General features: G+C 46.3%; 6 protein-coding genes and 1 long non-coding RNA gene across 16 annotated transcripts; 3 read left to right on the top strand and 4 right to left on the bottom strand.

The window, feature by feature from the left end:
- Positions 1–10,205: 10,205 nt before the first annotated feature.
- KBTBD12 (kelch repeat and BTB domain containing 12) lies at positions 10,206–45,378 on the bottom strand. The gene is made up of 5 exons (XM_005432518.3): positions 43,057–45,378; positions 41,846–42,116; positions 38,592–38,742; positions 26,596–26,793; positions 10,206–13,534 (listed from the first exon to the last, which is right to left on the bottom strand). The coding sequence occupies exons 1-5, from the start codon at positions 44,124–44,126 to the stop codon at positions 13,365–13,367; spliced, it is 1,860 nt and encodes a 619-aa protein (XP_005432575.1). The 5' UTR covers positions 44,127–45,378; the 3' UTR covers positions 10,206–13,364.
- Positions 26,532–133,974, top strand: MGLL (monoglyceride lipase). Of its 5 annotated transcripts, none has more exons than XM_055709314.1 (9): positions 26,532–26,620; positions 26,910–27,039; positions 68,959–69,097; positions 89,752–89,858; positions 115,032–115,168; positions 116,666–116,776; positions 122,912–123,001; positions 128,974–129,189; positions 130,166–133,974. In XM_055709314.1, the coding sequence occupies exons 2-9, from the start codon at positions 27,021–27,023 to the stop codon at positions 130,289–130,291; spliced, it is 945 nt and encodes a 314-aa protein (XP_055565289.1). In that variant the 5' UTR covers positions 26,532–26,620; positions 26,910–27,020; the 3' UTR covers positions 130,292–133,974. The 5 variants fall into 5 exon arrangements, with proteins under 5 accessions (XP_055565289.1, XP_055565288.1, XP_055565290.1 ...); XM_055709313.1 differs by having other exon boundaries at positions 26,590–26,664; XM_055709315.1 differs by lacking the exon at positions 26,532–26,620 and adding an exon at positions 26,721–26,810.
- LOC129735997 (uncharacterized) lies at positions 71,615–74,966 on the top strand. The gene is made up of 2 exons (XR_008732056.1): positions 71,615–73,593; positions 74,283–74,966. It is a non-coding gene; the product is annotated as an uncharacterized LOC129735997 (long non-coding RNA).
- A 6,239-nt stretch (positions 133,975–140,213) lies between the features above and the next one.
- Positions 140,214–168,777, bottom strand: ABTB1 (ankyrin repeat and BTB domain containing 1). Of its 2 annotated transcripts, XM_055709311.1 has the most exons (12): positions 168,575–168,777; positions 166,684–166,746; positions 165,542–165,597; positions 164,382–164,526; positions 162,261–162,420; positions 161,269–161,314; positions 160,155–160,271; positions 155,087–155,202; positions 149,563–149,661; positions 148,784–148,951; positions 145,570–145,770; positions 140,214–143,776 (listed from the first exon to the last, which is right to left on the bottom strand). In XM_055709311.1, the coding sequence occupies exons 1-12, from the start codon at positions 168,628–168,630 to the stop codon at positions 143,570–143,572; spliced, it is 1,434 nt and encodes a 477-aa protein (XP_055565286.1). In that variant the 5' UTR covers positions 168,631–168,777; the 3' UTR covers positions 140,214–143,569. The 2 variants fall into 2 exon arrangements, with proteins under 2 accessions (XP_055565286.1, XP_055565287.1); XM_055709312.1 differs by lacking the exons at positions 164,382–164,526; positions 165,542–165,597; positions 166,684–166,746; positions 168,575–168,777 and adding an exon at positions 162,526–162,990.
- Positions 168,778–169,426: 649 nt separating this feature from the next.
- PODXL2 (podocalyxin like 2) lies at positions 169,427–203,022 on the bottom strand. Its single transcript, XM_055709947.1, has 8 exons — positions 202,641–203,022; positions 191,909–192,202; positions 181,894–182,789; positions 180,789–180,863; positions 177,639–177,795; positions 176,007–176,068; positions 174,144–174,323; positions 169,427–173,793 (listed from the first exon to the last, which is right to left on the bottom strand). The coding sequence occupies exons 1-8, from the start codon at positions 202,687–202,689 to the stop codon at positions 173,584–173,586; spliced, it is 1,923 nt and encodes a 640-aa protein (XP_055565922.1). The 5' UTR covers positions 202,690–203,022; the 3' UTR covers positions 169,427–173,583.
- Positions 203,023–214,221: 11,199 nt separating this feature from the next.
- On the bottom strand, positions 214,222–226,808 carry MCM2 (minichromosome maintenance complex component 2). Its single transcript, XM_005432520.4, has 16 exons — positions 226,742–226,808; positions 226,051–226,238; positions 225,288–225,463; positions 224,368–224,631; positions 223,140–223,359; positions 222,613–222,820; positions 221,759–221,893; positions 221,369–221,560; positions 220,151–220,244; positions 219,391–219,641; positions 219,010–219,136; positions 218,682–218,794; positions 218,325–218,558; positions 217,360–217,542; positions 216,225–216,380; positions 214,222–215,296 (listed from the first exon to the last, which is right to left on the bottom strand). The coding sequence occupies exons 1-16, from the start codon at positions 226,745–226,747 to the stop codon at positions 215,186–215,188; spliced, it is 2,658 nt and encodes an 885-aa protein (XP_005432577.3). The 5' UTR covers positions 226,748–226,808; the 3' UTR covers positions 214,222–215,185.
- Positions 226,809–226,980: 172 nt separating this feature from the next.
- TPRA1 (transmembrane protein adipocyte associated 1) lies at positions 226,981–249,154 on the top strand. 5 transcript variants are annotated; one of them, XM_027805674.2, is made up of 11 exons: positions 226,981–227,127; positions 235,682–235,884; positions 236,037–236,169; positions 238,694–238,780; positions 240,372–240,444; positions 241,464–241,543; positions 242,737–242,847; positions 243,274–243,334; positions 244,368–244,470; positions 245,116–245,196; positions 246,259–249,154. In XM_027805674.2, exons 1-11 carry the CDS (start codon positions 227,008–227,010, stop codon positions 246,491–246,493), a joined length of 1,287 nt encoding a protein of 428 aa, XP_027661475.2. In that variant the 5' UTR covers positions 226,981–227,007; the 3' UTR covers positions 246,494–249,154. The 5 variants fall into 5 exon arrangements, with proteins under 5 accessions (XP_027661475.2, XP_055562597.1, XP_055562595.1 ...); XM_055706622.1 differs by lacking the exon at positions 226,981–227,127 and adding an exon at positions 230,932–231,153; XM_055706620.1 differs by lacking the exon at positions 226,981–227,127 and adding an exon at positions 231,033–231,153 and having other exon boundaries at positions 235,685–235,884.
- Positions 249,155–249,863: the final 709 nt, after the last annotated feature.

Here is a 249,863-nt window from a genome sequence, read left to right on the forward strand (position 1 = left end):
GCTGTTTCATAACTGTGGGTATTTGCAAAAAAAATCCAATTTAGATATCTAAAACGAGATACCTATACCACTGATTAAATAGAGTTGCCCTAGTTACATCAAAAGAAGTATGCTTAGCTTCTCCACCAGGCATAAGTCCAATATTGCAATGCATAAAAGAATTTCTAACATCAGTATCAGGACATGAGAGGTTAACTGAATGTCTTTGTACTGCTTTGCATGAAATGTTTTGAATCCTGATCTCCTGTTATGACTCACATCCCTATTTCTCCAATTTGTTCACCCAGGCGCTCCTGGAACATCACTTTATTACGTGCATTTATGGCAATACTTAATAAGGTATCTAAAATACTTTATAATACTGTAACTTTAATCAGCCATGCTCTTAGCTGGCAGTATTACAGCAGGGCTTTCTCAATAACTGGGATCCTGATTTCTGGCCCTGATAAGATAGACCTTCTATATAACACATACTTGTGTAATGTAAAAGGGCAGTGGCTAAAGCCTGATCCTGTCAAAGGACAACAACACTTCAACAGGGCCAGCATTTCATCCTGTATCTTCAAGTTAAGCCTCAATATTTCAAGCAGAAACAAAATGTAACATGTAGTTGTGCAACGATAGCAGTGCTATTGATTCAGAAAAAGCTCTGTAATAAAGCTCCCTTCTGTTTGCTAAAATGTGCCATGAGGGGGGACAAATTAGGGTAAAACTTATGCGGATCAGCCAGCAAGGTCAGACAGATACTTGCCACTGTCAGTACATGCAATATGAGCGGTTGAAACATATGCAAGAAGAATGAAGAGGTTTTGCATTCTTCCCCGAGGGATGCAGTGTTGGCTACTGCTGGCCACAGAACTCCAGACTAGATTGATAATGGCTGCTTCTCAGCTGACTGCCTGCAAATTATACCAGTTCATGGTGAATGAACAGGTGAATGTTTCAGCAAGACAAAAAGGCCCACAGCTAATAGAAGGTTAAAGTCTCTCTTTAACTTCTAAATGCTTCACACGTGTTCTCTTCCTGCCTTTTTTTTTAATGCAAAAAAGTCCCCACAGAATGGTTATTTTTCGTGCCCGACTTGTTTTACTGTGGCTTATCTAACTGGATTCTGTAAAAAAATTATAATAGAACTAACAAATCCAAACATGTTCGTATTTCTAGGGGTTAAGAACTAGTTTTTGCTTATATGGTCTGTTCTTTAATCATCAAACTATTGACCTGGAGCCATTGTTTAGAGGAAAATAACCCTAACAACTGTGTTTGGAACATTAAGGAAAAAAGTTCTTGTCTTGGAAACATTGGTGCCAATTTCCCCTAATGCCTATAGTCTAGTAACCAGATACATATAGTTTTGATAATGGACTTATTTACATAAAAATCACTGCCAGCTTGATGGTAACAATGACCATGTGGAAGTTGGCCAGGACTAGAAATCATTGCTATTAACCTTCTGAGAGAGCCTGTACACCTTTGCAGAGACAGCTTTTGGCACAGAGCATTAATTTCATTTAGAAGTTTATGAGGCATTAGCAAATATACCTTTCATGCTAAAAACACATTTGACCTGTGTTTGGGAATGGAAAAGTAGCAATAAGAGGAGGCTCTCAGGTTTTCGAGTCATCAAATCTTAAATGATGCTGGCTACCATTAATCCAGCTGGAATGTTCTGATAGCAGTCAAAGAAATAACAGCATGGATATTGGACTTCTGCATCTGCATGGGCCGTTGTTTTATGAATCAATGTTTGCGTATTGGGTTTGAATAACCTCCTGCATGCACACCATGACATAGTGGCACTCTTCATTTGTTCACGAACGTGTACTGTTGTGGTGCACGCTAAGTGGGGGCTGAGCTTGGCTTGTAATTGCATAGGGTTTTCATGACAATAAAACATGTAATACATTAATGTTTTTGCATGCAGTATCATATGCATACTTGAAAAGAAACTTCTGTACATGCAAAATTATGCTTTTGATCCTGGAATAGAACTGAAATCTGCTTATTTTATGGATATCTGCAGCTTGCTGAATAATAATTTTTTGCATCTTTCACTTTTCATCTCTTGGCAACATCAGCTTTTAAGTCCAAACTGTTAGAAAATTACCTTTTGAGCTATTGTCTCTTTTTTTTTTTTTTTTAAATTCTGAGCAGCAGTAGAAATTCATCAAGTAAATTCTCTTCCTGGCTTGAAAACCAACTGAAACCTGAGCTGTTCTGTTTGATATACAGTGAATGAGCTTTGATTTGATTTTTATTGTATTTCATTCAAACTTTATTATAAAACATCTCCCAGGGACACTTGCATGAGAACCACTTTGCAAGTAAAAACAGCATTGTATTTCCAGTCTCCCATTTTTAAAGGTTATTATAACATTTTTATCATGCCTGCTTATCTTCATAATATAGCACTGTAAAGCAGACAACTGCAGATGTTAGGTAATAGAGCTAGATGTCTCTGTAGGTTTTTCTAATGGATTTTCTTTTCCCGTACTACAAAAGGGTTTCACTGTGTCATTAACCCAGTGACCAGCACTTCTGCAGTCTGACTGTGGGCAGTCCCCAGGCAGCTATGTTTCCACTGCTCTTTGACTCCAGTTCAGTTTCAACTGGGTTTTTTTGACATGAAATTTGGTGCAGATTTTTTAACAAATGCCCCTCAAAAACCTATTGTAATTTAAATACAGTAGATGATCTTTGTGGATGGGTCAACCGTGGGTGTTATGTTATTTCTATACTGTTATTCTCAGTAGTTGCTTCCTTCTCTGGAATTGATCCACCCATGTTTTTCAGAGAAACAACAATGACTTTCAGCAGCTGGATAATTTCAAGTTTGTGTTCAGATTGGGCATACAAAGTGTTTTCTCGATAACTTTCTTTCCTTCTAAAAATTGCAGTTTAAATCCAAACTAGGTATAAATTCCTCACAACATGTCACTTACTTTTAATCGATTTTTGATTATTATTTGTCTCTTGGTCTCAGAGAAGGTGTTTGTAAATGCTACAGGATGACAGGCTTGGTTTGATCCTGCTCCTATTACAATAGTTGGCCAAAAATCCTGCTGGGTCACGTTCTCTGTGTGGATTGCATCCCTATGGATCTCCTAATTTATAAAATATATCCAACAAATCCAATAACAACAGAAATAGGATTAAATACACAGTGCGCAGGTGGTTCCGAAGAAAGGGAGTTACAGCTTCTCTTTGAATTTTTGCTTATAAAGATTTACTTTCCTCATAAAAGTAATCCATATAAAGTCTTTGTTTACCTAGCTCAACTAGGAAAATAAAACAGTAACTACAAGCTGATCTGTGCAATACCATAATAGTACAAACACATTGAAGTCCCTCTTAAATGCAGGTGAGCAGGACCCTGGCAAATTGGGAAGAACAAGAGAACAGTTAACATGCCCGAGTTTTATAGACACGCCAAGCGGCTTAGCAGCCTTTACTGAACATTTCTGTTACAGTGGCTTGCCTGAAACAAGAAACAAATAAATCAGATTAAAGATTGAGCTGCTTAGGACGGCAGCATTAGTCCAGCAGATTTCCTGGCAAGATAACTTATTTTGTGCATCAGGTGACTGCTCCATGCTGCAGTGCTGAGCAGGGGTGGATTCATAATCCATTTTGAAAAGTACTTAATGAAAGCCTTTAGGAAGGTTTTATCAGCTATGAATACTGGAAAGAGGGTGAACTTCCTATCCCATGGTGTTGTTCATATGCTATTTGGCATCTTTCTGTAAGAGCATGAGAAGTCATCAAGCGGTGAGCTATTAATGCATGAGTCATGACAAGGCTCTGCAGCAATTATCAATCTTTGCACAGTCTTTGACAATTTGTCCCCTTAAAGCACTCCAAAGAGCAAGCGTTACAGCGGGCTAGCTTCAGAGCTGAGGTGGATGCTGGTGCGTTAAGGCACAGTTTGATGGGTGAATTTCCACGTGGCAGTGCTGGCGCATACAGCTGCCCTGCCGCACACCCATCAGCGGGCACTTGTTCTGTCTCTGTGCCTCTCTGTGCTGTGCCACTATAGGCGATGTTGGAGCTTCATGGCAACACGGACTACAAAATGATCTGGCTGCAAAAGACTTTTTCAAGTTCTGCAGCTGAACTACAGATTTAGTCTTGTTCGTTATTGTTTAGGAGTTCCGACTGCAACATGAGTGAATACCTTAGTTATCTTTACTTGAGACTAATTATTAATGAGAGCAGTGAGCATGTAACAGCTTGGGCTTCAGCATGGGCTGTCCAAGCCAGCGAGAGATCACACTGAATTACTAGGGCAGCTGACACCTGGGCTTTTGAATCTTCATTGCTAATCATTAGATCTGGCTTGGGTACATCTATTCAGCTTAAAATCACACCTCCCAACTGCAATATGGCTATAGCTTTGCTATCAACATACACCTAACTGCAGATGTGTCCCAGCTGACAGAAGAGAGGAACTGGAACCTATCAGGCACCTTTAAAGGCCACTTTTCTTCTTATTTTATTTTCTTACCTTTCCCTGTGCACTTTGTGGGGTTGTAGACTGTTTAAGTAGTCAAGTGGACAACACAACCTTAAAAGGCATCATCACTGAGGGATGTGGCATGTAATAAGAAGCACATTAAGAACCCTTCAGCCTTTCTGTCCTCTGAATATAAGTGAGAATTTAAGACTCCACTGCAATCTGGAAAGAGCTGTCCTATCAATAGAACGTGGCTGAGTACAACTCTGTGGGACAACATCCATGTAAAGCCCTTTGCTTTGATCCTTCTTAAAGGCAAAAAGGAAGAAAGCCCATGCCACTAACTGTCACAGAGTTCAACATTCACTACTGCAAGTTTAATCTTGGCTATTTAAGAAGACTATGGATTTAGACATATTGTTATTTCTGTACGCATTAGAGTAGTCATAGCCGTCTCTGCATATAATACTTAGCAAGAGCAGTCCTTCCATTGGTTTACCTTCTAAAAAATGCAAAGGGCATCTTTTTTGGGAACATGGTTAGGTAGATGCTGTCCTATTCTGGGTGACAATCGTTTGACTGTAATAAAGAGTAGAATTCAAACACTTTTTCTTGGAGAGAGCTTGCAGAGATAACAGTTTGAGCATCTAGCCTATCATTCTGATGGCATGTAGAAAAATAAACACAAATGATAGACACTGAAATGTCTGATATGACATTTGGGACCTAGATTAAATATGGGCTTTCTTCCTGTAGGATTTGCACTGACCTTAAATAAAGAACTGCTTCCTTTGTTTTTAATGAGGCATTGCTGCAGGGAATTAACTGAGAGTAGGGCCAGAATGAAGAATCAATGGAACAGACACATCTGAAATGTTTTTAAAGACATGGCTGGTTTGGGAGTTTGACTTCCCTTACATCTTTATGGTATCTCTCCTTTTTATGGGTATAGACAAAACCAATGCAAAATTCTTTTGCCTGGTATCTTTAACACTGCTAATAGGAATCATCTGGAGACTGGAAGGCGGATATTACAGGTTATTTATACCTTTGCCTTGCTATTCAGGGCCCCAGCAGGGATGCCAGCCATGATAATAGTTTTTTTGTGTTTAGTGGGGATTTTTGAAGCAGTTTGATTCTCGTCCACTAGGTACGGGGTTGCCATATAGTAATATGCTTAGCCTTAGTGGTCAATAGACGGCCATCTACAGGGAGTAACTTTATGCAGCTCTTGATTGGCGCTATGTCTGACCTTATGGCTAGAAAGAAAGGTCTAGGGCTCCATTACCAGTCTCTCACATCTCAGCTTTCACTTTGTTGCCTTTTCATCCTCACCAGAAGGTTGAAATCCTAACCCTGTGAGCCTCCCTCTGAGCAGAGAGGGATTTTTAGGTAGGTCTTAGGTCTGAGCATCTCTTGCATGTTTGTTTCATCACTGACTTGAAAAAATAGTTATATCCAACTTACACTAGTGTGTATGGGAGAAGGATCCATCCTATTTTTTATTTTTATTGTGTAACTCTCTCTGAACTGATTTTTTAAAAGGTACCAACTAGCTGTTACACAGGTGTCCAGTCTAACATATTCAAAGGAAACAAAGCAATTAGGCAGCTTTCTGATCAGTGCTGTCCTGCAAAATAACCACACATTTAATTTGTTGTTTTGTTGGGACTTTTTAACTGCAGGGAAATTCCAGTATATCTCATTGTCTGCTTAGTAAAAAATGTTCTCTACCCTGCAAAACTGGTCTTAACCTAAAAGAGTTTTGGAACCTCGGGGTCTTACGTATTATAAATTACCAGTCTGTAAGTATTATAAATTACTTGTCAGTTCAACTAAGATTATTTACTTATGCACACTGGCGGGGAAGGCAACATAATCCCTGGTACCAATCCAGTAACTCAGGAAGGAGATGCCACTAAACTGCAGCAAGTTTCCTGAAATTCTCTTACGCATGTTCTGTAGGTGATAACCTGGATGCAACAGTGCCTTTTAGTGTCTAGCTAAATGTGTCACTGATTTGTTATGGAAATCCCTGGAGAGTTGAAGCTTTCCTACCAAAGCTGTGGTAGACCATCCAAATTCAGGTTTCAGTTACCCAGTAAATCTGCTACACTTCTGTAAAGCGCCTTCTCTTTTTTGCTCCATAGCAACTGTGGCAATCTAAGCAGCATAATTTATTAAATCAACTCTGTTTTGAGAAAAATACAGTTCACTCGTTCTTCTCATTACTACTGTTCAAATTTAGCCTCAATTAGTGACCTCTCAATTTGCTGAGATTAGTTCTGCCTGTGTAGAAATGTGACTAGCTATGAAGGCATATGCAGTGAGCCTTACATTTCTTCTACTTAATGTATTACACAATTAGATATCACTTGTTGCTTTTCCATGAAGGAGTAAATAAAATACCCTTGTTAGCTGCAAACACCCAGTCTCTCCTTTCCCAGGAAAGCTCAGTTTCTGAATGTTTTGGACAACCGTATTACAAAAATGAGGGAGAGTAGCGCAATAATGGTACTGTTCTACCATTGCATAGGACTTCCTGATTTCTGTCGCTCAACATAACATCACAGATATTTTTAAGCCACCCCTTTGAAAAACACAGCAAGGCAGACCCACAAAATGAGTAAAGGTATATTACTATAACTATTTGACACGGGTGAAACTAGGCACACAGACCAGATGCCCAAGACTAGTAAACAGAGTAATTGAACTGGAAACAAACCCCAGAGGTTCAAATTTCCAATCTGTGCTCTAGTTACAAGACTTCTCCCTGTGATCATCCTCCTCCTCATACTGGAAAGCCTGGAAAAGCCTATTGAATGGGTATCATCGCTTTTTATGCTAGGATTCAGCAGTTGTTTTAGCCACATTTGAAAGGAATGAGTCAGGAATGTGAGAGGAAACCACTTCCCACATACACACATTACTGTATGTATGGATGAAATACATTTCCTCTACTATGAAGTTGCTGAATGAGAAAATAAAGTTGTGCAGCTGACTGGCACTTTAGTGGCTGTACTTCAACCCTGATAATGAAAAGCCAACAGCCTCGGGAGGCCGGTTTGGATAATGCATTTCATGGAAAAGCTGGTGAAGTCACTTGCATTCTTATAAAGAATGACTAGAGAAGGTCAAAGTGAAGAAAATATACCGATACTAAACCCTGGTAAATTAGAGACCAGGTTCTTTAGTGAAACCTGGCCTGACTGAAACCACAGCAGAAAATCTGGCTTTAAGATGTGAGCTATGATACAGTAATGAAGATGCCTCCCTCTGTGCTTCAGACAGTTTTTGTAGCAACTGGTGTTCAGGAATCAGAGATAATGGTAATGGCTTGTGCCTGCAGTCATTACAGCTACGGCATGCACGGTATGCAAGGTATTTAATGTAAAACTTGTCAGCATTGCACAGTGAGACAGCAGCGAGACAAAGTAGAATGCAGGTCACCTGCTCTCCAACCCTGGCTGATGGCGACGTCGCAGAGCAGGCAGCTCTTATTTGCAATGAAAGTGAACCACAGAACTTGGGTTGAGGCTGCTAGAACTTACTCAAAGATGAGTGTCCTCAAGTCCAGGGAGCTGGTATGGTCTTACTTCTGTCCTTCAAAGCTGATGTGTTGCTGGAGCGATAGGCTTCTCAGAAGTCTGGAGCCTGGTTGAACACCCTGAGTGGCTGTTCCCATCTTCTGGGGAACTGAAGGGGAAAAGGAGGAGCGTAAGGGCTGGTCAGACAAGGGGGCCGAGGCAGATATGGGGTTAGGGTAAGAGAGACAGACTTGCAGAAAGCTTTCAAGAGGACTCTGAGCTTCTGAGGGGAGTGCTACAGCCAGCCAAAAATTTGAGAAGAAAGGAGACCTAGACGAGGACTAAAAGATTTCCCAGTTGTTCCTTAGCTCAGCAAGGATTTTAAGGTTCTTTTTGACTTGAAGCCTGGAGTAGTTTCGTATATTTAAAGACCAGCACTTTTTTGAAGTGCTTTGATGAGCTATGCAGAAGACAGAGTTGCCAGGTATGTGTATAAAAAAAGGATCTTACTGCTGTCAGTAAAGAACCTCTAAAATAATGTTATACATATGTATATAAACCACATACATCCTGGAACATACATCCTGGAATACTTAAGTGTTTGGAACACTTTTTGTTTGAAGGCAATTTCTTATGGCGAGGCAGACCAGCCTGTCAGGAGCCACAGCTCTGCACCATGCTGGTTGTCTCTGCTCTGGCAGCCCAAACACGTAGCCCCAGCGTGGCCTTCACTGTAGCTGCAATCATAGGTTATTAGTAAATCATTCCATCAGACACCCAGGCAGGGCAGTAAACACAGAGGAGACATTCACCAAGAAAAGAATGTGTATTTCCACATACATTCGATGTGTATTTTAGCCATTTTCCAATATTTCCTTTGCTTTCAACCTCTACATGCCAAATGATAGTAAATTGCAAATGTACTAGTTCCAGCTGAGCACAACTGGGGGTGAAATAGCTTTTCTTTGAAGCTGAAGCTAGAGTCCACTTGAAAAGCTGTAGGGAGAGCCACAGAAATCTGCGAAAGAGTAACTGAAAATCTGACCTGGTGATTCAAAGCATTGTGATTCATGGAACAAATTTTCAGAGGTGCTACATAATCCGTTAGGAGAGCAGCTCGTGAAAGAGACCATCACTGTAGCTAAGAGAGCAATTATGAGGTAAACAGTGTATTAAAAGAATGTCACTTTTTTCCAGATCGGCAGAAAAACAATATATGAATGTGTTTTAACATTAAAAATACATATATTATTCTAGCACTCGTTTCCATTGTTTTTCAGGTCATCAAGGATCTCATTACACATTTCAAGTACAGGAAAAAATGTAAGATAATGATCCAGGGCCAAATCCTTTTACATCTGAACCCTCCCCTGTGAAGAGTTGGGGAGGATCATTCCAGCTCACCTTGGCTCTGCTGCCTGTCGTAACATTCTGGGAGCGCCCACCTCTTACCTCTGTTGCCAGTCCCTTGGTTTTGATGTTGCCTCAGCCTCTTACCTGGACCATATTTGCTAGTAGCAGAGCTCACAGCTCTGTGTGCACCATGACAATTTTCTGTTGGCAAATCAAGGCTTCCCGAGTGGCATAATACGGCTGGAACATGATACAGAAACTGCCCCATAAATTTCAATATTGCACACATGCAAATGTACGTTTTTGCCTGGCATGGGCAGCAGCTGAGCCACAGGCGGTTGCAGTACTGGTATGTGAGGGCGGGTAGTCAGATGCGTATGCAGGCAGTTCCTGTGACCACATATATGAAAACAGAGATGAGAGCGCTACAGGGATCCTTATGAAATCAGTTATACTTGGACAATTTCAAATTAAAACATTAGCTGGGGATAAAAATGTAGAGCTTCAATTAGCTTTTTATAGCATTTAATTTTTTGCTTTACTCCCGGGGTGCCACGTGACCAGCTACCTCTCCAACATTTTTCTTCATATTTGGCAACTAGTGATGTACTTCGATGTTTCAAGCGACATCAAAGGGTATGCCTTTGCTTAATAATCCCCCATTCATTTAAATAGTCGGTAGCTTGCCAGCACTGCTTTGTTTGCATTTTAGAATTATGGATGATGTCAAGACAGCCTTGATTAAATGTTCAGCTAACTAAGGCTCAGAGGGAAAGGGGCGAAGTAAACTATGATTTCAGTGAAACTCAAAAGCCTGGAGAATGTGCATTCTCTAATTTTTTTTTTTTTTTTTCATCAGGATTTGTAATAGAAGAAATTAAGACTCTTAAGGACTTTCCCAGAAATTTGAGACTAGCCATGGATGTATCAGACATGCAGTATTCATATACTCTCAGAAGGATTTTGGCCGAGATCTCAATAAGCATGCTTTCTGCTTCTTCCTTCCTTCCTCAGTCAAGCTGTCTTTTTCCAAGTATTGGTTTAGAAATTATAGTTGCCCCAAGGGCAAACCATGAACTACCTGGGGCCCACACAAAATCAAGAAGTTAGTGCCCCCATTCTAGATATTTAATCCAGAAGAAAAAAATTCCATGCCTGGTATGTAGTGCTAGATGTTCCGACCTGGGCAGAGACAGAGACACGGACACACACGAGTCCCCACTAACAGTCAGACCCTGGGGGCAGTGGGGAGCTCAGTGCTTGGTGCATGCTAGGGCAGGTCCCTTGCCAGGGGCGCTCGGAATAAAACCTGTTGACTGCCCACTACAGCTCGAACTAGCTGATTGCAAAGCCAGTATATAAAACATATGCAATTACTCTCTTCAGTTATCAAAACAGACCTCAGAGTACGTACTTCCTTTCCATCCAGCTTATTAAGTATCAACCTAAAAAGCAAAACGTACGAAGAGGGAAAGAAACAGCCAGCTCACTACTGGAATAAAAGTTTAATAGCAGAGTCTCAGCTGTGTTATACATTTTCAAATATAACTAATGAAAGCCTGCAAAAGTCTCCCTTCTCTCCTTGAAATATTCCAAGCAGACTGACTTTCAGAGAGTGAAATCCAGTAGATTAATTCAGGCTTTAAACCACAAGAGGATTTGAATTGTCAGGAATAGACCTCAGAGCAGAGACCAAAGACAAAAAGTACCCTTTAAAAAATTCATCCTTAAAACAAAAAAGGTGAAAGAAGCAAAATTGGTAGATGTAGTTGCAGAATTTGGAGTTTCACAAGGAAACACTTAACTGATGCTCAAGAGCATTGCTTCCAGCTGCCTTGAGAGCTCTGTAGAGACATTAGAACAAGATTACCTTTACTTTGCAGTAACAATGAAAGTTAAAAAAAAAGTTGCCAATATTGGATGGTTAATTGGAAGAACTTTCTACTGATTTTGTTTAAAAACACATTAAAGCAGAGTTTGCCTCCTTGATCTTATACCTACAACTGCATTTAGCGACCAAGGTGGTTAAGACTTTAGGAGCTGGTTGCTGGTTTGTACCACTGAAGTTCATGCTTGTTGCAACTCCATTCTAGACAGAGGATGACCGACATGCGAACAAAGGAAATAAAAAAGAATGGGTGATATAGAAATGATACAAGCACAAGAGTATGTCTTTAGGCTGTGAAACAAAGGGAGACAAGGGATTAGCTGTAAGGCTCACAGGTTTACTCCCTCACTACATGCTTTCCTTAGTTTCCCCTCCACCAGCTCCCTTATTGTCTGAGCAGTCCTCAGTGTCCTGCTATAGCTATCAAGTAAACTTTAGTGACCTTCCTGCGAATTGTTTTTATATGACAGATTAATTTTCCCACTGCATATTTTAGAGAATAGTACATGAATCAGAAAAGTCAGAATTGGCAAAGGGCTTCTGGGTTATCCTCTCTGTCTCTCTCTGCCATAAGAATTACAGGCAAAAAACCCCCCAAAACCCAACAAAAACAACAGCTGGCATTTTTTCAGCCTAAAACACGATTGAAAAGGAAAATGGGGATGCTTTGAAGTGCAGATCCTGCAAGTGACTATGGAAGAACTAAGTGACAGATTCCCTCATTTCTTTGCCCATTATTTCCTTCCAGTTTTGTCACTGCTTTTGTAGCCATCAAAAGCAACTTCTTGATGACAATGATAATTTTTGTTCTGTTTCATAGTTTACTCTTAGTGTTTGCCTCTGACATTCACTCTGCAGTGCAGCGTACTACCATTTGCAGTTGTGGCCCAAGAGCACAACGGAGCTTTCCAGTTCTCTTGTCCATGCTGCCCAGGCAGTGGCAGGGAGATACACTACAAGTTAGGCACCAGAGAACCGATGAATAGTTATTGGTAATTCAAACGGGATAGCAGTATTGGTAGCAACTTTCTCTCTAGCCTCCTGTCTTCAAGCCTTATAAAAGCTAACACTGCCTTAAGAAACACTGAATTAATTCTCTTCCCTGTGATTATAGCCAATTCTCTTGGTAGAGAATTTACTTTATGCTACCTCAATAAAGCCACTTCTATAAAAACAGCTACTGTTACATAAACATTTATCAATTCGCACACCTATCCTTTTTCCCTGTAGCTGCAGAGCTGATACGCAGATAACGCTGGTCTCATTTATTGTTTTTTATTTTAAATTCCCTTCCCCATCTCTCAAAGCAAGAGGGATTTCTAACTGAGCTTTAAGGCTCTGGTCACACCAGACCTTGTAACTGATAGGATCTATGTGAAAATTTAGGATTCTTCTTGTCCTGGTTACACACTGCCTACTACCTCTGCGGAAAGGCTCACTTGTGACTTGTTGCCAAAAGACTAGTTTTCTACTAGCACAGGCTCAGCTTGGTTGGCAAAGACGGGAACTGTCCTGTCTGTGGGTTAGATAAAGTTTGCAGTAGCTGGTGTACCTGGGTAATGAACCTTGGCTAATGTGTTTTGGTTTGGTTTGTTTTGTTTTTTTAAAAACAAGCAAAGGCTCTTCTCTGTTTTCCTTCTGTATCAGTTAAGTACAGCCTGGCCTTTTGGTACAGCTGGACTGGTTTTCATCAGCTGACTTAACATATTTCTTAGCCTCCTTGGTAGCTTAGCAGAACCAGGCGAGGAAAACAGCAAAGGAGGGATTTCCCTGGCTAGAGCTTTCCTCCATATGTCATGCTGTGCAGTGAAATGAGCCCCGGGCTGCCACTGTGCCTGTGAGGCAAAGGCTCCCAGAAGCCCAGGCTGCACCCAGCACTGGAGCTTGCACAGCCAGATGGAAGGCGAAGAGCCACACACAAATGCTGGGCGACCTCGACTTTCAATCGCAGAAGTCCCGAGCACCAGTACTAGCAAAGTAAGCATCATCTGAGAAGCACAGCTCAAAGGCAGTTCTGTCCTAAAGCACGTGTTGCTGGCTCCTCTCTGTGGGACTCAGTTGTCATCCAGAGGCAATGCAGCATTTGTCTCTCCAAATTTTTCCATTTCTGCAGAATCTGGAAGCACTGAGAGTCACTGAACTTCTATTGGTCCACTAAATCCGGGGGAGGAGGGATAAGATCCCGCGGGTTCAGCCTAGCAACAAGACAAACATCATAGCTGTCGTGCATGAGGACGTCGATGGCCACCACGTTCCACTGGTTCTCCCATGTATCCAGTTCGAGGATCTCTTTGGTGATAACTTCGTGACGAGCTGAAAAACAGAAGCAACAACAGCAGGCATCAGGAGTCAAGTCAAGTCAAACAGGATCAAAGAGGTTTGTGCAGTTATTATGACCCTTCTGTAAGGCAGCGATGAAAAGGTAATTTCTGTGGCACTAACGGCTACCCTGTTCGAAAAGCATGCGAGTTGTCAACGTATAACAAATGAAATAGTGCAGATGGAGAGCTGCACAGTGTATTCAGTCCGCGCAGTCTGGGCTCCAGGTGCAGCTGCAGGGACAAAAGCATCAAGTGTTCCATCTTGGTATGAGTATGCAGGTGGCATTTCACTGTGCAATCAATTGTCAGATGTTCATCTTTCAGAGGCAGAGCATTGCCTATTGTTAATGAGCGTGCCTACATGCAGTATGTTGTCTTTTCTTTGCCCTGATGAAAATGCGGTCCTCAGGCTCCTGGAAGCACTCCAGTGCCATGGCTTTTCCTGGGTGCAAAGTCTGGACATCCTGTAATTTGGGGAGAAAGACAGAAAGAAACCTCCAGGGCTTAATATGTACTTTAGCTGTTCTGAAGTGCTGAGGAATTTGTCATGAGCAGTCAGGTTAGAAGAAAGCTATTAAATCACAGCCAGTCTCAAGACAAGAAGCTTTTTACTGAGATTAACAAAAAATGTAAGAATCACCACGCAGCAGAGAACCATAGCTGTCAACAGCAGAGCTATATTAAATTTCTTACAAGGACACAAAACCTTTCTTTGCTAACTTAAGTACTGCATTCTCCAGCAATTGTGACTAAAAGCCAACTTCTCTCCTAAAAATAAAAAGTGTCTTTCACGTCTGCTCACTTTTTTGTCTTAAAGTTGCTTTCTCGCAGCAAGTAACCATAGTCTAAACTTTTCTTACTTTGAGCTGAGGACATGCACGCTCTTTGCTGTCAGCTTCCTCCTGATGAATTGCCGGATAAATGTATTAGGAGCCAGTTCTCAGAGATTTCCAAGCACAGACACATCACTGGTGCCAGGGTAAGAACCATCATAGCAAGACATGTTAAATACTCAACACTATTTTATTGTGTCTTAAAAGAATGGTGAGAGGCTAAACTTACAGGGTCCAGGCTGAGGTCGCTATTCAGCTATCCCTTCTAGAAAGCCTTTTTTTCTAAGGGTGGTGGTGGTGGAAATAATCAAGCCAACAACAACAACCAACCCTATCCTTCACATCTATTGACTGCATCTCATCGCTCGGACACTGCCCTTCTGAGGAACTGACAGCAAAGGATTGAAGAAAGGGAAAAGTGAAATACAGAAGAGCATACAGAGGTGTATATTGCTTCTCATGTTGGAAACACAGAGCACATATTCCTCCAGAGAACAGCAACCCTGGGGGTTTACTAACCCCAAGATAGTTCAGTCATGGGTTAGGTTCCATGCAAAATTGGTGTTGCTATTATGATGATGTAGTGTCATGGGATTTAAAATACCCCTAGGGCTCCTCTACAAGTAGCTTCGGGATGTGGGGAAGTCAGATGGAAACAAGACTTCTTCCTCTCCCACGATCAGTTTCCTTGCTGAGCTGATTCAGAGCAGTGCTCTTTACTGCAGGTCCTGCACATACACGGGAGTTGGGGACGTCTCAGCTTTATGGAAATCTCTGCACATTTTTGCCATGTTTATCTAAGGAAGCCACTCACCATCCCTGTCCCCCCTCCCACCTGACAAAGGGGTGCTGCACAGTGTTTCTACCCCACAGTCCACAGCCCATACTCATTTTCCCCTCAGTTGTGTCACAATTGATTGTGGCGTAATTTTTGTTGGTCCGAATCCAGACCTCTGGGACTTTTAGAGATCTCTAGGAGCTCGCTTGAGTAAAATGCGGGCAAGATTTCAGGATTTAGCCTCATCTGAATAGTCCTTGTTCTGCTGCTCACAGAAAGAGAAATAGTCACGACAGTTTGCTTATTGAACCTGGATATTAAAGGAGAATAATAACAATAATAATACACAGGAAGGCTGTACCCATCCAAGAAAGAAGACAGCAAACTGCTAAAAAACCCAGTTATATGTGAAGAAAGAAGGCATGACTGACAGACTGCAAGCAAATAACTTGCCAGTACCAGCAAAGAGAGCTCATTTCTCTATAACCCTGCAAGAGTGAACAGGTTTTTCCTAAGAGGCAAATACAGGGCTGCAAACAGACCTAAGCTGTGACATGGGAGGCTCCAGTCCTTGTATTTATTATTAGATCATCCCCTTTATGCAATAAATTTTTATGCCTGGATTTTCTTTGGCATGGATGATGACACAAATGAGACAATCAGAGGAAAAAAATCAGACACTGGAACTGAGATACTCTGTGGGTGATTGCAACACTTCAGGAAAAAAAAAATCATAATTAGAACATCAAAGGCAGATTCAGCAACCCTTCCTTGCAAGCCTTGCTGTGCTTTTTCCTGGCCCTGGTGACTCACAACCTTTAGTGTCCCTTGCTTCCCTTTTCTGTGGGATGTTGTAACTGGTTTTGTTCCACTCTACAAATTCTGCTTTCCAGTCCATGAGTGTTAGTTAACTCTTAACCCTTGGGAGATAAAGAGAGTATGTTGTTGGAATAAGGGAAGCAATCATTTCTCTGGTCTTATCTTGCTTAATATGGAAGGAAGCAGCACCCTTTGGATGAGAAAGTTCATGTGAGGAAAAGCACAGCTCAAAATACAGTCATAGCTCAGAAAAAAAGTTACATCTCCCCTTTCTTTTTAAAATAGAAACAAGTGAAAACACCTCAACTCTTAAGCTTTTTTTTTTTTTAATTTTTCTTGGTTAAGACAACAGAAAAGGTAATGTTTTTCAAAGAGAATAGCACCTTTGATTACAGGGTATAATCTGTAATGCTGGATTTGGGCTTTAATCCCAATAAACAGTTTTAAGGTTGAAGGTGCAGATAAATTCCAGATTCTGCCTCATTGGTTCACCTTATTTAATTGCAATTTTATTTTTTTTTTAAGGCAATATCTTAGCAGCCAATTTTGCTTACAGGAGAAGAATGTGATGTCTAAAAAAAGCGAAAAGCAACTGGCTGTATTACACAGATTACCTGCTTAAAAAGCCACCCCACAGAACTCCCTGTCATACATAGCATTATTCTGCATCACTTACCAGACAAGCACCTTACCTAATGAAAGGATCTCACTCCTTTCCAAATGATTTCATTTATTCCACTAAATGAGGCAGTAATTTTCTGCACATTCTTGTTTAACCGTGAGATGGTTTAGGAAACTTTTTTTACACTATGTTTTTCTGCATAGGAGTTAAACCACTTTATTCAGGTAGTACAAACCTAACCCTAATGCAGATCTTTTTCCAGCGGTAAAACAGTGTTTATAGCAGTATGGTGTATTCTTATTCAGGAAAGGAAAAAGGCTAAACCAGCCCAGGGAACATTAATTCCAGCATAAATTTATCCCCACGAGAAACTGTGGTATGTTAAAAGGAAGTCAGAGCTCTTTCGGTATAGTTACGTGTGCCTTTTTGATGTACAACTGCGGGCTGAAGGGTAACACTGAGCCTACAAACTTATCTTTTCCCACTGAAAGAACTTGAGTTATACCGGAAAACATTTAGTTTATAAATGCTAAAATTGTATTTCATATATGCAAGTATAGTAGTATGACAGCAAAATGAGTTTAATCTTTATATTTTTTAATATTCTGGTCTGTAAAGAAAACGCTTCCCTGCAAAATTTTTCATATGAAATTTTTCTTTGCATGTGCAGAAAAAACAACAAAAATATTAATGTTCAGTAATTATTGCCTGCACTCCATATACACAATCATGCTTCCTCTTTAAAAGGTTTATGATTCAGGCACTAAATATGGCCAGACTTCATTTCATGCTGTAAGTTTTCTCATGTCATTTGAATTAGGATTCACCATAAATCAGGATAAACCATTCTTGGAAAAAAACCCAGTATGACTGCAGGCAACATAAATATTTTATCTGCTTTTTTGTCTCTTTTTTTTTTTTTTTTTTTTTTTTGAACTGCATTCCATTTGTGATTTGGAGGTTGGGGGAAGGAACAACTTTCCATGTGAATATAATATTTATTACCACTTTTGATTTTTTTGACCTTGCTTTCTCTTTCCTATTTGGAACTGAACATTCAGATACAATTAGATTTTGGGTTGGGAGTGTTGAAGAGAGGCAGATGTAGAATTAAGCAACATGCTTAACAGGTAGAAAATCTATAGGTCATCCAGGACTATTAACCATGCAGCTATTATGTTTGTAAGCCAATACAAATAAATTCACTCTATTGTAGCCTGGTTAGCATCCAGAGCATTGAACTAAAAAAGAAATTTGTGCTGAATTTTAGTTCAATGGAGTTGAATCTACGGCAAGTTTCCTGAAATGGGGTTAATATTTCATTATTTTGTATCAGCCCATTGACATCACCTGATAAGTTTGCCCCCATCTTACGAATGAGGGAACAGAGTTACAGAGGTAGTGAGAGCATGTGCCAAGTCGTGAGTTCTGATGCCTCTGCATCAGTGCAGGGCAGAGAGACCCAGAGTAGTTTTGGACAAGCTCACCTGCCTGCCAGCTGCGGTGCAGCTACCGTGACATACTGTTACACTGCCAGCAGCACCCGAGCAAGCGTATCCAGAGCAGGGACACGCGCCTCAGCACAGAACCACACTGAGCAGTTGAAGGCAGCCTGTGTCACACCTCCCCTTGCCCTTGAGCTCTGTGCCCTGGGACATCCTCACACAGGCTACTTGCCTGAGCTCCTGCTGATGTCCATTCTGAGGTTGTCACAGCACCTTTTCCTTTCCAGTTTGCAGTTTCCTAATGTGCTCTGTGCTCTATCTTCTTTCACCGTAAATCAATTTATAAAAGACATCAAACCTGTAGTGATTAAACTGTTAATTTCCTACTCTGCTCTTTCCATGGAAAAAAGCACTTGAACATCACAAAGTGCTTGCCAGCTCCCCAGCAGTCCCCCAAACGTTTACTTAGGTGTTTTACTGGTTTCCCCTGTTCTCGTCACCTATCCACCACCCCAAAGCTGCCTTGAAGCAGTTCAGCCTCCAGTGCTGGTTTGTACCTGGTTTTGCATGCCGTTAGCTGTTGTACCAGAGACCAGAGGATGATTTTAAACATATGGGACTAGCCTCTGCTACTTATCTTCCTGGCCACTAATAGCTGCTTTCATAATTACGTGATGTGGAGTTAGGTGACTTGGGAATTCACGTTTGTGTTGCAATGGGATAAAAGTGCATTTAGATCATTACCACCAGATGTCCCGGCTCCTCATTTGCAGTAGAAAAAAGAATAAGTTCATCAAGTCGGTGGCCTTCAATCCCATTTGCGTATGCGAGCTGCCCCCTAACTCCACCAGCCTTGCTAGCGTAACACAGCCAACACCCCTTGTGGGGTCAAGTACATCCATCATCTATGCCTGTGGGCAGGAGCAGGCAGAGAATACACAGGAGAGGGAACTTGGCTTGGCTGTTTAACATGCTGGCCAGCCTTCGTGACGTTAAGTATCAAAGCAGTGTATCCCACCAGACACAGCAAAAGCTGGGAGGCAGGTTGGGGCTTGAATTTACAACTGTGGCAGCTTACTGTTTTCAGAGCACCTGCGTGGAGTAAGGTAAGATATTCGCTCTCGTAGACAGGACCTCTATCCTCTTGCTCTGCTGTGTAATTCATCAGGACCATAGTTTCATGAGCCACCCATTCCCTCACAAATCAATATATATTTAAAATATGTCTGTAATATAACGAATGGGATAGTCTACAGGAAGAAACTTCTAAATCAGTTGCTTCAACTGTTTTTCTTGGGATTGATCCAGCTACTTCAGCTTTTAAAACCTTTCCAGATTTTGCCTGTTGTTCATAGGCAAGGCCTCTTTCAGACACTAATCTTACAAGTGCTGGTCCTGCTTGCGCTGCCAGCGATGGCAGGATCACAGCTTACAGCAGCAGCAGGAGCAGTGCTCTCGAAGTCAAGGCGCCATTCGTATGAGTGAAAACTGCAAGATCAGAATAAGAATTACTGGTCTCAGACCATCCTGTGAATCTGTTTCTAAATGCCTTACAATGGGTTAATACATTATTAATAGAGGATATAAAGCGTGTTTAGACTGTATGCATGACAGGCAGTTATGAACACAATAGAAGATGTCATACATGGCTACAAGCCATGTTTCTAAACAACCTATTGACCTCTTCAGCAATTAATTAAAATGCATTAAAATATCTATTAATCATTCATTAACCCTTTATAAACTATAAATGAGGCTTAGCAAGAAGCAGGACTGAATTACTAACACCGGGCTGTCAGAGACTGGGTCAAATTTAGATCTGAAATGAGCAGGTGCTGCTGCCCAGCAATTCCCCTGACCTGTGCTGGCCTTATTTACGGTGGTGAGTTTCTAGCTAACGAGCGGGGGGCAAACAAGCAGCCCTCCCCAGGAAGGCAGCAAGCTGAGGGGGTCTCTCCCACCCACCAGTCCCCGGCAGCAGCCTGGCAGCTCACACCGGTGCTGGGGAAGAATTAGGCAAAAGGTCAAACAGCATCTTTCGGGGCGGACTCGGCATGCAGGCTGGAGAGATGCGGCAGTGCCTGCGGCACGGTGGGCGGCCAAGAGCAGATTTCTATGCTGAACAAAACGCAGGGAACCTGAATCCCTTCCATTGGTGGGAATATTTATTCAAATGGTAACAACTGTGGGCAGGAGAACTTTAATTATTCATCGCTGCCCAGTAAATTCGAACTCAGGGAAACAAACAGTGCTGCAGATAGGCAGCCTGGGGTTTGCCCCTCTGCTTTATTTAGCTGGGAACATGGGAAGGTGCTGGAGAAACAGGTTTTGTTCCTGTCCCTCAACCCCCAAACTTCACAAGTGCAGTATTTACTGTGCCAGACTCCTTAATATGTCTAAATTTAATTTGATTCCAGTAATGTTCCATAACCACTATAATAAAAAAACAAGCACTAGAACGATTCTCCATCTAAATCACATAATGGAGGAGACTAGGGGGAATGGCCTTTATGGGAGATTAGTCAAAATAAATAACTATTAAGCTAGTCCACTGTCAGGAGAGGATGGCGTGCAGATACAAACTCATTAGCTCAGCTGGAATACAGTAATTACTACACAGTTCTGCACTGCAGCAAGCAGCGCCACTTCTATTCCAATGTATGGTTTGCAATTTATGTAAATGAGGAAGAAGAGGCCAGAAAATGAATCTAGGGTAAGTATATGTCTTTTTTTTGGTTTTTTTTTGTTTTTGTAGAATCAGAATTACACAGCCAGCAGGACTCAGTGTCACTATTGCCTCTTGGCGAGCAGTTGCAAATACAAAATTGCGATTCTGGCATGCCAAGTTCATAGATAATTATTCCCTTTCCCCTTCCTCTGACTGTAACACCACTTAAGTAAAAAATTAATTTCTACTTGATATTAGTAAATAAATAACAGAACTGGGTTGATCAGCACTGGTCCTGCACATCATGCTAAACACATTACAGTATTTTTCAACATACATGGTTGGGAAGCAGTACATTTATCTTCTCTGCTATCATCTGCATTGGAGGGACACAGCAAAACTGCTAATTCAGAGAAAGTTCCATGTCAAGTCCATTAGCTGATGAAATCATAAGACCTTTTAAGTGATATGTACTGCTAATAGCAGACCCATTAACATTTTATTATTTGCATTGGAGTGGTTGCCCCTTCACTTTGCACATCAGCCCGTCTCACTTGAGTGTACAGTAAAGGTGGCATTCTAATTAAAATCATAGAATTGTTTAGGTTGGAAAAGTTCTTTAAGATAATTGACTCCAACTGATAATCTTGATAACCTTGCACTGCCAAGCCCACCACTAACCATGTCCCCAGGTGCCACATCTACACGTCTTTCAAATACCTGCAGGGGTGGTGACTCCACCACCTCCCTGGGCAGCCTGTTCCAGTGCTTGACAACCCTTTTGGTGAAGGAATCTTTCCGAATAGCCAATCTAAACCTCCCCTGGCACAACTTGAGGCCATTTCCTCTCATCCTGTCACTTGTTACCTGGGAGAAGAGACGACCACCACTCCATCCCAACCTCCTTTCAGGCAGTTGCAGAGAGCGATAAGGTCCCCCCTGAGCCTCCTCTCCTGGCTGAACAACCCCAGTTCCCGCAGCAGCTCCTCATACAACTGGTGCTCCAGCCCCTTCCCCAGCTCTGTGGCTCATCTCTGGACATGCTCCAGCCCCTCAGTGTCTGTCTCACAAACCTGAACCCAGGATTCAAGCTGCAGCCTCACCAGCACTGAATGCAGGGGGACGGTCACTGCCCTGGTCCTGCGGGCCACACCGTTTCTGATACAAGGCAGCATGCATCAAGTTAAAAAAAAAATAAATCAACTCTGGATTTGAATTTATTAATTCAAGTCTGTGAGACAGGCAGTTGGACCAATGTTTATAATCTGAAACTAAAGCTACAACCCCACAGCCCCCAGAAGCAGGCTACAGGATCTGTATTTGTGCAGCAATAACGCTAAGACAACGCACACGTGCCTCCGCAAGCTGACAGTGACAGCAGATGACACAGTCCTAGCAAGCAGGCACACGCTCCTGCCTTCATTATTTTCACTGGAAAAAATATTTATAGTATTTAGAAGCAGTAAAAAAGAAAGGGAACCCAATCCTGCAGGCATTTTATAAGCATGTAATGCTGCATACCTGACAAGCTGCTTACCACCTCCTCTGGTGAGGCATGCTAATGAGGCTGCTTCTGCCATGTTAATAGCTGATGTTAATAGCTGTCAGCCTGCGCAGGTGGCAGGTTTTAGCCCTATGTAAAGGCAAAGGAAATAAAACGTGTCAACAAGAACATTGTGCAGTCAGGCTGCAAAGGCTGCTTTAAAATCCATAGTTAGTGGTAAATGCAGCAACATATTTTAACAATTAGCAGAAAGCTGGCTGGCTACTGTGCATCGAGTCCTTCCGAGTATTCATACTATGGCTAGTGTTTTCACTCTATGCAGAACCATAAACTAATGGACAAAATGTCTACAAATATCTTAGGGGTGGGTGTCAGGAGGACGGGGATGGGATCCTTTCAGTGGTGCCCAGCGACAGGGCAAGGGGCAGCGGGCACAAGCTGAGACACAGGCAGTCCCATCTGACACGAGGAAGAACTTCTTCACTCCGAGGGTGACCGAGCACCGGCACAGGCTGCCCAGGGAGGCTGCGGGGTCTCCTTCTCTGAGACATTCAAATCCTGCCAGGCTGTGACCCTGAGCAGCCTGCTCTGGGTGAACCTGCTCTGGCAGGGGGCTGGCAGCGGTTGCTTCCAACCCCGACCATTCTGTGATTCTGTGAAAACTAAATATTTTAAACATTTCTGAATATCTTGATGAATGCTATAGCATTGCTGACAAATGACAGACTACATGAGCTGGATCTGAGAGTCAAGATCAGTGGTTCCTATTTGCCATAATAGTTTTAGTAGAAAATGAGCTAATTCTTATGAACTGCTGAAAAACAGATGAAGTTTCACAAGTCTTGCTAAGAAGGAAACAAATTCAAAACAAGCAGAAGTGATTTTTTTGGGTACTTATCATGATTGTAAGAACATAAAACTCTGTCAGTTAGTGATACAACACAGAGGTCTCAGAGTGGTTTGTGACATCTAACCACAGACACCAAGCTCCTGTTGTGTTAGCTTTAGGTAAGCCAGGTTAGAAACCTTCATATCCTGATCAAGACATGGAGCATTAAGAGATAAGAGAGGTCCTCAGGGTTCTGAATTGCCTTCTGATCTTTCAGAGCAGATTTAAAGCACCAAGGTCCTGAATTTCCCTCTGGAAGTTTCTGTGCCTCTCCATGTGCTGCAGAGAGCCTGGGGTCACCAAGGTCTTAGTGTAGGCACTCCAGATAAGTGTCTAAACTTCAGCTAAATTAATCCCCTTTCGTGGCCAGGCTTTGAGCAAGCTTCTAAATTGAGGAAGCCTCAGAAGAGGAAGCCTTACGAGCTTTGTTTACCAACGCAGCTCAACACTCAACAGCATTCCTTGTGGTTCAGAGGAAGCTTTCTCTTGATGAAGCTCGGACAGACTGGAGTGCACTCATACTTCAGAGAGACTGTGCTCTGCATTGCTACTCTCAGCTGGCCAAGCTGATTTCCCTCTGGAGACTCTAAGTAGCTGCAATTTCTCTTCCTCCACTCATGGGGATGTTCTTAGGGCTGCACCATTTGTCCTCCCTTGGAGCAGACAAGGATTCGTGAGAGGCAATATATATGGGATGGGAAACCCACCATCACAAAACTTCAAGTCTCATGTGGGACTCAGAAGAGATAGTAGCTGGCCAGACCTCATCTTTTCATCCTAATTTAAGGCCCTTTGAGCAGTTGACAGCTGCTTGTCAGCTTCATATTTGTGTACAGCATCTCTGGTCTTTAATTAGCCATTTAGGTCAATACCCATGCTTACAGGGAATGGCACATATGAGTAAAATTAAGATGCAACTATGCCCTTAGTAAGTCAACTTTCATGCTGCTGGACCAAGAGTGGGTTTAAGTGAATGCAAAGGCAAGTTGAGGCTGGGAAGCTGGGGACAGATCTATAGAATACAGAGAGTTGGTTGCAACCCCTGATATAGATCAGCTAAGACTTTCCATTGCAGCAGTGATTTTGGCTTAATTTCATTTTTTTTGAGAAGCACACTCACTCTTGAATGTTCACAGCAGCCCTTTAGTGTTCAGCAGGCAGAAAACCCAGAGACTACAGCTGTGCCTCTAGCTTGTTCCAAAAACTCCACTTGGTTGAAACTAAATTACAATGTTTTGTAAAATTGGAATATCCTCTCTTGGTTGCATCCCTCACAAAAACCAAAGTGGCATGCCAAGAAACCCAAAAGACTAAAACCAAACAAGCAAAATCTAAAATAACCCTACTAAAGCAGCAGCAGCACATGCTGTTCTGTGGATATCTTGAAGCTGCCGAGCAGCTCTCATTGTGAAAGAGCAGTGTCGAGCCACGCTCTCCAAGTTCCCATATGACAGTAATAACCCTCTGTCCCTCCACCCTTCACCCCCAAAGAGCAGATCAGGCAAAAGCTCTTCCCAGCACATGGAGAGGCCAGGGCCAGGGTGAGGGGCCAGCCAGAGAACCCACTGGGGTTCAGCGTATGGACTCCACCCTGCTTTTCCTTGATGGTGGTAGCTACAAGTTGTTGTTATGAAGATTTAGAAATCCCCTTTTCATTAATAACTTGAAAGTCACATTAAGGTGCCTGTCTTTAAGGCACAGCTTTCTCTCAACCCCTCGGACACGTGGATACATATGATTTACAGTGGACAGTGAAAATCTCATTTTGGCTCCCTTTTTAACAGACATCCTAATATCTAACAGCAGAATCACATACTGTTTCTTCACTGGCATACAAAATGCACGCGTAGGGGGGAAGAATTCATATGGCACAGGTAACTGCAAAACTGGCATTTTCTAACTTTGACTTCTTGTTTTCCAATTTAACAGTTTTAGCGTAGGGGATTTCTATACATAATTATATAGATTGCAATAGTACAGTCAGGAATCAGGACCCCATTGAGCTGGCATTATACATACAAAAGGTGGCCGTCTTGAAATCCACGGGGGGATTTTCAGTCTCTCCCGGTGTTACAAGTCTTTATACATGACTCAGTGACAGAACGTAGTGGTATTGTACAAAGAATGATTTTATGGCTCTGAAGCTACCTTATTCAGAAAATCTCGTACTAATCTGTTAGTCATCTTGAATGAAATTACTTCATTTGCCAGTGCAAATGATCATAGAATCATTTAGGATGGAAAAGACCTTTAAGATCATTGAGCCCAACCATTAATGCAGCACTGCCAAGCCCACCACATCTACATGTCTCTTAGCTGCCTCCAGGGATGGTGACTCAACTACTTCCCATGATCAGCCTTTTGAGATTTGTACCCACGACCTCTAGGCTTTTCCGTAATACCACTGTAAAAAAGACAAATACCACGGCCCAGTGTCTGCTATGGAAACACGGTGGTGTATCATAACCATAATTGCTCTGAGGTCACAGAACTTCCATCACAGATGACACGAGAACACGCCTGTTTGGGAGCTGTCATACAACGGTTCTCAGGAAGCAGCTTTGTCAAACAGTAGCAAATGGAGGGAGGAGAAGGCAAGTGGTGAACGAGCTGGTGAAAATCATTGTTCTAAGCCAACAGCACCTTTAGGTTTAGGGTTTGTTATGCAAGTAAAAGTCAATGCAACTGGAGTCAGTGTAAGGGGAAGGACACCTCACCCAGGGATACCAAGTGCCCATTCCTGGGCAGCAGTGAGCCTGGCATGGCATTGATCCGCAGTGGGTAATGCATCTGTATTACCGCTTTCTCCTAGAAAGGAAATTGGGGTAGCAGCTGTACGTAGCAGAAGAGTTTAAGTGTGCATGTTTTGAGAGTCCTTGCATTTATAATGAAAAAAAAAAAAATGGTTAGCAGTATTGGAGATTTAGATAGAGCTAAGCACAGTTTGAAGGAAGACAACTTAAAAGAAAGGGGCCCAGGATTACTTAAAATCACCAGATCTGGAATTTTAGTCTCTTTGTATCTCAGTTCACTACCTAGAGTACTCATTAAACACACAAGCTTTTTCAACAATGATTATGAAATGCATATAAGTAAACAGGCAGAGCCAGATAGCTTGGCTAAGGACAGATAGATAGTGCCTTAATCTTAAACAAATATGCCCGAGTTCTTTAATGTCCATAACACATTAAGCTCCTGATCCCAGTAGCTCTGGAAATAAATCCTGAAAAATTCTACTGAGGCTGTAGATTTGGGCAGGCTTAGCACAGATCGGAAACATCCTTAATTTTTCATGTTTCGTTAAGGAAAAAAGCAAAGGGCAAACAGAACACATTTCATATTGACATTAGGAGTTGGCAGTCCAAAGGGCTGAATCAGCCCTGTGGTTCCAGGGCATGCCAGTGCCACCTGATCGGGGTGGTTGGTCAGCAGGTCAGTCTGTGCACAGTGAAACTGATTTCGGCTACGTAGGGAATGTCAGATTCAGTTTAGTACCTGCTCCACGAAATCCTCCACAGAGGTACAGCTTCCCTTCCACAGAGCCTGCGCTGGTGGAGTTTGTTCGTAAGGAGAGGAGGGGAGAAGGCATGGGAGGGCCGTCCCGCCAAAAGTCACCATCAGGGTTATAGATCTCCACCGCATCAAGACATTTCCGTGTCTGTCCTCTGTCACGGCCAAGGCACCCAATTCCTCCTGCGAAAGATACATAGGTTAAATGTAGCCATCCCAGGTTCTGCCGAAAAATACATTGCTGGCTGCATCATTTTTTGTTTACCTGTCCTCATCTTCCTCTATTTTCCATTTTACAGCTCTAGAAGTTTGTTAGAAAGTAAACCGAAAGCAGACGCTGCTGCACGTTATCTACAGACATCGAAGCAAGATCCTTTCTGAAGTCTTGCATCAAAGGAAGGACAAGCAATATGTCATTGAAATGCAAAGGTATTTTCTTTTGTTTTCTGCCTATATAGTAGAAATTGTCATAATTACTTGTTCTGTGTGCTGGAAAAATTGCTTTATCATTAAGTTGCCATGGATCAAGAACTATTTTCCAATTACTGCTAGCGGATTTGACCCTCACCGTGTTAACGAATGATCATTTGGATTTGTTGCTTAGTTGTCTTCAATAAAAGAAAAAGATTATACCCATTTCTTAAAAGAAACCAACTTCTTAACAAATCCATCCAAAATGCAGGAGTGCCAAATGAGTTATTTGTGACAAACCCTATTGCTGAAGGATTAGTCAGGATGCTTTAGGTCAGTGTGCAGGACTGAAACAGACCCCAGTTTTCATTTGCTGGACATAGTGCAACAGGCTGCAGACATACCTGACATCTCAGTGTGCACTGGAAACACTGCACACTGAAATCACAGTGTAAACACTGCCTTTTCAAATCCTTTCCAGTGATCAAACCCCGATTTTGAATTCACAGCCTTTGGTTCTTGAAAATTAATATGCTGACGTACCCTCACAGGTTTTCCATCTGTGCCAATGGACACAATACCCTGTAATGAGCAATGATGGCATGCTGAAGCAGTTCTTTTGTGCATGTGTGTGTATGTGACCACTTTTAAATATAAAATGACTGCAATATGCAAGCAATTTCCACGTGAAGGCTGGCTTTCCAGATACATGTGTAGGACTGCTCAGCTGTGCAAATCCAAAATGCATTGTATGGCATGTAATTGTGCCCTTGCATATGCAAAGGGACGGGACTGCAAGCATAACCTGTGCAAGGCTGGTGCAGCTGCTTTTAAAATATATGGCCGCTAGTGCTATTATTAAGCTGGTCTGTCAGAGACATGAATATATTGCCCCTAGTGCTCAAAGTTTTACTTGCATATGATTTCCCGTCTGCCTCTTAATATGGACTGTGTTATTTTTTCAACCCTTCGTGCATTCTCTAAGGGTAGTTGCAAGAGCAACTACATGTAAATGGGGACCACGGGGCTCCAGATTTGCTACCGCTGTATTCCTATCTGTAGTTTAGGGTCAGGTAAAGATAACATATCAGTTATCCTTGCATCAGGGCAGCAAAATCAGAACCTAATTCAAGGACCATTATCATCAGCAGGAAGTTTTCCTCCAGCTGAAGTTAGCAACGTTTGATTTCGTTCAATATTTGAATTGGAAAAGCTTAACGGGGATTGGTTGTCAGCTCCTTTTCCATCCACAGCAAATCTTTCCTTGCCCTAATACCTACCAGCAAGGTCCTAGCAGTTTGTGTGTACCTAAACAAGGCTAGCATCCAAATCTTTTCTTTCCCATCTTAACAACCCCAACCGAGCAGCATTTGCTCTGATAGGCTCCTCCTCTGAGGCTTGATTCACCTAAGAGAGCTGAGGTAGGGAGTAATTGTGGTCATGGAATCTTGCTAATAATTTCCATGCCAAAAAGGGAGTTGTATGCATCACCATGCTGAGCCTTTCTCACAATGGAGCCTCACTGAGCTATTCCTTAGGACTATTTAGAAACAAGAATAAATTGCAGAGTTCAAACATTTACTTATGGTATTGTTTTTTATGCCAGGAGCATTATCTTCTGTGCAGTGTTCTCCCCTGCTCCTTAATGGCTTATAAGACAGGTGCCATTCTAAGAACAGCATGCTATTTCCCTACATTTGTAAAGAAAAAGTTTAAGGGCTAATAAAAAAATTTTAACTGATAAGGATATTTAATTGATTGCTTATCACATAGCCTTTCTGATTCTACAGCATCCTTTGGTGGAATCACAGAGTATGGTATGCAAGACAATTTGCTACCAGGGTACGGTCTACAGTGTGCAGTCTAACACAGAGATACCCAAGGCAGTTTTAACTGGGAGCCAGTAATATTAAAGCTCCCCACAGACTAATTTGATGAGTTCAAAAGACAGCTTTGTGGTGCCAAAGACAGACCGCTGCTGGTTATCAAGCTGCCTTTTTTTTTTAAATTAGTGCAGGTGTTACTGTACCCCACTGAAGAATATGCACTCATCCATAAGAAAAGTTTCCATATGAAGAATGAAAGAGGGTTTGTTCAAGCAGAGGAATGAATGGTACCCACTGGGGAACGCATGTGACACGTCAGAGTCAAACTACAATAGCTTTGCTGATTGCCTTAATATTTCAAGGCAGGGCAGCGGACAAAATGCCCCCAGAACTCTTCTAGAAGAGTAACTGCTGTTTATTTCTTAGCATGTTTTTATTGTCATTTTCTAAACTGAGTAACTGTGGGGCATGATAACTTCAGAAAGAACATAAATAATTAGGTACAGAAATGATACAGCAGTCAGTGACCTTTTGCAAAGAATTCACAACCGTTACCAATTAATGAAGACATCCAGCTGCCAATGCAGGGGACCCACCACCACTTTTTTCTGCATGGTTATTAGAAAAGTAAGTTTTCGTGACCTATTGGAACATCTTTTCAAGAGTTTAAGAGCTACCACATTTTCAAGCATTTACGAAATCTTCATTGGATAGCTTAAGTAACTTCAGTTTAACCTCCTTTAATCTTGTCATTACCAGAGACAGTCCTGAAGGTACAAAATATCTCTGTTCTATTTATGCCCTCCACAGTCATTTCAGATAAATCCAATTTCATGTCCAATTTACAACAAGAACAAAGCTAAATTCTCAGCAAATAGCAAGTAAGAAGAAAAAAATCGGAGGGGAGTAAAGTTTGATTTTCAAGCTTAGAAAAACAGTATTCTGAAAAACAAGAAATCAAGAATTTCAATCTCCTCTTCTAAATCAATGCTTACACTGAAGTATTGCCTACAAAGGAATCTGAGAATATTAGACTCTACCAGCACTGCTTTGCTGTGGTCCCAGATGCAGTAGTTGAGAAATAGTCCTGTAAGACAATACTTATTTTCCACTATGGAGACTGATGTCTCAGGCCTCTTCCTAAAGGACTGAATACACAAAGCAGCAAAAAAAAAAAAAAAAAACACCTCAAATTTAAATCAATTCACATCCGCAACCAAGTGGAGGCATCTCACGTTAACCAGACTATCCATCATCTACAATGTATATACCATGCAAGACTTCAAATTGGCAGAAAGAGAGAAACTTGCAGTGTCAGACAACTCGGGCTGCTTTGTGCTCTGTCACTGGTGGCTCCAGGTGACCCTGTCCCACTGGCTTCCTCACTCAGATTTAAGAAACCATTAAGAGTACGAGTGGAGACATACAGAATTACAGTTAAGACCGTGAAGATTGTCTTTATTTCATGTTCTGTGGGTAGAGCAGCTGAACAACTGAGTGCATGCTTTGCTGCAACAGGAGCCTCTACATAAAACGCGTAGACTTTCTAGAGGGCAAGGCAGAGTGCAGCAGAGAGGGCAGAGGGGTTTTTTAGGTCATTTTCAGGAGACTGTGCCAAGTGACCCACCAGCAATGCCTGCATCCGTACCTGTGATTTTACCTTAAACCACCCAGAACTGTAGATGGGGTCGTTAAAACACACGTGCTGTGGTCACAGCCCCCTGGGAGCCCCAGCAGGTGTGCAAAGGGAAGCAACTGCTATTTCCATGCCCACGGTGTGGAATGGATGCTGGGGAAGGTGCTTCTAATGAAGCCACACTCCCCTATCTCGTCACAAACAGCAGGTGAACTCAACAGCACGTGGCTTAGTTCTCTGCATAAAGCCCAATTGTATGTCCTTTGTGCAGGGGGAGGTGGATTTCTCACTGGGCGTTTTGAACATTTCTGTCATTTTCACATTCATCACACAAAAGGATCGAACCCCAGAACTCAGTCTTCCCCTGCCCCCGCCTGTTACAAATACACCCTTTCAACACTTTAGGCTTTTTACATTATGCACTTTCCCTAGGAGATATTCCAGATGCCACTGAAGGACTAAAAAAGCCAGGGAAGACACCTTTGTGTTCCCAAACCCATTAATGCTTGAGAGCTTTCCATATCACGCTTGGATGATTCTGCAATCAAACATACTTTCAAGGGCACTCTGTAAGCAGCGCTTCTAATGGACTTTAAATTTAACATGAAGCTCCATTAGAAAAATAAATATATAAATAAAATACATGATCTTTATCAAGAAATCAAGATAGGGAAGACAAGCCTTTGATGCAAGAAGGCAACGCAGGGTAGGTGACGTGATTAGCACATCTTCAGAATTCCGATGAGGCACAGTTCTGTGCCTTGCTATACACACGCACTGCCCGTAGCCGGCTGAAGGCAATACTGCTGTGGCTGAGGTCAGCTGCCTCCCCCTTAGCCCATGCTCATCTGAGAGGACCGAACACAATTTGAGTCACATCAGTTCTAATAACAGAACACCCTGCCAGCACTGGAGGGGGAACGCCTGTAATGGCGGTGAAGCGGTAAAGAGTCACTGGTGACAATTAGTTCAGCAGGTGCAAAGGAAATAAGTGCCTTAGATATTTCTGTGTATTTCTATAGAAGCGGGACTGACATGCAGTTGAGTTGGAAGAGGTAAGGAACATTCCTACCTACATGCGCCCAGGGACTTCAGCCCTGTTGCTGACAGCTGTAAATGCAGGCACTGGTGCAGAGCAATAGCACTTCCAAGTCTCACCCGCGCTGACCTCTTGCACAGCTGAATCCAACATGGACAGTTATGGGGTTTTTTTGCCCCCAGGACAGCCACCCAGATCCAAGTCTAGATTGCTTATTGCACATACAGGATGGCTGACCAAGATGACACCTACCAGTTGGTTGGTGGTCCAAATAAGACTGAAAAGAGCTTATTGAGAGTGGCAGGGTGATGGGGAGCTCTGAATATCAGACTTCACACTGTTTAATTTGGTTCCACTACTAAGACATCTGAAATTAGACATGAGCTACAGCTTTTCAGCCAGGGCAATATATCAGGGAACAACAAGAGCAGACCTGCTTCCAAAGGGAAGGTGACACAGGTAATGAGCTCACCAACAGGGCACAGCTCCGCAGAGAGAGGCAGGCAGTTGCAGAAGGTCCTACCACCCATCATCAGGCAAAGACAAGGAGATCAAAAAGGGCTGACCACCCCCTAGGCCTATGTTTAAATGATGCTCCTGAACCTATGGGCAGAGGGGGTGGGTGGAGGCCCCAGGCAATGCTGGTCAGGATGATCAAGACCTACTAGAGCCCTCAGGGCACTGACACTGTAAATCTTTATCATATAATTCAGTCCTCAGATCACAATTCCAAGCAACATGTATTCTTATTAGCGCCTCTTTGAATTTTTATCAAAGGAACCTGGGAAATGGGTGAAAGAAAAAAGGAGTAATTCTCCAACAAGCAAGTGAACTCTAAGTTTTGCTTCCCATGGAATAATTCACTATTAAATTGATCTCTGGAATGCACGATGGATTTAATAGCGCTACTCTCTTATGTAACATTTCCCTTCATTATTCTTTAACAGCACTCAAGCTGAGAGTCTCGGGGCTTACGCTGCGCTCTCACTCGCTGCAAAGTAGGGCTGCAGAGCAGGTTTCTCAGAGAAATAAGGGAGCAATAAAACTAGCCCCGGCAGGCACTTCCAAAGATGAAACTGAGAAGCACTGTCAATCTTTACTAACACAGAGCACAGCAGATGAGGTAATGCAGCTTGCAGAAGACATGAGGGCGAACGATTGATTAGAATCAGGGCTGAAAAAACAGATTGTCTTCCTAAACGTGGTCAACACCAGTTCCAGCCTCTTTTGTCCTCTAATGCCTTTTTCTCATTTCCTTTGATAATCCTTAAGTGAGTGGAAAGCGTTTCTTATCTGATCTATCAGACCAAATTTTTGCCTTTTTTGTTCCTCCCTGCACATAGGCACTACGGAGTCTGCGCACAGGTATAACAGAGCAGAATCAGGCCCATAAGCTGCTGCTTGTTGGAAGTATGAAGCCTAGTTATAAACAGACACGTTTATTTTAGAAGAATGTGTTATTCAAATGCACAGTTAATATTCAAGCATGAAAGCTAAAATGTCTCCTTCCAGCCCCTCCAGCTTTCCTTTCCAGAGAGACCCCAAAGTACATACTCCAATTTTATGATCAAGACATTCAATATTTAATTGAGCCTCATTTAACTGCTTAACACTTTTAAGAGAAGCTCTCAGCAGGAACTCAGGGGGAAAACCCCAAGCTGTAAGAGGTGGGATGCCAAGCTAAGGAGGATAAACAAAAATTCTTTGGTTCCTAAATCTTCCCTAATAGGATTTCTCATTTAAGTCCTTCTATATGTTCTTATTTATAAAGCAGGAATTATATAACATAAAAGCAACACATGGTTAAAGCTGTCATGGTGATACAACATTTTTTACCAGTGACCTGTATTTCAGAGACAGTAGTTCTGCTGAATGTGTTTTAACATAAGCTAATGAATATGGCATTCAAATGGATTCATCTGGATAAATTTTCCTAATTTGTATGTTGGCTGTAATAAGTTTTCAGAGACTTAGCTGGAAAGGATAGTTTCTTAAGCAAGAGATTAAAATGCATGACCTTAAATAGAGCCCTCCCATCTGGTTTTCTTCCAAAAGTGTCTCAATTGCCTCTGTCATTAAGAACACAATACTGCTCTTTCTTGGGCTTTCCAACGAATATAGTTATGTTCCTGGGAAAATATGGAGAGAAAGAGCTAAGACCAGTCAAATGGGATGAATAGGAGAAAGGATTTTGAGCCTTAGGAAATGCTGTTCATTTACTTATGAGGATTATGTACACTGTATAAATAGCATAAGATTCTCTAGGAACATTACACAACAAACAGACAATTATATTGCAGGATTGCTGATTAAGAAACACAGTACAGATTCCTGAACAATGCTATTACTCAGACCCAAAACTCTAATCTATTTCTTATTTTCCTTCCATCAGTGTGACTCTAAAATAACTCCATTTAAGTCATTAGGGTTTTACAGGCTGGAGCCGGCAATTAGGCTGGGAAGAGTTTTTGGACAGTGACTATGTACTCTCCATTCTGTGCCAACAGGACTTTTCAGAAATTAACACTTCAAAGGCTAAGCATTAGATTTTGATCTGGGTTAGAACAAAATGCATCCGACACAACACTGTTGAGATCAGCAGACCATTTACTACAGATTTACACCTACAGGGATTAGAGCAAAAAAAAGTCTGCTACTGCATCTTGTTCAAAGCTAGTGCTCCATCTATGCTTTTTGCTTCATATTTATGATAGAAATTGCATTCACACATCAGAGACATTAGAGAGGATCAACTTTCTCTGCAGTGATTCTTCATTTATGCTCTAGAGTCTCACCTAATCCTGAACGTGCTGACACCTATATGAACTGTACAGGAAGGCAGAGATCCTGCCTGGAAGAGCTGCCAAATTTACTTCATTTAAGGACTTTGTTTTCAAAAGCTGCTTGAAAGAAGTCTCATCTCTCTGCAAGGTTACTTTATGCACCCAGCTAGAACTATATATATTTCTATATTTCATGTTTTTATTTCTGGAAGAGGGGTTTGGTCCTTGTGGCATACAGAAGGTATCTTGCATGTACCTATTTCCACCTTGCCTCCCTCCCTCTCCTTCCTCTGCCCCCAGAAGCCCACAGTGGGTCTTCTTAGCTGGGTGCAGGCTGCAGGATGCCCATGGAGCCATGTGCCACACAAAGAGCAAGTATGACCTAAGAAGCGGGTGATGCTTGTGGAAATCCAAGCAATGCTGTTCAGCACGCTTCTGAATCGCCCCTTCACTGAGTGTCCCATGAGTGAGGCCAAACAGGAGCCTGTTAGATGTTCAGTTCCTGCGCACGCCATGGGGAACCCCCATCTGGAGTGAGGAGGGTACAAATGGCAATGGCAGAGACTCCAAAAAGGTCTCTCTCATCTGTAGCACAAAAGCTTAGTCATTATGCCTGAGCATAGACATCCCTGAGGTCACGACATGAGGACAACCTATGAGCTGTGATCCTCTTCAGACTGTGTCTTTTTGCACAAATTGCCCCTGACAGCATCTTTCTAGGCTCCCAGAGTGCCCAGCATTCCTTATGAAGTGGGGTGATGTGCAAGGGATCGACAGCTTTGGAGACCCTGCAGTGGTTTTACCATCCTTATGACAGTTGCTATTCCTTGGTCTGTCACCATCAACCTCTGCTCTTTCCATTCCTCTTCTCTCCTGAATGTCATCTGCGTGATCAAGTACCGCATCAGCCAGGTTACAAACACTTTCACTGCCTTCCTTTCCATGCCATGAATTGCCCGTTTATCCAGCCAGGGTTGCCATCGCAATTGTTCCCAAAGGAAAACCGGACCCACCTCGCAGCTCCACAGCCTGAGAACTCCCAAGGTAACAACAACTTCTCACCAGGAATAAACTGTGGAATGTAGCTTTTCTCTGTGAGGTTTTAATTACAGTTGGCGAATGCACATTTACAGCTGGAGATGGGGCCATGTGTGATATCAGCAGAATAAAATGCCAATATCAGTGACTGTATCACTGTTGCCAAACAGAATTCATCTGGAAATTGCTTCATCATTTCAAGAGGTCTTGGAAAATGCTTTAATCTCTTCCACAGAGATTTCAGACTGGGATGGTTAACACTTACCAATTACATTGTCTTCTCAATTTTAACAGTTAAATCTTCATTCCACCTATACTGTTAAAGGTTGATTTAAACCATCATATTCAAAGGTAGAATTTGTTGACAAATCATTTTTGGCTTAGTGTCAGGTTTGTCTTCCAATTAAAAAATTAGTCCTCATATTATTTCATTTCCTAAGGAAACAAGACTTATGCAATTACTCTCACTACATATGTGTTCTGTATCTGTGTTTACATTATTTTGTCTGCCTCTCATAGCTTCTCTGCCTGTTGGCCAGTTTCAACCAAATTTTACAGATTTATAGACATTGAAGTCCTTGCAAGGTTTGTGAAAACAGGCAATCAGGAGTTTGCGAAAGCAGTCCAGACCTAGGTCAAAATGCCTTCCCTGCAATCGATATTCGTCCTACCTGGTGGTAACTCATTTGCGTCCACACTTGCTGCAGTTACACCTTGAGTAGAGGTGCAACATCAGAACAGAGGCAGACTCAGAAGTGCAATGGTAAAAATCGCACAGTCTCAAAAATCTGCTCCCCGGAGCAGCGTGTGAGCTTAGTTACCTTTGGTAGAAATCACAAGCAAGTTTGTTCATTACAGTGAAATTATCCCAGATTTACACTGTCAAAACTGAGAAGAAACACTGCCTTTACATAAATTTAATTACATTTAGTGGCAAATTGTTAATCTCAGGATTGTGTTGGTTCCCTTAGGACTTCTGGAATAAGGGCTGCTCATGGGAAGGTGTGTGAACCAACAAAGTGGTGGAGACAGAACACGAGCCTGTTCTGGCCCATGCACCAGTCTGATTGTTAGCAAAGATTTTCTGACCAAAAACTGAAATAATAATAAAAAAAAATATTGGTACTGGCTAGCACATAAGAAGGAATTCAAGTCAATATTCAGCTCCATGAATAAATACTGCAGCACTGGCAGCTATACATAATAAAACTATACTTTCTATTTTTTTATGTGAAGGTCTGTGACACCATGAACTTTCCTCAGTGCCATTTAAACAGGCATTTTTCAGATTTAATACTGTGCTTTGTGTTCAATCTGTACATTTCATTATTGTAACGACTCAGATATGTTTCTTGCTTTGTGAGATTTTGAGGGAAGAAAATGGATGCAGTTTTCCTTATTAGCCAGTCCTTTTCCTTGTCTCAGTGTCAGGCTTGCTGTGAAGAAGACTGTCAGTTTGTTTTATCACATGCATCCCAAGGCGGCCTCTTTTTTGTCTGCCTGACTCTCTTGTGTCATCACAGCATTTGTGGTCTCAATCTCAGAGCACTTCTTACTGAAACACGTGAATACAGCCTTGCTCTTCCCAACGATTACAGCTGCTTCTGCTGCCCCCTTACAGCATCAGTGTCAGTATAAATAATTATATATATATTTAGCCTTTTACAAAGGATAGAGGTTCCACATTTTTGAAGCACCTTTGAACCTGGGCAGCCAACACTCTCATTATTTAACAGCATACTGACGCTCTCTATCACTAACCTTTGACAATAACGAAATGGATTTCTGTTTGCAAAACTCTATTTTCCATGCCGGCTTCTTTCTCCTGGTTGTGCCTATGGGCCTGTCTCAAGCCACTTCAGAGAAAGAAGTTTCTCTAAAAGAAGCCAAATGCGGCATTTAAAGCCATTTTCCCCTTCTACTTCACAGACACCTTTATTAAAGACACCCCCTGCAAAACGCTTTCTGTATTACATGCCAGAAACAAACTCTCCTTTATCCATGGTATATAACAACCCAGACAAACCCAGAACTTCCCTTATACAGGAGGTGTATTAAGCTGGTAAGGCCATATTTATTGTGTTCACTTTGATAAGCTTGTACGCAGGAGTAGTTTGAAGCAGAAGGGATTGAAAAATCCTGATGTAATTGCTGCCTTCTTCATGTCTGATGCTGCCCACAGGGCACAGGAGCACAGAAGGGCATGAATAACAACACTCATAGCCCACCTGTGGAGGAATTGACTATAGGAACTTTTTTCCCACTTCTTCAAGAACTTTCCAGTCGTACACCTATCTATAATCCCTCTCCCCATCACTTAGACAACATTCTGGCTCCTATTCCACTTCCAAAATGCCCCTTTCAACTTCTTCCCCATATCATTCCCAATGCCTGCAATGCCCTTCTTATCCATCTGCCTTTCCCTACCTTACATCATCATCTTCTCTTCAGAAAAATCCCTTGCTTGCCACCTTCTGAGGTGTTTGCTAGTGTTCAGAAACAGGTGTTTTTCCTTATGTTGGCTTGGATGGAGGTTGGGACGAGGCCATGAAGCTCTTTGGGAAAAGAGTCGTGTTACGGATGAACTGCAGAACGGGGGGATAGGGATGGGGATCATTTTGGGACAAAAGTTTCTGGGGTAGATTATTGAACTCTTTCACACAACACTTAAAACTTCTGACCAAAATACTGTTTTGAAACAAAAAATTGAAAAGATTCAATCAAAAAATGACAAATCGAAATATTTAATTTTCAAAAAAATGCAATGCGTTGAGGTGGGTGGAGGAGAATCATTCATTGAATTTTATCAGAACCCACAAATAATGTTCATTTTGACTGGGAGATCCAAATTCTTTTTCCCTGTGCCATTCCTTCATGATGCTGGATATATTCCTTAGCTTTTCACTGCTCACCTGTGAAACGGTGCTAACAAGGCTCCTCTACCCACCTTTTAAAACTCATTAATATTTATAGAACACACTGGTACTCCAAAGAAAAGTAGTTTCAAAAAGCGAAGTATCTTTGTTACATTAATCCACAACACTAAACATCCACTTAATTTGGTCTACATAAGGAAGGAAGAAATGATGTGGGGGAAAAACAACCCTAGCAAAATGCTATCCATTTAGTCCAACATACTTTGTCCTACAGTACATAGCAAAGGGTGAGATATTTCACTTCACTGAGGCAAATTGCTGGAAAGAAGAAAAAGTCATGGTACTATCTGTTAAAAATCTGTTTCCTCTTACCCAAGACATAAATCTCGCTGTTGACTACAGCTGTGCTGAAGCGGTATTTGGAGTACTTCATTGGCGCACCTTCTGTCCATTTGTCTTGGCCTGGGTCGTACCGAAACGTTCTGTTACTTAATCGATCCGGCTCATCGTCAGGCAGATCCGTCTGTATGAAATATGACAGCCATATAATAATACAACATTTGGAGGCCTCTGCACACGCCTGCATGTAATTAATCACAGCAGACAGCTCAGCAGATAAATAACATAAACACATCAATTATAGCTGCAAAGTGATTCATGCTCACTAGGGTTTAGCAGCACCCATGACTTGTGGCTGGGAGTACAATGTAAAGGCAAAGGAATAAGGGGGCATCTATATTCTGCAGCAATAAAGCTGAGGATTTGGGTAATAACAATATACTCATGGACCTGGCTCTGGCAGAATGTGCCTTTTTCACAAGGCTGCTGTAAAGTCCTAATAATGATAGAGGGAAAACCAATCTCTCTGACATTTTTTTCTTCCTGCTGAAGGTTGAAATCTATTCCCACTGTTACTTAGACTGTACCATGAGTTTCAGGGAGGTACTTTGCTGGCCTTTCTCAGGCCTGTATATATCCATAACTTATTCTGAAGTCATTTGCACGTTTATTTAGTCAGCCTAACCAGCATAATGTTGTTTAACTGCTGTAACTTCAATAGTTTTCATAATAAGCTCCTAATCCCCCGCTATATCTTTGCTGCCATAATATTCTTTTTATACTCACTCCTACTCCTCTTGTTCTCTCTAATCTTCCCCTTTCTCTGCCTGTCTCATATGATGCAGGGAATTCAGATTATGTTTTCTGGGTACGACACCCTTGAATGTAAGCAGTAGGCTGTGGGGGGAGGATCCTGAAATATTTTGGGATGAAAGGTTTCACATAGAGAGTGAGAAGGAGAGAACTACTTTGCTTGCTTGTGTTGGTGTTATATGTGTTCTTGCTTTGCTTGTTATTTTTCTTTGCCAACAGGCCTTTCCAACATTAATGTCACAGACAAGATAGTAGGAGGCAAAGTAGAAAGTAAATGTATAGCCCCATGGTTACTCCCTGTGAGGGCCCAGGGGCACGTCTTCCTCCATGGTAAGCGTGAAACACAAACTTATTCCCTGAAAGAGGTATTTTCCGCACAGAGTAAGCATATACTTAGGAGCAGGCACCTTCTGACATGCTGTAAATTCACATCATTTTTGTGGTAACGTTCACCTCACAGCGCACCCTGTGCTCTTTATGTACAGAAAACATAACATCCAGCAGCCCTTCTCCCTGTCTCGGGGTCTGAAACCTTCCTCTCTCAGCCTCACCAAGCACTTCCTTCCATCTTAAGAGCCCCCAGTCACCAGGGCTGGAGTAGCTTAGGTTTTTAACTCCGCTGGCGTCAGCGAGGCCAGACCAACACTGAGCCAGAGCAATGCTGCTGTGAGTTGCGCCCTCGCCCTCCTAAGCTGTCATTTTATGTCCTGGCTTGACTTTGTCTTGCCTTGTTTCAATTGCAAAGCCCGAGTGGGAAGGGAACATGTATTTATCTCTGTCCTGTAATGGACACATGCATTTATGACAGTCTATCAATGCTGCGTCGTTAGCATTTGTTCAGGATTGACAGAACATTCAGTGCTCTTGGAGCATGGGGACAGCTCCTGGCTGGAAGAACTAATTTGCTTTCACTGTGCAGCTGTGGTAGCCCCACGCGTGCGGTCACTACATCTGACAGGTGAGCGTGGGAGATACGTGGCACCAGAAGAATTCAGCACTCTGCAGTGCCGGTCTTGAACCACTTTTTGGAGAGCTTTAGCCGATTTGTTCTGATCTGTTCAGGTACGCCCTAATCTTACAAAACTATGGGTTTTAATCAATTACTTTAATCTGCTCATCTCAAGCCTATTTATATATAAACTCAGACCCCCATGTGTTGTTACTGATAGTACTGGTCAGCAGGTATGCACTTCAGGTGGTTTTGAGGTTCCTGTATTTTTTTTAAAACCATTCTAGGCTCGGTATTCCTGACTTGTGTTTCTAAGCCACTTTTCCCTCTTACAGTCTGTTCTGGAGAACTATTAAGAAAGACAAAGCTGATTGTCTGACTTCAACATCTGTCTTTGTTATATGACATCTCTTTCAGTTCAAGTTTTTTCAGATTGTTTCCACATTAAGTGTTTTTATGGTTTAATTCTTTAAATAGTGGGGTAACCTTGCTCACTTGTTTCAGCATCAGAAATACTCTCTGATCTTTCTGTTGTCTCCTTTGGGGACCCCTGCACTCAGGATATTCAAAGAGGTGAAAATCTTGTTTGCTGAATGCATCTCACTTTTAAATGCTTTAAACAGTAATTTATTTCAAGAGAACACAAACCAATGAGATGTGATGACAGCCTGAACGTACTGCTGTTGGCAATAAGGATTACAGATGCTTTACTTCATTGTTAAGTAAATGTGGGGCTTTATCTTGAATGCTCAAATTTAAACTGCATCAACCAGTAAATAAGAATGGGCTATGCTCTTAAAAAAGATATTTTGCACTGGGAGCAGCTGGAGAGAGCAAGCAGTGTTCCTAACATCCATCTTCCTCGTAGCAGAGGTCTGTGTATTCCCTGTACGACTGAATACGGTAGCCGTGGCCCTGCTGAAAATTCCTGTTAAAGCTTTACATGGCCGAGCAAGGCAACTGAAACAAATAAATGGATTGATTAAAGGAATCTGTTTTCCAGAGAATGCTTTGACTTTTCATTTAAAATATAATATAATGAGAATCAAATAAATTAACTTTATTCAACCAAGAAAGCTTCCTGAGATATTGAGGTGAGCTTTAAATCTCATATATAAGTCTGTCTGAAATTCACCTGTGTGCACGCTTTTTGAAGACAAGGCCCCTGTATGATTCAAATACCATTATTTACTGACAACTAGAGAAATTAAGAGAATGGTAAATAAGAAAAGAAAGGCTGGAACCCATGTTGACACAGGAGATGCATTTTAAACTCTTGCTCACTGTGCACATGCCTATGAAAGAACTGCCCTTGCTGAAGTTGGTATTTACAGTGAGGATGCCTTAAGATGGATATTCTTCTTCTTCACCCTGTTTGGTTTTCCTACAAAAGATGTTTAATCAGAGGAATGTGAGCAATTCATTCTTGTTATCACTGATGTACTCTTCCTACGCAAGAAGCACCATAAAATTACACAACACTGCTTGTTAGTACACAAACAAAACAACTAGCATGTTTCTTGACCTGTGGTGTCCATCCACCCAGCACGTAGAGCTTATTCTTCACTGTCACCACCATATGGCAGGCTAACGGTACTGGCAGAGGCGCCGTGCTTCTCCAGGTGCCTTGCTCCATGGAATACTTCTCCACACAGTTTGTGACCAGATACTGATTTTTCACTTTCATTTGCCCTCCTATTACATAGAGGTCGTTATGGATAGTGCCCAATGCGTAGAGTTCACGGAGCTCAGTGGTGCACAGGCAGTGCCAAAACTGGTTTCCTTGCTGGTGGTATCTGTAGGAAAATCCAAAGTTGTAAGTGCTCTGGTTCACTGAGGTCCCATCAGCTTGTTTTGAAATGTTACCCTCTTCATTGTCAATGTTTATTCAGACAGGGGCACAGCGACAAGAGGAGCTTTCTCATTCACAGAGAAGTTATAAAATTGAGGCCAATGTTTGCAAGACCAAGCATTTTTAGTATGAGGAAGCCTAGGCATCCTTTCAAAGATATTTGACCGTAATTAAGGTTAAGAAATACCTTATTTCTACATGTGCTGCTCAATCATAATTTCCACTGAAGTTAGTGGGAAGAGCAAGAGCTCAACACTGCTGAAAAGGCCACTTCATCTGCCTCAGTATGGATTTACTTCCTTAAATTTAGGTATCTGTATTTGAAAATGCTGTCACCATTTTTAAATTTTATCTTTAATCCAGAAAATGTCTGGTTTTCTTTAAAATGGGTGCATCTGAAAGAGATATGAGCAAAAACAGAATGAGAATTTAAAGTTATCAGTCATTATCCTTTAATCTCTATCATCAACATCAACAGAGAAGTGTGTTTTCCCTGTCTTACTGGACTCTTTCGGTCATTTACTTTATTTGTTTTGCCCTGCTAATAACCTAGAAAAGAGTATCCTAGGAAAATGTTGAGATTTGGGTAAGGACAATGTGAAATCCACATACATTGATGTAGGATCTAACCAAACTCATTTACACAGAGATGCCACTGGAGTAAATCCTCCTTCTTTCAGGAGAAAAAGCATCAAGATTTGGTTATATGTATATAATTCAGTGCTATAAAGAAAAATTGCGACAAATTGATTAGAGTAATCAAAATCTCTGGGAAAACTTTCAAGTAAAGAACGCTTTTTCTAATGGTCTTATTTTGTCCCCGGAAATATTATTTGATTTAATTTTTTTAAATAATTTGGGGTTTTCTGACAAAGGGTACATACCTATAGATTTCGATGTTCCGGGTCTTTTGTCTAGACATTTTGACAGCGCTTGCCTCGCCTGCCACAATAATATCATTTTTCTCAGTGACAACACCCGTGCAAACACATCCTAAACCCTCGCCATACTTTGGAGAGGAAATGAAGTAAGTCTTTTGTGTCGCAGGAGCATAACAAAAGCTGGCATCTGCATAGCTACCATGTCTTGACCTAATGCCGAAAGAATTGTTGCCAATGCAGAGTAAGAGATCCGTAGTCTCCATGCCGTAACGCAGGCTGAGAGAAGGGTGGCTGGATAGTTTGATGGTTTTCAGTGCTTCCTCAAACATGTCATTGCATTCGGAATTGCACAGGATCATTGTGTTCCTTTTCCGGGCTTCCACAAGAAAGGAAGGGCTGACAAGTACCAGCCTCACTTGCTTCAGGAGCTCAGTAAGGTGCTCTACACGTGACTTCCTGCTGTGCCTGACCCATCTAATGACGAGGTCCAGAATGCTTTCCTCCCTGGAAATGTTCAGATCGTCTGATTTTATGAGAGTCAACAGCTGCTGGAATTCAATCTCTAATATTTCTTCTTGTAAACTCACCTCAGCAAAATGCTGATACAAGTATTTCCTCGCTTGATCAGCTAAATCTTCTGCCCCAATGTGGCTGGCAAAGTAGTAGATGCCCACACAGTTGGAAGCATCCATATGGTCCATCATGTACTTCTGGCACATACTGAAAACATCTTCCATTTGCATGAAATAAGCAGCAAGCGCAACAGTCTGCACGTTCTGATCAGCGAGGCGCAGGTCGGCGCTGTACATGTAATGGAGTATCACGGACACGCTCTCTGCGGAGATGTCGTGCAGCACCACTTCCCTCTGTGTGCATTCCACCAAGCCACAGGTAAACATGGCTTTGAAGTAGGGACTGAAGGCAGCCAGCACCACCTTATGGCAGGGGAATTTCTCACCTTCCGCCACCAGGACAACATCAATGATCTCTGTTGATTCTTTCATTCTCTTTACTTGTTCCAACAAAGTCAAGCCATGGCGCTGCTTTCTTTTCTCCTCACCCTTATGATCCATGGTTAATCTCCAAAGTTCCTGTTTGTAAATCTCCTCAGAATTCTAGGTCTTCATCAGGAATGTTTCTAGAGGTAGAAGCATAACATTGTCCACTAAGAACAAATTATACTGCTGTTAATATCTAAAGATAGCCTTCCATAGGATGTGATACAAATCAGTAATGCATAAAAAGTATGCAAAATTACGGTGAGGTCTCAGGCTCAAGTACTCTAAGACAAAATAAAATTAAAATCAACACTTCAAATGATCTTCAGTATCCAATCCTCCCCCTGAGGTTTTGTGATTATTTAAAGAAAATCAGATTTCTCTTCAAAACAGTCTTTTCCAGCTGCTTTGTCCCTCTATTCCCTGATCCTGATCCGGAGCCTATTAAAATTGAGGGAAAGTTTTCCACTGAATTTAATAAAGTCTAGATCAGGCCCTTAATCCCTCAGCTATTCAAGTTTTGTCTCCGACATGCACCTGAAGGACATTAGTCCTTGCTTAGATGCTGAAAGTACCTTACGTTTCCAACAGCCCCTTACGTCAGACAGCTGCAGCGGAGCGGTGCCCTTCCAGTGCTCACTGCTCCCCTCAAACCAGGAGCTATGCCTGAGCAGAGCCTTCAGAAAAGGGTTTTACAAGATTAAAAAAATGCAAAAACATGAATCTTGCTTCTCTCATTAGCTTTTACAGTTTTTCCACCTCTGCAAAGCGGGTGGGAAATAAAGCCACTAGTACAACCCAGTTGGCTGGGTTTAATACTGTGCTTTACCACCAGACTTGGCTACCAGTTTGCAGCGTGATTTTAATTTGCAAGCCCTCTGCAAAGCAGTTAGGAAGCTGCAACCTCATTGCTCTACCAACAGATTTGTCCCGGCCCCATCACACCCCAATTTACCAGTAGCTTTCTGCCCAGGCTTCGAGCTGAGGGAGCCAAGGCAGTGATGCAGGCAGGGACAGCTTCCACCCCTGAGGTATGCGGTGGAATTGGCAGGAAGCAACTTGGTCCAGCTGGCCAGATTCTTTACTCTTTCACACCAAAGTGTAGGTCACTGGTTCCTACAGGGTTGCTACTGGCTTGCTTTGGGATAAACAAAGGATTAGTAAATAGGGTCCAGCTGTTGAGCTGTCCTCCTGCTTCTCAGCGAGATGTTTAAGTGCTGCAGATTCACAGAGGTTTGGTTCCACTTACTGTAAGCTCAAATGGGGTTTTAAATTAAAATATAATTATTCACATACTCCCTTTAGTTTTATTTATGGGAAAACAGAAGGAACTTATTGGTCCCATTTCTGTGTTGGTTTTTTTTGTTGGTTTTTTTGGGGTGGGGTGGGGGTGGGCTTTACTGAACCTGTCTGGTGTTCAGATCAGCAAGCTGCAGAACATGAGGTACATTGGTAGAGCTGTCAATGGGAGAGTGATTGTTCCCCATCACTTGAGGGACACCAGCCCTTAACAAAGTGTTTGTCTCTAATGTGGGAAGGAGGCAGTTCTGTTGTGGAAATGCATCCCTTGATTCATGTCATGAATCACCAATACACGAACAAGTCCTAAAGCTGTGGTATAACCATGTCTGAAACACATTGGAAACAGGCTATGAATTGCTTAATGAGACTATTTGAATTAGTAACATTCCTCACCAGCTTAAATATTTGCAGGATTGTGGTCTTGTATGGCGGATTGAACCAGTTTTCTCACATCCTGGAAGCACACAGTGTAGTCTTAGTTTCATTAAAGAAATAGGTATGAACATAAAAAATGAGTATATGACATTATTTAAATCCACTTAAAGGTATTTTAACAAACGGTCCAGATTTCTCTGCAGATCTAGATAGATGGATTTTTTAAAAATACCATAGTTATTTCCCAGGTGAAAAGGAAATCTACAGATACATCATCAATCTCAGACCTACTCTTTTAGCTGTTCGGTTGTTTTTAGAAGTAGTCATCATTCTGTTTTAGCAAATTACATAGATCCCTCACTTTGAGTGCTAAATTAAAAGCTAGGCATGCTTGAAAACTAGCATTTCCTTGATTTTATCAATTCTTTCCATATTCCAAATTGGTAAGTAGAAGCAACAAATCAGAGAAATGAATCTGGGTTATTACCAGATTTTAAAAATGGATTTGGAAGACAAAACATTAACTTCATAGTCTGAGTGTGTGCCAAGCTCTGAGCTCTTCTTATGGTACTTCTAAAAATCAATCAAAGGCAGTAAGTTTAATATAAAAAATAAAGCCATGGTATTTCCAAAATCTAGAAAACATAGGTCTTAATCTTGCATCAAGTGCCTCTGGAGCAGTCCTTACAGTCAGTAGAAGGCTTTTCTGAGATAGAAAATTGCCCTACATGATAATTAGATGGGCAGTTTATTCCCCCCCCCCCCCCCCTTGTGTTGTTGTATCACCACACAATACTTGATCTTCACTGCACTTTGATAAAGGAACCACACCACATCTCAAAGATCATGTATCATAAGCACACATATTTCAAGCAGATGAGCTGTAGTGTCTTTAGCCAGTTGTTCACTTTCCATCTGGATGAAAGTGTTAATAACTACCAACAAGACCCCAATCCTGTTCAGCAAGCTGACTAACCAGGGTTTTTCCTCCAAACTGATCAACTTCTCTTCTTTCTCTTTTGTGATGTCAGAGCTTCACAAATCCTCCAGCTTTTCCATAATGGACAAAATGTGCATTTTTAATGTGAAGAACAAGTGAGATGATTAATCATCATCATCTTTCCCAGATTTTTGCACAGATCAGGAAGCAGCAGCATGTAGAAGTGAGTTATGATTTCACTTCCTTTGCTGGTCACCTTCAAGTTTTCTTTCACTGTTAATTTAGCTTTCTTAAGAGCAACTCTGTCTTTGATTACACCGTTCATCAGATTTGCGAATTTTATGTGTTCATTTACCAGTGATTAGGATATCTGGCACAACATACTCACAGCCGTTTTCTCCTCTCTTTCATCATTAAGACATTAGCAATAGGAATCTTAAAGAACAGTGTAGCTCGTGCCATTTATGCACCGCTTTAGGCACAAATTATCTGATGGATAAGCCCTACACCACTACCCTGGCGATGAAGGGCACTGCCCATGTGCACCCAGTGCGGGGTGGTCTCCTCTGCCCCCCCGCAGACCTGGTGGGTCAGCTCTGGGCATCCTCCCCAGGAGCACCAGCAGAGCTATGTACAGCCTGTGAGTGGAAGGGGGCATGGCCTCCCTTCTCCTGGAGCTGGTCCATACCCAACCATCGCCTCATCCTTGGGCTGAATCATGCAAGGGGTCTCCACCTTGCAGTCAAGATCATCTGCGACCCCCCGACCTCCTCTTCACCCACCTCACGGAGCTCTGCAGAGCAACGCTGCTTCCCCAGCCACAGCTACAGGCAGAGCTCCTCACCTCACACTTTCAAGAAGATGGTATTTGCCTTTCCTCTAAGAATGCACCGTCTTCATCTCCTGGCTTTGACAGCACACCAAGCTCCTGACTGAACCGTACTCAACAAAATCATGCTGTCGACTTGCATGTGTCTACTTTCTCCATCCTACAGCTGAGAAAGCTGAAGCTAAAAGGTTAAAAAGAAAACAGGATTGAAACCCAGGGGTGAAATCCTTTCATTAACTCCAGAAATTCATCCCTGTGCATTACCTACAAACTTGTCACTCCCCTCCTGGCTTTTTGCAGTGTTTAGGTGAGGTCATTGGAAGGATATTAATATTCTCCCTTATATCACTGGAAAGACTATTAAAGGGTAATAATGAAATGGTGCCGCTTTGCTTTCCCCTCTGGGTTACAGAGGAAAAAAGATGGTACATTGATATTAAAAGAAAGGATAAATGTGATACAAATATAATTTGCAGTGAGACACTATAGTGAGATTGTGCCAGAGGGTGGGTTGTCATTATAAAACCTGCAGTGCAAGGTTCGGATCCTTTGTAATGTCACCAGGAGCTGAAATCAGAGTTATTGCCTTATTCAGAGTTTTGGGATTTTTTTTTCTTCTATTGTGAAAAATGGATTCAGGTACAAATCTTCATTGGATGTTACTTTATTTCAGAGTCAGGTTGTTAATTTTCCTTCAGTTCTGGCTGCTACTTTAATTTTTATATCAGCTGTTTTGTTAGTCTAATTTAACTTTTTTTTTTTCTTTCTTCCTCCTTTGTGTCATGAACCGTATGAAGAGTCATGTATAATTTTATGCAGGAGCTACAGCATACGTTTTGCAAGGCAGGAGGGTGCTGCATGAACAGTTCAAAACATAAATAAGCGCACTGCTGTGAGCTCAGCTCTACAGCTTTTATGAGGCTATCAAACTATAAATAAATGCTGTCCTCAATTCTCAGTTACGCTGCAGCCTCTTTGAACTGCCCCAGTGCGAAGGGACTGTAAACCAGATGGAAGTATCTCATCAGGAATTTCCCTTAACCTCTCGGGGAGTGGGGGGAAGCTACCTTGTAATTAGAAACATTATTTTTTCTGTATTTTTGCCCAGGACATAGATTTTTCTTGTTTTTCTTTTTCCCCAGTCCCAAGGAATCTCCCCTTTCCCATGCCGTGGTGGGAGGGTGGGAGCTGCAGGACCTGGCCCAGAAGAGGTCACAGCAGCCAGCATGGGGCAGCGGGCTGCGGCGCAGGGGGCACCTCCCGCATCCTCCTCTTCCTCCTCTGCTTGCTTGCTTTCTTGTTCTTCGCCTTAATGAGGTTGCCCTGTCTTCAGCCTGCCTCCCTTCAGGTGCTGAAAGGATCAGAGTTCAGTCACATCAAAGAACCGGTGCCTCTGCCTATGAATTATTTGTGCTTCCTTTGTTATCAGTAAGCTGGGAAGCAAATCTGTTAATTGTATGCATTATGACATTTGGCTGACAGCCACAGTGAGGCAGAAATCAGTACCCAGATGATAATAATGTTATAATCTCGGGGTTTAATTATGAAGGCTGTGCTGGCATTTAAGATCAAGATTTTAAGGTGTGCAAAAGATCCTGCAGTGCTGGAGAAGGGCAAGTAATAACGCTAACCTTAGTAAAAGGAAAAGATAGAATAATATATAAAAAGGAAGCTTCCAGGGAATTATAGATGTTCCCATAGCTATAGGATAATAGGAACTTAATTCTCTTAATTCTGATACCTGGAAAGATGCCGGAAGAAATGATTACATGATTGAGTTATAAGAATTTTGAGGGTAATAAGGCGATAAAAGCAGCTATAGCACCTATTTATCAAGAACAAATTGTGTCAATCCAATCTAATTTTCTTCATTTTTTCAGGGAAAATAGGGGATAAATTAGATACTTTGTCTTGAGTGAAGTTACCGGTATGGTCCTACCTGATATCATTACAAACTATGATGAAATCAACTGACTAAATCAAGAAAAGTTAGATGCCTAACTGGCTGAAAAAAGCAAATTCAGAGAATAGTTATCAGTGGTCAGGCTAGAAAGCATCTCTAGTCTGTGGCTAGATATCTGTGCTGGAAAGGTCACTCACAGTTTCGGGGAACACGTAGATATTATTTCTTGAATTAATTTCATCCATCCTATCCAGATAAAAAAATCAAACTTGTGGCAGAGCATTAAGCGGGAGAATATCCAATTTTTTTTAGAAAATGTATGTCTATACAGTTTGAGAGGGCATACAGGTAAATGGTTCTCTGTGATAATTAGACATGTTAGCGTTTGGATGCGTCTCAAGTATCACCATAGCTACTAGCAGCCAGGGTACCTTTCCTGAAGTTTTCCATATTCTGTCAGTTGCTAGTCACTTAGAGATTTAGGATTTTCAGGTTTTCAAAGGCTTCTAATCAGAAGTCCAAGTCCTCCCTAAGCTCACTGTGCAGTTTAGGAACTGAAGCATCTGCATCGCTTGTAAAGGTAAAACTTCAGCCTTAAATTGCTTGGGTTTGCCAGATGACGTGAGCTGCTTCCCATTAAAGTCAGAAAAAGAGCTCTCCTTGCTGAACCTACCCATCTCCCAGGACCAGCCCCACAGCAGGTACCTTTCAGGTGTTCTGAATTGATGTATTGCTGGCGGGGAAGGAGGAATTTGGGGGTTTTGAAACTGTGAGCACTACAAATCAAATTATGTCATTGGCCTATATAAGATAAAGTATAGCAATCCTTCTGAGAGAGATTTTAACCATTTCCCTGCCTCAGCCCCTGTGGCACCCTGTGGTTTTTTTACACATGCCATCTGATACTGAGGAGCTTGAGTCAAGGCAGTCCAAGGTCTCGCGATAGCCAAGCATAGGCCAGCTATCCATAGGGATGTGTGCTGCCAGGCATGCTCATGGGAGCTTGCTCAGCCAGTTACAGTCTGCAAGTGGTGTAAAAGGAGGCTCTCAGTGCAGAAAAACAGGCTGCTGACCTACAAGCTGCTACCATCGATGCAGACAGTTGTGGCAGTGTTTGCGTTCCCCTGAGTGCATCACTGCGTCCCTGCTGCTGCAAGCATCCCCCTGCCAGCAGAGCCTGCGGGCTCTCCACTTGCACTGCTACAGGCACAGCCTCTCCTTTCCCCAGTAGCTTATTTACTTTCTTTCCCATTTCGTTGCTCTTAATTAAAAATAAAAAGGGACTTAATAAGGCTCTTTGGGTTAGGAGAAGCTTGACACCTAACAGTGAGATTTTCAAGCAGGCTGCAAAGCTTCAGAACTGTGTTTGGGAGCGCATTTGACCATCGGAGACCTGAAGATGCTTTGATCAGTTTTCAAAGCCTTTGGGTTGTTTATGATTCTGGAAAGATTTGACAGTTTAGGCTCTGTTTACTGCCAAAACAGAGGCCTAGATATGGGATTGGATTAATATTGATCCTATCTCAGCAAATACCAGGCATATTTTTTTTCTTTAAACTGTTATAGATTCATGAAAAAAATCAAAGCAGCTGAAAATGAAAGACCCTGTGGGCCATCTTTTCAAATATGCCTTCACCTGACCTTAATCTTACTCTGATTCAAAGCTCAGTGAAATCAGTCAAAAGAATCCCACGATTTAAGTAGAAAATGGATGTAGTTCTGTTCACAAACAAATGCCTATAACCAAGCCCAGTCTGAGCTAAGTATGTGCATTAATTGCATGAGAAGAATGGAAGCTAAATATATACAGACATACAGAGCTGTCTCTTTTACAGTTCACATGTGCAGATCATTTTTCTTACATATCAAATCTAATTGAAATGGCAAAGTGCTCATTCACAGAAGGGGGATGCACAAGTTTTTTACACTTCCAATGACAGATGCCAGCAGAAGGAAAATGTATTTCTAAAATGTATTTCAGTAGCTCTTTAAGCAGCCTGGCAAAGGTCTTAGAGATTTCTCTTTTTGCATTGATCTAAACATACTGGCAAGTGTAGGAAAGGCTTTCTGGAACAATTATATCATACAGTGGAAATTGGAATGTATCACAATTAAAAGAAACGTAATTTAATAACTTGGCGCAAACTGTGCTTTATTTGCATTTTTACAACAGAAAAGACTGTGAACTCTAGTTGCTAATATTTGCAGAAAACTCTGAAGTACGTATCCATTTGGTGAGCAAATGCTAGTAAAATGTCTAATAACCCAGTCACTCAGCAGTGAAATTAAAATAAATTGCAAGTTGTAAACCCTTATAACTTGACGTCAGCATTCCATTATTACTGTTTGAGTCCAGCCTTCCCTATAAATTTCTCTAGTTTCAATTGCAATCACTACCAAGCAAACATCTGGGCATGTCCATACCCACAGAAAAGAAAATTCAGGGCAACCCATGGCATCACCACAGCACCACCTCCAAAATGGCCCCTGCACGAACACGGATTTGTGCCACACCTGCAGCCCCTGCTGAAGCCTCATGTTAAAAATGTTCAGCCTCTTGATGATAAGGATCAGATGTATAGGTACATATAGATACCTTGATGGGAGAAGTAACAGTTTCTCCCAGCTTCCTTGCTGGAAGCAAGTCTAGATGTTTGCAGGCTTGTGCAGTATGCAAAGCCCTGCCGTGCACAGACCTCCGACACTGGAATTACTGCATCCGCTGGCTGGTCCTGTTCCCACACCGCTGGCAGAGCCCACAGAGCTGCAGACAGACCCCAAGCTGGGTGATGTTCAGGGGTTCCCATCCTGACTTAGTAATTGATCTCTTACATTTCCTTTACGAACTAGACAGCAGGCACTGTAAGGACCTGCGAGGGCTTCTGTTTTGGCACCGACGATGGGTCCTACAGCCTCCTCCCCACACAGCTGCCTCGCAGCTGACCCTGCCTCGCCATGTACAGGCCCCCTCTCCAGCATCTTTAAGGGTTCCCCGAGACATATATTCAAGTACCCCTGCCCACAAAGTTCCCACACACCCAGCCACCCGGAGCAGCCTGGCCCTGCCATGCCCACACTGCCTGACCATCTCAGCACCAAACTCCTTTCTCTTCCCTGCTCTGAGTAGGGGAAGGATTTAAATGTACCTTTCCGTCGCTGGGAGCGGCAGGTGCCCGTGAGAGTGCGTGGGAGAGGGAAACAGAGACCTCATACAGCAGCACAGAGCTTCTGTCGGGCAGCGAGGTGCCAGGGCTATAAATAGCCCTTGCTGGGCTCCTGGCTGGGAGAAGGAGCTGATTTAATGTCATGCACAGGGGCACATTAGGACGCAGCTGACTGGCACCGGTGCTGCTCTCCTTCTCCCCTGCCCGCATGCTGCCTGGCCCGCCGCCTGCCAGACTCCGTGCTAAAAAGCAGCCGGCTCCTCCGCGGGGTGGCACGGCCACCGCTTGCGTCAGTAGCCCACCAAGAGGACTATATCCCTCCCCTAGAGCTTGCCACAGGCACACGACAGGCACAGCTCTGTGCCGCAGCTGTTTCTGGGCAGCTGGGGCCGTCGCAGTGTAGATGATGATCGCACTGACTCCCACGTACCGCTGAGGTCTGGGTACCACACCAGGGGAGATGCTGTTGCTCATTGACCCAAGTCACTCTCAAAACCAAAGCCACTGTCTACAGCTGAGAGGAATTTCCCCAAACTGTTTCTCCTGCCCTTGCTAGATCGCTAAGAGCTGAAGTTATGTGTAAAATAAGGATTCCTGACAGAATATAAGTATTACGTGTATATTTTAAGGCCTGACTATCTTCTAGTTTGTGTTGATGTAAATCAGAAGCAGATCCACTAAACTGGTCCAGAATAGCGAGGCTGCACTGATTTACATCAGCTGTAGATCTGGTACTCTGTAAATCAAAGGGGAATAGAGAGGGCCATAATACACTATTTATATCTCCATATGTTTAAGCAAGGATGGAAAAAAGATTAAGCAAAATTTAGGGTTATAAAATTGATTAATGTTGAACCTATACTTTTAGTTGAGAAAGACATTAAGGAGTTTTCAGAACATTCCTTTTTAAATGGCATTAATTTATTTATTCACCATAGTAATTCGTTGATTGATCATAACAGCTTCTGAGAAAATAAAAATGAAATGTATTTCCTTATCTAGATTTTTAGTCTGATGGTTTTATTACAGAGTTTTTCCAAAAGCCATGGAGGGAGTTTTCAGGAATGCTTAACTGCTAATAGCAGTTTGTTGGTTTTAGGGGGAAAATTAAGACATCATTTAAAAAAGCATATTTCACGTAATTTGTGAACAGAACTAGGGAAAAAAACGAAGTGAATAAAGTTTACTCACGTCAGAAAATTCAGTAGATCAGATTACAAAGATATATGTTGTCTAAACTCCCAGATTGTTCTCATTAAAAGTTCAGCTTTATCTTAGAAACCAGAATATCCAATCTGATACTATAGCTTTCACAGAAGCCAGGATGGAACAGTGAACTGATGAAATGCCACAGCTGTGATAAAAATGGACCATATCCCCTAAATTACCTTGTTCTCCTGGTATGTGGAACAATTTATAGCATGGTGATGGTTAACATGGAGTGTTCACGTAATGAATTTTATTTATATGAATCCACTCCGCTACCATGCTAATAATCATGTTTCCTTTATGGGTGCGTTTCTTAAGCTAATTCCTATAATGAGCCTATTTCACAAAAACACCAACTAATGCTTTTAAGACAGATTCCTTTTTATCACTCATGAAATTCTGAATATTTCTCTTGCACTTCACGGAATTAACCGGGACACCCTGTCTCGCAGCAGAGCAACTGCTGGGTGGCTCTTGGCAGCGCTTTGTGATTACACAAACGCCGTAACACAGCGGTGAAGCAGGGCCCTGATATTTTTGCTAGAATTAAAAGCTCGCTCTGCTGTAAGCCAAGCCTGTTTTCACCTTCTTTGTGTAATTAAGTCATAATCCTTTCATTCTGATATCATTATCTGTTGTCATGGTGATTTTAATTATAAAAGTGAATGGCTGAGAAGTGGGCGAAGACAAAAGTTTTCACTGAACTTCGTTAATGGCAAAAGGAAGAATATCCGTGGCAATACAACAAATGTGTGATCTTTTAACACAGTGTATTTTAAAACAACGGTAAGAAGTAGATGTCAGAGACAGAAGAGACACATTTGATGCGATTATATCAGTGTTTAGGAAATATGTGTTGAATTTAATGTTTTAGAATAATTTATGCATGGCACCGGTTGTACATTCTGGCCTCACATGAACAAAGATTCCCTCCTAAATCTCAGCTGCAAGTGATTCACCTGTCGGAAAAAACACCCTCTCTTTAGGAAAAAAGTCTGACCAAGTTTCCAAGAGTATGTTTTTCTGAGTACAGACTTTGGGAAGAGCTACGCAACATTTACAGTTCTTCCAAAAGCAGAAAGCCTGTTTTGATGGGTGGGCGCATGCAGATTGTCCATAGGTGAAGCCACGGCAGGTTTTGCAGCGAGCGCACCCCCAGCCACAGTCGGTTATGGCTGAACCTGAGAGGAGACCTGTGTCAGTGCAGCTGGACTCTGGGTGGTATCAAGACACACAAGACGTTGTTTTTCCCTTGATGCCACTGAAATATTGTGACCAACGTGCTGAACTAAACGCCTCTCCCCTGTCACTCTCGCCCTTGTTCTGCATTTTGCTCTGGCTCATTCTCTGCTGACAAATACGTAGTTTTACGCATATGTGTCGCTAAAGGGTGGCACAGCACTGGGAAGAGCCTCACGCTTGACTCAGTGCCCACAGGTGACTCCCCAGTGTGGCCACTGCACTTTGCTCCTCCCGGCCCAGCAACCCCCTGGGGCTCCTCAGACTCTTTTCCGGGAGACAGAGGCAGCCTCTGATTTGGGAACTAGCACCTCGCATTTGCTTTGCTTCCCACACGTGAGTAGCTCTGAGATGTCCGTGCATCCACTTGGCATCAGCCGTGTGTGGAAGCACCTCCAGGCTGGCTGCAGCAGTGATGATGCCGGCACGGCTCGCTGCCACGGCTGCTCCTGGCACATCCCACATGGGCAGCCTTGGCGTCCTCCTCCTCCTCCTGGAGCAGAGGAGCAGAGTGCATTCAGGCCCTGGTGGTGGGTTTGGACCACGTTACACCAGGTGCTCTGCACATGCTGATTATTCAGTTTGCATTATGTTAGGACCAGTAATGATATTTTGGTTATCATATCCCTATAGACGATGCCAGTGTGGATATATAGGGAGAAAAAAACCAGAAACAGAGAGACTTCCAGTTTAATCCTATTATCTATTCCCTATGTCAGTCCAAATACAACATCATAGATATTTTTCTTTCTTAGGGTAAGTGCTGACCTTTAGAGGAGACCAAGGGCAACCCTGAGCTCGCCTGTGACCACTGGTCCTGCGGGCAGCACCCCTGCAGTCCCTCTGAATTGAAATCTCTTTCTGGCCCTGTCACCCTGATTCCCAGGTTGCCTGACAGATAATGTGGCATGCCAACCACCCGCTGCTTTTTCATTTAAATAAATGAGAAAGTTGTAGCTAAATTAACACTCCAGTGGAGGTAATAAGGACCGACTCAGCAGCTGCCACAATGTATGCAAATTGCAGTTTCACACATTAGGAGCTGGATGTTGCTTAATTTGTAGGTCTTTCTGTCTTTTAAATGAAAGAGCCTCCATCAAATTCAGGCAATCTGGAAAAAAAAATTTTAAAAAAGGGCAAGATAAAGCCCCCAATGTCAACTACTCACCAGTGCTTCTAACTGTGCCTACAGTCTTTCTTCTGGGGTTTCCCTCCTGATCCCCTGACAATCAGTTATTACTGAGCTACACTGCACTGCCAGATGCTTTCAGGCAAAAATATCTGCTGATTTCCAATGAACAGACAGCCTGATTAAGGAGGTACTGCCTGTCCTTTGGTATAAACAGAAACCTGATTTTTTTTTGCAGTGGTGCCACAATCCAGGAACTCTATATCCATCATCTTTTTTTCTCTGGAAATGAAACTGTAACAGCATGAAGGAAGACCTGTGATAGCTGTCAGTTAATCAAACAGAAGGAATGGGCTCATAGGAGAGCATTTTATCTCCTTTTAGATCAGGAGAGATGAGAATGGAGATGCAAATAAGGATGCAAACCCCATCACGTTAGGGTTTGTAGAAAGGTTGTTCTGTACATTATTTTTAGGAATTTTTAATTTCTATAAGAAAATTATGGCTATAACTGTGTTAGGGTCAAAAAGATTTCTACATGGGCACCAAAACTGAAACTCGGGAAGGGAAGTGCATACTCAGAAGAGCAGAACTTGGGGCCGTTATAGCCACAGAAAGTAGAAATATCTCTAATCGGGTTATGTTCTGTGAGAAGCGGCAAAATATTAAAAACATTCTAAATCAGATTTTAGCTGGCTCAGAAATGCTGCAGCCACAGGATATAAAGCTAAAAATGTGCTTGAAACTCACCCAATCTTTCCCAGGTTTTATTCAGAAAGACAGAAGTTTAATTCTAAAATAAATCCCATTCAAACAGTTTGGGGTTTGCCTATCTTTTTGGTCTCCTGACTTACACGGCTGGTCCTCAAGAACTATTGCCACAGATCTTTGAATGCCTTTGGAGGAGATGCTCTTTCCTCTGCTCTGGTCTCCAATTGCTCCATGGAGGAGATGCTCTTTCCTCTGCTCTGGTCTCCAATTGCTCCATGCTGAATTCCCATTTCTAGATGTCTTCTTCTTAACCTTCACTTATCCCTTTCATAATCTAGAGGTATCTTAGTGATCCCCAGCATGCTATTAGCAAAGTAATAACAAGAACTTGCCCTGTGTGGTCATTATTTGGGTGCACATGTTGAAAAAAAACTGTCACGTGAAAATGCAAGATAAAAAGCCACAATGAATCTGTGGGCAAGAAACATTCAGGCTATAAAAAAAATGCAGGACCTGAGAGTGCTACCCAGTTCCCAGAAGTGAATGCATATCCCGGCTGGTTTCCAGCTGCCTGCTGAAGGCAGAGCTGGCATACATCTCCTCCCCATCACTCTTAGCTCCTTCTGGAGGAAAGGAAACCTGAGCACTTGGGTGGGATGAGAGCTTCAATCAGCCCTGAACTGAGCTGTTGGGGACAGGAACTGAGGGAAGAGTCCCCAGGTGCCTCCACCCTCCTGCTCAGATGCAGTCTTGGCAAACTTGGATGATTTACCATCCAGGACACCAAAGATGACTGCAATTCTGGCTGATGTGACTTTATCTGTCACTCAGTACAAGCCCCTGCCATTCTGTTTGGTCTTTGTCCCTCATCGCTAAACCAGGATGACGATGCTTTCCCACCAGTCAGAGAGATTAATTAGTATTCACTAAGATGCAGGGCCTGTGTGCCAATTAAGAAGGGTGTCCGGTTTGTGTATTCCAATAAATTCTGTGTTTGCTGCAGTCCCCCAACCTGGCACACAACTGTGCCACAAAAAAATGCATTTAAAAAACCTTTCTTAGGCGGTGGTTATGCTGAATGAGTTACCAAATATAAAGCAAACCCCGCACTGCTTTTCTGACAGAGGCAGTAACTCTGAAAGACACAGACTTCTCCCATCATGGGTATGAGGCATCTGTCCCTAAAGTGGTATGAAGATGATGCTGGTTCCTACATGCTCGGTCTTGAGCACTGAGCTGGAGGTGGCTCCTCTCTCCCGTTCCAATGCTGCCCCAAATGTGACATTTGTATTTGTAGTGCAGTGCTGGAGCTCCAAACCACATGATGAAACGGTGTACCAGAGGCAGGCAGGCAGCTTGAGCTGTCTATCCATCCATGGGCGTTAAGGTGATAGCGAAACAGATGGTCACAGCAGGAGCAAGAAAGATGGACCGCCTGCACGGCCTCATCCTCAAAGACCTCAGTAAATGGCACACATCCTGACTCAGGCCAGGCACTAGGTAGCCTCTTTCACCCCATGATCACCAGACTGTAGCTTTGTGAGTTCACCTGCGAGGGATCTCATGAATTAGGAGGTAAAAACTTGGAAAGATCTGCAATACTAATACCCTTTTAATTGCCCATCTACAGTTGCCCATAAACATGCAGCTGATTCTGCTCAAACCTTGCAACTGAGCATAGTGGCTTATTCCAGAGCAGCAGTACATCATAGAAAATGAACGGGAATTAGGATCCTTCAAAAAAGTAAAACTTCTTCTACTTCTGTCCACAATAAAAAAGGATGAAGAAATGTAGTATCTTCCAAGTTACATCCCATGTGGCAATCTTCCAAACCTCTTTCCATATGTTCCTAAGTGTTGAAAGCCCAAATGTTCCATATCTTGCTGCCAAATTCTCTGGCCCAATCCCAGCATCTCTTACAATACAGTTGGGTATTGTCTAGTGGGGGGAAAAAAAAATCACCTCAGATTGATAATTAAAAATATATTTGATCATCAGATAGAGATGAATGGCCAAGGGTGCTCTGCTGAATGAATTGTTCCTGCTCACAGATTTCAAAGCGGCAGAAGAGTATCTTTCTGATCCTACTGAAGTTGCCCCAGAAATCCTTGTTCGTTGCAGAACATATTGCTGAAGAGATTCGAAATCGGGGGCAGAGGAAGGAGCAGATGAGCCATGGCAGGGAGCTGTACTGCTGGGCTGCAGCCTGGGGTAGGTGTCTGACCAGGACTGCAGAGGGAGGTCTGGGTCTCAGGCAGACATTGCTGGATTGGTTCCACTCCTGTCTTATTTCAGACTGAACCCTACAAAATCACAGGCTGTGATTTTATACTTGGTGCAAACCAAAGCAGAGCTGCTGCTGTAATCCCACCCCTGCTGGCGCTGAGGTGCTGGGCGCAGGTCTCAGGAGGGGACTGAGGATGCACGCATTGCTCAGGATGTCTCATACACATTTCACAGCACAGGAGGGAAAGAAATGCTTTGTGCTCTCTGGCTTTGGTGCTGAATGTTGCAGTCTTCCCCCTGCTATCCTCTTCCTCAAAACCTCCCAAAGTCTGGGAATGATGGAGTTTCGTGCAGGTATTACATCCAGGATCTCTTTCCTCTTCTGCTGAAAAGATAGCATCTCCAGACCTCAGATTTCCATTTAAAAAGTTACTGTAACTCCAGAGAAGATTCAGTAATGTACTAGGAAAAGTCAGCAAGTAAAAATAATCAACACAAGCTGGTATCAAAGCATAGTACCATGAACTGGAAGGTTCCTACGTTCAGGAAGCCCCACCGAGGGGTCTGTAACAGGAATCCAAACTGACTCTATCAGCCCATAGAAACTGCAGATGCTCGTGACTCCAAAGCACAAACCAAATCACAGATACCTTTGCTACGTGGGAATCGGTGACTGTAGCCAAGACATAACGGATATCTTGTGTTGGAGGAAGCAGGATGAGGCTTGGGGACTGAACTCTCAGATACCATGACTTTTGATGTTACTAACAGCAGATGCTGCTAATTTACATAAAGCTCAAATACGAAGGGTGTTCACAGCCTTGAGGATTGTAGATGTCCATCTCTAAAGCACATGAGGCTCTGGTAATAATCCTTTGTTGTCCTGAGATATAGCATTGTCATCTTATATAGGAAATACTTTGCCTGTGGATGCTTTGTCCCCTTTTTCACTGCAATGCTCCTCATTTGACAACCCCTTTCTCCAAGTGTACTCCAGGGTTAATTATTACATGCATTAATTCAGCCTAGGAGAAAAACCAGGGAGGGTGTTTTCCTACACTAGAAGGTATAAAGTAAATGGTAGTAGATACTATAAAAATTAAATAACTGAGAGGGAACAATTAGGAGCCAGATGCAAACAGTAATGAATGTGGTGCTTAGTACAGAATAAGTCACATGTGAATCCATGGTATTAGGGTGCAACACTGAGCACAACTGAGCCTTAATTTTGTTGGCCGCTTGGTGCTACCACAGTATATATAGAGATGAATGCTCCCAGGAGTGAACAGTGTACGTAGTATATAATTTCTGTAAGACATTACTGCCTAACATCTATATCAGGATGGCAGGATAGCTGCTAGAATTCTCTTGCTGTTCCATACTATAATGCTTATTTTTTTCTCCAATGTAGATTTCACACTGGGGATATTCTTTATTTTCTCTAGTACTACTCCTGATTTACATCAGCGTGAGCAAGAGTAGAATCAGGCCTCCAGTTAAATAACTAATGCAGCTGTTTTGCTGAACCAGCTTCCTGGCTGGGAATGAATCCAGTCAGCTGTGGATAACAAACCCCAGTAATAGAGATTTCAAAGATTACATACAAATTTTTGTTTCTTAATATTTGCAGAGTTACTTTTCTTACAAAATCTGTTAGGCAGATGTTAGGAAGTAATTACTGTACATGAATCAGAAAGAAAATGCACATCTTACAGTGAATATGTGTGAGTGGACTGAGCAAAGAAACCAAAGGTACACGAGAAAAAAGCTAAAATATATATGAGCAGAGTCTGCCAGGATTTGCCATGGGGTTATTAAGGAAGAAACAGCACAAGGCAAGCTCTTCTGATGACCCACACGTTCATTGTATATACAATACAATAAGCCTGCTACCTTTTCTAGCAATGGCAGAATTACACTCACCGCTCATGGACAGAAGGTGAAGTCAGCCCTGGCTGGGCAGCTACAGTTTCCATCAACATCTAAGAGCCTTTCCAGCAATCACATCGGTAACCCATGTGGTCGACACAACTAAAATGTTGCTACATACACTCTCGTGCTCAGATACCCCAAAGTGTCCTTAGATGATGGTGCACATAGATGTAAATAGGACTGATCGTACGAGTGAAAACTTCTGCCTCCACGTCAGAATTATTGATTTTTTAATATATGAATGCAAGCAATCTTCCAATGCTGGTGGCAGCAGTAATAGTATCCAGAAGATTAGGATGGAAAGCAAAATTGTAGGGAAGATTTTGCTCTGAAGAATGTAGTTATCCAGGCTGTGGTTTTGTTTGGGACACAATATTCCATATACTTGCAACTCTGGGTAATCTTTTAACAACTGAAAAAGTTATTGCTTCAGTTGTTCACAGTGCTGTGATGGATAGATTTAGAGCTGAGATGGGATTTAGTAATGGTATAATTGGGTAAACAAAATCAGGATCATTAAGAAGAGATTCTGCCCTCAGCCTGCCTCCAGCAGTGAGCCTCACTTTTCTCTGCCCTGATTTCCCCCCATAAAAGAACAATTATATCGTTCCTTTCTGAAGTTCTTTGAAATCTCAGGTTCAAAGTACTAAATTAGGGTTAAATAAAAGATCTCAGTAAGTAATAATAAACATACTGCTTGTCTTTTACGGCATTTGCCGCCACTAGTTAATGCACTTCATAGATGAGGTTGGTATTATTACCTTTACGTTGCAGTGTGCCTGGACCAACAGAGGCCAAGTAAGGAAATGATTCACCTGTTCCATGAAAGCTCCCTTAAGATGCCTTTTAGAGGCATAAAGCGGACCTCCAGATTGTGCTGATTTTCACACATAAAATCAATTTCATTCAAAAAATAAATTGCACACCAGTAACTACGCCCCTCTAAAATTCCATCTCGGTGTTTATGAACCTATAAACTCTATAAAAAGAAATGCTACAAAAGAAGCCTTTAAAATTACAAACCAGCCAGGATGTTTAATATTTCACGTCTAAATTACAATATAAAACCTCATTTTGAGAAATGCTATGAAAGCATCGGCGTTGGGTGCATTTTAGAACAGCACTTGTCATAAAAAAAGAGCTTGAACATTTGGGTTGCCAAGGCAGAAACAAGCACCACAGACACATTTTACCCTTATGGGGATTCATCAAGGTTGTGCAGTGCAGCTGTTGTCTTAGTAAAAGAAAGTATCAGCCCCTGGCTGGAAGAAACAGAAACATAATTATGTTATGATGAGCTGGAAAACATGCAAAGAAAAATTGGAATGCAAAGCATGATAAATGATGCTTTGTCAATTGCAAAGCAGCAAGAAAACCAGGCGGCACAATAATAACTCTGCTCCAGTCAATGCTTCCAGTTTGGCTACCAAAATAAAGCATCACTCTAACCACGACAGAATAGCTGCATCTTTTGGCTGTATTATTTAGTCCTGAAACAATGATGCTGGGTTTGTAAAGTGGATTATGCAGTCATCCTTAGTAACAGAAATGAGAAAAGGAATGGTCAGGTACTTCTCAAAATTGAGACCGTAATTCCATCTGGAGAAAATTTATAATGTTGTCTTATTCTGATTTTTATGTATATTATAATTCAAAGCTCAGAACCTTTTCCTTTAATACGCCTTTTAATTATGTTTTCTGCCATAAAACTCCTGTTTCTACCGAGGTGACCAAAATTTTATGAATAGTAATATGGCTACATGCAGTCATATTGCAATAAAATAGGAAATGCCATGCCATAACAGACTTGTTAATCTGTCTGTTCTCACAGTGACAAGGACAGGATTTCCCTTCAAGTGCTGCAGCAATGTGCCTGTCCAGGGCATAAACCACTGAAGTTTCTTCTCGTGATGTGAGAGAATCCAGAGGGAAAATTGGACTAATTATATACCAGCACAGGAAACTTTTATTTAGAAACCAGTACTGGACCACACCGATAAAAAGGGACACGTGTTTAAATAAAACCTTCTGATGATAAAGGGGAAAATTATTTTTTAAAAAATAGTGATTCAGGAGGAAGGGGAATTTGGTGGGGCTTACATGTCCCCAAGCTGCCAGGGGCAGAGAAGCAGTGCCCATGTCCTCTGGTGCCCTGACCAGCTGCAGCTCCCTGCGTTGCCCCTGGACTGGGCTTGGGCATCTGGGAAAATCCACAGTGAGCTGTCTCCTGCAGCACCCAGTGAGGCTCAGCTAAGGTGACACAATTCCAGACTTATAAAAAAAAATATTTATTCCCAAGGCAGAGTGATTCTCAAGCAAGAGGGTTGCTAGAATAACTCTATCAACTTCCCCTCTACAGTCAAAACTTTAGGGCAGAATTTACACCTTTCATTTTGATTTTCCTACCTTTAGAGCATGCCTTTTAGATATCTCATACTAAGAATGCCTCAGAATCTGCTCTTAATATTTTGTGGGGTTTTTTTGATTAAAAAAACCCAAATGAACCACCAAACAAAGTGTGTATTGCTTCTGTAATTAAAAACAAGCAGCTCTCAAATTAGCATCTATGTAGGATGGGTCATCTTCTACATATCAGTTTAAAGGACTGAAACCTATATTCAAAGAGTGTATTTTTAAGTGTGTATTTTTGGTCCTGTCAAATAAGGAGCACAGGCAAAATACTAATCACTTCACTCACATAGCTACTGTTTGCAGTCACTGCTTTGTAAGCAAGGTCTAATGACAGCATTACTTGCAAAACTTTTATTACCCACAAAAAATTAGGAGTATTTTTACCACTAATTATTTTTATTTACATGCTAAAAATACTGTATGACTTGACTGTAGTTTGCATCTAGGAGTATCAAACCACTTGTAGCTTAATCAAAATAATTCTATTGGCATAGATCAGGGGAAGTGAAATTACTGATAGGCAACACATCGGTGGAAGCCTGCAAACAATTTCTGTGATACTCATCCTTGTGCTAACGATTCAACCCTTTTCCCTTTTGCCTGGCGCTAATTTGTGAAGAGGTACATGAAACTGTGGAATTGCAGATCAGTGCCAAGCTACTTATAATTTCTCCTGATACTGTTAAGCTTAACCCGTTCAATAAAATATTGTCCTTTAAAAATTTCTATCTCAATCTAATTTGCCTGTCAGCAAGTTTATTTTTTGGGGGGCTGCAAAACATTAACATGGGCATTTTACAGGAAAACAAATGCAGTTTATCCCAGCCCCCACTCCTGTCTCATCCCCATACATGTCTTGTTCAGGGATACCAACAGGCAAGCAAAGGCAGACTGCACCAATAAGTACAGCTGAATGACTGCACTCTGGCTAAGGATGAATAAAAAAATGTAGCCAAAGAGAAGGGTAAATCCAAAAAAATGACTCTGAACCAACTGCTTTAGAGACATTGGCTTCTTTGCTTTTCACTTGATTTTAATTCTTCCTCTTCATGCTTCATCTCCCCTGTTCCCCATGTGCTCTCTGGCTTGTGCTGGCTGTTGCTCTCTCCAGCTGCTCCCTGACTACTGTAACTTCCAGCATTTTTCTGTTGGAGCAGATTCTTCCATAACCACATACTACTTTAGATATTTTATTATTGCATCCTCCTCCTCTATTACTTTTTTCCTCCTTCTTGTCAGCAAAAGTTCTCTTTGTGATCTGGGTGAGCAGAATCCCAAATAGTTTAGCACCCACACCCCTTCAAATCCACTCCTCAAACAAAAATACTCCTTTGCAATTTAAGAGCATGGTATCATCAACCAGAGCAGAAGGCTCTCATACAGTCTATTTACCTTTGCATGCCAACGGGATATGAGCCATTAAAAATTCATTTTGTGAATGAAAGCCTAAGGACAAAGAAAATCCTACCTATCCATTCCCTTACCGCACCATCAGAATTACACACCAGCATGCTATGCTGTCTCCTCTCCATCCTCTTCCTCCCCTCTCCTCTCCTCTCCCCTCCTCTTCCCTCTAGCCCATTTTCTCTCTCCCCTTGCTGTGGTAACAAGTTTTCACTATTGGTGTTTTCTCTGTCATTCCAGCAATTGATTCTTTCCCTAAAATTTGCCTTATTTGAGGGTATAATCCTTTTCTCTATACTCCTGTGGGTACCTTGGTGGTCGATGGAGTTGTTTAAACTAAACAGGGCCCAGCCTTTCATAAACAAAACACCTTTCCCTAGAAGGCTTAAGCAATTACTGAGTTAGTGTAAAGATTCACAAAGTGTATTTCTGTTTTTTATTAAGAAGTTGATTTAGCTTAAACTGTATTTCCAAAATGCATTTCCCTCCACCGAGACAAGAGAAGATGTTACAGTCTCATAAATACTGCATGCTCAGACATCCCTTTCATTTCTCACAGGATGCTAGTACGCGATAATTGCTCTGCTAAAGCTCTGTGCATCATTTGGGTATCAGCTAGGTGAATTCTTCAGTCTCCATGCAGTTTTCTCAGGTGGCTTTTCATTCACGATTTGAACTCCACAAAATGACAAGGTAACTAGTCAGCAGTTGCCTCTCATTCATTTTTAGGATGTTATCATGAGGCGTGGGAGGGTGTGCTACCCGTGAGAAGAAATGTCCTCAGTTTCCTGGGGGCTCAGGGAAGCCGAGGGGAAGGGAAGGAGGGGTCGGCTGAGCCTCCACTCCTGGGCAATGGTGGGAATCTCTGCCTGGCAGAGAGTGGAGCTTGGACCGCAATCGTGCTGCCTCCGAGGCTGGCTACCCGGAGGTTAGCAGGCTGTCACACAGCCATATATCTGGGCTGACCAGGGCAGGCTCTCAAAGACAGGGTCTCACCCTCATGTCCCAATAAAGGCAATTTTCTTTGAAACACTATTTTTATCCTGAATTTTAGAAAGAGATTTCTTTTTCCTTGTCTCCCCCCACCTCTCTGATATTCCCAGCACCACAGCGGGAGAGGAGCCTGCTCCTGCCATCAGGTTTCATGGATGGCTGTAGGGAAAGCAGTAAAGTGTTCCTGGCAGATAAACTGTGAGCAGGGGAAGAGGCTTCTTTCCTTCTTTTTTTCTTCTTAATCCAGTTATTATCTGATCTTTATCCTTTAAATAAATATATATGCCCTTGCTTCTTCCAACTCTGAAGCTGGCTTGCGATAGCCCTGTAATTCCACCCGGCCATGCTCAGACAGTAGCTCAGTGGCTGGCCTAGCAAATGATACACCTCCAAGCAAGCTCCCAGGGCTGTGGTTAAGACCTCATCTGACCTAAATCTTGTTTATTATAAACAACCATAAATGTTGTATTTGTTGGGGTTTTTTTTCCCCAAACAACAGCAGTTACAGGAATATGTAATTTTGCTTTTGCCGTTGATAACTACACACACACACACACACACCCCCCAGGGCATTTAATATAAATGACACTGAAAGAGGAACAAATCTAGGTTTTATTTCCTTTTTAATTTTATATGGATTATCTCTGAGGTTTTGCATTTATTGTTATTATTGTTAGCATATATTTCTTTCCTTTCTCCAGCCTTTGTTCCCACGTTTGGACTCAGCGAGCACATTGCCTAGCTTTAAAAGATATTGATAATAGCTGCCGCTTCTTTAAAAGGCCCGAGACCTCTAAGTGCATGTGGGCATGTAAAAATTAAAGTTTGTAATATTAGCCTGGTGAAACATAAAAGGCCTGAATCTGCACACTTAATATAAATGATTTTAAAGTGCTCAGTAAAAGCTGAGCACTTACCAGCATTACATGGCAGAACTCAGTACCGGGATGCCTGGAGGCTGGGAAGCTATTTTAACATCGGGGAACCTTGCTGTGACCATTTTTATAAGCGAGCATCACAGACCATCGAACAGGTCTCAGTTCCAACATCGGTATTGCATATAGCCCATGGTGATTAGGTGCACTATTAATTGTGGGTGTGTAAATGATACACAGTGTAAATCGCCTCCACCACGGGTGCGGAGCGAGGGGCTTGGCAGCTCCTCAGAGGGTGTCTGATAGATTCCATCTTTCTGGTGGGGCTTCCCGGCCCGAAGAGCTGCCTGTCCCAATGCAGACGGTGGAGTCTGGATGTGGGGCGACAACGAGGGGTCCCGGTGGGGGGAGCCCGGCCGGCAGCGCGTCTCCCCTCGCTCAGCTCGCCGTTCAAAAGCCGGCGCTGGCACTGGTGGCCGGCCGAGCCCGCCACCGGGGGCAGCCAGCGAGGAGGCAGCCGGTGTGGACCACCGCCCCGGTGAGGACACCAGCCCCCCGGTGCGGACACCCCCCCACCGGCTGGGAGCCCCGCACCGCCACTGCCGTGGGGAGGGGGAGCCGTTTTCCCCCCGCGGGGCTCCCCCGGTCCCCGCCCTGCCCTGCCCTGCCCTGCCCGCCGCCCCGCCCCCCCCGCCCGGCCCCGCCGCTCGCCCCCGCCGCTCGCCCGGCCGGCGGCGCCCAGCGCGGCCCCACCGAGCCCAGCCCGGGCGGGGGCAGCAGCGGCCGCGTCCGGGGCGCGTCCCCGCCCGCCCCTCCGCCGCCTGCGGGTGCGCCCGGCGCGTCGCGGCGGGAGGGAGCGCTCGGCTCCGGCTGCGGCTGCGGCTCCGCCGGGGGCCGCGGGGAGCCCGCCCGCCCCGCCGCGGCGGGAGGATGCGTGCGTGGGGCTTGCGACCTGGGACCGCGCCGGTGCCTGGATCCCTCCTCCTCCTCCTCCTCCTCCTCCTCCTCCTCCTCGTCCCCTCCCTCCCGCTCCCCGCCTGGCAGCCAGGGGCTGGGGAAGTTGCGCTCACACGCGAGATGGCTTCGCAGCGGGGATCGCTTTGAGAACAAGGTCTCCCCCTCCCTCGCCTCCCCCGGTCGCCGTGGCCTCCGAACTGTAAGTGGCAGGAAGGAAGTAAAGTTGCAAACAACCTGCAGCGGCAGGAACTTTCTGAGCCGCCCCAGCTGCATGTGTTCAAGGTGCCTTTGATGTGTGTGCAGCAGCTTCTGGAAAGTGGAGTGCAGCTTTCCCACTCGTCAGCCCTCCCTCTCCCCCACCCTTCCCAACCTCCCCTCCCACCACCGCCACTTCAGCCCACACACGCAATTTGTTTGAGAAGGAGGAAAAAAAAAAAAAAAAAAAAAGTGATGAACAAGAAGTGGTGAATTACCCAAGCGACTTTCCTCAAAGAGCGAGCCAGCCGGGGAGCGGAGCTGCGGCGCGCAGCCCGCCCGGAGCGCAGCGCAGCGAAGCCGCCCGCAGGGACCCGCCGGGCACCCACCGGGGACCGTGGGGGCTGCCTGGCTGGCGGACTGTGAACGCGTCTCCGCAGCGAGATGCAAAAAGCCTTATCTGCTTGCGTTTAACTTGCGATGCCGGCTCCTCACTAGAATGCAAACCCTTGCACAGGATGAAAACAGGTTTGTTGCAAATTCTCCTGGAAATGTTTCGTTCCCCACCGCCGCCACCTTCCTGTTTGAGATGCCAGAGAAGATCTTAATGATGACAAGGTGGCAGATACCTCTGCTGCGTACCCTCCGCTGTTCTTTGGAGATGTTAAGGCAGAGATAAATCTTTTATGCAGCTGTCTTTTCATTTCTGTGGCAGTTGCTGCACAATCTGTACTTGATTGCAGTTAAAATATTCTTTTTAGGATCCGTTTCACGAAATGATGCAAAATAAACACAGATGGGAGAAGTGGGGGAGAGAGAGCTGTAATGAAGTAGTGATGGTGGATTGATCTTCCCTACTTCCCCCCCCCCCCCTTCCAATGCCCTCCCCCCAGATGTGAGCATTTTTGAACACAAAATGCTACATTTCTGTTTTAAAGTAGTAAGGATTTGGGGGGGGGGTCTTTGGCTGGGATTTTGGAGGGAGACCCCCATCAGCGGTGCTTGCCTTACTGCCTGACTTTCTCGAATGTCTGTGGCTACCAAGCCCATCAGCCTTTATCTTGCCTTCACCTGTTTTGAAGTATGTCTTGTTTCTTCCAACACCTTGTAGGTCATTCTTCCAGAATGCCAGAGGAAAGTTCACCAAAGCGGAGTCCTCAAAACATCCCGTACAAGGACCTGCCCCATATCATCAATGCTGATGGGCAGCATCTCTTCTGCAGGTATTGGAAGCCAGCAGCAACTCCCAGGTGAGTGCTTTCAAGCAAACGTCCTTTTTTTACTACCAGTAAATAAGACTGTTCATGTGATTACTATTTATAGCTTGAATGGCGTTACAGGGCTGTGTGCATGGAGTTTTACAGAGCCGCTAAGAGAGATTTCTGTCATCTGAGAGAGCCTCTACTGTAAAGGCTGCAATTCCCAAACCTTTACTCACTCAAGTCGGCCATACAGATATAAAACATGGAGTTACTGTCATTTCAGGCATGCTACCCAGGCGGTGCATCCAGGTGGCTGATGCCTATCAGCAAGAAACAACTATCTTCAGACTAATAGCACATGCAGCCAGGGAGGGGTGGGATACAGGCTGAGGGATGCGTACTCTTTCTGATTTTCTCAGTGTCAACAAATTAGACATCAGCGTCTGACTTCAGTTTCAGCAGTAGTAGCTGAAATCTCAGGACAACAGGCAGAATATGGTTTGACTGCATTGCTTTTTGACTGTTGGATTTTTTGTCTCAATTATTTATAGTTAGTGAATGATTTAGGGAGCTCTTTCACTGGCATCTGCAGTTTCAAAACTGCCCTCAGTAATAAACACAGACAAGGAAGCAGGCAGAGAAATTTCTCTAATGTTTTTGTCGTAATGTAAATAATCCCTTTTACTCTAATAGCTTTCTATGCTGATTGTGTGCTGATTATGATCTGCTATAGAAAGCTGTCTCTGTTCCTCCCATAGCTATGATCTTTCGTCGTCCACCCAGTATCTGCTGGCTTGGCATACGTTTATGCTACCGCTAGTTATATAGGTGGCTACTTCATAAGCATCTGGATATCTATAGTTTTCTTTTTCTGCAAGCCAACAGGAAAAGCTATGTTGATTTTATACAGCTAGAAAACAGTCACAGGAAAAAGTTGTTCAAGCTGTTGTAGGGAGTTAAACTTTTCCCTTGACCACCCAACATTACTCTGTGTCCAAATCAGCCTGCAGCTGTGCTGAGAGGTGGATACGGGTCCAAGTTAGCTGACCTTGTGTTTGATGCCCGCGGACTAAGGAGCAATGGGAATAACATGGAGGTGGGCAAGCACTGAAGTACACTGTCCCCAGAGGGGAGGACAGTGCAGCCACTCCGCTACAGCGCCATCACACTTGGTTGGGCTGTAGGACATGGCTCTTGGTTGAAGATCACCTGGTCCACAGGGTATTTTATAGTTACTTCTACTCACTGCCTTTCAGAAACAAGGAGGAAAGTTTTTGGCACTGATGCTTTATATAGTCTTTGCACCAACCTCAAGATTTCCTCTACAGGAAAAAAGCCCTATCAAAATAAGCTTCTCCTGTGAAACCGGGCTGTCTTGTATTATAATGCTAATTAATCATTAACTGCCCACAACATTCTTCACCCAGTTGTGGAACTGCTTTCTTTTTTTCATGTTTAATTTCTTAGCAAATTAGTAGTGAGTTGATGGGTCTTTGATCCAGAAATGAAAGGATGATAAAGAGCTGAGAGTTAAAACTTGGTGTCTCTAGGTAGTAATTAACTACCTTTGGGTAGTTAATTTTTTTGAGGGCTCTGTGCACCAAGCAGTTAATTGAGAGTGAGCTTGCCCTAGTTTTGTGACAACAAAAGTGGATGGGATCAGTGTTGCTCATTTACAAGTGGTTCCTAAGTGCATGTGTGTGTGTGTTTGCATGTTTGTGTATAAGGAGGGGGCGTACTGTTTATTAATAGCTCTTTTCACATTGTTATGTATGAGAGAGATGGCAAGTGACTGAATAACAAGTCAGTGCCTAGATCCTGCAGTCAAGAATGCTCTTGAAGTACTTTGATAGGCAAACCAAAAATACATACTCCCCCCCCTCCCACTTTTCATAAGTAACTCTGCTTTTTCTGCTTCATATGTAGAAGCTCAGCAACTTTAATCTAATTTTAAATGTTCAGCAAAAGTTATGTATATATATATATGTATGTATGTATAGGGAGAGAAAGAGAGGCACCTCAGGGGACTTCTGCAGGCCTGTTATAATTTACTCTGTTTCAAATGCTGAAGCCGATTCTTTCAATCTTCTAACTCAATTGTTGATTCAGGTTCAAATCTTAACGCTAATGAATGACACTATAACTGTCAAGCGGTGGGATCTTTCATTGATCCATTATGCGTATAATCCCAGCTAGAGCTATAGAAATACCTCTTCACTGCAGATGCCCAAAGGTTATCATTGACTTGTCTTCTATTAGAATAGAACTTATCATCCTTGATCCCTCCCCCAGGGAGGCGAGGGGGGAAAAATGGGATATGTGCCAAAGGAAAAATTAAAAAGTAGCCCTAGCCTGGGGTTGGAGAGCAGACAAAAGCAAGTGAGACTTTGAGAGTGGGGCCGACCGACACACAGCCCTGCTGAGCTGGTGCTCCTCTTTCATCTCAGACAGACTCACAAAGGTGGATGAAGGCTGTGGCAGGCTAATGTGCTCTAGTGTGTATTTTTTTTTTTTTAAAAAAAAACATTTGTCAGGAAGATGGAGAAATTTTGTGAGGCTCTTTTGCTTCGTGCTCGCACATATCCAGTCTCTGATCCTGTGTGGTGTTGATCTGGCTGATCAGCCCATACTGGTGCACATATGGAAGCTTTGTTGTAAGTGCCACCGAGGCCAAGGTTGTCCTGCAAGTGAAAGGCACCTATTGTGAGTTCCTCAGCAGGGTCTGCTTTGTTTCCAAGGGGGATTTAGGTGATTACTTCGCAGGAAGCTGACACACAAAGGCACTCAGATGTCATGATGATTAGATGGGGTAGATAGAGTAGGGAGTAATGGAACTAAGGAAGGAGGCTGACAGTATTTTCCACTTGTTTCTTGGGTGGGAAGTCACTCCCAACAGCAGAGCGGGGGATTGGGTGTCATCTTCTACTGCTGTCTGCTGGCAGCGGTGCAGGTGGGACTCCCTGGCCAGCAGCCCTGCAGGCTGCCCGACTTGTTGAGCCAGTTTCACCTTAAGATGTAATTAAGTGGTCTTGTTGAATGCAGCAGGGAAGAAAGAGCAGTATGTTCTGGTGTCGTTTTCATGTGTCGTGCCAACGCTAGAGTATGTGGAGCATGAAAACAGGTAACTCTTTAGCACCGAGTGCTCACTAGCGAGTGCAAAGCTTAAGATCTGGGCAAGGCAGGGCGTTTTCAGGACCGTGTAATGTTGTCTAAAGGAGGGGAATAGTTGGTACCAAAGCAGATTGATCTCGTGCCTGTAACGTGTCCCAGTAGCTGAGGAAATCCTATTTAATGGGAGAACAGCCTTTGTGTAAACAGAAACAGCGGCTCCATGCAAGGTTAAAACCTCTGCCACCACCCTGAGCCATCTGAGTCAAAACATGAGGTAATAGGAGGTGAGGAATTAAGAAACCACGCTCTGTTCCCAGCTCTCAGACAAAGCTGCTAAGAATAGAGGTGGGATGAGGAAGGGGAAGGAAAGTTGGGAGGAGAAGTCAAGGCATTTCCTTTGAGGCCCCTAAAGGGCCTGGAAAGGTTCAGAGATGACCTTCTTTTCCTCTGTGTTCTGTATCTCCATAGCCTTTTCTGGATGCTTCAGCTGGTCCTGTCACTGCCCAGATAAGCACCATTTGTTCTGAATGAGGCACTTCCAGCCCCTCTGCTTGACCTCACGTAAACCCTGTGAGATTTATTGACCCAGAGTAGTTTTTTCCAAGGTGCTAAGAGCCTGCAGGCACCATTGACTTCAGATGAAGTGATGCTCAGCTCTCTCCCTGTAGATCAGCCACTTTAGGTTGGACACTTGAAGCTTGAAACACTTGTAGTTAGAGGATGCGTTTGAAAATGTGGGTTCCAGACATCCTTGTATCTGAACTTCCTCATCTATCAAACAGAAATCATTATCTGGCTAATTAGCATGATGCTTGTGTATCTGTCCACGTAGCGGTCTCTGGGTCTACTTACTTAGATGACTGAAGTGCTCTGCCTGAGGAGACTGCCTAAAGCTGAGACACGTGTGGGTCACAGATATGTTCCTGATCAATTGTTAATGTACACTGACATGGGTTGGCTCAACTTCAGACATCATGACCGTGGTTTAAGTGAACAGAATTGCAATTGTCTGAGTAAACAGTGTCTTCGTAGGAGTTCTTTCAGTTCTACACCCAGCAAGTGTGATTAAAAAAGACAAAATTAAACAAACAAAAGTCACTCACTTTTTCTTCCTTGAAAAATGCCTGTCATTCATTCTGATTTGTTAGCAATGAAAGGCCAAGCAAATAAGGAGAAAATATATTTCTGTCTTCCCCAAGGACTTTGCAGAAGCGTGTGTGGTGCAGAAATACAAGCTGCCTTCTTACTTGAACTGGCCCTTAAACTGTGAATATTGCTTGCTGATTTTGGCACCTCATTACCAGCATTTCCATGGCATTTTCAGAAGAACAGCACAGCTCCCAGCATGAGCAGATGACAAAGTTGAATTTAACTTTCAGACCCTTCCAAAATGAATAAATAACTAAATAAACCAAAGTGGAGTCAAAGAAGAGGTAATCAAGTCGCTAATTATAATGTCTTTAATTATACTGTGTGGTGTTAGTCTCTAGAAATACTTCAAGGGATTTCTAACTTCGTGTCACTCTTGAGGAACACTTTTGTTCCTACAAAGGAGGTCGACTTCCAGTTAATGCTCAGGGGCCAAATGTGTACGGGGCAAAGTGGCTTGTGGCAGCAGTTTGTTGTTGGATGAATTCAGCTCCCTCTGTGTGTCTGATCACATTGTACATAGCGCAGAAGGGAAATAACAATTATCATGGTTGAATCAACATTCCAGGCTTTGCTTGTACTACTATTGCCTGAGTTTCTAAAGCCTTCCTTCCATTCATCAGCCATGGATGTGTTCCTTTAATCCCTATGTTGTCTGTGCTCCACGTGACTGTCTTATTCACTGTGACTCAGGGCATCCTTTTAGGATTTCTTATGCATTTCCAGAGGATGGGCAAATTAGCAAACAGCTTCATGTAAGAGGGACTCTGACAGACAGGAGAGCAGCTTTGGTTCTTCCTGTAGATGCTTCCAACACGCTTTCTCAGGGGGATAATTTTTTTCAGTCCCCACAAGAATGTTTGACAGAAGCAAACCTCCCTTTTATTCCACAGAACCCAAGGAAAGAAGCAAATAACAAAGGGAATAACAGTTGTATTAGTTAATTAAACTCTTTTGGTCATTGCCCTGTTAGGATCAACTTCTGAGCACAAGTGTCCGTCCAGCTTTGTGACACAGGTGTGTGGGAACAAGGTGGGAACAACGGGAGTTCCCTGTTGTGAATCTCAGAGCAGTGAAATTTCATCCTGGTTCTGAGACAGCAGCAACGGAAGCAAAATCTATGTTGGTTCTCAGTGTGCCACCTGACAAACTCTTGGAAACAGTGCTGTCCAACACGATGAACATCAGAGGTAGAAATAGGAGAAAAGAAGAAAATGGTCTTGAGATTGTGTTGAAAAACTCAACTTCTGCTCATGATTTTGCCAGAGACTGAAGGCTAAGGAAACCTTGCTTCTCTCTTGCAAATGGTTCATTTGCTTTTAATGAGATTTCAAGTGTGTTGATCAGTACCGGCTTTGTACCATGACCATGATGGATCCCCTAGCTGGTCACTCAGCAGTCAGAGCCCTGCCTGTCCCTCCAGGTCCCTTTATCCTGAGCAGACCCAGCACTGGCCCTCCTCTCAGACTCTGGTGCATAGGTTTTCTTCAGCCCATCAAACTGGGAGCACTCTAAACCAGTTATGTGCTGACAGTGACACAATAGTTGAAGTAGACAAACTCCTCAACCTTCCCAGGGTTCCAGATGTAGGAGTATTTTACTTGACTAGCACAATAAATGTCTAGGTTTAGACAAAATAATAAAACCAGCTGCACACTGTTCCTTGCCTCAATTTCTTCAACACTCTTGAACATCCCTTGGGAACTCACAGCAGCTCTTTTAGATCATTGTGAACACATCTACAAGAGTTGGCTGGTATAGTAGTTGTACTGGCTAGAAGAGGGTATTTTTTCTAGATGCTTTTTGCAGAGGGGTTGGCCTTTGTTTCCTTGCAAGTTCTCTTCAAGCTGCTGGGGCTTTGTGCTTTTCAGAGCCAGGGTGAACATCTGATCTTTTTGTTCTTCTAGGGAAATTGCATTGTTCTAAGAGCTGTCCCTGCAGACACATTTGGCTGAGCTGTCTTCCCTAGGTTCAGGCGTGCCATTGTCCTAATGTGCTTCCACTTGAATGGAAGCCATCAGCATTTTAAACCTTCCATTGTCCCATATCCAAGAGATGTGACACAACCCTGATAGCCAATGGCTGATTTGCCCAGGTATCCAAGGAGATAGTGTTGCGTCCTGCCCATAAGAGTCCTTAAGATATGCTTAGGCAGGTCCCTCACCTCATCACACCCCAGTTATATCCTTAACTATACCCATACATCGCTGCCCTGTACTCTGCCAGTATAGGCATTCTGACACCGTATCAGTACGGATTATTATCCTATAGGAAGGAAATCAATAGCACCAGGGTAGATAAAGTTTTCATTGTTAAAACTGTATCTCTCCTAGGGTTTCTTCCTGCAGACCAACAAAATTTCACTTATGTTAACTGGAAGAGAAGTACGGGTACAACAATCCCAAATACCAGCCTTGGGCAAGTCCCAACCATAAACATCTTCTGCAGCAACCAGACCTGGGGGAGTCACTGGCTGGTGGGGTCAGGGAGGCATCTCAAAGCTGACTAGACTCACTGTGCAGACAGTGGTACCCAGGTGTGGCCTTGGGGGCAGCAGGGAACAGCCAGTGGAAGCAGTCTCGGTGGCCAGAGCACCCCAGCCAGGTTTGCCTTCCTCCAACCACTCTCCTACGGGCTGTTCGCATCAGCTAGGTGTTTGCTTCTTCTAGACAGATGCCATGTGTTTGTGTCCAAAGGGATTCATTATTTTTGCAGTAGCATCCATGTAGCCATTCTCAATGTCCCAAGACCTTGAGTAACATCAGACTTCATGAGTGCTTCCAGTGGAATGACAGAAACTCCCCTCTGCTTGCTTCAGACACTTGCTTGCGAGCCAGAAGCTATCTTCATTTCTGTTTGGCAGGCGCTCGCTCGACGATGGGAACCTCTCAGTCCTCCTGTACCAAGTGATGGCAAAGGCAGCTTGTTAGACCTGGAAAATTTAGTGTCAGAAAACAGAATAAAGAAGTCAATGAGGAGCAGAGAGCAGGCAAAACACACGGTCAGGACAGTCATTAGGCAGTGACACAATGCCCAGCGATGTACGAAATCAGGCCCTTCATTCCTCTGTGGTTTTGTCTCCTCATCTAAAATTAGGTGTAACCATCCAGGCAAGTGACATAAATTGGGTCTGGAGTCCCTGTACGAAAGTTCCCAGAGAAAGTAGGTTGTTCCTTGAGGTTTTGGTGGTTGAAGAGTGCTTGATGTTTGAAGAGAATTTTTTTTAAAAATAATCTACTAAGTGATCCATTAGTTGTTCTCTGCTGTTCATCTACAAGTGAATTGTGTCAGCAGCCGTCCGTTAAAAGAGAAAAGAGAGAGGAGAAAAAAAAAAAGGAAACAAAATATTGACAACTGGGCTAAAGCCAAAACTTCAATGGTAATAGTGTAGTGATCGTTTGCTCCAGCATTGTGTACAGATGGGTGAGGAGAAAATGTACAAACTACTCCAGGTTTGGTAGGCAGGAAGTATTGCCGATCTTTTTCAGCCATCTATCTGACCTGTGATAAAAAGGGTTCGCTCTGTATGTTTTCTTTCTTTCTTCCTTGATTAAGCTGGAAGCTTGCAGAGTGGGGGAATAAAGCTTAAAAATTTGGCCTTTTTTAACAGCAGAAAGTTGGTTTAAATTGCTGTAGGTGTCAGCAGGTTAGCTAGTTCGCCAGCTGGCAAGATGAGCTTATTTTTATAGTTTTTCAACATCGTTTTTTACTTTTATTTTTCAAAACTATTTCAGTGAGGTTTCAAATTCAGCTGTCAAATTCCAGAAATCTGCAATGGCTTAATTTGCTGGGCTAAAGGCATGAGGAGTGATGAGGAAGCAGTAAGTAATTAAATTGCTGCAGAGATAACATCTAGCTGACTTAATGGTTAAGTTTTTTCTTCATTTCTTCAGTGTTGTCTGAGAGCTAGTCTACAATATTTGGAGTATTAAAAACTGTATTCTCAGCAGCATTCATAATCTCATTTTATTAAAAGGATTTTCAAGTGATTAGCATTCAGTCATCCTCTGGCCCTTGCAAGGAGCACCGAGCCTCTCAACCCAGATTGTCCTGTAAATGCACAGATCATCTCTCTGATATTAGTAGTTGCTCACAAGTTCATTAGCACAGAAAACTTAAAAAATTGGGCTTTTTCTTTGCAGGTTCACTGTGGCCCCGTGCATGTAGCGCAGAGCTGGAGCTCAGGTGTCACCCACGGTGACATTTTGACTCTGCTGTTAAACTCCCACTGGCAGCTGTAGGGTCAGGTTTTGCCACACGCTGTGTGTCCGTCCTTGCCTCTGGCACGCTGTGTTGCCACTGGCAAGGCTCTTTACCTCTTGTGCTTCAGTTTACGTGGCAGTGGGAGGAAGGTTTGAGCCTTGCTTGGGACGGGGCAATGGACCAGAGGACCTCTTGAGGTCCCATTCATCTCTGCGTTGCATGACTCTACAGCAAGCCTAGCTGCACCCTGTGTAAAGCATTTTGGGTTTTGTGAATGAGGAGTGTTGTACAAAAGCCAGCTGTTGTTATTATTTATGCTGTCTATTTACTGGTCACATTTCTCAGGGCTGGGGAATGGAAAAAAAAAATCAATCAGCAGATTCACTTTGTTTATATTTAATTTCACTTCCAGCGTTTGGGGAATGTTGATTTATTAAACACTCTTCTTTCCTCTAAAACCCCTGGTTTTACATAATTGGTGGAAACATTGTCTCATTCTTACACATAGGTGTACATTTCTCTTTTGAAACGCCATTTCAGAATTCTATCAAAGCTTTGCTTCCTGCTGTGTGCATTGCATTGCTTTAGGAGAGATGGCTGGATCCCTCAGCACAGCTAAATGTAGTAGCGACGCTTGTTTACATTGTGCGAAGCCCAGGGCACACTCAGACATGCCCTGCTCGAGCTGTGCCGGCAGTTAGCACATCTCCACTGCCCCGTCCGCCCCGCCAGCTCCCGGGCATCCCGCAGAGCACGGGCGCTCCAGTGCTCCGGAGCCCCATCCCAACCTCACAGCTGCAGAGCTGGGGTCTCTCCGGCTCCCCGTGTCCCACGCGGTGCCTGCAGTGGTTCAGCCCTCACCTGGGAGCTCGGTGTCTCCAGTGCCATCGGCGGCCCCAGTGTTGCACTGTATCTCTAGAGCTGATGGAGCTCTTCCCGTTCCCGTTGCAGGCTGTGACAGATGCACCCCTCATGTGATCCAACAAATGGTGTCTTGTAAGTTGGCAGAAGAGAAACTCAGGAGGAAAGGCAAAACATCTACCCTGCTGCTAGCTCAGATATCAGCTCTGACTCTTGCTGGCAATCGGAGGAGTTGGAGCTGGCCTGGCAGTGGCGGGGTTAATAACTGTGGTATTGAAAATATTTGTTCTTGATATTGCTGAGGCTTTTTAAAAATGGTCAGAAATATGTGGTACTTCTCAGTTTCTGGTGAAGTGCTCCACATGAAACACAGCATTCCTGCAGCAGAATAACAGCTTGTGGTTTAAATAAATGTTGTTATTTCTGCTCTGCTGTAGGTGTACATGTATGTTTTGGTTCAGTGACTGCCAGATACTGTAAATGAGTATTGATTTCCTTTTCTATTTTAAGCTTTTCTGCAGAAAAGGCATCCCACATGCCTTTAGCTTTCTTTGCTGTACCCAAAGTGATTGCAGCCAAGGCTTTATCTAACTAAATACTCTTTTATTTTATTGTTACCACTCATCCTTATTTTAGTAGTTGCACCCCAAGCTGGTCAGGTCCCCATTCACCATTTGGAGTTTAAAGCTATTACATCTAACCCTTTTCGAGAGCAAATCAAGACAGTGTTTAAAACTCATGGCAAGTAGATCCTTATTTTCATTGGCGTGGCAGCCCTCGCTGCCATAGGTGAAGCTGCCTTAGTGTTAGAAGTGAAAGAACATTTTAGGAAGCCAGTCTGCCTGGCTGAAGTCTTTGGAGAGCCAGGTTAGCTCAGTGTGGCCAAGAAATAACACAAACCTGGATCTGGCAGCTGTAGGCTGGAGTCTCTATCCATTTGTTAACTTTCAAGTCACCCGTAGGTAAACCATTGCACCTCAGCCACACTTCAAATTTTATTTTGGTACGAAATGTGAATAAACATTTCAGCCTTTGAAGCACATGTTGCAGCAATCACTGTCTTAGCAGGATTCCTGCGTCTCACGTTTAACTGCTTACATGCAGCCGTCTCTCCTACCTCAGGTCTATGGCAAACGTGGAATAGTAAATTAATTGGAACATGCTCAAAGCCTTGGCAAACACTTTGCCTGCGACATTACTGATTTCCCAGAGGAATAGCTGCTGTTATTGATTTTGACAGAGCCTGTAAAGCCTCTCACTGCAAAGATTCCTCTCATAGCTGGGCAGGGCTGAAGTGCAGCTCTGGGATGTGCCAAGATAGGATTATTCATTGGAAATTAATGTGCTTAATCTCAAAGTATGTTAAAATATACATAAGTGCTTTATGATTAAGAAATCAATCTTTGAGTTTGCATCTCTAAGTTTATGGGATAATTCCACCCTGGCTTTTGGAAAATCACATAGAGAAAGATCGGCTTTTTGGAGACTCATGTTATCTGCAACATCTGACCTTTTTATGAGTTCGTCAGTTTGTTAAAGATAGCCAATTAAGATCTCTGCCAACACAGAGGACTGCAGACAAAATTCTGTCAGAAAGGTAAAAGTTAGGATGGGTAATTGACTTGGTGCAGGAGGTAATCAAGGGTTCCATGTAATGGGTGGAACTGTCTGGTTACAAACCATACTATCAGGTTTAAGTATTTCAGGGAATTTAAGTTTTATGTTTTGCTTTAAACCATTGCCGTACAATTGGGAATTGTGCAGTCAGTGCTTTATTAAAAAGTAATAATATACTATCTTGAGTTCACAGAACAGGTAAAGTGGCATCCCCTTTCTTGCCCCTTACTTACTCACAGCACTCTTCCAAGCTAGTGAAGATTTGCCCACGTAAGCCCAAAATGCCTGATCAAAGTACTTCAGCTGTGCAGTTTTTATTGCAAGGAATGGCCTGGAAACACGCTGACCCCCTTGTGCCAGATGTGTGCTTTCCAGCTTCTTCCCTGCGCAGGTGCTAGGGAGATGAGCTGAGTTCTTCCTTTAATAACTTTTTCGATATTGCTTGTCAGGAGTTGTCTGTACCATCCACTCCCTGAAATAATAGCTTGAGACTGGAGGTGATTAGAGCCATGGCTAGAGTTTGAAATACGGACAATCCCATGTTTAAGAACCACTGATTTTGTGGGGAGACTATGAAGAACCACTGGTGAGCCCAGGTTCAGACCACTAGTGATGTCTAGCTCCTGCATGGAAAATACCTTGTGAAAAAAGTGAAGTCAGAACGAGTCTGCAGACTTGTCTTAGAGGACTTCAAGATGCAATGCTTAACATTTAGATGTTGTATCCTCTGCACCACTTTATGATTTGTCTCAAACTGTAAGCACTTCTTAGCAAACACTTGAAAATAAGCAAGCATGTTACCAAGGACTTGAAAGTCACCAAGTACTTGTGTGGACCTAACCAGAGGGTTGGCTTTACTCAGTAATTTCCATCATTTGAAGCTCAACTAGAACTCCTCACCTCGAAACAAGGATACTGCTAATTCCATCTTCTGTGCTATGCAAAAGGTGAGATTAAATGGTTAAAGTGGGGCTAGGCTGCCATGTAGGGAGCGTTCTTGCATGGCTTGAGCTGATACTTTAATCAAACACATCTTGTTCCTTTCTAGGAAGCCTGCTTAGTCTTTTAGGGTTGAGTTGGGTTTGTCAGGCTATGAACTTTTAGCACCAATAAGTCGTGACTCCTGTCACTGGAACAGGTACCAGTGTTCTGAATATGCTGAGACTGCAAGTGAATTCAGTAAGAAGGAACTGGTTTTGCACAGCTGCTTTGGAACAGAGACATACCTTTATATTTTAAAAACCCTTGTTCAGTGAACAGATTTAGTCCTGAACTAGTGAGTAACGTGGATTTTAAGCAATAGTGACTGTGCAGAAGAGAACTTCTGGCCCTTTAATAGCAGCTTTCTCATGCTTTGAAAGGACAGTCCATCTAATTACGCAAGCCTTTCTTTTTCCAAGGCTTTGACTCACCAGGCAGTGCCTGCATTTTGATTTCAAGAAGAAACTGCTACATGACTGGCTAAATGGTAATTTTTGTCCCTTTGGAAATCATTAGAGGTTGCAAGTCCGTGAAAGAAGAGGGGAAGGTCTGCAAAAACTGTTCTTGCTCTTATTCCCCGTTTGTTGGTTCTCCATTGAGGATCGTGGTCCTGCAGCCATCTTCCATCTGTGGCCGCTTTGCTTCCAAGTGCAAATTATTTTTTAATAAAATTAACAAGAAGTATCTGATTTTTCCTGCTTTCCAAGGGGATCTATGCCAGAAACTGCTTTGAATATTCTTCCTCCACGCCTTAAAGCTAATCTAAAAATTTTGGGTGTGATTTCAGATCGACTTGAATTTTGCAGCTGATGTAGTCTATTTAAATAATGCTTGGCACAGTTTTCTTAGAAAGACACTGACTGCTTTGTGCATTCATCCTTGTAGCTCCCCTTGGGAGACACGACCTCCATTTTATCTCTCTTGTAGCCCTTGTACCGAGGAAGGGCTGAAGCAGAGCAAAGATCAGGACAGGGATGTCCAGTTCCAGCCTTACTGCCAGCTGGGTGGGGGGGCAGTTCTGCCTGGGCTCCCCCCAAGTCCCCTCGTGTGTGGCAGTGCCCACACCTTGCCTCTTTGAAAAACAGAAGTCATAATTCTTCTTCCGAGGACTGCTGCGCGCTGTCGAAGGGCAGCTGCAAGAGGAAGGCGCAGCTCCAAACCCTGAGCCTCCCCCGGCTGCAGAGCGCTCCTCTGCCTCGCACACCCAGAGCAGCAGTCAGTGCTGCTGAGGAACATCCCATCTCTGGTGTCAAAGTGGAGGAGTGTCTCCCCGAGGCAGCCCGTGTAACCCTAGAATTCCCTCCTCCTTAGTTTTATTCACAAAAAGGTTAGGAAAATCCAGCCCATGAATTTTAAGCTACACGCCATGCATTTCACCTGTGATCTCAGCCTTCTGTGCCCTAAAATATTACTTCGAAGCTTCCTTGAAACAAAACACAGCTGGTCTCAAACGTTAACTTTGCAGAGATTTGTCCAGAGCTATGCGGTTGCCAGGTTCCAATAATTCCTTCCCTCCCACCCCCACCTGAATTTTCCTTCATCTGTTTTCCCTGTGTTAGACCACTCGTGAGTTATTCTCGGGGAGGGCGAGGGCCTGCTTTTAGGAGAGCTACAATAAATCAGCGTAACCTCTTTCTCCACACAGTTTTGTGCTGGCTCTAGCTAGATCCTGTTGAACCTTTTGTTTTGAAATATATCTGTACTACCTGGTTCTGTCTCTGCCCTGTTGATTTATGGTGTCTTCACTTTCTGGTGTTGTTGGATACCTTACCCCTGTTACTCCTCCTGCAGGTCATGGCACTTCTCAGATGTCCTCCTAACTGCTGATGAAGGGCTGTGATTTTGAAATGTATGATGACACCAGGCTTGCAGACGTTGCAAGAGTTGCTCGTGGAAGCAAGCACAGACTTTAAGCCTAATCTCTAAGTCTCTAGGTTGTTAGACTGTAGGATGCTGCTTAAATGAACAGCAGCCCCTTTGGACAGGCTTGAATGGGAACTTCTGAGCCTGGGTAAATGGGGAAGGGAAGTAGGAAGCAGAGTTTGGTGGAGAGGGTTTTTTTTTTTAATTGCCAGTTTAGGATCTGGACTTGAATGAAGCTACTGATTCTCCTAGACTAGAACAAACCACATCAAACACAAATGTACAGAATCCTCGATCCCCACAAGCTCTCTGAAATCAAGCAGAAATTTTGTAGTGCATGTGTGGTGTATGGTCCTTTGACATATTCTGTGGTGCTTAAAGGTTTTCCACAGGTTAAACTACTACATTCTTGAACTACTTATTACCTCAGTCTATCTGGAAGAAGTGAATTCCTCCAGATTTGGATCTGTGTGAGATATCCATGCTGATGCTACATGGTCTATAGTATTGAGAGAAGGTTAACAGAGAGACTCAACTCTAGGCTGTTGCCATTCTGACTTGCTTTTTCTCCTGAGTTGGGAAAAATAGCTATAGAACTGCTAATTTAACACAATGTTGTTCAGCTTCAGTGGTAGCTGAAAAAAGAGGTGGCTACCCTGATTATGAACCTGCATGGCAAAGCTATGGGCCAGTAGAGCAGAGGCTAGGAATGCATTTCTCAAAAAAACTGAGCAAGAGAGCAGGCAAAGCTTGCAAGAGCAAGCTCTTGTGTGTCATGCCACCTTGAAATGTGGCTTAGAACTGGGAGCAAAGTCACTGCCTCTTGCACCTTCAGAGGGACAAAACTCTGCATGTTTCTTAGAGGCAGAAGGATGATGCGAAGGGACACACCTGACTCCACCATAAATATCCCTGTCTAACTGGAGTCACCAGGCTGAACTCTTGGCTAACTGCATAGGTCACGAGCATGCACAACGTGAGACAAATTGCCAATACTATTTTTAATCTCTGCCCATGGCCCAAGTCTAGTCAGGGTTGCTTCAGGACACAAATCACTTCAGGGGAAAAAAAAGTGCAAAAGCTGACTGAAAAAGCAGGTAGAGAGACATCTCTCTTCCAAAGTTCAGGTCTTGCACCCAAAGCAAGAGGCTCAAGAACCCTCCAGAGAAAAGGGCACCAGTAGTGGACAAAATAATTCATTCTTCATTACGTGTTCTTGGAAATGATTAGCTGGAAATTTAAAAAAAGAAATAAATCTTTAACCAAATACTAAGAGTAGAAAATTGGAATGACAGTCAAAGCTCAACAAAATTAGAAGCTGCTTAATGCATAATCTTATTATGTGAAAAAAAACTAATCTTCATAATCAGCGAGGACCACTAACCCAGCAAACACAGGAAGGCATACCTGTAATTGGCTTTCCATTATAATATACTTTGGAAGGAAAATATGCATACACGACATTAAGTTAAAAGGGTCTGTGAGCAACTCTCCAGTCGCTTGTCCACAAATACAAATGCCACCAGTGAAATGTTTTTGATAAATAAAGGTTAGTTGTTCACTGTGGTTCTAAGACTCAGGCTGATGCCAGCTACAAAGGAGCTGATATATCAGGTCAAACAACACACCAAAATGTAATACTTAATTTCCATAAGCCAGTCATTTTCCTGGCAGCCTAGCTAACTCAGAGCTTTCCTGACAGTTAGTTTTTAAAAATTACTTCAGGAATTTAGTGTCAAGTAGTCAGAACTGCTCAAGTCAGATGTTGTTAGAGCTGATCTGGTTCTGGTAACAACATACGTAATACCAAATGAAAAGCATAGTTGCCTTATGTAGAGTAACATGGTATTAGCTGAAGTTGCAAGATGTTGATTTAGGAAATCACTTCTGCATGTGATTAAATCAGTACTTATTCAGGACATCATTTATAAATCCTTTTTTAACTTTCATCTTGTACTTTGTAAGTCCTACTGACTTTCATGAGTTGAAGAAAGGTTCCTGGGTTTAAGCAAGTACTTAAATATTGTTCCAAAGAGGGATGCTTTTGAATGGGGCGGAAAAGATTGCATTTTTCATATATGCAGTCACAGGAATCCTGTCTTCAGTTCTTTGGTTTAGTCCCAGTGTTTTGGTTTATTTTCTGGTAATAAAAGAACATGCACAAGGTCCCACAGAAGTGGGTCTGTCCCCAGAGGACACAAGATGTTAAAATCATACCATCCTGCTCCCAGCCTTCTTCATCTAGTTCAGTTTCAACATGATTTTTGTTGAAAATAAAGCAGCAACATGAATCTTCTGCCCAGCAGCACCCAAGTCCTGGGTTGGGTTTCTGACCTGCCAGATTTTGTAGCACAACAGCTTTCAGAGTGTTGTTTCAAGGCATGTTTTTTCTGATGACAGAGCCCTGGTTTAAGAGGACTCATGCATTTGCGTAAGCCTGGTGCTGCAGTTTGTTTTCCCTACAATTATTCTCCTGCAATTGATTGTGGAGTTGCATCTCTGAACCTTTGACCTGGCATGGCGGAGGAGGCGGAGGTGGCAATATGTGCCAAGCAAGAACGTGAGAACCTCTAAAGCTGGTTCTGCTCTTGTACCTACAGCTGAATTCCTGCCCTGCGAAGCTGCTCCCTACACAAGAAAGGATATATTAGAAGTTACAGTGAGAAATAAGCTAAAGCTTAGATCAACGGGTGACCTCTCCAAAGAGGCAGGACAAAGACAGTGTGTTCATATTTTGTGCACAGGGACTCTGCATTGCAGCCTGGCCTCTACCGCTCCCAGCCTCCCTGATTCAGGAAAGGACGTTTGCACGTGCCTTGTGCCAACGCTGCGTGTGGCATCGCTGCGTCTTGCTTACGTAGCAAGCTGCAGCACAGGAGGGACTAATACCTGCGTGTCCAGCACAGTCACGGGTGACCAGCACAGTGGAGAAGTGGGAGCAGGGACTGGTGGCTGGTACATACCATCACCTCCCAATGGAAGATGAGTAAACACAGCCGGTAGTTGATTTGAGCAGTAAAGGCAAATACTATCCTGCCCTCTTGTAATAAATAACTGCATCTGTTTGCCAAGCTGTGCAGTACCAGGAGGCAGAAACCTGCAGTGGGGAAGGAGGAGAAGGTGGTGAAAGCTATGGGAAGGGTAGGGATCTGTGAAAACTGTTGCTTTTGCAAACAGCAGTCAATAAACTGGTTTCCTTTAATAGCCGTAATTGTTGCTGCACTGGTTAGGTGGGAGCAAGCACGTGGATGCCTACTCATGCTCAGCTCACACCCTGGCTTTGTGTGGAGACACACCTGCCGAGTGTGGGGAGGCAAAATGGTGCTGTTGTGTGATTAGGTGCTTTTTTTGTGCAGGTGCCAAAGCACTGCTGTTGTGAGGTGTTCAGCGATTACAGTCGCACCAGCCAAAGCCAGCTGAGGCATCCAGAGATACCATCAGGTTTCCCTGTCTGTGGTTGCAGACCTGCTAGCACAGGTTCAGGCATGGGTCAGCCTCCACCAGAAAACATTGCAGGCTCTGCCCTGTTTTCTGCTCGAGATGTGCGAGTTTCCAAGGGCTGGAGGTGAAGAAATATCTCCCCAGCATCAATTTGATACATGGGCAATACACAAACCTTGTTTAAACAGAATTTCCACTGGGGTCGCACACAGAGGCACTGCAGTCCTGCAAAATCTTGATGCCTGCAGGGTTTCTGTATTAATTTTAAATTACTCTGTTGAAAGCAAGTCTCTGATATTCTGTTATTCCAGCCATTGCGGTAGGAAAGAGCAGGCTGCGATTGAGAGTAGGGGTGTCTGCAAAAATGTTTACATACAGAAAAGAACTGCTGTCAGTCAATCTAATCACACAATGTATTTTCATGCCAGCTTGCTAGTGAAAATATGTTGAACCATGTATTTGTTCCACTGCCTTCAGGTATTATTTGCCAAATCTAAACTGGTTTTGTAATGGAAAATGGGAGGTTAGGTGAAAGAGCCAAATCCTTCAATCCTTGCTCAGATGATACTCATACTAATTTCAATTTTTCAAGCGGTTGTGTTTAATGCATGGCCCCTGTGCTTAGGCCTGCAAGCCGGAGCTGCAGAGCTGTGTAGATGTGACCTAGTTTTTAGTCACCAGAGCTACTCTCACTTTTTATTGAACGACAAAATGAGCTGCTTCTGTTTCAACATAACAAATCGGAAATTTTACTTGTTTATGACTACTGATACGACAAAACTTTCCAAAGTATCTAAGCGTTGTCGACATCTACTGCCATTAGGGCTCTTAAGGCACAAACAGTCTCAGGAATTTCATTCAGTATTTTGCAGACAAATAATAACCCAGGTCTCTTCCCCATGATATCCAAAGGCTCAGTTCTGCAATGCCAGGCAATTGTGCTCGATGAGAGGAGAGGTTGCAGGAACACCTTGCCTCTCTGAAGCATTCAGGTTTTTTCTTTTCTCACCGGTTTCACAGAAGATGAGGGGTCTGAGCATCTAGCAGGATGCTGTCAGGCAAAGTCATGGTGCTGCATCAGTGTGAATGAAAGTAAAACTAGGTCTTTGCTGTTGGGGGGATGCAATACTGGCATAATTCTGCTGGCAGGGATCTCTTTGCCAGCTTCCCATTCGTTTTCAATCACTTGATGCATTTCAGTGCATACATTCAGATAACATTGCTCTGAGAAACGAAGGGCTGTATTCAGTCAGCCAAGTCGCACCTTCATCTCTGTGCCTAGTCAGCAGAAAAAAATATAGGTCCTCTAAAGAGTAGCCGAGGGCTTAAGTAAGACACTGAGCAGGGAAGCTGTGAAGGGCCAGGTAACAGGAGTTGTACAGCAGAGAGACAGCCTGGCTGGGTCTGTTGGATATCAAGATGATGGGTACACAGGAATTTTCTCTCCCATTTCCTTAAGTTTCTGCATCGGTGTCCTGTGCGTGCAGTGCCACTGCTTGCTGTACCGCGGTGTCCAGAGCCTGCGGGTTAACAGCCTGGCTTTGCTTCAGCCCCTGCCCTCCTGCTGCATTTCTGAATGCTCGGGGATCTGCCAGCCCCAGCTCACAGCCTAGGGGACTGTAATGTCTCTTTAGGTGACCCAGGACCAGGGCTGAGGTACCAGACCAGTACTTGTAGGTGGAGGCAGAAGCATTTGAATGGTGCCTCCAGTTACCAGGGGCATGTATAAAATAATGACTTGCTCTTCCAGCACTGGCCACAGTGTCTCTGCTGGGCTGCCAGTGTCCAGGAGAGGTAGGACATGTAAAGCCATGATGCCTCTGCTGCAGAAAGTTCCTATTCTCTGCTGTGGAATGAGCAGTGTCTCTGTTTCTTCAGCATTTAGAGCTCCAATAATAGACCCGGCACTCTGAAAATCAGACTGTCAGACAAGTGCTTTGATAACCTGACAAATCTATTGACCGGAGAAGATGACAAACGAAGAAATGACTGCGCCACACTGATGGTTTTGAAACCTTCAGTCATACTAAAGAACATTTGTAAGGCACAGCAAGTTACATATGCTACGTGACCGAACTTCACCCTTGGTAATTAGTATTAGAAGACACCAGAGCATCTTTGCATTGCTGCATTTGTGTCTGTAGTATGGTCTGTAAAATCCTTCTGGTTTCGATAGATGCTTTTTCAAGTTGCGTAGCTTGAGCAAATACTTTGAAGCAGGTGCTAATCAAAGAGCTAAAGCAGGAGTTTCTACATCATCCAACATCTTTTTTTAAGTTTAAATGTATTAAGATCAAAGCAGTTTATTACAGTGAATACGCTGTCTAAAAAAGCACTCGAAACCTCAATCAAAACAAAGTTCAGGAATTCACTGGCTGTAAACAGATGTCGTTATTTTGTTGTCAGTTCATTTAATATTTCACTGTTAATGTACTGGAAATATCTAACATGTAGCCTTCAAACTGTTTTGAGGTTGCTGATGTTGCAATGACAGATGGTACTTTTACACAAACAAGTTATGTTTATGTTGCTGAAGCTGGATTTTGAATAGTCACCTGTTGAATTCAGCAAAACTTCTGTAATTTAATTTCTACTTCTGGTATAGTTCTGGTCCAATTCTACACAAATTTTGCCCAGTAAAAACGCTGGGAAGGTGCATTCAACTTCAGTCACTCTCACTTGATGCCATTCCAGTGAAAGTAAAGTATCACTGGTAAAACTGGAGTCTTCAAAGAGATGTATTTGTGTGTCCATTGTGTGTTCTTCAAAAACAAGTGTCTATTAGACTGGGGTTTTTTATGATCCCTGTCTGTAGTCATATGGTGGCTATGTAAAAGTCACTTTAAACACCAAAGTAAAGCAACAGTTTTGGGGCCAAAACTGGAATGATAAAATTACCAGAATCGGGGTCAAAAGGTAAAATTCTAAACTCCAACCAAAGTTCTGGACTCTGCTTCTGACCTATTCTTTAACTTAAATTTCATCTTGAAGAGTGCTGTGTAACATCAGACACTGTTACAAGTTACAAAGTTAAGGATGGTGTTTGTGTTTGAAACCATGGAGAAATACCAATCCCAAAAGGAATCAATGGTGACACTTAACGCTGTAGGAGCAGTGTAGATGCCTCAAGCCCAAGGTAGAGTTACCCAGCGCAAGGATTGATGCTGCAGCCCATCTCTATCTGCAGCTTGCAGCAGACCGTGGTGGCAGACAAATGGGACAGAGCAGTGCCTGTCCCATGAGCATTCCATGTGATCTGTCCTACTACTACCTGGTGAAGACCAGGCTGATGGTGGGGCAGGATGGCGACCATGTCCCCTCCGACCAAACCCACCTCAGCCGTTATATACCTGCCTTCTATTTGCTGATGTCTGAAATGCTGTTGCTAAATTGTATCTGCTGGTTTTACTTGCAGCTCTGAAGCCTTTGTGGGTTGATTGCCAGGTTAATGATTTATACCTTAATGCTCCATTTAGGGCCCTGGTGTTTATCGCTCACGGCGCTGGGGAACACTGCGGCCGCTATGATGACTTGGCCCAGAGGCTGACAGGACTCAACTTGTTTGTTTTTGCCCACGACCATGGTGAGTAGCCTGAAACGGTGCTTGCTTTACAGCAGCTCAGGACTTTACTGAAGTAAATGCCTGTAAAGCTACTCAGCATTGAGAGAAGAGATAAAATGTTTACACCTCAGCATAAATGAGAAAGGGATCATCTGTTGCTTTGTAACGATCTGCATATTGAATCTGTAAGAAGCTGTCCCTGTTTACCTTGAGTTTTCGTCAGCCTTGTCCTTGACGTTAGTGCTAGTGCTATTTTAACCACCCTGTAACAGATTATTTGTCTTTCACCTATCGTGGGGCATGGGGAGGTGTTTTCCACTGTGGAAGTGGGACTGGGATGCATTTCTGCTGGATTCATGGTCGACGTCCTAAATGATCCCAGAGGAGAGGCTGAAATGACAGTATAGCTTTCATGTACTGATATGACTAGACAGCTACACCCCTGGGACATTGAGGAGCGTGGAGACATCACAGACCTTTGGACACATCTCCACAGTCCAGCAGAGACACCAGAGCTGGCTGTACACACCTCAGCTCTGCTGAGAAAGCAGCTTGAGTGCGTTAAAGGCCGTGATAACACAGCAGCACAGCCTCAGCCCTCAGCCAGCAGGTCTGGGCAGTGCCGTGCCATGTAGACTTACTGTTCCAGCCTCTTCTGCCCTGAAGACCTCTGCTCTGTGCTCCATCCTGTGACATAGCTAAGCTGGGTATCACCAGATCGCCTGCAGCACATGAACTGGGACCTCCCAATAATTTATTTGAACCATCTGTCCTGGCTCTTTGGTAGCCTCCTGTCACACCTGACTCTTGCAATTTCATGACTTCTTTTCCTTGTGCTTGGAAGTCTTTGCTTTGTTTTTATCGGATTGCTGCCTCCCTGCAAGAGTCACTCTAGATATCAGTAAAATGAATCAATGGGATTAATGATGGCAGTGGACAAAAGGGAAGGCCAGATTCTGAGCTGACAGATTGAAAGGGGATGAATCTCAGTGTAAATCCGATCTCCTTCTGGCAGATCGTTCACTGACACTCAAAAGTATACTGCAACACATTGGAAAGTATACTGCAATTTACTTGGCTGAAGCTGAGACTTCAAACCTGCCCCTAGATCTCCCCAAAGACAGGACTGCTTAATTTGAGCTTGACGATCCTGAACACGTGAGGCATTGCACCATTTAGTCTGCAAGGGCAAAGGCAAAACCTTACTGAACCCAGGTAACCAGGGCTTCCCCTCATTCTTGCTCTCATGGTTCCCTTTCAATCACAGCACTGCCCTTGATATGCAAAACCAAACCCTATATTTTCGCTGGAAAAGAGAATACCTAGTCCTCAGGACAGCTTGCAAGGAAAATAAATAAAAGCCATGTAATTCTTCTGGACAACTGCTCACATGCCATATTCAGGGCTGACTTTACAAAGCCAGTTGACCCGTGCAGGAGCATCACTGCTGACCACATGAGTCTCTTTCTTTCTGTATAGGCACAATATTTCTACGTGTTGGTTCATTCATTCCGATATACTTCCTTCTGAGCTGGATGGAGGCTAGCAGGGATTTGCAGTAATCCCAGGAGAAAGTATCTCCATTCCTCTCTCTTTATCTGTATGGCATGAAGATCATGAGAAAGGTGATGGAACAGGCCACGTGCTGTCCACTCTGCAGCTGCTGTTAGTAGACCACAGACAATATACACAAAAAGTTCCTGAACTCCAGGACACACAAGCGTTTGGTTCAGAGCTTCCGTGGGCCTGTGAGAGATTGATTGCTCACTGTGCATGCTTAATGTTGTGCCTTAGTTCCTCATTCCCTTAAAACTTGATAAAGGTTTTAAGAAGTAGAGTTAAAATAACAATATTTGAAGCAACAAACCTAGAAGAAATGATAAAACGTTGTATTTATTGCATGGATTTGATATGGAGGTTGCCTCTTCTGTTGATGGAGAAGTGCCTTTGGGGTGCAGGTTCCCGTCAGGCATGTTTTGCACTGTATAATGAGACAGTTATTTGCTCTCTTTTTCCTTGAATATCTTCTTGACTAGAGAAGCTTAAATATTTCATTGGATTTTCTTGATAGGCTGATGTTGCTGGATTAATTAGTTCGGCTCAATTAGTACAGATCTGGTTCCTCAGGCCAGTTAACAACTTCATTCTCTCTGTCAAACCTACAGTTTTCTGTGTAAATTCGGTTGGGTTTTCTTCGTCAGCAGTGGGGAGAGGGTAAAGAAGAACCCGAAAGCAGAACAATGGAAACACAGTTGTGTTTCACAAAGAGCTAATTTAACTGAGCTAGTTCACTGTAAGTCAGGGAGATAATTAACATATTTTAGGCTCTGTAAAATAATAGTAATTAAAAAAAAAAAAAAAAAAAGAGGTACGGGGTGAAGATAAACTTTGCTCAGATCAGACTGGGAAGTTTATAGCTTTCCTCCACCATTTTATCTATTCCAGATCACTTCAACAGAGTGTTCCCCCTTTGCATCCCATCCTTTGGATATCTTTGGGTAATATTAATTATTCAATTGAGTTAGCAAAATAATTGCTTTCTATTCCCCATCTTTTACAGTGGCTCTTGGGCTTATGATCTTGGCATAGATTTCCTGACCTGGACGTTTGTTCTGGTTCTGGTATTCTCATGGATAAAATTCCCAATATAGACACATTATCCGTAAGATTATTAATGCAGTTCCACAGCGTAGCTAGCATGATTTCCCAAATGAGTTGGGAAGTTACTAGGGCTGTAGTATGCGTGACTTGACTGATTTATATTGTGTCTATACTTCAGTCAAAAGATGGAAAAATAATTTCCATTTATATTGCTGAGTCTGTAGGAGCTTATACACTGGTTCTAAATCTTGCTGAAGGCTGCTCTGCACCACTCTTTCCTGTTATGCAAGGCTTCAGCAAAAAGGTTGGCACTTCACGGAGTGACAGTATTCACCCAGATCTGTGTCTTGGTATGTCAGGATTCATGCGTTTCCTCTTTAGGGTATTTCATAGTAATCTCAAGACTACTGGACCTCACCAGATATTAGAAATTTTCCACGGTGGTGTTGAAAATTCAGCTCTGAAATACCTCTTAACCCTACCTTGCATCTAATGTTATGAAATTGCTTTGTTGTATGTCAGTCCCATGAAAGAGGAAAATAGCATTTCTTTGGATTAGAGCATTTTTTTCTGTGGTCTTTTATATAGCGTTTCTAATAGGCAGGTAACTGTTGCCCATGATTTCTGGATTTACTTGCTGTGCAGTTTCGTGAAGGCTGAGTTCAGACTGCTGGGATGACCTTGCTGTGCATTTCTGCAAGCTTTAGATATTTTGAAATGACATCTCACTTTTTCAATTTCCTTTCTATATTGCTATGATTTTATTGTCAACATTCTGATGACAGAAATAAAGAGATAGACAAACATATTAGGTTATCGGCAATCAATTTAGGAAACCCCTCTTAGAAGGAATACCCGTGGGAGATTCATCAAACTGGAGTGATATTGTAATTCTTCAGTCAGTCACAGGCAGATTGCAGCTCCTTTAGTTATAATGCAGTATTTTTAGGGATCTGTAAAGCTGAGAGCCAAGGAAAATGAGAATAAAGGATAGAGAATGTGGCTTTGTTTTCTCATACCAAGCATTTTCAGTTGGTAAAGCACATGATGTTCCAGCTATCCTCATCTCTCTTCCTATAACATCTCATTTGCTGAGATCTTGTTCTCTATGGTTGCATTACATGGCCCGAGCCCAGAACAACTGCAATTTCACCTTCAAATGTACATGTCAACTAATAGCAGTTAAAAAAGTGTTTCCAAGATACAAGGGCCACAAAAATATACTTACTTCTGTCTTAAACCTTTTAACAGCATTGGCACTGGCCTTGTGTTTCACTTGGACTTGCTGGAGCTTCTTACAGGTAACACAGCTGCCTTACATGAGGATAAGGAAGGTGAAATATGTAGCCCTAATAACCTGGCAGCAGTTCCAAGCCCGTAGATCTACTTGACAGCCCCTCCAACCTCCTGCTCTCTCCAGGCAAAATAAACCCTCTACCTGTCCTAGTACATGGACACCTCTGACTCTTTCACCTTCTTTGATGCTGTTGAATTTCCCACTCTTGAGTTGTGTGTAATGTCAGGTCAAAGCAGAGGGAAAGGTTGCAGCTCTAACAGCTTATTCATATTCCTTAGATGTTTCTAACCAAAGTCCAGCTTTCTTTTTCAGCCCTGCTGCTACTTCATGTGTGGTGAGCATTTCTGATGGGTTAGCAGGTCCCTCTCAGGCACACTTACTGCTGCTTGTGCTCCCCATTCATTTTCTCGCTGTTTTCTCTATTTAACAAAGGATTCATTTCTAAAAAGTAGGAAATAGCTGTAGCAGAGATTTTTTAATGCATCAAATATTAGCTGGTTTTGTTTTGCGTTTTTTTTTTCCAAGTGATTGCTGTGTTGTTCTTGCAACTGCTAAAAGGTCATTTTGTTGGTGAGAACAGAAGGCTTTTATTTATTCATAGCACTGGGAAGGATTGATCTACACAGAGAGGTTAAAAAGGACTAAACATGGTCAAGCTGGGAGGGGGGAAATGACTAAGAAGGATGTCAGCATTAACAGGAGCAAGAATTAGGGTAGCACTGCGGGTGAGAACAGCTCACGCACAGCAGCAGGAGGGACTGTTCCTGGAGAGCAGCACTCCCTGATGATGTGATCAGGGAGGCTTCGGGGTGATCTCCAGGGATGGAGTCGGGAAAGCCTTGGCAAGCGTTTTTTGGTTCACTTGCAGAGCAGCACAGCTATCCCTTGGTGACTGTTCCCGAGGCCGGGTGTGGGCCCGCTTACCGGTAGCAATCTGTTCTTTTTCGGCTTCCTCCGACTGAGTCTACCTCACTAGAGCAGGAAAAGTTTAAACAGTTTTTCTGCAGAGACAGGGGAAAGAATGGCACTTACTGATTGGGTTTCCTTTGACAGGAGGCTTACAATGGGTTGTAGGCATATATATATATGTGTGTGTGTGTGTGTGTGTATACGTATATATATATATATATATATACACACATATATATACACACTTTTTTTCCCCCAGAGAAGGGCTCCTGGTCTTCAGCATTGAACAATCCTGAACATTGCTGGGAAATAAAATCTTCCATATACACAACTGGAAATAACCAGGGGTATGGACAAATTAGCATTTGCAGGAGTGCAAAATTACTGTTCTCCCTGTGAATCCTGTTCTCATCCATGCCCCCGGCAGCAGGAAGGACCTCACACAGCTCTGGGATTTGCTTGCACACGAAGTTGCACTACCTGAGCCATACCAGCAGCCCTGCTCGGAGCAGTTGGCTGCTGCTGATGTGCACATCCTTAGACAGATGCTCTTCCTGGCTAGGAAAGAGAATATAGCACTAGCTGTGTACCTGTATTAGCGCATCCTCTTCTGGGTTTTTTCTGAAGTGATGAAAGTTGTTCTCCCAGGAGAAATTCATAGCACTGCCCGGCCCCATGCATAAACACAGGTCCTGAACCTACTGCACGCTGTAGCAGAACTCCCATAGTAGGGCAGCATGGCTGGCAGGCTGTGGGATCTGCAGGCATGCAAAACCAGAGTGTTTCCCACACACAAGTGTCACGGTGGGGTGGAAGATGATGTTACGATTCACAGATTGGAGTGGTGACTGCAAGGGCAGGAGGAGAATCAGAGCCAGCTGTCAGATTGAGTTCCCCCCTCTCTCTATGTATTTCCCCTGCATAAAACCCCACTCTTCAAGAGCTAGGAAAGCTCTTTCTTTTAATATCTATACTGACGGTTCCAGTCTGAAGACTCCTAGCCCGTTTGCATTTGTCAGATGAGGACTGCTGCGTGGGCATTTGCCGCTGATGGTTCGTTAGAATTGCCAAGCAAAGAAGGAAGTTGTTCAGAGTTTCAAATTAAACTTTGCAAGTACATTCCCTACAGGGAAATCAACCCTTTTGTTCTTCAGATTATGTCAACTTGTCTGTCTTTCAGTCTTCTATGATAATGCATTTGGAGTGGAGAGAGAGCTGCTGAGGGGTGATTAGTCTGTCCCACCATGATGAAAGTGTATGGACATAAATCTCTGTGCATATAGCTCTGAAAACTGCTAAACTGAAAGCTTACAACAGAGCAAAACCAATGGCAATATAAGGGAACATGTAAATGATTCTTTGACCCTTGATCAATGTTAAGTGTAATATGGACCCATGAGCCCTGTCTGGAATTCATCCGTTCTCCCCTTGTACCTGGGGGAAGACTGAATCGTAAAGACGGCTGCGACATCAAAAGCGGGCGGTGATGCCTGCTGCACGGCGTGTGGGCAGAGGTGGAAACGGAGGGGATGTACCAGAGAAGAGTATGCTGGTCTGCCCCACCTCTCATGTTCTCTCTTGCAAGCACCCGCTGTAGGTTCCTCTTGGTAAGGGGGATCCCAGAGGAGGTGACACTTTGGCCTGGCTGGCAGAGCACTGCCAATGCCATTTTATCCCTGTTTTGACTCCATATTCAGTACGGTCCCAAGCCAGCATAGCTCTCTCTAAAATTTCCTTCTTCAGATGGTGAGTGAAGGTAGCAGTCGGGCTTATCTGCCTTCCAGGGCAGCGGTGAGGAATGCTTAGCATGTGCCGGGCACTCAGGATGTGAAACCACAGCGTGTAATTACAGGGTGAGAGTTCAGATACTGCAGTGCACCATGTAATTCCTTCAGCAGTAAGAAAACTGAGAGAACCTGGCGCAGAGTCCTCCTGTAAAACAAATAGCTAATGAGCAAACTTACTTCTGCCACCCTTTTCTGTTTTGATTGTGGGGATTTTCATGGAAGATGAGGCTACGGGGTGCGCTTCTCCAACACAGATGTGAATTACAAACTTGAAGACCAAAAAGCAAGATTAACTCAGGATGAACTGGGAAACCAGCCTGCCGGCCACTGCTGAGCTCCAACCAAAGTGACACCGGTCACTTCTCCAGGTCTTCTGGAGTGACGACTGATCTCGTAGCACTAGATCTCAGAACAGCAGTGACAGCCTGCTAAGGAAAACAGGTCCTTCAGCTTGAGCCTCTTTGAAATCATAGGCAAAAATGATTCATACTGCTAAGACGCAGCTTTCCCTATGCATCTTGAACACACTCAGTAGTGTATCTCCCAGACTGCTGCACAGAGCTGGGCTCTGTTGGTGGTCATGAGACCGCAAGGGGCAACAGCTTGTGTAGGGAAAAGTGGTCTGGATACACCTCCTCCAACACAGTGGTGGTGAAATGTGCCTGTAGTTGTACCAGAATACAGTGTAGCACAAGGGGAGCGTCCTGTGGCACAACAGGCAATGGTGGGTACTTTGAGGTGGGTTTTATGAAATGAAAGTGTGCACAGGATTATTGTTACTTTTGAGAAGCCTTGCAATCCAGCCTTGCTCTGGTGAACTCATCTGAGCAGTGATTCTGTCACTTCAGCGCTTGTCTTCGTTCACGCTGGGATCATACAGTCCCAGATCTCTGCCTGCACCACGTGGCATCTTTCAGGGTAGTAAACATTGTTTTTGTTTGAGCAGAGCAACTACACAACAGCCAGAAAGCACTAGGTGAATCATGAAAGCAAATACCTACAGTGTCTCATGCTCTAGAGGAAGCCACAAGCTGAGACTTGGAAAAGCAAGTGCAGCTTTTATTTTGTTTGTCTTGTGAAGGCAGATGAAACAGCACTGTCGAGCCAGGAAGCAGCTAGACCACAGCAGACTAAAAATAAAGAGACTGTAAGGCTGCACACAGCTGATTTATCTGACGGTGCACACATAAGGCACAGAGGAGTGTGTTGGTTAAAACGTTTTGGTCAGGAAAGGCACAGAGGATACTCAGAGGTGTTCCCCTCCACTCAGGGGATGAGACTTTCTTTGTTTCATGGACTTCTCAAGAACAAAACTGGAGCCATGGTGATGTAAAAGTGGGGAAAACATGGTCCTTAACCAGTCTTTTAGCCAAGGGGCATTGGAAATTGCCAGGACTGGATACACCTTTAGCACAGACACATAGAAGCAAGAGTACCTAAAATCAGACAGGTGGTGTCATCTAATGTGTGCTATGAAAACATGCCAAACCAAACACGGGCTGCTCAAAGCAATCTATTTGTTTATCTGACCAATTATTTTTTTTTCTTTTAAGTCAGATTTAATTGTGGTGTAGTCAGTGATACTGTGATTGGTGTCAGTAATTGTGATCAGTAATCAGTGTTTGGATGCAGGGGGAGGCAATGCAGATGCTCCTTCATCACTGCCCCTGTATGTGGGCATCACTAGATGATAATGTTGGACTGCAGTAAAGATTGCAAAAGCCTGGTTATGGTTTCCTCAGTTTCCCCAATTACTCTGCTCCTTCTGACCGCTCCACTATTTCCTCACTGCTGTAGATCCACAACAGATTATTGAATAAACACCAACATATCATCCGGTTAAACAGGATCTTTGGCTCAGGTCCTGGCTGAGCAGAGCTTGCTCTTCATGGCAGCAGAGGTGTGGCTGAGCTGGGGGTGAAGCAGAGCTCGGGCATCCTTTACTCCGGTCTCGCCCTGACCACCTCCTGGCATGAGCTGTTCTCTTTCCTCGCTCCATCAGGTGGTAAGAAGGTGCTACAGAGCCAGCTCCCCGGGCTTTGTTGCAACCTGCTTTGTGAGGGAATCCCTTTTGGGGCACACTGGGATCTGAGGAGCTGGCTTTTTACTCTGAAAGAAATGGGCCGTGCAATCTGCCCTAGTTCTCCTAATTATTCGCTGCTTACTAATGAGCAGAGGGAGAAATGTCAGTGGGTCATTCCATGAGATAGTACGTCTTCTCAGCAGCTGCTTCTTGAACAAAGCCTCGCTGTTGGCCTTCACACAAGGAGGCGTGAGGCTGTAACAACGGGCCCCAGTGGGAGGGGACGGAGCGGTAGGAGGAACAGAGTGCTCCCTTCTGAGCACAACGATGTGCGATGTGCGTGGAGCTGGCAGCGCTGGCCGCTTTCCAGACCGTGCTCCTCAACCTGTCACTGTTAACTGTTGACAGACTGCATGACAGAGAAAAGACATGTCATTCATTTGGGAAACTTAAAAGATGCCTTCTTCTCATGAGGGTTGAGTCCTGGCTTCCCTTCCATGATTCTGCCTCTCAGATGAGAGACACCCTCCATGATAGAGGAGTGGGCCACTGAACTGGTGTGGAGTGCCAGCAGCGCTGGGACTGAGTGACAGGACTTTTGGACGAGTGGTCCTAACAATCAGGAATAAAACATCCTTTATTTGGGCGAAGGGTTCACTTTGAAAGAGAAACTGAAGAGGAAATAGCCTTGACTGAACTAAGCTCATTTCGTTTTACAACCTGTTGGTTTGCTTCTGGTGCTTCAAAGATTTGTGCGATTGTCATCTGTACCCAGTCCTTACATATATAAATCAATCCCCACATCAAGGGTCAAATTCTGCTTTCACAGCTGCTCAGGTAAATCCAGGATAGCTGTCACCATGCCAGAAGGCAGGGTCGGGCATGTAACTTGTAACTGCCTTTCCTGTTAGTGAGGGAGGGCTGGCAACCTCGTGTAATGTTTTCAACAGCTTACTTGCTCTCCATAACCAGCTTTGCTAGCTGTAGGCGTTACGTCTGCTTGCAAGATGGTCGAGGGTGGATGGACAAGGACCAGATGGTTATTAAAAAGCTAAGACTGAGAGAACAGATCATTCCATCTTGCTAGTTATGTGTGTTATCTGGGGCTACTGGACAGACATCAAACATGCTTCAAACTTTGTCCCAGGGGTCATTTCCTTTACTGACTTCCATGACAGAGCATTAGCTCATATCAGCAAGGACTTTGGCCTCGAGAAGCATCAGAGGAATTCTGTATTCTTCAAGGGGAAAAAAGAATAAATAGATGTTGCATATACTAGCCGTAGCTCTTTTTCGTTAATGTTACGGATGATGGGATAGAGAGCGCTTTCAGCCAGTTTACAGGGGTACCAAATTGTAGAAAGTGAGCATATACTGGAAGGCTGCTATTCACAGGGACCTTGACAGGCTGAAGAAACGGACTGGTAGGGAGTTTGAACAAAGGCATTTGTGAAGCTCTGCATCTGGGGTGGAGTAACCCCATTCAGCGTTAAAGGTTGGGCACTTGAGTGAATGGAGAGCAGCTTTGCAGAAAAGGACCTGGAGATCCTTGCAGGCATGTTGAACACGGGTCAACAGTGTGACCTTGTGTTGAAGAAGGCCACCACATACAGAGCTGTAGAATCATAGACTCATAGAATCATTTAGGTTGGAAAAGGTCTTTAAGATCATCGAGTCCAACTGTTAACCCAGCACTGCCAGGTCCATCACTAAACCTTGTCCCTAAGAACCGCATCTACATGTCTTTTAAACGCCTCCAGGGGTGGTGACTCCACTGCCTCCCTGGGCAGCCTGTTCCAGTGCTTGACAACCCTTTTGGTGAAGAAATTTTTCCTAATAGCCAATCTAAACCTCCCCTGGTGCAACTTGAGGCTGTTTCCTCTGGTCCTGTCGCTTGTTATCTAGAAAAGACTGACTGTGACTTTGCTGCAGCCTCCTGTCAGAGAGCTGCAGAGAGCGATAAGGTCCCCCTGAGCCTCCTTCTTCTCCCGGCTGAACAACCCCAGTTCCCCCAGCAGCTCCTCATATGACTTGTGCTCCAGCCCCTTCCCCAGCTCCGTTGCCCATCTCTGGGCCTCTGGTGCTCCAGCACCTCAGTGTCTGCCTTGTGTGGGGCCCAGAACTGAGTGCAGCATTCGAGGTGCAGCCTCCCCAGCGCCGAGTACAACGATACACACTGAAGGTCCACCCACTCGATTGTTTATTTGCTCATTCATAAGGCATGGCGTGTTGTTAAAGAGCTGGTATGCCTGATTCAAATGGGTGGATTTCCTCTATAAATAACTAGCCCTGTTGATTTTCCTGGGAGTAGCTCTATTTGTTAGAGACCATGAGCCCTTTTAAGGGACTGTCTCACAAGTCCTAAAACTAACACACGTCTCTCTTATTACAAAAGATGCAGAGAGTTCTTTAAAAACCAAAATGTTCTCTAGCAGTGGCTGCAAACAAGATATTGAATGTTGCAGCAACAAGCCCCAGAAGCAAAACAGACAGTGAAGGAAGGGAATACTCATCCTTTGTTTGATTCACATGTTCAGATTCTTCCCTCTTTAATCAGCCTGAGTGTTGCAGAGAAACATATTGGGTTACAGTGTCTGGTGTTTTCAGTTAATCATGTTCCTCCTATTGCACATTCATTCTGAATGTGAAACAGGACATTTATTTGTTTATTAACACATATTCTTATTAGCGGCCCAGGCAGGAAGACACTCCCTGCGTTCTCCGGGCTGTTCCTGCAAGCAGCATCCTCCACTCTTCTTCACAAACGGTCAAAGCTCAGTTTTTAACCAGGCGTGGTTGCTTGGAAATGCTGTTTGGGCTGAGCAGGTTGTTCCAGGCTCTTGCTCCTCTGACTCTTAGAAAGTTCTTCCTTTTTATCCCAGTTATTTCTGCCCACTTCAGGGCTATATATTTCAGTGCCAATGTTCTTCTCTTCTCCATCTATTAGTTACCCACAACATGTTAGTTAAGAGCATTTCTCTTTTGGTATCATGCATTGTCTGTGGAGCCTGGCAGAGTGTTAACATGAACTGATTTCTCTCACTTATCTACCATGTAGCCCTGGGACCTCTCCTGGTCCTGCCTTTCCTTCCCGCTTTGAGGCATCACTCCGACCCTCTGTGTGCCAGGCGCCCTCAGCTTTGCCTCTTGCTCCTTCAGGGACAGTGCCAGTGTGAGCATGCCCAGCTCAGCACTGCAGCTTCTCTTTTAATTTCAATTTAAAACCATGTTTATAATGTGATTCTTATGTGATTTGGGTGTTTATTTCTTAATGGCTTGAGCTCTATGTCTCTACACACAGAATACATGCTTGCACCCTCTGAGGGCAGTAGCTAAATGTCGCTGACTTCAGTGGGGCCAGGATGTGACCCATGGGTTTTAAGTCTGATTTTCCTATTTTTGTAAGAAGCTAACATGTCGTGGACTATTATTTTAGAGAATAAAAGATTGTTTTAGCTGATAAAGGGGTGTACAGGGAACTATGAGAATCGTGGTTGGTGATTTGGGAAAATTACTTCAGAATTTAAAAAATATTTATCTTCATAATTGAAAGCCTCTGGCAGCGTGATCCTCTTTGTTTCTGAGCCTGTTAGTAAAGCAGAACATCTGGTTAGCCTTTGGTTCACTCTCCAACCCAGATGAGACTTCCCAGCATCACAGTACCAGTCCTTTCAGCCTTAAGCATCTTCGTTCTTTATAATAACAAAATGAGGATTGCAAAAGATCTCACAAAACCTAAGGCCATCTGGAAGCAGCCCTTCCTGAAGGTGTTCATGGAGCCCACTTTGAAGTCTTCTGCGTGTTCTGGCAGTCAGGGAGCCAGCTGCAGTGGAGTTGTTTCAGTTTCGTAATGCACTAAGACATCAAACGAGAATGCATCAACCCATTTCTGTAAGCGACAGCCAGTGCTCAGGTAACGGCATATCTGGGTCTGGGCCAGCTGTGTCCAAATTCTAGTGGCCTGAACTAGAAAAGCTCACTTATTTGGTATTCTGAAGACTTCCCTGGATTTCACATAGCTTTAGGTCTGGGCGACGGTCTGTTGTGTTTCAACGGAGCAGCAGTTTTAGTAGCCACGGATACCTCTTGCAGGTGGTCCTTCCCACTAATCATGTGATTGATCCTGTATGATTCAGATCAGGATGTGGCTCATTCTGGATTGCAGCAGTAGACTATGCAAGAAGGTGTTTGGAAACCCCCCCTCGGCTCTGCCACAGGTTTGTTGTGGATCTCAGGAAAAACACTTCACCTCACTACATCTCAGTTTACTCATGGTGGGATCCAAACATGATACCAACCCACTTCCAGAGAGCTTGCAGACAAAATGCCCTGAACTCCAAGAATGCAAAACTGTGAAATGTGAATGGCTCTTCATAGGCTGAGAGGAAGATTCAGCCAGTGAAGAGAGCAGCTTAGAATAGAATATCTCACCAATATTTAAAGGGACGAGGCAGAGAAATAAGAAAGGTTAAAATGCAACTGTGTAGTGTTTTCTTATGTCCAAATGCTAAGCATTTGCTTTTGGAACTGCTAAGGAGTGGGGTTATGGATGGAAAACAAGCATTCATATGTCAGATAATTACATGCCAGTTGACTAGTTTGGTAGTTAAATGTCCTTTGACTGAATTTGTATTCAGGGTTGCACCTGGGAACTTGACCACTTCACAAACAATGCAGAAAAGTTCTTCTGTACCAGCTAAGCCTGTCCTTTGCTCCACCCTCTATCAGTGTTGCCTCATGAATGGAAACAACCTGGTTTAACCGCAAGGTGAGATTTCCTAGGGCATTAAAACTGGTGCCACAGAGCCTGTCCTGTGGCACTCAGGGGTTAATGTCTCTGAAGATACCGTCTTCAATAGGGAAAGCTGTTAATACCCACAGCATCTCTAATGCTGGGATTTATTCAGGGCTTGGCAGTGCTCTCCAATTTGAGAATCCTTGTTTAGCTTCAAAAATAATTAGAGAAAAAGTGCTGAATTGTAGATGATACAAAGACTAATGCTCTCAACCCAGATCCCTTAAAATTTACATTCTCGACACTGCATTTGTTTCCTAGTTCTGAATTTATCAAGGGCAAAGCGTGCTGTGGGACCCTGGCAGTCTATCTGGTGCTGAGGCGTAGGCAGTCTGGTCCGTGGCAGTGCCAAGTTCATGCTCAGTTTGGCAGAGGGCTGGGGCAAGGGAGAGGAGGCTGGGGGCTTTTCTGAACTGAGACTGCCTGGTGGAACCTGTCGTTTCGATTACAGTCCCATGCCTTTTCGTGAACCTTGCACTTCTCCTGCCCAGATTTCGAGGAGAGCTTTCTCTGAGCAGCAAATATGCCCTCGCTGGCCGATGGCAAAGCGGCTTGCACAGCCCAAAAGCAGTGTGCAGGTCCGTAACCTTCAACAGCTCGCACCACTTGTGCCTGCACATGGTTTACCAAAGTGCATACCTGCCAGCTAGTGTTTGTTGTCCACTGCCAACGAGCCAGGGTTTGGAATGAGTAACAGAGCACAGAAAGCAAAAACCTGTCTGTTTGATCCTGGGTTGTTTGGTAGATCTATACGTAGTGAGGATTTCAGAGTTGCAGGAAAGAGAGTTACAGAGAAAAGTGTATCAAGCACTAAAAAGCATCTGAAACAGTAACGCTGGAATCAATCTCTACCAAGAAAGGACAACAGCTTTGCTGCAAGACGAATTTAGTAGAGCTATTTTCTGCCATGCTACTTTCCCCATGCACCATCTAAATACCACCCAGCCATGAGCCAACTGGCAGCCGTGGGACTGTGCTCTGGCACACTAGGCAGGGCTGTCCTGCCCAGGAATGCTCCCTGCCAGACCTGCTTAATCAAGTTTTTTCTTAATTATGTTGCTCCCGGTCAGGTTTGAGTGAGCTATAGCTCTGTGTGGATGTACCCTGTTAAAAAAAATAAACCAAAACCAACCACACAAAAAAAGCCTGCCCTTATTTCAGATAATCCACCTGCTGCTCATCCATTGAGCTTGTGCAAAGCGGGTATAAAAAGCTAACAGCTCTGGAAAAGTGGCATTTCCTTCATGCCTTGTCAGGAACGGGGACAAATCCAGTCTAATGAGGGTGGCACTGCCATGTGGCGATGCAAAGGAGTGAAGCAAAAAGAGAAAAATCTCTTTAACAATGTGGGAAAGCTCCCTTTGGGCAGGTTGGTGGAGAACTGGAAGTGGAACCCATGGGGAGAGCTGACCCTGAATGCAGGAGTTTGGAAGCCCTGGTTTGCTAATGACCTTTTGGCAGATTAATTGGTAAAACACCTTGCTGGCGTCTTAGAACATGATTCCCACTTTTTAGAAACATTATTATTATTCGTTTGGCATCTGCTAAAAGAATTATATAACCAAAAAAACTGTGCCAAGATTGCTTTGGAATAGAGAAATGCTGTACTCTGGTGACAAGAATCTCACAGACTAAACAGAACCCACTGGGAGCCCTTGCTCTACATGGGAACTGGTGTTTATTTTCACATGTAAATAAATTGGGTGAAAAATGGGTCTTCTAAATCCTTTTTTTTAATTTTTTTGTTATTGTTGCGGCTTCCCAATGGGTGGTCTGCATGGAGGGGAACCTTTTGAAGACAGCTTGAAAGGAGGTCGTGCCTGTCCCCCAAGACATTCCTCAACAGCATGGAGGGAGTTCTTACATGATCCATTTTTCATCTTCTTTTCTTCTTGATGCCTAATCTACTGTTAGCAGGGAAGAATGAGGACCGTCTTCCCTGAGATGAATTGATTTGATTGTTTTCTCAAGCATAAAAATATTCAAGGCACACGTATGGATTTTGCAATGTAACTAGCTGGTTGGTGATGCTGCAGTGTGCAAGGCTCCCTGCTCAGAGATCAAGAGGTGGGTCATTAACTTGCAGCACTATTTGGAGGGGAACAATCAGGCGGGTTGTGCAAACTCTCAGGCAGGGCGAATGAAACTGTCTTTAAGCAAATAGAAGAGCAAGAAATGAATGGCCTTTGTTAAGGAAAAAATGGAAATGTTTTCTAGTTAAACAAGCTGTCATTTAGGACTTAATAGCATGTGCATGTGTTGGAGAGCCAACCCACATGCCAGCCGTGCTTTGGAATAAATGGGCAGGGAAGGGGAAGGGGAGTGTGCAGTGCCACTCCAGTGCTGGCTTTTTCATTGAAAACCCTGACATTTTGAATTGATGCCCCAGCTGTTTTATAGCTGGAACTTGGATCAGAAAGTCAATGCAAGTGGAGTTTTAGCCTTGTTTTCATCCAGGAAAACAATAAGGTTTGCAGCCATTTTTTTGATGTTATGGTACTAAGACAAGAGAGAAAAATTGTATGTATGTTTTTAAAGCTAAATTAAAATAGCAGGGAGATGGTCCTTGGCTGCTCTCCTCTTCCAGTGAGTGTGAAACTTGAGCTATCATTAGTGGTGCCTTAAGTGATACGTGGAGAGCAGGAGAAGAGGCCCTTCTCTGCTCTTGAAAGATCACCAGCATATAGGTCAAGTGGACTAGTCATAGTGAGACCCGGGATTCACTCCAGTGAAGTCCGTGCAGTTTTTCTGCTGTATCTGAGCACTGATACTGGTTCTATGTCATGCCAGAATAAGTCTTTGAAGACCAACTCTGATGCTAAATAAAGTCGCTTCAACGATACTTCAGGAAATTATCTGCTCTTCATGAAAGAGGGCAAAGAGCTCAGTGCAACACTGCAAGAATAACAGTTAAAAATTATTATATAGCCTTAAATAAAATCGCTTAGTGCCAGATTATAGGACTCCTTAGTGGCACCGTAAGTTGTGCCTCATTGATTATATATCTTACATTTATATTGTGATTTGCATGCCATGGGAAAGGAGATTAGATAGGAATCATTTCACCATCACCGAAAGGATCTTTTACAGAGGAACTCATCAGCTGGTCAGTCATCCATGTTGGCTTTGTGCAGCGTTTTCAAATCATTGATCCCTGTAGCCCAGTAGAGAAGGGCATTCCTTTCAGCTGTCTTTTGCTTTAATATTCTTGAAGGCTGGCTTGGGAGGTGGCATCACTGAAGGTGCTGAGGGAGAAAGCGGAATGCTGGTGTGTGGGGGCTTTGTGGAAAAGGAACTGGGCTCCGTATTCCTCTTTCATGGGCCTTAGCTTCCACCAGCCATGCCACAGCAGCATCCTGGGTTTGTGATAGGAATGGCAGAGCTACCCTACTCCAGGCAGGATGGGAAGCGACTACGGCATGTGCAGGTTTTCATGCTGCCTCGCCCCCTTTCATTGCATGGCATTGCAGGAGACACTGATGTTTCTAGTCTGGCCACAGTGACTGCTGTTTGTAAATGCAGCCTATGAAGAGCTCATTATTTTGCAAGACAAACACAGGGATGGGTTTTTTCAGCATGTTTTCATGAGCAACATGATGTTCCAGGAAGACTTTTAAGGAACTGGAATTCAGAGCCAAATTCAGCAACAGCATAAGAAATGGGCAAGTCTTCTAAAGCCAGAAGAGTCATGTTTGTATCCATTAGGGATGAATTGGCTCTTAACATTGACAGAAACAGTTTGCCTTGTCGGACAGAATTAACGACAGCTCTGATATGTACCAGGTCATTTTGTTTGTCATCTCTGGAGTACAGAAAAGATTTTAAATGGCTTCAGCAAGATGACTAGTTCTCTGCTTCCCAGCAATAAGGCACAAATAATTTTAGTATAGAAAATTGCCTGTTTCTTTTTTTTTTCCTAACCAAGACAACAAACAATATAACTCTGTGTGTGCACTATGCTAAAAATATCTCAGCTCTGCAAATGTGTCTCCAATGTGGGAGGAGAAGGCTTTCAGTTTGCTGCACTCTTTGTGTGAGGCAAGTGAATAAAAACTATCCAATAAATGCTGAAAGAAAAATTATTTTCCTAATCTTGAGAAGGAAGAGGGAAGCTGATGGACTTCTGCATTCAGGACAAAACTCTCTTTTGGTAAGAGAAAGGCAGAATCCATCTGTAAGTCTTAGTTACGTGCTCTGTACACCAAGGGTGGGGAGATACTTCTGTTGGCTACCACAGCTGGTGGTTTTGTAATGTGCCTATTGCCATGGAACACCCAGAGTACTACCTGTATCCATACAGGTGGTGTGAAAGAAGGGATGCTGAGGGCTACCCACAAGGAGAAGAGCGGTCAAAAGTTACTAAAGATAAGCATGCGTTGAGCTGCATTTCAGATCCTCGAGGAACATAAAGATGGAAGCAGTGGTGGGAGGGAAGCCTCTCCTTTTAGTTCCTAATGCTTCCCATCTGATGTGGAAGTAGTCCTCCTGGAAAAGCCTTAGACCATCAGCTTGTATCAAATATGCACCGTGTAAAGCTTGTCAATGCTGCAGAGCAGGTTTACTCTGTTCTGTGCCGCGTGGTCCTTTCTCCTGGTAGTCCAGATCACAGGCTTAGCTGGAACACCCCACAGCTCCCTTCCAGCCTAAGCTCTGCTTTTTCTTCTTGTGGAAACCAGAGCCACTGGAGAAGATGAGAGAGATGGTGCACATCTGAAGCTCCGTCAGACAGACATCGAAAAGCTCACCTCCAAGGTTTAGCTACCAAATACACAGCAGCACAGCAGCTGATGTGGGTAGCAACTTGGAGTCAAGGTAGCATGGCAAATCCCAGGACAGCTTACCCTGCTTCTCCTAGCTCAGGTGTCTCTGTCCTGCCTTTGCTCTCCACCTGCATGCAAAATGGAGAGGACGTACGTATGAAGGGCAGACACTACCGAATGCCCTCTGTGCATCAGATTTGACTTTGTTGGGGAATGGAAAAAGCTAGGGGAAATAAAATCAGAACAGGCTCCCTTGCTCTGATAACTCTGTTCTCAGGACAAGGAAGCCCCTTTGTTGGGTAGGAATCTGCAGGATGGACTTGGAGGTGCTTCCTGCGTGTGTCTGTTCTGCGAGGGGAGCGTTGGCTTTACGTGCTACCGACAGTACAGGCACAGTCTGTTGACATTTCCAGATGTTGATTGTCCGGCTTCGAGGCTTCTTCCTGTTGTTTTAGTTGTTTATGTGTCTGTATGGCGGATTAGATGTACTGCTTGTTAAACAGATAATTAAACACTGAGAGCTTTGAAATCCGGTATGTTTAATTAATAAGTTTCGCTCGGTTGATGAAAAGGATGTGTACTTGATTCATTACAAAACAAGTATAGTTTTTTCAGTAGTGAACTGTTGTGACAATTTGAAGTGTTTACTAGTTCATTAATTTTTTTTCATTAAACCTTAAAAAACACCCAAGCAGAAAATCAAGGCTTCGCACAACATTTGCTATGTAAACCCATTATTAGTGTCGTCTTGTGTATTGTCTCACCCACATTCCCCATCTATGTGCTTTCTCCCATCTCCTCCTCTGCAAAACTGTGCTACCTTACAGTCTGGGATTAGAGTTAATTATTGCTTTTAGATCTTGCTTTGGACCAAGGTCTGTGATTACACCCTGTGGTGCTGGGTGCTATACACGTGCAAAAAAAGCAGTCCTTGCTCAGACGAGTTTCAATAGGTCTCATAAATACAGGCATCAGCCATAATGCCTTGTGGCACAACTTATTTGACTGCTGCACTGACTTCTGAAACCGAAACACTGCTGAAAGATGTATCGTCAGCTTCATCTGGTGCTATAAGCTGAAGTTTTACCTCCAAGTCTGAATGCATTTCGTATAGGGCAGAGAGGAAAGCAGAGGTGGACAAGGGCTGCTGTCTCCTGGTCTGTGGGGTCTGGGTATTAAAATGAGCTGCTGAAGTGCTCCCTTCCCAGAGCAGCAGGATTGCAGGGTTGGTTGTGGACCACCGCAGCGAGATCCCCATCTGAGCAAGCTGCCACAAGCTCAGGAAGATTGCGGAAGGGGGAGTAGGTTGGCACATTTGCACCTTGCGTACCAGAAGAGCCATCCAAATTTCTGTCACTGGCAGCTCCCTCCCACATGCTTGAGACCCAGCATTGCTCCTCGGTGTGGGCCACCTGCAGAGTGAAAGCATCTATGAGGTCTTTTTAATTATGGGGGGTTTTCCTATACCAAACAGTTTAGCAGCAGGGAGAACATACTATATTCATGTCTCTCTCCAGCATCATCATCTGCTGGGGGGCGAGAGCAAAAAACGGTGAGGTGGGCTCACCTTCCTGTGTGCTGCAGTGTCCATCACCAGTGAGGAGCCCATCCCACCTCCAGCCTGGGGCAGAAGACAGAGTCAGAGGCCTTCAGGAATAAAACAGAACTTTCAGAAAGCTAATAAACACATAATGCTGATGTGAATGTCTCCTTTTCGAAAAGACACTTAGGCATTTGCTTCAAAGGGATGTGTCAGGCTCCAGTAAGCTTATTGATGAAGGAGGCAGTGAGAGAAGAGGGTTTTCAGCCTGAGCTTGGTTGTGGGCTCTGACAAAAATCCTCCCTTCGCACAGCACTGTCTGTGCTGCCTGCTGGCACTGCAGAGCCAGCGCTGAAGCAGTAAGATCACCTTTTCAGGCCTCCAACAGCTCCTTGGGGAACTGCATCGCACCCGTGCTCCAGCTGATTGAATTAGACATGACAGCACTGAGCCTTGCCGATAGCCCCTCTGACATAATGAAGCATTATTTTTAATTTCAATGTGGGACTGTGCGGTACAGGATCAGCTCCTCGGCTGTAGCTGGTGAATCGTTGACTTCACAGTGGTGGCAATTCTCACCTTTAACTACTTCTGAAGACTCCTGATGCTCCTGTGCTGGTGCCAGGGCAATTCAGAACGTATTTATGCTGGGGGAGTTGTGAGACTGAGGTGCCTGATCTTCTCCCTGTTCCTGCTTCTCCCACTTCAAAATCTTGGAGTTAGGTATCTAGAAAGAAAAACAAACACACGGTGTGGTGGATCCCAAGGCAGGCGTCAAGCCCTGCATTCCTCCTGATTGTTTCTATCATCAGTTGGTTAGGGAGGGCGTTTCACTCACTATGATAAAAAAGAACCCAAACCATCCCCTTTCCCCCAAAGATGGAGACATCAAAATATGTGAAAAGTCAAGATCCAGACTCTGCCTGGAGAATTACTGCTCCCCAGGCAGATTTCTCATGTCCTCTCTCTCTGTTTTATGGTTTTTCCATAAAAAATAGGGAGCAAAGGCTGAAAAAACAACATAGCCCATAATTCCTGCTCTCCCATGATGGTAAGCTTTAAGAAACAGCAGCGAAATCAGTAAATTTACAGCAGCATAGCTGAAGTCAACATATGACCCTGCATTTCCCCTGTCACCTCATCTGCCACAGCAAAACGTCCCCCACTGAAGCTCTGAGGGGCGATTCGGTCCACACCTGAGCGTGCAGGGCTGGGCTGGGCCCTCGGCAGGAGGGAAAGAGAAAGAAGGATGTATAGTGTGAGGCTTTCGTAGAAGTTGGCATTTAGAACAAAAATTGTGGAAGTATGTGAGGGTGGGCAAGGAATGCTACCTCGCTCATCCATCCCTGTGTGCCTTGGAGGGCCATGCGCCCTAGGACATGTGGCGACAGTCGCTGCCAGGCTCTCCTCTTTGCCTAGCACTCTGCTGGTCTTATTTAGTGTATTTAAGGACAGGTTTCTTCAGTGATGATGCAGCCCCACAGCCCCAGCAAAAAAGCATCGTGCCAGTGGAGACCCAGCACAGCTCCCCTTGTTTGAACGAATCTGCCCAGTAAGTCCAGAGCTGGGGTGCTGGTTTCCTCAGGCAGTTCCCATTTGGCCTTTGCTGAAGGGAAGGGAGTGTCGAGTTGCTCTGTGCTTTTTGTTTACATTTTTTTCAGCATTTTTCCAATCTGACCAGGATGTAACATTTCTTTGAGGCATGTGAGCCAATGTCAGCTGAATGTCAGCTTTGGAGCAGTTTCCAAAAGCGAGCCCCACAGCACAAGAGGATGTGGGATTTAGGAATGAAGGGACTTGTAGAAGTACGCATTTGCAGGGCCACAGGATCCATCATGCAAGCAGCACGATACCTACATGGTGATAACACACTCCCCAGAGCCCTCACACCCTCAACGATTTCATCACTGAACCCTCAGCTTTGTCTTCCTGCACAGCCAGTCAGTGTTATTCCATCCGGAGAGGTGGAATAACTTTGGAGAGGTGGAGAGCTTTGGAGGATCTATAATCATAGGTGAAATCATCCTCTGAAGTCATGCTTTCTGACAGGCTTGTCTGATCATGAGTTGCTGTTCTTGTCTCCACAGTGGCAGAGCTGCAGTCTGAGCAAGCTCATGCAGAAAATGCAGAGGGCAGAACTTAACAGCTATTACATATTGGGCCAGAGCATTGCAGCCTTTATTCAGACTTCGAGCAAAGTATGTTGTTTTGCAATGGTGTGTTTGGTTGGAAATGGAGGCTTAGACCTCCTAATTCTAAATTTGCAATTTGAAAAGGTGCGCTTCGGTTTCTCGTTTGAAAGGCGTTTAGGAAAGGGTGCCCACAATTATCCCTGTGCATGCAACCTGAAATGCTCCCTCACTGAGCCACTGCACATACACGATACTAGCAGCGAACCACACAAGCTGGATGTGAAGCCAGATAGATACGAAACCTATTTGACATATTTTGAAAACCAAATGTGTCGTGTGGATGTGCACTGACAATCTCAGCTCTTCACAGATGAGCATCTCGTGGTTATAACCTCACATTGCCCTGTGGAAACCAGGGGCCCCAAGGGGAGCACTGTGATGAGGAACTCACGGAGCTGTGTTTCTCGTGACACGCCTCTGTTGTCTCCCTTGGGTATTGTGTCACTTCAGTGTGGAGCAGCCTCTGGTTAGCTCCAGTTCCTGGGTGCAGGCGGTTCCCCTTCCCTTACACCCGCGGTCTTGCCGCTGGCACTCTGGAACCGTTAACGTCAGACTCATTCCCAGCAAAACCCAAAGCAAATAGCTTTACATCAAGGATGAACCTGACCTTTCATTCTTAATGGCTCTAAAGGCAAAAGATCAGAGAAAAACATGTCAATAATCTTGACTGTATTGATGTTTGGTGGTGCACATGTCTTTCATCTAACAGAAGAGGTCTTAGTTCCTCACCCTGAAGCTTTCTCAGCTGAGAGATTCAGACCTGCAATAAACTAGTTCTCTGGTGGAGTAAGTTTGGTTTCTTGGAGGGGAAGAGAGGAAAATAGTAAAGTAGAAGAAAACAACCTAGCAATGCCATCTGGCTAACCTTGTGCAAGGCGCAGGGACAGTATCAAAGCAAAGACTTGTATGGCCTTCAAGCATTGCTCTGTGTCATCTGAGTGGGGAACAGTAGTTTAGTATTTAAAAACAGGGTCAAAAGGTGGGTTCATGAAGTTATTAATAAGAAACTCCAAACGCTGCAGAAATCCAATGAGGTGATTGTCACAGCTATTGCACAGGATATTTCTTGGCTTCCACAGTCGTAACTCTCGACTGTTATGAGCAGTATTCCTGTTACACGGGCTAGGACCGGGGGATTTTCTCCACACCAAGGACCAAGGAGGCTTTCCAGACTTGCCTCTCTCTCTTCTAAAAATAGAGCAAAGCCTCACAGCTCCACAACAGGGACTCATGGCCCATATACAGACCTGGGCCACAGGGGTTTGCTATTTCTGCTTGCTCAGCTGTCTTACACGGACACCGTAGAGAAATAGATACTAGAAGCAAGTGCAAGCAGCACCAGAAGAAAAAAGAAGTGGAAGTGCAGAGCTCTGCTAAGAGAAAAATGTTCCTCTCACTGGAACATTCAACTCGTATTAACCTGCTCAATTTGAAGATTAAATAATAGGCAGATAATGCATTTGAGGACCACAAAGTGACTGGACTGGACACATATAAAAGTTGGGAAAAGCTCGCTTTCCATCTGTAACAAAAATCAATTTAAAGTTAACAGATCCATTAGCCACACACACATGGCTTCACTTCTGTAGATCATTGCAGCTTGTATTTTAACTGGCTCTTTGGTTTGTTTCTGGTCACTGATCCACAGAGGTTGCTTGCTTTACCATACTTTGGCAGGTATTGGAGTGTATGCATGGAAAGCAGAACTGGTAATACGTTATTTATAATGGACCAGCATGACACCTATGGGTTTGTCTGGCAGGCAGCGTGGCTGATTGCAGTGTACACTGCCAAAAGACTCTGGAGAGCACCTGGCAGGACAAAAGAAGAACAAGTCTGGGGTTCAGTTTTTCTTAGATGGAGTGTATTTAGTCCAGCTTTTTATTAGTTCTGCCTAACTTGCAAGGTGATTGTTTTTGGATGGCTTACAAGAAAATTAAGTTTAGGCATACCAATTTCTTCTGGTATGACTGTCGCCCGCAGATCTAACTGAGAAGCCTTTGCTTTCAGGCTGGGTAGGCAATGTTTTTCTTTGCTCAGCACTAGAGGGGGTACCATCCAGCATGTAAACAACTATCAGGCACTTCACATCGTTTGACAAGTCATTGCCCCTTTATGCCTTTAAGTACACCTAGGTGCCCACTGGAGAAGGCCTAGGGAAAACACACAGCAGGAGGGAGATGTTGTCTGAGACTCCCTATACCCTATCCTGTATGGATGGAATGTGTTTTCCCCCTCACAGTTTTCCTTAACAACCTGCAGGGAACAGAAGCAAGCAAGGAGACTTTTTAAGGAAGAATCCTATTTATGATAAATAATATTGTATATGTGTGGTCAGGTAAATATGCAAACTGCTCCCCCAAGGTGGTATTAATTTCAAGCCTTTGCAAGCTCAAAATTGCCTGGGACTGTGTTTGTGGGGATACTGGCTATACCTCTGCCAGGGATACCGCTGTTCCCATAGCAACTCACCATCTCCGGTTTTAGTCTTTCCCTTCCTTTTGATCAGACAAGATAACTCCCAAGCACAGAAGGAGCTAACAGTGTCCAGGTGCAGTACAGTTTGCATTAACACTGGTTTAGGAGCGTGCCGCTTGATGCTTTCCCACTGCAGGCTGTTGCAACCACTGTCGCTCAGCCTCCTCTGCTGGGAACACTTCACCTCGTAGAAGGGGAAAGTTCCAGCCTACCTGGTGTTCCAGGGTATCGGTGAGGAAAGGCAGGACTCTGCAAAGCTCATGCACACCCAGGCGCTGGAAAAGGCTGCCTCCACAGCCCATTAAGTTTATAGTGACTGTATCTAGTCTTCAGAATGTTTCTGTTTCTTGCCAAGACTCTACACAGCAGTTATTGCTGTGCAGCGAGCCATCAGACCCCAGCAGCTACAATCCCTGGGGCAAAAACCCATTTCCCAGGATGCGGTGATCTGCTGCCTCTACAGCAAGGCAAGACAGCCTCTCTGCGCTCCTCGCCCTGATGCTGAAGGCTGGAAGAGATCAGATCGGTACCCTTAGTTTTGAGGAGCAGGTAGAAACAGGGGAATATAAGATCTTTGTAAAAATTAGATCATGGACAGCATGGCACTTTTTAAACAGCTCTGTGCAGCTTCCTTCATATTTTTGCAGCACTCTTTCTGTTGAAAGATGACTGCAGGGGAAGGTCAAGTTAGGACAGCAACAGTCCAACAGACACGTTTCTGCTAAAGCTTTTCTCGGTCCAACCCAAACTATTCTATGATTGCAACCACTGCTTCGAATGACCTAGATGCATGCTCTCCTTTTCCCCTACAGTTGGCCACGGGCAGAGCGAGGGTGATCGTATGGTTGTCTCAGATTTCCACGTCTTCATCAGGGACAGCTTGCAGCACATTGATCTCATGAAGAAAGAGCACCCTGGGCTGCCCATTCTCATTCTGGGGCACTCCATGGTAAGCACCATCCCTTACCCCTTGCAGCAGCACCCAGGACACGTGCTGGAGCACGGTGGTGCCCTGGTGATGGCAGGGAATAACTCGGCCCACAGCATGAAAAACAAACTGACAAGCAGCCTTCCCTTCCGCTTCATTCACCGACCGATTTGCCAGCATGCCTTACCCTATGAGATCTGTCTCGAGTATAGTCAGCCCTTAACTTTTCTACCCGGATCATAGCCCTAATTAGTGCCATTTGCAACAATGGGCCGGTTTTTTTTTTTTTAATAGGACCATTCATTCACACCGGGTACATGGTAAGTCGCACAACCTCCCTGCAGCATTGGGCTTCTCCTTTCATTTTAACCAGTAATCAGGAGGTTAAGCCTTCCAAAGCTTTGTGAGCAGCTAGCACGAAAATACCCTGTAGCGCCATTCAGTTAAACAACCTAACAGGAAAGCGTACCAGGGATTAGGGCTGCAAAAACAAAGGCACTGATTTGGTGAGCAGATCTGAAGTCTGATTCTGACAGCACGGGCTAAATCCCTTTATTCGAGCTAGCAATATTCCCACTGATGTCATTGATCTGCTCGCCCTGCCTTCCCGGAGGAGAGGAAAATGAATAAGTACTTTGGGATTCAGCCCATGCTCAGATAAACAAGCGTTCTTGCATAAGAAGGCATGGCATGCTCTGAAGTGCTTGCTGAGCTCCAAAGCCGCTGTAACAAGGAGCTAATTTCCCAGTGAGGTCTTTGAGATGCTTCTCGCTGCTACTCCATTTAACAAGCCCCTGGTTCTCCGCAGTGTGGAAGTCCACCAAATATTTCCCTTGGCAACTAATCCTCTGCAAACTTTCCCGAGCAAGCCAGCCAGACCCCTTCCGTCCCCCACCCCTCACGCCACCAGCCCCATCCCCACGCAGGAGGGCTCAGCCTGGCTGGCGTTCAGCTCTGAACCATGGGCTGGGTGTTAGCTGCCAGGCGCTGGGCACAGCGCTGGGGGGCTGGAGGGGCTTCCAGCAATTAGTGAAGTTTTTCACATGCTGGATGGCAGCATTGCTGTTGCCCAGGTTACCAGTGCCACAAGCAGGGAGCCAGCCCAGCTCCACCGCATCTTCCCGATGCAGCACCAGCCTGTCACGTTGATAGAGCTGCGACCAATTTTTCAATTCCCACCTGGACCATCACTTCAGACATTTTCTTCCCAGTCCTTTTAACTGAGGACACAAGGCATCCTAGGGAGCTGACAGACGTGGCACAGAGAGTTGAGTTCAGTGTGACATGAGGGGTTTTAACATGAGAACAGAATGCAGGTCTCTTCTCCCCCACAAAAGCCAGACACTTCTAGTGCCCTGTGCCCCTCCTCCCCCAGCCTTCCTCGCCGGCCACACTGCACTCTCACCAAGGCAGCAATAATTTGTTTGCTTAGACTAAACACCTTCCAGTAACAGCTTTACTATACAAATGAGATGTTAACACCTGTATTAAGCTGTGGACTGTTATTTTGCATTGCAGGGGGGAGCCATCTCCATTCTGACAGCTAGTGAGAGACCCAGTGAGTTTTCAGGAATGCTGTTAATCTCTCCTTTAGTGGTAGCCAGCCCAGAAGTCGCCACTCCTATCAAGGTAAGAGCAAGCCTGTGCTGCACCTCATCACCTCGCTCTTCTGCTGAAGGAAGCACGCTAAGACCTGTAGCCTTTAAGTGCAAACCCCCGCTGAGATCTGTGCCACCTGGATGCAAGTCAATACTTCTGAGTCCCTCACCCACAGTCCCACCTACTTTTCAGAGGGAAAATGAATCCTGAACCCGCCAAAAAAAACTTATTTAAGTGAGAGTCGGCTAATGATGCTACCCTGGGAGGTGGTAGCAGACTGTGCTTTCTTCACCCCACCCTGTGGCAGCCCACACAGTGCTGTCCTTTCCCTTCCTCTTCTGTTTTATTCCTGACTCATACTGAGGCCGGTATAGTTACAACACAGGCTGCTGGCTAAGTCAGCCCAGGGTTATCTTTGGCATTTGGGGGATGACCAAGTTCTAAACAAAACTAGACTTCTTGAGTCCCAGGAGTCCTTCATGAGCCTCAAAGGAGGCTTCCAGCTAAAGCATCACTGCCCCAGCAGCATCCCATTTGAGGTAGTACTATAGCTGGTTCTTGTCCAGACTTTCTCCTCCCGTTTGGATTTCGGTTTTACACTCCTCCCATTCACATTTGCCTTCCCGAGCTATTTCTGACCCAGATTTGCACCACCCAGCTTGCCCTTACCCAGGGAGGCTCTGCAGGGCAACTGACCCTCAACTCTCCCCCTCCTTTCTGGATTTTTAAAAGAACAAACAAGAATCCTAAACGAATCTGGAAGCAAAGGGAAGGACCAGCTAAGGCAGCAGGAAGGACAAACATCTCATTCCCACAGAACTCATTCCTTTATCCTTTCTCCCTAGGTCCTTCTCCTAAGGCTAGCTTCTTGGTTTAATCCACTTCTAAGCTATTTCTCCTGCTTTCTTTTTTCTTGAGAGAAAGGAAACAGATTGCCTCAACTTTCAGTATAATCCTGTCACACCTTCTGCTGGAGCCAAAGCCACCTGCTGACCTCACAAATCATTCCAAGCACCAAAGGGTGCTTTTTAATCACCTCGCTCTTCCACCGAAGGAAATGGCATTAAGACCTCTAGCCTTAAAATGCAAAATTCTGCGTTACCTGGATGCCAGTCAATATTTTCTTTCCAAGTACCTCCCCCCCTGCCCCAGTCCCACCTACTTTTCAGAGGGGAAGTGAATCCTGAAGTCATCCAGCCCAGGAAAACTTACTTAAATAGTAGTCAGAGCACAAAAATGGGCTTTTAGGAGGCTGATAGCTGATTCTTCACAGGTGAGGCTATACCTGACTCAGCATAAGGGTCCCATGAGAACCAGTGCTCTTGTTTTTCCTTACTTTGGAAAGGGAAAAAGAATAAATATTAAGAAAATAAACCCCACAGAGCCTGAATCTGAGAGATACTGTTAGCCTTCTGTTCCTAGTTGAGTCAAGGAAAACATGGAAAGATTTTCCTTCTGCTAGAGCTATACCTTTTCCTCGATACTAAACCCTTTCTGAAATAAGGACTTACCAGTTCTGTGGGAACTAGCATTACTGTAGTCTGGTTTCTTGGAGATCTGTATCTGATTGTGGCTTTATTTCAGCGTAGGAAATCCTAATCTCTATCTAACTAAAGTATTTTGGAGGTGTTTATAGAGTCTGTTTCCTAGAGAGTCTTGTATGCAGTAATACAAGTGCACAGTGAGTGGCTTTGTCTTTCAAATCTATTGTTGAGTCTCAAAACTGATAAAAAATTAATTATTCCTGAAATATCTCTGCTCTGTCAAATTTAGCTGAAATCAGTCCTGGAGTTGAAAAGTTATTTGCAAGAGGAAGGAGTGGAAACAGGCAGAGTATTCCTCTGTAAGCCACGTTTTCCCATAAAGCTGAGCTGAAAACATTTGTGTGCTTTTTTTTTTCCTCTTGAGAGCCAAAACCCGTTTCATTGGTGTTTGTGCCTGGGAGGCACAAAGGCTTTGGTTTTCCCTTGGAACTGGTACGACTTCTCGGCCCTGGGCCATTTCCCAAGGACCATTGCATTCATTCCTTTGCTGGGGAAGTTTCCAGCTGAGCAAGAATTCACCTTGGCCTAAACAAACGGGGGCTCAAGGCAACAATAACAGTGGGCCAGATTACACACTGCGTCCTTCAGTCTGTCTTAGAAAAACCTGCCCTCGCTGCTGAGCCAGCCCTGGCCCCAGCAGAAGTGCAGCATGTTTGGTGCCTGCGGGCAGGAAAATCAAATTCTGCCCTTTGCGGAAACACAATTTCATCAATGCCCTGTAAATCCCGTGTCCTGATAGAAGCATCCAGTTGCAAATCCAGTGTAGAGAGAGAGCCTTCCCCCTTTTCTTCTCAACTAGTCTGGATAAAATTCAGCTCTGAATCTTCAAAATTTCAAAGAATGCAAAGAGATGGGAGTCACGTATGTTGGCAAAGAGCAGAGTAAGGGTAAAAGAGACTCTCCCACTATGTTTCTGTTATTGAATGCTTTGAAATGAGGTGGGCAGGACAACCCCTTTGGAAATACTCCTTAGTAATTAATCCTACACTAACCCTCAGCCTATTGCTTAAGGACTCAGTGCACAGAAAAGTTTCCTCTTTACTTTCAGTGTTTTCCATTTTGCCTGTTGCTGATCTATTGCTTTCCAACCTGACTGGACATCACGTTGTTCCAGTAACTGAGGGTCTCCCAGTCACTCGGGCTGAATCTGCACGGTGCACAGGACTGTTTCTAAAGATATAGTTAAACTGGGAGAAGGTACTATATTAAAACCTCTTATTTTGGCTTTGTAGTGGTCTGTCCAGTTTATCAGAGATGTTAGCCATCAGGTTCAGAAAAATATTTATGAATTGGTTTGGTATCCAGGTATGGAGACACAGTATCTGATACATACCATATCATATCATATCATATCATATCCCTGATATCATATCCCCCTGATAATGCTGTTGAGCTGCTCTCAACCTGATCCCTGTAGCTCATCACATCTCTTCCGGAGCCTGGAAATGAGCCTGGCTAACTTAACCAGTTCAAACATCACGTTTTTATAAATCCAGCTCATTTGTAGCTGTAATGACCTAAAGGGCATTCACACAAGCAGTTTGGCAAGCAGAGATCATGGGAGAGAGAATTAAGCACATCGAGGTGTGGAAAGAGCACACCTTTTGCTCCATTCAGAAGAAAAGTGCCTACACTGCGAAGCACCTGTATAGTTAAACTAAGGCAAACCCCATAAAGTCAGCTTTAAGTTACACTTCCAGTCAAGAGGCGATGTTCAGCCGTCTATTTCAGTCTTATCCTGGGATCTTTTCCACAGGCACGGAAGGGCTGGATTTGAACACTGTTAGTATTTCGCACACCTGCGGTGGCCTTGAGCAGCACTAACAGCCACTGCTCTGCGGTGTCATCCTCAGCCCAAGCAGTAGCAGCCCCCTCACTGCATTAACCGTTCCCCATCCCGTGGGAGCTACTCCCTCAAGAGCTGACACTGCCACTTTAAAGCAACAGGGAAATAAATTCTTCGTGTATCCAATATAGCCAGTGTTTCATCAACGTGGCTTTTCATTAAAGTCCAGCATGTCACCAACTGTATCACAGCGCTCGCAAAATCAGCAGTGAAGGCCCAGGGGAACCTTCTGAATTTTTCAATATAACATAAAAACTTGATTTTTCTGGCCATGACCTTGTCTCCAAGAGTCATCAAAATTACACCTGAGTGTTGAGGGCGCACTGCCTGCTGGAGGGGACGGAGCGTTTCCTGTGGATCTGAAGATCCTTCCAAGGATGGTGGCTGGCAGAGTCCTTTCACAGTCAGTCCTATAGGCCAAGGTTAGTTCTGTCTGTGCATAAAGAAGAGTTTATATTCACACAGGTGGTATATATATATATATATATGTGTGTGTATGTGTAAGTGCATCTGACATGTCTATGTCCTGGGCCTGGTGCTTCTTTTGCACGGCTGCACACCAGACGTGACTTCACACATATCACCAACCCAGAACGGTATGTGCTGCTACACTTGTGGTCAGCAGCCAGCCCTATCTTGTGACTCTGTTTGGCAAAACTCCAGACACGCGCAAAAACCTCAAGAACGTTTCCAAAGGATGTCACGGAGGCAAGGCCATCAGTAGGCTGCGGGGTTGGGATGATAAACATATATCATTGAAACAGAAAAATGGCCATGCTGAATCTGAGAAAAGCCTGTCTAGCCTGTCTCCAGCAAGGAAGAGAAATACATGCTGAGAAAGAGCATACATGCGGTCCTCCTTTCCTTGTGACACCTTCCCCACCTTCAGCACATCGTTAGGCTGGTGTATTGTTGATCATATGAGAGGAAGGTTCGAATTTATGCTCATTCTGCAAAATCCCTATTGCAGATCCTTGGGAGTATAAGTATTCATACACATACCGAGCAGACACAGAGCAGAATCACCATCAAACTCGTGGCTTCTTTGGGAATTAGAGAGTATGTCAACTAACTTCTTTCTTCAGCCAAATTTAAAAGTAAGCAAAGCACCCATCTTCCAAAAAAACCCATGCCATCTTTTACTCTTTTATGTGTCATCTTGGACCCAAATATCTGCGGCTTTAATACCAACCAACATATTGATCATGTGGTCCAGTACTCTTGATCTTGAGAGAGCATCAGCTAACCTCTCGTGCCAAGGTATTTCGTCTTGAACAAGCAATCATTAGGCACAAGAACTCACCTAGCTGTTAACTCAGGCTTCAGTTTTAGGGCAGCTAATTGCCTGAGGTTGCCGTGATAGTCCTTGGAAGGGCACTTCCAGACCATTGTTTGGATTAGAGGCGTTCCGGGGGTTGTTTCTCTCACTCGCCATACTCTTAAAAGAACGCCCAGGACAATTACGCTTCTTCTAAGTTAAATACCTCAGCTAGGTGTCTAAAGTTACTTGGCATATATGTGGGTCGTTGTAAGTGTTTGGTAAGAAGCAAAACTATTACAGTGCTGTCAGTGCATAACCTTGCCTAGGATTCGTGAAGGTGCATTCCTCAAATCTTCACCACCTGGAGTGAACACTAACAAAGAAAATCCCATTCCTGCTTGTTTGCATCATAAGCTTATACTTGCATTGGTGTGGATGTGTTATTTTACTAGTCTAACTCCAGAGACCTCAGAAGAAATTAATTTTGCTGACACAATGTCATAACCAGTGAGGGACTCCATGTACCAGTAGGCAGTAACGCCGCTGCGTAGCCAGATGCACACGCACGTTGCCAAATGTGAGTCTTTACTGCTGTTCACTCGTGGATGACTTTGACTTTAACCTTGTGTTATTCTGCTAATATCATAATAACTTTGTCATGTATCATCTGTGATCTGAAATGTCAGGGAGTGCTTCAGAAGGGATTAATATCAGCAGAATCAGGGAACATAGGTGACAGCCTAGCTGCGAGTGTTAGCTGTGAACACGACAGGGCCATAAAACAGACCAACACTAATTGCATATTTTCTGACTTAAGTAGCAATCACTTAATTAAAGACAGCTACCAAAGATCAGAGCAGAACCTTGGTATCAATGTGCTTTAGTGCTATTGAAACGAAAGATGTTACGCTTTCTTCTGCCAGTGGTTTTGAGCCTGGGCTGCTGAATGCTTTTGTGTTTCTTTCCCAGGAGACAAGTGAGCAATGGTTTTCCTTAGCCAATGCATGCACATTTTGCTGTTTTTATTTACAGGTTCCCCAGAGAATATGCTTATCAAAAAGCGTGCAGCCTAGGCAACTACTGCAAATTGCACCAAGCATTACTTATGCACTGCAGCCTGGAATCAGAGCTGTGGCAGCAAGGAAAGGGCAGTAAAACAACAAAAGTCAGCCCTTCTGAGAGCTAGAAATGGCTTTTTCCTATCAAATTCCTTAACTGAGACCTTTTAAGAAATTAATTTGAGAACGAGATAAAGGCAAAGTACAATTAAGTTGTGATGTTGCATGTGGATGGATAGCTGATGGCATTTCAGACTAGCACACCCACTCCCTGATCCCAGGAGCAGCTTAAACACTTCCTCTTCAAAAGAAATGTTTTAAATATAGGACAGATCTTTCTCTGGTGTCAGCTGACATTTCTCAACTATTTAACTTCCGTACTGATTCCCATCAGCTCATGATTTGGCCCTCTGTGTTATCTCTCTTGCTCTAACTGCTTGCTTTCCTCTCCCACAGGTTTTTGCAGCGAAAGTGCTCAATTTTGTTCTCCCAAACCTGTCGCTGGGATCGATAGATCCAAATGCAATTTCCCGGAACAAGAAGGAGGTGAGACCCTTAATGCCATTTAAAGTCACTGCATAGTTGGTTATCTTGTCCCAGTCCTGCTGTTTCTTTTTAAAAAAAACAAATCAGTGTTCTGCTAAAGCCTGAGGGCAAAATCTCTGCTGATGTAAAAAGGTGAAACATCTCTGTGAAGTCAGTGGAACTGACTGCACATAGCAGAGAACTGGGAAACCAGCAGTTCTTCCCCTCGGTGAGCCTTGCACCCGCAGCCACTCTGGGTACAAGAGGTATCAGAGACCTGTGCTATGGTTGCAGTACAAAGCCCACGGGAACCGTGTTTGTCTCTGCTGCACAAACACCACTCATGACAGCAACAAACACCAGCTATACAGGTTGCAAACACACTGCTAAAGTCAGCTCTTCCAGTCCTGCTCTTTGCAGTGAAACCGTGCAAAACTCTATGGTCCTGGAGATTTGTTTTCCTGCGTACAGACCAGGATCGTGTTGTGCCAAATGCATTCAAACAGCGGAAGAGAGCGTGCTTGCCCCAAAGACCTTGCTACAAGGTCTCCTGGATCACGCACCAACTCTGCTACAGCCTTTCCAAACAAACAATGTATTGTTCTTGGTGCACCCAAGAATAAAACTTAAACGAGCTGCAACTGAAGCAGCCCCCGTAACAACCCGGTTCCAGCTCCACCAGCACAACTGTGCATGGAACTGTTCTGGGGTGAAGGTTTTGTAGTGTCACCATAGCTTGGGACTCTTCTCCCATTCATACCCGCTCCTAGTAATAACAGCTGCAGGCTATTCATGCCATCCCTAGCAAAAGCAGATGTTGCTGCAAGTGCTGCAACAACACACTGCAAGGATTTTTCCTTCTCGCAGTTGTGGGAGGAGGGAAAGGAGGGAAATGTGATTTGTAAGTGAACAAAGGTGCCTTGGCTGGACCCAGAACTTGGTGCATTTCAGAAATCAACTAGAATGCTAGAAAATGGCACCCAAGGGTGTCTCAAAAGCAGGAGGTCTTTGCTGATGTGCCTGTCAGTTGTTCCTGTGCTGCCATGTCAGCTCACATCTCACTGACAGATACTGTCATTTTTTTCTGCTATTCACACAACGGTTCATATCTTAAGTAGACATTAACTCTGGGGAGCTGGCATTAGAGTTGAAGCTGAACGGATCCGGAGCAAAGCGATGTCAGCGGCTATGTGAGTGCCATGCGATCAGCCTCGACATATCCCACCGCTTTGACTCACCCGTTCAGTAAACTGGAAAGCCAAGACTCTCCCAGAACAGCCTCAAGACTTTCAGGTTTTTTCTTGGCTCTGCCAAAGAGTTTGTTTGGTCAAACGACTTTCAGTTCAGTTATCTGTGACAGAGCATAACGTTTCACTGGGTTGAAGGCAGAAAAATTCAAAGAGCTGAGAAAAGAAAGACAGAGTAAATCCTAGGGAACCGTCAGGACTAGCAGGTAGCGAGTTCATGTGCATCCACTGATGCACCGTATGACATATGTTCTTAAGTACCATACGAGGCTGCACAAAATACGTACTTGGGAAGAAGGCCGATCCCAGACAAGCTAGAGAAACCTGTTCTTAATTCCATTCATCTGCCATAACTCGTTACATTTAATTCAGAGAAAAGGTTTAAATTTACAGCCAATTCACTAAAATCGCACAGAGGGAAGTTTCTACTTCTGCATTTGTGTTGAGAGGATAAAAGCAAATAGTTATCTGGGGGAGGAGAGGAGTTTGAGAATGTTACTCCCTACTTGAAGAGTGAGCGTGGCTGGGACAGGAGGGTCTTTGCCTGCTCCTGCCCTGATCTCCTGTGGCACCTGAACCCTGTGCCGCAGCTGGTCCGTAAGAGTGGCGGTTTTAAATACACTTCCCACAGCTGGAGCCCGTGCTGGAAGATGCTAGTGCTGCACTAAAGAGCTCTACAAGTGAAAAGTGGTGATGTGGGGACATCCTGAATAAGAATGCGTTTAGAAAAGTGTCAGTGAGCTCCCTGGGTTTGGTGCACAATATTGAATGAGCATTTCCATGTTAGAAATCACCACAGCAACCACTGGACATGGCTTCTAATAAATACATTCTATATTATTATATATATTAGTTTTATATATATAATAAATATATGCAATTGTGTTGTCTTTCAAACCAAATATTTACTGCTCTATGATGTTCCAAGCCTCAAGAGCTTTCTCTGAGCATTGTTTTCCCTCTGCTGTTTCCGTTTCCGTGGAGCAAGGGAAAGCCTTTTGCAGTGGATAAAAACGTAGGTCTGCTTCATTAGAGCCTGCTTATAATGGAGTGGCCTTCAAAATGAGACAACAAACCCCTGCGTGCTGTACTGCCTTCACACCTGCACGTGAACACACAGCTGACACGGCAGCTGCGACTGTGATGTGAAGGACTTTCCTGACCACCTCCAAACACCAGGATTTGAGGCTCCAGGCACTCACTGAAGACAACACAGCATCTCGGTCCTCTGGCTGCCTCTAACGCACACTCTACCCTCCTTTTGGACTCAAGATGCGCAGCTTCAAAGCACACAATGTGCTGGAGACATCCATTATTTATATGTTAAACATATTCTCCTGCCAGAACAACTTTCTATTCTTTAGAAATATTTTTGGCACATCATCCAAGAATTTCCTGATGAGTTTATGTTCCCAGCAGGCTGTCCTCAGGGTGTAGGGACTGAAACACAGGATGGTATGGAGATGTTTGTTTGATCTGCTTGCTATATCAAATGCAAGAGACACAAAAGAGCAAGAAGCAACCGTAAAAACCCGGTCCTGTTATTCCAAGGAGGAGTAACATCACAGGGTTGGGCATCCCTGTATCCCATTAACCTTTGTTAGCTGCCATTGGTTTCAGTGGAGTAGTCCCCCTGACTTTAGTCTTGTTCCTGCAGTGTCCACATAGGATGAGGCTGCAATTACCTTATAATGAATTTATTTATTATTTGCAAAATGCAAAGAGAAGATGCAGACCTCTAAGCAGGGGGATGTAATGCAGCAGGAGCCCTGATGGTCGCTCCTGTCTTAGAATTGCATAAAGAGAAAAAAGAGCTGCTGTGATGGACTCTGCAGAGCCTTGGCTGGACCATGCTGGGACCAGTTGCAGGCTCTCCTGGGGTCACCCTCACTCGCTTGCCCCTGCTGAGCCCGGCGGGCCTACTGGAGCTCTGGGCTTGCAGGGTTTGCAGTTCACAGCCTGCAGAATACAAAACCCATTCCCCGTCTTTTCCTCTTTCCCCAGCAAGCTGCTGCTTTGCACTCTCCCCATGCATTGAACATTAACTCTCATAAGGATTCCTGTGCCTTCGCTGGGAACAGGATAGTCCCCCTGCAGTCCTGATCAGTCTGGGTTAGGATTGGGTTATTATTTTTTTCCTCACCCATCATCTACACAAAAATATTTGTTGGCTACTTAGTAATTAAAAAATCCCTGCTCTTTCAGAAAAGAGAAAGAAAAAGAAAGAAACCCATTAGGTCATTCTTTTAGCATTTATTGGGCTAGGGAGGGGGCAACTCACATTAATTCATCAACACTGTTCTACTCCATAGGAAGGGTCAATCCATCTGTCCACCTCTCTTGAGTCCCCTCCCTGCGAAGTCCCTCATTTGCTGCCTTCAATTAAAAAAAAACAACAACCTAAAAAATAAAAAGAAACCCATCTCAAAGCTGTGTTGCTTTAGCACAGCGCTGTGACATAGATCCAGACAAGTAACTCCCTGATTTACTTACAACAGGCTGAATGAAGCCTGTTGCTGAGTAGCCGGTGCAAGATGGTCATTTTGCTCAAAGTGCTGATGAAAAGCCAACATGTTTGGCTGAAAATATCAGGATACGCCCAGCTGTCAGTTGGAAAGATAGCAACACCACACCAGGCAGTTATGTTTTGGAAGTAAAAGCTGAACTTTTTCCATGAGCAGGTTCATGAGAGGATGCTTCTTTCTAAACACAGGCAGCTTCTTGCCCTTTGGAAGCACTTTGCAGAGCAGGGAAGGTGTGGCAGACAGGCTGAGCAGTCTAGGGGATGGAGGATGCAGGTGGCGGTTTCTGCATTAAGCAGCTGGTTGGGCACTGGGAGGGTCCATGTGGAGCCAAGAGGACCACGTGCTGTTCAGCTTCCTAGGGCCTTTAGCAGGAGCAGAGGATGCTCAGCATGTGTTAAGGGCGGATCCTTTTACCTTAACTGCAACCTAATCTTACAAACATCTTGCAAACAGTGTTTTCCAAACCCCCAGCATGCATAGGGGCTTGCTACTTTGAAAGGGAGACACTATGCATAAGGTCCTAATATTATGAGCTGTGATGTCTTTGTTATTATTATAAGTCTTGGTCTCCCTGCCAAAAACTGCCCCTCACTTCAGAGTAGCCATGATCTTGCAGAGAGGCCAAAACACGATGGCCTCAATCAAATACTAGAAATATCTGCTGCATTCAAGGGTCCTAAATGAGTGCTACAACAACTTGAATGTCTGTGGTCCAACTCCAGCACACAGTAGAGTGGCTCTACAGCTGTCACTCCCCTGACCATCCTCAGCACTGCAGGCTGGGGCTGGAGGATGCCAGTTGCTAACAGTCCCAAATTCCCACCCACTCCTTCCCCTTGCTGCACTCAGGGGTAGGAACCATGGGTTCAAGCAGCAGGAGATGGTGGGGACTGGAGGCAAGAAGGTGAATGGGAAAGACCTGTGAGCACCAGCATGCCTCGCTGCCAGCTCCATTTCCAGTGCTTTGGGCTCCAATACATTTAAGATGACAAGGAGGGAAAAATGGCACGACACCTTCTGGCAAATTACTGCCCCCAGCCGGGAAAGCCCCACCATGTGGTGTCCTTCTGCCACCCTGATAATCTCATCTCACAGGGAGATGACTGCAGAGCCCACCCCAGAGGCTTGCTGCCTTCTCGGTGGGCACCAGGCAGGCCACGCTGTCCCGCTACAGCCGTGTTGGTGCCTACGCCTACACAGAGCTACGTGTCCCTGGGGTGGCCTTTGGGGTCACCTCCCACTCGTGGTCCCCTCAGGGCAGGCACCGGCAGCAGCAAGAGGACCTCAGGTTTCTGCAGAGCAAGGGAGAGTCTGAATCGACCCCACTGCCTGCGTGGAGAGGAGGAGACTGGTTTTGGCTAACCTATAAATAACTATCATTTCTATAAACATCTGCCGGGATTGGGAGAAACTGGAGGCTGTGCCAGAGACCAGCCCATAATCAAAGCATTCTGGCAAATACTGAGATGGCAGTGGCTGTGTGGGCCGTCTCCGCGTACAGTATACAAATATTTACTGTAGATTTGCCTGCTGCGGTAACTACTCGTTCCTAGCAACTTTCTGCACTAGCTCTTGTACATTTTTATCCTCTCACAGTCTGGCTGATCAAATTGTTGACTTTTTTTTTTTTGCCTGCCACCTAATAGCATCCTTTGCTGCCTCGTCTGTGCACACTTTGCAGCCAGACAGGACCCCTCAGTGTCACAGTGCTTTGCGGTCCAATGTGTCAGTAGGTGTAGGTCACCGTCCTCACCCCCAGAGAGGGAAGGTGAAAGAGAAAACCATCTGAGCCCTCAGCAGAGAGAATAAGGACCTGCAGAACATCAGCTTTCAAGTAACACAGTCTGAAGAACCCTCTGCAGAAGAGATGTGACATTTGAGTGACAGAAGGACATGGCAGAGGAGAAAAATGCAGGCAGGTGCCCCCACGGGAACAGTCTTTGTCAGACACTGGTGCTTCGCCTGCAGGAAGATCTTTGGCTTGAATATTTTCTAGTGATGAAAGAGAGAAACACACAGCGAGGAGCAAGCCAGGTTGTGTGAGCAGTTCTGGGTAGCCCCAGCAAAGACCTCGACCTTGACTCTGATGGCAGGATATCCTGGCAGAGCAGGACATGACTGTGCGAGCCAAGGGAGGAGACTCCTCACTGCCAGACTGATCTGCTTTGTCTTTTCTGCGTAAAATATTGCTAACCTTAAATTACCTCTTTCTCCCTGCCAGATGGAGTCTTACACATCCGATCCCTTGGTCTACCATGGCGGCATGAAGGTCTCCTTCGTCATCCAGCTGATGAATGCCATCGCCAGAATTGAGCGAGCTCTGCCCAAGCTGACTTTGCCCATCCTGGTGCTACACGGCTCTTCCGACAAGCTCTGCGACATCAAAGGGTCCTATTTACTAATGGACACAGTGCAGAGTCAGGACAAAACCCTCAAGGTCATCTTGCTTTCTTGATTTCTAGGATTGTATCTTGTCAATGTTGGCCCGAGTGTGAGTGACCGTGAGGGGCAGGGAGCCTGCTGAGCCGCAGGGAGCTGGTGATGAAGCGGGGCTGGTGCATCGGTGGGACCGATGGAGCCCCTTACCAGGAGGCAGCCCAGGCGGAGCCCTCCCTGGGCATGGCGTGGTGGCCTCTCACCAGCTACAGCCGGGCTGTGGGCAGGGGGTGGTGGCTAATCCCAAGACCTGACCCAGTGGCGGCTGTGTACCTCTGGGGTCTCCTGGGCATGAAGCAGCTTGGTGTAGAAGTCGGGCGAGGCACATAAGCGGGTGAAGTGCTGACCCTCAAAGCTCTTCAGAACAATGCCAGCTGGGTGAGCACCAACCTTACCTCATGCCCCAGCAAGTAAAGGTACAGGGGGGCCTTTCCAAAGCGCTGCACGACAAAAGCCACTTCACATCTGCTCATTTCAAGAGAGCCACAGCTGATTAACCAATTGTTAGCACATGAATGAGCCTGAAAAAGAGACAGGGAGACCAAGGAAAAGCTTTTGTCATTGGAAAAATAACTGGATAGTCTGGGCATAAAAGGAGTAAAATTGCACAAGGCATGATGGGAACATCCCCTATTGTCCTTTAAACTCCAAGGGCATGATAAGTATTTCCTCCTCCTTAGTGGGATAAAAAGCAAGAAATGGATGGGGCTGGGACATCTTCCTGCAGGGCAGCAGGGTGCTGGGGGAACACACAGATGTCAAGCTGCAATGCCAATGCCTTCCTGCTCGCCAAGGGCCACCACCACCAGTGGCATCTCTTTGATTTCATAACCTGCCACATCTAGGAAAAAAAGCCTGACAAGGTGTGGGCAGGACGTGTTGGACCTGTGGGTGTTGACGAGAGGGGACTGAAGGCTGTTCTGTTCATGCGGCTTTTTTTTCCCCTATGCTAATCTCCACTCTCTCCCTGGTTGCAGGTGTATGAGGAAGCCTATCATGCCCTCCACAAAGAGCTGCCCGAGGTTTCTACCTCTGTCTTCACAGAAATACTAACATGGATCGCCCAGAAGGTCTCAGCAGCTGGGGAAAACAGCCATACTTAAGAGCAATTGGTTCTGCAGCTCTTACTGGGGTTTTCTGGGAATAGATGCTTTTCTTAATAGAAGCCTCTCTGAAAAAGATCTAACGTGGAGGGACTCTTGGGATATTTTATCATGCACAGCGTAAGGGTGGGTGGGGGGAGAGGCATTATTTGCTGATGTAAATGGCCATTGCCCTAATCTGGAGAAGAATTGATAGCTGTGGGAGCAGCCGTCAAAGTTTTCCAGGTGGGGTGACTTTACTGAAATGCCCCTCACCCACCAAACTTCCCCCACCACTTCTGCTTCTCTGCTTTCACTGGGGTGACAGGGGTGTATTTATACTGCAATAATTTTTGGTATGTTAAATAAGTCAGTATCTTCCACTTCATGGTTTTGATTCCAGGTGCATATTGTCCCTTCCCTGTCCCCACCATCCAGTACCTTAAAAGCCCTGGTCCTTGTGAGGAGAGCCATAACGAAGGTGCTGGGTAACGAGCAGAGGCTAAAGATGGAGCTGACAGCTCCCTGAAGGTGAAGGGCTGGTTTTCAAGTTCAGATTCCTCTGGATACTGCTTTTATAAGCAGGCCAGGCCAGGGGAGAGCATCAAAACAGCCTCCGCTGCCGCTCTGCATGTCCTCTGCAAGTTTGTGCCTGGGGAAAGCGTTTTGAACAGCTCTTTAATTTTCATCATCAGAGCAGGATCCCAGAGGGGAGAGGAGGAATGTGGAATCAAACCCACTTAGCACATTGAAACACCATGCTTTTCCAAATGCCAAACCTCATCTCCTCTGCAAAATGAACTATTCTGTAAATATTCCTAGGGGCTGCTTTTTTTTCCTTCCTTCCTTTTTTTTTTTTCTTTCCTTTTTTTCTTTTTGAATTAATCACTTGCGCTACTGAAATCGAAAAAGCAAAGTCAAAGTTATAAGAGAATATAGTAATATAATATATGATGTATATAGAGGTGGCTGGGAGCCAGGGAAGAAATAGGAGGAGAGTCTAAAGAAGGGGTTAATTTTTCACTCTCTTGGCAAGGAATAATGTTGTCCTACCAGGATCCAGTCCTCTCACCATAACTTTACAGCCATAATCTGTTGTTTTCCTTCATCAGTTGGAAAATGTCCTGAAAATAATGCTAGCGAGAAGCACAGAGCATCTGGTGGGTGGGGATTAGCAGTGGGTGTCCTCATGGTCCACTGGTTTAGCAGGAGACCACAGCGCGAATGGAGATGCCATCCAAGCTTGTCCCAATCTCCTCCTAATCAGCACAGCCACCTCTGGGGCAGAGGGACTGAGCTCACCCCTTTAGGCAACGTGGGGAGCTAAAAGCAGAGTGTAAGGGTGCAGTCATCCATCCAACATCCCCCTTGCTGCCCTGGGGGCATCCAGGGGCACTGGTGTACAAGCTGCTGTAGCAGAGCTTGCAGACTGGTCCGGTGGTACAGACAAGCCAAAGCCTAGAGCTGCCGGGGTCTCTGGCAGCAGCAGCGTGAAAGGAAAGTCTTTAGACCCAGCTATGGAGCAGAGGCATCGTATCAGCATGGCAAAAAGCTGTGTAGTGATCACAGCATGGCTGTGCAGGTCAGTTTGTCCAGGGTGATGGCTCTGTAAATACACTTCTTGGCACTAGCCAAAGGGAAGGGGTTCAGCCTGTGCCTCTCCCTCCAATTTTGCAAGCAGAAAATGCCTGCAAGTGTTGCACTATGAGAGAGCGGGGCACGTCCCCCGGTGACACACCAGACCCCTTATTGCCCTCCCTGGCAGCAGCAGGAACCATCGCTATTGTCCTGAGCTGCTGCCCCCCGGGCTGGATCCCACCTGCAACAGTCACGGGGGGGTCACCCACATCTCCTCCCTTTGAAACCAGTTCTGGTAAGATTCAGGAAAGGGACCTCTGTGCAATAACAGTCTGAATCGGGGCCAGGTCCCAGCAGCGTGGATAGATGAAGGATGCGTGGATGCAGGTTATATCCTTGTAATTGCCCTAAGGGGTCCAAGTCAGGAAAGCTCTTTTATACAGGTTGATCCAGGCACTTTCACACTTGTATTTTCTTGCTTGTGAAGAGAGGAAGGAGCTGTAGTTCTCCCAGCAATGACAGCTTTTAATTCAAAATTATTCCAGCGCAATCAGCTGTTCTCACCAACCCCTGCTAAACTTGTGGTGAAACTTGCCATGGGAAAGAGGTGATGCGCAGGTCGCCTGCTCTGCATCTTCCAGCAGCCTCGCTTGTTGCAACTTTTTTTCCCCAAGCAAGATCCCTCCTTGCCAGATGCTGCTAGGCAAAGACAGCAAGAAGAGATACTACAGCGGTGATAAATCTCACCTGCTTCTTCAGCTGGAAGGAGAATCAAGTAGGCGTGATCCAGTGGTGACAGACATTGCGGGGGTAGCAGCAAGATGATGACTTAAGGATGGGATTTTTAAAAGCACTTTTCCCGAGGAAGTCAGGAGGAGTAAATCAATGCCCACATTCTTTACATCCCTTTCAAACTGACAAGCACTTTGCGGGGGGAGAGGGAAATGACCCTCCAGCAGGAAGGTCAGACCCCGTCTGCTCCCTCCAACCTGGCTTCAGGCAGAGGAAAGTCTGTGGTCAGTGCCTTTGCTAAAATGTGCTCTTTCACCCAAGAAACATCTCCAGCTCAGCAGAAATAAAAGGAAACCAATTACATTGATCTGCAGAAGACTTGTCCCTCTGACTAGCTTAAGCTCAGCGATGGCACATGGCCTGGGGAAGCTGCATTTGAAAATCAGGTTAACAAACAACAAGTTGAAAGAACCACAACAACAAAAAAGCAAGCCAAGTAAGTCCCAAGCCATGGCACAGCAGAGTTATTGCCACCCTCAGCCGGTTTTGTGAAGAGTTATCTTCTGAGGAAATTAACACAGGGAAACCTACCCCAAACAAGCCCCGAAGGCTGCCAGCCCCCGCAGCGCGCACCCCCAGGGCTGCTGAGCCCAGAGGGAGCAGCCCCTTCGCAGCTGGGGATGTAAGTGCAGAGGGAAGGAGCGAGGAGCAAATCAGCCTTCGTGAGCTGAGATGCTGATTTGCACCAGCTGCAGCTCAGCCCGTGCATTTCAGCTCACACTGATGTTGCTGATCCCTTACCACTGCCTGTAAGCTACTTTACATTGACCCAGTTAGGTTTCACTGTGCCCCGGAGGAATTCTTCCTTTACTGACCAGATTAGTCATGAGCAGACCCACTGCCAAGGGAAATGTAATTACACTCTGTTTTCAAATGGCAGGTACCATTTGCAGGGAGCACAGCTGGCCTTACGAATGTTGCTGTGCAGAGCCACACCAGAGACCGGTCTGCCTTTGAGAATAGGTGGCACTCACGACTGAGCAATAGCAACGTGTAACTACTGTATATATCACCACCTGTAGCACTGAGAGACCATTCCCCACTGCCTAACCCATCACGTTTTCTATTTAGCCTGTTCTTTTTATACCACTCACCTTATAGCACATGGCCAGCACAAACCCATTGAGATTGCATTTACTTTTCCAAGTAATTTCGGAGCTCGTCTCTCTTGTTCCGTTGTGTTCCAGTTCAATAAAATACATTTATATATATACATATATAAAAGCATATATACATACACATGTATTTTCGGTGGGAAAAAACATATACAAGTTTAGGATTCTTAAAGGAATACAATGTATATTGCAACTAATAATAAAGTTATGTTTTCTGAACAGAGTGTGTTTGAGAGCATCATTGGGGACTGCGGTCCCTCCAGAGGTGCGAAGGACGAGGTGAAGAGATGTTGAATTGCCGTTCAGCTTGTGGAGGAGGGGGCTGAGCCCACGGGCACTGCCACATTGCTGCTGTGGCCGGCACCTGCTTCCCAGCTACTGCTGACCGGGGTCTGGGGGTAGCCCAGTCTCATGGAGGCCTGAGGTTCCCTTTCTGCTTCAAGGTCAGCTTTCCAAAGAGCCCTGAGATCCACAGCCTCACACCACTATTTGCTATAGCCCAGAGCAGCACAATAAAAAAATTAGCTTGGGGTACTGTGGGTATAAGATGTCTTTGTATCTTTCTTTGACCTAGCAGGGCTCTCTGTCTGGGTCATCCCAAGAAAAGCTAGCTCTACCCTCCCCAGAGTCAAAGCTCTTTTTTTTTTTTCAATTGTAGGTGAGGTGCTAATTTAAAAAATAAAAAATAATTTAAATTCCCTGGCCCAAGTGCTTCCCCTACCCCAGACAAACAGCAGTGCGAAGCTGATGAAGAAGCCCCAAGTACCAGGCAAGCTCAGCCTGCTTCCAGATCTGGTTCCCACGCTTTTGCAAGCCCGTTAAAATACTATGTTGGTCCTGAACCGTACCCAATCCAAACGGGAAGCATCTGCACCCTGGCCAGAGCGGCAGCCTTTTAAACCTTACCTTTTGCCACCAACTGTAGAGAGGGCTGGGCAGTGGGGTTTGCTGCTTCCTCAGCTCCCAGGCAGTGCCCAGGGCTGTTAAAGCCCCGGCTTGTCCCAGCCCAGGGTGCCCCATCTGCAGGGACAGGGACGGGGCTGGGGCACAGCCCGGCCGCAGGGCCCCCTGCTGCCCCCTTCCCCAGGCAGGCTCCAGGACAAGCCGCTGCATCCGTGAGGGCTCCCCAGCCCCTCTCTTGCACCCCAAAACAGGTGACTGCTGTGGCCAGGGATGGGTGGGACGGTGTGTCCCTGTGCCAGCCCTCCAGCTGGAGACGTCAGCAGCGCCAGACCCCACCTGCAACCTCTGGCAACTCATTTCATCCTCCTCACGCCTCAAATTGCTAAATCAAAGCAATAATATTCTCTTTCTGCAGCCCCACACAGGCTGTAGGCCTGGTCACACCCCAGCTTGCCAGGTCAGAAGCTCTGGCTGACGACTTTGATGGATGTCAACATGGAGCTAGGACTTTTTGCCAAGCCAGTGGGCACACCACGATAGTAAGCAACATTATTATTAATAAGATTTGCTGTAATACCAGCAAGTCCTCGGCTCTTTTCCCTAGTATTTTAGTGACTCATTAAGCTCCTCACAGCGCTGAGGGCTGCTGGAGGGTGCAGGCCATGGTGCTGGGACAGGGACTGAGCCCAGGATGGAGGGGACGGTCCTGTGCAAGGCTGGGAGCAGCACCGGCATGAAGGAGCCTTTCTGGCAGTGCAGTTTTCCTGGTGTCACCACCTGGTGCGTGGCGAGCTGTCACAGCCACGGGCGACCTTTTTTCAGCATGTGCTTCTAGTCTGATCCTGCGAGTCTGTGGGAACCCTGAAGGTTTTTGCCTTTTTCTCTTCCCTGAGCTGTGCTCCGTCATGTGCTATCCAAAGCTGGCTCCCGGGGTGTGTAAGGCGGGGATCAGCCCATGGTGAAGCCGTGTGGAGCCAGAGGAGTGCCATGGCGGGGGGTGGGGGGGGAAGAGAGCTTTTGTGGAGCCCACCCCAGCCACGGCAGCAGGGCTGGCCGGGACAAGCAACCATCGGGGCAAGGCATGGGAGGTGTCACACTCGGTCACATTGCTGCAGGGACTGCACCTCTGTCAGACCTCCAGGACCACACAGCCCATCACCCGGGCCAGGCTCTGGTGCTGGAGAAGAGCCAAATGCTCTAACTTCGGTGAGCAGTGAGGAATTTTAATTCAGAAGGTCTGCTCAGCATATAAACCAGCAGCGCTTCGGTTGCATTTGCTGCTGGCAGACGGTTAAGCATGGGATTTATAGCCCATCAGAGGGTGGAGACGTGGGTTTGTCATTCACTTCAGAGCTGCTGGTGGGGGCAAGCAGGCTGCCGGTGTCCCTGCCCAGCCTCGGGCAGATCCCAGCACAGGGAAAGGGGGATGGAGCCAACAGGGTGGTGCAGGTGTCACCGTACCACCAGAGACCACCGCTACCGCACACCGTGCCGGCAGCCTGGCTGCCTGCTGCTGCTGCTCCTGCTCACTCCAGGCTCTCTAAAGCGGGGATTTTGGGTGGCCGTTTGCTCTTCTCTCCTCATACCGGCACAAGCCTCCCTCGCACGCAGAAACAGGGCAATGCTCTCCCAGCTGGTCAGCCTGGGACGCTCTCTTTCTCCAAAAGCTGCGGATGCGGAGCTCCCACTCACCTTCCCGCTGCTCTGCCAGCAACTCCCCTGTTAAACTGAACAGCCTTGTCTCTGAGCAATGACCGCAGAGCCCACATCTCCCAAACGGAGTAAGCCAAACAACTGACCTTCCCGTGGCCACTGCTCCTCGGGAGAAATGGGATTCATTTCCCTTCCCTCCAGAGGAAACTCTTCAGTGTATGGAAATATTCCAGGAATTCAGATGAAAAACAGTTCCTGAGAGATCAGTTAAGAGTAGACGGATCGCATGATACGTGCTGCTGTCTAACCAGAGGAAACTTGGCAAAAAAAGCTGCTTGGGCTGGTGAGGGGGGAGCTGAGGAGAGGGCAAGATGTCCAGCATGGAAAACACTTGTCTCGTAAGAAAACACACAAGGATGAGAACGGCAGAGGGGAAGCAACAACAGCTCAGGTGCAAAGGATGAGCAGTACCTGCCCTGCATCAGTTTAGGAAGGGTCCATGGCCAAAAGCAAGCAAGTCCCTGCCAGACCACCATAAACCCTGCCATGAGGCAGAGCCCCAGGGAAAGCAAGGCCTTCCAGCCTTCCCAAGGTCAGCAGCCTTGGTATCAGGCACGCCTTTATTTAGATGAAAACCCATGCAATGGCCACACCAGCCAGCAAAACCCTCCTCAGGCTGACACAGTGAGCCCTGAACAGGAGATACCCACAGGTTAGAAACAAACAACTCTGGCTCCTCATCCAGATTATTAAAAAAAAAAATATACCAGTTTCTCCTTCACACTGGATGGCAGAATCAGCCCCGTGCTGCAATGACAGCACCAGGCTGCCCGCCTGCGGGACAGGGCAGCCCTTGTGTTTGCTGTACCAAAAGCCCTGATGGCTCTAAGGTTCCAGGGCTCACCCTGAGCACTTTTAATACCAAGCCCTCTCTTCCTGTGCCGAGTGTATGTACATCCCGTGCCACGGCTGCTCTGCACCAAAACCCAGCCTGTCAAAGATTCCCAGTAAAAGCAAGGCCAGTCTGCCCTGTTCCCACAGCCAGCACTGGGAGCACTGCAGTCAGCACAGCAAGAGAAGTACGTTCCCCTTGCATGCTTTCAGACCTGGAACACTGCTGTTTAAAAGCATGCATGATTGGAAAAGGCCACACAAAATCAGGAAACAAGCAACACCAGCTCCCCCCACCCTGGGAAGGGAAGGAGCAGCCACCCCAGGAGCAGCGCGGCCAGAGCCAGTGCCTTGAATGGCTTTGAAGATGTTGTGCCCGACAGGCACTCAGACCCGAGAAGCAGCACAGCAGAAAAAGCTTTCTGGACAGCTCTAAAGAGAGCCTTTGGGAAAGCGAAGGAGATTGAACTTGCCGCCAACAAACTTGTTTTAAAACTCCTGGATAATTTTCAGATTTAGATCCAGGGAGAAAGGGGGTGGAAAAGGAGTTCTAGAGAGCAGATTGCTGGCTCCTGTTATGGAAGCAAGCTTAATAAAATTCATAGAAATATTGGTGGTTCTGCTATGCTGTGCCAAGAATGTGTTAGAATAAAACCTTCTGAACAGAAGGGAGAGATATAATGTCATCTTAGCCTTGATATGAAAGATCAGCCTTCATCTCCTAAAGCGTATCTCAAGGAGCAGTAACTAACACATTTACTTGCCTTCCCTTCAGAGCAGGTCTCTGCACAGCCTTGCTCGCGTGGTTCATCACTGTTGCAGCCTTGTACAAATGGTACTGGGATGACCCTAGCTCACAAAGAAGCGATAAGATAAAAGAACAGAGGGAGGCATTTTTTCTTACAGGGGTTTTAATGACATCCCAGTGTAACACGGACCAGCTCAGTTTCCTCCATGGGAAAGCTACATCAAATTATTTTGCGTTTCTTTAAAAAGACCAACACCACCCTACGCTGAGCCCATGAGCTGATGCACCTGGCCATACCATAGCACTCCTTTCACCTCCGCCTTTCCTAACTCACCGTGCCAAAGCAGCAGCCTTGCGTTCTGCCATACCAGCAAACAGAGCAGGGAGCAAAACAGACCCACTGGCAGAGCGCTGCAGTCAGGAGGGAGCAGAACTCACTTTCCAATCCTGCTCTCCTTCCCCTCAAGCTTGCTTTGTCGGTAACAGGAGGAGGGAAAGAAAAGCTCTCACACTCATTTCTCAGAGCTTATTTTGGGAACCGAGCAGCCAGACCCTTGGGATCAGAGCTAGTTCTTTGCATGGTACTGATCCTCTTCCAAGGCTTTCTTTAGCCTCCTGAAATGTCCTCCAAACCTTGCCCAGAACACGTAGGCTTACAAAGTTAACCGACTAGGAAAAGCAAAAAGGCATGTGCATGCCTGCTCTCTTCCCCAGATGCCGATCGCGCAGAGCTTGAAGCCTGTAGCTTGACTTCGGTCTTAAAGGTCTGCACGTCCGTAGCTGCACCCAAATGCTGTCCCCTAACAAACAGTCTGCCTCTCTGCAACCCTGACCTTGGTTATTGCCAATAACCCACCTCCGATTCCCAACCTAAAACACCAGAAACCATTTGCAGCTCGAGAAAAAGAGGTTCACTGCCCTTCTCCCTTAGCACTTCTTCAAGGCAGGCAGCAACCCCAGCAGAGCCAGCACCTTTATTCAAAACAGGCCCCAATTCTGATGAACGGGTAGCCAGCGTGGCCTCTCTTATCTTAATAAATTTATTATGTCCAATCTGTTTTAGCTTAGAAGGTAAACAACAACCTGCTCTGGCAGCACACCCACCTGCTGTCAGCAGAGAACCAAGCCTTTGCTCCTCACCACCAGCCCTAGCTGGGTTCGTTCATCCCCGGGAGCTGAGCGCAGCCAGACACAATCCAGCTCCCCAGGCTGTGACGGGGCTCGCCAGGCTGCCCACAGCAAGAGAAAAACAGTGTCACCCTGAGCAGACAAGTCTGTCAACGCACACCGAGTGCAAGCTGCTACGTGGGAAGGTGCCATCTCCACAGTTTGACCGTGACTGTACCAACATGAACAGCTCGAGCCTCTTGAAGAGGCTCATCGTTTACTCCAGGCTCTCACAGCACAACGATACTCCTTGTAAGCGCCATTTTTTGAGTCCCAAAAGCCCAATTAGTGCTTGAACCTTTCCAAGCCCAGTCCTTCCCTTCAACAGCATCAGTCATTCAGATGTTATTAGTATACCCCCCTGGAAAACTGCACGTTCCTAAATGAAGCCACCAGGACAAGCTTGGATCCTTGTTCCCTGAATGGCAGCCACGCTCTGAAGTCCACAGGGGCTGCACACAGGCAGCTCAGTTATTGCCACAGAAACTGTCGCAGCCACCCAGACGTCCAGGGCAGAAGAGAAAGCGTCTGTGTCCTCAGAGAGGAAGGACTGCCCACATGCTTCAGCTGACTCAAGGTTTCGGAGAAAACACATGCTTCAGAGACTCCGTGAGTGCACGGAACAAGTCTGAACAGTTTAAGTACAGAGACTGAGAAATCTCCATCCTTGGATTTAATGGACAGTCAGTAATGACAGAGGCACAGGGTGACAAGAAGAGAGGGAGGGCCAACGTACCTGTTAGGGGCTGACCAGAGTAACTTTCCCAGGTAAAAAACACCTCCCTGACACATCACCACCACACTGGCCAAGCCTGTGCCATGATGCTGCTAATGAAACAGAATAATCCCGAGAGAAAGGAGCCAATAAAAACAATCTGGTGGTTTACATCCATGTTCTGGCAGGATTGTACGAGCAGGTCACCAAGAGAGGAGAGCAGTCACACTTTCCTTGCTGCTTGGAAGCCAAACAGCATGGACCCAGCCCTTGGCCCAGGTGCAGGAAAATAAGCTGAAGGAGCCCACCACAGTCCTTCCAGAAATCAAGCCACACTGATGTTGTCTGTTGGTAACAGAGAGGCCACAGCAGGAACAGATATAGTGAAATATACTATTTTATTGCTGCACACATGCTTACACATTTCTTCTTAAATATAATGTTGCTCCGATAAATCTTACAATCTTCTTAATTCAGTAAGTGGCTAGTAGTAAACAAAAAGGACAGAGGCAACAGAACACAAGAAGGACACTGGCAACAGAAGAAAAATCAAAAGGTTTTTATTTCATGGCAAAATTATTTGCAGCAAGAATAAAGGGAATTCAAATCTAAGTTTTGACCTGGCTCATCTTAATTAGAGAGCTTGCCTGTACGCTGACCATCTGCTTACGCATGCTTTTTGATAGCCCTGTTTTGCCAAAAGGGATGGGGGTGGTGAAAGGACCCGCAGTAATTGGACAATCTGACGGGCCTCACAGATGTGACCACTAAGTGCACACAGACAGACTGGCATTTGCTCGGCAGCCCACGTGGAACTGCACTACCAGGGAGGCAGATCCAAAGGCCACACTGACCTTTCCTCCCACGTGTACAAGTGCAGCCTCACTTACTCCACGCTTAACGATGCAGGAATGGAATTATTCAAAAGCAACCATATGGAAAACACTTCCCAGCACTGCTGCCCCTCCTCTGCCTTCCTCCTGCTTTGCCCGCTACCAGTGTCCATTTGCTTTAGCAGCTGAGGCATCTGCAGAGAAAAGCATTAGCACATTCCTTGGTAATCCCGTTTCTGCATCTTGTTCAGTACAAGCAGAAGGCAAAGGCCATGTTCTGTTCTCTGGTGGCTCTCCACGCAAGCCTCGTGCAGGGCTGTCACAACCACTGCTGTGGAAAGCTGACTACTAAGATGTCAGATGCGGAATTTATGCCGGAGGAGCAAAGGGGATGTGATAAACTAAACACTCTGCTGAAGTTGCAGTATCATCTTCAGCCACACAGGGAGGAGAAACGCTGGGGAACTGAACCAGCTGGGTTAAGCTGCCGGTTTCTATAGCAGGCTTTCATGAGCCTGACACTCCACTGAGCAAGAAAACAGGCAGTTCTGCTTTCACCCTTCTTTCTCCAAAATATATGGAGCTTCATATTAAAACTTTCTCAATAGACTTTCCCCTCCCCAAGTTTACTGAGATGCCTTTACCAGGTCAAGTTGTGCTGGGCTCTTTGGTGGTCCTGTCAAAGCCACACTGAGCTTACAGATGGACATGGAGGTACATTCCACAAATCATACAACAAATGCACAGCTCTCCTCCGTGTCACCACCCCAAACAGAAGCAGTCTCGCTGCTCCCTGCTTCCATACAGCAACACACCCCTGCAGAGACACATCCTCTTCCCTCATCCTAATATGGCTGCAGAAAACAAACCACAGGAACTCCCTGCACTTCCTCGCAACCATTTTGAAACAGAAGAATTGAAGCAGGCCCTGCTTGACTAGCCCTGCTGCCACCATCCGCTGCCCCCGAGACTTGTTTTGAAAGAGACACCAGTTAAACACAGATGACAAAAATGCACAAGCATCCAGGGTTCAGTTTGTCAATGCACTTCATTCTTGCCCCCCAGCTCTGTCTCCAGCTTCTGTTAAATGCCAACTCCATCCTGACATGTGATCTTGTCAAAGTCCAGCTTCTCTCCAGAACAGCGGCCAAACTCCAGCGCCCTCTCCTCACCACAACCAAACCCAGCCTGCTTACTGCAACTGGTGCCCAAAGCCTGCCCACGTACCTGCAAACAGCTTCAACACACGCCTGATACAGGCAGATACTCTGAGCAGGGGCAGTGAGGCTGCAGTTCTCACATGGTGCGGGAGCATCAGTCTCTAACCAAGTGAGATCAGCACAGAAGAGAAACCCATCCTCCCAGCACATCCACACCCGAAGCAAGTGCCTGCCAAACGCTGGATCTCCAAACCCTTTCCTTATCCATGCGAAGCACCACCACCATTACAGAAAACAACACCCTGAAGCTGCGGGGGATCTATGCCCAGTTCCCACCTCAAACAATAAAAGCACACCTGACATGGATTAGTTCAAGCTCTTGCCTCACAAAGTGACCAAAATGACAATATGTGTTAGTAACGGCAGCCCGCTGCCTGTGCAAGATTCTCTGTGCTTCACCCAACGCCTCTTCTGCCTCCCAACTCACAGCACAGCAAAGTACACCCAGCCTGTGCCTTGGAGACCTGGACTCTCACAGCATGCCATTCTGGAGGCGACCAGCTCTGGGGGCAGCCAACTGGGCAAGACAAGCTTTATTGCAGGGGTATCACCCCCTGACTAGTGCCGAGGAGAAAGAACATCATTACCCTCATTAGGAGTCTAGGGAGACAACACGAGATAACGCGACCTACTGCAGAACACAGATTCAAAAACATTCATTAGTACAAACAGTGAATTTCCTGGAGAACAATGAAGCTAACAAGGCTCAAGGCTGAGGAAAGCCAGAAGGTTGACAAGCGGGACAGCTGCCCTGTGAGAGCCCCAAAAAGCCCCTTTTCCTTTCCAGAAAGATTTCCAATTATCCCCTCTTCCCTGACACACCAGCAAGTCACTTTTGCTCTACCACAATGGACAAAGAGAAAGGGAAAAGTGCTGTTTCCAAGAAGCTCTTTCCTTCCCCTTAGGAAGAAAAGGGTGCCATCTCTTTTTTTGTGCATTGAAAGCTACTGCTTTCTAAGAATGGAAGGACTCTGGTCTCTATTGTATTCCCAAAGCTGTTTGTTCAGAAAACAAAGCTTTTAAATTATGAGCACTTCAAAGCAATGAAAAGCTAGGGAAGACCTGGAAATCACTTTGGTTTTTTTCATCTAAGAACTAGAATAGCAGGTGAAGACAGTGCCTTCCACATAGCCTAGTACCCCTGTGTCCCTGTTAGGGAAGCACTGCCCACCTTTGCCAATCTTATAATGCTGACAGTGAAAGAAAAGACACCTCCCTTCCAATACACTTATTTGGAGAGTTTAACCCAGTTTTCTTCCTCTACTGGTGGCAATTCAATGGGTATCCCAGCATGAACCACTTTCAGAAACATGCTGTTGGGCAACAGAACAGGATGGATCCTAATACCAGGCAGTAGCAAGTCCCCCAGAAGAGCTCCCTTACCATCCCCCAACAGCGCGCAGTCTCCTGTCTGCACCGTGTTATACAAAGGAGCAGCTACTGATCTGGGCTGAGCTTTGGGAGCTACTTCTGAAAGGAGAAACTAAAACCAAAATAAAATCAAACACAAACCAGACATGCAAATGTCCAGACATAAATAAATTAAAAAGAAACCATGCCTGAGAGTGGATGGGAAGGACAAAAGAGGAGAAGAGAGACATTCAGAGACTCAGATGTTCTTGCACTCCAAGCCAACCCAGCAGGGTCTACGCAGGCTGCATATGACAGGCAGGGTTTGCACACATCAGCACTCAAGCCCTATACTGGCCAGGAGGTTTTCCAGAGCTTCAAGTTTCTGGTTGGCTTCCTCGATGGCACTGTAAGTCTGCACGTTGCTGGTGATGTGGAAGCGGATGTCATCAACCAGAGGAATGGAGTCAGTCTCCTGCCGTTCCTCCACAGCCTCCGCATTCTCCTTCACAGCAGCCACAAACTCCTCCAACTCCACCAGCTGGATGGGGTGGACAAGAGAACCATTAGGAAGACAAGATGACAGGTAAAGGGATGTAAAGGGTTGGGATAATGGGCTCAGCCACTGTTGAGACACTCCACAGCAGAAAAGGGAATGCTAAGGGTACATGGAGACCCGAATCTTCCTATGTCTCCTACAGATACTGCTTGGAGATGCATCCTGCCATTCATCCTAAGGAGGGAGCAATACCTCAGCAATATAATGGTCCCAACTGCTACGCAATCTGCACCTCACTAACTAAGCATCCACAGTTCTGGTATTGGAGCACACGGATATACACAGTGCTCCCTCCAGAAAGGCTCCCCAGCAGGAACCAGGAGACACTGCCAGACACTTTTGGGAAACATCTTGCAACAGGCAAGACAGCAGGTGCTTGTTCCCAGTTCAGAACCAGATGACTCTATCCCCACCACGGTGCTCAGCCCCACCACCAACAGCTGACCAGCAGATCACAGCAAGGCACCTGCTCTGTTCTGCGCCCAACCTGACAGAATCAGGTCACCCATGAATAATTTTGCATCAAGTTCCCCAGGAACATGTGGTGTGCTGAAGGGTGAGAGGCAGCTTCTGTCTGTCTATGCTACTCAACTGTGCCTGGGCGTTACGGGTTGCTGAGCCCTGCCAAAATCTCTCCCTGTTGCCATCATCAGTGCATGTCCACAAGATGCTGGCAGCTGCTGATGTTTGAACAGCTGGGGTGGCTCCATTTGTGCCAACACCCTTAAGAAGGCACATGGCCAATGCTAGGTCCGAGGACTCCCACTCAGGCTAGAGAAAGGGAACGCAAGGGGAACACACAAGCAAAGCCCCACCTTGCCCAATTACTACTTGGGATATTCAGCAACTTTCAAACCAAATGCCCTTCTCAGAAGCTAGAATCCAGGTGCATGCTGATGTGTCTATCATCCCCAAACTATAAACTGAACAAAGTAACAGCCCCAGAATCACTTCCTTTGCTGTTTTCACATGCCCAAAAGAATTTCACACTTTTCAAGCTGCAGGTGAAAACATTACATTCCCATGTGAACTATACAAGCCATTTATAAAGATCTATCTCAAGATAAAAACACCCCATAGGTTCCAGTTTATCCTCCCGTATGACAGCTTGCTCCATGAGTCCTGAAGCTTCAAGCTATAATCACTCAGGATAATACTTAAATGGAGCCCCATAAAGCAAATGCCAGTGTTAGATTCATTACTTCTGGCTGTTCAACAGCTGAATTTCCTCTGGGGAAACTCCTACTGTTAGATTTGTCATCCTGGAGGAGAGTAGAGATTACATTGATTTCTCCTTTCTATAGCACTAGGCCAGAAAGAACTCCCCCCAGCAAACACCAGAAAACATTTCCTACGCAGAGCTCCCCTGCACACCCATTGGGTTCTCCAGGCTGCAGCTGGTGTGTTCAGGTAACACCGTCGTTGCTCTGGGCACAATGGCTGAAAGCTCAGCGCAAGTCACATGCCCATGGCACTTGCAGAACTTTTTGGGCAGCTTTTTCACCCCACAGTCCACAGGGATGTGCTAGGCAGCCACCAGCATCTGGATTACTGCAGTGGCATCAGGTACTGCCACAGTCCTCAGCCTCTGCTCTAACTCACCATGTGATTTGTTACTTAACCGCTGCTCATTTTCAGGAAGCACATTAAACCAGAGTGGGCAGCCATGTGTTACAGACTGAAGTATAACCATTAAACCTGTTGTATCTATGACTCACTGTGCAGTTACAGTCACAGGCGCATGTGGTAAGCGCGGTGGGGAGTGTTTCTGCTACCTTCTCGATGATCTTTGCCATGTACTCTGTGCACTGGTCCTCCAGTCGGGTCAGCTGAAACAGCTTTGCAATCCTCCAGATGCTGACAATGTTATCTTCATCCAGGATCTGAGCCAAGGTCCGGCCACAAAGACGCTTGAGCCCAGGCAGCAGGTACATATCTGCCACGCACAGCACGTCATAGGCGTTTTCCGGGGACAGCTGGCAACGGAAAGTGGAGAATTACTGTCCAGTCCTACCCACTTCACTTGTCTTAGGCAAACTTACGCCTTCTCTTGTGTTTTAGCAGAGATTCCCTAAAGTGTCGTTTGGCCCGTTACCGGACAAGTGTTAACAGCACTATGGAGAAACAGGAGCTCAATCTTTCAGGGCTAAATCTTCCCCTCAGTTACCACAGATGAGTCTAAAATGCTGCAGAGGCAGCTTGCTCAGCACAAAGCAAGAAGTTTACCTTGCTACAGCTAACCCCGCCAGTAAGCACAAAGCAATGGGGAAACACTGAAGTGCAACTGAAGGCTGGCTGCTAAGGAATGATCAGCGGGGCGGTGGAAGGAGGTAGCTTTTACAAGAGGTAATGAAAGCCCTTCAAAGAGACAAATGGAACAGGCTGGTAGAACGCAGCACCTCGTCCCCACTAGGATTTTCCTCCCATTTTGTACTGCTGGACATTTTGGGAAGAACATGCAAAATTCCCTGAAGCTCCTTCCTCAAACTGGCTCTGCTAACTCAGCCAGCACAACCTCCCCGTACAGGGATACAACAAAGGACAGAAAATTCCACGCCAAATAAAACTGTAGGTGAGGCCCAACTAAGTGGGGAATAGACCCCACACATCAAATACTACTGGAGCTCTAACAGGCATTCAAACTAAACTGAATTCATGCACCAGATGCTCAAGCTCACACTGTTGTGGAACGGCCTTTAACATTTTCAGGCTCTTGAGCTAGAGAACCACCCTCCCATTTCGCTCTTGGGTACTTTTGTCCCTTGCAAGTGATCTGAGGATGAAAAAATGCTGTAGATAATGTTGGAGACACCACCTCCAGCTTCACTCAAGTCTCTCCCCCCTGGCTGGGCAAAACCTATTTTAGTCAGCCATCTGCGTCACTAACCTGGAACTAGAGCCTCTCGCTGCACAATTCTGTTCCTGCTAACGTGAATTGCAAAGACCACAGTTACCCACATCCGTTTGAACGGTGAATATGCAGGATGCAGCATACCCTGGCTGTGGAGGAGGCGAGATCACCTACATTTAGAGACCAAGCCATACTAGACCAAGGAATGGTAACTGGTGTGGTCCACTGCCCTCGTAACTGGTCAGCACCAAAAGCACAGCTGTCCACATCTACACATGTGGTTGCTCACCCTGACAACTGCAAGAGGCTGATTATTTCTTCCCCTACAGCTGTCCACACCAGTGTTTGGAGAGGCTGCTCACAGCAAATGTCCCAGTTGTATAACACCCTGCAACAGCTGTGCAGAAGGATACAAGTTGTATTAGGGGCACACCATGAGTGCTGTAGTGCCATAGTGGTGTAACAGAGCTCTTGGGGTTATTAATCAAGTGCTGCTTTGTCCTTTCATAAGCTCTAGGGACCTCACAAGTTGGAGGCATTCGAGTCAGCAGTATTGGTGGCAGCAGCTCCCAACTGCTTGATCAAGGACAAATCCGGCAAACATTCCTCCAAAAGCTCCCATTGCGCCCACACAAGTATTTCGATCAGAAACTTCTCTCTCTGCCTGGAATCCTTTGTCCTCTGCACACACTCTAACCTCCAACTGCAAGTAGTCACTACTGTATGGACAGACACATAAATCCTTTGGAAAAAGAAACACTGAATTGGAAGTGCTGACACTTGGCTGGAGAAATCCAGGGCAGGAAAAACAGTCCACATTTAAGTGTGGAGCACGAGCTACATTCCTGCTCTCCTGACCATTTTTCCTGGTAGTTTTTCCTGATAGGTGAACTCTCTGCAGAAGCTCATATCCTGGCTGCTCAGTTTGAAATGCAACCTACGTACCATTCTACACAGAAAAGATACAAAAAAAGAGCCTTTCGGCTCCTACACATTGTTGTTGTTGTCCTGCTCCAAGTCCAGACAGGGCAGCTGAGACACCCCTTGGAAAGGGACGGCTGCTTGGGAAACACTTCCCGTGAGCCATCACAAGGAGGGCAGGCAGAGTGGAAAGGTGCAAGGGAACGGGGTCATGCTGCAGTGCGGTTACAAGGTCAGGAGGATCTTCACAACCCCAGCATGCTTCTTCCCCTCTCCACCCGCCCTTTCAACGCATGGCTGAGGAAAGAAGTGCAGACAAGTGAAGCATCTGCCCTCTGGCATACCAATGGCATTTCTGCCCTTGCTGCCTGATAAATACATCTCTCCCGACCGCACATTCCCCGCTGCTACCCGGAGGTGAACAGATCAGCAGAAACAAGGTCACAGCTGCCTGCATTCTCTGTATGTGGCACCTAACCCAGAGCACAAATACTGCTTGGGAGAAGTGACAGTGGCAGGTGCAGCAGCATCTCTGATCAGTGCCTTAATGCCAGAATGTGTTCTGGCATCTTGTAGCTAGACCTGCTGAAAGCATTTGCCACAAAACCGAAGCAGGAAGCTGCTTAAAGGCTGAGATTTGCTGCACCGTCCATTAGGCTGAAAACTAGGTGTGTTAGTGCCATTTTGTTACTGCTTGCAATACTGAGCACAGCAAGGTGTTGGTTCCCCAGTGGAATCTTTGCCCACCCCAGCAATAAATAACAGTGGAAATAATGACTTGCTGCAAATGGAAAAGTAGGCTATGATGCCAAGAGAAAATAAGCAGAATCTCTCAACCTTTCCACATCTCCAAATGTGTTCAATCTGCCATCTACTGGCAGCTGCTCACCTTATCCTTCCACAGAGCCCAAGAGGGAAATCTGCAAAATCCTGCATTTATCACACTAACATACAATATGCAACCTAATTTCCAAATTTTTATTACAGGGTGAAAGCCTAAGGATTTGCTTCCCAAATTTCATGCACGTAAACTAGATTCATACCCGGCTAACAACATGTCCCAGGTATGTGGGCTCCTGAGAAGCGAGGTAGCGGAGTAGGGCAGTGGGATTTAAGAAACCACATGCACAACAATTTCAGACGCTATGGGAAAACACTGCTGTGAACACCTCCAGAATTAAGCATCCCAGGAGGAAAGGCTCCATGGCTGGCCTCACCTCTGTATCGTCACTGTAGATGTAGTAGAGCACCCGAATGAAGATGTCTTCTGAGATGTTATGGAGAGTCACCACAGGGATGCTGGGCTGTGTCTGCAGCTCCTCACTCTCACTGAAATGGTCTTCAAGAAGGGCTTTGAAATAATCACTGCGACCACAGAAAAAAGCCTGGAGAGGGAAGAAAGACCAAAACACTAGCGTCCTTCTCACTGCACCGAACCAAACAGCACTACCAGCCAGCCATCAGAGCAGCTCAAAGGTATTTTGTAAGTTCAGACCCTGTAACTCTGACTCTCCCTATGTTTTGAAGCTGCATCTCCAACATTTTTCCATACCTTATTCCTATCCATGCCTACCCTCAGAACAAAAAAAACCCACCAATCTGTAAACTTAAGAGATTCAAAAGTAGCATGGCATTAGGGCAGGAGTTTGAATTGAAGGTTGGATCTCAAAATCCGTTCTTACTGCTGTTTCCTTGCAGATCGAATTCCCTTCTCTGGACACTGAACTCACAAGCCAGCAGCAGGAGATTTTGTAGCTGTGAATGCTGTAGCTGAATCCATAAATATATCCCCTCACCTCTGCAAGAAAGGCAGAGTTTTCTGTTTTGTTAAACGCTTTAAATATAGTTTCCAGCCGCAACAGGACTTTTGATGTCCCAGCTGATGAAGCAATGCTGCTTCTGCAGTGTATCCAGCACCGGATGAGTGGGGGAAGACAGGTAGACTAGACCCATGGCAAGAAGGGAGAAGAATGAAGTATATAGCACAAGCACATACCTTATGACACAAAAAGTTGTAATCTGCCACTCGGAAACACACATCAGGACAACTGTTAAAGTTGTCAGTGCTGTCAAATGGCAACTCCCCAAAACCAACCTAGGAAAAGAAACCAGAAAACCCCACCTTTAAGATCCATGCTTTAATCATGCCTAGCGTCCCAAGTTTGGACTTCTTGGTCTTCCCAGAAGCAGTCACCCATCAATTCCCTCAGCACAGTGCAGAGCACCAAAAGATCATCTGAGCACAGAATTCAGCGTGAAGAAATCTTTGCACTCCTGATAGAGGTATTCCTGGCTCAAGTTACAGCTGCCTCCCTTATCCATGAAAACTCCCTGACCCTCCATACACCTCTAGAAAGCATTTCCGTGCCACCTAACAAGGCAGATAACCAAGAGGAGGCAAAGATTACTTCATGTACGGGGTATCATAAGCATACTAGAGCTTAGGACTAGCCCTTTACTGTGTAGATGTACAGGTGACATATAGATTACATAGATGTACACACCAGTTTGAAACGGTTTGGCTACAAGTACCACATCACTTCAATAATCCAACGTTTCTAAAGCATGTTTTAAATTTCTAATTTGAATTGCAGCCAAAGATAGTGTTGTTGCAGTATTAATACTCTAGCGAATTATTTTAACACCAACACACCTCCTCCCAGTCCTTCGTGCCAACAAAGACAGAGCACACACACACACAAAAAAAAAATCTGTTGGCGTTATGTTATTTTAAAGTGACACTTCCAAATATTTTCACTTTCACCTTGTCCGATATACAGGGCAACTAAACTGGAAAAAAAAAAAAGTTTACTTTCACAGCCATGTAACCAAGACAATCTCTGAAAACAAGTTTCCCCTGCTTCTTGCTTTCCAAACATATGGCCCCGAGCTGCCTGGGCCAACGGGTTTATTACTGCTGTCTCTCACCCAGGAAAGTTACATCCCAGGTTTGCACCTGGGAAACCCCTGGGCTGGCTGTGATGATCAGTCTCCCAGTCACAGACCACCTAAGCACCATTTCCAACTCACCTGCCTCTATCCTAACAGAAAGCAACCGACTTTCAGCTTTACTGAGAGCTAGATGACTCCTCCCTCCCAAACGAAACAAAAGACACAGCCCGATGCATACACACTGGGTTGGTGCTCTCAGCCAAGCTCAATTCACATGCAGCGAGGTTTCTCTCACAAGACAGGTTCTAGGATGTGGCAAGGCACCAAGCTGGCAAAAGCTTATACCACCACTGAACATGGCAGTTTGGACCCATTTGCCAAGCTCTTTCCCTGTCCACAGCAACATCTGGCCGTTTCTGATTCCTAACCACAGGAGAGTAAGCCCAGTGACATTCAAATCGTACACATGCTGTCGCAGTAATGCTGCCTCCCCATAGCACCTCTCTCCAGTGAGCCTTTCCCCATCGGCAAACTCCTTGATGCAGAAGGGATGCAGCAATTCAAAGGACACTGCCCAATTGATCTATTACCTGCTTTTCATAGAGTATAATACAAAAGGCACCTCCAGCATGGAAGATGAGATCAAATCGTCCCATTTGTAGATTCCCCAGGCTGCTGTTTCGCTCTGTGTCTCATGTTTCAAGGCACTGAACAAACCTCAGTCTGGGGATCTGCATCCCACTCCCTGGTGCATCACATTACAAACACCAGTATCAGGCTAGCCAACTGCCTGCTCTGTTTGCCTTGCTGCTGTCTCCACGCCATGGGCCTCTACTAGTAATTCTGACATCACTTTCAAGGCTACAACTTTGCAGGCATATTACAGGTAAAAAAACCCACCACCTAGAAACAGGCTTTGATAAGACACCACTCCTTGCAGCACAAGAATTTTAACTGAGACAAACTCCACATCTCCTACATACATCCCTTCTTTGCTCCCCTTTCATTGTCCAAATGTAAATCTTTAAAAGGAATCCATCCCTCTGGAATGGACATGGGAATTTTATTTCTCTCAGAGTTTGTCTCCTGAATTACAACCTCCTCCAGGCTCAGTTTCCTGCTCCTAGCCTTGTCTGGTCGCTGCTCTGATGCTCAGTTTTACAAGGTCATTTCCATTTCCTACTACAAAAGCAGGTTCACATCTTTGTCTCTCCTATTCAGTGTGAAGTGGCTTTGCAGATTTTTCCATTTTACTCCCCTTTGAAGTCTCTACTACTTCTACTCTCCTCCCTTGTCACGCCTGAGGAATTTAATCTCCCTTTCAGGGTCTCCCTGAAGAAAACTGGCTCATTCCTCCCACCCCCCTCCCCATTCAGGCAACCTCCTTAGCATGCTTCTGTCCAGGCAAAGCAGTTACCAAAGTATGTTCCCCAGGAAGCACAACACAGTCCAGCCTGTGAGGTGCAAACATTCACAGTAACTCATTCACCATACAGAAATATTCTCAACACCTCTACAGCGTAAGACTGCTTGAACGTTGACAGGATCTTCCAGCTATCACATGTGGAGGACCATGTCTTTGCCGCCTGGATTTGCTATTAGCACTTAAATAGACATGCTGCTGGAGGCAAAAACATACTAAACAAATCAGTGGCAGCAATTTGTACCTCAGCCAGATTATCTCAGCAAGAAAACTGTAAATAAATTATAGCACAAAATACAGGGGTTAGCGATGCAAGACAAGATTACCAGCCCATAACCAGATATAAGTGGATTGGACAAAAAAAAAATAATAAATAATTGGAAGCATGTTGTAAATAGTTCAGTTAATCTGCCTCTGCCAAATGGGCACAGCAAAGGGCAGCAGTAACTGTCACGGACAACCACGCTACACAGGTGCAGAGACAGACAAGATGGAACCCATCTACTTGTTTCCAACTTCTTTCTATGCATTACAAGATTCAGCTTTATCCCAGAAGTGACAAATGGTCACATTTCTTTGCAGCCACACCAAGTGTCAATACAGATGGAGAGAACGGTTATTTATTTCATGGCAAACTGATCCTTTTAAGTCTGATTTCATCTTGGTTTGGAAAATAAGATTTTGGTTAAAAGATAATGAAAAACCAGCTACAAGGAAATGATGTACCTACAGTCTCATACACTGGAAGCCCTGGCATGTCTACCTCAACAACATCACCTGGCAGACACGAGATGAAGAGCTAGGCAGAGAGACAGTGGAAAGCCACATGTTTTTTGACAGTTGCTTGGCTTCTGATGGTATTTTACTTAAATCCGTCACACTAAATTTCATTGCGACAAACCAAAACAGCAGCTGTTGCAGTCAGAAAAATTCTGGGCGTTACTAGTTTAAAACAAAATAGAAACAATACTTTCAAAAACAAACACTGAATGAGAAAAGGTTTTCAAGTATAAGCAGGAATAAGGAACAAGATACTGAGATCATAAACATGTTTAAGAGTTCAAGGAATAGATAGTTCTCACTCTAAAAACTAATAATGAACCATGATTGGATATCAATTGTTAATTATTGTTTTAGCCATATAACACACTACTGAACTATGAAATTGGGATGCACAGAGTTTTCAGCAGCATTCAAGTATCAAAGACATAACATGAAAATTATTTGTCTATAGTGAAACAAAGTTGTATATAATACACAGCAGCTCAGAATGTCTCTTGCCAAATTTTGGAAATGCTGGCTTTTATCCAGAAGCCAAATACCTATTTTACTCTGCATAGGCTGGGAAAAGCATACGTTTCTCCCGAGAACACAGATGTTTGTACGCGACTATTCAGTTGTCCCTGATATTTCAGGTTACATACTTTGTATCCTATTCCTCGTATGGCATCAAACCCTGCAAGAAGGAGGATGTGCAGTTCCTCTGTCCCACAGCAAAGATGCCAAAGTCACAGAATTTAACAATTTGCAAACATTAGGATGATATATAACTGGCAATAGGGTGAAGAGCTTTTTTCATATATTCATTTTAAGTTAACAAAGAAAAAGACCTAGAGATCAAAAAACGGGAATCTTTGAGAATTTATCAGGCTTAAACAAAGCACTCAAATTTGTACATGGCATACAAATTCTTTAGTGAACAGGCACGGGCCGATGCCCTCTTTACTTTTACAGCCATAATAAGTCTAATGCTGCTGTAACTGCCTTTATTCTGATCTATGAACACTGCAAGAAAACAGCTCACAGAGGCATTCACAGTGCTGTCAGATGATTACATTATTCCAATTTTCTTACTTTCCTTCTAGCCCCTATTCTGCACGAAAGAATTAAAAGGAGAGTGTTTCTAACCCTAGAGAAGAAAAACCTAACCCAAAAGGAGCACGCCATCAAGGTCTAGGGACAAGCAATCAAATAGAAAGCATTCTTCTTATTTGAGAAGTGACTTAGGAATTTTTGTAAATCTCACTGTTTTGGGGCCCACGACCCTCTTTATAGTTCTTGCAGAGGTAAGTTTGGGGCTTACTTATAGCATCACCTCCCTTTAAACCCTACAAACATACAGAAAAGCATACTGAAAGCCACAAATAAATGCACAGTTAATTGGGGGAAGCAGGTTATGTAGGAAAGATTTCTGCATTGGTAGATGGAAACTTGATGGAGAGAAACTCTCTCTGTAAAGTGTTCAGTACTCAGAGAAGTATGTCTGCCAAAAGTCAGCAGAAAACATGCTGGCTTATTACAGGTAAGAAACCTTATCCATGCACAGACACACACACAAGCTCTTTGCACCAGGCAGGTCTATTTGGCAGGGGACAAAAAGAAAGAAGGCAATAAACTTTGCTACATCGCTCAGCCATTCAACCTCTGGGCACAGCAGCCACCTGAAATGAGTTCACGTTATTAAATTCAGTGGTTGGTCTGAGCGAGAGGAAAAAAAGGACAGACATAAAAGCAAAGTGAATCTACTGATACTACAGAAAACAACAGACGCAGGGAGAATGAAGACCACTAATATTTATCCTGTTCTCCTGCAACTGGGAGCAAAGATCTCCATATATGAGCCTAACTAATAATACTGATGGTATTTTAACATAGCTATCATCAACCTGTGGGCTATTTCTAAGGGTTAACAAGACGTAGTTATGAAAAGCAAATCTATTGTCAGTCAAGTTACATTCACTTCAGAGGGGCTTGCATTTCTGCTGGAAATATTTTCAGAGTTTGAAAGCACCTCTCCACTGCAGGGTGTCAGCTCCTAGTAAGCAAGCCCAGCAAGCCACCTTCCATCTATGTGTCTCTTCGGGTAACAACGCCTGCTGATAAAACAGTTCTGATACTCAAGAAGGATGGCAGAGAGGAGGAAAAAGAGCTGGGGACCACCTCTTGTCCCATTGTAGTCAATGGGGAAATCCCCACCAACCACATGGCAAGGGTTTTGTTTACCAAGAAACCTGCTGGGGTAAAAATCCAAGGGAAAGGACCAGCATCGACAGCCTCATTAAACAATCCTACAGCATTGCCAAGCAATAAAAGGTTTCAGTATTTGGAGCACCACCAAAGCAAGCACTAAACTCAAATGGAGAGAATGCAACAGAACACATATCACAGCCCCACAGAGACCAGAAGTAGTATAATTGCTCCCTACCCGCAGTTCAGCTGGCAGGGCGCAGTCTGCTAGAAGAGCCAGATCTTCCTGCAGCCGGCAGTTACCTGTGGGCTCAATCGTCAGCACTTTCACACAGGTCCCTGGCTTGGAAGAGACTGGAAGAAGCAAAAAAAAAAAAAAAAAAAAAAACAACAAAAGAGCAGAGATGCCTAAATTCCTCTACAAACATTCTCTCCCATTTAAAGAAAAGACAGACATTCCAGAAAAAGTATTACTGCTGTTCAGCTTTTACCGCAAAACACACGTGATTCTTCTATGTAAACATGCATACAGCACTCCTCAGTACAACTGGTGAGAAGGGCTGGAAGTGGATGCATATATTGCAGTCTCTGCTCCAACCTCCGCTTAATTCCTTGTGCTGGACTATCAACTGTGGCACACAAAATTGCCACAGGTATATTTCAGGCCCAGCTCGCTCTCTGCAATCCGTGTCATCAATTACAGTTGAGGACCATTGATCAGGCTGCCCCTGATCCCTGCAGAAGCCACTCATACGATGCCTTCCCCAGCTGCCACCCCTGCCACTGACAGTGTGACCTAAAGTGAAGCCCATACCAGGAAATATTTAGTTAAAATAAAACTGCTTCCCCGCCTCTCTGCTCTGTCACATGCTCTCATGGGTCCCATCTCAGCTGTGGCATCCTAACTTCACTCCAGGGAACACAAGGATTTATTCTTGTTTAGGTAGTAAGTTCTGTGCACCCAAGCCTGTTCTCTACTTTCTACCTATAGATCCTCAAAGCGCAAAGATCCCCAGAACACCTGGACTCCTGAGTGTGCCTGTTCTTTGCAAACATTAAATAAGCATCACTGCCACCAAAGAGATCAAATAAACCATACAGAGACAGCACTTCATTTGCCTTTTTCAGACCTAGTGTGTCTCCCTGTCTTGCCCTACCAGCCTACACAATTAAACAGCCTAATAAAGGGGAAGCAAACTACACAATCATACTTTTGCGGTCTTGCTATGACCAAAGCTGCTGTGGAGCTCATTGAAGCCAACCCTGCCAACTTCGAATGAGCAGCAGCCCAAAGTATGCCCAGCTATTGTATTACAACACCGCTATTTTCAGCTCGGCATGAAAATGGGGTGAAGACTGCAGCATGTAAGATATTCAACAGTCTCTGACACATAGGGAACACGTGAAAAAACATGGAGCACCGCTGGAAAATGCCAGGTTGTGGTGATGAAGGCTTGAGATGCTGTTGGGAGCCAGGGAGATGCAGAGTTAACTCTCAAGGACAAAAGAGTTAAGTGGCCCCACAGCTGAAGCATTCAGAAGAATTTCTGACAGGCATGATTCACCACATTAAGACTCCTCACAGGTGAATCACGCCACCTTGAGACCTCATTTTTTCTGACATTTTGTGCAGCATTACATGAGCTCCATCAGATGACTCCGCTGGGCCGTGGGCAGAACAAGACCACGACGTGCCACAGAAGATGTTCTCCACCCCCTCCTCCACATGACTGCTGCACCCTTCCGATATGCCAGCACTGTACCTCAGATAGGCTGAATATCCCAGAAAGATACTGGGAAGGGAACAATAATTGACCAATACAAGACAGTCAGGTATCAACATTGCTACACATGGAACTACACCAGCAAGGAGACAGGCTGCTCTATCAGCACTAAACGCTACCTTCAGCTAGATGACTTGAGGGTACATAAGCCAAGAGGAGACCTGGCACCAACACAAACAAGACTGAGTGCATTTTCTTAAAAAGCCCTGTCCACTTACAGACCAGCATGAGAGAAGGAAATTTCTCACTGTGCAATTAGAAATTCTTTATGGCAGAGGGAATCATTTATATTTGTGTAATGCCTATTGTAACAGTTGCCAAATCAGTCAGGCTCTGTAAGTGCTAATGGACCCAGCAAGTTTTAAGCAGTAGTCAAGAGAAAGGGTTTCTCTCTTGGGATCTACAAAGCATCTGTGCATTTTCACACTGACATGAAAGAGCAGTGATTTGTCTGAGAAGCAAATCTATCATGAGACATTTCAGACACTGCATCTCTCAAAACCAAAAGCACAGCATCTGGTATCACAAGCAACTCTCTCCTAACAGTAACAACAAAAATCAAAGTGACGGAACAGGAATAAGCTGTTGGCTGCAAGGAAGCAGCAGGGACAATTGCTTTCTTGCGAGATGTAGGAATGAAGGGTTTTTTGAAAACAGCAACATAAAAAATGCAAGTAGCTGCAGGGAATAACCCAACTACATTTGAGAACGGAAGATTTTGTCTTCCTTCCCCATCTAGCTCAGTTGTATAACACTGAACATCACCTACGAATTTATCAGCTGCCTTTGTTTTACACTCAGTATTTCTTTGTAGTCTTTTCTTTCAATTGAGCTAATGCACCACAAAAAATGAGAGCCACAAACCCCCCAAACCTTTCCAAAATGATGCCACACTGATATCTGCCTTGTACATCCTCCTCCCAATGCCATGCCTAGCTAGAACCACAGATTCTGTACATCCAGTGCCTCCACTACAACAGCAAACATCACAAACCTTGCTCTCAAATTTTTCCCCCTAAAACTTGCAGAAATAACTGCAGAACATTTACTGTCAAATATCTCCACTTCTAAAGGAAGGATTACTGCTTAATCTGGACAAACCCTGTCTGAGCTCTTCCAAACACTGCAACAGTTTTTTCTTGTTACAGTCACAATACACACGTGGTGAAAATAAGCAAGCGTTCACACTGAAGTCCTTCTCAGGTGCAACAGAAGGCGCTGGGTCATCCTCTTCAGGGTTTTCCTAAACTACTGTCTGAGCATGCCAAGATACTAAGTGCTTTTGAAATGCTGATTAACTCTAGATAATGAGATTGCAGAGACTGCAATTATCCACTGGTGCTGCACAGGCTTGAGTTTATGTTGTTTCATTAGGCACATTTCAGCTTCATAATCCTGATGCAAGACGTGACCCTGCTCTGCAGACCTGAATCAGATGTCTATTCCACGGAAAGCACTTTGAAAAAGCAGAGATTCTGAATGCACTAGAAGGAACAATAATGCTTCGTCAAGTGCCAGACATGATGTTTTCTAAAATCTTTCCCAATTTTTAACTTATATAATTATTATATATATTAATTTCTGGAGAATCAAGTTTTCCCGGCTTCAACATGAGATCTGATATGAGAAACTACCTTCTAACAGACCTATCAGCAGTTCTGTCTATTCACGTAAATCCATACTGTCATAAAAAAGAATCAAGCCTAGTACTTCTATCAGTGCTTTACACCACCCATTGATTATTTCTTCTGTCAGGCCTTAGAAATGAACAACCGTTCCCTCCCAAAGAACACAGACATTAAATTCTTTGTCTGGTGCCATCCAGGAAGTCTGCATCACATCTCCAAGTGGAACTTCTATCTGAAACTCCCAACCCAACATGAAATGTTACTTCACCATTTTCCACTTTTAAACCCCACCAAGCAGTCAGCTTTTTTGTAGTTTGCAAATTTAAACACTGGAGTTCATGATCCTTAAGCTGCCAGTGACATACTACGCAACAGCTTCGGACAGCTATCAAGCTATAATGTCCTCCCACCACCTAATACGAGATTTCAACTTCACGTATTCAGATGGAATGGCCACCTCCAGGGTCTCAGCTAGACCCTGGGAGAAAAAGATAAAAAGGAAAAAATGGGGGGGGGGGGGGGGGCAAGAATAGATGTCCGCATCTCATTGGATTACTCTGATATCAAAAGATGCCACAAGATAATTTTGTTACCTGACTTTCTGAGTAGTTTTTATTTTCTACTCATGGTATTCACCACCACTCCCCTTTTCTACCACTTAAACTGGTATCTTACATTATTTGCAGCAAAAAAACCAAAGAAACGCATTTCTAATCTCTTCAGATGCATGTTTACATTTGTATTTACACAGCTGAGGTAAGACATGATACAGCTTCCGTAAGGACTCGCACCCTGGTCTATATGGGAACAGTGGTACCATGGTAAACTTGCACCCCACCACCAGCACACACTTACACATGCCCAAGGGAAGACATACACATGGTAGTATCTTCCATGTGATTTGTAGATAAGGAATTTCTTGAGCCAGGAGTATTGTCTCTATCTGTCAAGCCCTGCAACTTCAGGAGGCTGAATAATCAGAACTCGTAAATCAAGAGAGAAAGGTAGAATAGCTACACCCTTACCTCTTAGATCAACAAAGATGCTCTTGATTTAAAAGCTACAGACTAGATTCTGTTCTCAAACCAAAATTAACTTGACTGAAATAAAGGAGTTAACTCAGCGCATGAAACGCGAGTCAGATGTTTTCAGCCTGAAGGTTTTGTCACCAGGTAATTTTTTTTTCCCACTTAATGACTAACACAGCTTTGCCCTACTTGTGCTGTTTTGATTCTTCTTCATATGTCCATTAGCTTGAACTAAGAAGATGAACGATAAACTCCAACTGTTGGTTTTCATGCAATAAGCTGATGTCATGATTAGATCACAAGCTCTTTGGATAACAAAAAGCCCTTAAATAGAGGATTGCATCATTTAAGGTTTGGCACATACATTTGTTATAAATACACGCATGCTTTCAGAAATACTTTTCTGCTTTTAAGAAAGTGTTATGCCTCACTCTGCATCCATTTCAGGCCAATTATCAAACATTTTACTTTGGTTAGGGGTCAGATAAATGCAGAAAAGGACTTTTAATTGGACATATTTTACTTCCCCACGGATTTAAACAAGCTCTCTGCTGAAAGGCAATTCCAAATATACCCCACAGTCCTCCAGCGAATGTCTGGCAACCACAGCAAAATCCTGCTGCCATGGCTGCTCTACTATAATGAAAACATTCAAAATAAATTATAAACATGCATGGGTCAGAAACCACTACAGCTGCCCTACAGAGAGCCCATGACTGAAAACTCATGCAAACAGGGGAATTCCACAACAGAATCATTTTCTGGAAGTCCCAAGGGTATAATCAAATATCGGTCATCACACTTTCCTCTTTCTCCCTGAAACAGCACATAGGCACAGCAGAGAAAACAGCAAGTAAAATGCTTACCAAATTCATAGACTTTTTTACATTTGGTCTCCAAATCATCTATGAGGTCCTGCAGCCGACACTGCTTGGCTAGCCTCTTGCAATCATTTACATATTCTACGTCGATATCAAGACGACCTGCCAAGAAGAAATGCAGACTGCTCTTTTAATACATACCACTTAATGGTAAAAATGTCAAAAATTAAGCCCTGAAGACTTGATGGCACAAAAATTCAGTAGACACACTTCCTCACTTTTTAGCATCCAGTTACAACTCAGTCCAAGAAGCTAAGACTTGGTAGCCCACGACCCACCACTTCCATGAATCTCCCTTTGGCATCTAATTCACATTCCTACTTTCCAGTGCCTACCCTAATAGCTTCATTCAAGAGGCGAAAGACTGAACAGGCTTACACAAAATTCCCCTCAGAAAAGGAAAAATAGCAGGGCAACAGCAGCATGCCTGATGGCCACCACTGGCTACCTGGCTCTGGGTAAGAAAAGATTTTAGGCTCACAAGCTGTCATCCCAGAATCTTTTAACATCACTGAAAGCGTGGCAAGGAGTTTCTGAAAACACTGGAGTGGGGAAGGAGAGCCTCGAAGATAAATTACTTTCTGGCACCACCTCCTGGCCTAAAACAGTTCAGCACTTAGCATGCCTCCAATATACAATTTGGCATTTTCACAGAAGGTTTAGGATCAACTTCTGTTCAGAAAAAAATAATACAAAGTAGTCAAAGCATTCAGCGCACAGTACTCAGTCTGCCAGACTGAAGGTGACCTGTGGGGAAACCTGGCTTTTCACCACCTCAGGGGATTTCTACCCCAGACAACAGATTTACCTTCCTAAAGGTAAAAATACTTTCTCCACATCCATCCAACCAATCAACCTTTTTTTTAAAATTGGCTGTATAGTTATTGGCAGGACAACAACCGGCAAAAGGTACAAAAAACTTGGAAGAGCTGGGGATTGCTCACATTCTCCCGTTCCGCCAGCAGAGAGGATGTGTTGGCAACTCATGCATCCAAACACGGCTGCCTGCAAGCCTGTGCCACCCAAACAGTGCTATGGCAGAGGCACAGACAGCTGCCCACCAGATGTGGATCCATACACTAGACAGTAAGTCACCTACCTGTGTATAGATATTGCAGAAGAGAGCCAAAGGCTGCTGGATTAATCTAAAATAAAACATGAGAAAGTTACCTTTAGAATTCCCAGAAACTTAATAACAAACTTAAAACTTGCCTGGATACAAACACGATCCCCGATAAGTCAAAAAAACCCCACCACTCAATAGCAGCTCACACACTGCACCTAACTTTCCGCTCCTTGCATAACTAACGCTGCCACTCCACCTGGCTTACACAGCTCTATCAACAGGTGGTACTAATTCATGTGCCTACGGGGACAGGACCTGACTAACGGAGGTGCTCCAAAGACACAGCTGTAATACAGGCTCTGTAAAATCCAGTCTTCCAGTGGTTGCAAACATTTCCAACTCTTCTTAATTTGAGAGGAAAGACGTGTTCTTGTACAAAGAGAAAAGAGAGACATTAAGCAATGTCCTGTGAAACTGGAAGTATGTCACAAGAGGTTTTGCACAGCCACAATCAAGCTGTAGAAACGCATGCCAGAGTATTGGTGATTAATGGATGGAATGCACTTATGGCCTATTTAGTTCTTGCTGCAAAGGCAACAAAAAGGACTCAATTAGTGCCAATTATGGAGGTGATGTCTTCACCACAGACCACCTGTCCACCAGGAATTAGACAGACTCAACTTATCCCACAGAGGAATCACGACGCAGCTGGCAGATGGGAACCTGCTGCTGCCATTAATTCAGATACGTTTGAGCCCACAGCAGAGGGAACAAAGGGTAAGTACACGGTCTACAGCCTTTTGTTATCTGAGTAAGATGCTATTTTTTCTGCATAAAATGCCTCCACAAGCCCATCCCCTTGACTAAGGTTATTCTGAGCTCCAGAAGCTATTCACTGTGGAAGTTAACCCTCAAACTGTCCTTCCTACTCACTTTTCTCACCCAGTCGAAACACGGGGGGAAAAAAAAGAAAAAGAAAAAAAAAAAAAAAGAAAGAGCTGAGCTGGATGCATAGCCTTGCTCACCAGTGGATGCTTCAACACGATCATGTTCTTCCCCTTCCATTTGGTCTCAAACATTTCCGCAAAGTAGGCGCTGCGAGCGCTGAGAATGCAGCGGTGGACACAGAAGGATTTGCCATGGACAATGAAAACTATGTCGCTTTGGTAACCCTGCTCCAGCAACCTGTAAGGAACAAAGAGAGGGGAAATTCATTGCAGAATGAGAAAGGAAAGAACTGAGTAAAGCTAGTGGGGGACATGGTACAATTAGGTCTAAATGAACAAATACCTCTGGACATTGCAGTCTCTCCCTGCCCAGTCAGAAGGCCAGCACGGGGGCTGGTACTTCACATACTAGACTGGGATCTCTCACTCCCTCCAATGACTCAAAGAAGTTTCCTTAGTGCAAGAGGGAGGCTGGAGAATGAAACCTTCCTGCCTCAGGTGAACACCTGAACACACAGAACAGATTTTAAAGTGGAACTAGTTGCGCCCAAACACGTCTCTAAAGGTTAATCCTGGTTTTAAATTGTCATTGAGAAAAAGCCCTGCAGAAGCACACACTTTCAAAAATAATTACCCCACTACAAAGTAAGATGCAACTTCCCTGCTCTTCAGGCACTGCCAGTATGCACACTTTAACTGTGCAGCAAATAGGACAGGGCTTGACGTCACCCACCCTCAGAAGAAGGAAGGATGTTACAGGCAAGAAATACAGACAATTACCACATCAGAGATGAAGCCTTGTTTATCACTGCACGCCCATACCCTCGTTATTTAAAAAGGTAAAAAACAAGATAGCTAAGTCCAGAGTTTACAGCAACCATCACCAGTGCTTCCTAATGCCCATCACCCCTTGTGTATATATCCTCACAAACATCTCCAAGAGGTCAAATGAGGCAGACATCAGGCATCATACTCCTTCTAGAGCAGGACTGGTGCACAGAAAGGTGTGGGGTCACACAAGGAGATGATGACAGAGGAGGGTCTTGAATGCTGATCTCCATCTCCTGCCACTAGAACATCCCTCCTACTAGTGTCTAGCCCAAAACAAAATGGAAGCAGTTAGGTGTTTATTTTTTGCACCCCTACTGTTGCCCTTTGTATCAATTTTAACACAAGGTCTGTTTGGAATGAGAAGCAGAAAACAGCACCTTTTAGTTTTCATGTGAGCTCAACCCTGCGTCATCTGAGCCACAAACTCCGCAGGGGAGTAACAAATCGCCCTGCAAAATTCTACTTCCCTGAAAGGCAGAACCTGATTTTACTCAAATGAGTTTACTCCCTCCCCTCTCTCCCCACAGCTTCAGAAATTAGGACTCTGTAGTAGTGGGAAGATTGTCAGATATTTCTAGGACTTATTTGCTCTCCAAATTTGAAGATACAGGTGCTGAAACCTTGTTGGTTTGGTTTTAAGTCAGTCCAATGGGAGAAAAAAAAAAACAACAAAAAGAGAAAACCCTCCAAAAAACCACCAACACCAAGTCTCTGTAATAACATCAGAACCACCAGGATAGAAAAACAGCACGATGATGACTGACACTATTCCTTTACTCCTAGAGCAAGTGAGGCTTCTCTTCAGACTCTAGGCTAAGACTACAAATTGTCACAGGCAACTTTCAGAAACACCTTAAAATTAACACATTTTAACGAACAAAAGAAAAAAATGAGCACTGTCCCTGTAAGTCAGTTTGAGGCTTCTTAAGGTGCTCTGTCTCAGAAATGAAATACCTATTATCGCTGCTAGAAACCTCAGCTCGCAGGCTATAGCACTTCATGCCTGAAAATTAATTTCAGTTGACATATTACCCTAAATTGCTGACGCAGTTTTAGTGATCTGATTTTGGTTTGACAGTCAAGGATGACAGCCTAACGCTTCCGCATTATAAAGCCCAGCTTTCTGTTGGCTCTGGAGTCTGTACCCCCAAGTCACTGGAGGTTATACTTTAAATGCACACATACCTGGAAGTCATCCCTTAGGGCACAAAGGAACATCCCTTAGGAAGCTCCACAAGCCCAGGAATAAGGTAAGGGCAGATGTGAAAGGCAACTGATCCAGTATCCTAACAGAGAGCTTGAATATCCAGGTTAACAGCTACGGAAAGAACAGAACGCGTTGCACACAGAGCTGCCTCATCTGCTTACCGCTGCAGGAAGACATCATAGTAGTCTCTCTTCATGCACTTTGCCGTGATCTGTTTGTACTCCTTCAGCAGACGTCGGATGGCATCACTCAAAGCTCCATACAAACAACGCTCCCCATCAAAAGTGTTTGCCTCACATTTTGCTCCTGCAAAATGATCACAGGTACATGGCAGCAAGCAGAATTAAATCTTTCTCAATAGTTCCCGCATGGCTGCTGAATGAGTATGACTTCTGGCTGGTGACATGTTTCACTGCGATTCCCTACGCTACTGAGCATATTTACAAAAACTAAGCTCCCGTTATATGTGTATAAACTAAAGCTGTTCTCCCACTGCAAAATCCCTTCCTGAAGCAGCAATGACTCATTTAAACTGACCCTGGTAATAAGACTCTCAGCATGGCTCCAGCAATATTCTGGGAAGAATCTCACTGTACAAAGACTGCAATCACTTATTAGACTTCTAAGAGCGCTTTCTAGAAAGCATTTCTGCCTTGCACAAAGCAAGGGATGTCTCTTTAGGTTGGACTCTGCTAGAGATTTGGAGGGCACTTGTATTCTGTTATTTTACAATTATACAAGTGGTTGATTAAGATGCTCTAAATGCAGTGGAAGACACAAAGCTTTTGAAATGTGACTCTGCACTCCGATTCCTCTGCCAGAACACAGAACATCACCACTACCTAAAGGAATACGGGTGCTGGGAACCAAATGGGCAGGCACTTTGCCTGGAAAGTTTGTCTTGCTTTGTTTGAGATTAGTAAAAGCCCTTGCATTTCACCTTTAAGTCTCGACTACAAAGCAAGGCTATCAGAGGAGTACAAGAATACTTTACACAGACAATTCTTCAGATGAAGTACAATTCTTACATTGGCACACTTGCAACAGCAATGCACCCTCACAACATCAGTTGTGATTTCAGAAAGTCATGCTGCCTCAAATCATTACAAAAAACTTCCCTGTAGCAAACTCAAGCAGCAAATGGCCTGCATAAGGGACCATGAAATTGTGTCCAGGGCTTCCACTGCGGCCTGAGATTGCTAATTAGATGGGTGGTTGTAACAGAAGAAGTTTCCACAGGGGACAGCTAGAAGGATATACAATCCCTACAGACCAGTATGGAGAAAGATACTGCACCCATAACCAGCACACTTTTGCTCACCGTTGGCTAGAAGATAGCGTACAAGCTCCTCATGTCCACAGAGGCAGGCATAATACCTGAAAATAACAAGAGAAAGAAAATTAGGGATATGGTAGGAAGCAAAATTCAGTGTCTGGGTGCACCACAGCATGCACACCTCAGTGCTGAGACATCCCTGCTAAGCTTAGAAGATGACTCCTGATAGGAGTGAGGAATTGCTACTGAACAGCATAAAGCCTGACCCCGGCAATAGACTAAGCGGGATCTGTTCCCAGCACTCCTAGGCACTGCTGTCCTGCAAGGAGATCTCAAGGTCCCAGTCTGGGTTCAATATCTTCTGTTGCACCACCAGCTGCCAAATCCATCCTCGTTTCAATAGAGTTCATTTCACGGCCACTCAGCAAATCCACTGAACTCTCAAAAACACTCCTTGCTCTTTCTGTCATCAGCCTGAGCGCTGCTTGCTATGATAACAGGGGAACAGCACCCACATCGGACGTACAGCAAATCCACCCCTCCATCCTACTTACAGTGAAGTTTGTTTCCCCTTTCACAGTCTAAGGCTTTCATGATTCTCTTTCACAAGGATCACAAACTGTCCTACACATTAGGAGAATTCTGTAACATGCACTGCAGCCAGCAAATGTTATTCTACCTTTACTTTGGGAAGTCATTCTGTATTCTAAATATAATGCAGATGTCTAAATGCATTTTTGACATGGGTATGTGAGGAGGTAAAAAGGTCACACTACCCTCCTCGGCATGGGGATTCCTCAGTACCTACTGCGTGTTCACAGCCTTGCCAGACAGACTGTGATGGCCAAGCCTTCACCTGAAAAGACCTGCTAGAATGCCATAGACTTTGAGGCGGGAAAAAGCCTAACCAAGGCCAAGAGCAGACTGTTCAATTAAGGTAATTTGGTCACAAAATTAACCACCCTTCTGAGCATTACTACAGCAAGCATCAGTCAGATGAGGAGACAAAGCCATATTTAACACAGCACCCGCTGAGAAGAGAAGCGGAAATATGTAGCCAAATCTCCCAAAAAGCTGAACCTGAGATGTTTCGTAATGATGCTCCTAGCAGCTGATGCAGAGGGAGCAAAAGAGCTCTGAAAGCCCTCCCCTCCCACCCAGCCAGCGCTCTAGGCTGCAGGACTCACAGAGGTGTACTGTCCCATTTATCACGGACATTAATTTCCACATCTCGCTGTTCAAGAAGGTATCTGGAAGAAAAGGGAGAGCAAAGTTATAACTTCATGCAGCTACTAAGTCAGTCCCATTCTCCTCTTTCAAAAGACCTAACTGTGAGTTTCTACAGTAACTTCCTAAGGTATGACAGGGCGTTGCATTTGACTTGGGGAGCTGTCAGCTATGGCTGAAGGGGCATCAGTGAAATCCCCAACCCAAAGAATGGCATTCTGCAGCAATAGCTTCCTTCAGTCTTAAGTGGAGCACAGAGGGAAAGATGAGACTCAAACCCACCCCCTGCTGACCCCCAACAGGGCAGCAATCAAAAAGAAGCCTGAGCACTTCAGCAGTTCCTTCACATTCTCCAACAATGCCACAGCCTGGATGCTTATGAATAAGTGGTCAAATTTACAAGGCCAAGGCCAGACACCCATCCTCTTTGAGGCTTCTCTTCCCACAAGTGTCATTCCAGATTGCTCTTAATTTCTGCCACTTCCTTGTCCTGCACATTTAGGCTGTATCAAACACTGCCAATGCTCCCTCTTTGGCACCTCTAGAAGCCAGCCTTTGCCTTGCACACAAATCTCCTCACACAGCCTGGCTCATGTCATAGCCTATCCCCAACTACTGCAACAACCATCTCTCCTAATCACGTGTAAAAGTCCCTCTCAAGCCTTCACAAAGATTCTCACGTTGCTTTTTTACCTCATCCACCACATCAGTCCTCCCTTTCACTTCCTATCACTCACATGTCTTTCCCGTCTCAAACTTCAGGTTCCTTTGACCGCATTCAAAATCCCAAGCAACTCAGCTCGTTTCTACTCAGTTCCATGTGATCAATTTATCCCCTCTGCTTTGACAGCATCCCCACACCAACTATTTCTCCACTATTGCTTCTATGCTGGTCATCTTAAGCCTCTGCAAGGCCACCTGCAGGGCCCCTCCTTCTACGTTAAACCTGCAATATACTGCTTGCAGTGAATTAACCTAACATGAACACACAACCGGTAACAAGGTTCCCCAGACCTCCTCTCTCTGCCTATTTATCCCTCATTAGCAAGCACCTTGGAACAGAGAGGCTCCTCTGATTATCTGGGAAGATCTGCATGTTGGGAGCTGGAAGAATCAAGTAGGATCAAAAGGTGAAGAACAGTCTTAAGAGTCAAACCACGAGATGCACCAGAAGAGTCTGTTGTAGGCGCTGGGTCTTTGCATTACAACATCCACTCATGGTGCAGATGAGCCCGTCTGATTGCTGACCTGACTCACTGCAGCGAAGCCACACTGCTCCAGCAGGAGCAAGGAGACCTGACCTAACATTTTGGAGCCTGGTATTTCTCAGAGATACTACCCCAGTCTACAGCACAAGGTGTCTAAATAATGCCACGTTTACTTCCCAGAAATCTAGCTTCCTGCCGACGCAAACACAGTTTCCAACGGTAGAGAAAGAGCAGCTGAAAAGGCTTTTGCAAGGACACGGCCACAGGCAGCGTCCATGCTGATCAAGTACACCATATCTGCCTGGCGTTCAGGTGCCTGAACTGTAAGAAAACAGGCAAACCTCATACAAGCCTAAGAACTAACAAACACGCAGTGTACACACAACCCCTCGGCAGAAAGCAGGGCGCGTATATTTCTGTTTCCCAGCCCAGGCCCCTCCCGGCCCGGCGGCTGCCCAGGGACACTGGGGGCCGCCACAGACCCGCGGCCAGGGCAGGGCCAGGGGCGGCCGTAAGGCGGCACGGCGAGGCCGGGCTGCCCCGCCAGGCCCGTCCCGCTTCCCCGGGCGCCTGAGGCAGCCGCTCATGGGGGGACGCCGGGAGCCCGCCCCGGTCCCGGCCGCTCGGCCCCAGCCCGCCTCACCGCACGCGGCTCACGTCCCCCTTCTTGCAGCTGGTGAACAGGTCGCTGGTGTCCATGGCCGGGGCAGGCCGCGGGGCGGCGGCGCCGCATTGACGCGGAGAGCGGTGGGCAGCCGCAACGGACCGGGCCGGGCCGGGCCGAGCCGAGGAAGGGGCCGGAGGGGCAGCGCCGGCCGGACGGAAGCGGCGGCGGATGTAAACACGGGGGCGGGCGGGGCGGCGGCGGCGGAGCGGCCCCGCTGCTGAGCTGGCCCAGCGCCGCGCCCGCAGCGCCCCAGGCGGCTCGGAGGAGCAACTGCCCGCTGGAGACACGGGTGGGGCGGGGCGGGGCGGGCTACTCCAGGACACGCGTGGGATGGGGGTGCTGCTGCTCCGCGACACGTGAAAGGGGAGGGGGGGGGCGGTCTGTTCTAGAACAAGTATAGGGGGGGCCCCGGTCCAGAACGTGGAGGGGGCCTGGGACACGTGGCAGCAGGGTGCCAGACCACACGTGGGATGGCAGGGAGCTGGCTGGGGACACCTGCTCGGGGCCACACGTGGCACAGGGACACACGTGGCACAGAGGTGCACACACATGCAGGGGCTCTGCTCTGCAAGAGGCTCATGCTAAGGCACCTTGGCAGGGAAGAGGGTCCCTGGGCTGGCCCTGCGAGGACAGGGCAAGGGACAACCCACAGACTAGGATCGTCACCCCACACCAAGAGCCAGTTCCCACATCCCGGGCACCCGGCCTGGCTCAGGGCTCCCACAGCAGCCTGCCATTCGAGGACTAAGGAGGGCCCTGTGGGGCTGGGGGTGAGGACCCTGGCCCACACCGTGTGACCAGATGCACCCAAGCAAAGCACTGCACAGGTCGGTGTTCAGACACCCAGGAGGTGCGTTTTATTGCAAAGAAAACAAAACCACAACCCTGTCGCTTCCAGGGCCAGACGCGAGTGTTTCTAAGTGTTCTCCGGCAGCAATCCCAAGCAGTGGCCAGGGCTGGCAGACAGTTTAGGTCCAGCAGGAATGAGGGTGTTGAGAAGAACGGCTGGGAGCCTGGCTGGGAGCAGAGCTGGGCCCACGAGGCTCTCATGAGCCAGCACAGATGAAGGTGCTTGTCGTCTCTGTCTGAGCTGCCCCCAAACCCTCTGTGAAGGAAAGAGGTGCTTCTGCGTGGCTGCAAAGGCGGACGGGAACAGACTCCCTGCTGATGGCAGTGGTTGCAGTGGGATCCTGCTGCAATGCTCTAAGGTCATACTGCAATAATCCACACTGTAACGTATCCATCTCACACTGCATCCTTTGCCTGGAGGGATCCTCAAGATGGGATCTTGAACTGTATTCTCAACCTGCATTACATACTCCACAGCATAGGTACTGGGGTCACTTCTCATTGTTCCTTTACACCCTACATACCATGAGGCGGTCTGCAGGACGCAAAGTCCTAGCGCCCATCGGACTCCATATTATGGACAATTTTCCAGACATCTGGGCAACATCTCAGAGTAATATGCAGCTTGGCTATCCCAGACCACATCTGGCCACCATCCCACAGAGACAGACAGCCACTCTGATCTTGGCTGTGCACCCAGCCAACACCATTGCCAGCATTCCCTGGGGCACAAAGCTCTTCACACCTGCACCTGATTCTCTCTCTGAAGAAACACCTCCATTTCAAGCCAGAGCCTCTGCTTTCTGGCTGTGCTGCCCGAGAGGAGAGGGTGCAAGCAGAGGAGAAAGTGGGGAGATGGAGCTGAAACCCGGTATTGCTACCCAGGGTCTCCAGGGGATGTCCCATCTCATTGCTCTGCAGATGGGGATGTCCTCATACAAACCACCCCCTTATGTGCCAGGTGCAAGCGCCCCTGCTCACAGGCGAGTCCAGCAAACCCCTCGTGAATGAAGCAGGTGACTGTCCTAGGCAAGTCAAAGGAAACAAACACCCACAGCTAAGAGCGGGGAAAAGTCCTTTCTCTTTTCTGATTTTTATGTTTCGTCTTCAACTTCCAGCAGCCAGCAGGTGTCAGTGCGATCAAACGTTTGGACGATGGGCACTGAAGTCCCAATAGGTGGAAAACAGTTTTCCACGAATTATTTTGTCTCCTGCATCTGCTCTGTCGCCTGGGAAGTCCAGGTCTGGCCACCACTCTGAGAAGTCCAGCCTTGACAGTTTTTCTTAAAAAGAAGTTTAACTACATTAAGGTGATAGAAAAGCTTCCTGTTACAAATGCTAAGACAAAGTTTCTCTTCCTCTTTAAACCCCCTCTGTGCAGAGCTAGAAACCCAAGCACTGAACAGAGCTAAGTGGGCTGTCAGCAGCCTCTGCAGTGCTCCCCAGCCTGCAGGTCCTGTCTCTGCAAGGCTGGTGGGAGAGGGACAACAGTGCAATCAACTTAACAAGATCAGCCTAGTGCAAAAAAACCGATACAGAGAAAACCCAAATGGTAAAGGTATAAAAAGTATCACCAGACTAAAATGAAAGGCTATTAATCAGTGGATTTCTGGAGCTAAACAGATCATACAGCCAGGTGCACGCTGTCAGAGACAGCCAAAAGATTGTTCTCAGCCTTGTGACAGCCACCCTTAGACAATAAGATCGCCTGGATGCTCCGGATGCAGGAGAGAGCTTGGTTTCTTTAAAGTTTGAAGACTCTACACCAGATCAGGAGGTGCTGAACCCAGCCAGCAGCATTGCTTTATCAGCACCTTGTTGCTTCTCTGAATTAGTCAAGTGGAAAGAGGACAGGGCAGCAAAGCAGCTCCTAGCAATGACGTGCACCAAGGAAGTGCTTTGGGGGTGAACTGATTCACATTGGATTGGTGGTGTTATCTTTTTAATAGCCACTGGGCATTAAAAACATATTTAATGAGGATTATTGGACTTAGAAACATTTATACAGTGAAACTGCCTAAAGGCCACAGCCATGCCAGGCCCTGTTATGCTAAGTGCTTATACAAACTCAAATTTTAACTCCATGCTTTAACTTACCATATTGTAACAACAACTTGCATTTAATCCTGTGAGCCCCAAAGTGCCATCAACACAGCCACTGAACTTGTGCAGTTTCACCACACAGACCCATCAAACTCAGCAGGAGCCATCAGCGAGGGGTGACCAGAGAAGGGCCACATGTGGCTGTCCACGTACATGGACTGGTCCCCATTATCAACTGCTGGGGCAGGAAAGGGAACTCCTCTGAGCATCTCTGCAACCCTACCAAGATACAAAAGGAGCTGACGACTACCACCTCCTACAAAACACAGGGAAAGGTATGGAGGCAGGATAAAAAGACTGAAAACCAGAATCTGGATAGGAAACCAAAGGCTATCACCTTCCTTGAATCCCTAATAGACTGATATCACGTGGTCCTACATCAAGGCGATCTGTGATTCAGTCTGTATGCAAAGCGCTATGCAAAATGAAACAACAGACTCCTGTACCTTGACTTCAGGCACTCACATCAGGGATGAACATGCTAAAAATATCTATACATACAGGGATAGTTTTACAGGCTCAGCATCAGGCTGCACCATCTGGGGTCCTTCTGTACAAAGGTTCCCTTAAAGACCAAATGTGAAGCTGCATCTTGCAGTAAGCAAGCATGCAGGTCACCGTAACAGAGAGGAATACGGCACTGTTGCCTCTGACCGAAGCAAGTCCCTCAATCCCTCGATGACAGAAGAAACAAATGTTCTGGGATTTCAGGCTTGACGGTACTGAGTCTCCGTTTAGGTAGGGCTCAGAGAACAATTATGCATATTCACGTGCCTTTTATCACACTTCTTCAGGGAGCTGAAGCCTCAAAGTTGCCTGAGGCATGCCTGAGAAACGTTCATTAGGGAGCTCTTAGATCTGATTCTCATCTCATCAGAACTGGCTTTTACACTTGCTTAAATGCAGTGATTTTAAAGATGTTACCCTGATTTACACCTGTGGGACATTAAAGATTCCCCTCCCCCTCCAGGCAGGATGCTGAAAAGGAAACAAAAGGACCAGAAATTTACCTGTTTCCGAGTTTTTACTTTTCTCCCTGTTTAAAAAGTCTCACATAATCTTTACATTGACCTCAAAAAGACCAACTGAAACCAAACTATGCTGGAAAACAGGAGTGGAGAAGGCCTGCCAGTCTAAAACTGAGACTTGGACAAGGGAGATTTTGCTGCTGACTTCACAGGCTGTTGCGTGGAAGAGGCATGTGAACGTCCTTTTTGAGCAACTCTCCAACCTAAAGCAAATTTCCAGCTAAGATGCTGCACCATGGCACTGAATTCTCTGCAATCAGTCAAGCAAGGGTAAAGTGCTCAAAATTTGCAAACTCAGCTTGGAGCTGTGGAGCTGAAAAAGGGAATGGGGCTGTTTGTGGTGCAACGGGGGAAATGAGATGACAGTGGGGTATTTTCCCCAATGTAAACATCAGCCCATCTAATTAGCAGCTGAATGCTAGAGCACTAGAAAACCTCTTAATTAGCAGCTGAATGCTAGAGCACTAGAAAACCTCTTTTCACATGTGGAATGGAAACTCAGCCCAGGACATCGACTGAGTCTTGGCTCCCCTCCATGCAGAATGCACAGGTTTTACTGCACCTGCAGGGACTGAATGTGATCTCAAGGTCAGGATCTGGCTGCCATAACTCCAGCTGGACTCCTGAAGTGAATTTACCCCCCAAAGCTGGGTTTTTGGTGGCAGGCTTAGCCTCACCACCTTGCTTCTCAAGCCTAGCCACTCTCAGCCACTACCAGAGAGCTACAGTAAGTGCATTTAAAGGTGATGAAAGCATTGGTGCTACTGATAGGAACACACACACACAGACCTACAAACCCACCCCTCCCGCTTCCCTCTTCAGTGATCCTCCTGGCTCCAAGCCTCAGATGCAACCTCAGAACTTCTACTGGGAAAACTTGCCCAAAGACTTGACCTGTTCCAAGCCTTTAAGAAGTTCCTGAGAAGCCACCTGATCCTGTGGTCCATCAGTCAAGATAGGAGAGACACAAGTGTATTTAAGGGGGTGGTTCCCTCCCTTGTTTTTCTAAAGATGTGTGTCTTCCTCAAACACATCTACATCCTCGCTCGCCTGCTTATTGATCAGGACATCCCAGCTGTCAGGGCCATTGATGGTGTTTCCACCGTTCACGCTTGGCTTCTTCTCCTGCATTTCTGACTGGCTGTCGCTGGCCACATCCAAGGTGGGGTTGTCATGGCAGCCGTTCTCAACAAAGCGCAGCTCCTCGCCGTGTGACTGCAAAGGACAAGAGGAACACAAACGGAGACAAAAGAGACAGGTCTCAACGCTGCTGAGAAGCACAAGCAGACGAGGCTATGAGGGTCACCGAGGACTTTGCAAGGTCAGGGGGAAAAGATAAATCTACTCCTAGCCCAGCCCTCACAGTGGAATGAGCTGTCCTGAGCACATCAAGGCACAGGTATGCATCTCTCTTACGCCTGAATGGGCTTCCTTGCTGCTCCAGTAGTGTATCCAGCGATGTCCCATAGGTGGACAGGGGAAAGCAATCTCCCTCTTAACTTTCCAGTCCCCTCCATCCCAAGGGCTAAGAGTCTAGCCACCTTCTCCACCTGTCCAGTACTCACCATGTTCTTCATCTTGGGCAGGCGTCTCTGCCAGCAGTTGTATATGAGTCCCAATACAATGATGATGGCACAGATGGAGCCAATGATCACCAGTACAACAAAGAGTTTCCCATAATCACTGCGTGTCTGGTTGGGGTGCGACTGGCAGCTTGTGGTCGTTGAGTAGTTCTGGATGCCAATCTGCAAGGAAGCAAGGAGTACACTAAATCCCCTGGCCTGCAGCCTGGTGGGATCCTGTTCAGACTTTCCAGGGTCCAAGGACAGGACAGAAGAACTAAAAGCCACGGCTGGGGAGTCAGGATGTATGCTGTCTTACATGACTAGAAGGTGCATAACTAAATACAAAACCACCTTGCACAAAAGCTAACAAGTCAGCAAGTGACAGCAGGCACAATCTTATCTTGATCACGTGCACGAAGATCACACCTATGTGCAAGACAAGGAGGCTTTCATAAGAGAAACTGGCCAAGATTAAGAGTTCCCGTGACAATGACCACTGATGGGTGCTTTTGTGACTGTTTGACAGAGAATATAACCATCATAAATAGGTTTCCATTAAAGCTTTGGTCCTAAGAGGGCATAGTGCTCTTTCCGAGGTCTTGAGAGTGGACAGCTGCCCACTGATCCAAAAAAGCTTCGGAATAGCTGCCCTAGAAAGGGCCTCCCTGTGGCTGTCAACAAACAAAGCCCAACATCAGTCCCAGTGACTTGGCAGATTTCAAACAGGCTACGTATCAATTCGATAGTAAGTATGACGGGTGTAAAGAGAATATCCTCCCTCCTCTCTCCAGTCTTCTGCTAGCACAAGGTCAGTGCGATGAGCAGCGTTTCATTTATTGATAGAGCCAGAGAGTCGAAGGCATGTGGCAAGGCTGCTCCAGTAGGATGCACGTTAACACAGGGTCACAGTTGCAAAGTCAAACCTTGCACCAGCACAAATCCTTCTTTCTGTACAGTTCTAGCTGCTGATACTTCAGACGCACATTTTCTACAGGGCTGGCTTTTCGCACTTTCTCTGGTGTAAGCCAATCAATACAGCACTGAGCACTTAATTTGCTTTGTCTAACTGCACCAGTTTGTTAGGTCAGGGAAAAACCCGAGAACAGACAGCCAGCAAGGCAGTGGCCCAACTCCGCTGCTAAAATCAGCAGAATTACTCCAGTAGTGTAAAAAACCTGAGCAGAATCAGGCTGTCAGTGCCTACATATCCCGGAACTCTAAGGGGCAAAGAGATCACGGGATTAATTTGTCCTCATCCCGAACCTCTTCCAAGCTGTCCAGGGTTAGAAGGGAATACACGAGGGCTAGAGGTGGCTGGCAGAGGAGCCTGGCGTCCATCGCCTCTGGTCCTCTGCCTGCCCCTGTGTAGGCAGCCATCTAAAGGAGTGAAATGCAGACCCTGAGGTTGTAGGAAGGAGGTGTATGAATGTGTCTCATCTACTAGAGACTCCCACCTTCTTCAGCAAAGCCTGAGCTAGAGAGAAGCCAATGTATGTAAATCAGCTGTAGGGTAAGCAGGGCCGGATCTGGGAGTCTGCAGCACCCACATTGCCACTGGCAGTAATGTAGAAGGGATGGGACCAAGTATCCCAACAAAATGAATGCGTGAAAAGCAGCTTCACAATGAAGCCAGAAAAGCAGGGAGGGAATAACCCATAGTTACTCTCTTAATAGGAGCAGACATTTGATGGCCTGGCAATTACCAGAGAGGGGAGAAGGGAGTTTGCCAAGTGTCTGACTCATCTGTTTGCCTGCTGTGGGTTCAGCACTCTGTTAGGCTGAGATATGCTCCTGGTTTTCAAGTTGCTTATTTTAATTGTATAGCTAGTCTTAACAAGTAGATGCAGGCAGACAGGCTTTTACCTCAGCTAAGCTCCTCTTAATGTCCCCCAGTGCCATAAGAACATCTTTTGTAGGGATGACACCTGTAAAGAAGGAGAAGAAGAGATCAGTGCTGCTCTTGACTCAGGTCAGCTCAGTCAGATGTATTCATCAATATGAAATCCCCAACACAATGGATGCAGGGGAGGACACATTTTTTTTCATTGACACTTTATATTAGGAGGCTGAAAGAACACAAGGACCACAGACAAGGATACCTCCAGATATTCTTTAAAGGAGTAAAAAAAATCCAGGCACAAAGTGATACCAGAGGCACCCAGTTACCCTCCCACAGCCACAGCAGCTCTTGGGCTCTGTGTCTGCTCTGGGAGCAAGCAGCAACAGCCAAGAAATCATGGAGGCAGGTGCCTATGCTGCCCACCTCCCCACCCACAGCAACTTGATCCTGAGTTGCAGCACTTGAGATGTTCTCACAGAGGTCCATGCTCACTCATTTACTTTACTTTATTCACCAATGCTCACCTTTAGCAGCGGTGTTTTGCTCTGCAGAGCAGCCTGGCAAGGCGGCATGCCTGGCACAACAGCAGAGGCTGCAGGAGGTGGGCAGCTTCAGCCAGGGAGCCACCAGCCCACACTGAGCCACCTCCTCCTGGGACCCTCCTTCCCTAACAGCTCCCAGGATGCTCTCCCAGCCAGGAGAGCAGGTGCAGATGGGGAAGATTTAGAGGCTGAGGCCCATTTCTCCCTTCACTTGCACAGCAGTAAAAAGAGGGACTGAACAGAAGTATAATTCTTCAGTGCACAAAATACTTCAGCTCCCAAGGTTCTAAACTCAGGGATATCTCCCAGCCTGGCTGTGCTGCTGGAGTTGAGACCTGTTTTCTTCTCCAGGACGTCCCTTCTCATGAGGGCATGAAGGTTTCACTTTAGAAGAACAAATACTCACCAAAGCCTTTTCATTGGCACATGGTCCAGCCCAAGGGCTTGGGAGAGATGCAATGATTTAAGGCACCAATACAGCAAATACTACTTAAACATTCCTCTACTTTCCTATCACTGTGGGGCATTTTAGAATACTGTTGGGATTTTTTCCATGTAGGCCGTAATGTCAACACCAGAGGCCTCCATCACTAAGCAGGCAGCAAAAGCATCCCTTTACCAAAAAGAGATTAAAGAGATGGTAAAATGTTCCAGCCCAGCCCGCTTTTCACTGACAGCTTTTGCTTCTTTGGGGATGCAGGGGAGGAACCACCAGGACTGGCCCAGTTCACACACGACTTAATTCTTAAGTTAAGAAGTGAACTAAGAGCTGGGTGTCACATCCTGCCATCGCAGTGGCCTGCCCATGGAGGATAGTATAGAAGCATTGGGAGAAAGCTGGTAGATGCTCAAGTGAAGGCAAACCAGGGAGGCAGCAAAGCAGGAGGCGAAGCGCAGAAGACAGAGCTTCGTGCAATCAGTGAGGGACAAGCCAGGAGGTAGATGTGAAGAAAAAGTCGTGTCCTCAGTCCCCCTCCACATCCTTCAATTCCAGTTAACACTGGGAACTGGTGGGACTGAAAAGAACTGGAAAGCAAAAGCTCCTTCCAACACGGCTGAGTACCTCCAGTTGGGAGCCCCTGTCACAGGAAGGCTCCTTCTCCCAGCACTTACCCTGTTCCCCTGCCAGTGTCATTAGCAAGTGCTTGTCGTTCTCATTGGGTTTGCTCAGAGAGATCAGCCAGCGGTCCTGCAGTCCATCTGCTTGTCTGGAGAAGGCGTCTTCCACCAGTGCCAACAGCTGGGGACCTCTCTCCAGCCGAAACTCCTCCTGCCACAGGAAAGGGACCCTGGTGAGCACACGGTGGGAACAGGGCAGATGTAGCAGTGCAGGGCTGGCACAGTGCAGGGCTGAGACCCCCAAACCCAGCAGTGCTAAACCTGGCACAACGCTCCCCAGCACGTCCCCAGCACTGCAGGCTGGACCCACCTGCCTACCCCCAACACACTAACCCCCCTCCTCAGCTCCTGCAGCCACCACACACCCCACCCCACGCCAAGCCTGGCTCCCCCGGCACACGGGGATCCTGAAGCGACATTCTCGTGTAAGGCAAGAAGGAAGCAGCCAGCGCTGGGTCAGCGGGTGCTGCTCAGCCTGACATGCTCCAGCCATCCCTCGGCGGGCTCCTTTGCCGCTTTCTTACTCCTGTGTTTCTATTCTTATCTCCAGTTGCCATGCCAACCTGAAGGCCACATAGATGATTAATAAAATGGAGAGCGCTTGTTGCCATGGCAATTCAAAGCACTCAGGGCAGGCACAGGCCTGTGCCGAAAATGGCCTAATTGGAAAAGACACCGATAGCTGGGGCCTGAATCACAAGGGCCCGGCAGTGCCTCGTCTCACCAGGTTAGGGCTTTCGGCACAGGGATGCAGCAGCAGCGCAAGGATGCAGCGCCAGGATGCAGCACCAGGATGCCCAGCTGCAGCTCCTGCCCGCAGGCCCGCCACCAGCCTGCAGCTGTTTTGGGGGATGCAGAGGGAAGGGGAGCAGCTAAGCCCAAGAGCAGGAGGAGGACAGAAGTGAGATATTTCTACTGATGGGGAAAGCAAAGGCTGCAGAGCACTGATAAATTTTCCATCGTGGAGAAAAGGGATCTGTGAAGGAGCCAGAAGGCACACGGACCGAGGTGGAGGTCATCTCCTGACGCACAGCCAGGTTCCACTGAACTTCCAGGATCCTGCAGTCCTCACTTGGGCAAAATTCTCAGATATATTGAGTGGGAGATGTGCCCAGAGAGAGACTGAAGTGATTCCCTTGCCCAGAGCCCATTAGGAAGATAAATGGGCTGCCAGCTTAACCCATCAACACAGACATCATCCCCGCAGCAGGTAAAAGCCTGGCACTATGAAGAATATTAAAGCTCAAGGTGCATCCCTCTGGAAGGGGTTAAGCATCCTCCTTGTCCTTCAGCTTTTCAGTGGGACTCGGTACTGCACCAGATCAGGGCATCAAAACATAGGAAATGTGCGGGAAATCCCCATTCACATTAATTTCAACTACAGCACTTGCAATGCAGGTTCTCCCTGGTGACCCTAGAGATCCAAACACCAAAGGGCTCAGATAAAGAAACCAGAAAACAAAAAAGGGACAGGCAAAGGGTAGGTGAGCTGCCCAAACTGAGCAAATTACCACGGGTAGGAAACAAACTACATCAACATCAGTGGAAGGAGAAGAGCTTGATTCCAGCTTCAGCCATACAAAGTGTTAATGGGAGGCAGGGAAAGAGGCAATGATCATGTAAAAATATGTATGTTGACAAGTGTCCCTTTGAATAAGAGGGAGGACAGCACAAATCATTCACTAGGAAATATGTTTTGAAACATGAAATCAAGTAGAAAAACAGTTCAGTCCTGCTTATCCCAGGGCACCGTCTTCTTTCAGCAAGGCAGAACTGAGGACTCAACAGTAATGACATAATTTGGTCAAGACACATCTGCTTTTCAGTTCTTGCCCTTCCAGTGGTTTAAACAACACAAATGCAAGTGACCACAGGAAGGAAGCTACTACATATTACAAAATAAACCAGCATTTAAACTCCACAGAGATGGGAGAAAGAGCAACGGGGACTAGGACACAGAGGAAACCAGGCAGCAGGACTCTGGTTTTCAGGTCCCTTCCAAACCAAATCATTCTATGATGATCTTCTGAGTTGCAACTGTGAACTGTAGCAGCAATACTTAAAACCCTCCAAACTGGTTTGCTGAAATCAGGAGGGAAGAGACTGACTTTTCATCTACCCTTAAAGCAGTCAGTATGCTTTACTGTGTACAGGAATTCCCATTTTCCAAGTCCCCAAAAAGTTCACCTTAAAAAAAAAAAAAAAAAAAGACCAAAAAAAACCCAAACCAAACAACTCACCAGCAGTGGAAATGGGTCAGCATCACAGAGCCACCCTGCAGTAACAAAACCATGCAGCTCTGCCCAGAGCAAGAGCCGCAGAAAGCCATAGTGCTGACACACGAGGCCAGAACACAGTTCCCTGATGAAACATTTCAGTCTTGGGCTGTCAGGCTCATAATCATTTCTTAGAATTATGAAATGCACCTTGACCCCAGGCCTTTCACAACTGGTTTTAAAGTGCCTGATAAAAGGCCCAGCAGAGGTGAACGAGCCCTTTTACCAGGGATCCACAAGGGGCTCTGGGCTCATGAATTAACTGCAGCTTTATGGGGATGGATGGACAGGCATTGGATTAGCAGAGCGTGGCTGGCTAACAGACCCAGATAACACACAAGATAACAGGATGGGGAGAAGAGGCACTTAAGGAAGATTTAGTGACAGCTGCTTGACACTGAACCATTCACACTGCAAATGGGGAGTCCCTGTTCCTCTGAGCCATCAGAGGAACGTTACTGTATCCTGGAAGGAGGGGAAGGAAAAGGAAAAAGAGGGAAGAATTGCACTTCAATCCTGCCATATTTCCTACCAGCAAAAGGTGCAATGTTAAAAGCTCTCATGTCTCATGACAATCTAGGTACTGACTGGCACAGACTAACAGCCAGAAGTTGGTAAAAGATCCAATATGGGACTGACATGTGCTAGACTTTGAGCAAAATCATCTCTCTCCACCCACTCTTTTCCCTTCTGGGGAGCAAGAATATTTCTGTCCTCCTCCCCTCCTCTCCACAGCCTCTATAAGGCAGTTGAGATTTAGCGCCTTTAAAATGTTTTGTGGTGAAAGCAGACAGCAAGAGCTGTGCCTGCCTCCACTTCTCTAAGTGCTATTCCTCCCATGCCATCAAATCTCTTTGGACTGACTTACACAGTCAATGTTATCCGACATATTCAGGATGATGTAGTTTTTCCCCACAAGGTTGCTCCAGTCTTTGCAGATCACCTGGAGAGACAAGAGAGACAGCTGTGTTCAGGCAGCAAATGCAGCTCTCCTGCTGAAAGCACAGGGTACACAAGGGACAGGAGCACGGAGCTGTGCCATACCCCCAAGAAGCACTTCTCAAAGGATGTAAATGTCCTCTAACTCCCTCTACGAAGGAGGAATCACCATTTCAGTGCTAGTGCATGGGGCAGGGACAAGGTTACTGTGCCAGCCGGGCACAGCCCAGCTTACCTTCCACCTCTATCTAAACTCCAGGACAACTCAGTGGAAAGCTCTCTAGCCTGCAGTCTTATTCTGTACGTGATCAGCACCTAACACAACATAAACCTCACCAGGAGCCTCTGTGGTCCTTAAACTAGCAAGACAGAGTGGCACTTTGCAGGCAGGATAGGACACACAGAGGGACTAAGTCACTTGCTCAGGCTCCTGAGTACCATGGGGCAGAAAGGAAAATTAAAAACTTCCCCTGTCACTTCCTCACCAGTCAGCTCCTGCTACTTAGCTTCCCTTTACCAGTTTGCTGGATTCAGGAACTGCAGTTCACCTCACACCTCCTCTCCCACGAGCTCTCCTAGACCAGCATCCTCACAGATTGCTGTACCCTCCTCCACCTGCTCTGCATCTGCTCCCTGCAGGCAGCAGCAGCAAGAATAGCACTTCCTTCTCACTTGCTTTCCAAAAATCCCTGGGGCCATTTTTGTCCTGACGCTTCCAATAATGCAAGCTGAAGAAACAAGGGGCTTTTGCTGCTGTGCATGTCCCAGAAGGCAGGTGTTTATTAGAAGCAGGATTCTGTGCAGCATTCGCTGGGGAAGACGTGAGGGGTCAAGGCTTTCAGCAAGGGTGATGGATACCCTTAAAAAGTGCTGTGAAAAACTCTCCCTAAAATTCAGTTTGGCCTGAGTGAACAGAAGAAGCTACTTCTACCAGTCAGACTTAGGGACGCGGGTAAGGTTAGACACTCACCAAGAAAGAAGTACCCAGGTATCTCCACTGCAACCTCCCACCCACTCCCTGCTCCCGGTGCTACCTGTGCTGAGTCCCAGGGCAGCTCTGTTGGCAGCACGGCCACGCGGGCATCCCCAGCCTGCGGTGATAAGCTCCTCTCTGCTGTCACAGTCTCAGTGGCTGACTCTGTGTCATTCCAAACAGGATCCAGCACAGGTTCATCAGCCCTGTCCCACGGAGACGCAGAAGAAGTGGGGTGCTGCTCGCTCCCAGAAAGAGTCTGGGTGCCTGGGAAGCTGCCTCCAGGAGAGGGTGTCCCCGCAGGCATTTCCACTGTCTGCTCCATTTCAGTTAGCACCGTGGGCTCCAACATCTCCCACCCCACCATGGTCTCTGAGACCTCCTCTCCGGCCGAATGTTCTTCCCCACCAGCCTCCACTGTGGTCTCTGCAAGCTCTGCTCTTGTGGCAGTCACAGTCAGCTCCAAATCTGCTCCCCCAACAGCCCACGTGTCCCCAGCTGTCACCTCAAAGGGCTCTTCTGAAACACTGGGAGACCTTGCAGCAACAGTAGTAGAAAAAATAGAGGACACAGGCAGAAGACCTGGTCCCATGCTGCTCCCAAGGTCTAAGCCTGGAGAAACAGAGTCCTCTTCTTGCCCTCCTATGGCTGCCTCAGTCACAATACCTGGCCTGGCAGAGGCTGTGGAAAACAGAAGGGAGGAGGAGTCCTCTTGGCCCACTGGTTCAGAAGATGTAACCTCTGGCCTGGAGGTCTGGAGGCTCTCCACTGCTCCTCTTGAGTGGTCTATAGGGAGCAGCCCCTCCTCTTCCTCCAGAGCGCTGGAGAAAGGTGTGTGCAAGTCAGACTCTACAAATTCTGCCGGTGGCTGGACAGTGGCTGTTTCCCAGTTGTCTTTCACCTGTGTCCCGTTCCCTTTCAGCAGGGCCTTCTGAGATGCAGCTGGAAAGCTGTAATCTAAAAAGAGATCCAAAAGACTATATGTCACATCCCAAGTAACCACGAACTCTGGAAAAGGCAGAAAGCTGGCCTCATTAGACGTGTCTAGCCACAGTTGGGGTCAAATGGCAGAGACCCTCTAAAAGCAGGTAGCCTGCCACTGAAAAGAACAATCCTATCTGCACTTCCCCAGCTCCCTGTCCCATTCCAGAGAACTCAGTTTCCCTAGGGATAATTCACACGTTCATTCTCTCCACTCCTTTCTGTCATCTGAGGCATTTTCACAGACAACAATAAAAAAGATGCCAGGTGTCAAAACTGTTAAAGGTGAGGTTATGAGTGTTAGCAATCAGGCTGGGACAGAAAGATTTGTTTCAGATGGGATTCAGAAAGATACAGGGTGGTAGCAGCAGTCAGCCACAAACTAAAGGGGAAATACTAGGGAAGAGAAACAAAAGCACAGCAAACCTGGCACACCCAATACCACCAAAACCTGAATCAACCTGGGCATCTTTGAAATGCAGAACTTCAGTTTGTACAGCATTTCACAGCAGAACAGTCACCCCACAAACATCTGCATTTTGAGACTCCCGTGTCACTAAGGAAGAGTGGCCGCAGGGAAGCAGGAGCTGGATCTAACTGCCCTCCCTCCCGCACAGCCCCTGGCTGTTCTGTGGCTCTGACCATGCATGCACGTTGCTAGACAAATGTAGATGCTGAAGGAGAAGATGCACCTCACAAATGTAAGGTCAGAGCAGGCAGCGGTTTCTTCTGGAAGCCCAGAAAGGAGCTGGGATCCCAGGATAAGGAGAGTATCAGACATGTTAAGCTCAGCGACAGGCACAAATCAATCTTCATCTTTCTTGAGAAACTGCCTGTACCCAAGGGGCTCCGTTTCAGGAGTTTCCACCCCAATGAACTCCTTTTCTCCCCCAAGACAAGCACAGCACCTATTCTGACTGAGAAAGGGAAGACAATCCCTCTGCAGCCAGAAACGAGCACCCTGACCCACCTGTGGTTATTGTTACGAAGTAAGTGACTGTCTGAAATCCCCAAGACCCTCATCTCCTCTCCTGCCTGCCAAAGCGGATGCTCCACTGAGCACAGTGAGCAGCAGCTGTCTGGATGCCTTACAGAGGAGATCTGCACAAGGAATCTCCATGCATCCCTGACTCCAATCCATCGCTTGCTGCTGCCAGAGTGGGTGCGAGCTCCCAGGCAGAAGGGGCCATGTCAGCAAACACATCTATTGCCTTGGATACGCCCTGGCAACCAGGAGCGCCCATGCTGCTCCTGCACGCTCTTCCCCATCCCTCCTGCACGGAGAACACCACTGCTCCCTCCACCCTGAGCAGGAGGTGCAAAGATGCTCCTGTCCAGCTGGCAAGTGGCTTCCCTAATGCACAGCTCACTCCCTTCATGCTGTCAAGTAACACCCTCCAGATGCTGCCCAAAGACAAGCGTGATCCAGCTGCTGACCTTGGGAGCTGTGATGTGGTAACTGTCTCCCAATTCTGGCTGCAAACAGGCCACTGAGATCTACTGACCACCACAGGCAGAAGCAATGTCCGCTTTGCCACTCTGTTTCAACAGAGAGCACCCATCCTGACTGACACTCTAGCCAAGAACCCTGGGGATTAAAAGATTTTTTGCTATGCAACAGCCCCCACCTGGTGAGTCCCTCAGAGGTCAAGGAGGCTGGTAAGGGCAATGAGCAGCAGCCCACACAAACAGAAACCATCTCCCCTCTGCTGCCTGGTGCTGGTCTTCATGAAGGCCCTTACCAACAGCTACACATCCCAGGGTCCACAGCCACCGTCACTGCCTTGCCGGACGGATGGTGGTTAGCAGCAGGAACAGCCACAGACCACAGGATTGAGGGCATGAGGTCGGGACCCTCTTCAGACAGATGGTGAAGGTTTAGTGCATCTCCCAGGGCTCTGCTGCTCCTCCTGCTGCAGGGATACTCAGGGTTTGCACAAAAAACACCAACCGCAACAGGAACCCTGCCTGCCCTGACATGCTGTGGGTGAAAAGTGAGGGGTTTGCCCCTTGAAACAAGGCCCTGTCAGATGAAATGTTATTTTCAAGGACCAGTGATTCAATCTGCCATCTCCTTTGCCTAAAGACACTCTCAGCTATTCTCGACTCCTCTGCACCTACTCTCTTCCCTGCCCCTCTGCCCACGTGGAGAAGAGCAAGAACTGGCAGATGGGCACAGCGGAAAAACAAGCCAGGAGAAAGCAGCATGAGGTTTGTCCCATGGGAACTAGAAATGCTCCTGGCCTGTCAGCTCTCCTTTGAAGTCACACATTCAACCTTTCGTTAAGGTGCTCTGTCACAGATTAGCTAGCTCCTGCAGAGGAAAGCCCTGCACAGTACAGCCATGCTGCCTTTCCACCAACAAGATCTAAGGATGCCGGAGGGACTGCCACCTCTGCCATCTCTCCTGGGAGATGGAAGCTCAGGGAGAACCCATCCCACTCTCTCCCAGCAAGCTTCTGTCTTAAAAGGCAGCCAAAGACTGAAATCTGAGCTGCTTCTCTGGGCCAACAAATCAACAAGGTAGAAGCAGACACAGGAATCCTCACACTCACTACGAATTGAGTTAACATCTCCATTTGCCACCAGTGTCTCCACTATCCTGCATGCTAAGCTGGGAGCATCCTTCTCCCACCTGGTTCATAAGACCCCACTGATTTTAACCTCAACTTGCCTCAAGTCTTGCAAGGGCTGTTATTCAGACTCACACAAACAGTGAAACTTGAGGTGTTTTGGTCAGAGTTGTGCTGGTTTGTGCTCGTTAAAACAAGGAGCTCTCCATACAACCCAGTTCCCACAAGGCTTCCATCACTTTTGAGGTTCGGAGGTTCAGGGATAGTGAGTTAATCCTCCTTCTAGACTTCCCAGCTAGACACTTAGTCTCTGTCTGGAAACAGCTCCTACTGCCTCACTACCAAGGACGTCCACTTCTCAAGATCAGGTCTCTTTAAGGCACTCATTTTCTTTTACATCCCTCTTCTACGATGTGAAGGAATTTTTGCACCCTGTCCATCTCCTTGGTGTGATCCCAGCATCTTCTTCCCAAGGCTCCTTCCAGGCAAGCTGGTTTCCATCACTCACCTGTGCAACGCAGAGCTAAGAGCTTCCCCATTCTAAGAGTCTTTTCAGCATTTCCCTCGATTCCCCTTTGCCCCAGCCCTAAGGGAACTCAAAGGCCATGTCCCGTTTTCAGTGGCTCCTTCCAACATCCATGTAGCAGTTCTCCTTCAGCAACTGGTCTTCTAGATCCTACAACCCACCAGCCCACCTGGCTGTCCTCTACCTTCAGAAGACCCTCTAAACCTGGCTCCCATATCCTGGGCACATGGAATTGCACCTGCAGACCCTCCCACCTCCCTGTGCTGGTGCTATCCACCCCCACCAGCTTTTGTGGAGAGAAACAGCAACCATGGAACAGAGAGGCCAGGCAGACTCAGGTAACCTGTGCAGAAGTGGGGCAGGGTCTTCTGTTAAAGGAGACAGGTAGCATGGGGCTGGCTGCAATGCCAGATTCATCAGGCTCATTTAATTTCAGCAAGGAAGCAGAGCACTGCCAAAAAGAAGGGTGCCGGAGGAGGGAGGAGGCAATAATGGTACACACCATCAGCTCCTTCCCTGCCAGGGTCTGCTCTCTGGAAGTCTCCCACCAAGATCAGCAATATGTCAGAGCACAAGAGGAACTTGCGGCCACACACAGAGGTGGCATGTGCCAGGTACCCCTTCCAGCCACAAACAAGAGCAGCCAAGCCATAAGGAGCCAGCCTGATCACAGAGAGAGACAACTGAGGAGAACTGTCTGCTGGAGCCACGAAACTATCCCAGCATCCCCGATTAACAGCCTAGCAGCGATGGCCCAGATGAACATAGCCAGCAGCCACAGCTCCATGTCATGTACTCTCCCAGAGCTTCTCAGTCACACCATCCCCTTGGGAGTCTGGTTCACCGATACGAAATTCCACACCTCCACCTCACCTCTTTGCCACCACATCCTTAGCTATGCCCCTTAATGCTTTCCATCAGTAGTGGTATTACTCATATTGCAGCATCCAGCTGTCTTTGCCTCCCTCAGCCGCCCCCCCTTTTCCCTTCCAAGCACTCTTGCAAAGACCCTCAGGCACTATTTGCTAAAGAAACCATCTTGCACAGCCTTCCGTCACTCCAAGTCCTGCATTTTGCACCTCCCAGCAGACCCAGGTCTGGGTTGCACAGATTCACTTCCTTTGCCCTGGGAGAGGTGAACATGAGCTCCAAACCTCTGCAAAGAGCCGTCATTTAGGTGATGTCTTGCTTCCTCTGAAAGCAATACTGAAACTTCCCTGATGCTAGATGGGCCAAGACTTGGCCCTGTGCCAAAGCACAATTCCCCAGACAGACATTTAATTAACTACATTTCTGCCTCTCCTCCGTTCAGAAGAGCTGGTTTCAGTTACCGCCCTACAAGGTTCCCTACCCTGTACTTGCCACTATTAGCTGTTTAAAGCAACTGTGACAGCTCAGAAAAAGGGTGACCCTCATTGCTCTCAGAACACATAACCTGACCATAAGGTCTTTATTGGATTAAATGGGAAGATCATGTTAACCAGTGATTGAATTACTCATAACTAGAAGGCACTGTAATAAAGACAAGAACATTCCTGGGCTCCCACCACAACAATGCAGCCTGGCAGGACCGTTCATGCTAATGCATCTGCCAACCCTGAGAAGCGCAAGGTGCACTCTGCTCACGACTTAAAATGCAGCCAGGTCTGAGGGTAGTATCTGTTCACCATTTTGCAGTATAGAGCAGTAAGGCTTACTGCAAAAAGCCGTACTCCATCTGATTGAAACTGCAGGGGGATTTTGAAGAGGCAAAATGCAATTACTGGTGCTGGAATTTAGCCAGTTGGGGCTAATATCCTAATCTTCCCGAATTGCTAGAGGTTACTATCTGCAACTCCAAGACGGGCCCACACACACAAAAGAGACTCAGGGTAACGAAGTGGTTCGGTCTCATTACACTTAGAATTTGCTTCAGGTAGAGACTGGACACCAAGCACTGCAGCTGTTCCCAACATCCCCATGCCTTTTTTCTGCTCAGTGTGTGAACTGCAATAAGGCTAAAATAAGCCACCCTCACCCAAACACAGAGCCGGTCAGGGACAGCAGCACCAAAATAACACTATGCTCAGAGAAACCCTCTGTCACTGCAGTGCCTCGGTTGAGATGGCTTGTCCCAAGACAGATCCCCTAATGTGTCAGTGTACACTAAACCCGGGTGTAAACAAGAGGCATCCCAGGAGCTGAGCTCAGGCAGGGAGCTGCTCAGTGCTAAGCTTCTTATGCAGACGGTCTTTACCAGGTGCTTCATTTCATTAATGCTTGGGTTGAAGATGGTATTAAGAACTGCAGATTTGCTGTCAGTCTGGATGAAGATGCAGCAGATTTCAGTAAGGCTGAGAGACACTGGGATCCTTCTGGCCAGGGACAAGTAATTCACCATGGAAGGAACTGAACCTCACTATCAGAAAAGTTGGGGGTGGAAGATACTTTATTCCATCAGCCAGCCAGAAAACTTCTTTTTCTTTGAATACAGTCCTTTAACTTTTCTGTCCTGCTATCCCTCATCCTAGCTCTCCTGGGAATCTCTTCTACCAATTACTATGAATAATTAAAAGATTACAATTCCGCCCCCCACAAAGCACCACATGCCATCCTAGTGAATCGCCAACCCCGAAGACCAGATTTGATAGCTCCCAGCACTGTCATGCCTTGGTCTCTTCACCTTCAAAGGCACAACCCTGGAGCTAAAAGAGCAGACCCTAGCTGTAACAAAGCAAGCTTCATGGCAGCCCACCACCACACTGGAAGCTGTGAAGATGCACTCCAGTCCTTGGAGGCTCAGCTGATGGGCAAGGGCGGAGGGACTAAGTGCCTTCATTCCCCAGGCATTCACAAGTCTTGCATCAGTTTTTGGGAGCTTGCACTTCCAGCAATTAATGATTAGGCTGCCTCAACCCAGAGCCTTCATGGGGCACTGCATCCTCAGCCAAAGGAGAACACCAAGAGGTGCAAACCAGGGAGCACTCCAAGATGGATACACCAGATAACTCTTCCACTAAAAATCAGGGACTCAAAGGGACCTGCAGTCCTAATGAGTCCTGTCTTCTAGTCCTAAAGCTAGAAGAGATGTTGCATCTGTTGCCCTGGAAATCCGGTGTGACAGTAGGAAATGTGGGGGGATTGGAAGCTTCCAGGCAAAACAAGATGAGGAAGGTGGGAAGAAGGGCCAGATGCGAGTCCCTGCAGGGCCACTGTCTTCAGGGTTGATCTGTGGCTCAAACCGATTTGATACCAAAGATGAAACAAAGCAGCCAAACCCAAACTACAACCTGAGAATCTTCCAGGTTCCCTAGAAGCCTGAAGGCAGCAGGATGCAGAAGTAATAGGTTCACAGCTTCACTGACTTGCCTCTCGGCTGAAGTATGAGTCACACGCTGCTGCTTTCTGTAAGGATACGGCATCCACATTCCCACTAAACCTAATCCGTCCCTTCCAGATGCAGCTCCACTGGGTAGCAGCTGCGCATCGGTTAGCACACATGCAAGCGTGCACTTCTGTGCACCCTCAGACAAAACGAGACAAATCTGAGGGTCCTTCCACAGGCTGGTGCTCACTGATGTCAATATAGATTTACTGTTCCGTAGCATAAGTCAGCAAAAGCACGTTATTCAGGAGAGTCAGAGCCCCAGGCTGAGCTGTGCTCTGCTAGTGGGAGTTTGTTCTCACTTTCTAATAGACTAACAAGTGGCCCTAAATGCCACATGTTTTCCAGAAATATATTTAAAGGATGTTTGAGAGCACTTAAAAAAAAAAGCAGCAGCTGCAGATAGTTATTACTTTTTGTCTCTTACAGTCTCAAAGCTGCACAAAGGCAGAGGAGTCTCCCCACACAGACTTCAGAAGAACATTAAAAAAAAGAAAGGACAGATGACTAATACAGCTTTGACATCTCAGGAGATGTGACTTATCTGCAAGAAGACCACCGATTTCAGGCCCAATTTCTTTATGCCAAACATAGAAAGAAGCCAGCACAGGTCTCCTTTCATTGTGGGGAATCTTCTCTCTAGTGGTGTAACAATCTCATTTTGTGCCTTTATAGATACAGGATCTCAAATCTGTGCCTGGGACAGAGCCATCAGCTGTGCTGGGCTACACTGTCATTTGGAGAAAACCCCCACATAAGCAAAACTTACACCATAAACAGCACCTGTTTGAAACTGTTTAATGAATCTATACATTGAAAATAACCTAACAGACGTCATCACACAGTCCCACAAGGTATCACATGGCATCTGTCACACATGCAGCATGTAAGATCCATTGGTTGTGTGCATCTCATGCACAGGCTTCGCATGACAGGAGAAGGCTGCCCAATTTAGGTATGCTATTACAACATCCTTTATTGTAAAATGACACACAGCAGGTTTCTAATTAAATTTTAAGTAGAAATGTGCTCCCAGCTCTTGAATAATTCAAACTGTTCTATTAACCAAGGTTCTGAAATGCCACCAAGACACGAGCTCTGGACACAGCAACGGTCAGGGGGAAAAAAACTGTGCTTGGAAGCACAGAATCGGTTAGCTGGACAGCGGATAGGACAGGGTACATGTAAAGGACAGCTGAAAGAGCACATCTGTTCATGGAGGAAAGCACTGCAGGCAAGAACGGAAGAAGAGATGAGCGTGTTCTGCATACAAATGGAGCAAGGCACGTGCAAGAGGCGAGGCTGGGTTCGGTACCCAGTGCATCTCTCTCTCAATGCACAAGCACATGCTGTTCTCCAAGTCACGTCCAGATCTGTGAGTACATGCAGGTGCCTGCTGGCACACAAATAAAAGCACCGCTGAGCACGCTGCCAGCGCGTGAGAGCGGGTATGCCAGAGCATGTCCCAAGGATGTGCTGACAGGAGCACGCACCATCCGCCCCCAGCATCGCTGCGGGGGCGGCATCTGTACAGCTTCCCCGCAGCCAGGCCTGCAAGTGCCTGGGGGGCCACACGAGCTGCAGGGCAGCAAGAGCACGGCCAGATGACTTTAGCAGCAGTGTTAGTGAGCAAAGGGCTTTGGAGACCTAAGCTGGGATGGCTCTTGCCCTGCATGGTGTGTGCTGTGCCCCAGTGGGCAGCCCTCAGCCCTCTGCGAGCACAGGTCTTGCTTAAGGTCACAGAAATCAGTGAAGATGAAACAAGACTTGTGCCTTCTAACTGCAGAGCTCCGTCAGACCTGCTGAGAGGGAGGCAGCAACACTGCATAAGGAGGAGGGATAAGACTGAAGCCTGGCCCCTGGGTAACACTTAATACATGCCCCACATGACACTTAAGAGCAGGAGCATGTGCAATAATCTCCTAAGCTACCGGAAACCCTGCAACACTCCTCCTCCTTCCTCCCATCCCGCTCCCTGACAGCATCTCAAAGCCAATGAGGGGCTCAGGGGGAGACCGCTGGGTCCCCTCAGTGGTCTCAAAAAAACACTCCACAGAGGAAAGCAAGGTCAAATGCCAACAGAACTCTTTTTGGCCATGACTCCCCAGGAAGCAGGCAGGACAGGGTAGGCACCAGGACAGCTGCCCCGGGGAGAAAACCTGCTGCCTTCTATTGGGCCAAATCCCCACTAAAGTCAGAGTGAGGAATCCAGAACTTGGCCCAGGGAACTCAGCTTTGACTCAAACCCCAAGATGGACTTGATCATTGAGCTGGTGTCTTCAGACTCGGGTTGTGCTTAATTGGCAGCAACAGAAAGAAGGAACGGAGAGCGTAATAGGGAGAAGGAGAGAAAGAAGACCACAGAGTGGGAAACTAGGTGGAGACAATACTTTTCCCAGGTCATAGCAGCTCAGGAATAAAGGCTAAGCTGTAACTTGGTTTCTAAAGCCCGTGCTTGCTCAGGGTTCACTGGGGACACATCAGGCACTGAGGTGAGAAAATAGAGCTGACGTTTAATCTCAGGCCCTCTTAGCGAGAGTTGTTTCAAAGCACTAAGACAGATCCCTGCATCCTCCCACCTCCCCAGAGTCCCTGCAGAGCAGGCAGGGAGAATGGGGCAAAAGTAACCTACCTGTTGCCGGTCCCAAGTCCAGGCTGGAGTCGTTGAGCTCTCCCCCATCTTCCCAGAAGTACTGCGGGGGCTGTAAGATCTTGGACTCCTCATTCTCCTCGCTGGCAAAGCCTGATCCTGGGGCAGCATGCAAAGAGCCAGGGGCAAGATCAGGCTCTGCAGCCTCTCGGCTGGTTTGCTCATGGGAATTCAGAGCCTCCAGGTGGGACATCATGGCAAACTCCAACATGGAAGTTGACGTGAGGCCATCAGTGGTTGGCTCCGAGGAGGAGGCAAGGCAGAGGCACAAGGTCCCTGTATAATGACAGTAAATCCATATTACAGGTAGGACTGACAACCACTGGGCTTGTCTTCCCCTTGCAGCCCATTCCTACCAAACCAACCTGTTGCACACACCTGCCTTCTTCAGGGTCACTTGCCCCTCAGATGGGCTGTGCTCTCAACTGATGAGAAAAATCTGGGAATTTTGGGAAACACCCACAAACCATGAAGAGCAGGATTTACACCCAGGAGTTGGTGCCAAGCAGCCATCCAGCCCAGGGACACCTCTCTTCAATGGGGCCATGACAGTTCACCCTCTCTGAGTTTTTTTGCCTCTTCAGAAGGACGGGTGCCTTGTTAGTCACCCATCCTGGAAAGAAGGTGAAATGTCTTATACTTAAGTCACGAAATTCTGGCCCTGTGAAGTCCGACTGTCATCCAGGCAAGATCGTTTGCACACCCTAGTGCTCCTAATCTGCAGCTATATTATATGCAGGGCGACTGATTTAAACCAAAATTATTTACATCACCAATATTAATCATGTTTTAAATCAGCAGGCTGGAAATCTATTTTTAAGTCATTGATTTGAACTTTATTTTGCATTCATATTTTTTGCTTTCTTAAGGGCGGGCTGGCTGTCACAAGTAAGAATTAAAATGTACCAATAGCAAACATCTACCTAACATGAAGCAGGGAGGCAGGTTGCATTTTACACTTTTCTTTCAACAATTACATCCTTGTTATTTCTATTTCATCAATTAGAAGGTTTGACTGACACTTCTCGATTCCTAGATGAGAGTTTAATTGTGATTTGTGTCAAGGCTCATTCACATGCATGTCAAATTTCCATCAAAATGCAAAAAAACAGCACCTGGAACTTGGCTTTATTCAGCCGATAAATATCATGATAAATACGGCGACATAAGGAAAAAAAATGAGATTACCAAAATATGTTTTACATTTAAAACAGCTTTGTTAAGCAAGCAAAGTAACTAATTTGGGTGAACTGAACCAAATGCTTCCTAGCCCTCTGTTCTTCAGCACATTAAAACTAGAAGATCTCATCCTCTCACAGCTGATTTTTATTCATAGATTAAAAGAAATAAGGACAAGTTTTCCCGCTTTCTCAGCTCATGCTCAGTTTCTAAATTCTTAATGAACTAGTCGCTGAACTGAACTAATTGAATAAGCTGAAATGAAGACTAATTTGGTATTTTTCTTTGACAACTGATCTTCTCGACAAGAGAAATGCAGCAGATCTAATCCATCTGGACTTCAGTAAAATATCTGATATAGTGCCTCACGCAGAATTACAAGAGAGGCAAGAAAAGACACCGATTAGCAGGAAAACTGTAAGGCAGCTGTAAGGCACTGGCTATACAAAAAATGACAGAGGCTTGTGCTGGAGGGAGGCTATTAGTGGAATTCCTGAAAGTCTGTCCTTGGATCTGCTGTTCTTTAACATTTTCCTAAGTGACCTTGGAATAAAAATGAAGAACATGATAATGAAATTATCCAAGGACACAAAGTGAGGAGACATCCTCACTGCAGAGACTGTTGGTACAGCTAGGTGATCTTGACAATGAAAACAACAGAAATATTATGAAAAAGAGTAGTACAAAGTGGTAAGTCACCACCTTGAGAACTAGCACCAAACATTTCTTATAAAGATAGGAAACCATTCATTAGAAATGTCTTAAGCGGAGAAACTCCAGTGTTAGAAACAGCTCTGAGATATCACTGGAATGCAGATGTGAAAAAGCTTGCACAGTCCTGAAATATTAGAAATAGAGAGATTTTACAAAGCACTGCTGAGACATCACCTGGATGCTGCATGCAGACTTGGATACACGTGGCCTGAAATGATTTAAGCAGAGCTGAACTGCCTTCAGGCAAGGGCACAGACTAGGCAGCCTCCCGAGGTTCCTTCCCACCACTATGTCCTACAACTCCACGCCCCAGAAGGACAAATTCAAACCAGGGCAAGTGCCAAGACAAGCTGTGGGGCAATGGCAGATGGGCTGGCCCTTGTGCTTTCACTGAAAACATCAGCTTGTTAGCACAAAAAGTTTGGGAGTTGCTGCTTGCTTGCCAGGCTGACTACCAAACCTGCCCTGGGAACGCTGCAAGCCAGAAATGCATTTCTCAAGCCTTCTGCTTGCTCTGACCCTCTCCACCTTCTTCCACAATTCTCTGAACTGAGCAAAATCCAATATTGGTTACTCTTTCCCATATACACTTGGGCCAGGCTTCAGCACTTCTCAATCTCGTTTATTTTGTTCTATTGATCTAGGGCAAGATCAGCTGAGGCCAGCGCAGCAACAGAAAGGGAACGGCAACAGAGGCAGAGTATCAAAGGGGAAGGAAGCTACTGCAGCATCACGGAGCCAACCAAAGCGCCTCTGGGCATCCCTGGGGATGGGCCGGCTCCCCGTAAGCTGCGCACGCACAGCAAAGTGCACGACTGGAAATGAAAATTCGCACGTGTCTTGTGCACGAGCACAGACCTGGAGAGACCCGGCCAGGTCAGCCCCCGTGCAGATTCAGCGATGCTCACCAGGCTCCAGCATGATGATGCCTACTCTGGGCTTACCCAGGCTGACACAGGACACCTGCATCACTAACCAAGAGCGCTGCTGAGCCCCATGCAGCCCACTGGAGAGCACCTGTCTTGAGGAGCTTACGGCTTAAGCAAACATGAGAGACAGCAGTGAGGGGGAGAAAGGGAACATCATTCTCAAAGTTATCCAGAAAAGGGAAGCAGAAGGATGGGGAGAGACCACGGCAGGTCCAAGGCCTCATGGAAAATCTGGTGTAGTTGGGACTGCAACTGACTACCTGGACCTTACGCCAGCTCTTTATCCACCCCAATGCCTCAGTTTCCTCTGACTCCCACTAGCAGAGATGTGGTGATACAGCGTGGCTGGAAAGCCAAGGCACTTCAATTCCCATCCCGGTTCTCCCAGCCAGGCAGGCAAAGCCTCAAAATGCAACTCTGCACCAGCTCCAAAGAGGGGCTCGAGCCTCTCCGTTTCCATCGCTACACCCCGTTTGGGCTGCCTCCAGAGCTCAGCCACAGCCCATCCCACCACCTCTACAGCAGACGTCTCTGTGGCAGGTGAACCTGGGCACCCAGAAGGCTAATCCCATCCATGTGGGAAACTCGGATCCCAGGAGTTCGTTTACCCTCATTTAACTCTGAAGTGTTTACCCAGTTAAAACCCCTAAGCTGCATTATCTTGTTTGCTGGGATGCTCTGCTCTCCTCAGCCCAAGATAAAGCTACACCACTTCATCCCTAAGAATAAGTCAGTAATAGACAGAGCCTGAGCAAGGCAGGTTTCTCCTGGGGTGGATCTGGAGTAAGACCACACCTTGGGGCCTGACCCACGGGTACAGGATGCAGAGGCTGGCCTGGGGGAACCCTCCGTGCCAGCACCAGAGTGCCACAGGGCTAACGGCACCATTGCACCAGTGTACAAACCAGTACCTCTCCAGACAGCATCCTGACATCGCTTCATGCCTTCTGCACCAGCAGCAAAAACAAAGGTGTGGGGTGCCAAACAGCACCCCCAAGATTTGCCACCTTACTCCTCTCTTCCAAGCATCTCATAAAGGAGCTGAACGCAGCTGTCAACTCCAAGGCAAAGAAAGAATCAAAGCACAAGCTGAGCGGGGAGGCAGGGGAGCACAGCCAAGAGAGGAAATCTAATGCCCAAGACATCGGTGGCTAGCTGTTTTCCTCCTAGGATGGGGCACGGGGATTAGATGACTTCTATCAGCCATCAGTCTCCCAATTTTGTATTCTAAAAGGCAGATCAAGCGACAGGAATAAAGAAACACAAACGAATAAAAGCCCTGCAACCATAGATGGGAGGGAGCAGGGAACGGAGCCAGGGCTTGCCAGCTGCTTCAATGGGGCGTTTGTCTCTCATTTCTATTTTTGCGGCACCTCTGCGTAACCTGGAGGAGATGAGGCTCTGCATGCTAAAAAGGGCAGCCAGCCTTCGCGGAAACGGCAGGGCTGTGAGCAGAGGAGGAAAAACCCTCCCCAGATCAGGCAGAGGAGGGGCGAGAAAGGAGAGAAAGTAGGAGAGGTAGGTGGAGGGGGGAGCGGGAACAAAGGCAGAGCGCGCTCGCCAAAATCGGCACGGGAGCTCCTGTGCTGGCTGCCAGCTCTCCAGCTGCCAGCACCCACCGAGGTGGCACGTGGAGGTAACACTGACCTTGTAAAAGGTGCTTCACCTCTATCAGGAGCAGAATGGCGAGATTTCAACAGCAGCGGATAATACTGCAGTGTTACCTCTCTAAGGCCGCTGGAAAAAAGCCAGCCAGGAGGATACACAGATGAAATGAGTTTGCCAGTTGCTGACACCACTGGCCCCTCCGAAAACCGTTCTGAGTCAAAGTGGTGAAGCTTACTCTGTTCAGCTCAGCAGAGGATTTGATGCAACAGCCCCAGACAAGGCAGATGGGGGAGTTTCGCTCAACAGCAGGAAAAAGAGACAACAAAAAAACTGAGGAAAGAACATCTGCCATCTCCCTCCCAAATTGCTGCGAATAAGGGCAGTTTCACATTTCTAAACAATTCTAAAGGAACCCCAAAGTATTTTCTGCATTAGCTGACCAAGAACCACTTTATCCCTTTGCCACAAGGCAAGCCACCCCTCCACGGGACAGGGCAGCTGTTTAAAAGCTTCCAACTGGCCTACTGAATAGGACTAGAAATGAAAAAGGAAATAAGTCGTTCCTGTATCCAGCTGAAATGAGAGGAGGGATTTGGGGACATGAAATGGAACCTGGCTGTGACTGTGTCAGCCTTTAAAATTGTCTTGCTTTTTAATTAACAACAAAAAAACCCTCAATTTTCTCTCCAAAGCAACACACAAACACCCCTTAGATGCCATCACAGTGGCCTGACCTGTAGAGGGGCTGGTGTGCCCCTCAGTCTACCCAGCTGAAGGTCAGTTTTACCTCTCCAGTGCCACAGAGGCAGAATCAGCCTGCTGAAGGGAAAAGCACTCACCTGAAGACACGCTCTGACTTACCTGTCTCTCACCACCGACTAGCAGAGCCTGTACAACACCTCCCAAGGGCACAATGGGTACCAGGGGGGTCAGAGCATCTCAGTATTGCCAACGCAGCAGCCGCAACAACATCCATCTGGCCCTGCTACCATTGACCTTCCTTTCAAGCCCACCCCAAACCCAGGAGCTACCCAACAATGTTATTTCCTTGGAGAGCTGGGTCAGGAATGGGTCATTTACTGATAATGAGTTAGGACAGAAATACAATGACCAGATGAGGGAAGCATCTGCCAGGGATATTTCCCCCCTCCCAGATCACCACCTGGAAAAGCCGGGGAGCATGGCCCCAGGGCAGAACAGCCAAGGGCACAAACCACTTCCAGAACATAACCAAACACAAAGTAACTGAAATAGCAAAAAAGGATCCCAACTGTAGACAGTGGAGGAAGAGAAGAAAATGTTGTTCAATGGAGGCATGTCCCAGCTGGTTGCCCCATGCTCACCTGGAATATCTGCACCTCAGACCCTCAACAGCTTGCACAGGGAAGCATATGGGATGACCGCCTATCAGACCAAGTCCTTTTGGTGCTAATTCAGAGTTACAGACCATACCGTGCTGTGACAGTCCACCTAAGAGACCTCTCTCAGTCCAGCTCACTCATGGCTTTACTGATGCTTTCCTATGCCGCGCTACACCACTTACAAACCCAGCCAGGTCCCTATCTCTGAGATAATTTCCAATTAAGGTTTCAGACAAGATCAGGCTGCCATCCTCCTCTGGTACTGCCCCCAGCCAGGTCCCTCACCAAGCGTCCCTCTAACCATCCACCTTTCCATGGTCCCACTGCAAAGCAATGGGAAAAGCACTCGGGTGTGTGGGGAACAAACACACCAACTTGCACCAACAAGAGGGACAAGGCACAACTGAAGAAGCCCTTGCAATGGGGCAACTCTTTAGTGGGAGACTCTAGAGCACACTAGCTGTGCCAGCATCTTTAAGCTTTTACAGATCTTCACAGCTAGCACAGTCAGAGAGCTCAAACACCAGGCTACAGGGTGTGCATGTCTGCATGTACTGAGTAGGCGCTACCTTGCGAAGGACTATCAGCATTTGGTCCCTTGGCATTTCAGCAGAGAACATCTATAGCACGCAGACCCAGGTACACCCACGGGAGATGGCAAGGCACTGCCAGAAGATGGACCTGCTTTTGCAGATAATTGCAGATGTGCCCTTTGTCAGCACACGTGCACCATAGGCCTGACCTCCAGGGGTGCTGGGCATCCTCAGCCCACCGCTGAGACGAGTCTGTTCTCCTGACACGATCAGTAACATCAGGACTGTTCTGGGCACCACCACCCACCTCCACAGAAAAGACTCCATGCAAGCAGGTCATGCCAACTCAGACAAGCCTGTTTGTCCTTCTCCCTTTGCTCAACCATTCATGCTGAGAGTCACAATCCTGCCTGGTTTCAGTCTCCCAGACTGTTTGCCTTCGCTCCCTCCCCAGATCGTCTGGTAGCCTTCACACCTCCCTCCTCTGCTGCTGCAACGTCTGCTCTCCTCCACGCTTCTTGCTATCAACAGTGGCAGCTCCCAGCTCAGGGCGGGAGGAGACGGAGCCCCTGGGGAAACAGCGTCGGGTAGACAGTTGCATACAGCAGAAGTGAATTTTCTTTCCTTCGTTACCTTTCATATTCCTCCTCAAACAGCCCACAGGCCCCCAGGGGTTAACAGACCACAGGATGAAAGTCACTGATCTAAAAAAACCGCAGCCCACAGATTCCTTTGCCCTCTTGCAGGTCCAAAGCATTTTCATCTGCCTGCTAAAAATCACCTCACCAGGCCTGTGCTTCCTCTTCTTGCTCTGTCCCAACCTGGACCGTGTACCCAACGGCGCTCGGTCCAATTTCCAGCACACCAAATAAAGGCTCGTGGCTGCTTCATCTTCAAAGCCTCCCCACCTGGGCAGAGCAAGCACTACCACAGATGCAGGAAGGACTTCCCTCAAGACAGAGCTGCCCGTCAAAATATAACAGAAGCCTTTTATACCTCAAAAAGTCTCTAAAACTCACAGAGCACAAAATGGTTATGCTCTGCTCCAGCCCCTGAGCAGAGCAGTGATGACCACCCTGCCACATGCTGGCATGCCACGCAGCAGTCTCACCCCCAATAGGCTCTGCTCGCCAAACCACCTCAGGCATCCTAGGCAAAAGAGCTCATGCAAAGGCTTGGCAGTCCCAGGGCACACCTACGGGTCCTGACTGCCTTCACAACACAGCAGGCAGGATAGGAAAAGCCGAGAGCGGCTGCAGTTGTCATACAGAAGGAGGGCTGCAAAGCTGCTTTCCCAACAGTAAAAACTTAGCCACAAAACAAAAATGTACATCCAAGCCCCAGTAACCACAGTGGGGCTTAACCACCGTTAAGCTGTTAACTAAGTTAACCCTGTTAACTAAGGCACAGGGATGAAGGGGGGCTGATCCGAGCCCCAGCAGGGCGTACCTTCCTTGCCAGCATCCCTGGCCGTCTGAACAAACCAACGCAAGTGTTTGCTTTGCCTCTGTGCAGGCTGCGCTCGTGTGGCTGACAAATAGCCTCTCTCCATTCTTGTGGGATTACGTGTTTCAACAGCCAGCAAGAACGGGAAACAAGCTCACCCGACCACCAGCTGCGGGCCATGATGGACCTTCCCTGCAGCCCTTCTCCCCTGGGCTCTGCAGCAGGGCTGCTGCTGCTCACTCAGGTACCCACAAAATGCCAGGGCTTCTTCCCACGCTGAGTGAGTGGAAAAAAAAACTTTTGTGCACTCTGATCTGCAGCTCATCACCGGCAGCTTCCCCTTGAGGGCTTAATATAGTTATTTCTACCCCTGATGCCTATAATTAAATGAACATTTCCTTATGGCACTGAAGAGACCAAGGAAAAACTGACTACAGGGAACGTTCATCCATCCTGATTTATATTCCCTCATCTCAGGCTCGTTCACACAACGCTAACAAGGAATTTTCTAAGCAGGCAGAAGGAGGGGGGGGGGGAAAAACCCAACCCTTAAATAGCCCACATGCAGCCAAGCACCTGGGAAGACAAGAAGAGGGAAGAGACCAATTCCCTCCTTTCTCCCCCTGCTTTTAACCACATCATTTTCCTACTTGTAAAAACAAAAGGGCTCAGATACCCTAGAGCCTGGAGAGAGGTTTCCACGCTCTGCCAGCAGACCTGTGCTGCCCAGCAGCCTGATGGGACCCTGATGAGGCGCACATCCTGTTCCAGCCCATCCCGCAGGTCTACAGAGGCTCCTGATCCTGGGAAGTACACAGGGATTTGCACTCAGTCCCTCCAGCTCTCCCTCAGGTATTAACTATTCTTGTGCTGTGGAACTGGAGGAGCAAGAGTACACTGAATTATTCCAGACTGGAACTGATCCTGAACTGCTGAGCAAAGCTACTAACCAAAACCTTGATTTATAAATTCCCAGCAGTCTGCATCTCCACTCCTGACTTCCCATTTAGGTAGGAGTCCAGGTGTCCAGAGATGCCTGGCCAACTGAGTCCAACCCCCCAGAGATGCCACAACCCACCAGGATTACCAGTTTCACTAGATTAGGAACTGAGCTGTCCCTCCGAGCTGCTGCCCACCTCCTGCCCCTACACCTCTCCCTGCTAGGGCAGCAGAGGGGATCACAGGGAAAGCCAAGGACCCAAATCCTCCATGTCATCACCAGCTGGGCACCAATACTTGAAAGTTTCCAGCAGCCTCAGCAGAATACAAAACACACCTCAGCACGTCAGTATCGGCTGCGGTCCTTTTGGCCACCGGATTTTAAAACCACCATGAGGTCCATCTCCCTCCTACACAGACTAAATGCAGCTTTCAAGCGAAGGGGATGGAGCCAACCCTCGCCAGCAGGGTGGGAATACAGCAGCTCCCCACACACGCCTTGCCCTGCTCCGTGGAGGAGATGGAGGTCTGGCTGAATCTGGGGCACGGATCTCCTGCTAACACATGGCTAAAGGACCTTTGCCAGCCTTGCCTGACGTTCTGCCTAATGTGGACAACCTGCCTGGAGAAAGCCACAAAACTGGCTCCCTCCTTCAGCTCTGGAAAGGCTTATTGCTTCTGTGCCACAGAGTATTGGCACAAAACCCCAACAGGTTTCTGATCCATTTTGTTCTTTAAGCTCACTATTGTTTGCAAACCTAAAAGGCTTTATCCCTTCTCTTTAGGGAGCCCCAAATGACAAGGGCGAGGCACTGCACATAGAGCTCACGGACGACACATTCCCCCATGAACGTTTTTGGGAGATTGGGGTAATAAGAGAGATGTGCCAGGGGCCTGGATGTCACCGTATCACAGCTCGGTTGTGCTGGAAGACAGTGACTGGTTGGGAAATCAGCCCTTCCCTCCCTGCCAGAATGACTCAAGACAAAGACTCCCCCACTCTTCAAATGGCCCAGTTCGAAACTCCTCTTCCACGCTCACATTTCTGTACAAAAGGGACAGGGGTAGGGAGGAAGAAGGCACTCTCAGCCTCACGGGTCTTTGGGGGGATGCCTTTGTTGGGAAATTTCCCCAGACTATTTAAAAATAGAAGCAGAACCTTCACAGCTATTCCGAGCATCATTATTCCTGCACTTAATTGCCTTTCCCTGGCACCCTACCTCTCCTCCAAATTTCAAAAGGAGGCTCTTGGGGAAACGCGGCGCAATTTGCGGTTCCCCCTTCCTTTGTGCCAGTTTCGCGGTAGTTAGCAAAACCACCGCGACGCCAGACAAGCCACCAGCGCAAGGGAAGGCGGTTCGGGGGCAACGCCGCCGTAGCAGGGTCCACCCCGCCGTCCCGGGCCACGTCCATCCCGCCCGCGCCCCGAAAGCGCCGGCCGCGGCGTGCGGGGCCCGGCAGGGAGCAGCGCTGCGTACCCCCCCCCCCCCCCGACCCCGGTGAGCCCCTGTCCCCACGGGGCGGAACCCACGTGCATCAGCGCCGGGGTCCCCTGCCACCCCCCGGCGGGCGTCCCGGGGCAGAGACCGGACGCTGCAGAGGGCTCCGATGCCCGGGGGGGGGGCACTGCCCGGTACCCAGAGGGAGCTCCGGGGTGGGCAACAGCGACCCGACTCAGGTCCCGGTAGCCCAGGGGATCAACGGTGCTTGCGGGGGGAGGGTGGGGGTGATGAGGACCTGCCTCCCGCGGGGGTCCCGGTGTCCTGAGGCATTGGGCCCACCGCGGGTCATCGTCCCCCGAGGTTGGAGGGTCGGGGGGGGGGGGGGGGGGGGCGCGGAGCAGACGCGCCTCCCGCCGGCGGTCCTGGCGCTCGGGGCGCTCCGGTGCCCAGGGAGGGGACGGACATCCACCCACCGCCCGGCCCCGCCGCGGGGGGTCCCGTCAGCCGGCCCACCCCAGCCCACGGGGATGGCGGCGACCCCCGCCCCACCAGCCTTCACTCACCGGCGGCCAGAAGCAGCAGCAACGCCGGGGCCCGGTGCAACGGCTGCATGGCGGCGGCCGCTGCCCTGCCGCGCCGCCTCTTCACGGGGAGCGGGGCCGCCCCGCCGCCCGCCGGGCTCTGCCCCTCGCCGCCGCGCACGCCCGCCGCCCGGCCCCGCACTGCATCCCGCCGCCTGGCGCCGCCTCCGCCCGCCGCCGCTGCCCGCCGCTCCGGGGGCGGGGGAAGCGGCGGGGGGGGGTGTCCTAACTGCCCGCCGGGTGCGCAGACGGAGCGGCCGGGGCAGAGGCGGGGCGCGGCCGGTGATGTGCCCCTAATGTCTGTCTGCCGAGCCGCCGGTGCCCGGCCCGCCCCCCTCACCCCGGCTGCAGGCCCCGGGCAGCGCCGGCGCCCACAACGAGTGCCGGCGGCGCGGCTGCTTGCGCGGCGGTGGGTGATCAGCCCCCGCGGCGGGAAGGCGGGAGCCGCCGCACCCCCCGGCGACGCCCCTCTCGGCCGGGCGGGGGGCAGGAGCGCGGCCCCGCGGGAAGGCCGCTCCCTGGCAGCGGGGGCAGGGCGGCCCTGACAGGACGGACCCCGCGCCGAGGACCCTTAACGCGCGTCCTCCGACCGTTCCTCAGCTTCCCGCGGCCCACGGAGCCGCCGCGCTGCCCTCGCCCCTCAGCTGCCGCCCCGCTTCATCACCTGCAAAAACTTCTCTCTCAGGGCAGCTTCGCTCCCCCACCTCTGGAGGCCAGCTGGGCCAGCCTCCCTGCCCGGCCAGGTTGCCAACAGCCAGGTGACCACCTCACTCTTGAGTATTGCCAAGGCTGGAGACCCCACAACCCCTCTGGGCAACCTGGCCCAGTGCGCAGTCGTCCTCTGGGAAAATGTGTTTCCCAGTGTTCAGAGGGACCCTGCTGCCTTTCGGTGTGTGCCCGTTGCCTCTGGTCCTGGGTGCCACTGGGAAGAGCCTGGGCGCCATCTTCTTTGCACCTTCCCTTCAGGTATTGATAGACATGGATGACATTCCCCTGCGCCTTCACTTATCCAGGCTAATAAACAGTCCCCACTCTCCATCTTTCCTCACGTGTGAGATATTCCAGTCCCTTAATCATCTTGGTGGCCCTTCACTGGACAATCTCCAACATGTCCACGTCTCTCTTACCAGGAAGCCCAGCTCACCAAGTGTGGCCTCACCAGCGCTGAGCAGGGGGCTACGATCACCCCCCTCAGCCTGCTGGCAACACTTTGCCAAATGCAGCCCAGGTTACCATTAGCCTTCTTTGTAGCAAAGCTTACATGGCTGACTCACGTCCAGTTTGGTATCCACCACAACCTCCACGTCCTTTTCTGCCAAGCTGCTTTCCAGTTGAGTGGCCACCAGCATATCCTGGTCCATAAGATGGTTCCTCCCCAGGTGCAGCGCTTGGAACGTCTTGTTGAACTTCAGGAAGTTCCCATTAGCCTGTTTCTCCAGCCTCTCAAGGTCCCTCTGAACGGCAGCTGGACCTTCTGGTTTATCAGCCATTCCTCCCAGTTTTGTGTCATCAGCAAACTTGCTGAGGGCATGCCCTGCCTCACCATCCAGCTCATTAATGAAGATGTTAAACAAGACTGGACCCACTAGTGACACCTGGGTTACACTGCTAGTTACTGGCCTCCAACTAGACTTTGTGCCACCGCTCTCTGGGCCCAGCCATTCAGCCAGTTTTCAATCCACCTCACTGTCTGCTCATTCAGCCCACGCTTCAGTATCTATGAGGATCTTGTGGGACACAGTGCCAAAGCCTTCCTGAAGTCCAGGTAGACAATATCTGCTCCCCTCATCTACAAAGCCAGTCATTTCATTGTAGAAGTTTTATCAAGTTGGTCAACCATGACTTTGCCTTGGTGAAGCCATGCTGACTATTCCTGATGATTTTCTTGTTGTTCGTGTGTCTGGGAATAGTTTCCAGGATTAGCAGCTCCATCACCTTCCTAGGGATAGAGATGGGGCTGACTGGAGCTCCCTGGCTCCTCCTTCTTGCCCTTCTTAAAGGCAGAAGTGACATTTACTTTCCTTTAGTCTTTAGTCACTTTTCCCAGTCATGATAATCAATCAAAGATTATTGAGAGTGGCCTCACAATGGCACTTGCCAGTTGCCTCCGCACTCATCCGTGCTCTTTGAAGACCCCAAGATCTCTGAAGAGGCCAGTCTGCTCTCCTGAAATCCAGGGTGCTAGCTTTCTTTTTACCCTATTTTTTCCCCTCAGGACGCTGAACTCCACCATCTCACGGTCACTGCAGCCAAAGCTGCTGTTACCTTCACATCACCAACAAGCCCCTCACTGCTGGTATGAGGTCCAGCAGAGCATCTCTTCTCATTGGCTCCTTTGTCACTTGAAGGAGGAATGTATTGTCAGTATGCTCCAGGAACCTCCAGGATTGCTTATGTTCTGCTCTGTTGTCGCTCCAGCAGGTATTGCAGTGGCTGGCTGCTCTTCAGTCTTGAGGGAGGTGAACTTATTTTGTAGTTGTAAGTCCTTAGGGGGAGCAGGAGCCTTCCTCTTACCAAGAAGTCAGAAGTTTCCATCCTTCACCTTCTCCAGAGGTTGCACTTACCTTAATATTAGGGGTGGACACTGCCTACTTCTCTGCTTCAGGTGGGGTTGGGAGCCCTTCAAGCTGCTTTGTCTCAGAGAAGATCCCACCTTCCTTCATCTCTGACACTGCACAGCCTGCTCACTTCCTTCTGAAATCCCTCCACTTGGTGGCACAGGTCCTCCAAGAGGAACACACATCTCCTGCAGGACAGAGGGCCTTTTCTCCTGGCACTACAGAGAAGTCCCAGGCACTCACTGGAGCCTGGGGCTTGGAGGGCTGCATCCCTTACCTGAACCTGGGTCAGCTGCTCCACCACCTGCTGGGGAAACCATTCTGTGGTGTCTCACCACCGTGTCTGAGAGTCTCACAGTGATACTAATTCAATGGATGCTCCCTCCTTCATGCCCTTCTATAAACACTGCTGTGCAAAGACATCAGATTTATAGTGCAGCAGTTCTTGGGCTTGTAGCTCTTGGAGCAGTTCTCTGGTTTTGGTGGATAGCACAGCAAAGAAACATGCCGAATGTCATGCCAAAAATCATTATTACAGCAACAAGGCTAACTGCTCCAATTATATTCAATTTCAAATTAAACACTTCTTCAGTGGCCTCAGGGTATGACATTACAGTAAATGACTCAAGCAAGGTTTTTGTCAGACAGGTGTCCAAGAAATAAGGCTCAACAGGTCTTTGAATACCACAGCGGTTGGCAGGGAACACGCACCAGCTCCCTGTGCTTCAGCCCCTTTCGCCAGCTGGACGAGCTGCAGCCTTCTGGCTTCCCTCTCGCAGGCCTCCAGCTCATGCCACCTCGGAGGAGCTGTGCAACTCCCAGTCCAGCCCTAGCCAAATCTTTGAAAGACCTGGTCAAGCCCCAAGCATCGCATGGCTGCAAACATGGTATGACTCCAAGCCGAAGGACCCAAAAACCTATCAGTCCCTTCCCGTTAAGCATTTAGCTGACTGTTTCAAGCTTTCCTCAACAGAAGCAGCTAGGAGCCTTTTTCTTTGGTTTCAAAACAATTTGCTCGTCAACATACTCCAGGAGACCAAGAGATGCTAAAATCCAAAATCACAAGCTCTGAGTGAGGAAACAGCTGCAGTGTCATGACCTCACCAAGTGTCTTCGCACTTGCAATGCTTGCACCGGGTGCCCAGTGCTCTACGTCTCCCATATGGCATGCTGCTGAGATGACAGGAAATAAGTCTGAAGGTGATCAGGATTTTAAATTTAGACATTCTTATTTCTCAAATAAGTGTTGATTAAAAGTATTCCAGAGCCTTCTTTTTCCTGTAAGAATTGAACCTTTTTTGTGCTTGAAGAGTGAATCCCCTGAAAAAAATATTGATGGTGGTTTTTTTTCTGGCACAACCTCACTGGTTTTCAACAACTGAAGACAGGTGTCATGTGCCAAAACCCACTGAACCCTCTAGTGAATCAAACAGCCAACTGAGGGTACGCGCTGTTACCAATTCGGACCCTTACAGCTCCTACCAGACCAAGACTGGCACACGTCACCCCTTTGTGCAATTGCCTGCCTCTTTCTGCCAGCTCTTTCCATCATCTGCTCCCATGCAGCAGCTACCCTGAGCGTGACAAGGGCAGGTAACAGACTGGCTGCACCCGTTACCCAACGCGGCAAAGCAAAGCTGACAGGCTTGAGCCGACGTACTTGCTTTTGGCTTCTTTTGGACCACATCCTTCCAGTGCTCTGAAAGTCCTTTTTGTCCCAGAATCAATGCAGTCCCCAGCCCCCACCGAGCAGGAAATGCAGCAGGAACTACCGAGCTGTCACTTACTCATTAGATGAGATAAAAGCACTTCAGTGTGCTCAGATTCTAGTCCAGGCATGGCATTTAATGAATGCTCTTGTCATTTTTTCACTTGGTTGCTAGTAATTTGGCTGTCTTCGCGTGCAGGTGGCTTACTACAAGTGGGTAACTAAAAGCCTTTCAGATCTCCTGACCCTGCCACATCCAGCTCCCAAATCTTAGAAACTGAATCCAGTGTCTAAACAGCCTAGTCACATCAAAGAAAGCACAAAAGCACCCTCATGTATTACATGGCCTCGAATCAGAGGGAAGGAAACCACACAGGCATGGCAGTGAGCACGCTTTCTATGAGGCTCATGGTGCTCCCTGGATTTATTTTGACGTTATGCATCAATCTCAGACTGAGCAACAAAAGGGGGAGTATGAAAGGAGGCACATTTAGGCAAGAAAATTAAATAAAACTAGTGGCAACATTGATCAGCCGGGTCAGCGCTGCCAGCAGAGCACAAAATGGCCAGCAGAGATGGGCAACACCAGTTCTCTTTAAAAACAGCATGAACTTAAACCCAGCACAGCCCTTGTGTCTCCAGTTTATTCTCCCTAGAATAGGTACAGCTGGCTTGGCTCTCTTTGAGGTATTGACAGCTTTTATAGTCCAAGGCTTGTCATTTCTCATTTGATCTCCTGCAGCCTCCCTACCTGGTGTACATTCTCCGACAATGTTCACAGCATTGGTAAAAGGGGCTCTACAATTGCACTAAACACGCTTTTTATAGCTGCTTCAAAGCTGTTCAGAAATTTTTCTCAGTATTATCATTATCTGTGCTTTTCTGTTCTTCTCCAAAATTGTTCAATTTCACAGTTACGTCTGTTGGGCAGAATCAGAAAGCAAGTGTGTATTTTAGGTTGGCAAAACTGAAAATCCTTCTGCCGTCTCCCCCTGCAACTTACCAGAACAGCTTTTGCCTTCAGGAACTTGAGCTAGCTTTCCAATTTCAATTTAAGGGTCACATTTTGTTCCAAGATACTTGCAAACAAATACTACAGAGACAGAAGAATAAGGTGATAGCTAAAGGAAAGAATTTGGTGCCTAGGACTAGTTAATTAAAAAGAAATCAACCACAAAGTCTAATCTCAACAGAAATGTAACTTATTTTGAGACTCTGGTTAAAAAAAGAAAAAGCAACACAGTAACTTGAAATATGCTGGTGAGATGTTTTATTCTCCTAAATACAGCAAAATTGAATTCACCTGCAAAGGTGAAAGCGATCTATTGGCCTTGCTCAGCAGAGTAAGAAAGTAAACAACAAGCAAAACAAATAAGCAGTCAGATATTAAGGTCTTGTAGTGTTAGAAAATGCAAGATGTCACTAGGACCAGGAAAAGGGTTTAACCCTTCTTCCCTTGCACACTGACAATTGTCCAGACCACAGAAGGTGACCTGTGCCCATCCTTGGATCCAAAGGAAAAGAAAATTACTCTCAGCCTCTGTCCCACTGCTTCAGTTGCTGGCTCTTTGGGACAGAGACTGGGTGACACAGCGGGCTTGTGGCACACCGTGCAATTTAACTCCATCCTCTATGAAGCTGTGTAGCCTTTTGGCATCTCACGCCCCCATAAGAGGAAAGCTTGAGAATTCCCCTGCCCCTCCTTCCTTAGCCACAAGGAAAGATGTAACCTCTCCTTTGTTCCAGTATATGTGATTTTACTTTAGAGCCTCTGACGAGCTTTTTATAAGCTTATTTGCTGACTTAGGCTTTTTAATACTAGGACACTGTGAAACATTTTGACTGTACCAAGCAGGGGCAGGTACCCACCCTATTCCTGCATAGCCCAGACAGGCAGACATTCCCTGGGCAAAATGCAGTTTCTACTCTCATCCAAAATCTTGCTGGGGAAGACTTACAATAAACATTTCAAGAGGAGTAACCTGGAGCCATTAATGCCTTCTAGGATAGACTGTAATTAGAACAGAACAGAACAGAATATGCTCTGCTTAGAGCCCAGGAGCAGGATTTTCTGTATCACTTTGAGCCTTTCTTCATCTCTTTGCATCAGCTTGATCCCCTTAGGGCAGGACACGCTGCCCACCTGGGGGACAGTGCCTTTACCAGCCCTGCTTGTTTCCCACCCCTTGCTGTAAGGTGCAGTGGATGAGCAAGCACAAGTCGTGCTTTACTTTTTCAGTTTTTCACGTGCTCCTGCTGCCTCCCATCCCTGAAGCTTTACATTTCCCTCCTCACTAAAGCAGAGTGGATTGCTGCATTAATAGCCGTGCCAGTCTCCTGCAGGAGGCTCTGACAGCAAACCTCGGCGGACTTCTAGAGGGCAGCAGCAAACAAAGCTATATTGAATTTGATTAAGGGGCCAGAATAACCTTTAACAGAGCCACCTGGGGCAAGGAAGCAGACAGCTCTCCAGCTGAGAGCCCGCACAAGTTTCCTCATAGCCCAGGGGACAGGGCTCCTCACTGGAGGGGAAGAGCAACCCAGCCTCTTTGCTCTGTTGGAGGTAGCGTGCAGAGGGATGGCCGCAGCATTCCACTTGCATGAAGGGGGAACTAAGCTCCCAGGCAGGAAGGACTGCATCTCTCGGGGATTATGCGCATCATTTAAACTGGGGCCTCTGTACAGCACAGTTTGGAGAACTCCCTTATCTCTGTGTTAAGCTCATCAACTCAGATCCTACACAGAGACTAAACTCCCTTCTGGAAGGGATAGAAAATTTGCAGAAATGCAGAAAAGTAGATGCTGTGAGAGCAGGCAAACCTCAGACCTTCTGAAGCTTTTTACTGGAGTAAAAGGAGAAGCAGGCTGAAGCCCAGCAGAGCCAGGAAGTTTGGTCTTAGCTCTGCCTGCTCTAGAGGTATGACCTGAGCAAGTGACCACCAAGCCCTTGCTATGCAGGGTTTGGGGAGCGCACACCAGGGGGCTGATCACAATAACAGCCAGCAGGACAGCTTCCCCCCAGGTACCCAAGGCAGATGAGCAGAGCAGCTCAGGGCTAGCAACCACATTCAGCCAGAAGTCTTGACCCTCAGAGAAGCTCATGGAGACAAAGCTGGTCCAACATCAAACCAGGAAGTTAGTCCACAGGTCAGAATCAAGTTCTGCTGGTGGCAGCCACCGTCCAGTGATCACTTAGCAGCTCCATAGCAGTGGCAGTGGACAAAGACCAGGTAGGCAGCCTAGAGCAATAGGGACTATAACGCAGCACAGTAAAGCAAAAACCAGTACTCCCACTTCATAGCACAAGCAGACAGTAAGGGCCCCAGGCTGAGCTTAAATACAGCACCCGGCTGTGGATGTGGGTGGATGGATGCCCCAGGTGAGCCTGGTTAGGGCAATTAAAGCCTATTAGCACCCTCAGGGCCCTGACAACATAAGCCTCTCTCCTTGCACGATGACCTGAGAAATTAGAGGGGAGTTTCTGTCTCTTAATAAGCAAAGTATCTTCATTAGGAAGACCTTAGAGGTAGTTTATACCTTTCTTTGCTAAGCTGAAAAGCCTAATATAATCTTCAGAGAAACTCCTGGTTCTTTAATAGCTGGCTAGCCTGGGATGTGGGTATCTTCAGAGTGGAGGGAACAGCCTGTATCTGAAGAGGAGTGGTGTCTGTTGACTCCACTGTCAGAGAGCTGTGCACTGGCTGATGGGGTACTACTACCATTCCTACATATGTGGTTTCCATGTGGCTTGGTGGAACTGAAGCTCCTTGGCATCTTTTACACAGGACAGTTACTTTCAGATCTCACTGAGTACCAGATAACCTAGAGAAGAAACCTGGCCCATCCCCTTCGTTTGCCTCACAGCTTCACCTTGCCTTTAGAAGTGACTTGCAAGACGAGCAGAAAGGAGCACAGCCCCCTTCCAAGGAGCTTTTGCTCTGAAGATGCATCACTCGGCAGCCCCCTGAGGCTCCTCAGATGTTTAGTTGTGGCTGAAGAGCATGCTGGATGACTGGAGTTGTTGGCAGACCAGTGCTCCATGATAATGGAGACATTAAATCAGTCATGGCAGCAAGAACTGCATAATAGATGCAAAACACAGCAGAAGCCTGATCCAATTTTGGCTCTGCGTTGTTAAGTGGAAAAGTATTTTAGGAGATGGAAAAATACTAGGAAGTTCAGAGTGCATCTTCCCTGCAGCATGGCATGAGGGGTAGCTGTCTGCAGTGACTTACCTGTACCTGTAAATACACATCTTCTGTAAACACATTCCCATACGGTCTTCACAGCTCAGTGATCACATGCTGGAATTCAGGTCAGTTGAGGTCAACAAGGACAGAGCCCTAAGCACCTGAAATGGCCCTCCTGGTTGAACTGCAGCTGGCTGGCCTCCTCTAGGGCAGGAAGATAACACTATTCATCGCAGCTGCTGCATCTTGAACACAGATACACTGGGAAAATTCTTGTCAACCAGTTTCCAGGCAGCTCTTGGACAGAGTGGGTTCCAGCCAAGGTCTGGCATGGGAGAAAATGAAACACTGTCGGACCAGAAATGCTGCATATGCTAATTTTTCCAAGTGGCTTTGGCATTAATTTGAAGGAAAAAAAAAAAAAAAAAAAAAGAGTATTACTGGAGGTAGAATTTCCCCTACTCAAGGGGCACCTGCCATTTGACAAGCAGACTGAGAAACGGCTGCCAGCACACTGGATACAACCCAGGACTTGCAGATGTAGCGTGTTGGTTTATGATCACAATAAAGGCAGAAGCTATCAAAACTCTAAACCCTGTCAGTAGGTGGGAAAGAGAGGGGGCTTGTCTCCCCCTTTTTCCCAGATCACACACCCTCACGTGTTAGCTGGTTATCTGCAGGCACCTGCTCACGTACCCCAAGCAGGCAAGTATGCATTGTTTGTATGTGTGTGTATACATATGCTCCATGCTGGGCTAAGGTCAAACAGCTTTTTCTGAGATGCAGAGAGCCATGCTGTCCTCTCAGGAGTGTGCACACAGCATGTTCAAATTAAACTGGATCAGGATCTGGCCCATCATACCCTTTTCGAATCAAGATGCTCTTCCAAGCCAGTCTCACCAGAATTTGCCAGCAACCACAATCCCAAGGGGGTAATGACCACTAGGAAGGGACACTGCTTGGCTTCACAAAGCCACTTTGCAAGGAGCACCCTTCTCATCTTCCATCTGAGCCCAGGCACAGCCTGTTGTGGATAAACCTCACCTCCCCAAGACTCTTGCTTTTGCCCCCGGTTGTCAGAGGTGCTGTGCAATTTCGAATCACAGCAGAGAGAAGCCAAGTGCTGAAGCTCAGCTAAACTCAAAGTTGTCAGGGGAGCAGCTCCTCAGTTCATGAGAGTGCAGCTTGGCTTGCCGATCTCCAGAGCTCTGCAGTAAAATCCTTGCTACATTCAGCTGCAACATGCCCCCTGGCAAGGCAATCCCTGTTCAAAGCGGCTTCTGTATTCACCCCTGTCCAGACCAGACACCTGATGCTGTCAACAGCCAAATCTTGCTCCAGGGAACCTGAAAAGCTCAGCAGCCGTGAGAGGAGGAACATGCCTTCAGACTGGCATTAACACTCCGCTGAGCGGCTGATGCCAACATTAGCAAGGGTGCAGCTGCAAGAATTCATTGCTCTGCAGGATGCTGGCAACACAGCAAGGTAGGAGGGCATAACGGCCTTTGTGGTGAGGATTCAGGAGGAGGCAGAGTGAGCAAAGTGACAAGTGACTCCAACAATGGCACCTCTCTGTTGCCACAGCTCACACCATGTGCCAAGTGGGGTGGGACCAGAGCGCAGGAGGCACGAGTAAGTTGTAGGGCAGAACTGAAGGGTGACTGTCAACAGCCCTGTCCAGCAGCAGGGCAAGGAGCTGGGAAAATCAGGAGTCCTATTCCATTCCTGTGTATTGCCTCGTGGTTTGTGTTGATAGGCTTGGCCATGAATTTAATGGAAGTGGGTCACCCAGGCATAGCAGAGGCTTCACAAGGTTGCACTTAAGGAAACATTTTGTATTTCCTCAGTGCGACATAACGCCCCTTTCTCCTCTCCCATACCCAATGTTCATGCCCACACAACACAAATTCAGGTTGCTTGGTAAGCTTGTTTCATCCCTTGTTACTGCTGGTTTTGCTACCTCAGGGCCAGCGCTTTCCCCAGCAAGGTATGTGGGTTCCCACAGAGCTGGGCACAGCTTTCTAGTGCTGGCAGCTGCTCTGCCCAGGGATCGCCTCTGCCCACGGCCTCTGGCAGCAGGAGATGAGGTGCTTAAAAGCTCTGTGCCCAGCCCTGAGGAACCTCAGGCACACAGCAGCTCTGGCATTTCCAGCGCATGCCTGACCCAGGCACGCATTCAGGGAGCAAAGGGCTAGCTCAGGCAGGGAAGGCATGCCAGGGAAGGCATGTCTCCGTGGGCTGCCTGTGGAAAGCCCTGGTAGTCAGAGACCCAGTGGGATGGGAAAAAACCAGCCAAAACAGTTAAACAAATACACAGGAGGGAGCTGGCAGACAGAAAAGGCAACATGCGGAGCCAGTTTCAGGCTGAGTGTCATGTGCTAAGCCCCCAGGAGGGTTCGAGCCCTGCTAGCTCCTGAATAACAACCAGGCTGAGAGGACACACACGCACGCACATCACCATGACAAACCCCACGGTGTTGACAGCCAAGGACATCTCTGCTTGGCCAGCACAGAACTGCAGCAGCCAGCTTACAAATTCTCTTAGGCACAGGCGGGAGGGGGCTGGAGATGCCTTACGGTCCCGTGTCTAGCCAGGCAAAGCACATTTGCTACAGACCTCAGCTGTGTCTTGGAGAGGGTTTACTGCTTCTCCCAGACTGGAATCCAGTGGCAGCCAAGACACGAGACCAAGGCTGTCCAACCCAAGAGTGGGAAAGGAAGGGAGGTGGGAAATACATACTGTGACGGGACAGTCTCAAGGCGATACAAAAAATTTACAGGAAAGAGGCCCACAGAGGCATCAGTGCTCCAATAAGCAGGTAAGACAGGGAAAGAGCTACAGCAGGCAGGCCCTTGGTGGGAAAAGCAGCGTTCGTGAGACTGTCCTGTGGATAACCATGTCCTGGTATCCATCCACAGCAAAGATGTGGAATAGCTGAGAGACCAGCACTGGCAGTTCCTACTAACCTGAAGAGCAAACACAGAATGTGTCTGTAGCCAAACCCAACCCCACAAACCACTGAGCAGCTGGTCCAGCATCCAGGTTGCTCACTTACACTCTTCCCGCTGTGGTTGCAGGAGTTCCAAAAAGAGGAGGAAACACAAAGTATTGAAAAACAAATGTATTCAAAACACACACAGTGAGAAAATTGCATGTCAACACTGAGCCCATCCTGTCCTGCCTGAGCATCTCCAGCTCAGGGTTCCTCCACTGCTACTCCCAAAAACAGCACCATGGATACTTTACCCTCAACAAATGGCTGTGAGAAATGGCATTCAGTTTAGGTGCCAACACTTCAATCCAGCCATAAATTCACATCTGCTGACAGCTGCACAGACATAGCACCCAGTAAGGCAGGGGAAGCTCCTTCCCCAAGGCTTCTGGACATTCCCCAGTAGGTACCGAAGGAGCTTTCACTGCCCATACAGATAACCACTAATATTAGAAAAGGTTACAATTTTTTTCAGTTCTCATCTTTCCCCCTCCCCCCCCCCCCCCCGCCCTTGCAGAAACCAAACACAAGGTCAACCCACGTAGGCACCTGGGGAAATGTCAAGTGTCAGGCACAAAGGCCTAGAGCTGAGAGGCTGGCTGGTTCAGAGAGAGTTGAAAGCCATCTCAATTATCACCCAGAAGGCTGTACAGTCACCAGACATGGGAAAGAGAATCCCTGAGGGTACTTGCAATCCAAGGGGCATGGATAAAGCAGACAAATGCTTTTTGAATGCTCTCACTTGGTCCCTCCTGCAGATTAGCCCGTAACAACTAGCAACAAACAAACAGCAAACGTGCCATCTATGTGGCCAGCAATTCTCTCCCTGTTGTGCTTAGCTACAAGGCAAAACTGCAAACGAAGTTGCTAAACAGACTTGGCTGGGCATTTAACTACTTAATTCTGTTCTATTTACAAGGTCTTCCGCAGCTCAGCACTCGCTTAATCCGTAAGGCACAAAGCAAGCAAGAGAATGTGCAGCTTAGTCCCTCTGGATCATGATCTCTGTAGTGTTCCTGGGAGGGCTGCACGACAGAGGTCTCATCTCACAGGAGCACGTGGCAAACTGCTGCCAGCCTCAGAACTGCTGGACAATCAGCTTCCGCTTCACATCCCGGCTGAACCTGTTCATCTTGAACACTTCACTATCATAGAAGGCTGAGAGGTTGTGGATGTTGATCTGCCGAGCCTGGGAGGAGGAGGAGGGAGGGAAGAGGTAACTGTTTATTTGAAAAAAAAAACCAAAAACAAACACCCCAAAACAAAACAACAAACCATGCGGTTTTCCATAGCAGAGGCTGCATAAAATTTGACAGTCAGCAATCTCTGCTTTGCTCAGCAGGAACCAGAACTGCAGTAGCAGGGGAGACTGCAGGTCAGGAGGAAGGAGCATTGGCAGAGCTGAGCTGAGCAAAGACAGGATGCTGGCTCAGCACCTGCTTGCTCTCAGCTCGTCCTTTTACTTCCACTAGAGTAGAATGTAACTATTATCCAAAAGTCCCTCATACCTCACTGGGTGGGAGACAATTTTGCAGACCTCTGGCTGCAGGTGGTCACACTGGCAGCACCAAGATGTGGCTCTGGAAATAGTTACTCTGCACATTTGATGCAAAGAGCATAAAAGCAGCAACCAAGGAATCAAATACTGCTTTAGCGCCAAGCAAGGTCAATACTTTGCACATTAAGTTCCAGTCAAGAGCGCATCCCCTGGACCAAAATGAAGATACATTAAGGAGGAGGATGAGCCTCAGGAGGGACTGGGAAAGTTCATACAAACAGATACTTTTCTGCTCTTTGCTTCTCCAAACGCAGGTGCCAGGGAACTTGTGTTCTCATTCACCTGCAAAGCACCAGCAGTACTGCAGGATTTACCACTCCAAACCCAAAGCTTTATGGGGGTGCATGAGAATGGAGGGGAAAGAATACAGAGCTTCCAGACAAGTGAGGAGCAGGAGACAGATGATGCAGTCTTGATTCTGGGTGAAACAGACCTGTAACATCCCCTCCTGAATTATGATACCAGAAAAAGACTGGTGTTAATCAGAGAACACCTCTGATTCTGAGGCTGCAGAGAGCAGGAACAGCTCCAGGGAAGGCTTGTTACGATAAGCCCATACCTTATCCACCAGATCCTTTTCTGGGACTTCTATGGTGTCTCGCTGGGCTCCATAGCGGTTTCTCTGGTACATCACTTGCTCTGCAACCAGTTGCTTCAGGATGAACAGAAGCAGCTCGTTGTTGTCTCGCTTGAATGAAAGGTAGCGGGAGAACGTCTGGGAGAAAGATGAGATGAGCCAAGAGGGTCAGGAACTGAGCAATGCACTGCAGTCTCCTGAGCCCAGCACCAACCTCCCCCCTCCTTCCACAGACCACAAGGGGAACCAAATGACACTACTGTCACCTGTGCCCTTAGTGTCTCTTAAGGGACTTCAGTCTTGCCAAGATGCCACCTGCACATGCAATGACAGCCACTACACTCCTCTGCTGGCTGCTCTTATACACATCTAAAGTCTCTGGAGGGGCCCTGGAGCCTCTTGGGGGCGAGCAGCACACAGCTGTGGAGGTGTGCTGCTCCCAGGTGAAGCAGCTGTGGGAGCGCTGGCCCTGGGGAAGGCGTAGAGCAGCTTCCCTTAACCCAGTCTGCCCTGTGCCTCCCCAGCAGACATCACACTTGGCCGGCTGTTTGCAGCCAAAGAGAGAGGCCACGAGCTGTCCAGATTGAGGGCAGACACTCAGAGTGGATAAATGCCAGGCTGTGGCCAGCCAAGAGCTGTTCGGAGCCAGCCCCTGCCACTCAGAGAAAAGGGCAGGCTGTGCACGAAACCACAGAGTGCGCTCTGTAGTTAACTGTCCCCTGAGGAGCCCTAGAAAATACGTGAAGAAACTAACTGCCTGCTCAGCTGGATCACCTGGCAGCAGCAGCAGCGGGAGTCATGTGCCAAAATAGCAGGGAAAGTGTCGAAAAAAGAAGAGAGACATGGCAGCGCTTTTAATACAGAAGCTCGGGGTACATTTCCTTCTCAGCCCCAACAAATACATTGCCCCACCACACACTAGTGAAGAGCAGTCACGCAGCAGTGCCTTCAGACTTGCAGTACTCCATTTACAGGGGCTCAGTGCCTGATTCTGCAGGACAGACCCCTGCAGAGTATGGAAGAATCTCTTCCCACAGCCAGGGCAGCGCAAGAAGGCTGCAGTCAAAGCCACGGGGTCTGGGGTGCAGCTACAGCCCTCAGCTCAGCCAGTGCCTACCTTGCGCATACTCCGCGTGACGCTGAACTTCTGCGTGTCAATGAAGCTCTCCAGCATCACCCGGATGGCCATGTTGACATCATCCTCCACCACATAGTCCCGCAGGTGCATGCGGGCGTGAGCCTCGGCCATCCGGATCATGGACTCAATGTGACGCACTGTGATGGGGATGCTGCCGGTCGCCTAAGCGGGGAGAGGGGGAGAAGGCAACTCCTTACCGAAGAGTAAAAGACAAGGGGCAAGATAGTTGGCTTCTGGCCTAGGACATACTTTACTCTGCAGGGAGCTGCTCCTGGCTAAGGCTAAGGAGGCTCTGCCACCTGCTGGCATGTTCTGCAGCGTGGTACAGGCTCCCCTGTCCAACATTTTATTTCAGCAGCGTGCAAGGGGATGCTATGTGGCGTCCCTCTTTGCCATTGTTTAGTGCCTTTCCAGGAACAGCAATCTCATTTCCTCCAGCAACTTTTAGGAAGAGTTAAAGAAACAAAAAGCCAATTACAAAAGAAAAGACAGTCTCCCAAGCTCCAAACATCTCCCTCTGACCTCAACAAATTCCTCTTCCACACGGAGAGCATGAAACAAGCCTGAAAGATCCCACAGACAAAAGAGGAGGGCATTTCTACACAGAACAGCTCCCTGTAATGTATGAGGAGCATATGGGTCTGAGTGAATGCAAACGTCTCCTGTGTGCCTGCCAGACTGGGTGACAGTAAGAGGACTTTGCCATGGCAGGCACTAGTATATGTGTCCACTCTATCAGTCCACAGATCACCAACAGGCAAGAGACTGCATTTAGATGAAGAATCATCTGTTCAGCAGACACTGCAGGATCTGCCTGTCTCTCACAAAACAGTGGCACAGACTTTTGTGACAGGCATGGCAAGAATGTGTCAACATACGCTGGAGCAGTCTAAGGCTGATTTGCAGTCTACATACTTCTTCCCCCCCTTCCTCAATATTCTCACCATAGACTCTTTCCTGAGGTCACTGTACATCCGGGCCACCTTGTCCTGGTCCATTTGGTTGAGTTTGGGGTGGACCTTCTCTTTGGCATAGATGATATATTTCCTCAGGATCTCCTGGGGAATGGGTTCAACCCCATATGTGTTGGGAAGAATGATGTCCCCATTCACTACCTCCTTGCTACCTGGGTGGTGCTTGATGTGGCTGCCAACAACAAACCGGGCAAGCATTTCATCCTGGAGACAGCAGTGGACAAACAGACACTGAAGACACTCACCAGACAGCAAAACTCAGTGGGTAACTGCAGCTGAGCATCCCAACAGCAGTACCACAAGCCCAGCACAAGCTCAGATTCATACCTGCACAGTGTCCACCGTATCTCTCACCACGCACAGGATATCAAATCGAGAGATGATAGGCTCTGTCAGGTCTACATTCTCGGAGAAAGTTAACGATGGGTCATATCGCCCACCTGGATCACAGAGACAACTGAAGTCAAACACGGGCTCCAAGGCTGAAGCTCTGAAGCACAGACCTCCAGAAGCTTACTGGAGACTTTCCCGCTCACTTCATCTCTGCTCCAGATAGAAGGAACCAGGTAGAGCGAGGGGCAGCTGTACAACAGTTCTCATGACTGTGGACTGATGCTGAAAGCCCAAGACGGTCCTATGATCTCTCAGCACTTACCTATGGGATTGGCAGCAGCAATAACAGTGCAGCGGGCTTGCAAGGATGTGACAATGCCTGCTTTGGAGATGGAAATGCTTTGCTGTTCCATGGCTTCATGGATACTGGTCCTATCCTGATCATTCATCTATGAGAAAGCAAGAATGACTTAAAACAGAATCTGTGCCTTCACCCCATTGCCCAACACACCAAGGGGAATCAGCTCCTGATGCTCTGAAAAGGCAGCACACTGCACTATGGGCCAGCAAGGAGCTAAGCAAACTGCAGGAACCTGGGTCAGCTGGGAGATGGTACCATGAGTTACAGCATCTCCTCATAGCAGAGGTTACAGCTGGTCCCTCCACAGCCAATCCTTCCCACAGGGATGACACTGGGCCTCACCTTGTCAAACTCATCAATAAGGCAGACGCCTTTGTCAGCCAACACGAGGGCTCCTGCCTCCAAAGTCCATTCCTTGCTGACCGGGTGCCTCTGGACATAAGCTGTGAGGCCCACAGCAGAAGCACCCTGGCCAGTGGTGAATATCGCTCTGCTAGATGTCTTCTCTATGTATTTAAGAAACTGTGATTTTGCAGTACCAGGGTCTCCACACAGAAGCATGTTGATGTCACCACGGACTTTGTGCTTGCCACCTACAACAGTGACGGGAGAGACACATCGACACCTGAGTGCATGGCTTGATAGCTACCCTGACCTGAACACCACAAAGCTGAAGGGAAGGCAAACAGCAGGCAGGGAAAAAACTTTACAGGGAAGTCGAGGGAAAGTCAGCTTTGGAGGGGGTCACATGTGTAAAACAGCGTTTCTAACCTTGCCGAACACACCCTTCTAAGGGGATGACAACAAATCAGGATGCCAAAAGGTCCAGCTGCTGAAGGGGCATCAAACATGACCTCCTAGAGGAGGAGGGATAAAACCTTGCCCAGGTTTGCAGCAGCGGCTGATTTCAGGCTTAGCGCTTCTACTGTCACACCAGAATTTTCAGCATGACAGAAGCAGCCACTTCCATCACAGATATCCCCAGCCTACTACCTCATCTATCACCAAGACACACAGACAGCTCTAACCGCTTTCATTGCAGCGGCACAAACCCAGTTTCATTTGCCTTCAGCAGAGTGAAGTAACACCAAGTGACACTCACCTGGGTTTTTGGGCTCTCCACCAAAGAGAGCTAAAGCCAAGCCCCTCTTGATATCTTCATGTCCGTAAATAGATGGGGCAATGCTGGCAAAAATCTGAAAGGAAACCCAAGAGTTGAACAGGGAATATAATTTCCTATTCTGGACAGAATTTGGCATGACCATCATCAAGGTTCTACAGTGACCCTTATGATACTGCTGTCTCCAGAGTCTTTTATTATCCAAGGTGATGGGGCTTTTTCAAAGGTAACTACCCACCCAGAGTCCCCTAAAGGTGCTTAAAAAATGGTGCTATTATGGCAGATTGTGTAGTCTGGTGCTGGAAGCTAACTGCCACTGCCTCCACACTCCTGTTGTACACAAAGCACACTGCAGTGGCTGTTATCAGCCATTGCAAAGCTGGGGACCTTGATTTGAGACTTACTCACTGCGTGTGATAGTAGCTGAATGGGCTACACCGCACACGAATTGTCATCATGGTCAAATATTACGACCAACTGGCTTATTTTCTCGAGGGCATTCTGATAATAGCCTGATGCTGGAGACTATTGATGTTACAATAGTCCTGGCTCAACTGAAGCTGATTCACCCATGGGGAACAGCAGTCAATATAAAACCAGCATGAACAAAGTGAAAAAAAGAGAGCGAAGTCCCCCTATTTCAGAGCTTAAACTTGACGCAAGTGACGTTGAACACGGACCCATCGAGGAGCTTTCTTCTTTCAAGTACTGGATTCAGGTCCTAGCATGCAGACAAGCAAAGCTAAGATCTCTCCCAGGGCTTAAGCTAAGTAATAACATCCCCTTAAGGGGACTGAAGGCCCAAGCATTGGCCCCTCAGAACACTTCCCCCACTTTGCTTTCAAGGTACGGAAAGACAAAACAATGATTAAATGTAAGTAGTGTCTGAGTGCCTCTCATTCGTTCTCCAGCCCTGTTGTGATGTGGAAGGCTCAGAGGAGGAAAGGGAGAAACAGAAAATGTGACGCCCTAAAGTACAATTGAAGTTTCTTATTTACTTCCCTCCTGTAACTCACTCTCATTAACAGCTGTCTGAGAGCTACAGAAGACCATTCAGAGGGAACTGGGATGTCTAGAAGTTTCTTTAGCCACTGCTTAGCCAACTGACACTTTTCATCACTTTCTGATCCGGCTGCCAGGCGATGTCAAGCTATCAAAAGCTATCAACAGGAAAAGAAGGGATGTCTGAGGCTGACTCACCTTCTCCCCAATTTGCTCATCCTTGGACAGACCCACAATCACTTTCACATCTTCATCAGTCAGTTCTCCAATAGCCAGCTTGTTGTCCTTCTTAGCAATGTGGTTGGCCAGGATCACAGTCGCAAACACTGGGAAGCCATTGGCAGTGTTCAAGGAGCCGTCATAGTTGTTGTGGTAGATGCCTGTTAGCTCCTGGGAACCAGGAGGCTGGATGTCAGTGTCTGCACGGTACAAAACAGCCCCCTCTCCATTTTAAGAGGCCATTCTCAAAAGTAGCTGCCCAAACGCATCTGAGGACAATCCCTCAAGTCCCCACAGATGTTCCCATGATGTCAAGAGTTCAAAAATGCTCTCTGCTCACCCCGTACTCGAGTTCAACAATGTACTCACAATCTCATCCCCTGGCTTGCAACTGTCAACCAGATCGGCAAGGAGAATGGCATCCTTGGAGCGGGGCAGCCTGCCGGCAGCTACCTTCCCAGGGCTCTCCTGGATTTTGATGCGCTGATAGTTCTGATAGACCGTCTGCAGCAACAAAATAAAAGTTACCTAGCAAGCCTGGCAGGCATCAGCATGGCCAATGTTTTTGAAAAGCACCTCACCAGAGAAGGTCCATTCAAAGATTTACTATACTTTGGTCAGAAAACTATGGGCAGAGGAGGATGGAGGTTGTGAGGAGCAACTCCAGGGTGCGACAGACAACAAAGGGGACAGGAAAGTACTCTGCCACATCTCACCACCGTGCTTCAGCCTCCACAGTGTTTGTCCACCCAAATACTGGACCATTTCCTAGGAGGAGGATGCTCCATTTAAAAGATAGCAAAGCAAAGAATGAAAGTCAGAAGATCCACATCAATGATTTTGCTACGGTCCTCTAATCTCCTTAGCTGGCAGATCGGAAATACTGATCCAACTTGGGAAGGAGAGCTGGACAGCCTGTGTCTGCATTTCTACAACATGAATAGGTAACTGTGTACCACAGGGATGACTGTGGCGAAAGATTCAACCCAAACACTTAACAGTGAGGCAGTAAATGACTTTTGGCTGCTAAATTGGGCAGATTCAGGTCAAGAGCTCAAACAGACAAGATCTATCTTCACAGACCCCCAGATACAGCTAGAGACCACCCTCCCAGCATCAAGCCTGTTCCGGGTGGGAGCCAAGGCAGGGCTGGGAGGAACCGGCAGTGCAGCAGCCTGGGCAGGACGAGCAGACAGCACCACCCAGGCAAGCACATCTCTTACCTCTTCCATGTTGATTTCAAAGGGCCCAAGAGACTGACACTCTGGACAGGAACCAGGTTTCACCTCCTGGTTCTGGGACTGGAAAAAGGGTCCCAGGATGAAGCTGCACTTGCTGCAGTTATATTTGACCATGCTGAGCTGAGGCAGGACCCCTGTGCAACTTGTCACCACTCCACTGGTCCGGATCAACTGATTCAAGTGCAGTTGCCTGAGGAAAGACAGACTGATGCTGGATGCCTGCAGGGCACAGAAGGCAGAACACCCTATAGAAATACCCTTTCTACAAGGCACAACTACCAAAGGCCTAGTAAGAAACAGTTATCAGTAGAGTTTTCTACCCAGGTTTGTGTTTTACCTCAGGGACACTGAAAGTTCATCCTTAGTAAGACTTTTTTCCTGTAATAAGATCAGTCATCCTGTTGGCATTTATCCAAAGGTTTAACTATTTAACTAGCAGATGATTCCTCCTGAGCACCCCAAAGCCTGTTGCAGGCTCCACAGCCACTGCTAGTAATTCTGCTGCTTACCTGAGTGACCGCAACTCTTCCACCAGAGGGAGGTGTGAGATACGGACATGGATCTCCTGAGCAATACGATCGTATTTGGGGTACATGGCCAACACCACTTCCTTGGCTGCTTCATCAAAGATCTTCAGCATTTCTGCTGGGGCCTCAGGCAGAAAGTAGGCAAGGACATGTTCCTGGGCTGCCAGGTCTTCATAGTTCACCACCAGACTCTCTCTGTTCTCTTAAGAAAAAGATGGGGTGAATTGTATTTTCAACCTGCTCACTTCTCAGGCAAAAGATAGCCAGAACAGACAAGCCTGTAACCTGCAGGCTGCAGTTTACAGACATCTGTCTTCCCTGAAAAATATTTAGAGGCCACCAATTTGAAAACGGGTGGAAAACTTTTCAATTTACTTCTCTGACAAATTCTTCATCAGTACCAAGCTTGTAATTATTCCTCTCCAGTTCAGCACTGATACTTCCCAGGCTCAGTGCTCCTAAGACTCAAAAGTGTCAGCCCAGCATGCAACTCTCCCACAGACCTCCAGGAAACAGAAGTTAATGGGAGAGACAACTGTGCTGAATGGCTGGCAAAAAAACCCTCCTGCATCTTACGTTCTTGGAAAGGGACAAGACAAATGCCTTTTATTTTCTAGCTGTATAACACTGACCCTGATCCCCTACTCAAGCTTCTGGAACTTCTGCCTCAATATAAAGAAATACAAACAACTGCAGTTACGTGAGCTGTTCCTAGATGTGACAATTTCTGCTTTTAAAATTTATCAATGACAGCCTTAATGACTGCTTCTTCTGGCTTCAGAATACGAAGCTGCAACACTGACATGGTTTTCAAAGTCACAAGGCCTATTTGTGTCCCCTTGCTGGATAACCAAGTCTCCAGTGTGAGAAAGTAACTGGCACAGACAGCAAGCAATTGTTGTCTCTTTCAGGCTGCAAACTTGCAGACCACTGTCTGCTGCCCCACATATTCTTTTGCTAGCATTTCTACGATATGAATATTAATGAGTAGCAGACGCCAGGGGCCTTCTAATTAGTCAGCCAGAATCAAAGAAGACAGTAGATGTCTCCATTATTCATTTATCTCCATCAGCATCAGAGTTTCTTAAAGCGCTGACTCAATGTCTGGGACAAACAGGGCTGGCAGAAAAAAATCCACCTATGGACTGGATCACTGCAGAGTACTGTGACCCACATAAAGAGGAGAGAGCCTCTAATCACCCAGCCCTACCTTTGCACATGTCGCTGATCCTCTCCTTGAAGACATTGTGCCCATGGTCATCCACATGGGTCTTCAGGAAGTTCTTGAAGCGGTGGTAGATCTCAAGGCGGGGAGCTGCCATGGAAACCCACTCCCTCACTGAATGCCCTTTCATGTCTTCCAGATTCTCAATGCTCTCAATCATATCTTCATCTTCCTCCTCCATGCCATCGGCAGCCCGTTCTGCCAGCCGCCTCTTCCGTGAAGGACGGTCTTCATCTTCATCATCACTATCTAAGAGTTGGGAGGAAAAATTGTTAAAAGAGCTGGGATTCCCATTCCTACCCTCTGGATTAGTCACAGTTGGACTGCACAGGCTGTGGAAGCAAGGTCAGAGCCTGGGATACAAACCAAGAGCCACCCCAGGCCCAACCTAAATTCAGTTCTAGCCTGGCTCATAAATCTTCCACAAAATCACTAAAGACTTCATGGGGGTGAATAAGATTTGTGTGCAACAGTACACAGTTGTGCCCATTAATGCACTGAGGGAGGAAGGCCAAGGAAGGGGCTTCCAAGTGCATCACAAGCTCTCCCACCCAGCCCACAAAAGTCTCTACAGGGACAGCAACACACTCGACAGCATACACTCGGTAGAATTCCAAAGCCTTGATACAGGCCCAGGATCCTGACTGTATCAACAGCGAACACGCAACCAGAAGAACGGAACAAGTGAGCTCCTAGGAAGCCCAAAACAAAGGGACTCCCCAAAACACTGGGAAGTCCAGGCAAGCCCACAGCCAGTAATTTCACTAAGAATCCAAACAGGCTGGAGCTCTAGAGTGGCCTCCATGGTAATATGAGGGTGAGAGTCTAGGTTCCCCACAAGGGCCAGGTTACACCCAACCCCGCAGGGATCAGCGGCCCACGGGGTACAGCTCATCTCCACCTACCGTAAAGCAGCCCCCTCCTCATGCGGCCCATGCCCTGCTCCAGCTCGCGGTCTCGCTGCCTCATTACTCGCTCTGCAGCCTCCCGCTGGCTGGCAGTCAGCTCCTCCACATCTTCATCGTCCAAGGCCAGGCCCTCTGCTTCATAGACATCCAGCTCGGGGATGGGGCGGTAGTCCCTAGCACACACAGAAAGGACTGAATCAGGCCAGGCTCCAGGAAGCCCTTCTCCAGCCCTTCTCTGGCTACTGCTGCATGGGTGTCAGGATAGTTGTTCTGCAGCAAGACAGAACGCGTTGAGCAGGAAGGCACTTCACAGCAGAAGATGCCCTGCAGTACAAAGGGCTCCAGCACCATAGTTATGAATGCCAACATTCAAGCCTTTGTATTCTAAAGTTCACCAGCTTGCCGGCAGGCCTGGCTGAGTGAAAAAATTTCAAAATTTATGCCTGCAGGAGTAAGGATCTAGGCTTGATGCATATCATTCATCCAGGGAGATCTTGGTTTACCTACGCTGAATTGTGATGGCACTTTGCTCCCTGCTTGCAATTTGCTCAGCTCTTCCAGGACTCAAATGACACCACGCCCTCACTTTTCTCCACTATCCAGTAGCTCTTCAGCCCTCTCACCTCAGCCACCACCACAGCAGAGGGACACCACCGCGGTGGAGAGCCCCCCATGTAGCTGGCTGCACTACATCCCGTTAGCAAAACTTCATCCATAGACACAACCCCCCCAAAAAGCTGGCTCCCACCTGTTTTCTTACCTTTCCATCCCTTCCCCGATGAGCTCTTCCCCTTCTTCCTCCTCTTCGGGGAGCCCCTCGGTCCCCAGGAGTCCTTCGGATTCATCCTCGAAGGGGGGCAGGTCCCCACCGGGGCTGGACGTGAAGGCATCGCCCCGGCGTGAGCTGCGCACCGGGCTGGTGGCTGCCGCCTGCGACTCGGAGGAGTCCTGCAAGGACGAGGGGGAACGGGTGAGGCCGGGGGGCCCGGGGCACCCCCCTCCCCGGCCCGGGGCAGAAGGGAATCAGATCTTCCAGGAAGCTCTGCAAGGGGGGCGGCGGGCAGAGGGGGGGCATGGATCAGCGATGAGTCTTTGGGGATAAGACTAAAATAATGAGCCCTTATTGCAAATGGCAACGGGAACGCATGGGAGAGTGTGCGGAGATCCATCCTCCAAGCCCAGAGCAAGCGGAGCGAAGGGCTCCGGCCCCCCTGCCCAGGCCCGGTTCCGGATCTCTCCTCCGGTGCAGGGCACGGGGGAAACTCCCCTCGGCTTTTGGGGGCCCTCGGCGCGCGCTCCCCCATTCACATCCCCCCCCCCCCCGCTCCCCCGACACCCCTCTGGGCGCCGCACGACCGTGACCGCAGTGCCAAGGCTCCCACGGCGGGGAGGAACCGGTACCGGCACCCACGGGGCTGGCACCGCTCCGCCGCCCCGGCCCGGCCGCTCACCGCCATCACCGCCGCCTCTTCCTGCCCCGCCGGATTCCGCGCGAAAACTGGCCCACGTGGCCGCAAAAGCGCGCGAAACGTCATGAATAATGAACAGCCCCGGGGGCGGGCCCCGCCCCGCCGCGTGAATATGGATGAGGCGGCGGGCGGGAACCTGGAGCGGGCCGGGGCCGCAAACATTTGGGTATTTCCCTCTGGGATGGAGGGGGTCCCTCCTGGGGGGTGCCCGAGTCACAGGGGAGATCCCACCGGGAATTCCTGCGTCTATGTTCTCACATCTGCCTCTCCTGCAGCTAAAATCAAGCCTGGCTTGGCCAGGTTTGCCACAGACCCGTGGGACACCGCTTGAAACACCTTTGTTCTGGTTTGCAGTAAATCTACAAGAGGTAGGAAGGGGGTTCTGGTGTTTGGTTTAGGTTTTTTGGTGTAAGTCTATATGTAATAACAGTGACGGAGGGGTAACAGGAGCAGTTCTGCAGAACAGACACGTATCCTCCGTTGCTTGGCACAGCGAGCAATGCCACTTAGGAGAGGAACTGAGGAACAGCACCTGTCCCATAGACTGTGGAAGAGGAATTTAGACAGCCAAAACAAGCAAAGGGCTGTTTGGCAAGGAGGTGAAACACTTGCATTCCAGGCCACAGGCTGTTGCATAATGGCAGGTGGTTTGGATTTTGGTGATCTGTGTTCTCTAACTAGTTTCTGACCGCTATTTGGTATCACGCTATTTCTGCTCTTAGTTACACTCAGGTGTGGGACAGTAACCCTGAAACAGGAGACAGCAAAGCAAAAGTGACTAAAGAGGTGGCTGACAATCAAAGACCTGAAATGGCTCTTCTAGGGTGGATGATTCAGCCTGGTACCAATATAGCAAAGCAGGAGCATCACAATATAAATAGGAGAGTGGCTCAGCCTCTTCTCTGTGACATGAGATGGGGAGCTGCCTGGTGCTTAGAGTGTAACAGGCAGAGGGACCCTCTCAGAGATGCCCTCACTTGTAGGCTACTAGAGACCACCATGGCTTCAAGGAAGGCAGCTCAGGACCTGTGTAAAATGGTGCTGTCTGACAAGGCCTGGGTGACACACGGTGATGAACTGTCACCACAGGGTGCCACTGTCTCTCCAGGCACTGGACGGCTGGATGGACAGATTGCTTTTCTGTCTGTCCTTCCCAGAACACCTTGTACCATGTCCATATTTTCACTGCTCTCTTTGGTTGCCAGCTACAAGTGGTCCTGTGCTTGAGCTGAGGTGCTCAGTCTCTGAGAAAAGCTGATGTTGGCTAGCTAAAACCAATCCTAAAATCAGGTGGCTGTCATGCATGGATCAGGGCTCCTTCTGCTGTGCTAGACATGATGGACTGGGGCATGTGAGATGGCTGGGATGCAATCAGGGCCCAGACTGCTCGCTGGGGTAACTCAGCTGAGCACTGAACTGAATATCAAAAGACACCACTAGGATTTTGCAGACTGGTGGCTTATAGCACAGGAGGAGCCCTGGGGACTGAATTCCCTGTGAAGAGACACAGGAGTTACAGCCCAGGTGGTAATCCCATGGTGCGAATTTATGCCTAATACTAGAAATAGCTAGGCTGGTAGAGCAGCTCTGAAACAACACAGGCACATCTGTTTCTGCAGTTGCTCAGCACCCAAACAAAGCAGTTTTGGATGAGAAGTAATATCCTGTCCAGCAGGTGATCTAATAAAAGCTGAAAGATTATTTTAAAGAGATAGAATGTCCTAGAGGAGTGGAATTTGGTGATGTAACAAGGGTGTATTGCTGTCCTTGAAACCATGACTGCGCTTTCCACCTCTGACACCTGCAAGTCAGGTGAGATTGCCAAAGGAGGGCAGACGGTGCAATGCCGAGTGTCAGCTTTCCTTGGGCTTTCAAGGTAAATATCACCTCTTATCTTGCTTCAGCCTGGCAACACCAAGTGACACAGCAAGGACAAAGGGAGCGAGCCCTGCCATCTTTATGCACTGCATGGTGGAGATGACACAGAGCAGAGGTTCTCAGCTGGTGGGAGGATGTGTGCAGTTAAGGAGATGGGGCAGCCCTTGGAAGTGGGAAGGGCAGAGTTATATTTGCACACACCATGTTTGGGCTGAAAGGCATGGCTTGTTGATACAAAGGAATCTAAGTGTGGATTCCCCACCTCCTCTGTTTCAAATAAGCAGTGAGGAGAGGAAGGCAGGATCTAAAGTGTCATGGTCCTTGCAGTGGCTCCCATCAGTCTTCTGCCTGAGACAGCTTTTGGATTTGGTGTCCCAAGTGCTGGGGTCTAGCCTCAGACTGAATCAGATGGAAAGAACAGGTGGATCGGAAAGCAAACTTTCTACTTCTGACACAGTTATGTGGGAGGTAACATGTTCAATTAGTTAGCGCCTGAGGCTACAAGTGAGAAGACATGGATTTTACTCCTGACTCTGTTACCAAGACACTTGTTAGGCAGAAGCACTTTACCTCTCTTTAAACAGAAGTGTTCCTTCTATAACTCAGAGATGTTGGTGCCTGCTGAGCCTTTGAGCTTGGATATATAAATAGAACGTATCAAAATATTGCAACGTATCATTAACCTGAATGACAGTGTGAGAAGAGACCAGCTAAGGAGAGGCTTCTCCAGATGTCATTCCAAAGGCATGACACCAGTGTAAAAACCTGTTTCAACCCAGTGGAAAAATCAGAGGAACAGGGCTCAGGCAGGCAACAGTTTCAGGGTATGTCCCCTCTATGAGGCTTGCAGTGAAGCTGGAAAATTAAACCTGAGAAGAGCATCAAGCAGACTTAAGTTGAGAACGATCTATGCATGGGGGCCTGAAACCCTCTGTGCGTGCTGTTTGCTAGAGCACAGCATACAAACTTGATCAACACAAGGATCTAAAGAGGTGTAGGTTTTGTGCAGTGAATTTCATCTTAGCAAAAGCCTTGCCTTCCTATAGAAGGAATTCCCAGAGCTCCAGGTAAACCACAGGTAGACAACCATGTCAGAATTTATCCCTCAGTCCTTGAAATTACTGAGATAAGCATCCCCCCCCTTGAAACAGTGTTCAGTCAGACAGCTCTTACTGCTGAGAATAACCTGATATTCAGCCAGTTGTTTCCTTTAATTTCCTTTTTAAACCTTTTGTTTAAACCTTGGCCAGTTTGTCCAAGTTATTTCCCTGTTTACTACACCAAACTTCTCTTTTCTTTGTCTGGTATTTGTGCCTCCAAATCCTGCTAATTATTTATCATGTTTATCTGCTATTGTCCAGGCTACGCCAGGTTAGTTCAGTCACCTTTAACCTTTCCTTAAAAGCCAGACTCTCCAGGTTGGTTGTTAATCGTTCTCCCCTGCAGGAACTTGATTACAGGATCCTGGTAGTGGAAGAAATATTATCTTCCCTGCCTTGCAATCAGTAATTCCTCCTCAGAAGTAGCAGATTTCTCCTCATCTCGGAGGTGTGTGACGACACGGTGCTGGATCCCACGAGCATAGCGTTTGCTGCTGGGTGTGATGTTGGGTTGCGCAGGCTGGCCTGGAAGCTACAATCGGGCTGTGAAAGACAGAGCCTTTACCTCACAGGCAGCATCCAACACCACCGGCCTGTGGTGAGGGGAGGCTTCTCCTCGGGCAGGCCCGCGGGGTCACTGCCGGCCTGTTCGCCACAGCCCCTCGCTCCATGCTAAGATGGCGGCGGGGCCTGGCAGGCCCTGGGGGAGACACTGGTGCCATGGCTCCTGCGTGGTGAGGAGGTGCGAGGGCAGGCTGAGGTGCAGCAGGCGGGCATCCCAGCGCCACGGGGGTCCCACAGAGAGGTGGGCGAGCACCAGCCCGGCCCGGGGGTGGATTGGGGGGGGGGGATCCCACCCTGGCCTGGGGGAAGGCCTGAGGAGAGTGGCCGGGGTAGACCTGGCCCCCGGGCAGTGCGATTCAGTACTGGGGCTTATGGGGAGGTTGTGTTATTGCCCCCCGTTTCAGGACAGGCTCAGGGAGGGGCCTTAGCGCTCCAGTGGTAACAGCTGCCGCCAAGGCCGCGCTTGCCCTCTGCTGCCGGTCCCGCCGGCCGGGGACTGAGCACCTTTAAAGCGCGGCAGGCCCGCCCCTCGCGTCCCGCCTCCCGCCCCTTCCCATTGGCTCGTGCCGCTGTTTCTTTTGGCCTTGGTGACGGAGCCTGTCTCACTTGGTCTCTGATTGGCCCCATCGGCAGCCCTCTCAGGGACCCTCTCTCAAGAGTGCCGCTGGGCCCGGCCGAAAAGGTGTCGGCCCGTCTGCTCTGGCGGCGCGGCGCTCTGCTCGGGACGCTCTTCAGCGACGCTCCCTGGATGAGGGGAGCGGCGGGGCCGGAGCCTGGGATGGCGGGGCTGGGCCCCCGCGACTGAGCGCCGTCGGCGGGGAGGCAGGGCCGGGCGGGCTGGGCCCTCGGCGGGTAGGAGCGGGGCCGGCGCCGGGAGGGGGCTTACGGGGAGGGGCGCCGGGGCATCTCACCCCGGGGCGGCAGGGCCTGCCCCGGCGGCACGGCTTGGCTGCGGCGGAGGCCGCGGCCCTGTGAGGTGAGCGGCGGAGCCGCGCTGCGGGGCGAGGCGGGGCCCCCGGGGTGGCCGGGCTGCCGCAGCCCTCCCGGGGTGCCAGGGGAGCCTCAGCGTACCCGGCAGGCTTTGGCAGCCCGCGCCCCGCTGCCCTTTCTGTGCTTACGGGGAGTCCGGCAGGAAAAAGGCTTCGTGCCTTTGCCCGGGGCGCCGCGGTTCTCCGGTTACAGTCGGTGTCAGCTGGGAGGTGACCGGGGGCCTGGGTGGGCCCTGGGTTTCGGCCCGGCCGTTGGCAAAGGCTTCAGCTGCATCTCTCAGAGGGCAGCTTGTGCCCCCTTTTGCAGCCTGGGAGCCCGGCTATGGCAGGGGGGCCCAGAGGCACCTTTGTCCAGCCTGAAGGGTAGAAAGTAACTGAAGATTTTCTCCAGCTGTCTGGTTCCTGTAGCAGCCTTTAAAATAGGCAGCGCTTCCTTGCCAGCACAGAATGAAGTGGCCATGTACTGTTACTTTGCTTCACTTGCCACCTTCTTGCTGCTTGTCTGTGCACCCACCTTCTAGAGGGGAAAAACTCCCACCAAAACAACAAAAAACATAGGAAACTTATTTCTGAAATCCTTGAATTGGAATTCCCTGTCTTGTGGTTTTGGATTGTTGTTGATACTTCTGGTTTTGGTATTTTTCTTTGGTTGTTTTTAGCATTGCAGTTTCTTCAAGTTTAGTTCAGAACAAGATGTGAGAATGAAACTGGAGGCAAGGTCCTTGATCACTGGTGGGAAATTCCTGTCTTGTAGATTCTAAGGGTGAAATGCAAAACGCAACTGTTGTGACCAAGAGTGAGGTTTGAAGAGCCTTCTCAAAAAGGAGAAGGGGAAAAAAGGCTTTTTTTTCTTTTAAAGTGTTTGAGTTGTTGAAGGACAGTTGTACTTCAGGCAGGGATCTGGCTAGTGCAGTTTTTTCTTGCACAAATGCAATATTTTAAGGAGCAATCTTAACCTTAATATGATCTATACTTGCAAGATTTTCTGGTACTGTTTTCAGAAAGGAAGAAAACTTAAGTTTTTTTATTAGAGCTGTGACTCTGGTAGTGTGTCATTTACCTTTATGTAGTTGGGCTTTGAGAGCACAGAGAATTGCCAGTGATGTGGGCCCTGAATTTCATTGAGCTCCGATACAATTACAGTGGCATGAATCCAGAAACAACATCCACTTGGTGAGAGGCAATCATTTCCACTGAAGATGCAGCTGAGCCTTCCCCAGCGCTCTGTCACAGCAACCTATGAGTCCTGCAGATGTTCTCAATCGGAATGCAACTTGGGAGTCCAGCGCCTAGATAGAGGAATAGGCCTCCTCAAAGTCAGGCTGGCTTCAGCTGTAGCGTAGAAAACCATTTTAGTTTGTTTTCTGGTCTATAGTGAATAGAGCTGCCTGCTGGGAGGACAAAGGAGACCACGATTACTGCACTGGTTTCCTCTTACGTGGCTACGGAGTGATTTTTACCCCCATTGCATAGGTCGGGCTGGCTGAAGTGAACAGCCCTGTGGAGGCAGGGTGTGGTGAATGATCTCTTGGATATGCTCAGCTGGCAGGATTTATTTTGGACTAATCAGGGCAAGGGTTTGGACAGTGTGCTGTAAGGGTCAGTGTTGCTGGTGATGACGAAGCCTAGCCAGATCCCTGCCATCAGTTCCTGGTCCTGTGGCCACAGAATTTTTGCCTGGGTTTTTGACAGGAACACACCACTTCTCCACATCCTTGCTGTAGGCTTTAGCTATTAGAAAAGCATGATGATCATGCTGTCTGGCTGATGGTTTTGGCAGCCCTTTCTTATCATTTTGGATGTTTTGATGCTATTTTTTGTGTATACTCCGTCTTGGGAGGACGAATAGGATACTAATACCAGGCTGTAGCAAGCAGCTGGGCTGAGAGGTAAGCTTGATTCTGTTTTACCCTTTGAAACCTCGTGACTGGAGGCCTGTTACATGTGGCCAACTCCTCTTCTTATCAGCAGCTTGCTGCTGTTGTGTGATAGTGGTGGCTTCTAGGGAAAAAAAGTGGAGCCTTTCCTTTTTGAGAGGAAGGTGTTTTTTCCCATGCAATTCTCTCACTTGATCTCTTTTCAGTGGGACAGGCAGATCAAATTCTTTGTCCCAGAAGAGATATTAGGAGGGTGTGATGGTTTGCAGTTGGTCTCATACTACCCATGCTCTGTGGGGTTTATTTCTACCCTTTCCCAGCTTTTTAAACAGTTAGATTTTCTTCTGTGTTGACAAATGTGAGCATACTTGTCCTTGCTACTACTGAGATGCAGAGGTGTTTCAGAGGAAGAGAATGGAGAAAAACTATTAACAGAAAATCATTCTTAACGGCATCAGCTCAGAGAAGTGAGAAGCTGGAGGGAAGAGAATATGCTTTTAGGGATAAGTCTGGAATGTAAAGGTTGTTTGCTGGAACCCCTACTAGAACTAGGATTTTTTGGCACAGATTTTTGCTATCTCAACACAAAGTTAATCTTTCCAGGTCTGCATGTGTTTATTTAATATGACATCTCTTGTGCAGCACAGCAGATGCCAGTTGCAAAAGAAAAATCCTAGCTCAGCGAGTATCTGTCCCCATGAATGAATCAAAGGAACGGTTTGTTAGCTGAGGGTGGGATGATCCCCTTACCCCTAGAGAAGACCTAGGAAGAGTGTCAACCTCTGAAGAAGAAGAAGAGTCTGTGGCTGACAGTCTGGAGCAGTTTGTGAGGAAGGTGCTACTGAACTCTAAAAGCTCAACAGATGACACAGGGCTGTGCTGATTTTGACCTGTGAGTCACCCAGAACCTTGCAGGGAAAATACCTTCTGAGTCCTGTCATGGAGGCTGTCAGTTTTTGCCATGCCAGCCAGAGTTAAAGTCAAATGGAGTGGTTTTTTTTTTGAGATAAATCTTGGATTAACTGTAGCACAGAGTCTCTGGCAGTGTGCATCTTTAAGATGCCAGCTGATAAAGTTTTGTTGTGTTTTTTTTTTTTTTTTCAATCTGTGTGTTGTCTGTGACCACTTCTTTGGGGAGTGCCAGGAGAGATTATAGCACCTTGTGTTTGTATTCAGCTCACAGCTAGGTAAGTACCTTAACCATGAGGGTTGCTGTTTTAGGGTGGGAAGGGGAGAGGATTTGCACACAGTGATACGTTGAGTCAGAAGCAGGCTTAGTAAGGGAAATTATGTCAAAACTCTAGTATATCCTAAATCCTGATCTAAAGTACTGTGTGCCATAGTGCTCTTAAAGTTTCCACAGTGATCTTAGAACCAACAGAGAGATGAACTGCTGCTGGTGTGGTTTCTGCCAAAGCCACCAGCATGGGCATGAAGCATGTGGAGTTTTATGGATGGCAGAGCAGAGTTTCCCTTTAACTTCTGGAGGGACAGTTAATATTGCGGTAGTGTAGGACTTGGGGGATGGACAGATGGCAGAAGGCAGTACAAAAAAGTTTCATCAGAGGAATTGGAAGTTCATTCTTGTCATCTTTCTGAGGGGCAGGAGAGGTGTAAGGTAGGGCAGGCAGAAGAACTGAGCGCCGTTTCTCTTCTGATTCTCACCATAGGTCTGTGCTGCCTGAGAGTTTGACCTTAGGAAACCCATTAGGACTGTGTCTGGTTCTGGGCTTGTAAACTACCACTGATGATGCTGATTTATGTCTGAGAAAGTCAATGCAATTGGGACTAGTGGATGTAAAGAAGCTGCAGAACTTTATGCTCACAGGGTTTTAGGCACTGTCTTTTCACAGCCTTACTGTTGTGCTTAAAATCAGAATAGATCTGGTGTCTTGCAGAGTGTTAGACAAAAAATGCCGGATCATGGCTTTTTCCAGTGTTGTCTTTGGAAGATAAAGTCTGCGCAGTCCCTTTAGGTAAAAGTACGTGAGGCTCTCCCTGCTCTGACTGCAGGGTTGATAGCAGCAACAGGTTTTGGATAGGGCCTTAATTTTTTTCTTCACAATAGTTGAAATCAAATGACTGACTGTAAGTTCTTGATCTTGGGAGCTAGAAGAATAATTAATGGTCTTGTACAGCAGGGTTTCAGTCTCCATCTGATGATGCCATGTATTGCTGCTGAGTCCTGATTTCTTCTACGAATCTGCGAAAGCTCAAAAACCCACAAAATTTAATCCAACCTAGTATTATGCTATTTTGAAGGTGCTTGTTATTCTGATACAAGATAGTGTTTTTGTACTGTCCATCCTAATGGTTGTGTGCAGAGTAAGGGCATGTGGTGTTTCACAGTGTAATACAGTCTTTCTGATGATGGTAATTTGCTGTAATGAGCAGGAAGCAGTGGTACAGGGGTCTAATGGCAGGGATGTGTTTTTTAGCTCTGACTCACAACTAATTTAACATGGCTTTTTGTCTCTGCTGTGGTTGTCTTGTGCTGTGTTTGACCTGGACCAGAAGGAAGGCAGGATATTCCAGTCCATGATGTCTGTGATGAGATTCTCCATGTCTGACAACATCACACATTCGACTGCCCTGGTGACAGCACTGGATAACGTGACAACTTTGACCCCGACAACAACGCAGGCAATCAATGACACCAATATCACTGTGCCGCACAAGTGCCTGTTGTTGCTCTATGAGGACATAGGGAAGTCCAGGTGAGATGGAGGAAATGGGACCACAGTCTGACCCTGGGCCAGGGGAAAGAGCTTGCTTTCTCAGAGTTTGGTTGAGAAGGGACTGTGGCTGGTGCCTTCCCTTCTAGGTGCTGAAGAACAGGAAAAAACCCTGTTTTATTTACTTTTTGCAGAGTCCGCTACTGGGATCTTCTGCTCCTGGTTCCCAATGTGCTTTTCTTTATGTTTCTTCTCTGGAAGCTGCCCTCTGCCAGGGCCAAAATCCGGGTCACTTCCAGCCCAATCTTCACTACATTCTACATACTAGTGAGTACCGCTCTGTGCTTTTGAACTGATGAGTGAGAGTTTTTTTTGAATTGCCACTCATGAACAATATCACTGAACTAGGGAGAGAAAGCCTAGATGAGGTCTTGCAGAGATAGCTGAAGGTGTACTACAAGAAGTAGACACAGTTTTTTGGGTTTTTTTTTGCTGTCTGAATTCTGCCTTTCACAGACTCTGGGACCATATCTGCTGGATTTGAGTGGATTTTGTTCTCCTGTGGTGATCTTTTTTTCTTCTTTTCCTTTTTTCTTCTTGTTGCTTTGTTGTCTTGAAATCTAGTATCTTGCACTTTTCTTGCTCCTTGCAGTAAGTAGCATGTGACACAAAACCAGCTTCTCACTGAGGTAGTGAAAGTGAAACACTGGAGAATAATTTATGTAAAGCTGATTGAAAGTTTGGTCATCTGCCCTAGAAAATGGTGATGTGATGGGGTTCTGGTTAGTCTGGGAATGTAGAATCCCAATCCTGTTAGTTTCTTTCCCATCACGTCAAAGTGACTGCTGACTTCATGATGTTCTTGATACTTCATAAAGGTGGAAACAGTATATAAGTAGTACAGTCACAGTTCTCAAACATCTTAGATCTTGTCTGTTCTCCTCTCCGCAGTTTAAAAAGGGCACAAGCAACTTTTGAACACATTAAGGCAATCTCTTTACTAATCTCTGAACAGCATACCTATTAACTGTGATACTGCTCATAGGGCATGGCAAATGCAGCTAAGGACCTACCTGAATTTGTTCAAAAATACCATTTGGAAGCTTTATCAAAGGTGATTTTTGAGATCCTGGCTTGCCTCAGTGTGTAGCATAATGTGCTTGCTCTTTCTCAGTGAGATTAGTACATTATTAGGTTGTAGAAGTGAATATATATGTGAATTGGATTAGATGGGAGGCATCCTTCTTTGGGCTGCATACATGGTAAAAGCCAAGAAGCATCAAAACCAAATCTGAGCTAGTAGCCTCAGCTGAGAATTTGGTGGAAATTCTTGTTAGCTCTTTCAGGCCTGGAGTGTTGGTACTGGGCTTGTGCACAGTTTTAGATGACTAGGTGTACGCACAAATGCTCCAAATCGTTAAAAATATTACAAGCCTTTTCCAGTCTGGATTTAAATCTTCCCTTATGATTCCAGTAATGCACACGGCTCAGCAGGAAGTTTATGCCAAAGGCTTTGAAAAGCAAAACTCCTGATAAACCAAAGGGAAGAAAACGTGAACTGACTTTTTGCTGTTGACTTTTTCAGAACAGAGTGAGAAGCAGAAAGTGATGAAACAGCCTTAGAGGAAAATGCTTTCATTCGTTTTAATCTGGAGTATGTTACTGGGAAATGAGGATGGAAGTGCATTCTGTGAGGATTTCCTTTCAAACGGCTGTTTGTCATGTCTTGAAGGAGTGCTTTCTTGTGGGGTCAGTTATTACAGTGAAATTAATAGATTGAGAAGAGTCTCTACCTACTTAAAGAGGAAGCAAAACGGGTGTGTCTTCCTCTCCTGTGAGTTGTTGCTACTCTAGAACACCATTATATTCAGGGGATCTTTTTTGTCAGCGTTTTGTCCCAGAGTTTTCCATCCCTGGAGGGAGTGTTGTATTCTTCTTTCTTGCCATTTGCGTCCCTTCTTCCTCTAGGGAGGAAATATTCATCTGTAGGTGTCTTACTGGTCACTTGGATTCTCCAACCACTTCAGAATCAGCTTGGACTCTTGTTCTCTGATAGATTTAGCTGTCTCATACCTGCATCATTAGAATTAGCCTGTGACTTGGAGAATTTTTATCTGGAAGAATCTGCTTTCTTAGAGGGTAAGTCTGTACAGCAGAGAGGAGATGTATCCAACCAAGCTTTTAATTGTGTAATTCCTGTGATGGTACTGGAGTTGGAAAATGAGCATTGTTGAGCTCCATGCTGTCATGCTTAAATGGTACATGAGTCGACTTGGGTATCTCTATGTTGCACTGTGCAGCAGGGTAAGATGTTTTAAAACTGTTGACTGCAGGTGATTTTTTTTTCCTCTGCATATCTGAATGTTGTTAGTGTTGACTGAGGTTTTATGCAGATTTTAGTTTTATTACAGATCTGAAGTGTGGTAGTTCGCATCAAGTGGCTTCTGTTATCTGTTGTGATTGATTTATTCAGTCATACCAAGCACTTGATCTTGTAATTTGGAGGGATGTGGGTTTAGTCTGGTTTTTCTCCTCCCTTGTCCCAGTGGACTAAAGCATGGGAAGACTGTTTGCCTGTGAAGATACCGTTGTAAGGAGTGGATGAGACCTCTTCAGAGCTATTTAATCTGACTGTTGAGGAAATTTGTTCCATAAAAAATTCTGAGCCAGTACTCCTGCCTCTAACAGGCCTAAGGAATCTCCTTTGGCAAATTAATCTGCTACAGGAAATCTTTGGTACATGTTATCAGGCCTGAAAGCTGACTTGGAAATGGCATTCCAAAAGGGTCTTTGCTCACTACTGCATATGTGCCTCTTGACATGAGCTCACTTTTGGTATCTTTTTGTGTAGGTATTTGTGGTGGCTTTAGTTGGTATTGCCCGTGCTGTTGTCTCCATGACTGTGAGTGCCTCTGATGCTGCCACAGTTGCTGATAAGGTAGGTACAACACTGATTTTATAGGCTGTGCTTTGTTGCAGTTTGATCACAGCAATCTGCTCCGGCTTCCCTTTTAAGTGCACACAAGATTAATGTGTTGTTTTTTGCAGTAGTCATAGCTATGCATACTATAGAATCCTGTTCTGATAGTTGTATCTAAATGACCACAACATCCAGGGCTGTAAACAATGGCCTTCCTAAAATAGATGCACAAGCAGTGGCGGCAAAACTTTCCTGTTGATGACTTTGCTTTGCAAGAGCTAAACATTCAGATGCCTGTAGTGGATAGGCCAGATCTGGCCTTTTACTCTTGCAATATTTGAGTGGCTCTTTGACAAACATTTAATTCTTTTGTATTGAAAGCAAATAAAACCAAATACCGTTTGGAGACTGATATCTGAATGTCCTTGCAGCCACTCTGAGCACAGAGCGAACCCTTAGCAAACAGGAAATAGCTTGTACGTGCTGTTCCTTTGTGGTCATTTGACTTGTAGCAGAATGTTACCTAAAACAAAAAGCTTTGTAGTTGCTGAGCTGTTAAAGGAAGAAGAGCCACCTGCAGAGTACAGGTCTTCTGGCTTTATTCTCTGGGATCAGTGTGGACCTTTTGCTTTTCCCTTTAATGTTACGTGTCAAAGCGTTGTAATGCAGTGCTTGTTGTGAGTGGCTGGATGTTTGTAGCCTTTCATTCACCTCTACTGAATAGATGTAGGTCCAGGACTTGAACGATGGAGAAGAGGTGAGAAGGTGCTTTTCTTTGGCTCTGTTGGTGTTGCTGCTAAGTGCACCTTGCTGGGAAGTCATGCAATAGGACAGACACTCTCAATTTTTCCTGTAAACACATGTTCTATCATGTCTTTCATGTTTCTTTTGTTTTCTCTCCTATATATATATACACATATACACTGTGTGTTTTCTGAGATTAGAAATCTGTGTATCTTCAAGAGAGAGTGCCATTCAGTGTTCAGAGGAAAAGGATTAATAAGCCAAAATCTGGGTTCTTGTTCTAGGTCTGATTTATTGCATGACCACCTGGAATGTTGCCTCACCTGCTGCTTTTTTGTTCTTGCTTCACCAAGTAAAAAATGGGAATGAAAATGACAAGCTGGAGGTGGGAGGGCTTTAGAGTTGAATATGCTTTAGATTTAGGGACCAGTAACTTTGGAGGAGTGCAGAATACTGAGTTTGTTCAGTCATAACTGTACTGCAGAATCTACTGCTTAAGAACTGGCACTGTTTAATACTATACTTTTGAGGTTGTTCTGGATTTGTGCTCCTTGGAGCACAGCAGAAAGAACACATCTGAGACAAGTGACAGATTCTCAAGTGTGGCAAACCAAGGTGACTTCCTCTTTCCATAGGCATGCTGTTTGCTTGCTCCCACACAACTGTTCTGTTTCACAGGCGTGGACAGGGCTTGGGACAAGCATATGATTAGTATCCCTACAAAGCATAAGGAGAGTTTGTGGAAATGACCTGCTCCACTTGGAGGCTGCCATCCCCTGGAGCAGAGTGGAGTTTTGATGTGTTAACTTCTGAATGGTTCCTGGCTCCATCTAATCATGTTTGTCTGATTTCTGTTATCCCTCAGATCCTGTGGGAGATCACAAGGTTCTTCCTTCTGGCGATTGAACTGAGTGTGGTGATTCTAGGCCTTGCCTTTGGTACGTGTCAGGAGGTTTCAGAGTGCTTTGAATGCTTCCTATTCCCTTTCTTTCCACAGAGGCTGCATCTGTAAGTTTGTGGAGAGGCTGACTCTATAAAGTGAAGGAACTCTAGGATAAAGACAGAAGGCAAACTGGCAAATTTTAGTTAGAAATGGTTGAAGGCCTGATTGTATTTACAGATCTGTACTTGTGTGATTTCAGGTTATGTATGTGCTTTGTGTGTCCTGCATGCATGTGGTGAAGGAATGTACAGCTTAGGTGAAGAGTTATGCAGATATCAATGGTCTGATCTTTGCTTCAACCCCATTTTATATAAGATGGTTCCTTTGGAGGTCCTTCTATCCTCCTCGGCTGGTTTGACTCCATCCTGGCTTCATTCAAATGCTTTAACTGTACCTGCAATCTGTTACTCTACTTTTTTCACTTGTCCAAGTGAAAATGCTGTTTGGAACACCCCTTTCTGTGGGTCAGAGGTACAGGAGAGGGGTTGGTAGGTGTCACTGTTGCATCTGCTAGTGGGATACCTGAGCGCTGGCTCTTCCATCTTTGGAGGGCTCACAGAGCTTCTGGAGATTGTCTGCTTCAGGATATTCCAGTGTGGATTTCTCTAAATTACGTGAGCCCTTCGTCCGTGCTCTAACCCACTCTCCCATCAACTTTTGTTCCTGAGAAGAAGCTTTACAACATCTCAGTGTACATGATACTGGAGTAATTCCTGATTTATTTTTTTTTTAATTTATTTTGTAACCTCAACAGAAGGACTTAATTGCTTTCTCTATATTTGTGTGGGCAGGAAGAAAGCAAGTTAAAACCTGCTGTTTTGTAAGTATTATTTTATCTGTGAAAGGCTCAACTCTCCAAACAGGGAAGCAGTTTCTAGTGGTTAGGTGGGCTTTAACCTTCCCTTGAAGGCTTCTGGAAATAAAAAAGGTTTTCCTATGTTGGTTTTGGAGAGAACTGATTTTTACTAGGGCTGGGTTCACATGCTGAGTCACTTCTGTATTCCTTAATTCCAGGTCATCTGGAGAGCAAGTCGAGCGTGAAACGTGTTCTGGCAATCACTACAGTGCTGTCTCTGGCATATTCTGTCACGCAGGTAAGTACATTGGAGCAGAAGAATTAGTCTTTGCAAAAGAGGGGACTTTGCTTGGAGTTAGGCAGTTAAGTGTGGAACTGCTATCTGGAAAGTGGCAGCTTTGCTCTTTGGATGAGATTTTGGGGGAAGACTGGATGCTTGGGGCAATGTATAAGGATCCCCAGAGCATATATACACCAAACTGTATCTCCTTGTCCTATTTATGGCATGAGTGGCTCAGCCAAGGTGAAGAAGTGAGATGAGATTTAGATGGAGTGCCTCCTTTCCTGAATCTTGGAACAGGAGTGAGATGTTTTTCACACCTGAGCCACAAATTCTGAATCTAGCCTCAAGTGCCATGAAAACTCAATGGAGACACCTGAGGTGTGTGTGTCAGATAAGGGCAGTGCAGCGGGCCTCTTGTCTCCTGACTCTTTGAGAGCTGAGAGCTTTTGCTTCCCTTCAAACTAGCAGCTGGCTTGCTAGCTCAGTTTAGTAACTGTGTCTCTGTATCTCTGAACAATGCAGTATGTGTCTGGGTTTATTCTTCTTCTCGGTATGTAAGTGGTCAGCCCTGTGTCTCTGTACTTGGGGCAGTGCCAGAATAACACACAGATCTTTGTTCTGTGACCAGGCTCTTGCTTGCGAGGCAGTGAGCTGATCATTACCACATGATAAAGCTGAAGGAGCCTCATTAAATATCAAGTGTTTGAGCTGTATCTGGGTTCAGTAGTGCTTACAAGCACTCTTCTCTCTCCTCTGTATAGCAGCTTCTGTTCATACCATTTTTCAGGAATGCAAGTGAATGAAACAGTGTCCTTTCCTAATTCTTGCACAAGTGTGGGCTTTTATATTCTGGATGTTTCAGCAGGAGAGATCTACTTTAGAGATGGAAATAGAACTCTCAGTCTATTTCAGACAGACAACTGCTTGCATCCCCTGTCCCTTCATTCAGCCTCTCTTCTGGAATGTCATTGATGCTGGTTTCCATCAAATGCAAATTCCTGTCACTTTTTTCCCTTCACTTACTGTTTTCAGTTTCGTCCTCTTTTCCTGTGTGATCTTAACTTGGACTAAGCAGGGTAATGGTTGGGTCTTAGGTGGCAGCAACAACTGTTGTCTGAACTTCTTTAAACAGTCTCCCTTGTCCTGACACCCACTCTAGTGAGGATGCTGCCTAGAACAGAATCATATTGGTGCCACTTCTCTCCTAGGGCACCCTGGAAATCCTGTACCCTGATGCCCACCTCTCAGCAGAAGACTTCAACATTTATGGCCATGGAGGAAGACACTTTTGGCTTGCCAGCTCCTGTTTCTTCTTTCTGGTAAGTACTGGGCATGTGTTACTCACTCTGATAACTTCTTTGTATTTTATAATTGAGGCAAGGAGGATGATTTGTGTATAGCAAAGCCCTAATCGCCCTCCTGCCTGATACAGCGTGGCATTGATATATCATGTGGCAGGGAAGATGGAAGTAATAAAAATGTGGTGGCAGTGATGTAAGCTGTGGCAGCTGAATTCCAGCTGAGTTCAGATGTTCTTCACTCCCTTGTTTCTCAGTGACCAGTCTTTTTGTGCTGATGGGGGTGAGATGTGGGGCCTTCACATCTGTACCATTTGCACTGCATTTAATATCAGGGGGTCTGTCCTGAGACATCTAGGGAGCGCATGACACCACATACCATCCCTGCAAAGATTGTTGAATTCGTAACCAAGCAGCTGTGGAACAGTTAGTTCTTTGTCTCAACAGGTCTATTCCTTGGTGGTGATTCTTCCAAAAACTCCTCTGAAAGACCGGATTTCTTTGCCCTGTAAGTGACTGTAGTGTGTTCCATACTATAGATGGAGACAGTGCCAGGATAAAACATAGGTGGGAGTAAGAAGTTCCTGTACGTGGTTGTGCTGCAGATAAATCCCGCTGTCTCAGGGTACAGATACATGGCAAAGGACTGATAGTTATCTCTGGAAAAATAGTACGTTGTGCCTTTCGGAGAGCAGATTGCTACTTCAGTAGCTAAAAAATGACGTGAACAAAACAAGATCTACTACTCAGTTAATGATACAGATGTGATGTAAATATGTTATCTTAGAGAGCTGTGAAAATTGGCTTCTTAATAATAGCTTCCTTTGAAATGCGTGTGTGATGCTAACGTGTACATGCTCGTCATCCCCCGGGAAAGAAAGACTAATTGGGAGCTGCTTAATAATTTTTATTTGGGCATTTATTAAGATGCTTCTCTGTTTTTTCTTCTTGTTGCAGAATGTCTGCAGTTGTTGAATAGAGAGAGAAGCTGTTACTAAGATGTTTGCATTGGGCTGTTCTCTTTCTAAGTATTGTTGGCATCTATGTCATATCACTACCCTGAAGGAGTGGATATGTGTGGCACATGCCACAAGCAGGGGTCCTTGGCCTGATCTCCCTAGTGTGCAGCATATCCTGCTGCTCCTGTCCAAGTCTCCTGAACAGTTTTGTTACTACTGTACATTGGAAGGGCACAGGTTTAGCTGTGGGGTTTTTTTCGTTTGTTTCTTACATTCATTTATGTGACTGGCACTGGTTCTAGATGCTTGCCTATGAAATCTTTGCATGTGTTGACATGACCATGTGTTTTCAAAACCCGTTGTGTGTGTATGTGTATACACATGCAGGAGGGTAGGGTTTAGTCCACTGTACCTCCATCAGTCCTGCCAGCATGGGACAGGAAAATGCAGTCTTAATTCTTCAAGAGTTTGTAAACAGAGAAGATGGTGAAATGCTTCTCTTGGGTTTGCCATCTCCATTAGATTTGCACTGGGCTGGTGCTTATGAGGTTAAGCTTCATCTGTGTCAATGCTTTCCCACAGCCAGGAAGAGTTTTTATGTTTATGCTGGAATTCTGGCATTGCTGAACCTGGTGCAGGGCCTGGGCAGTGCCCTCCTCTGTGTGGATATCATAGAAGGACTGTGGTACGTATGCTGGAGGAGGAGGTCTGTAACCTGGTTTCTCATATTGCAGTTGAATGTCCTTCAACACTGCCTCTCCTAAAAAACCAAAACTTTTGCAGAGTTTGTAAGAACGAATAAAGTGGTTGGATCTGTTTTGTGCAGAAAGACCTCTAAGTGGTCAGGAAACCCACAGAGCAGAGCTCTGCGGAGCTGCGTGCTCTGCAGTGGTCTTGAGGTGGTAAATGAGGGTAATAGTTTCAGTCCAGTGGTGCCTGCCTGGCCATTGGCTTGTGCTTCATAGGTAATAAGGGAGGAAATAATCTCTTTGCTAGAAATAGCATGGAGATACCCATATTCACATCTGGAGTCTCATTCTGCAGGGATCGGTGTCACTTCTGTGAGTCAAAATTGGCAGCACTGAGACTGTGCTCTTGGTCAGACCTTGGGTCTTGGCATGGTTCCTTCTGAGTGTCTAGGAGCAGTGACACAGTTGACGGCAATGTGTGTTTGCATCAGTTTGAATTTGTTTAGTACAAGACTTTCCTTGTCCTCTGCTTGGACATTTTGGAGGGAATTTGGATCATTCTGGGGGGATTTGACTGGTGTTATCCAGCTGTGTTGTGCTTGAGTGTTAAATTCCTTGATGTTCCCTTTTGCCATTGACAGCTGTGTTGATGCTACCACGTTCCTTTACTTCAGCTTCTTTGCACCTCTCATTTATGTGGCATTCCTGAAAGGCTTCTTTGGGTGAGTAGCCAGGGACAGGAGTTCAGAGGGTATATATTGTCATTGAATTGTTTTGCATTCAGGTTCTCCCCATCTGTAGAATCAAGGCAGTGACTAGAATGCCAGTTAGGGAACCAGTTTTTAATTTGTCCTTGAAGTTTTTCTTGTGTGACCCAGGGCTGCTTGCTTCTATCCAAGACTCCTTTGTATGCAAAGTATAGCTGACAGCTGTATTCCTCCCAAACCTTTATGAGGATTGCTTCTTCAGTGTCTGTTTAGTACAAAGTTTTTCTGCTGAATTTGTTAACTATTGAACTAATTAATTAACTAATGAAGTTAAACGGCTTCTAGGTAAGTTTGGGGGTAGGTTTGTAGAAAGGGTCTAGGGGCTCGGTAACTCTTAGGCTCAGGACCCCTCTACAGTGGGCCCAAGAATCACCAGTTGAAAGCATCCGGGAGTGTGGTACCTGGGTCGGGGTTGCCGCCGTGTGGCCGCTCAGAGGAGATGCGACTTGGTAGGAAAAACCCAAGTGTTTCGGTGTAGACTTAAGCTTTTATTGTCGATAAGCATGAAACAGCAGGCTTTAAAATAACTAGGAACATAAAGTACTCCTAAAATATCAAAATGTACCTCTATTGCCTTTTGAAATTAAAAAAAAAAAAACCAAAAGTGAACAGCATCTGGAGTTAGAGATGGAAACTGCTGATCCACAAGTGTTGTATTTTGGTCTTCTGATGCATGTGGATGGAACCTGAGGTGGACTTCTGTTCTGTTGTGTTGGTGACCAGGCTGCTGTGGCATTGCCCTCAGTTCAGAACTCCCAAAGCATAGAACACCTTTCCCGCATTAGTCAGGATTCTGCCATTTGTATTTCTCATAGGTGGCTCAGTCCAGAGCTACATTTAGCATTACTCTATGGCAGCTACTCTGTTAGGTATATTTCAAGACTGAAAGCTAGTGTGGAGAGCTTTTAGGGTCCGAACACAGAATTTTTTAGTGCTGCTGCGTTTCAGTTAAGGATACTGTTAAGGCTGTGATACTATGTTGCTTAAGCATGTATTTTGAATCTTTAATCATTCCAGGTCTGAACCGAAGATCCTTTTCTCCTACAAATGTCAGGTGGATGAACCTGAGGATGTGGATGTGCACCTGCCCCACCCTTACGCTGTTGCCAAGAAGGAAGGAATGGATTCTGGGTTCTACTCGAGCACACAGATTGACACCACAGCCTATCTCGATGATGTGGCCTCTATGCCATATCATGTGGGCAGCATCAACAGCATAGACAGTGACCGCTGGAAAGCCATCAATGCCTGAGGCAGGGCTACTTCCTTCACATGATGCCTCATTCTTTTCCTTCCAAACTCTCTGATACCACAGCTGTTAGGATATCCATTGGAAATCTGCCCTTGGCTATCAGCCATGGCTTTCCTCTCTTCCTTAGGATTTCCAAAACCTATTGTGGAATTAAGTTGGCAGCCTGGATCCTGTTGGAAAGAACATTTTCTGTCGCTACCTGAGAACAATGTATAACAGTTTTGTTCATAAACCTATAAACACTGAACCTTCTTGATCGTCCGTGTTCCAGATGTGAATATGACCCAGAAGACAGGCCTGACTGGCACCTCTTCCTTTTCAATGACTGAAAGCATTTGTCTGCCAATGACGGGAATGGTGTTTAGGGATGAGGGTGTTAATTTGACTGCTGTATTGTAAATATATAGAAAGAGTTTGGTCGTTGAAACCAAAGGTGGTCTTCCTGGGCTTTTTCAAGCAGCATGGTTGCCTGGGTCTTGTAATGCAACAGCATAGGTCGTGGTGATGGCAGTGACTGAAGAGGGAAGCTGGTCAGCTGGGCTTATCTCTGGTTTCAGCTAATACTGATGAAAATCGTGAATTGCAGTTGCTAGGGATTAAAAGGAGTGCCCTGGGAGCATTTTGAGGGGCTAGTAGCTAACAGTATAGATGTGAACTGACTGAATAATAGGGAGACAGAAGAAGGACAGGCAGTGCTACTGTCTAGCTGAGCTGAAGTAGCTGTGAAACAATCTGTGGGCTATACTACTGTGCATTTGAGCTCACAGGAAAATCTAAGTAACAACACTGAATCAGGGCTGAGTTTCAAGAATAAAACCTGTGAGGTAGGTGCATTTTCCACCTGCAGCCTGCTTCATGATCTGGCAGGGTCTTGGAGAGTGCTGTGAAGGAGGAACCCGACTCTGCAGATGAAGGCTCTGGAGATGTTCAGGTGCTTGAGGCAGAGCAGAAGCCCATGATGTGTCCGAGCTGTCAGTACTGAGTGACTGGAAACTCAGGCATCATAGGTGTACTAGAATCAAGCCGGCTGGTGTTCTAAGTTGGAAGGCAAGTGAGATATGGATGTGTTTCTCTGGCAGTGTCCTCTTATGTTGCACTTCAGATCCCCAGACTTCTGCTGGTCTGAATAGATTTTGTGGCTTGATATGTTGAAAATACTTACGTGCATGTGGAGCATGGTTCATTTAAAGACTATCTGGAACTTCTTATTATCCTCTTCCATGCTGGAAAAGGAACTGCTGTTGTCTGAGCTGTCTGGCATGCAGTTGTAAGACACTGTGTTCCTATCCAGGGACTGTTCAGCTGAAAGCTGCATCAGGCTGGTTTCTGGGACTTGGTGTGCTCTCCACAGATGAAGGGGTATATTCCTTTAGCTTTGGGAGTGCTTTCCTACCTGAGTCCTCCAGGTAGGTGGAGATCTGCTACAAGCAATAGCAACTTGCCATTAGAGATGGTAGAAAGAAGGAATTTGAAATGTTTGGGGACTTTGTGAATTTCTTGCCCCAACCCACTCCTGTTCCTGAAGAATACTGAGATAAGAGTTTCTGGGAAATCTTCATACAGGGCACAGCATGGAGGTGTTAGTTTGGATCATGAGCAGGTAGGGGAAAGCATTTGCTACCACATGTTCCCAACATAGGGAAAGAAGGTTTGGGTAAGAACACAAAGTTCGTATTGGTTGCCAAAACTATGCAGGCCATTTGCTTATATTGTTTTGTTAATGAGCAATGAAGCCTCTCTGTTCTGCCAGAGGACTTTGCCTGACAGGCCTCTTAAGTAGCACTGGCACCTTGAAAACAAACACCACCCCCACAGCTTTGTTTTTGGGTTTGGTTTTTTTTTCACATTTACTTTTTGAGGAAAAAAGTCTTCTGTTTATTTGTGTGTGAGAGCTGAACTGTCTCACCTAGGTCAACAGTCTTTAACCTTTCCCCTCCATGCAATGACTGTGTGAGGGCTGGACAAGCAACTGGCAGAGTCAGCCCTTGCCACATTACAGAAGTGTTCCATGCTCCTCCTGTCACTTCCTGTGAATCCGCCTGAGCCATGCTTGCTTGCTTACTTACTCTAAAAGGGATGGATGACATGGTGCCTGAATTGTCCTGCTGCTGCTCCTAATGCTGCTTTACAACACTGATCCCGAGCTGCTCTTAGGAAGTGGGGAAACTTGCAAAGCTTCCCTGGAGTTGGTGGGCCTTGGACAGAGCCAAGAGATACGAAGGTATTAAAGCAGTTGAGTAATAAAGGAGCAACTGCTTTTCTGTCCCAAGGAGTATTTGCTGACTCAACACCCTGGCCAAGAGGACTAATTTGCCCTCCTTGGTGATGTGAAGAGCAGGTTATGAGTTTGCGGTTTTATCAGCTGAATTCAGTGCTGAAGGATCACCTTTGCAGGTGGTAGACAGGTCCATCCTGTCCTTTGCTGGCAGGACTCCAGTATTTCTGGAGCGTCCCATGTTCTGCTGCTGAGGAGCTTCTGCACTAGGTCATGGACTGACCTTCCTCCTGTTGTATTTTTATGTATATATAATACTTTGGGCCATATTCAAAATGGTCCATGAGCAGAAGTGTGTTATGCCTGGGGGGGTAAAGAGAGAAAATATAGAATAAATGTATATTTTTGTTTGTAAAATAAAGAAATAAAATTAAGTTTGGCATAAATGGTCATATTTTCTTTCTCAGATGACCCATATTATGGAGAAAACAACTTTTGGATTTTATTTTTTTTTAAATTCCTGAACAAATACAGCAGATAATGGAATAACAGGATGTCCTCTTGTCAGAGATGGATTTTTCCTTCTTGGAAGGGTATTAGAAGGACATCAAATGACTGTGCAGAGAGTGGTCTCTAAGTCTAAATAATTGTCGGTGAAGCCTTGACCTCTCTCTTGGTAACTAGACCTTGGTGCTCCTGGCATCAGGGATCTTTAATACAGGGTATCTTTCTCTGTTACTTGGGAAAAGGCTTATGTGGAAGTTGGAATTCACTCACGTATTTCTTGTTCTGGGCTTTGAAATGGACCCTGTGTGTCAGGAATAATTTTCTGGCTGCAGGGAGGATGTGATAGCTGCTGGGTAACAGCTAAATGTGCTGGCAGTAATCAGTACCCATGAAGTACTCTTTTGTGGGGGTGTACAGGCTGGGGAAGTAGGGTGAACTTTGTCTCTGCCTTGGGACTGGGTCATGCCCTTGTGCAATAGCACCTTTCGGAGCTCCTTCCAGCCTCCCAGCAGAAAAGTGTGGGAATTAACTCCAGCAGTAGCATTTCCTAGGATAACTTCGACGTCCTCTGCTCCTGCATAGGTGGAGAGGTGTTTAAGTTGCTGCACAGCTCCTCCACCTTTATCACAGCTGCTTCCACATCAGTGT

Source organism: Falco cherrug, chromosome 4 (assembly GCF_023634085.1).
Source record: "Falco cherrug isolate bFalChe1 chromosome 4, bFalChe1.pri, whole genome shotgun sequence".
Taxonomy (NCBI): domain Eukaryota; kingdom Metazoa; phylum Chordata; class Aves; order Falconiformes; family Falconidae; genus Falco; species Falco cherrug.

What these genes read in the sequence shown, in the direction of transcription:
- MGLL (XM_055709314.1), top strand. An exon ending in TGTTTTTGCCCACGACCATG is followed by an intron (nt 89,859 to 115,031) that starts GTGAGTAGCCTG and finishes TTTCCCCTACAG; the next exon opens with TTGGCCACGGGCAGAGCGAG. An exon ending in AAGTCGCCACTCCTATCAAG is followed by an intron (nt 116,777 to 122,911) that starts GTAAGAGCAAGC and finishes CCTCTCCCACAG; the next exon opens with GTTTTTGCAGCGAAAGTGCT.
- KBTBD12 (XM_005432518.3), bottom strand. Translation starts at nt 44,126, where the DNA reads ATGGATCATAAGGGTGAGGAGAAAAGAAAGCAGCGCCATGGCTTGACT. An exon ending in CAGCGAGATTTATGTCTTGG is followed by an intron (nt 26,794 to 38,591) that starts GTAAGAGGAAAC and finishes TATCTTTCGCAG; the next exon opens with GAGGAATTGGGTGCCTTGGC. An exon ending in TGGAGGATTTCGTGGAGCAG is followed by an intron (nt 13,535 to 26,595) that starts GTACTAAACTGA and finishes TCTGTTTTTCAG; the next exon opens with CTCGTCACGAAGTTATCACC.
- ABTB1 (XM_055709311.1), bottom strand. Translation starts at nt 168,630, where the DNA reads ATGGACACCAGCGACCTGTTCACCAGCTGCAAGAAGGGGGACGTGAGC. An exon ending in AAATGGGACAGTACACCTCT is followed by an intron (nt 165,598 to 166,683) that starts GTGAGTCCTGCA and finishes TGTTATTTTCAG; the next exon opens with GTATTATGCCTGCCTCTGTG. An exon ending in TAAAAAAGTCTATGAATTTG is followed by an intron (nt 155,203 to 160,154) that starts GTAAGCATTTTA and finishes TGCTTCTTCCAG; the next exon opens with TCTCTTCCAAGCCAGGGACC.
- PODXL2 (XM_055709947.1), bottom strand. Translation starts at nt 202,689, where the DNA reads ATGCAGCCGTTGCACCGGGCCCCGGCGTTGCTGCTGCTTCTGGCCGCC. An exon ending in GGACTTGGGACCGGCAACAG is followed by an intron (nt 182,790 to 191,908) that starts GTAGGTTACTTT and finishes ATCTCTTTTTAG; the next exon opens with ATTACAGCTTTCCAGCTGCA. An exon ending in TGCCCAAGATGAAGAACATG is followed by an intron (nt 173,794 to 174,143) that starts GTGAGTACTGGA and finishes TGTCCTTTGCAG; the next exon opens with TCACACGGCGAGGAGCTGCG.
- MCM2 (XM_005432520.4), bottom strand. An exon ending in TTGAAATCAACATGGAAGAG is followed by an intron (nt 221,894 to 222,612) that starts GTAAGAGATGTG and finishes TTGTTGCTGCAG; the next exon opens with ACGGTCTATCAGAACTATCA. An exon ending in TTATTGATGAGTTTGACAAG is followed by an intron (nt 219,137 to 219,390) that starts GTGAGGCCCAGT and finishes GCTTTCTCATAG; the next exon opens with ATGAATGATCAGGATAGGAC.
- TPRA1 (XM_027805674.2), top strand. Translation starts at nt 227,008, where the DNA reads ATGTTCTCACATCTGCCTCTCCTGCAGCTAAAATCAAGCCTGGCTTGG. An exon ending in GAGGACATAGGGAAGTCCAG is followed by an intron (nt 235,885 to 236,036) that starts GTGAGATGGAGG and finishes TACTTTTTGCAG; the next exon opens with AGTCCGCTACTGGGATCTTC. An exon ending in TGGCATATTCTGTCACGCAG is followed by an intron (nt 241,544 to 242,736) that starts GTAAGTACATTG and finishes CTTCTCTCCTAG; the next exon opens with GGCACCCTGGAAATCCTGTA.